This window comes from Telmatherina bonti, assembly GCF_933228915.1.
Source record: "Telmatherina bonti genome assembly, chromosome: 8".
Classification (NCBI taxonomy): Eukaryota; Metazoa; Chordata; class Actinopteri; order Atheriniformes; family Telmatherinidae; genus Telmatherina; species Telmatherina bonti.
In genome coordinates, this window is record NC_136626.1 from 15,944,789 (window position 1) to 16,165,104 (window position 220,316).

The window sequence follows — 220,316 nt, forward strand, 5'->3', positions numbered from 1 at the left end:
CTCTCGGTAGTTTTTGTACATTGTGCAGAACAGTGATTTTGTCTGCAACTCATCTGGGGGGTTTCGCAAGTACAACCCCAATTCCAAAAAAGCAGGAACATTGTGTAAAACGTTAAAAAACAAACAAAAAATTAAAACAGAATAAAATTATTTGCAAATCTTCTATAACAAATATTTTATTGAATACACTGCACAGGTTTGATTTATAGGTTTGTAAATGTGCACAAAAAAATCTGCATGGTTGTAAAAAGGTTTTTTTTGCAAACCTCCTGCCCAGAAATGCAAAGAACAAAACTGTGTGCAAGACTCAAGTTGCAATTGTGAATTTTGTCCTTGTCTTTTCACCTCTGATTGGATGATGACTCTCCTTTAAGAGCCGGTGGTGGAGCAGGAGGTCAGGAAGCTATCTGCTTTCTGACTGGACAGATTGATCAGTCACTATCCAAAAAGTTTGAAAAGTTTTAGAACAATATATGTTGCAACCGAAAATATTTTTTTGTGGACTTCCCTGCTTTTTTCTGCAAGATAAAACCAAGCCACATTCTGCATGTGTTACAACAGCGTGACTTTGTAGTAAAAGATTGTTGGTACTAAACTAACCTGGCTGCAGTCCACACTTGTCTCCCAGGTGATGCATTATCAAGCTAAAAGTTAAGAGTTAAGTTAAACGTTTATGAGTTTGAACATAAATGCTTTGTGTTTGGAGGGTTTTCAGTTGAATGAAAGTTAAAAATATCAAAACTTTACTATAATTGGGTTGACCGCAATGCAGTGCTTAATAAAAGCAGGACTTTATTAGAGCAGAGCAGAAGCCTTGCTATGATTTCAAATTTTCCATCACTTAACGCTCAGAACTCAATTATGAATAAATAAAATTAAGTATTTTGATTTCAATTAATTTAATTCATTTATTGAAAAACTCTTCAGGTAAATTCACTGCCAACAAAAACATTTGAATAAGAATTCAAAATTCAGCTTTATTGAACTTAAAGTACAACAAAAGCAAACAGAGAACAGCTGAGTGGGAAGCATGTCAAGTATAATGCAATTAAGTGTTCATTAATAAATTAACATGCTTATAATGCTTATAGCATAACAGTCTGATCTCCCTCAGCATCAGAAGACACAGAGATCTCCTCTGCCTCCACCTCTAAAATACAGTCATGGTAAGGTATGTAACAGTATTCAGCCTTTTTTCTTTTAGAACTGGGACATTCAAAAATCATCTACACTGCAGAAACAGCTACCCTGCTACCATAGCGCCACTAGCTCATTGACCTCCCTAAACCTCAGAGTACATGCACAAAAACTGATTGGATACACAAGGTGTGGCACAAAAAATACCCTTCTATTTCTGACTATATGTTTTAAAATGTTGTATTTTGTTATAATTTTTCCCAACATCTCTGAAGGCTAACACAAGATCGTTAACAAAATGGACGAGCTTGAGGTGCTAACTAGGTCTCAAAAAGAAAGCAGAATATGCAGTATTGTGTGATTCACTGAGACATGGCTGCATGAACACATCCCAGACTCCAACATGTCTGTACACTACATTAAGACTTTACGAGAAAACCATAATAACAAGGTCAATGGAAAGCTAAAGGGAGGTGGAATTGCAGCGCTTCTGAAACACTTTTTGGTGCCATCCTGGATATGTTACTATAAAGGAGAAGGTGGGCACAAGGGACATTAAACTCTTAGCCGTGGGTCTTTGCTTAAATTATTTAGCAGAGAGTTTACCTGTCTTATTCAGGTCATGATTTATATTATACCTGCGTACCGTTGCACACACAGCCTGTGATGTCATCACGTTTGCTGTTGCGTTTGCTGCATGGCAAACACAGTATCCTAATACATTCATTGGTATCTCATGGTGTTTGCTACAAGTAAAAAACCATGGCACACTGCCATGGCAGAATTAAAGCAGCCATGCCTTCAGGATTTGATTTTTCTTCAGATGTTGCAAAGGTAAATATAATTGTATACAAGGATCCACATAAACATTACGTCTATTTACCCGTTTATGGAATATAAGAAGGGGCTGAAATTGTACTCAGGAAATGTGACACAAATGTAAAATAGTTCTGCAAATAACAGTATTTTGACCAAAAAAGATGTCTTATCTTCCCGTCAAGCTCCACTACAGCTCGCTAAAAATGGCGGCAATCAGTTGACAAAGAAATGGGGAAAAAACAAAGGTACCTAAGCAATGAAGCTTTAAAAATATTTGTCTCTCAACATTAGTTACCTTGAAGGTAACCTTAAAGGGGTGCTATTATGGTATTTCGAGTTTTCTGAGCTTTCTACAGTGTTACAGGGTTGAATCCTCATCAGACATGTGAACGGCGCTGTTTTTTATCACCTAAACGCATGTTTGAGTTTGAGTTCCAGCACTCTCCTCCTTCGGTTTCCATGGCAACGAAAAATGCGTCGTTTTAGAGAGTTTTTTCTACTTCGAAATCCCTGTGACGTACCGGAGGATAAGGTTCGGTGATTGGTTACCTTCTACTGGTTAACAAGGGCATGTACAAATACATCAGGCGGGTGGAAAACGTCGGATAAAGTTATTTCCAACGATGGCTGGTGAGTTTACCAAAGAGAGACATCCTGCTGCATTCGTTGCTGTGGGTTGCTGTTTTCCACGTCGTTTTCAGGGTCTGATTCAGGTTCCAACATGTAGAGCTGTATGCTATGTGTTGACATTGTATTTTTTTTTTTTTTTTTTTTTTTTTAATTGAGTTCATATTAGCCTAATCCTTCTGTTTATGAGATGTTACAATGACGTCGAAAGCAGGTGCGGTGCGCGCTCCCGCTGTAGTGCAGTGGCGGGAGGCGGGGCTTAATGCGGAAGAGTCTCAATCCACTCGTTTTGCCCACAGGCTGATCTGACAGCCTACAGAGAGAGTCAGTCTGAAGTAAATAAAGCTATTTGTGACAATAACTCGACCAATCCCAGCTCTTCTGGTCTCAGAAATAAAAATAAATTAGCCTGAAATACACATAATAGTTCCACTTTAATATTAAGGTCAATGTTAATAATACAATATTAACAACCGTAGGCTTTAATGTTAATGATACAAAGCTACATAAGCCCCACCCCTTTACAGTTTCCTGGATGGAAATCCATTGTTCAGTAGCATTACACAGACTATTAAAACTGGTCTAATGAAGCCCTGAATAACCAGCGACCTGAGAAATATGGTAAACATAAAAAAGAAAGCCTTTAAGGAGGGAGACAGGGAATTATTGAAGACAACACAACAACTTAAAACAAAAATTAAAGAAGAAGGACTACGGGAAACAGCTCCAGCAGAACAGCATGAGGGATGTGTGGTCAGGAATTAAAAAGATCACAGGCTTCAAGTTAAAGGGGGATCAGACTAATGGAGGTCTGGACAGGGCTAATTAGCTGAGCAATATGTTCAGTTAAGAAAAACAGACTATACACCCTTCATGAGCCCACAGCTTTCCTGTCAGATTTCCACTCTGTCACTCTACAGCTCAGTCATTGACCTAAACACAGCCTGATCTCCCTGAACATCAGAAGATACCGAGATCTCAACCGCCTCCACCTCTAGCCTGTCGGTAAAGAAACAACAAAAAACACTGACCTGGAACAACTCTGCAGGTCCACATGGTGTCAAACCTAGGGTTCAGAAACCAGCTCAGAACAGCCCCATTAGATTCTTCAGCACCTTCTGAACACTAGCCTGAGTCAGAAAAGCATCACTGTGCTGTTAAACACATCTTACAGTGCCTAAAATCTCTTAATCATCTGAACCAAATGACTAGATACCAGTTATGTTCACATCATGAAAGTCCTCGACAGACTGTTCTAGACTCACCTAAATAAGCAAGTGAACATCTTTTAGGACCCATTGCAGATTGCTCATTGTAATGGGTTTGGCTTTGAACACAGTATCTTCTACCTGTACATAGAGACCCCATTCTCATCAGAACCAATCGGGTAGCTTTTCTTCAGGAACCACATTTTCTACACTCTGAATATCATGTTCTTTGATGCCTCAAGTTTAGCTGCTCTATTATCTGAAAAGTTCCTTAAATTCCAGGTGGATATTTTCACAAACACCTGGATTTATGACTATTTAACAAACAGAGCACAGTTTGTAAAACTGAAAGGTTGTGTGAATGAGATGGTGGCCAGCATCAATGGAGCACCACAAGGGATGGACTTCTCTATTCAATGTACACCTTCCAATACAACTCTGAGTCCTGTTCAGGGAAATGAAATGGTTTGGAAATGCAACACAGAAGCATTTTAGACATGAGACAGAGCTGCCTAATTCTTAAGGAAGATAAGACAATTCAATGTCTGCACCTAGATGGTCCATATCTTCTGCAGGTCTGTTGTGGAAAATACAATCAGCTTTGCAGCCATCTGTTGGGCTAGCAGCACCAGAGCCAGAGACTTAGAGACAGAACAAACTGATTGAGAAGGCTGGTTCTGTGCTGGGAATAACTCAGAAGCGACTGGACCTAAATATCCAGGAAAGAATGCTGCACAATCTGCAGAAAATAACTGATGATTTTTGGCAACAGTGTTCAGTGTAAAGCTTTGTAAAATCCAACACAGGACAGAAAGGTACCAGAGATAATGCCATGACCTTGAGGAACATGGCAATATCTTCTTCTAATTAATCATTATTATATTTACTTTTTAAAAAAGAAAGAGAGCAATTACAACATAGCAATCAACCCTTTGGGGATTAATAGAACATTTCTCATTTATTTAGATAGTCTTTTCTGGCAAATGCTTACTTCATGTAAACAAAATGTTAAAAAAAAAAAAACCCTAAGACACATCTCAAGTCATCTGGTGTGTCTGACTGCTGTTTTGATATCCATTTGCTAAATTGTGACATGGTGGGCAGAGCGAAACTCAGCTGCAACATCAAGCGCCGTTTTGTCGGGTGTGGCATCTAAACCTCACAACGTTATTGAAGTATTTAACAGATATCAATGTGCCATCAAAGAAATCCGAAATGCAGAGTTTTAAGGTCAGAAAGTTGCATGGTTTGAGTTTAAATGGTCAGAAAATTATCATTGAACACTTAAAGTGACTACATTTCCAGTAACTGGTCCCTCTATTGTTAAAATTTTCTTGGGTGCTGTAATGCCCTCTTGCTCTCCATTTGCCCTTTTGATCCACACAGATCTCATTAAAACTTCTCTGGAATCAAGTATATTTGCATCTTTAGTAGTTGATTACTTGAATACTCACAAATCATGAGCGAAACCACGAAGATATTTTTTCTCTTTGAGCTCAATTACACACTTGTAAAATGTTGTGGTTATATCTTGCAGGACTAGATCTGTTCACACACACACACAAATGTAAAATTCCAAATGACTTAAAAATGGCTATGCAAGTTTCCCCAACAGCATATTTTCAGGATAACATTTTGCCATGACTACAGATGCAAACACATTCTGCTGTATGTTCCCTGCCCCTTTGCCCTCACCTTAACCATCTCAACTGAATGCCTAAACTCAACCTTAACCTTAACTATGACTTCAATCTAACCGTGACACTAAAATAAAGTCTTAATGCTAAATAATAACAATAAAAATCCATTTTGCATCCATGGGGACCAAATTGCAGTTGCCACATTCACATCTAATAAAAAAGACAATCACACACACTTACCGGGAGGCAATATCAGTTATAATAATATGGTATACAAGGAAAAGGGGAGGTGCATAGCTGCATGACAAATATGCGATAATTACCCTGAATCTGCCATAAATGTACCATTTCAAAAATTATTTTCTGCATCTGGTTGATGTGCTCTGTATGATGTAAAGAGAAAACTCAGCAATTCATATACAATACACAGTCCAACATACCTCCTGCCTTTTCCCATTTTCATGCACTGCAGGCAAGTTGACACGACCGACATCTCAAGCTTCTCAATCACTTTCTGGAGGATACACCACTCTTTCTGCACAACATCCTTTATCTTTGTTTCCTTCATACACATAACGTACACACGCACCGTGTCCCGATTTCTCAAGAAATGAGAAAACTCGTCTGGATATGCTGTCGTTCCAATGTGCGCTCAGCTAACAGGTTGTAAAAGCAAAACAAAAGACTTAATCCTCTCAGCATTCACATCGACCTTAACGTTAAGTGCCAGCGTGGAAGACCTCTTGTTCTGTTGAATCCGGATTAACACCAGGTTGTTACCAAGCAGAAATAATTTGAAGTGAGAGCAGTCAGCCAGGGTGCCATGTTTAGTGGATTGTTGTTTTTTTCGAGAAAGTAGCCACTGATAATCTGCATCTATAAAGCACCTGATGGTGTGTGTCACTTCCAATTAGTCCAGACTTCAGTGTTAATTATAGCCATGTTAAGTGGCTCCAGTGAATCCTAAGGCTATTTGCTCAACACTCCCTGAAATAGTCATTCAGCAACATGTAGCGTTAGTAGCTAATACGTTATGATTGACTTATCAAAAATACCTCCCCCGCATGACAATGTACATTTTCTCGCACCACCCACCAGAATCTCCTTCTCGTAACTAAACTGTCGACAATCCAGAGCAATCCACTTGTCTGAACGAATTAACGTGCCCTCTATGGGGGGAGAACCAATATGTTCACTTGCCACCAGACTGCCTAACAGTGGCCGTGTGACCCAACATAACCGTTTCCGACCAGCAAAAGCTGTTGGTATTAGAACAAGAAGAGCAGATATATAATCAGAGTGAATCATAAACCTATGCTGCAGGAAATGGCTCACGATGCTTTGACTTGATAGGGCTTGTTTGTGGTGCTTAAAATGACTACATGGTGATGCAAATATCTCGTTAACACACAACAGCTTCAATCTCACAACGTTTCAGTTCATTAAATATTCACACGGAGGCCGGTGAGGAGGTGTCATGTTACTGTCACAGACAAACTTAGAACAACCCACAGTTCTGACTTATCAACATACAAACACACACACACACACACACACACACACACACACACACACAGGAAAGTGACGTTGTTTGAATATCTGACCTATATTTGTAAATAAATTGTTTAGCTATTTATACACATACATATCATATATATATATATATATATATATATATATATATATATATATATATATATATATATATATATATATATATACATTCATATATATATATATATATATATATATATATATATATATATATATATATATATATATGTGTATGTGTATATATGTGTGTGTGTGTGTGTGTGTGTGTGTGTGCGCACACACATACATCCAGGAAAACAGCAAAATAATAAAAGTATATAATATGAATATCATTTATTATAACACCAATATGCCCAAATTTTAATCTGAATAACCCTTCTAATTCTCATGAAGGAAATTTTTTAAAATTCTTTTTATTTTTAATTTAATTAATTTAGCTGACCGCTATAATTCCATATAAGGATTCAGGCTAACTGTATACTGTCTCATAATGCAAATCTACATTTAAACATATTTATGAACTTATTTTAATTCTACATTTTACCATCATGTTCACAGAACATAATAACACACAGCGGTTACGGAGCAGTTACACACACAAAGCCTACCTCTGACGGACATTAAGTACATGTTGAAGAGAAATGCTGCCATACATGACAACCAACTCAGCAGTCCTAACAAGAGCCTGGATGAACAAGGCCAGAGGGCAAGCCACATTATAAATTTCTGCCAACTGCAGAGCTTAAAGCAAAACAAGCATTTCATCAAGCAATCCAAAATCTGCACACAACCATGGGTGACATTCATCAGGACGAACTGAACACTGACAGTGAATACATGCATAGCTGACTATCTGTGTCACATCTCTTATCTTGAAACTAGAGCTGTGGAGAAAGAATGGACACTCAATGACACTCATTATTATGCATTTGTGATAGCAAAATCCAATATTGTTAACAACTACAAACACCATAAATCAAAAAGACAGGGGAAGATGCTGATAGGAATGCACTTAAATCAACAATGCTGTTTACCTTAATTATATTCACTGTTGCATACGGTGACACACAATTAGTGAAACCCTTCACTTCCACTCTTTGTTCACTGCAATAATTATATTTGTCATACTCCACAAAGTTGTAATATGAAATAAATAAGTAAGATTCATAGACTGTGTTTTGTTTATGATAATGAGGACATTTGGCTTGTACAGGGAAGCAGTGCTCTACAACACTTTTATCATGCAGCAAAAAGTAAGTAAATGCAAGTGTGCATTTGAAAGCACATGGACTGGGACTCAACACCAGTAATGTTTGTGTGTTCTGCTGGATTTGCATGATTTTTACCTGCCACATGGCACAAACATAGACACAGTCCCATTGAGACCATGTCAGTTCCAAAGACCGTGTTTAACTACATATTTGATAGTAAATGGACCTGTTTTAGCATTTATATCCACTTAACCATTTTAGATTATAAGCCTACCTATTTATCTATTTAGTGCATACCATTGCACTGAGCTGTACTTGACATGTTTGCCTCCCTCTTGCCTGAGAATGACCTCATTCACCGACTGCAGTGCTTACACCCAAAGAACTGACTGAAGATTTTGCAATTGAATTGCATCATTCTTTGTGAACTCTATACAGTGCAGTTCACAAAAATCCCCAGAGCTTTGCAGTTTCTAATGCAGCAAGTTTCACGTCGGTAACATTGGTCTTTTTAACTGAAATCTAGCTTTTTTTTTTTGACAATGTAGCATGTTTTCTTTTTTTCCTCAACTGAAAAAACATAGACAGAAAACCTGAACAATGCAATTCACATTGAGAATGCTTTACATAACTCTATTGTCCGTTTTATAGCTGCAGCAGCTTTGCAAGAGTTTCCACAACAAAATAACAGGAAGTTTCTTTGGCAGCATCAAAACAAAACTGCCCACTTCATCTAGATTTAGTTTTACTTTTGCTTGCAATATAGACTGAACTAACATTTAATTGCTTTACTTGAAATGTTGCATCAAGAGAAAAATAACACATTCTTTTAAGCTCTCCTGACTTAAAAGTTTGTTTACAACCAAAATTACAAAAATAAAAATGCAAAGTATGTTTTGTAAATTTTTCAAGTGCTGAAATATTCTAATCTTCCCAATAAAAGAGTTTACATCAAACATTAAAAGGAAAAAAAGTTATTTTTTTCTCATCAAAACTAGCAATGTCAGGACTAATAAAGATGCTTTGTAAATTAAAAATTCCGTGCACAATCCCAAGAACAAGAGTGCTCTTTAACCGCCCTTCATCAGCAACTAGAACTTATTTTATGCACATACTCTCTTATTAAAAAGTATTCAAAACCAGAACTATTTAAAGATAATTACGCCCAACCAATCCCTCTTCAATTAAATGATGCTCCCTAAAGTTATAACCCTTTTCCTTGCTGGGGAAAAAAAAAAAAACATTCTTATGAAAAACCACCATTAAAGACTTTAAACCCAACATAAGGAGGAAAAAAAAGCAAAATTGAGCTGCAACACCATAACTGTGGTCTGCTCTGTAATTATCCCTGAGCCTAAATTACTCGAGTGCGTTAAACCATAAAAGGGAAAGTATGCATCAAATGCTATGCTCTCTTTTTTATTTTAGTTTTTATAATCAGGTTTGCATGGCAGATTTAAGATAAAAACTGGTTTTCTCAGTCCTGTTTGGTCTTCATAGAAACGACTGGGTGGAAATGAGTCGGTTGATCACAAACATGTCATGACACGCTCCCTGTCTGGCTTAATGGTAGAAACTGACAGGACAAATTTGTCTGCTGCTACAGACATATCGTGCAAATCTTTTGGTGAGCAAATCAAGCTAATTTTTTTCAAGGTAGACGATGTGTGGGGGAAAACTAGGGCACAAACCACAGAAACCAAAACGTTGGAGAAAGTTGTTTCGCCTTACCTCAAAGTAAAGTTCGCGAAAAAGCCAAAAACATATCTTCTGCTTTGCTAAATCGTTAATTTGAGACAGAATCTCCAAAACTAGTCAGTCAGTTCCTCCTGTTGTTTACAGTGAAGTTCCAGTTCACTTGTCCATCTGGGAGGAAGACGTCTACGTTGTCTCGGGAAGCAAAAGTTCAGGCCCCTCCTCGCGCTCATAATCTGGGTCCAATTAGGATACAACCCCTGCTGCCTTCAGGACACGTGGGAACTGTTGCCATTTCTTGGAAAGACGCCCAACTAAAGTGCTTTAAAATGTGAAGTTTAAAGAGAAGTGGGAGCTTAAACTTTATGAGTGGGAGGTACGTAAATCTCCATCTAGTCATGTTTTAAATAGTACTATGTGGAGACCAGCCTCAATTGATTCAGCGTCCATTTCCACGGTAGTAACTGTATTTAAAGGTCTCTCCCGACCTCTGCCGCTCTACTTAATGTTTGCTACCCTTTTCTAAACGACACAAACTCTTAAATATAACTCTTAAATAACCCACCTTACTCGTTTTAATGAAAGAAAGTAAGGCTTTGAATATACTGAAACGTTCGTTAAAAAAAATTACAAGAGGTACGTGAAAGCAGCATTTAAAAAATGTAAGCGTTCAGCATTTATATAGACTATATTGTATTTTATTAACATCAGACTAGAATAGAGCCACAGAGGTCTTTTAGAAAAAAAAAAAAAAAGAACATTTTAAAATCTGAAAAATGTTCACATACAGTGTACATTCTTTAGAGCCAATGCAGTGAGTAATTTGTTTAATCCAAGTGACAACAATAAAAAGCTGAGATTCAACACAGATGTGAAGTTGAAGGCATTTAAATAAATGGTCATTCTGTACTGGTTCTGTACATCAACAGTCTCAAACTAACAATGGAACCACTCTAATCATGACAGGGTATATACTTTAGCCACAATTAAATCTTCCTTTCTGTGACATTTTCTATCATTTTCCTAGTCAGGGATCGTAAAGTCATAGTTTTTAGGAAGTCAGTCACAACAGTGAAGTGAGTCAGAAATAAGTCAACAGATACAAATGAACCACATGACAACGTAAAGCTGTGGGAAGCTGCTTCATTTTCATATTCTATAATAGTATTCCTCCTAAAGAAGGTTATGGTAAGTCACATGGAGCTGATCAGTAAATCAGGATCAGATCTTAATCAAACATGAGCAAATGGATTTCATGGCAGAACAGCACCGGTTACACTGTGGCATAACGAGCTGGACCAGGACAGGAACGGAAAGGAGAAGGCTTTTTGGGAAAATCTGATAGAAATATTGGGTGGTAAGTGGAAGAGGGTGAGGGTTCTATAAAGGCCTGTCTTATTTTCCGGTTACGCTTCTGGTAGCGGAAGTTCAAGGGTGGACGCAGAGCCACAGGACCTCCAATTTCTTCCGAGGATGAGTCAAAAGACTCAGTAATTACTCGTTGCTGTTGGGGGTTTCGTAGACATTCATCAGACTCACTGGAAGAAGACGTGAGTGGGACAGATGGGTTTACTACAACCGGGGGGTCTGAGGGCACAGGGGCAGCTGTCGGCTCGAATGGTATTGGCTGAGCAGTAGTGGGCAGCGGCAGGTCAGTGGGTGCAGGCTGGGTTTTAACTCCTGGGTCATCAGGGAGGGTTTGGAGGGTTGGGATCATTGGTTCTTGGGGGAGTTGGTGACCCTGTGGCTGCACTGGTTGGATCATGTCCACATTCTGTAAACAAATGAGCAATGGTGCAATTCAGTGAATCTTAGTCAATTAATATCACATTTTACGCTATGCTGTAAAGTGCCATTTAAGTAGAGAAACATACAATTTCTAACAGATATGTTTAAGCCTGGAAATGTGTTATTACATTTCCAACTTGTGATTTATTTATTAAATTGACTTCTTGATTCACATTCATCAGAGTAGTTTTTTTCTTTGTGAAACAACCCTTTCAGCCTGTAGACACATTTTCTGTGAGATTGACAACCTTGACATGATTCTGTCTCTTGCTTCTGTCAAGAAATAACACCTGGTACAACATGGTAGCAACAGATGAGCAGGAATTTTCATTATTTGGCATTATTTTTCTTGTGTGGAAGGACTTGAGATATGTCCCAAATTTGTAATATGTACCTGTACTTTAAACATCTCACAAGACACCTGAACGTCAGGGTTGTTGTTGATGTCTCCTTGCACGGATCCTGTACAGAAACCAGCAGTCTGAGAAAAAAAAGGTAAAATGTTTAATTTTTTTTTGGAAACAACACAATCCTGTCAAATTTCATCATCTAAATGATAAATTCATCTGAAATTCAGTAAAAATTCATCAAGTTATATCCATAAAGTTTTGGTTTTCGTGCAGCTTATCAATTATTAGTTATTCAGAATTTCTGCAACATTAATTAGCATCACATTGTCAGCACGTTCTTTTAGTTTTACACTAATTATGACATTTACATTTACAGTAGCATTTTCCTCATACAGTATTATCCCTTTTGAAAAAGAAAAAAAGGATTACATTAATTTTCACAGATGTACAAATTAAAGAGACCGCTAAGAGTGTGAGCAATATGTTTGCTTAAAGTCAGCTTAAGTACCTCTGTGTCAGATTTAAGTGTCAGGCGCTGGCAGGTCCCTCTCTCTGTAATTCCCTCTGGACACTCTTGGACTGTGTACTCAACAAAGATGGCTTTAACTGGCACATCCTGCAACAGAAAAATAAATAAATAACAACAACAACAAAACAAAGCAGACTGCACACATACATCCACAAACAGACATCAGCTGATACTGCATAATTTGGTGCTGCAGTGATCTGTAATGGCCTTCCTCTTGTTTTTTATGTCTCAAAGCCTTGCTGTCATTAGCAAAGAGATGCGACAACAGACCAAGCTTTGGTCCCCAAACAAACTATTTCAACCCTCATTTGCTTCCTGAACATACGTATTTTAGTAAGCCTTTGCAACCCAACTCTTCCATGAAAGGCAGAAGTTATGGTTTCAGCAGTGTTGGTTTATCTTTCTGTTTTTCCGTCTTTCTGTCTGTGCTTTTCAACGTTTTCAAAGAATTTCTTGTAAATATACTGTAACCTTTTTGGCTGCAATAGATTCTCCACAGACAACAACAGATAGTTCTTTGAACTACTGAAAAAGAAGAGACAAAAGCACAAAAAGATGGCTAGTGGTTGTCAAGTATGTCAGTGCTAATGGTACGACCTTGGAACCCTTCAAAATATCAAACAGTTTGTTCAGATCATTTAGTGACTGGTAATATAAAACTTTTTTTATATTACTGTTCATTACCTATGATTGCTTTTTTATAGATACAAAATGCCATAAAATGGTTGGTTACAGTAATAATAACAAAGATCTGTTGGTGGGTTTTGTGAAGTTCTCGCTCCCTCTTGTTAGCAGCTCCTACACAACACTAAAGCAGATGGACCTAAGATCTTTCATTCAGTCCTCCTGCTGTAGCTTTGACTCATGGTTTTTTCAAGCCTCGACACTGAGGGTATCAATATAGTTGTATAACATGGATAGTTTTCTATAAAAAAAAAAATAAAAAAAAACAATGCAGAAAACTTGTATAACTTATATGTTATTGTACAGAAAATTAAATATTCACCAAATTATCTACTTGTGCATTTGGAGGTTAATCTTGACAGTAGTTTCTCCATTCAACACATTTTTGGGCGATGAAGTCATCACATGAGCTTTGTTTCTTGCATGCTTGTACCTGTGAGGCAACTCTGGTGATCTTTTTCACTCCAAGGCTTACACCCAAAGTGGACTGCATCTTATAAGCTGCCAGTGTGATCTGAGCAGCAGCCATGGCCTCTGGGCTGTCATTGTGGAGCAGGAGTGGACAAGTTGGACAAGTCTGTTGGAGCTTCTTTGGGGGATCTACAAGACACGTAGGTAATTTAGTACACTTGTACAGTGAAATGACACTTTGATGTGGGTTGTGTTTAAGCATGTGCCTCTAAAACACATTTTAATCACAATGATGTTCAAGCTGTTCACAATTGATCCAAGAAAAGACTCAAACCAACAGGATGATTATAAAAAAATTTTAAGTAAGAGAAAAAATAACCATAGTATTTAAAACAATGTATTGACATCAAGCTGAAATCAACATACATTAGTATGAACATTTGATTTATCACTGTGGGAAGTACGTGTGTGCAACTAATGACTAATTAAGTAAGGTATCATTTAATTGTGCCATGAGCCTTTATTAGCTTCATGTGTGTATACTGAAACTGCACAGTGAGACATCTTAATTACCTAGTACATTTCTATCTTCCTTATTTTGTGCAGTCACAATTTGGCTTTGCTTATGTCTGTATTTCACTTGAATTAAGCTGGAAAAAATACCTGCCTTTAAACAAGAATGCCATGAACTGAAGTGTGATCAGTGTGAAGCCACTAGTAAACCTGTACATTGACATTACCTGGCACTAGCGCACAGTCGTAGCTGTACAGGTAGGAATAGCCCTCTGGTGTGTGCAGAACAGTGGTGTTGCAGTTGCCAGAAATTTGCTGAAAGTAAAAATATACACAAATTTAATGTTGAATCCTTTCCATGAAAGATTTGGAAATATTTTACTATTAATCTTCTGCACCCTGCATCTTTTTTATTCATAAAAGTAAAACCAAATGCATCTTTTAAAGCTTCTGAAAAAATGTCTGGGCCGATAATGTATTGATTGAAAAATAATGTAACTTTGCTGTGAAACTTTACAGCTCTGAAACTTACTAAAACTGCAGTAGAATAAAACTCATTTGCATAAAGATTATCTTTAAAAACGTGCAGTTTTTTTTTAGGGAAAAACAAGTAATGCTTAACTTTTTCAATTGCCATGTGCTCTGCTGATAAACAAGTTCTTGTTCTGTTTCAGATAGTCCTTTATAAGAATATATTTACTGAATCTGCCAATAAGAGGAACAAAGTCTTTTGAGTGAAGACGTTTTTGTTCTGGTAAAATGCTGTTTAAGGTTTGTGTAGATTATGGTCATGCAAAAAGCTAAATGTTATAAAGCCTACAAATTGTTCGCTTGCAAAGCCCTGGCTTCCTGCATCTTGCCTCTGTGAAATCTTAAAATATGTAGAACAAAGTAAACAGCCATGTCACTACATAAATCCCTGTTCAAGGTGTCTAAAAGCTGGAAAGTCACTGGCACAAGCTTTAATGCAAGTTAAGGCCACTGCATGTAAATGACAAATTTCAACACTTGTTTGATTGTTTATGCTTGTGTCATACTGTGTCCATGAATGGTCTGATGTCACAACGTTTCCATGGTTTGGGGCTGCCTGTGTGACACTTGGTCTCCAGGACATCCAGATCCAGGTAATACACGTTGCCTGCTGGACCCTGCCATTTGCGATGTAAGAAGAAATACCAGGAGAAAGAGGTGTGAAACATTCATATGCACCCTAGTTTTTGCAGTGGTTTAAATCCATGTCTGACAATCTATAGTTCAGATATGTAATAAAAACAACTTAAGAGCTATTTGTGTAATTCTATAAAATACTTTGTACATATTGAGCCAAGCCATATTTCTTAAAAACAAATGGCAATATTTTGGATGAAGTTGAATTGAGCCTCCTAAAATGTGATCTATCTCACAGTCAGACCACAGAAGCTTTCTGCAACTGAAAGCACAAATTTAATAAAGTCAGTTTGTCCCAGCAGCATTGCACCAGACTGCTCTAGACTTTATTAACAGTCACTGCTGTGCTAAAGGCCTATTATTTCATGAGGCATGAAAGGGGGGATGGCTTCTCCCTTCAACACATAAAACTATGTACTTTGATTTTAATGCTATATATGCTTATAAAAAGTGACATGAGCTGATGGGTATAACTTAAAGCAAAGTGCAGAGAACAATGTTGATTGTTTTTACTCCTTAAAGGTTGCACAGTAATGTAATTGCCTCTATTTTTCATAGCTACTATTTAATGCAATCCTGGACACAGATACTGCAATAAGTCCTTCAGTTTAATGTCATGATAATTTCTGTTGTCTGAAAGTCACCACTCTTTGTCAATGTAACAAAGTCATGTTTAACTCAAGGGTGCTGTTTTTCTTTTTTAGTAAAAAAAAGACCCACAGATCCCATTATATGAAGTCCTGCTGATGTCTGGCCTTGTAAGACTGGCCAGCTTGTTAGATCAATTGATCAATCAGAGTTTTATATCAAAAGACATATTTAAAATGAGCTTTCCTTACCTGATAGAAATATGAACAAATAACCCATGTTCAGTGTTTTGTAGCAAAATGGGAGAACTTTTTCAACAACAAGAATTTGTTTTATGTACTGACCTGAGCATGCAAGTGGACATTTGTGATACGGTTGAGGGCAAACTTGTAGCCTTCATTGCGATCCTCATTGATGTAGGTAACAGCCAGACGAGACAGCTTCATCACTGCTTTCTCATTGCATGGGATAGGAGCAAGTTCAATGGGCATCAGTACAAAATCTCCCCCATGCACATGAAGAGTGAGTAGGGATAGCAGTAAAAATGTGCAGATGTCCATGGTGGCAGAGCTTTGAGAAAAAGCTTTTGGATTGAGCTGCTTAAAAGTGAAGTTTGTTCTCTTGTGTTTGCCTTTAATCCAGGCAGTGACTTTTGGAATCAAAACATGACAGGGATGTTGAAATGAAGCCAAGGACAAAGTGTATTTGATGGCGGAGGGCTGATATTTGTGAATGAATGTGCCAGGAGTTTGTTCAACCCCAGAAACACAAAAAGAGTGAACGTTAAAACTGTCATCCGTAGCTCATGTCGCATTCATACTTCAGATTTAGCATTGTTCAAGAGTAGGAGATCAAGAAGCGTATACTATGTGGTGTATTTAGGTACATAAGATACCTGATGATAATTAAATGAAACCAAATAGTTTAAACTCTGATCTAATTTTTTGTGCCTGTAATGTTGCCTATTGACCAGTAGGGGCCGCTGTGTGTCTTAGATGATATACTAGAAGGGAAATCTTGTTGGCAGAACTGGGTTAATGATTCGCCTATATCCAGTTAGTTATGTCAACATTAGTCTTGTTTTTGTCCTAAGACTATGTAACTCTAAAGTCAATGATTCCTGCCTCAGCGAGAGAGAGAGAGTCCCACTGACTGAATTTGCTTCTTTGTGGTAACTGAGCAATGGTAATCATTTTACATGCTCTAAACTGCTCTATACAGAGATTAATTATGGTAATGCTTAAATAGCATGCAGAGTAAGCATCACTTCCTAATTAATAATTAATCTTTGTTTGTCTGTTTATTTCCAAGCAGTAAAAGCTAAACAAGAAATAACCGTTGTGGGTGTGGCTCACACTGTTTTAGCTGTCAGATTGGATGCACAGGTCATAACTAAGTCCAGTAATGTTGGATGATGACTGTAAATGTTGCCCAGTGAAAACTGTCAAACACACATATAGTCTCTGCTTTAGTCTGTTTCTTTCACATGCCCCCCCCGCCCCCCCAAGTATTTCTTACTTGGAAAACAAGAAATAAATCTAATACACTTGTGCTGGGTTAGAAGACATGTGTTTATCCATCACACCCTTGTGTTGTCCAGGGATGAAATGTACACATGCTCATATATGCTCATAAAATGTGTTGCATATACACTCTGACAAAGTAAAGGTCTGTTTCTGCTGCAGAGTCATCTTAAAGTTATTTAGAAGATGTGTCATTCGAAATGAAGTAATAGAACATTAACGTTGACTATTTTCTTAGTGGGTAGCATGACCACCCTAGAGGTGGGCTGTTGGGAAGTGGCATCAGCTCCAGGGCTTGCAGAACACCAAATTAAGAAAAGAAAAGTGAGAACGAGAAAAAAAACAATACAAAAAAATAAAAACGTCAACTCCCAAGTTTAAATTGACATCAGTTCAAGCAAATATCCTGTATGCAGTAGCATCAAGCTTAAACAACCACACGTGTTGCACAGTTGATCTTAAGACTTAAATTTTTTGTGATGATATTTCATACAAATTTGTTTAGACGTGTCATGTGGGGGATTTACACTTTGATGTTTTGCCTGGTTTAGCACACCTTATGACACTGAAATATTTCACATCATATTCACTTGGAGAAAGTTCCTTTCGCAAGCATCTGTCCCGGGATAATCATTTAATCCATTTTGAATATTCACTGAACCAGGTTCAGCTCTTGCCAAAGGCTGGAGGAGGGAAACAGAGAGACTCAGTCAGCAGAACAAATTCTACTAATATCAGGGGAAAAAAAAGAGATCTGTCTCAATGTTGTGTGTGTCTTTGTGTATGTGTGTTTTCATACAAGAGAATGTGAACTGGTGTTTGTCTGTGTGCACATTTAACCGTGCAGAACCATGCATTCATGTGTCAGTGTTACCGGGAGCCAGTTGTGTTGCAGCAGAAAGCAGAGAGTCTGTAGGGGAGAGATAAGAACGGGGAGGCTGCTCCAAGGACTCGCTCCACCAGCAAAACGCCAGACCCAAGTTAGACAAACCTCCTTTGATGTGAGCAAGGAGTAATCTCCCCTTCTGCTCGCTGTGGAGAGATGCCATGCTGCAGTGATACCCAGGCCGAGATATGACGCAGCTGCCGCTGTTTCCTTTGTACAATGGTGGGCCTGGGGTTAACGGAGACGAGAAGAGAAGAGAAGAGAAGAGAAGAGGTTACGATCAAAATACTCTTCCTCAGTAGTTCGTATGAATTGTTTTGAGTCAATGTGTAAAATCGACGACAGTCTAAAATACTGCTTCATATCTAGACAATTTTAACAACACATCTCTTTTCAACTGAAGAGGGAATCAAAAGATTTCAGTATTGTACACCACATTTAAGTAAAAGAAAAGCCATTTTCTTTTCACTCTTATTCTGCCTTGGTTTTATAGATCAGTATTTACACTTTGTCTTATTTCGTCTCCATCCTACAGAGATTCATGTGAATGGATTGAATTAAATTACAGGATGACAGCTAGCTTCTATATTTGTAGAAAATCATCCTTTTTATTTTAATCTCACAAGCTTCTATTCACAGTCTTTAGCCCTTTTTGTATTACATCTCCTGCTCTCTTCTCACTCTCATCACATGATGCTGCTTGTATTCCTCTCTTATCTTATTGGTCACAGTCTGCTCTGGGAAATGATGAAGAGGGACAATTCCCTTATCAAATTGGTTTTAAACTTTTCCCCCTCAGAAAGAGCTTTTTTCTAACAAAATCTGTGGCCACAGTTTTGGACATTGATGCTACACACATTCAATTTTTGTGATAATTGGTCCAACTACAAGCTCATTTTGCAAATACTCTCACAGCTTAATAGCATTCTCCACAGCAGTGCTTACAAATCCAAGTCATTTTCCTTGGATAAAGAAGTCAGCTTTAGAATCTTAATTTCCCTGTCATGTATTTATGTCCTGGTTTTCAGAAAGCATACACGAGGAAAGCATGTCAGCGCCGAAGTATTTTGTCATACGAGAGGCTTCATGTTTTCTGTCTACAGTTCTAAAAAGAGGTCAGCATTTCATTTACAGCAAAAAGGAAAACTGTTAATCTACAATTTACTGTCAGTTCTTAGTTAGACTTTGCTTTTATTTGTGATTTTCTAAAATGATATTTTTCAGTTATTTCACTACTGAGTCGCAGACATTTGGCTCTTTATGTTGCACCGTAGATGCAACAAGCCTTATTTAGCCCATTTCAAGAAAAAATCATTCTTCATTCCTTTTGGACATCATGCCTGAAGATTTGCAGATCTCCCATTCTGTATCCAACCACAGGAAACTGGAGAAGCCTCTGCAGTAAATTGAACCTACTGCGGTGTTTATGAAACTAATGTGAAACTTTTGCTTTGGGAAATAGTGCATAAACACACATGAAGTAGCTGTTTGTTGATGGTGAATTGCAACCATGAAGGGATGCCCATGGTGGTATTTACCAAAAACTCATTGGTACTTAAGGGCCCATTAAAATGCCATGAAAACACCACCAGCCCCCATCTGCACTCTGGAAGGCTGCTTAGGACAGTGGATGAACTAAATCCTAAAACAACCATATGCAGTCTGAGCAGAAGCTGGAATCCATCAGAACAGGCTGCGTTTCTCCAAGGAGGGAAGAGTCTTACCTAAGTTCATGCTTTTGCAGAGAGGGGTGGACCTTGATGTGGTTGTTTGCATCTGTAGCCTCTAGGCTTGTGTTCACAGCAGTGCTGGATTATTTGTTCTCTAAAGCAGCTGTAAAAACAAAACAACCAAAAATAACCATAACAAGAACAAATACGACAGAAAAAAGACACCTATCCCAAAGATGGCTGGGATAGTCTCCAGCTTCCCCGCGACCCTTGAGCGGATCAAGCGGTTAGGAGAAAGAATGAATGAATGAATAATAAGTCAGAGTTACATTAATTTTTCTATCAAGCCCAGTTTCACTGCAAATATGTGATAAAACTGTTTTTCCAGATGTCTAAAGGTTTTAGTTGGCATGCTGCAAACCAATAACCAGGTACGTATGAATATTTAGACACGACCATGAAATATTAAACTAGTGTGATGTGACACTTGTGACAGAATTATGTAATAGAGAACTAAAGCATTTTACAGTTACTCTGCAGTTTCAGTCGTTAAAATGAAAAATTTGATCATTTTGCCTGACAGTTAAATTTACTGTGGAAGAGAGGCATGTTATAACTTCAAAAAGCAGATATGCATTTAACAATTTTGCATCCAGGAAGTGAAGTAATTTTAAGGTCTGTTACTGCTATATTTTATGCTGTGGACAAAAGCACACTGGCTATCATTTATTGTGAAATAACATTGCATCTTTCTGTCAGCATCAACCATCTGTCCATCATTTTCCCTATCCAATTAATCCAATTTAGGAGCTTCAACCAGTCTGGGTCTTGTACTCTAAACTCATGGATTAACAGATTGTTTTTAATCTGTGAGCGATAGACAAAAATACTAATAGCAGCAACCAAGCTCCTGTGGTGCCTAGACCTAAAACCTCTTGACCAATGCCACTTTTGAGAGAGAACAAAAAGCAGAAAATAAAAATCAGCATAATACCACTGTTCAAAGTAAAACATCACTTACTTCAAATTAGATTCATTGGTCCCTAAAATAAACGCTTCTGACTTATTCTACTGCAACTTCCTAATTCAAATCTAACTGCTAATTGATAAGGCACGTGAACAAGCAACTTAGCAGAGCTTTTGCTGATAAATATTACATTCCCTCCCTCCCCTCCTAAAAGTCATTATGCCGAGCTGACAGGCATCAAAATGGACCCTCACCCCATTTTATGCGTCTATACTTTTGCATCAGTTGATGCATCTGAAATGTTTTGAAATCTTCTCTTGAACAAATTTTGCAGCTGAAATTAAATTTGATGGCATTATATGAGACACAAATGTGTTGCATGGCCATTTAAGAGAAGCACAGAAAACATTCATAGAGAAAAAGATACGGGAACATTGTGTGTATGAGAGACCAGGTCTATCAGTAAATCTGATTGAAGTGCCGCGTGTGGTATTTCAAACTCTGGCACTGACGATGCATTGCCCACTCTTCAATTTACCTCCCTGGCCAGCTGTGCAAAGAGCAAAGATGTATTACAGCCAGTCACCTGCTACTCTCTTCCCAGCTGGACTTCAGTTCCAGAAACACTGCCGAAAAAAAGCAAAAGAAGAAAAAAAAAAAAAAACAAGACTTGGCCATAATATTGTGGCTGTGTGGAAAATGTCATAACCTTTACTTGCAATTTAAATCCTGTATGTGTTTGTGTGTGCCTGTGTGTGTGTGTGTGAGACAGAGAGAGAACAAGTGGGGTTGCACAGAAGTCACTGAGTCAATGCGTGACCTTGTTTAACCGACTGGATATCAAACTCATGACAACTCAAACTTTTCAGCCCTAAAGCCTATTTGTACACCCATCCAGGCCTCTTTGATGTCAGCACTTAAAAGCACCACTAACTTACCCCTGGAGGAAGAGCCTGGCACACAGAGGAGACGCTGGATGGCTCAATCTGTGTGTGTACGTGGAAGTAGATGCATTTCCATTTGTTAAGAGATGATTTGTAGAAATGTGTGCATGTGCCTGTGTGTTTCCTCTCAGCATCCATTTCAGATTCATGATGACAAGCTAGTTTTTAACTTACGTGCTTCTCTCCCTTTTTATTTGTTGTCCATCTGCTCTGTTGTCTCACGTCTTTGTTATAAATCAAAATATTTGAATGAACCTACAAACCCCACAAATTTCTCAGGACATATTATCATTCAACTCTCTCATAATGTTTACGCTGCACTTTTTTCAAATAGTTGAGTATCTGTGTCTGTCCTATCAACAAACCACTGATCTACTTGTTTTCGCTGTTCTCCATCAATCTGCTTTCTACACTACCAGCATGGTCTGTGCTTGGCAGCACTCCATTTCAATTATCTTTCGTTCTCACTTCCTCCAAAGTAATCTTTTAATCTCATTGCTATCCACCACAGTCTCAGCGCAGTCTTTGAAAATCACTTAGCATTTTTTTTTCACTCTCTTTAATGTTCATCAAATATTGGATTTTTTCTGCTGGATGGGTGCCTCATTTAAGCCCACCGCTGTCCTGATGCCAGCAGAGTATTTCATAATAATATTGTGTGAAATGTTTATTTTCTAAGCCATCACTTTGCTGTTCTTCATCTTCCTACTAATATCATCCAACAACGGTTCAGCTTCGACCGGCTGTTTCTTTGTCAAATCTTGTTTTGAGTGATTTTACTTGTTTTATATCTGCATTGTCTTTACAGTCATATTTATCTGATGCAGTAAGAGAAACAGGAAACTGGCCTCTCAATGATGAACTGTAATATTGAGGTGTTCACCATCTTTTATAATTTAAGAATGGAAAATAAAACAAATCTTAATCTTTTTTTTTTTTTCTAAGTCAGAGTTCTTTAATAGTGGTATAACATAGGTATTAGCCTTGAATTAAGGCAGTGGATTAAACAATTAGAGGTACCACCATGTAGAAAAAAGGAGCCTGACTTTTATCTAAATCTTTCCGTTGCATGTAGAGTAAAAAGCTTCACTGCCAACTGTAAATCCATTTGTGTTACTGAATACATTCAGACTCAAAAGACATTACACTGTCTAAACTCAGGAGATTGCCTTCAGGATCTGTGACAGCACCAAAGCACTTCCTCACATGAACATAAGTCATGTTAATCCCACCTAATTAGATAAAGCATAGATACCTTGTGGAGACCTTTTGTCACATGACAGGTCAATATTTTGATCAGCAGGTTCTGATTTGGTTTGTACATACACAAGAGTCCAAGGTCCTACAACTGGGCTCAAATAGCAGTAATATAACCAAGCTAAGTGTGAGTAGACCACCAAAAGCTAGCACATGATGCCCACACAGACAGCAGCAGGTTTATTTTACCTACTATTTGGTTTTTTTTGTGGAGTACTCCTACAGACTGTTATTAGATTAATAACACCACACTGCTCAAACGTACCTACTCAGGGAGTTTCCTTTATGAGATCGAGCTCTGGAACTTGTATTTATAACATCCAAGGTGAAATAAAAAGCTATGACTAGTTTTTTCCACGTTTGAGTGCTCTAGGCTCTAAGAGGAAAATTACACTTTTAAAGCTCTTTCAAGGTGTCAGTGTCCCCTGGTACGCGAGGCCTTGTGTGATGTAAATTTTATTAACTGTGAAAGTCCACAAGGGTCAGTTCAGTACCTCTCTAGCTAACCATATGCCAACCATGTGCAGAATTGTGCAGACCATGCATGCTGACTTTGCATGGGCCTATAGATCCATCTCATTTCTGAAAAAACAAACAAACAAACACAAAACTTTCTACAAAAAGAAGGTGATGCTCCTAAGAAAATAGATGCTTGTTAAGTGCGAGACTTTGTAGGCGATTTACTGACCCGTCCACAAGTTAGACGCCCATATATGGGAAGCTTTATGGCACAACTGCTCAAAAAAGAAATATGAATAGAATCCAGTTGCAGGCTTGATAAATTGTGTGCATGTGGATCACATCTCTTTTTGTCACTGCTCATTTACTGGAACAAGGTCTGTTTTGTGGAAACTGAAATGGGAACAACTATGATGTTTTTACAGGGAACCAACATGATTAATATACACATCCATCACAGGGTGTAACCAACCTTGTTTACACATGTAATGGATACAGGAGACAACACTTGGCTTTATTCCTTTGTTTAGTGTCTTACCTAAATGAACCATAACTAACTTCATAGTGATAGTAACCTGCAACTGACAGACTATTGGACCGTTCGTAGGTTCAGCCATTAATATTTCATGGGACTTTACCCAGCAGTTTTGCGTGAGAAGTACTTTTTGGTACAGTGGTTTCAAACTGATAATTCCAGGTTGTGATGTTTTTTCTGAAAGCTGCTTGTTCTTAAATGTAACACATCATGCCGCCTTTTTCTGTTTCCATTTGGATCTGTTTGGTTCAGCTGGGTTTTGGAGAATAAAGATCTGATTTATTCTGTTTGGTTGAGGCTTGAAAATAAGCATTTGTGTTAATGGGATTGGCAGAAATGTGTGGTCCACCTGTTGCCACACTCACACTGGTTGTGTCAATTAACTATGAATTGTACCTTGCTGCTATAAAGTACTGATAATTCATTATTTTCAGCTGTCATAAATCAATATGTTTAAAATTAAAAGGCCATACACACACAATAATAAAAAAAAATTATTTAAAGCATGAGCAGTAAAAAACACAGACTATCTTTGTTTGGCTTCAACCTCACTGTTACGCCAACTGGATCGATCCTGGTATGATGTTTCCATGAAGATAGCTAGTTTGGGTAAAATAGAAATTCAGCTCTCTGCACCACTCCCACGCCATCTGTCTCTTATTCTGACTATCCCTCTTTGCTTGGCTGCTTCTGACCAGCTATCTGCCTGATTGCACTCCCTTTCCCTCCCTTTCTGCCTATCAGATCAGTGTTGCTCACAGCCAGAGAGGGAGGATGTGTGAAAAGCTCATGCAGAGACAGCAACCCCAGGAAATGCCAGCCAAAGAATGACTGAAACAAGGAAAGTGTGTCCGTGCATGTGTGCATGACTGTGCGTGTGTGAGAGAGAGAGTTTAAGCAGTCTTTTGTGCGTGTGGTTGGGTTGGAGGGGGTATACATGGCATTCCACTTCCTCCACTTTTCTCCTTGTCTGATCTGCCTCATTCAAATGGATGGGATCTTGACAGTGTTCTAATGCATGGCAGGAATATCAAAACCCCGTTGTTCTGGTCAAACTGGAACTGCTATAAATATGCTGCCACATTTACACTCTTGTATGGCTTAAAATGCACAGTCTCCAGATTTAGAACCCATTTCACTCCCAGCAGTAACTGTACAACAGTTGCACGTAGTGTTTCAGAGCTCAACATGAAATCCATTTCAAAACGTGTGAGCGTATCTGCCAGGGTATCACCGAAGTGCTTGTCCCAAGTGTGGATGCACATGAGCAGCAAGAGAAACAAGGTGATAGAATCCTTTCCACTTTTTAATCTTGGATGTTTACCATTTAGATGCTGTAAGAGATGAAACACAAAGGTGTGTCCTCTGACATTAATATTTAGCAGAAATGGCTAAAAACTGGCCCTACACACACACACACCACTGTATCTTCTGCAAGGTTCAGGTTACAGTTTATCAACCTTGAAGTAAGAAATGGGTTTTAGAACGTGGAAAGATGCTAGTGAATGAGAGGAGGAGATGGTTTGTCAGACACCCATGATCCATGAAATCTGATTCATAACCAAAATCAGGCACTGGTTCAACCAGGCACTGGTTTGGCTTATGTCAAACATAGAGGAAGGAACAAAACGACATCTCTAATGAAGAATATGAAAAACAGTTTTCATTGAGCAAAATGTGCACCTACTGTTCATCACTTAAATGATAAATTTTACAATCCCAACATAATAAAGGATATTTGATTTACAATTCAGGGGTTCATCATTATTTCAGTTAAACATGGCACTCATAGCTTTATCAACAGATTAATTCTTATTTTAAATACAATTATTCATTCCGTTATAACCCTTTTTGTTAGTTTAACTTTTGTAAAACAAGTCATCAGCTAGATAAGTTGTCTTGGTCAAACGACATGATAAATAAAAATATGCCGAACAACATAAGATAACGCAGGCGGAAGGAAATTTTTGTCCTCATTATATTCAGCTATTGTGGAACAATTAATAAACATCTCAAAACAGCTCCTGTCTTATTTTATTAATTTTTTTCCTTTGCTGGGAAAAAAATATCGACATAATGTGGCCCCTGTTTGATCCAGTGAAACGCTAAAACTGAGGTGTGGCTATGGTTTAAGAGAAGCTACACAGACTTTAACTTGAGTGCACACAAGTGAGTAATTTAACATCATCATCACACTCATGCACAGAAACGTAGACATTAGGTCTTGATGTTTCAATTGTAGGTTTGAACTCTTCATCTGAGAGGATTTCTATGTTTAACAGATTAAAAGAAGTGCTTTATTGGAGCATTTTGCAAAATGGGCTCCGTAGGCCGGCCCATCAAGTGGGGATCACAGGTGACGACGTGGGCCTGGTGCATTATTTACAGCGTTGCAATGAGCTGAGGCCTTTGTGTTTCCACATGTATGATTATGCATGAATACAATAATACAATACTGAACTGTGTGGGTGCCTCCCACTGTGCCGCCAGTCCCTGTGGTTCCACATCTGGCTAGAGCTTTGAAGTGGCAGGTGTGCCATCTACATACCACACACACACAGACACACACACATACAGACATGCAGAGAGAAACATTGCTAGCGCCACATTTGTGAAATGAGAGGGAACAAGATAGGTCTTTGCTGCCAAGTACAAAGGACATAAAGGTTGTCTTTTTAGTGTTCAGGGACTTTTTATGAGATACCATAATCAGATTCACACAATCTAGGTTTTGTGGTGCTTCAAAGGACAAAAGAAAACTAGGAGAAAATCCCCATGTTTATCCACCGTTAGCCATCTGGGAAGAGTGATGACTGGAGTCTCCCTGTTAACGTAAAGGAGATTTGATCTCTTCTCTCAGTGGCATAGCAAAACTGTAAATCATATGAAAATATGGGAACTAAACACATGAAAAAGTGTCATAAAAAGATGTTACACAGGAGCAAAATCCTCGGTAGGATAAGCACAAGAGTAATGGAAAGACATTTCTTGTTTTGTGATGTCACTAGTCAACACAGGCACACTGACATCAGTCTGCATAAATTGTTTTGATCCTGCACCCCCCACCCAAAAAAAAAAAAAAAACATTGACAAAACTATTGAATTCTCTGTGGATGTGTGGAAATAATGCTTTAGAAGATTTTGTATTGTTGTATTAGCATATTTCTGACAGCTTCTTTTGTGATTTTGCTCTTTTTGTTTCTGTTTTTAGAGCCAAGGGAAAAGAAAATGACAAATAAAAACTTCATGGCTAGAATTATGGAGGTTGCGAGATGACCTTTACAAATGGGTTCTTCTTGAAGTCTTTATCTTCTTCTAACAGAATAGATGAACTTGTTCTTAATGGTGGGTAAAGGACACTCCTAAGTTCCAGGTAATATGGGACAGTATACTTTTTGAACTTGCAGCTAATGTTACTGCAGAACTATTAACTACTATTTTAAACCTCTCCATTACACCACATATTATTCCAAAAATGTGGAAAGCAACCCATAGATGTCATATTAATGTTAAGATTTAGTCTTTCTTCTTAAATAAACTTTATTCAGTCTTTACAATACCAGTTTGAGTACTATGATTATGATAAAAACCTGACTGGAAGCGAATAATAATGTTCATCCTTTACTAGAAATGACAGATTTTATTTTCTCAGTTTGTTTGTTTTATTCAAGTTGACCCTTTTAGCTGCAGCTGTTAAAAATGAAGTCCTACAAAGAGACAAAGTTGAGCCATATACACAGTTTTAGAAAAGAAAATTTACATAAAATAATTATTGACATGCAAATGAGTCAAGACATTGCAATGTTTTATTTTAAAAAATAAAATTTAATCACAAGTTTAAAAACAAAGACCTGAACTCTCTCTCAATCCGTTCACATACTTCCTTGTAGAACGTTTGTTATTCCTGTGTGTTCCTTTTTCTTCGCTACATTAGTGTTACATATTTCCACTTTACAGATGACATGTCTTCTTTGAGACGAGGATCTCTGACCTCTGTTCTTTAGGTATCCTGTGCTGTGTGTAATTTAACCTCAGTCTGAGCACAATTCTTTTGAGCTTTTAGTGTGCAGTGGGATAAAGTAATGCACAAAATGCTGATAAAAGTGAATGTTAGGAAGATGCATGCCACGACTGTCAACAGCCACAGTGAATAATCCAATGACAGACTATTTTTCCAGGGGGAAAATGAGGCATGTCAAAGATCAGTACTCCAAATGCCTCCAGTCGTCTTTCTCTGAATGAGACGACCTTTGAATGTAACGCTGATATACTTGCAGCAGTTTTGTCCTGCTGCATTATGGCAAATTTTCTAGGATCTTACTCTATATTAGGAAGGTATGACAAATAAAATGACCACTGTGTGAACAGTTATACAGTAATCCTGATCCTGAACACACACGATACGCGGAGGCACTCACTCAGAAACAGCTTTAAAAATAACCACAGTCTAATTAGCTTTCTGCTTTTTGTGTTTGAGTGTGTGCATGTGAGGGCAGGATGGGGTTTCAGCGACAGAGTAATTAAGAATAACAAGTCTTTGATCTTAATGAGGTTTTTCTACTGTTGTCAGGGAGTGAGGGGATGTGTACATATGCGGAGAGAGTGTTTGTGTTTGTACTCTCAGCCGCCTGAAACAGAAAAAAAGAAACTCCAAAATAACCTCCAATGAAATGAAAAGTAAGCTCCACTTCTATTCCAAACAGCAGGGGGTTTTAACTCTCTACTTTTCTGTTTTTTTTCTTTTTCTTTGTCTTTCTTTTCTTCTTTCCTTTTGGGATGGGATGGTCAAAGTGTGCTTGTCACTCCATTGAAAGGGATTTAGGTCATACTGGACTGTGACAAAAAAAAAAAAAAAGATGCTTGAGTGTTTCCGTTCAACTTCATGACTAATTGACTGGAAGATCATTTGAAAGCTGAAATGAGGCAGCAGGAGTCCGCTCAATCTATTTGGTGGAATTGATGCATCTAAACAACACCAACAAACATGGCCTGCAAACACTCTAGAGGGGTTAACACTCTCAGAACATCATTACTGACTGTGTGTTGTCAGTAAAATCAAAGCAGAACCCTCGCCTTTGATAAAAAGAGCCTGGTGCCAACCAGAATGGGAACATGTTGCCTGGTTACTCAATGCATTCTTGTTTTTTGGTCATTTGAAAGAAAAAAAAACAAAACAAGAGCAAAAAACAGAATAAAACATCGAGAACGGATGACAGTCCTGCTGATGATGAGCAAAGCACTACTATCAAACAGAATAGAAGAAGACCAGCTTACCAGTTGAGAAGTCAAGCTGAATAAAACATAACTCTGTATTAGAAAACATAAATAGTGAAGTTCTGTATCATTTATTTATAATCCATGCTATCATTACTCAGCCTTTGAGATATTTCTGTGCACTGAATAAATCTTTGTTCATCTATCCGTGTGCTAACACCAACAATTATCCAAACATGCACGACTTTAGACTGCAGGAGGAAGCCAGAGCACTCACACTGAGATGAGAGCAGCAGCACATCCGGTTCCTACCCACCATTTCCTTGCTGTGTGCGCTAACCAGCAACACCACTGCACTGTCACTTCAATAAATCTGGTAAAGGAAAAAGCTTTACAGAATGGTGCAATACAGTGTACAACAATAGTGTGTGTGATCACTGATACATGGAAAAAGTCTGACTAAGTCTTCGCCGGGAGAAAACAACAAAGGCAATGTCTTTACCAAAACTTTTGAAGCCATAGTTTGAACTTGGCATTTAAAACATACTTTCAGCTTTAATCTTACTGCATTCAGATCCAAGTTAGACTAAAAAGTTAAGAATTACAGCTCTTTGTTTCGTTGAATTCTATTTTTAGAGGCTCAAATGAAAGTGGAGAAAGGATTCAAAAGCTGGTGAATGAACAGACGCGGCAGAAGACAAATTTCAAGTGTGATGTTTGCCTTTCGATATTCTCTCGCAATCCAAATGTTGCTGTCAAAAAGCCTAGGAATGCAAGGGAAAGAAGAAAAGTGTCCAAATCAACAGCTTGTTGTGGGGTTTAAAAAAAAAAAAAAAAAGGAGGAGAAGAAGCAAAAAACAGGAGTGATTTGAAAAGACATTTCAGGCTCCATGAAACCAGCATCTCTTTATCTTTGGCTACAAGTCAAATCAAACTTTAAAGAATGATGGAAAGATAAATGTAAGACAAAGGTTTGAAAAAGTTAACGAACCTCTTCTGTACAAAAGCATTGCCTCAATGGCTCTGTGACTTGTGTTGTTAGTGTCTATTGATGATATGACAGAAGATGGACAGTCGTATGAATCCTGACGTGGATTGGCATTTTCAGGAAAAAGGGGGAAAAGACTCACTGCTAAAGTATCAAATAAAATAATGCTGAAGAATTCTCTGAAATGTCATGTTGCCAACCTCTAAACACGACAACATTCACATGCTTTACTCAATAGCAGAAAAGCACAAAATTAGAAACTGAAACTGCAGCACTTTTTAACTTCCGCTTTACAATCAAATCAAACTTTTGCATCCAGCCCCAAAATCCAAAGTATGTAAAGGCCAAAGCAATGTTTGACAAACCATTTGGCAACATTGTCCATAAATAAAGTTTAAACCTTTTAATAAAGGTCATGATCCATAGATACAGTTTAAAACTGTGCAACTTTCACACATTTGAAGTTTCTGTGTGGGAACGTACGACAGACCACAAGAGTTTCCAAGTTCTGTTAAATAAATGCCTTTTCCGTATTTTAAGGAAAGACTTACACAGAAGTACAAAGCATAGCTTCCACAAATTTGGAAAATTCATCATCTAACTTTGTGAATTGCAGAGATGTCACTGGACTATTATTTCTCTCTTCCCCAAAACGTGACCTTTTTAAAATGCTATCTGCTTCCTGTTTGTGGAACTCAGATGATAGGCGTCTTAATCAAACTAGAGCGTTTGGTCCAGGCCATCGCCGACAGCTTCAGATGCTTTCTCATTACTAAGCTGGCATTTAGCATTTAGTCATTATAACATTCAGTTTCACTCTTGTCTGCTGACTCAGAGTACAGTCTGTACCCTCTACTATGAAGCACACCCAAACACACTCTGCAGTGGGACACAAACAAGGCTTGGAAACAACTAATGGATCAGTAAAAAGTCAACTAAAAGACTAATTATGTACAATGGAGAGAAATACACAAAATATTAAAGCTATAATTTCTTTTTTTTTTTAATCCTTTTTGTGTTTTTTTTTTTTTTCGACACTTAACTACTTAATTTGCTGTATTAATGCTGTGTGGCTCTTGTGGATTTTAACATTCATGCAAGCACACAAACACACGGATAACATATGTCATCATATTCCCTCAATAAGCCATTATTCATGCAGAAAACAACTGAGATCAACAAAAGTGTTAATAACCAGATTTGTGTGAATGAAACAAACTTCAGGTTTTCAACAAAACCAAAAGTCAAACAAAAACTTAAAATCAGCTGTACTTAAATCAATCAGCTTTCAGCAGCCTATCAAACTCTAACTTTTCTTCAAACCCCATCACTGCGATTTTGTTTCATGATCAATGTCCTGTGAAAAATGGCCTGGAAACTGATTACAACCATTCAGAGCCTCCCAGTTCTCTCCTACGTTGATTTGAAATGATACAAGGAGAACGACTGCATCAATCATGGAGGTCAGTGTTAGAGGACAATTCAAGCATGGCTTTTTTTTTATTTTATTTCCTTTCTTGTGTCTTCCAGTTTTTCATCCTGAGAATATTTTTCTGAGCTTCAGTATGAACTGCCAGCAATGGACATATTTACTTCCCTCTATAATATTTAAAGTCTTGCTAATTGTTGCCGGTTATTTTCTGGCTCAGGGGAAGAATTTCTCTTCTTGTGAAAAATCCTGTGTAGTCTTCTTAAAGTATTTGTAAGTTCAAACACAATGCCTGAAAACAAATAGACTTATGATCATTGACGCAATTGACTGAGAACATCTTTGATCTCCTGTTGACCTCATTGTACAAACATGCTTATGAAATTACTGCTGAACGGCAGAAATGTATCCATTTTAGACCCGCTCTAAATATATATTCTGTGTAATATATATATATATATATATATATATATATATATATATATATATACTGCTCAAAAACATAAAGGGAACACTAAAGTAACACGTTGTAGATCTGAATGAATGAAATATTTTTCTAAAATACTTTGTTCTTTCTGTAGCTGAATGTGCTGATAACAAAATCACAGAAAAATTATCAATGAAAATCAAATGTATCAACCCATGGAGCTCTAGATTTTGAGTTATACTCTAAATTAAAGTAGAAAAACACACTACAGGCTGATCCAACTTTGATGTAATGTCCTTTAAACAAGTCAAAATGAGGCTCAGTAGTGTGTGTGGCCTCCGTGTGCCTGTATGACCTCCCTACAACATCTGGGCATGCTCCTGATGAGGCGGCGGATGTTCTCCTGAGGGATCTCCTCCCAGACCTGGACTAAAGCATCCACCAACTCCTGGACAGTCTGTGCTGCAACTTGGCATTTGTGGATGGAGCGAGACATGATGTCCCAGATGGACTTGATTCAGGTCTGGGGAATGGGCGGGCCAGTCCATAACATCAATGCCTTTGTGTTGCAGGAACTGCTGACACACTCCAGCCAAATGAGGTCCAGCATTGTCTTGCATTGGGAGGAACCCAGAGCCAACTGCACCAGCATATGGTCTCACAAGGTGTCTGAGGATCTCATCTTGGTACCTAATGGCAGTCAGGCTACTTCTGGCGAGCACAAGGAGGGCTGTGCGGTCCTCCAAAGAAATGCCACCCCACACCATTACTGACCCACTGCCAAACTGGTCATGCTGGAGGATGTTGCAGGCAGCAGAATGTTCTCCACGGCATCTCCAGACTCTGTCACATCTGTCACATATGCTCAGTGTGAACCTGCTTTCATCTGTGATTAGCAAAGGGCGCCAGTGGAAAATTTGCCAATCTTGGTGTTCTCTGGCAAATGCCAAACGTCCTGCACGGTGTTGGGCTGTAAGCACAACCCCCACCTGTGGACGTCGGGCCCTCATACCACCCTCATTCAGACAGTTTCTGACTGTTTGAGCAGACACATGCACATTTGTGGCCTGCTGGAGCTCATTTTGCAGGGCTCTGGCAGTGCTCCTCCTGTTCCTCCTTGCACAAAGAAGGAGGTAGCGGTCCTGCTGTTGCCCTCCCACGGCCTCCTCCATGTCTCTTGATGTACTGGCCTGTCTCCTGGTAGTGCCTCCATCCTCTGGACACTACGCTGAGAGACACAGCAAAAGCTTCTTGCCACAGCTCGCATTGATGTGCCATCCTGGATGAGCTGCACCACCTGAGCCACATGTGTGGGTTGTAGACTCCGTCTCATGCTACCACTAGAGTGAAAGCACCACCAGCATTCAAAAGTGACCAAAACATCAGCTAGAAAGCATCAGAACTGAGAAGTGGTCTGTGGTCACCACCTGCAGAACCACTCCTTTATTGGGTGTGTCTTGCCAATTGCCTATAATTTCCACCTGTTGTCTATTCCATTTGCACAACAGCATGTGAAATTGATCATCGATCAGTGTTGCTTCCTAAGTGGACAGTTCGATTTCACACAAGTGTGGTTGACTTTGAGTTACATTGTTTTGTTTAAGTGTTCCCTTTATTTTTTGAGCAGTGTATATATGAGGAAGTGAATCATTGCAGAAATCTTAGTGTGGGCAGAAAAATCTGATGGTGAAACTTATTGTGATGATGAAGGAAAATGAAACGGGAACATAGGAGGCCAACTAAAAATCAGCCAACACACAGTTGCTGCTGTAATCAGGAGGTACATAACAAGCCACGGTGGTATTAATCAGAGCTGTTGTGGCTGCCCTCTTAAAATGACTTCATGGACAGCTAAACTTGTCATAGAGGTCATCAACAGAAACCTGAAATTTTCAAGTATTAATCTTACATGATTAAAATGAAAGCTAACTGGATTAATACTGTGTGAATATCCTCTGGTCAGAACTGATCAAAATAAAATTTGATTGACTGAATCATCTCCACATTGCCAAAATCATTTGAGTTGAAGTAAAAGCTGTAACTCAAAAAATGTGCTGCATGTATGGAATCCAAATCACCTTGAGGCATCATGAAGAGAAAGATAATGCTTTGTAAATCTCTGCACAAAGAAAAGCTGGAAACAGTGTCTGAAGGCAAACGGCAGAGCTCTTCTGAAATGTATGCAAAGCTGCTGACCTCCATGATCTGGAGAATCAAGTTGGTCATACAAAGAGAAAAAAGTTGTTATATATTTTTTTAAAATGTAGAAAGTGTAGAGGCTGCCTGGTGGTGAGCGTGAGTGGTTGTTTGTCTCTGTGTTGGCCCTGTGATGGACTGGTGGGCTGTACAGGGTGTACTCCGCCTCTTGCCCAAAGAATGCTGGGATAGGCTCTAGCTTCCCTTAATTGGACTAAGCGGATTGTATAATAAATAAATGAATGTAGAAATTGTAGATTGGACCTCCAATAATAAAAAATTGCACAGACTTATGTTGTATTAAGTTGGTTCTGGGGCTGTCCAGCTCTGCCTTCGAGGGCCACAATCCTACAAATTTTCGACATTACCCTGATTAAAATTAATCGTTGTGCAGAACTTTATTAGCTGTTGGATCCAATTAATTTGAGTTAGGTGTGTTAAAGCAATATTTAACACCTTTTGGACAGGGGTCCTCAAGGATCAACTTTGGACACCCAAATCTATTATTCAACACTGATGCAACTCAGAAGTAATACAGTTAAACAACTGCAAGCGTTCCATGTTAATGGGAAATTAGCTCACTCAACAAAATCATGAATATCTGAGAATAAATAAAAAATCATATGATAAGTCCATCCATTCATTTTCCTAACTACTTAGTCCAATAAAGGGTCTTGGGGAAGCTGGAGCCTATCCCAGCAGTGCAAGAGGCAGGGTGTCAAAGATCCAACCAAGGATCAAACCAGTGACCTTCTTGCTGTGAGGCCACAGCGCTAACCACTATGCCACCGTGCAGCCCCATATGGTAAGTTGTCCTTGTGAAATTCTTTTAATAATTTTTCTGCTTTAATTTTTAATATTTGTTTTTTGTTATTTAAATTTAGTCTTAATTGAGTCGTCAATTTCACCGTGAAAGCCATAATGTTTTATGATCATTGTGCTCAGATTGTAAAGCTCAGCGCAGCTTAAACAAATACTAAGATGAAAAAAAAAACATAAATAAATCTCAGCATAGCTATATTTTTCTCATACAAGGATACCAAACAAAACCGTGGTTTCCAACATGTTACTGAGATGTCTTTTTTCACCTGCCCTGGAATACAGCAGCTTTTTTCTCTTGTGGTAGACCAGTAGAAAAATAAAACCTATAAATAAAATACAACCCATCCAACCCACTGCTCCTGATCTGTTTCTACTCCCTAATCTCATAAGTGACTCACTCCTGGAAGAGCAATCCTTGTTGCACTGGTGTTGGTAACTCCTGCCTCTCACAGGACCAATACTTTGGAAAATCCCACAGCACTGAGGCTGTCCACGCTCTAGGTAATGGGACTTTTAAATGACTTCCACCAGCTACCTGCTCTGCACACCTCACTGCTGCACAACACATTATCAGGAGATTATCCCCTGGCATGGAGTGAATCATTATCTTTGCATTGCAGTTGGGATTATTTTGCTTGCTGTTTTGGAGGCACCAGTAGGAGAGCTGGTGATGTAATGAAAGTCCAACCCATCAAATTAAAAAGTCTGGAGTCCTACTGGAACTCTATATCATCAAATTATTCTAAAGAACATGGGAGGTCAGATATTTTTCTTCACACCGGCCATGAATCAGAGCTGGCACAACAGTTGCAGCACTGCCAAGAAATGCCACTGCTACAGTAGCCCAATAGACTCCACAGGTGACACCGAGAATTCCTCTCAATTTCCACAGCAAAAGCAGCAGATTTATAGCAAACAAAGTCAATCAGCTAGAAATGAAAGTGCTCTTAATAAATGTTTGAATAAAACATACGTAACTCTCGCAGGAGAATTTGCATTTATCAACTTCTGTGTGCACAAGTTCTTGATTCCCAATAGATGTAATTATTTCCTACTCACCTTCACTTACCTTTGCATCAGTACAGAATTTATTTTCTAGTATTTGTGTCTGCACAAAGTCAAAAAAGCCATACAGTATGTGTGAAACAGGCAGGAGAGAGCTTCACATAAACCTTTTCTCTCAAAAAGTTACACATTCTTGTGCCTTAAGGTGAGAGGAGGAGTGCAGGAAACTCCTGCAACAAAGAGGCAACAGAGCATCGAGTGTTACAGTGTCGAGGGAATCAGTTCAACTCACCGGCACAAACACAATCTCTCATCTAGTTCAGGAGCAAGTGTTTGAATTAGCTCCATATGTGGCATGATTGCCTATCAGGCTGGCAGGCACAGGGCCCCTGTGTTTGAGTGGGATGTGATTCACCTCAAGAGAGAAGAGCTGACACAATCAATTACATCAGCAAAAAAGCTTGCAGAAAGTGTTAAAAAGCTCTATTATCCGAGCTGCACCTGGATGAAAGCAACGGAGCGTTACTCTTGCTGCTGTGGACAAAATTATCTATTCAGCACCACGGACAGCGCCCTTGCCTGCTGCACCGGGACTTCAGTTCTGCTTGCAAACGCTCATCTAATTTAGCCCCAATTAGTCCAAGTAGTTTAATTAAAAGTAAGTCTAATGATTCACTCTGAAGTCTTCATTGTCCCAACACTCGAAACAGGCTCACGGAGACTCGCTGCTCTTGTAAGTGAAATGATGTAAATCTGCCAGGTGGAAGCCACTCAGGGGGTTCTCAGTTCAGCCGAACAGAGGATGGAAATGCTTGCACACCTTGTTTACCAAGAGACAGATCAATTAAAAACCAAACAAACAAACAAAAAAAGAAAACAACATTTTGTACTACAGAAAGGAAGAATCTTGCTCAGGAAATGTTTTCAGGCCTGAATCTGGAAAAATGTTCCATAAAAGACGTATTATTTCAATAATTTCAGAAGGATTATATTTAGCTAATAAATTCAGGCAAATATTGATTGGCTTATTAATTAATAAAAGTAAGTGATTGAGAATAAATTAGAGATGAGTTTGTCAGGAAGTTATTGGTGGCTGCCAGATACCATTTAGAGGCAGATAACGTAAAAATTGGGAATTGCTCTTTTCAGACATGTGTCTTTTCAGCTGCATGTAAAACTGCTCTGTTTAAGCCTGTAGTGGCCAATCCCAGTCCTCGAGCTCCACAATCCCGCAGGTTTTGATGTGTCTTCATTCCAATACACCTGACTGAAAAGAATAAGTCATTGTGCAGAATGTCATCGGTTTTGGATTCATTACATTTGAGCCAGGTGTGTTGGAGCAGGGATACATTGAAAACCTGCAGGTTGGCCCTGGTTTAGGCTCATGCTGAAGAAAATCCTTTTAGACACCTCTGATCTTAAAGACTCATTTCGTAACTTTTTGACTTTAAAACTCTGCGTCCCAGACTTGTTTGATGACATAATGACGTGCATTTCTAGCCCTGCTGCTACCCAGCAGCATCTCGAGGCTGAAAAACCACAGTTTACAGCTTTTACATTTGGGACACAATGTGACATTTTACTTTGTGGTAAAATAAGGAGCTGGTTGTTTTGAACACGCAACTTCTCTGATTTAGCAAAGAAACGCAAGAAGATTAAATCAGAGAAAGGGACAAAAAAAGAGACATTGTGTGATCGTCTTTTGCTGGCTGGAGAGAGCTAACAGGCTAGGTAGGATGCAAGATGGGTGCCAAATTAATCATTGATAGGGGGCGGGTGACATGGAAAACGACAAAAGTTCTGTAGCGTTTTTAACAGTTGCAGAGCTGTATCTATATTTTTCATTTTTAAACTCAATTTTAATCAAATGAATAACTTCATGAGAGACAACGGTATATTTGAGGACTAATAAGCTGGGCTTGGGGCAAAATAAAGTATGTTAATAAGTAAGTAAATAAAAAACATACAAAGGCTCAATCAACATATATAGACACATATTCTCTGTGTGTCTTTCGAGGTACTCTGGCTTCATGCCAACGTCAACAGACTTAAATTTTAGGTTAATTGGTGACTTTCAATCTGTCCTTGGTGAAAAAGTGAGCAGTCATTGTGCTGTTTCTGTGTGTGAACCCTGTGACAGACGGGCAACACAAGCAGGGGTGTATCCAGATTCTCAGCTGATGAGAGCTGGGATATGCTCTACCTCCCCCATGACTCTGATGAAGATAAAATGTTGACTGCTTATGAGGATACTAGTTGATGGCCACGCTTCAGTTTTCCGATAAATGAACTTGAGCCTAAGTGTCTAATAGCACGCCGGGGGAAAAGCTGCATTGTTGTAGCTAACAATAACAATAATAATGATAATAATAATAACACACACACACACACACACACACACACACACACACACACACAGACTTATATTCACTCACACAGACACACACTTCTACATTTTTTTATGTTTTCCTCCACCTCCTTGTTATGAAAACTGTGACCAGCCTGAGGTTAAAGCATTCTACAGCCTTTGCAAAAGACATACCAAGAGACATATTAAATGACACTGAGAGGACACAAAGATGAAGAAAGAAGAGGCAAAGAAGAGAAAGTGTGACAAAACACTAAAGAAAGAGGCAAACAAAGGTAGCTGGATAACGAGAAGAGCATCTCACCACAGGTATATTTCACATCTCACATGTTATTTCTACTGTCAGAAACCCATGTCTGAGACTCTACCCAGGACAGATAGATTGACAGACTATCTTTCATCAGCTATGCATTTCTTTCTCAGCTCCTGCCAGTGTAAAACCCCTCCCTAAATGACTGCCATAAATCTTCAACAAACCCTCATATTCTTCTGCCATATTTCTGGTGACAGCTGATTATTTCTGCAGCAGCTAATGTGTGTGTTCACAGCTATGGTGTATTAATCTGAAATCAATGGGGCCATCCGTGCGACGTGGGTGTGTGTGTGTGTGAGTAAATTCAGTTGATAAACAGCAATAAGGAACAACAAGTCGTCTAGAAAGCAAGATAAACTGATCTAAATATACCCTGACCTGTAAAAACTCAATCATTGCCTCAAAGTGGTTCTAAAAGTGATCGATGAAATACTACTTGAGGTGTAGGAAGCAGAAATGTAATACTCCTGACACAATTTGTTTTTAGTCAGTGTTACCACACGTTCAAACGGTTTTTAGAAGATTATTTTTTTTAGACTAACTTGTCAATTCAAACATAAATGAAAGGACACCTCTTATTACTACTGGCTGACCTTCAGTGAGTAATAAATGATAATATTTAATGACAAATGGGAGACAGTAGGCACTACATAAAGTGGGTTACACTACAAGTCTTCATGAAATTACAGTTTTCTCATGTTATAATTCTATAACAATGGGTATGTACCAAGCAGCTGGAAGATATTAAAAAAAAAACATAGTAGTGGATGAAAGCAGATGAAAATATGCCATCTCTGCATGCTTAAGCTTAATTTAAAAAAAAGGATGTTCTGTTTGTGAGGGTCATTATAGAAGAATGGTCCATTGCAAAAAATTTCTTGTTTATTGCGGAAACATTCACTGCTCTTTGTCCACTGAGAAGCAGCAGGAACACGTAATACTCTGTAAGTCCTTCTGGAGTTAATTATTTCTCATGGACTTCCAGTGTCCGTTACAGAGATTTCAGGCATATATATTTCAGAGCATCTCCCCATCATATCTGACTTCACCGATCCAACACCTGTGGTCAAACCTACGCTTCCGGCACATTTTCGTCACTCTGTCACCCTCCTCTACATCACAGCAGTTTGCTCGCTGCCTTTAGAAGCAATTAATTATATCCCAATTACAGACCAGGCTTTCTTCATTGTCCTGAAGAATTTATGTCTTCTTTCCATTACACCCGGATCTTGGACTCCATCGCACATCTAAAGCGTATGTCTTCTAAAATTAAGCCGGATTCCTGGTTTAATGAAACCACCTGGGCCATTAGACAGCGCTGCAGACAGGCAGAAGACAGATGGAAGAAGGACAGGCTTCGTTTGTCTCTGGGTATACTGAGAGACTATCAAAATGCTAATAAGAAGGCCAAGTCTTAGTGTCTTTTCAACATTATTTCCAACAGTTGTAACCGGCCGAGGGTCTTATTTAGCTCAAATCACTTTGTTGTTAATCCTTCTGTTGATGTTCTGTAAGCTGCAACACAGTCTACCTGTAGTAATTTCCTCAACTATTTTGTTATCAAAATAGACTATTTGACAGAACATAGACTGTATATGTGGTGTTCAGTTAAGTGCTCCTCCAGTTACTGTGTTTGATCTATTCGATCCAGTGTTGTTACTGTAAATTCTCCAAGGTGGCTCAGCAGTGGACACCTACCAGCTGCCTTCTGGACTTTATTCCCTCCAAGATACTCAGACAATCCTTTGACACCAATGGTCCATATTTTCTGACTTTCACAGATAGCTGCTTAAGTTCAGGCATGCCCTCATCTGTTTGCAGCCTGTGTTCAGGCCTCTTCTTGGAAAACCTGCAGTTTTCTGTCATTTTAAGCCAGCTTCTCATTTGCTTTTTCTGTCCAAAGTTCTAAAGAAAACAAGTTTTTAACGAGTTGGTCTTTTCTTAAAAATGGAAACAAGCCTCAGATCTCATCACAGTACTGAATCTCACAAAGTACAGCATAATTTTCTCCCCAAGTGTAAAAAACCCCCAAAACAAATACATTCTACTGTTAATGTTGGACTTTACTGCAACTTTTGAACCGTAGAGCATGCAGTCTTTGTCACTCATCTCTCTCAGCGGGTTGGCTTTCTGGGACCAGTGCTTAAGTATTTTAAGTTCTATTTAACAGACAGGTCTTTGTCGTGTCATAATACGTGACTTGTCTTCCTTTTTAACTTTATTGTGTGGCACAGTGATCCATTTCGGGGTCTGTGCTCTTGTGATTTTACAGTTTGTTTTAGGATTGATTATTGAACGGTGTAATCTGTATGCAGATGACTTTCAGGTTCTATCTGCTAGTCACTCCCAGTTCTACAATAGGTTTAAACTAGACTGATAGCTGCCTAAAGGAGTTAAAAATCAGATGATGTTGTAAAAACAATTCTCTTTCAGCTTTATGTGTTATTCAAAGTAAAGCATTTTTTCTACAGCAGTGATTTGGAGAGGACACTGAGGCCTTGTTATATTTAGTTTCTCCATTTTGATGTATTTTAGTGTTCTGTACCCTTTTTTGTGTGTGTGTGTGTGTGTGTGTTCTGTACGCTTAACACTTTCTTTGTTAACTAGTTTTAATAAATTCTGTGATACTTTCCCTATTTTAATTGTTTTTTTTTATTTGTCTTCATTACATTATTATGGAGCTAAAGAAATTAACTTTTATTGATTGGTTGAAAACTTTCCCTTGAATGTTTACGTACAAATGCAATCCAATGAATTTGAATATTTGTATCACTTTTTTTCTGATTGGTTTTGGAAAGACCAAAAATGCAATGGAGCATACTTCTTTTTTAACATGCAGTACACATGTGTCACAAAAATCCACCATGGAAATCTTTCAAAACAAAGTACAATGAATATTATTCTGAAATGCCTTTAATGTGTGACCTTTCACCTTTCACTTAATTGTTCAGGTCACATTGTCCCTGGAGTCTTCATTATGCAGCTGTAGCTGGGAAGAGCTCAGAATAACAGACTTCTTCAAATGCGATCTGGTTTTCTGAATGCATAGCTGTTTCATCCTTTACATCCAGCTTTCCTGCTTTAAGCAGCATATATCTTTTTATTCCTTAATTCTGTGCTAAAAATCATGAACTACTTTACAATCTTAGCTGCTCTTTTTGATCTCAATAAAAAAATCAAATATGTATATCCAGTAACACTCATCATGATGAGTGTTATCGGATATACACACTCCAGTAACATTACATATAACAATCACACTCATCATCCAGTCACTGCTTGTCTAAATTATTATCACATTTCCCACATATCACTTCACTTTAAATCTTTTTGATAAGAAATCTCGTCAAAATGCCACTTCTATGGACAAGTATTTTCTTTTTTGCTTTTCAGGTAATGATGGGAGGCTGAACAGTAATTTTTCACGTGTATCTATATCTGTTTTTTTACATTTGCAAAACAATAGAATAGAAATGTTTTAAGCTGGCTTTATTGTTTTTCTGTTTTATCTTGAGAAACAGTCCAAAAGGCTGGTTAAAAGATTTGACCTAGTGGGAAACAATATGAAAGAAGTGTCCATGAAGACACCCCAGGTAGTCTGCCAGAATCAGGCCATTTTCTGCCTTGCTAATCATCAAACTTTTGGCTTTGGAGGGCCAAACATTATTCAGCTGGCAGATTAGGATAGAAAGGGCTCCAATTAGCAGCTCTCAGCCTGATATTACTCCTGGAATTGATCCAAAGAAACAAGGATGCCATCCATCTTTAGTCTGAAGGACAAGGCTTTAACTGCTGCTGGCCTGGAAATCTTCAATTCAGTTTCCACATAAGCTTGAAAAGATATTCTTTTCATACCTACAGAACCATTTTCCAAACATGCGATGGCAGTGGCAACACTGCTTAAAGCAGGAAAAAGAAACAATCATCCTTTTTTTTCTTGTGTTCTTTCTACGGATTCCTTGACTAATCCAATCCAGTTTTAGTCGCTTTCCTCTAAAATGTAAATGCATAATAAAATGCATCACCAGAGCTGCAGTACCGTAAGAAACATTGTTTCCAACACCAAACTGTGGTAAATATTACATATACACTGACACTCGATGCAAATATTATGCAACATTATTTGGCGTGGGTTTGAATGTAAGAGGCAGTCATTAATAAAACAAAATGTACATTTCCAGCTTTAAAGCTCTGTTTGAAGCAGTATCCATCTTTCCTTCTCCAACAGATGAAGCAGATGATGACAACTAGATGGCAGCTTGCTATGAAACATAAATCAACAATCATAGCGAGTTATTCTTCTTTCAATTTATTTAACTGAAGTTTAAGTTTTGAATAATTGGAAAATCTGCTCTGACATCGGCTTTTAGACTCGATCACTGATCAGCATTTCAGTCAAGACAGATTCAAATGAGCAAATTATACAAAGTGATGTGTTTGACGAAGTGATTTTGAAATATGTTAGGAGCATTTAGCAGCCATATTAAGGCAGAATTTGTGCTGTAAGACCAACAACAAAATCTCTGGTGAACATTAAAAATGTAAGGAAAATGCTTGATTCTCTTAATAATGTCTAATTATACTCAGTTTTAGCTAAGGCAATACTGGACTTTAGTTTGATGGAAATACTGCAGTTTTGTTATTTTGGACTGTAATACTTCTCCAGTACTAAGTTAAAAAATAAGAATAACAGGGAGCCACATGGCAATAAACTGGGATGTTGCCTAGGCTGGTTAGTATGGAGATTGGTTCCTCGAGGTTAAATGAGGAGACAACTTTCCTTTTGGGAGAAAAAAACAGGAGTCTGGCTTCTTACCATGTGAAATATTAACAAGGCTGGGGACTGCTGCATAGCGCCGGCCCCTGCATAACATTGACACACAGAGACTGCATGAGAAGATGGCTTAAAGAGGAATAAGATAAAAGCAGTTAGGAAAAAAAAGAGTGTGAAAGAAATTTTCTGAAATTTTGAACTGTGAAAAAGAAACTTAAGACTGTAAAAATATGCACATTTTAGTTTAGGCTTGTGCACAACATACTAAACAAAATCCTCCCTTCAATTCATTTTAAATACAGAAGTTTTAACCAAGGTCGCCAATCAGTGATTGGATTATAATTCAAAGTCCCTTTCTGTGCCATTGTGTGTGATTCGGTGAGCTCAGCACTTTGTTTAGCCACAATATGATGCAACAAGCCTGAAACCGGCATGCAAAGGGAAGAATATTCAGATTGACCCTTTAACATATGCAACTCCTCTATTTTTTCACAACTTGCCTAAACCATGTGTTATTTGTCATTTATTAAAGACATTTATTAAATAAAGTGCAAGGCACAGATTCAGACTTGATAATGGTACAATGGTTGCCTATCAAAAAGTTAAAAATTGGTCTTTTTTGGGTGACTGGTAGCAGAAAGCATCAATTTACAAGACAGTGTAATTATTTTCTTAAAATATAGCATAAGAATAATTTAAAACAAATATGAAGGAGACAAATGATCAACTTTGCCACACATCTCAGTTGTTTTTGCTTCTTTCTTTTTAATCTTCACTCTTCAATGAAGAAAGCCCAGATACATTCAAAGGGCTGACTTTGACTTGAGAGCAAAGGGATTCTGTGGAACATGATGAGACAGGGCTGAACGAGGACAGCTGATTGCTATTCTAAAACACCACGCAGTACAGACAGACAAGGCCAGTGCCGAAAGAAAATCTATACACTGACAAAGAGTAAGAAGTGGTGGATAAGTGTGTGTATGTGCGTGAATGGCATTCGGGGTGGGGTTGAACATGTGTGTTGGGGTATGTGTGCGTGATTGAGAGAAAGAGAAAGACAGGAGGAGAAAGTATGGAAGGAAACATGAGTGTATGGACCACAATTACTGTAGAGATTCATCCTTAATGTCTCTATCTCTATATACCCCCCCCCCCCCCCCCCCCACTCCCTCCCTCTCACACACACACACACCTATACACTCATGCACTCTCACTGAGACATCCCATCTTTTCAAAGATGATTTAAAATAGATTAAAACAGATAAGATGATTCCTCAATAGCTGCCTGTTACTATGGTGATACAAAATTGAGGTACCTCCTGTGTTTTCCTCTCATGGTCACTGCAGTGTTAGTGGAAACACTGAGGTAGGAACCTTTGATAAGGAGTAATGTTCTTGTGGGGAGTGTTAAATAAAACACTGCGTTAACTGCATGAGTCTTCTATCGCAGAGCTGAGCTGTTTAAAGTATATATTTGCTGTATTGACCAACTGAACAGTCACATCACATTAACACCTACTAGGCTCAGCCTTGAACAGGCTAAGTGCATGCTCTGTGCATGTGTACTTGTGTTATTCAGATTGCGGAGACATTATCTGATTGTTGTAATTTTCTCTTTAGAGCTTGTCTTCATTAATTAAAGCACATAGCTGTAGAGTGAAGAACAAAAGCATCATGAATGGGGATGTTATAACCATAGTCAAGGGCTATGTTTAAAAAAATTAAGTCATTTCAATGCAGTTCCCTCAGAGAAAACATGAATATATATCTGTCTGTGTGTGTGTGTTTTTGTGAGGGAGTGAAGATACACTCTGTTATCTTGCCTTTCTTTCTGCCTCTCTTTTGCTGTGGATGTTGCTTGAGGTGATGATGATGATGATGATGACAAGCTGAATGCATCAGTTGGTGTCATGTTTTCGGGCTTTCTCGCCCCATTTTTGCTGCAGTCTGAAAACCTTTAGTGTCCAATTTTATGGCAATAACAAATTATATCACCATATCATCTGACATCATGTGAGGTTCATATTGCTACTGGCTATATTAAACTCTAAAGAGAACACTGAGGACTTGTATGGAATTGCATTTGTGTCAAAATCATTTAAGAAGAATGTCTCAGAAATTAAATAGATGAAGAAACTAAATGTAAACCAAAATAGCATTATTGCTTCCAGCGATAATATAGTATTTATATATACATAAATACATTTATGTATATATAAACAATAATACATTCTTTTTCAGTATAAAGATTTATTATTAAGGGTCAACTCACTGCCATGAACATGCTCCTCTTAGCTGGGTACTTATCTGAGATGCTGTAACTTTAATTTAATGAAATTGTTGTGTCAACAATAAATAAATAAGCATTTATAAAGCTCCACCGACTGACCAAACAACTTAATAATAACAGATGACAAACTTGATGGCAGTATATTGTTGTTTACTCAGATTGTTAAGACCTTCTAAGTATATTGGACTTGCTTAGAGGCACAAGTCCCAGCTCTGTTTATGTGCATGTCTGAGCAAAAAACATGAAACATCTAAAATATTTGACCAAAGACTAAAGCTGATTTGGATTGGTATATCTGGTATTTAATAATGGCTCATATGTAGCAGAGAATTTTGTATGTGTTATGTGTCATTTCTGCCCGTTGCAGTTCCTACAGGGCCCACTGGGTCAGCTGAAGGGTCAACAGCTGGAGCCCACATTCACATTTATTTCACCATTTAAACGTTCAGCTGTTCGTAGTTTCCTGCAGCTGGTCTGTATTGTTGTATGACTTTAGTTTCAGAATGCTGATGCTTTTCCTCTTAGCAAATTTTTAAACTGTTTCAATATGAGACTAGTGCCACTAATACACTCATAAATAATGACATGAAAAAGAAATGATCAGATTAGACTGAGCTGCGTGCTTCAAACAAAGGTTCTTCTGAGAGAGCAATGCAACCACAGATGCCTGCAGAAGAATCTTCAGCTAAATATAGTCACTACAGGCTTCATGCAGAAGAGAAACAATGGTATGCAGGAAACAGAGGGGGTAGAGGAAGGTAAAAGTAGAGGGGTAATGTTGGAAGAAGAAAAGACTGAATAAAGGAAGGAGGTAGAGAGGAGAGTGAAACAGCAGATGAGCAGAAGTAGAATTTCAAGCATTTATACTTTTAGCAGTTTATGTAAATGTACATTTCTTCCAGATTGAAAAGTTTTTTGTGTACTCAAACACAAGTAGCTTAACTGATAGTGATTCAGTCTGCTGGTGAAGATCAAAGATTTGAATAGTTAATAACACAGTAATTCTTGTTGTATATCAAGAAAAATGTTTAATTAAATCTGGCTGGAAACGTGTGGGGATCCAAGCTGAAGACAAATGTGTTTATCTTATCTTGGATCTGTTAGAGTGGAGATTTATGAAGGATATCAAGTTCCTATTAAGTTTTAAAGTTGAGCAAGAGTTGCGTTGGACCCAAATTTCTTATATTAAAATGATTACAGCAAGTCTCTGAAAAAATAAGTTAATTTCAACCAGGTCTAATGCAGATGGGCGACTAGACTTCCTGAGAACCTTGTAGACCTACAAGTACGTTGTTTGGATTTTATCTGATATTCTGACAAAGATATTCAATCTGTTGCTCATATATCTCCCCTGGGAAGTCATCTGAACCCGTCACAAATCCCTGGCATTCTTACTGTGCAGCTGTGACCCCATGAGGTCAAGAATGAATTAAGTCACATGTCACACCTTACTTCACAGCAAAAAAAAAAAAAAAAAAAGGCAGGAAACCATAAACTTCTGTTTTTCTTTTTTTAACTAGGCGTTTTCTTCCTTTTGAGGTCAAATGTCACTTTGAACCAAATTTTACAACACTGTTGTTTTGATCTCCCAAGCTGTTTTACACTCCGTTTCTGTGACCCTTCAAATGCTTTCTGTGTATATGTTTGAATGTGATGATGAATTTTAGTGTTTTTTCACATTTTGATTGCACCATCTTTCTGTTTTAATTTGGATTAAAGACTGAGAAACAATGTGGCTTTGCAACATATTCCAGCTTCTAAGGGAAAAAAAGAAGAAAAAGAAAAAGAAAAAGAGTTCCTCTGAGTAAACAGCTTGGTTCAAGCGTCAAAACATGATTTTTAAGAGTGACTACGCTGATTCCTAATAAATGAACGTATTTATCCCAGTAGGGAGTGTAGTAATTAAAAGGTTAAACTGTTCACCTAAATGTGATAATTCAACATATGGAAGATTAAACTTCACTCAAGTTCAAAGGATGCTAAATATTTCTGGAACTGAAGGTCAACATATGGGACTTTGAACAAGAACAGAAGCATCAACCTGACTTTGATGGTCTTCAGTCTGGATTAGTTTACAGCCTCTCTTTCCTGGGTTTTAGATTTCTAAGAAAATAGGAGTTAAACATATAAGTAGAAAATGAATTTATAAAGCGGATGTAGCTCAGCAAGAAGAACATTCATCTTCCAATTGGAAAGTTGGGAGATCGATTCCAGGCTCCCTATGTGCTCAAGTGTCCTTGGGCAAGACTCTAAAAACCCAAGTTGCCCCCCGATGTGCCTATTGGGATATGAGTGTGTATGTAAGTCACTTTGGATAAAAGCATCTCCTAAATGATATAGAATAGAAGGTGCAATGTGTTGGCACAATGAAAGGTCAGTGATGGAAAACCTTCAATCCCTGATTGAAACGTGTTTCTATTTTATATCAACCACTTTACTAAAAGTGATTGACATTAAATTGACTGTTGTGTTTATTTTTATAATGAGCCATTTAAATCTTCTTTCCATGAGTCTGCACTGAAGACAAGTGCCCTATTAATGCCATCATTTTTCCTTTTACTGAATGGACAAACAACTCTGAGTGAACTGAGAACCATCTGAGCTTTAAACTGCAGTACTGGCCACCCATTTAGTGCCACTAATAATTAATCACCAACAAATAACAACTACAGCAGTGCACTACAGCTATATAGCTATAGATAACAGTAGTGCATTATATAATATACTAAATAATGATCAATAATCAATATGTGCAATATTCTTCCAGTGTTATTACAACTAATTTTCCACTGTATATGTATTGAGAAGCAGTTTTTCTCTATGTGTTTTTGAACAGACTGATATTGTTAATATGTTTAAATATGATTAAATAATTTCACTCCACGTACTGTTAACTGGGCATAGTGTGTTTTGAAGTTAAATTTACCTCTCAAACTGCAACCTTTTCTGTCACTGAATCCTTTTTGCCTGGTAAGGATATTTTTCTTGTTGTGAACATTATTTTTGCAGTCTTGTAAGTGACTAAATCGATGAGTTTCATTTGTTTTTTGTGTGATCCAAATATTGTGCAAATCACTTTCATATTTTTCACCCCAAATTTCTGCACAATCTGATGATCTTCTTCCAAAAAGATTCATAATTTTCTGTGTAAAAATGTTTCAGTTTGAACCCAAATCCTGACTTTTGTAAAGCTAATACATTATCAGCCTCTGAGGATGTTTTATTTGAAGTTGCACATTAATAGGCTTAATTGTGCATGTGTTGCAGTCCGCATACAGTTTTGGTATATATTTTACCAAAAGCCATAATGATGGCAGCTGAGCACACGAAGGTAATCTCAGTTTGCAATTCCTTCTTCTTGCTTGTGATCCAGAAATAATTCAGGGCAACACATTGTAAAGAACATCGTAAGTCGTTAACTGCAAGTGGAGAGGATCAAGGAGAAAAGGAGTCTGTCAGAGTAGCTATTGGCTATTTTCCACTTCCACTGCCTAAAGGTAGTGTATTATTCTTGGACTTTAAGTTGAATTAAAAGTAAATATTGTATCTATTTTGTCACAGTTATACACATATCATTTTGTAAACTGATGCTTTGCAGCACCTTGTTAAATGTTGTATGTCTTACTTCTGTCCTATCAGACAGCAGAGGCCCCGACTTCTCAGCTGTCTGAAAGTAGGTCCTGAAAGAAATACAAATAAAAGGGTTTTAATCAAGTGAGTGCAATAAAATTGTGTCTAAAACTACATGTGAGACCTGTTTCTTGGGCAGCGTTTGTCTGCAGGCACATCATTTATGGAACCAGCAGCTACCAAATGAATTTGCCATAGATAGTCACATCTTTCCTAATGAACACTTATGAGTTTTGTACCATTTCCATGAAGATTTTTTTTAAATGTGAAAAAGCAGGCCACGTTAGTACTTCATCTTTGCACTGCGGGCAAGGTATATATTTTGAAAAAGATTCAAGCAATCGAAAAATGAGAAAACAAGACAAAACAGAAACACACAAATATCAGAATTCAACACAAATACCTAAATGTAGAAATACAAATAAAATTAGTTTTTAATATTGTCCAGCGTTGATGAGGTCCTAATGTGGAAGAGAAGACGGTGCCACAGTTTGGATCGAACAGCAGAAAAGGCTCTGCCACCGAAACCTCAGGACAACCAGAAGCATCGGAAGATCTCAAGGCTCTGGAGGAGGTGTGTTGTGTTAAAACATTGGAAAGATAAGAAGGGGCTAGTTCATTTAAACACTAGAAATAAATAAGAGCATCTTGAAACCCACCCTTAAAGAACTGGAAGCCAGTAAAGACAAGCTAACGTCGATGTGAGAAGATCACATTTACGTATCTATGTTGAGTTGTGCAGCCACATTTGGAACAAGCTGCAGGGGAGACAACAGAGACCAACTTATACCTGAATAAAAGCTGTTGTAGTAGTCTAGTCTCAAAGAGACAGAAGAATGAGACACTTTCTCAAAGTCAGAAAATTACTCTGATTGGACTGAAAACCAAGATTTAGTATCAGGAATTTTTTTGATCTCAAAGATTTAACCTCCTTTAGGCAACTTCTAGAGGAGCTGAAGCGTTTCACCTTAGGGGAACATGATGTGAGGATGATCCGTATAGCAGTAAAAAGAAGAAAGAAAGTCTATGTTTCTACAGATGGAACCCAAAGAAAGCAAATAAAGCCCCCCCAAAAAATACCCAAAAAAACCTGAGGTACCAGACAAGTGAAGAGAGCTGAAGTGGAGGAAACATCTCTGAACGTAAAAACAAATTTCTGTCACTGTGATATGATTGAAACCATATTAAAATAGTTCCTTTTATCCCAACAGATTTAAACAGTATAAGCTATGTATTTGTTGAGAATCATATCCGCGTTTCAATTGTATTTTGTGTATAATTGAGACATTATTTCATTTCTGTAGCTCATAACAGCTTTAAGTACCTAATGTACTTAAGGTACCAAGACGAGGGTTCAAGTTGTCCCTAACGCTTGTACTTTCTGCAGTACAGACAGCACATCTAACTAGCTTTGCTGACTAAACCCAATTAAACAACCACTGTAAATAATACTAAAAAATAACTGAAAATAAAAAGCGAACTACATAGACAGATTATTCCAATCAAACACTTTTGGGGACAAGTCCACTGACATTCACTCTTTGCCACAGCAGCTAGTATCTTAAATGCTGTTAAATTCATTACACTGGCTGCTGGCCTCATTCCTCAGCCTGGAAGAAGCAGTGTCCCAATAGGTGAATATTTAACATGCATACCAGAAACCAGGAACATCTCAGTTTTAGCTGTGCTGTCACAATGCTCTCCTTCCCCAAACATCTGATCTGTCTTGTGTCCCTCAACTGTGTGGTTAAAAGTGCACTCAGATATTTATCAATTTGCTTTTTGTGAAAGACTTTTTTCTGTGAGAATTAAAAAAAAAACAAAAAACATAATCTGTGGAATTTTTCAAATTCTGCCTTCATTTCTTACAGATGCCTGCAAGTTTGGCTCATGGCTCTGAGACCTCAATGGTCCCACTGTGTACCAGCTCATTTTAATCAGTAATGGGGGAATTCCTGAAACCCAGTGCAATGACTTCATGTACTACTTTAGTCCTGCAGCTACTCAGGAGAAGCACCTTAATGAATCGAAAGGACTAGATTAAAAGAGTCTGCTTTCTAATTAAGTAAATCAAGGTTATGAAAAGCAACAATGGATCAAATTAATAAATCAAAAGCAGGTGAGTGTCAAAATACAATTTAAGTTTGAAGTCTTCAGAGAGGACCTGATTGGCTCTTAGATCCATTTAAATTGATTTAGGCGTGTTGAAGCAGGATTTTGTTGAAAACCTGCTGGAACGTGGCCCTCGTAGGACTGGAAACAGCAACCCTGGGCAAAGTAGCCAAACCAACTTAAAAATCTTAAGAATTTGCAGAAATTATGATAATCAATCCTTCATTCCTCAATCATCCAACAGGGGTATTTCCTAAAGATGTAAGGGTTTATCTAATTTCCTCTATTTCTTATACAATTACTTCATTAGAAAAGTTTTTTTTTTCTTTTTTTTAAGGGCTTTGAGACATTTTCATGCTTAGGTTTTAGTTTTCTAAAAATGTAGAACTCAGAAACCTCAGAGCAGGAGAGGGCTCAGTTCAGATCTGTGCAAATCGCTGCAGTGCTGTCATATTTATTTTAGCAGCCTACTAGATAGAGATAGCTGCTGCTGACTGCTGCTCAATTATTTATAAGCATTCATTTCTTAAAAAGAAAAAAAAAAAATCATCGTTTCCTGCAGAGTTCTGCAAAAGAAAGATAGTGGAAGAAAGACAAACCAAGATGGACAGAAGAGGAAAGAAACATGTTGTCTCATCGCTGAAGTCTGAAGAGTAAAATGCTTCACACCAGTGTCAGAAAAGGAGTAAATTATTTATCCCTGAGGTTGCTGGGGGAGGAGGGGAAAGACAGATTTGTCTTGTGGTAAGAAGATGACTCACTGTGCGTGACACACACACAAACAACTTCTTTCACATAGAATCTCTTTCATCGCTTCATCTCTCGTTTTTTTGCCTCCCTGTTCTCTCTTTTAACCTCTTTGTGTCACTCATTCTCTCTGGCGGTGATGAAGTCATGCCACCACGCCTGGTACTCTGCTCCCGCTCCAACACGCCTCACCAGGCTTTTGCCTGTCACTACTAAAAGCCATTAACCCTTTAAGAGGGGGACTGCGGCAGCATTTTCAGTATCATTCATAACATATGAGCACCATTAACCTCATCTGGCCTGTTTCTCTGAGCTCTGGAGCTAATGAGACGCAGGCAGGACCCTTAACTCACCAAGAGAGCATAATCTTCATCAAAGTTCAGGTTTTACAGCTGAATGTTTTAAGTGGAGGCGAATAGTTTGGAAGAACAGAGGTTTTGGATTATTAAGCTTTAAAGCTGCCTCGGTGATTTGTTATTAGTAGTGTATAAAAGAGACAGCACGAATGTTGCAGCTCAACATCATGTAAGTAAAGTTGTTATTTTTATGAGGCAGTTCCAGTCACATCAGCCTTTTTTGTTTTTCCAATCAGATGGAGCTTTGTGGTTCATATTGATCTGATTGTCCAATTGTTGTTATCATCATTATTATTACTTATTTCAAACAAACTGACCAATAGGATGAGTTTCCTCAGCTGAGAACTGAAATATATCAAACTGGATCCTGATGGCTAAATAATTGCTGCTGTCAGACAACAATGTTGGTTTATTATCATTGATGTACTTTTTCCAGGTTAATGTCATTAAAATGCAATCATATTAAGACATTATTTCCAACATAGTTGAGCTCATTTAAAAAACAGAAGGCCAATTAAAACAGTTAGGCGAGTGAACATGCAAACTCTTGTTCATCCATGTCTGTGAAAACTAACAAAAACATGTGAAACATTATGCATTGTTTTCAATAGTTCATATCTATATTTTTCATGAAACTGTCAGGGAATCTTTACAAAGGTTGGACAAATATAAAATATGTTTCTAAATGGCCAAGCATTCAAAAAAAACAAACTTGGGTGTAGCGTGTAATATTTAGATCATTCTTGAGATTAAAGCTTTGAATTAACCAGAAAACTAATAAACTTCTCGGAATTATGAGTCTTTTTGATAATAGTTGAAAAAAATTACTTGATTTCCACTTAAAGATTTTCACCTTTTAAAGTCCAGTGAATAGTAAAATCTTCCAATAAATTTATGAACTATTTTTATCTGGGTTTTTCCCCATTCTGAGAGAATTTACTCATTTTATTTGTTTATTTTATTTGGTTCTTTTGTTGTTCCTTTTTTCTGAACTCTTTTTTTTTTCCTTATTTCTCTTTTTTTAATCTAGTTTGCTTAATGCAATATCATGTCGCAGAAATTGCACAATAGCCTACATTTACAGTCAAATTAAGTCTTATCAGCATTTGGGAACACTTGGATGAAATTTGACAAAATTTGGTGTGTATATCACATCTATCTAACTATCTATCTATCCATATATATATATATATATATATATATATATATATATATATATATATATATATATATATATATATATATATATATATATATATATATATATATATATATATAGTAAAAGTGATTGGGCACATCATTTACAGCACATGCCTATGATGTCAGGATCATGTCACTAGGCAGTTTTAACTCTCTAAAACAGCAACACATGGGCTCATAGTACTATGACATTCCATAGTACATAATATTTTATTCCTTAGTTAGGATGAAGATTCACACGGTTTCTTTTCTACTTCTTAAAGGTTAAAGGCCAGTTTGAGTATAGTCAAATAGAGGTTTATTACCAAATCAGTACTGAAAACTCTTTTAAATACAGTTCTGAAAAACATTTCCTCCTCCTAATATCATAGAACAGATGGAGAGACAACGATAATGCATAACACAGTAAATAATGAACTGAATCGGTCACACTTATATTTGGCAACTACAACTTTGCATGGATCCTCTGAATGACTTTTGTTGTACTTGTACACTGTTTTAAAAAGTCTTACATGAAGTCTGAGCCTGGACAGATGAGGAAGTCAAATGCAAAGAGATGCAGAGATATCTACTCAAGAGGCAACAATTCTTTATAATAAAAGAAAAATAAGAGAAATTTATTCGACTTTAATGTTGTCACATATAAACAGTTCCTACAGAAGGAAATATCAACTAATATGGAGAATTTATTCCTTGTATTTCCCTCACAGGCCACACTTCACTCTAATCAAATTTTCCTCCCCATCTCCCAGCTACAATAAATGGGTTTTTGTCAGTTACATTACTGGTGTGTATTCATGACATCTATTGCCAACTTGCAAGACTTTCTATGCTGTTTATCAGCTCTTATATGAACTGATGAATTTCTATGTTCTGAATATGAATAACACACTGCAGCCGACTCCACAGGCGGTTGTGTAATGGGTGTCTTTCATTTGCAAGTTTCACTTAAAAAAATGATTAATGTTGTGAACCTCATCTTGTGAGTTTTTATGATTTAGTTTGTCAGCTCAGTTGTGCTGAGTGTCTGCAATTCTCCAACCTAAATAATTTAACTCATCCACTAAAATGTTAAAGATTGACAGCATTTATCATTTAGCAAAGTTGTAGTTAATAACATTAGTTGCTAAATGTAAAAAAAAACAAAAAAACACACATTTGGAATGAAAGATTAATTTGGTCTGCTGGTGTAAAAGAGAAGCTCATTACCACGTTTTATTACCTTTCTTATTACTTTTCTGAATGCAGCTGTCTTCTCCCAGCTACTGAGGATTTATCACACAGTACATCAGGTAAAAAGTTGCCTGCAGCTTGAATATTTCACAAAGAATACTGCACAATGTGTGTTAGAAGCTACTCAACAATGTCCAGTGGTATGTAGTTATGATGTCCTCATTGTTTCAGGTCCCACACATGCCACTGTAGTATATATATATATATATATATATATATATATATATATATATATATATATATATATATATATATATATATATATATCTAAGCAACAGCTGCTAAATTTCTCCTTCATATCAATCTTTTAGTCAAAATACAGTTGTGAAAAAAGGATTTGAAGAAGTGAAAATAGTGATAAGAAGTGTATGATTATGCTAAATCTCTCTTATACTTTACCTAAACAAAGTACAATAAGCAAGGAAATTTCTGTTGGAAAAGTATTTTCCCTTTGAATTGCACCAACAGGTGTTGTGTTACACATTACTGGAAAGCCTGATGTTTTTTCTCTTGTTTTTAACAATTTCTGTGAAACAATCAACCGAGCACAAATCTCTTACCTTTTTTTCTTTTTTTTTTTTTTTGCTAAGTTTTTCTCAGAGTGCATAATGCTTTCAGATTTTTCTTAAAGGCAACATACAGTACAGAGCAAATCAAAGAAGAATTTTTTGTAAAAATAGGAAAGTCTCAAAACAAGAACACTTTAGTCACCGAAATACAAAAATAAGCATGTTTACAATGTTTACTGGCTACAATTTGCCTGATTTTTTACAGACTAATCTCACATAAACCATAAAACTGATTATGATTATATGCTTAAGAGTTCATTGAGGACCAGAATGAATCAGCTTGCTTCGCTTTCTTTATTGACAAACAGTGCATTGTAAATGTAAGAGTCAGAAAGTTTACAGCTACAAACTCACACGCACACAATGTGCAAACATTTTACTGTACATTTAACAGCACACACACACATACACACACACACACACACACACACACACATTATTTTACACACACACACAACGATGCACATGTGTGCGCATACTCACATTATGTTACAGTTTTATATTACATAACAGTGGGATGCTCAGACTATGTGAGCATTGTACACCTATAACACCAGTATTAAGTTATCAAAAAAAAAAGGCAGACTTCAGCTGATTATTGAGCTGTTTTTTTTTCTTTGCAAGAAAAAACATACTTTACTAACATACTGAAAAGTATGGCAAGCAGTTAGAACAAAAATAAACATAAGAAAATGAAAAGGAAGAAAAGTTCTTGTAACACATTTGTACAGGTGGATTGATTTAATGTTAGGAAATCGGATAAAACACTCACTATAAACCTCAAAAAGCCTCACTTGGGAAGCAAACATTTCTACACTAGGGTAAAAAAAAATAAAAATCCTTCATGTTCACAGTTTTAGGATCAAGGCTAATCAGAACAATACTTTTATTTATTTATTTTTCTGCAGAACTATTAAGAAATGCAGGTCTGATTAAAGATTTGCAGCGATGGTTTTGGAGGCTGTACTATGGCCCAGATGTATTTAAGCTAATTGCTCAGGAGCAAAGAATTGCTGATCAGGTATAATAAAAGTTTACTTCACTAACTTAGGGAATCATAATACGAATACTTCTTGAATGTGCATTAAAAACAAAATGCAGGTGTATCTGATAGAAAGATATGTAGTTTTTGGCTTATCTGGTCATCAGTCATCTCACTACAGACATTTGAATCAATTATTATAAGATGGTAAAGGGTTTTTGTTGCAATTATAAATCATCCTAAAGAAAACAAAATGAACCAAATTTCAAGGCTGTTGGAGATTTTTAGCTAATAACTGATCGATGCATCACAGTTTGTCCCTACAAGGGACAAACTTTGAGCACGTTTTGTCTCGTTAGAAGTATAAACCTCTGCAAAATCAAGGAAACCTCTTCTGCATGTTGTGTGTTAGTAGCAAGACGGTGGTTAGTTAAAATAAAGTGGATGCAACACAAAAGAGCTCGACAGGAAGATACCTTTACTTTCATTATTGTGACATAAATATATTCCTGAAAATACCTTCCAACAAAATTCTGCTCATGCTTTTGTGAGAAGATGTGTGTCGGCATATCCTCAAGAGAAACGAGTTCAAAATGTTTTTGAGAAGAGTGCATCTAAAATAGAACGACTGCCTGTCTTTAAACTGTTCAAAAGAGACTGGAAATGTGGACTGGAAGCAGAGTGAGTTATTCAGGGAGGCTGTGGGCATTAGGAGAAGAAGGAGGATAGCTGGGTAGAGCAGAGAGAGAAAGACAAAAAGAAAGGGTAATCTCTTCACACCCAGACTCATTTTTATTCAAACACAAGACGAGCTTTGCCTCTCATGCCACCTTCCCTCCAGTTTCATTGCTATTCTGTTTCCCTCTCCCTCTCATCCCAGTCCCTTGTATTCCCTCTTACGTTTTCACTCATCATAACTCATCTGCTCTCATTTCCAGTTTCACTTATAGGAGCTATTACACCAGAGTAACAACGCTGGAGAAAAGCATCAATGTCTAACCAGCTTAGAATCACCTCCAATTTAAAGAAAAATTCACCGTAGAGCTCCCGAAGGAGACGCACCTCACGTTTCTTGGCCTGCTTTGTTGTTTAGTGGTCTATTTGTGTTTACTCCCTGCTGGTCTAAATCACATTCTTATCGCAGACACGTGAGGTAAATGTCAGATTTTGTGATCAGACCGTCATAATGACAAAGGAAGAGCTTTTTTTTCTGTCTGCCATTTGTATTGCCATTCTGAAATAAACTTAAAAGACATTTATTTTTACCATGAACAGTAATCACAGCAGCTCATGAATGTGTAAAATGGGACTTTTACAAATAAGGGGGAGCTGCAATCAATAAATCCTTCAAGGATCTTCAAGAATTCTTCATAGTGTTCACCTTAAACCATATCTTTTGCAAATGAATGCCTCTTTCGATGTCAAGCTTTCTGTTTTTCTGCACAGATAAGCATGAGTGATGCGATTTACATTTTTGTCAATGCTTCAACACTATCCAGGTGGCAGTAACATGCCAAAATTTAGAGCAATGAGACTGCAAAGGCAAGCCCTGCTGGGAAATAAAGTGCTGATGCCTCTGCATACTGCACCTAGTCAATATTCACAGCAGTCATTACATCACTCTTAAACTTAGAAGTAGTCTATCAAGGGCACATTGTATGCAAAAGGAACAGCATCCACAAAGTAACAGGTTAACAAGCACTAAGTTTACCGACTTGCTCCAGTGTACACATCCAGTCTACTCCTGAGACTGCAATAAAATGTCTTTAGTATTCCTCTATTTGTCTGGTATTTGAATTGATTGAAATGTACAGGTTTGTAATTCGGTGCTAAAATGACACACCAGATGGGGCGCTTCAAGGAACCATCTGGGAAGTCACTGTTTGAAAGTGTTTGGAAATGGCAAACTATTTCAAAAAATGCTTGGCAGGTGATTGGATGAACCATCTGTCTGTTACTGTCGATCAAACATTATCCAGCAAGATTAACAAATCACAATCATTAATGCCAATTAAAAAAAATCGTTTAAAAAGCGTTTTAAGCCATAGACTGTAAATAAAAGAAAACATGGTGGGTGTGATCTCTCTGGTTTGTGAACTGCTGTTTCAAAGCATCAGTTTCATCACAAGTTAAACAAAAGTGTAAATCTTTTAAGATAAAAAATAAAAGCAAATCTCACTATTCTCACTATAACACATGTACAATGTATGTTGTAAAAAATGCAGCATTGTCATAAGCCGTAAATGGCTATTTGGTGCTTTCAGTACAAATTATGCAATTCTGTAGCCACATGCAAAATTTACCAACATATTTAAAGTAAGTTTTTTTTTTTTTTAATCCGATGAATTTAAGGTTGATTTATTTCAAAAGTTGGCCTGCTTTCCCAGTGCGCTGTGATTGTTCCCCATCTTTTTTACAGGGCATGATATTTCAAAAGAAATGTATTATTTTATGTCGAGATGTGGAAGAAACTCATTTATTATCATTCCTTCATATGGACACACTCTTTGTGGCGACTATTTCTGCTGAGACTCAGACCTAACACAATTTAACTACAAGATGTGCTGTCAATTATTTTTGCTTTTGAAAAACAAACAAAAAAAAAAAGATTGCACATCCTCATGTGAAACAGCTCTAAAAGTTTGTCTAGTTTGAAAAAAAAAAAAAGAAAAAAAAACAGCACATCACAGGTAGCTATGGATATTACATAGTGTGGTAAGATGCTTTCCAGCAGTGATAGCTTTAATTTATTCTGCATGACATTTTTTAGGTGGCATTCAATATGAGCTTTTAGGCACACTAGTTGTCTAGTTCTTTATTAAACCCCTGAACCATCGCTGAGACCGTTTTTTTTTTTTTTTTCTTTTTTCCAGAGGCATCTATTTACAATGAATTATGCCTCTGAACCACTGACACGCTCCCAGTTGATCTCAATACTTCCTGATAAAATGTTCAATAAGCCACCGTTGCCAGGCAACAAATGCAATTGCAGTTGCGCCGTTGGAGCAGTTTTAGCAAGTAAAAAAAAAAAAAAATAGAAAGAAAAAAAACAAAAATGTTCAGAGGTTTGAAAATGGCCGCAGACCTCCCAATGTCACAATGTTCATAAATGAAAAGACTTTGGGGGCATCCCAGCAGTGGAGAGCAGCGGTGCGAGACAAAACACAAACACTGTATTGTAACAGTGAAAGCAAACAAACAAACGCTGTCACTTTCTGTCACTGTGAAGCTGGCTTGCAGCTGATGACACACAAAATCATCATGTCCAACCGTAGCTATGGAGCTGTAATCCTGGAGATGTGGCTGCACATGCATGACCAGAGGTTTGAAGGCAGAGAGAGGCTGCTGTTGTTTCACATCTGCTAATCTGCTCAGTGCTGAGATAAAACTGTTGCTCCACCAGGGTGCCCAGAGTGAGATCAGGCTTTCTTGATATCATACTTTGAGAGAACTAGCGATTCAAATACCACATTAAGTACTGACATGATAAATATGTTGCCAACTTCCTTCCAGACCGAAAGGAATTTTTTTTTACTGCATTACATGTGAGAGTTTTGCCTGTCACAAATAAATTGCCTTTAAAAGCTGAGTGCCCACAGATAACAACATAGATGGGTCACTTTACTTAATTTTATCTGCAAACCGGCACAGCAGAATTGATGCAAGATGTCAGTCTGGGCATGAGACTGTAAAAACAGACCTTTACAACAAGGACAACTCCAGCAACCAGTGAATTAGGGAAAAAAAAAAAAAATGAATGCAGAGTACCCTGCCAGGCCGGCTGCTGTAGTGATGATTGCCACCTGGATGGCAGCCATTCACGTTAAGGAAATTAGATTAGTTGTGTGGACGGAACAGGAGTGTTGGATTTCTGGTTGCTTCATTCACTGTATTAATGCCTGAATGTCTGGCAGCTTTAGGATTTGTGTTTAAATCACATAAACAATGGATGACAATACCTATTCTGCCATTCTCTGGGTGTTTGCAACAGTTGCATCTGAGTAGCTCACAATGCTTCTTTTCACAATGTCTTTTAAGCCGCTTTGTTCCTTGACACCAAGCAGGCATATAATTTGCTTCTTAGTGGAAAACAATACCACTGTGGGTTCTAATATCTTAATGTAATTACAACCCCAGTTCCAATGAAGTTGGAACTTTGTGTAAAACGGAAATAAAATTATGATTTGCAAATCAGTTTAATGCACTACAAAGATGAGATATTTAATGTTCAAAATATAAACTTTATTAATCTTTTTTTCTAATCAATTATTCACTAATTTTGAATTCAATGATTGTAACATGTCCAAAAAAAAAAAAAAAAAAAAAAAAAAAAAAAAAGACTTCAACCAGGGGCACTAAAAGACTCGAACATTTCACAGGTGAACAGGTTAATTGGAAACAGGGAGGTGTTATGATCGGGTGTGAAAGCACAATCCTCAAAAGGATCAGTCGTTCACAAGCAATGATGGGCCGAGGTTCACCGCTTTGTCAGCAACTGTCTGAACAAGTCGTTCAACCGCTTAAGAACAATGTTTCTCAAAGTACAACTGCAAATAATTTAGGGATTTTATGATTTACAATTTATAATAATCAGCAAATGATTCAGAGAATATGAGGGAATCTCTGAATGCAGGTGTCGAGACTGAAAACCAACACACTGAATGTCCATGACCTTCCATGATTCAGGTGACGCTGCATTGAAAGCCAACATCATTGTGTGGAGGATATCACTGCATGGACACAGGAACACTTCAGAAAACTATTGTCAGTCAACACAGTTTGTCGCTACATCTACAAGTGCAAATTAAAACTCCACCATGCAGAGCGAAAGCCTTACATCACCACCACCAAGAAATGCAGCCAGCCTCTCTTGGCTTGAGCTTATCTGATATGGACTGACGCAAAGTGGAAAAGTGTGTGGTGGCCTGACGAGTCCACATTTCAGGTTGTTTTTTGGAAACCACAAACATCTTGTCCTTTGGGCCAGAGAAAAATCCAGATTGTTACCTGCACAGAATTCAATAGCCATCATCTGTGATGGTAGGGGGCTGTCGGTGCCCATTGCATGGGCAACTTAGACATGAAGGTACTATGAATGTTGACAAGTGTATACAGGTATTGAAACAACATAAGCTGCCATCTAAGAGATGCCTATTTCAGCAAAACAATGTTTTATTCTGCGGGTCTTACACCAGTTGGGCTTTGTAGTAAGACTGCAGGTACTAGACTGGCCTTCCTGCACTTCGGTCCTGTCCACACATGGAAAATGTGTAACGAGTTATGAAGTACAAGATATGACAACTAAAAGCCTAAACTGTTGAGAAACTGAAGATTTACATAAAGAAAGAATAGGAAAGAATTCCACCTCCAAAGCTTCAACAATAAGAGTCCTGTTTTTTAAGTTTAAGATTGAACAAAAAAAAATCTTGTCTTTATAGTGTATTTAATTGAATATAAGTTAAAAAAAAAAATCAGATCATTGTACACTTTTTATTTACAGACGTACTGGAAGTGGGGTTGTACACAGTTGGACCTGTAACTTGATGAACTTGGAGGACAACTGATTGTAAAACATCTGTTATAAGTTCTGTCTGAATTAAGTACTTTCAGTACATTTTATACTGCCAAACTGTCGGTATGCTAAGTACAAAAAATATAAATTTGTTTTGTTTTATTTGTCATCTGTAGTGAGGAAGATGATTGCCAAACACCCTTGTGTCATTGTGCTGTCAGATACGGTTTGTTAAAGTGAAAGCAAATGAGGAAATCCGAAACAATATTTCCACATAATATATACACACTCTTCAATATGAAGATAGATGTTTAGAAAGGTCCCATTCGACCTGTTGACTCGTCTGGATTTAATTCTCACCAACACAATAAGGAAATAACAACACAACATGCTGGAGATGAGAAGGCCTGCTACGGGATCTCGTCTCCAGAAACAGATTTAAAGAGCCTTTATTTCAGGCTTTTGGTCCAGTTTGTGTCTCTATTGAAATATCTGCTCATCCAGTTTTTTTTTTTTTTTTTTTGCACAACACTATCTGTGTGGTGTGTAGAGCAGATTTTGAAAGATTTTTCAGATGATACATGATGTAGACCCTTAAGGTCAGATACTTTTCTTTGTTTTTGCTTGTTTTTTTTCCCCCCACAGTGTCTCTTCAGTTTGCTTTTACTTTGTGGAACAAACAAATGTTTGTACATTAAATTCCAGGAGGTATTCCAAATTTACAAACTAAACGGCAAGATAAGTCTGTCAAGTGACTGCAAGACAAATCTGGCCAATCAAAGTAACAGTCACAATGACTATCAGATGTAGATATGGATATCCCCATAACCAGGAAACATGTATGTGAATAAAAACCAAGGGTTGAGCGCCTGAAGACTGCTGTGATGTTTTCAGCTACACAGATTCAGTAGGCGACTGGTCATCGGTGTGGTGCCTCATTGACTGCACACTGGTCAGGATTTTCTTCTGGTGCCCAGCGAGGGACACCCCAATCCTTTGCAGATCTCTGAAAAACACAGAGTCAAATTTGTCATCACAAAGATTTACATTCATATTTACAGCTGCTGTGTGTTTGTTTTTCCTTCAGTTAATCATCATTAATCATAAACACTGCACTGGAACAGAAAGGGTGTGAGTGTAAATACTGGCACTGTGAATAAGCACGTAAAAGGGAATATCCATCTCCTGGATGTTTTCCATACATATTAAAACATGGGGGTTAAATATATCGTTAATTTTACAGTATTCCTCTAACAAGACATTTTGGGCATTTCATGCTAAACCATGGCAAAAAAAAAAAAAAAAAAAAAGAATAAAATATACATGCCCACACAGCTTCAGTCCTAAAATCTAATTAAACATGCATGCACCATGAATTTATGTTGCAAGAAGAAATTAACAAGCCACAAAATGTGAACTTTCATGCAGGTTGTCCCTCCTTTATTTCCCCCAGGTAGTCATTCATTCTGCATGAAGAGTTTTAAATAAAGTTAACTGGAATATCGACCTCATTTCTGCCTTCATCACACCAGTAAGTCTTCAAATGATATTTAATTAATTCCCTTGGCAAAATGTACCTTCCGCATTTGACACATTTTAAGTGCAGCGAATCAGGGCCTACAGGTGTGATGCTGGCATTTTGCTCAGAGTAGTAAGAAAACTTGCAAATTACTGGATTTGATTACGACACACTTATTAGTCAGTACATAGAATTGCAACTAAATCAATAATTATGTAATCTTAATGCACTAAAATTCTGTGGGGGTCTTTAAAACCTTTTATGACATGGTGAATGATTTTAAAAAGTATGGAAGTCCATATGACAGCTAGATATATAAAAAAAAAACCCCAAAAAACAATAAAAACAGGTAGGTGTTCACCGACATCCAGTAAGCCAACTAGGTGCTACACCAGAATAAAATGGATAAAACTGCAGCATGAGAGGCAGGCTGATAAGATCTGAGTCAAAGATAGAGGCAATTTATTGTGTAGACGTACTCAGCTGTGATTTGTGTGACAAGTGGCAAAGAAATGAAGCCTGAGCCGATGAAGGAGTCTCTGTACTGGGTCATCTTCAGTGCAGCCAACCAGTCTTCCACTGAGCTCACCCTGCTCATGTCCGGAGCTCCCCGGTCTAACAAGGGATGATGAGGAGGACTGCAGAGAGTAGATATGATAAGATGGGCTTAGAGCATCACTGGTATCATAGAACAGAGGGTTGATATAAAAAGAGTTTGTGTATGTAAATGAGTTTGTATCTCTGCTCACCCAGGAGCCATGCTGTTGGTGCCGGCTTTGAGAGAGGCAGGGTTGCGTATCATTTTGTCCAACATGCTGACAATATCAGGAAACTTTGGCCGTGCGTTCCTGTCTTTCTGCCAGCAGTCCAGCATCAGTTGGTGCAGCACCACTGGACAGTCCATAGGAGCTGGCAGCCTGAAATCCTGCTCTATGGCATTTATCACCTGGAGGGCAGCAGGGGAAGGAAAGTAGGAAAAAGGCTCTGATTAAGGCTTGTTTAGTAGTATCCTTATAATGAAGCTCAGGCAAAGGTTAAGTAAGTATGTGTGAATATACATGTTGCAATGACTTTCCTGCAAATATTCGTATTGCTAATCAGTCCATCATCCGTGACATTTAAATATCTGTGTCATTTTTAACTGAGTCTACATCGTCAGGACCATCAGGACTTTAAATTCTGTGGGATTCTTCCAAATTTTCAACTAAAAAAGGTGGTTGCTGCTCACTTGCAGTTATCACCTCATTAATATTTTCACACACTTTTATCAGCCTTCTACAACTGCAAATAAGTTAAATGTGGAACATTCAAGTTCTGTTTTTGAGGTGATAAATCTGCAGAGAATCATCAGCTATTCCCTAAAGTTCAACAGACCATTTCATTATTGCTTATCAGTTATTGCTCAAATCGGGGTTTTTATGTGACAGTCCACCATGGCGTTGTTGTCCTTCACCCTCATCAGTATTATTTCCAGGCACAACAGGCTGCTGGCACAAACTCTCTGCACCTGCTCAGTTTGAAATACAATTTCATACAGCGATTGAGGCCATCATGAGGTCAAATTGGTAATAGACCTTTTAAAGGCTGGAAACAGCTGGTATATTAGGTGAAGACAGCCTCTGGCTGTTCCGTCAGATAGTTAGGACATCAAAAAACTCATTTACAAGCCAAATTTTGAAATGTTGGGATGCAAGTAGAACCAGAATGCAATGATTTGTAAATCTCACAAACCAATGTGTCATTAAAAACCCCATTTAAGCCCAATGTATCATATTTGTTTCATGAGTTCCTGTGACCTTTGCATCATCCTTGCATTTAAACATTTTTAAAAAAAAAACAAAAAAAAAAAACATTTTTTTTACAGTTTGACACTTTCTTTTTTTTCTTTTTTGCTTCTAATTGTATTAAGACATATTGTGCAGGAACAAGCAGTTCTTAAGGTGCTATTTTGAAAATGTCAGCTGCAAATGGTTATGCAAAGGGTTAGGCCTAAAAACAACAAATACGTAAGTTGTTTAAAACAAGAAAATATATGTTTATCTTTTTTCATAAGCCAGATTTGAAAGGTTTGATGATAATGACAAAAAACGCTTTGTAAAGTATTTCCTGACAATCATTAGATAGTTTTAAATCAAGAGTAGATCTGTAAAAACTTGCTCTACCCTGTATTGGTACGTGAAAGAAGATTTATATATGACTCGAATGTTGTATTTGTTGGTGTGGATAGCTGAGAAAATGTCTGGATTTTAAATGAAGGCTTAAACGTTTTTTATTTGCCACCACTTTTAATTAAGGCAAAGAGTTTGTTTTAAATGTATTTTCTTGATTATGTACAGTGATGATGCTGCTGCTGATCATGATGTGTGTCCTTTTCATAAGTTTGCATTGTTCTGAACACACTATTCTCTTGTTTGACTCCTTCCTCTGGTCACATTCAGCACATTATGCTGAAACCCAATAAACTCTTTAAAACTTTGTGGTCATTTTTCTGCCTTTTTAAAAATAAACCTTTAAAATGTCTGTTTTTGTGAAATAATTATTGAAGATATGAAGTTGATTGTTGTGTCCCACAGGGCCACAATTTTTCTGTCCGGAACAATAGCTGCTAAAAAAAAAAAAATGTAGTCAGAAGTAATATTTGGTTTAACTAATAACATGCTGACCCAGGGTCCAAAAGGACAAAGCATAATTTTAGTCAAATCATACTTAACTTTCAGAAACACTGCATGAATAATAATCCCCTTCCTCCATCTCTGTCTCTTTCTCAACTCATCTTCACAACATGAGATTTAGATCCTCTGACAGATTTGGATCGGTGACGTTCCCTTCCCTTTCATCTTGGATATTTAACATTCTTTTAACGTCAATCTACAAATACTACATTACAAACTGGATCATATTCTATTTAGTCTATATTACAGTGTCATTTTCAAGACCAGAGTGGCAGGTAGCAACATTTAGTTGTGAAAGATCAAAGAAAAATACACTACTGCCTGTGGTATTCATAGAATATTCCTTTAATCTTTTTGTGATCACATAAATAGCATCTGTGACACTAAAGTCCTCTAAAATCCTCAACACCCCGAATCTTCACATACATAAACTGGGTCCCACTTTACACTGCTATTGTTTTTATTTTTTGCCTCCTCTCACTGTTAAAGGTCTGGGTGTGTCCAAACTTTTGCCTGGTAACATATGTAGGTTCATCTCTCTCTCTCATGTACGCACAAAGAAACAGTTTTAACTGCACAACAACTGAATCCACCTCATCATCTTTATTGTTTAGTTGGATCAAAATAACTGTTTAAACTAATCTAACATCCTGGCAAAATCTGGAGCTGGTGGGTCGCACTTCGCTCTGCTCCTCCTGTTTTCCGACTCGGCCACTCCCTTTCATCAGTGTCGCTGCTTCCGCCTGCTTTCCATCGTCTGCTTTCGCAGGCAGTCTAGTTTCATTCATTCTCTGTCAGATTGTATTTGCATCCATGACATACTTTCCAGTGTTCAATCCTGGATTGATTCCCATGAGCTGACCCTGCCTGTTTCTGACCATAACCTTGCATCTCAGCCCTGTTCTGGATCTGGATTCCTGTAAACCATGTTCTGGAAAGACAGTCGATCAGAATGGTTCATTTAGTTTCTTTTCATTTACATTCTCCAGTCTGTGTAATCTCCTGGACTACTGTGGTCTCACCATGTCTGTCTACTCGCAGCCAGCCCTGTTGGTCCTGTGGTAATAAGATTGCTAGTTAAGCAGGTGGCTGGGGTTCGACTCCTTCTGTGCCAAACCAGCCGCTACAAAACAGATCTGCTCAAGCCTTCCTGGATCCCTAATAAAGATTGTTCTTCCTTTTACCTAAATCTTTGTGCCACTAATGGTCCTTTCCAGCCCTGTCACCGACCTCACTCACAGAAATGATGAACTCTTTAAAAGAAGAGATAATTAAAAAACTATAAAACTAACACCTCTACAATACAGTATCATATTTCTATCTAAAGGTCAAAAGGAGGTCATTTTCAGACATGACAGGGAGCTGATTTTTCTCTGTGCCAAAATGTAATAATATATCTTTTCTATGGCTATCAATGCTAACGTACAATTCAGAGCAAAAACCTCACACGGGTATTGCGATACTAAAGAAAAATTTTCTAATGGTTTTGGCGTACATAACACTTGCCAACAATACACTTGGTGCTGTGGTGTCGATTAATTTCACGCTAGATGGCCATGTCCACTCAGTCTTTTAGGGAAAGGGTGAGTTAAAAATCTTTGAACAGTAGAATCCCTCCATCACATTGCCTACCCAGACAAATAGCCAGACTTCCAGTCAAACACAGGAACCTTCTTCTCACCCAGAAAAACTACTGGAAATTGGAAAACACCCTGTACATAATGATAATGACAAGCACTCAGAAAATCATTCTCAGCTTTCAACATCTGGAATCCATTTTAATTATATGATGTCTGAAGATGAAGATGCAAATATTCCTACAAACACAAGAGACATTCCTAATAGATTTAAAAAAAAAAAAAAATATTGTGATATATGTGTGTTTACATTTAAATAGTAATTAGAATGGAGTTTAATGTGGAAAACACATTTATTCCCCTTTACTTTGGGTGATTGAAAAGGTTCTGATTGAACAGAGACGATTGCAGCGTACTTACATCCACGAAAAAAAAACCTGCACTTCCTGCTTTTCTTTTCAGCTACAACATGGATATAACATAAGTACCATCTTTTGCTTTGATTTTTATATAATTTTGAAGCACCAACTTCACACGAGTCTACTACTTCGTTTTTGTCAGCAGCTGAAGAGAAGAAAGGCAGAAGACCATGTGGAATATGTGCATCATTGCGACAGGACATGTGCAGAACGGCCAGAATTAATTTAAAGTGGAATGAACGGATATAATAGGGCAAAAAAAACAACAATTCAGATTTGAAATGGGTATAAATCTGTTACTTATTTTGGAATGAAGTTTAATTTGGAATTGTCATCTTTATTTCAGTGTTACGCGTTTACACTGTAAGTTTTCCTCTCCATAAAGCAGATTTAAAGCTGGGCTAGGTAATCTTGCTCAGAGATATTCTTTATACTCTGGGTAAAATGGTTCCGCATCCTGATAGAAGTCCCTACATTTTGTAATCATGAACAATAAGAAATATAGTTAGACCCCTCAGTTTACTGTAAATCTGTAAAAACTCTGACCGTTTAAAACGTTCGGGCCAAATTGAAGGTGTTCACTTCTTATATTTTGTAAGCTTATTCTCCTAGCTCTCCTCCTCTTCCTCCCGCATCAGATACCTGATAGCCACACCCTGCATATAAATAGCGTTTTAGGATGAAAATACAAAGTAGTGAATAAGAAACTCAGAAGGCAAACATGGCTGAGAAAATGCAGGGAGGATTTCCCCGACCCGGCTCGGTTTATTTGCCTCCTCTCGCTAAACAGCCGAGAAAGAGAAAATTGTTGGTGGAAAAAGCTGCGAACTAGAAAAATATTCAGAGCGTGCAAATCTCCATCAATGCCTTTAAAAAAATTCCTGGATCCAAACGGTGATCCGGATCACAAGCAGAATTAAATGTTCTTCCGTTTCGCATTTCCAACAACTCCTGAAAATTTAATTAAAATCCGTTCATAACGTTTTGAGCTATCTTAAACACAAACAGACAAACAGATAAATGCTGGTAAAAACATAACCTCCTTGGCAGAGGTAAGAAAAAAAACAGGGGGAGGAGCCAAGACAGGGTGCCACTTTCAACTCTTGCTAGCTCCCCAACATTAGCTACCCCCCAGCTTTAACTTTTATTCAAATCAAGGAGAAATTCCACCTCCTGTAAATGTGGGCATTGTTTAGGTGTGAGTTGGGAAAGTAGTAGGAAGTCTAACTCCACTTAAAATGGAACCTGACTGCAAATAAAGAAAAAGAAATGTCCAATTTATTATTAAAGGGGTGCTATTATGGTATTTCGAGTTTTCTGAGCTTTCTACAGTGTTACAGTGTTGAATCCTCATCAGACATGTGAACGGCACCGTTTTTTTTATCACCTAAACGCATGTCTGAGTTTGAGTTTGAGTTCCAGCACGCTGTCAGTTCGGTTTCCATGGCAACAAAAAACGCGTCGTTTTAGAGAGTTTTTCTACTTCGAAATCCCTGTGACGTCCCGGGGGATAAGGTTCAGTGATTGGTTACCTTCTACTGGTTAACAAGGGCATGTACAAATACATCAGGTGGGTGGAAAATGTCGGATAAAGTTATTTCCAACGATGGCTGGTGAGTTTACCAAAGAGAGACATCCTGCTGCATTCGTTGGGTTGCTGTTTTCCACTTTGTTTTCAGGCTCTGATTCAGGTTCCAACATGTAGGGCTGTATGCTATGTGTTGACATTGTATTTTGTTTTTTTTTTATTGAGTTCATATTAGCCTAATCCTTCTGTTTATGAGATGTTACAATGACGGCGAAAGCAGTTGCGGTGCGCGCTCCCGATGTAGCGCGGTGGAGGGAGGCGGGTCTTAATGCGGAAGAGTCTCAATCCACTCGTTTTGCCCACAGGATGATCTGACAGCTTACGGAGAGAGTCGGTCTGAAGTAAATAAAGCGATTTGTGACAATAACTCGATCAATCCCAGCCCTTCTGGTCTCAGAAATAAAAATAAATTAGCCTGGAATGCACATAATAGTTCCACTTTAAGGAATCCTGAAATAGGGACGACGAACCAGATCATCCTCAAAGGTTTGATTAACACTAATGTTTGCAGGTTTGGAGTATATGGTGGCTGGTAGGTAACTAAACAGAAAAGCCTAACATATGTAGTACTATCAAAGGGTCAGGAGTGATTTTTGAAGGGATTTGATAATAATGTGGTCTAGCTCCTTTGCAAGCATGAATAGGAGTTTGCCTTGTTTTATGTTTAAAACAATTGAACCTACCATGAATGTAAATATGAACCACAAAGCGAATACAATTCTGACACAAGTTACTTTTTTTGCAATATGACTTCAGTTAATTTGTGAACTGGCATTTTTTTCAGGATATTAAAGAAAGCAACTTGCTGCTGTAAAAGGGATTCTTTATATTGCATGTATGATTTTTGATTTGCTACTTCATTCAGAGAGAGAGCCATGCATAAGAAAAAAATCACAAGCAGTTTACAACTCCTTTGTGATTCCTGCCAATTAAACAGGTGCACTTTTACTGAACTTGTTTGATTGGTTAAAAGGACGTAAATTCCATTTGGGAGTCTGATCTTGGCCCAGCATGCAGCCAGAACACCAAGACATTTATCTCTAAGCAGAAAAAAAAAAAAAAAAAAAACATTTCCAGCGGCGTCTGATGTAGAGTTAGGTACCTTTCACACAGACAGGCTATTTGACTTCATTAAGCCGACACAGGTACAGAGAACACTAAAAATCTTTTAAGGCCTTTCCATGAAAACTTTTAGGCAGGAATTCTGCATTCCTGATGTGTTATGTAGCTTTGAATGCAGTGTTATCAAATATATTCAAACTCAAGAGAAGTTGCGTTACTGCTGCAAAAAAATAATCAAAGAAGGGAATTATCAAGTTCTGCAATTATTATCAGAAATTATTCCACCCCGTGTCACAGACAAAGAAAAAAAAAGATTTATTTCAAATGTCTTCCTAGCTGTAATTATGATGGTTGTAAATGTTTAAACCACCCCGTGTGTTGTAGCCTGATGGCTTCAAAAGTGCAATCTAATATGTTCGTTATCTGCACAGCCCTGAAATAATGTCTGTCTTGCAGGATTTTTTGCATATCATACATGGAATTACTATCATCTGCCTTGTCAGCGGCTTTCATGATTCATTCATTAGAGGTGCAATCAGTATTCTGTTAGCTTCACAAATGACAGATGAATACACAGTATATAATATCAAAGTTTGCTTTAGTGATAATTACAAGTTTTGTAGAAGTTTTTTGTTGAAATAAAGCTTTTATAGTACATCCAAATGAAACACCCAAATAAATTTTTCTTACATGGTGAATAGCATCAACCTTCAATTCTGAGTTTTGATCTGCTTATAGCAATTATGTGTTACAGACAAATGTTCTGTTAACAACAACGTGCACAAGATTAAATCCACTGACAGGTGATCATTGCATCAATTCTTCTTGTGATTATACTGATGAATAAAATAGAATTATTATATTGCATTTATTTTTATGAGCCTTCTTTGTATTTTTTTTTTTTTTAACATTTTTTTGTGTTTAATTCACGTTTGCGTGTCTTGTCAGTCCAGGGACTACAGATGGAAATTACTTCTGAGAGCTATAATCTGGTACTAGGCATTTTTTTATTTGTGATTAATGCTGATGTACATTGTTCCTGTCGAATAAACTAAATAAATTTAAAAAAAAAAAAGAAAAAAAGGCCTTTCCTGTAGTTTTTTGGTTTGCCAAAAAAAAAATGGTTTGCCTGAGTGTTAGATGGTGTATAAATATAATCTAAAATTCAAAGAAAATATTTATCTAAAATTCCTCTAAAATTGCTCTCTTTGTTTTGTGATACTACTCAAGATCTGAAAGTTTCTTTTTCATGCATTTTCCAACATGATGAACCAGACGGCTGCTGTGGCCATGGTGCCGCAATAAGTCAGACTGTCCACTAATCCCACCATTAGCTTTTTGAGCGCACAACTTTCTAATGCATATGACAGTTTTTATTAAACTGTGAAGATCCCCTTAACATGTAGAAGAATCATGTATTTTTCATTTTAAATCAAGTAGCTTTTTTTTTTTTTTATTTCCGGTATCCGTATTCACCTGACTTCTATTTCCTTCTCATTTTATTTTCTCTTTTCCATTGCCACATTTTATTTTGTTTTAACCTACTGACAAAGTGATCCACAAGTCTTTGGTTATTCTTCTTGGCTTCCTTCATGGCCTTCGCTATTTTTCACACTTCAGTTTTCTTCTGCCTCTCCGTGTTTGACTGTTGACCCTGTAAACCTGGTTTTAACTGTCTGCTACATTTTGTGCTATGTCTAGTCTCAGCCTTTGCAAAGTGAGCCGTTTCTATACGGTGTATTTTTATTCCTTTAACCAAGTCATAAAATATTATTATTGTACTATTATTGTACTTACTTTCTTTTTTTTTTCTTTTGTACATTCAAAGTTATGAGTCGAAGTCAGTGTGCTTGTAAAGTCAAAGTAATTTGACGCATCTACTTTAGTACTTTAAATGCAGTGCTGGGGATTTTTTCCGCTTGCTCGGTGAACTCTACTTGACCCCGACACACTTCTCAGACTTTGTAATGCATAAATTCACTCTAAGCTCTGCTGTCAATCAAAACAGCAGCAAATGTAGTGAAACATCACAGGTCCCTTTCATGATTAATTCATGTTGAACACAGCACCTGCAGTGGCTCCGCTGACAATTTCACTGCTCTGTGTTCTTTAAAATCGTGCAAGTGTGTGTGTGTGTGTGTGTGTGTGTGTGTGTGTGTGTGTGTGTGTGTGTGTGTGTGTGTGTGTGTGTGTGTGTGTGTGTGTGCTTTTACATATGTCTGCTTGCATGTGTGTGTCTGTGTGTGTGAGGTGTGAGTTCAGGGTGTCAGCTCCATGCATAGTTAATGCCCATGCAGACCCTCGTTAGCTACAGTGATAACACACACTCTCCCAATCATTATACACAGTCTGCTCTATTATAAATCTGTCTCTATCATTCTTCTGACTGTCATTACGGCTGCAGAGGATGCCTCTGTTGATCAGGAGCAACCATGAGGGGAAAAGGGGGGAGGCTGCTAGGGAGGGGGAGGGAGAGACAGATCAGGAAGGAGGCAAGAGACAGAGGAGGAGTGTAAAATGAGGAGAAAGGCGTGATTAAAGTGATGCAGATGTCGGAGAGTTAACTAGTTCTCAGTGGCTAAAAATAAGGAAGTGATTTACTTTCATTACTCAAAAGAATGGGTGCGCGTGTGGGTGTGTGAGATTGAGGAAGAGATCGAAGGAACTTACACATAAAAGTTAACACGATCTAAAACAGGCTAGACATCTAAGGAGTGTAATTGGAAAAATGCACCGACCGGATGAACTAAGACAACTCTAAGGTTTAGTTTGAAGCATATTTAATGAATAACCATATTTACTAACAAGAAACACAAGTGCTTTAGTTGTTTTTATGGCTTGTAAAATATTTTCTGTTCCTTTGTGTGGAATCTTCAGAGTTTCTGAGAGCAAGAATCAGGATATTGATCTTCAGTGCTTTAAGGAAAGTATTATTGCTATAATCTCTGTGTCTAATTTTGCCTTAGAAAAGAAATGCAAAAATAAAAAAATCAACAGTTTTGTGTAACTTCTATTCTTGTGTTTTTCTGCAATCCCATTTAGGTTACAACAGTGTAACTAAAAACTGACTCAAAGTGGGTTTTTTTTTCCAGTGTTGTTCATATTTGACAGAAAACATCAGAGAATTGGGAATGTTTTGTTATGAAAATCGGTGAGGATTTCTAATCCTCAACACAGCAGGTTGAACGCAGTCTCAAAGCAATTAATGAAGTGTATGCGATGCAGAAAGAGACAAAAAGGTATAGCGATGCTGTGGCAAATTGATCAAACTGTGAAGGTAATTGGAATTAAGCTGTCAGGACAATGAAATATAGCCTGCAGTAAACATCAACTTAAAAACACAATCCTGATGCTGTTTGGACTCAGAGAACAAACATACTCGTGACACCAAAATTGATGCCCTTATCTTCCGTATGTTTACTTAGACAAGCAGACTTCCTGCTGTGGGAGACCTCAAAGGAAACAAACAAGCACAACCCCCACCTACCAGACAAACATCCACAGCCTTTTACTGTCACAGACATCAGGGAAAAATCACAAACAAAAAAAAAATTAAAAAAATGTCTGTAATGCATAAGAGGGCGGTGACTTACGTCTTGGTTGCTCATGTCCCAGTAAGGTCTCTCTCCATATGACATCACCTCCCAGGTGACAATCCCATAACTCCAGACGTCTGAAGCTGAGGTAAATTTCCTGTAGGCGATTGCCTCTGGAGCTGTCCACCTCACAGGAATTTTTCCTCCCTAAGGAGGAGAAAGACAAATGAAATGCATAAAGGACAAAAATAGACATCAACCATGAACTGCTTTAAAGCTCATAGTTTTGTTCATCACAAAGTACCGAAAAGAGGACAAAGTTTGCAGAATTTGGCATGCCGTCAAGGTTCCAGTGATGTATCAGTTTTAATTTAACAGCCATCACATTGTTGTTTTTACAGACAGGAATATAAACTGTGTGGTTTTAATACATTACTGAAATTTGGAAGACAAGTGTGAAATAAAGAGTTTAAAACTTTTTCCTGATATTGTTTACTCAGTCTATAAGTAGACCTGGAGTCTTCAGGTGAAAACATAGCAGATGTTTGAGACTAGCACATCCCCCACAAACATTCACATCTGCCTACTGTTTGTTTTGTAATGAGAGACAAAGCACCGAAAACAAACCAAAAACTTCACTTTTCAAAATCCAGGATAGAAAAATGGATGGTTTGCCTCATGTATGATGTGTGACCTATCTACATAGCTACTGCTATGAAATGCAGACTTCCACAAGCATCTTTACACCACAGTGTGTGAGTGACAGTGACGTTCGTACGCCCTTACCAGTGAGCTGGTGTAGGTTGGGTCAGAGGTATCCTCCTCCAAATAACGTGACAAGCCAAAGTCGGACACCTTACACACCAGGTTACTGTTCACCAAGATGTTTCGAGCTGCCAGGTCCCGGTGAACATAACTCATCTCTGCCAGATACCTGAAACATCAATAGGATTTAAGCCTTCCGAGCTGGGCTACCATAAAAGGCTAATGGGATTTAGAGTGTGTGTTTCTGTTTGTGTGTGAGTTATCACTGCCAGCTACTTTTGATAAAATGAAAAGGATTTAACATTTGTGTGTATGTACAAGTTTTCACAGCCTGCAGTAAAACACAGATAGGATCTTGTTTCTGTGGATGTGTGATAGTGTTTGTATCGTTTCAAGCCGCCACGCTGTCAAGCTTTGGTGGAGTTCAGTTGAATAAATAACTTGGCTTAATAGAACATAGTAGAGTTTGGGTTGCTACTCGAATGTGTGTGTTTGTGTGTGAGAAGCGCAGTAAAATCTGCTGATGACATTACACTGAACAAGACATCACTACTGGATATCAATCTATGAAATTTCAGTCTGAAAGACCTGATATCATCATAAAGAAAACTAAATTACTTGGGCATCTCATAAAGTTTATTTTTAATCCTAAAAACTAAAATGTATTTTTGTTCCATTTCTGTAGTGAAACAGCAAGTGTTTGTGTATGCTAGTACCTCATTCCAGATGCAATGCCCCTCAGCATACCAACCAGCTGGATCACTGGAAACTGGCCATCGTTTTGCTGAAAAACAGCGGAGGCGAAAGTGAAAGATTATTTTGACTTTCCATTATCATACATATCACTTATTTATCAGCTTTTAAGAGAAAGCCTTCCAGGTGAAATGTTTGCCAAATACTTAGCCAGAGAGTGTTGTGATTGTTATTATCAGTAAACAGAAAACACACTCCTAAAAAGAGATTATTTTGATTTTAATGTTGCTATTCATTGAAACTGGTGTGATTCTACTGGTGAAAGAGATTAGAGTTAAAAACATGAAAAAGTATCTCTCAACCATTGTGTTCATAATTCTTCCACAAATAGATGATTAATTTACATCTTAGCACAATTTGAGTCATTTTGGATTCTTTCTATGACTTGAATGTCTAATCTAGAACATCGTAAACTTTCAGGTTTCACCAGATTGTCAGGAGGAGACGGAGGTTGTGGACCCAAAATGCAGAAGATTGGAGGCAGAATGCTGTGGGAAACTCTCTTTATTTTAACCAAGGCAGGGGACTAAGCTCCAGCATGAAAAGCTAAGACAACTTAATGGACCAGCAACTCAAGGCAAAAACTTAAGGGTATAAATACACAATGAGACACAGGTGAAACAAATGAACTGAATGAACCCAGGTGAACTATTGAACACAGACAAAAGCAAAACAGGAACAACCTTCAAAATAAAACAGGAAACCAGAAACAGAGGACACAGGAAAACATCACCTCATGACACAAACATGCTGGATAAATGTCAAAACACTCATATTTTTCTCTTCTACCTTCCCTTTTTCTTGTAAACCCACCGACTTCCTCCACTGACACAGACACACTGTAAGGTGTGTGTGCCTACTAATTCACGTTGTGCATCAAACCACACTGTTGATGCTCCTCTGACCCAGTCCTCCGCAGGAAACACACACACATATACTGCATTGATCTTCCAGGTCTTGTGCCGACATGATGGTCATGCTAGGGCAGCATAAACAGTGAGATTGATCACTGTGTTTGTGTGTGCATGTGTGTGTGTGTGTGTGTGTGTGTGTGTGTGTGTGTGTGTGTGTGTGTGTGTGTGTGTGTGTGAGTCATAGGATGATTTCTGAGTCAAACAGGGTCATGCTGTGAGAACCAGGCATCAAAGAGTTTCTCTTTCTGTTTTTAGAGGCATCTCAAAAGGAGGCCAGGATCAAAGCGACGGACAGACCGCTGGGCTAGCAGGATGATGAGGAAGGTGCACAGGAAGGAAAAATATGAATAAAAAGCAGAGGGTTGTTTCTGTCTTTAAATACTTTTTTTCCAATTCCCAATCCTCTTCTATTCAACTGCTTTTGCAATTTGTGATTTTGAAGGTCAGTGTTAAGAGAAATACTGCAGTTAAATAAGTCAGTTGTGTGTCAGAAGGCATAAAATTAAAACTACTGCAGCCTTAAAATGTGATAGAACCCAGTTGAATGCACCAGGAATCAGAACCATTCAAAGTCTGAACCACAAAAACTTGATGTAGTTTCTTTTGGAGTGAGCGTGATTAAATTCTCTTTTTGACACTAGGACTCATACTGCTGGGGAACCTAAGCAGGGTGCACTCTAATTTTTGCTAACTGACTCCTGTGACAGGTGGTAACACCCTTGCATTACTGAATATGATGAAGCTGGTAGAGGAACTGGGTGAATAGTAAGTCCAGAGTAAATTTACATGGCTCCTCTCAGCTTGTCAGTATTGAACCTCGTCCAGTTAAATGATTATGTTATAAACAAAAACAACTGATTAATTATTTAGCTGGCAGCAATTATTTCCACATCCACTAGTGAATTAGAAAGCATTAAGGATTTGTAGCCTACATTTGGTAAATGCTGTATGCTTTACTATTTTTATGAGATGCATCTTATGCCTTGTAATTGTTGTAAGTTATGTCTGGTTCTTCCTGTAGTTTGTTGCAGCATCTCCTGTTACCTCCAAGTCAATGGCAATCTGAGTGCAGCAATTTAACCCTCAACTACACTGTATAGGTGTGTTCATCTTGTTTTGAGAGCAACAAACTTCTAATTTCCCTTTGACTAACATCAGAACATCATTTTCAATTTTTTTCTCCAACAATAGTAATTCTCCAAATAGTAACAATTTGAATTTGTTAATCAAGCATCGGGTTAAACAAGCTATGGAGCTACATAAAGCTTTTTCTTTTTTCTCTCTCTGTCTAATAAACCAAGTTTAAAAATATTTTGAAGAGGAAACACAAGAAGAAATGTTAATTTCTCAGTTCCAAAATATCTTCTGTTGCCTTTATGCTCCATCTTGCCCAGCATTTAAAGTCGTACTGGTATGATGTTACTTTCCATTACATCCCCATTACTTGACATGTTACATGGCTTTTTTTATGCACATAAAAAATGCAGTTATAAAGTCACAAGTTGTCTAAACACATCTTGTCTAAAGTCCAGCCTTCTCTGATGATGATAGCATGACGATGAGACACATTTGCATGAAGGCTGCCTTGTGGCCACTTTGGCCACAAGTCTCACACAGAGGAATTAGCAGCTGAGTTGCACCAAGTCTTTTAACACTCACAACAAACTCAAATTTACAGCATTGGGGCCTTAAATATAAGCGAAAATGGAATGACTGAGCAAAGACATTTTTTTTTTTTTTTGTTTTGTTTTTTTTAAAGCCAGCAACAAAGCTCACATATTTTTATATATCAGCAAATGAGCATTAAATAGACTATCAGCTTAAAATGCAGCACTATGTTTCTCACTTACCCTCAGAAATAAATCAAGTGCTCCATTCTCCATAAACTCTGTGATGATCATTGTGGGCCTGCTCTTCGTGACCACGCCCTCCAGTCTGATGATGTTTGGTTGATCAAACTGGCCCATGATAGATGCCTCAGCCAGGAAGTCCCGCCTCTGCCTCTCTGAGTAACCCACCTTCAACGTCTTGATGGCCACAGGAATTTCCTTCTTCCCAACAGGTTTCAGACGACCTTTGTACACCTCCCCAAACTCACCTAAAATAGAAAAAAAAAAAAAAAAAACATGACCCCATTCAGTGCTCTTAAAAGACAGAATACATCGGTACCAGCAAAAGCACTTCTGTAAACTTTTAACTCATGCTGTAGAATTATTTCATGATCAAAACAGCTCCTATTCTTCACCATTTGGTCGCTTCTTTCAATAAAAAGAAAATACATACAACTGCTTGCATCAGCTGTGTAGGAAGGCAATGTGAAGGATAGGGTATGTTAAACACACAAACACACCCTTCTTGCTGGAAGCTGCCGTCTGCAGACTGCCTTCATACCGACAGCGTCTGGACTGTTCCACCAGAGCAGATTGAGGTCGAGGGCTTTGCTCAAGGGCACATTCTTTGTGGACCGAAAGAACAACAAAAATTGGATCCCTTCAATAACTGCTCTCGGGGGTGAGAAAAGGTGCTATACTCGAGGTAGCAAACAAGATAAAAGGGATAGTCCCATTATTATTGCTTAGACACATGGCTTTGCACTTCCTTCTACAATATAATCTCTTGGTTAAATAAGGGCCGCCTCTTGGATTGCAGGGCTCTGGTGAAGCACATAGCAGGTATATTCCATCTCTAGTTTGATTAGTATTACAAGTTAAAGCTCTTTGACTTCGCTTGAGTGTCTGTTTTTTACGATTTTATACAAGTGTCAAAAATCATCATGGAAAGGTCCACTGGGGACTATTGAGTAACCTGCAAAGTTGCAGTTTACTCAATAATCCCCATTTACCTCCAATTTATACTGGCAGTAAAAAAAAAAAAAATCACCTTAAAACAAGTGTTTGTCCTCCTAGTTACCATCACAACAACTGCCTCCTTTTAAGCTACGCACTAATTTTGCTCCATCTTTGTCATCATTTAGGTATTTCATCTTAAGTCTCAGAAGATTAAAAACAGCTTGCTTAAAAAAAAAAAAAAACTAAAGTTTATTGTTGTTTTGAAGATCATGGAGTAGATGGGGAAGGGAAACACCAGGCCATGCTATAAGATGCTAACCAGCATAATTCATGTACTCTTTCTTGGAAAGTGTTCACAGTGTTACTATAATTAGCTTACATTCTGTTTGCTTCAGTGCTTTATTCAGCTGTGTTGGTGGGAAACAACATTTTTGCTGGAAATGTGTAAAAAAAAAAAATCTGGAAGTGTTTAACAATTGTGGTGAAGTTGCAGAAGAAAAAAAAAAGTAAGGTTTTAGAGGGAAAGTCAAATGAGTGTTACTGCGCTTTTACACTGTCATTAAATCTCCAGTGAGGGAAGATCTTTTTGGAGAATAGTACTTCATCTATCCGGCAGATTTCCAGAGACTTTTAGGACAAATCCCGAGTTGCTGTGAAAGTGCTGTTGAAGTGCCGTTGCTAACACATTTGTGACATTGTGTGGATTCTTCCTTAAATGAAAGCGGCAATCGTATAAACCGCAAAGACATTGATTATTTTCAACGTGTAGAAACACAGGTGTCTTTTGTCAAAATAAATACAACGTTATGAGGCTTAGGGACATGAAAACTGAATATCATTTCAAATAAAAGTCCTCACCCCAAAGACAAAAATTGGTATGTGAATAATGAATGAGTGATGGGAATTGGATGTGCTGTCTTGTCTCTCAGTGATCTTTGCTCCACATCTCGCTGCTCATTAAAAACTATCTAGTGTCAGTGCTGTAAACCAGCAGATGCACAGATGGATGAGGGAACAAAATGAGAATGAGAACAGAAAGAGGATAGGAGATGACAGAGAGATGATGGTGACTAAAGGGTGAAAAAAGAACAAAAAATATGACAGGATTGATAACAACGGGGAGGAAAGATGGAAGAATCGAATGGGCATGGACAAAAACAGTCATTTTCACTGAGAGGAGAAAATCTTGATGACATATCACATCTTTTCTCAAAATAGAGGAGGTCAAGGAGAGGATGGAGCATCAGAAGAAAGATTTTTTTAGTTTATTATTGATGCTTGTCTTAAATCTACAGTATATCTCAATGTACTGGCACAAAAAGGACTTTCTGAAGAGATACTTTGCTTCTTATTGTAGATTAATATGTTCCATAAGTTTTGTTCAGTCAAACAAAGTGCTTTTTGTGAAGGAGATTTTTTACACTGTGAGTGATAGTAATAGAATAAGAGGAAGAGAGAGGGTGTTATCTCACAGGGAGGGAACGAGAAAGTAAGGTGGGATATTTTTATTATCTCCTTAGGGTGCTTTCTTCTTCTTTTATCTCCCCTCCTTAATCTGGTCTTCTGTTTCTCCCCCCTTGGTTCTTTGTTTAGCATTTCCCTATACATAAACAAACTAAAACTCCAGAGCGGCTGAATCACAGAGAGTTGAAGACTGGAGGAAGTATGAAAGGAAGAAAAAAAAATAAAAACAAGAGAGAAACAGCTAAAGTAATAGCTTTCCTTTCATGGGAGCTATTCATCCCATGAAGAGCTCAAAGTCCGACGACATCTATATTACCCAAGTTCATACTTTCACTTCCTATTGTCTCATTTTCCTTCCTCCTCTGTCACCTCTGGCTGAGGTGAAAAACTCTTCCCTGAGAAAATAAAGCACCAAACTGAGGGATTACCAAAAGACTTTTTAAATCAGACCAAAGACCAAAAGCATGTCCTTGCAGTAGTGAGGGTCTGGATCTTCTTGACCTTTAACACCCAGAGCTCATTGGCAATTTAAGTTCGATTAGTTTTGCTACTGAGTGAAATAACTTGAGTTATAGGGGATATAACATCTGAAGAAAAATACATTCCTCAATCATATCTGGCTTGAGCTAAAATACAAATATTATCATTTAATATAAATGTAATAGGATCTGCTTGTGACTTTGTAGAACGGATAATCAGTAGGAAAAGTTTCACATCAGTGAGATGGTCTGACATGCTTTACCTCACACTGCTGTAAAAAAATGTTCATTTATATTGACACAACTTTTAGATATCTAATTAGCTTAATAACCTAAAAACATTCATTAATTTCTTTATTATGTTATCATTAAAATTGCCCACAGATTTTCTCAGAACATATAGGAAGACTCTGAAGACAAGAACTGTTTGCAAATACCTTCAGACCATAACTCACATCACTGTGTTCACACAGGACCCCAGTATGCAGAAACTTCATTGTGGATTATCCTGCATGTTAACAAAATATGGAGTCGTGTGCCTGGATCTGAAACACATTTTAGTTAACTATACTGAGCGCTGTTGCACAATGAGGAAGAAAATGCATTCGTAGTGACTGAAGGCTTGTTTTCTATGTACAGTTTGATCCTGTTACTTTTCATGTCACTTTCATGACTCTAGACAATCAGCTTTTTGTCTTTTCCATGAGAGGCAGGGTGATGTAGCTGCTGGGCACTGAATGGATACTGCCTGCCAACTGAATGCCTCTTTTGTTCATGACGCTCCCGTTACCCAGTGCACATCACACAGACACCAAATCAATCTGTACTTTCTGATAACTCCTTTATTAAACACAAATGCAAATGTGTCTCAGAGAGAATACAATCCAAACAGAAACACATAGGTTGGGTATTATTTTGGGCCATTCTTGTTTAATTATATATTATTTCCCTTGTATTTCAGCAACTGATAAGATTAGGATAGCAACTGGAAAGCCTGCTGGTTTTGTGTTGCTACTGGTTGTAAAAGCTGCTGTGAAACTATTAATGATACAATAAACATTTGCACCATCTGATTTGTTTTATTAGGCTTTTCAGTTTTGAAAGTTTTTTTGTTGCACCGTGCTGGTAGAAATAAGGTAAAACTAAGAAATTTGGATCAATTCGCTGCACAGAACATCATCAACATGACTTTTAAAGTTTTTCAATATTTTTCACTGTTTTGGTTTTTTTTTTTGTTGTTTTTTTATTTTTTATTATTTGTTTGTTTTAGTTTCTTTTTCCTTTGAACAACTGAAATAAAAAAAGTTTTAATCTGTCATCTAACAATTTCTTATAAATCTTTGGGCCCATCTTTTTTAATGTGCCTTGCATCACACAGCATTTTAACGATGAGACTGCAGACAGTTAAAAAAACTGCAAGCAGAGACTTTTAATTTATGCCTGTGAAAGTTTTCAGTATTAATAAAACATCTGTCTTGACTTCAAAGGATAAAAAAAATAAAGCAAAAATAATAAATTAGCTTTGCATAGTTCCAGTTCTTTCCTAATTGAAAAGATCTCAGTAAATGCTGATGCTGTATTGCAGTAACATTGAACATATTAAAATACTCTTTGGTCTTTATTTTGGGTGCTTGCTCTCTTTTTTTCAGAACTTGAAACATGATGAGAGAGAGGTCTGGAAATTCCTACCTGATCCGATGACTTCCTCTATCTTCACACAAGAAGGATCAATTTCTTTGGCAAACTCCCGGACGGCCTCGTTGGGGTCTTCATAAGTAAAAGGGTCAATATAGATCTTGACCCCTGGTGAACTGCGGCCCTCAGATAGGGTGGGAAAGGTCACTGTGGGGGTGGGACCACTAAACATGTCTGGTCTCAGAGTAACTTCTGCCGAGAAATTGATCAAGTTAGTTAGAAATATGCAGAAAAAAAAAAAAGATGCTGCAATGACATTATAACAGGATTATAAGACGGGGTGGACAACTCCGGTCCTCGAGATGTGTTGCAGCAGGAAAACTAACATTTGTAAGACTGCAGCCCTCGAGGACCCACCCCTGCTATCGGACATTCAAGCAGAATTATTTTTTTCATTTCATACATTTTATTGAAATAAAATAAGTTATCATGTGTTAGGTGTGGTCCTGATTTAACTATATCTAAATGTGAACAGGATGTTTTGATACAAACAGAACATTTATTGGTTGTTTCATCGTTCAGATGCTTCTTCTGGGTGTTTAATCACCTTCTGAGAAAACAGAATGCTGTACAAGTCGTACTTAAATGTTGAAAACTTGCTTTGAAAATGTTGGCAAAAGTCAAATTAAGTTCATATGTAAGGTTATCATATATTTTTGGTTCATTCATGGCATCATTCAACATGCAAAATATCCCTAACTTTCTGGGAGCAGTTTATTTGCCTTTATAATTAAGACAAACAGATTGCGATCGTACCTCCTCCTGAGTTGTACTGTTGCAGCTTGTCACCATACACACTCTCCTTCAGCTGACGTCTTCTAAAGACAGAAATGCAGACAATGAGCTTCTGGGAAACAAGTCATAAATAGAAGTTTTACAGAATAGTTTGACATGTTGCAAAGATAAAATTCACATTGAGAAGTTTTTCTCGAGGTGGACTGAAATGGTTTCCCTGTAAGTAAGCTTGAGGAAAACAGTGAGGGGTTCATTAGGATTGAGGAGTTCATTGCTATTAATGCTGTTACTGTTTGTTTCCAGTTTTAACTGAGAATGAATAACTACCATGTTAAACATAATCAAACTAAGTCTGATTCAAAAGTAAAACGGGGGACAAAAAAAGTTTTGGCAAAGAACACCAATACAAGAAATCCTTGAGCTTCAGGGTCTGAGAGACAAAAAAGAAAAGTGGTTTTGTTATTTTTATAATCAAGATGATGGATGGATTGCTTGATGATGATAATCCATTTCTTTTTTATACCTATTTATGCAATGTTGGGGCATAATAATAAGTAATTAATAGTACTAAATTATGGCATTAAATTTTTTCCTCGACTCGTATTTATGTTTACTAAAAGCTCGACTGTCAAACAATGGACTCAGTTGTTAAGATGAACCCCTTTAGCCATGCAAACTATCTAACTATTTCACCACTGTGATAATTTAGGCCTTGAATGGAGTTGCACTTTTTGTTTCATCATATTTTAGGTGATTATACACTTTGACACAAAAAGGAGCCTGGACAGCCCAACTCCCAGTTGAAAGAACACAACTTTACTGGTGGAGAAAAATAAAATGTAATTATGTAATTGAACATCTCAACAAATACTGTAAAGACGTTGTTGAAAGTCCTAGAAAAATAGTTATTTAGTCAAAACAATTGGTTAAGCTTTTATGATTTTATTTGTAGTTTGAAACACATCAACTCAAGTTAAAATCTTGCATGCACTTCCAAGAGCAGCTAAATGTGGGAAAGTTAGTGAGTTTGATATGAAACACCTCTTATCACTACTGCTTCAAACATTTCCCTGATAAACATGTGCGTCTGTGAGTGTGTATGAGTTATGGTTTATCTGTTTTGCAGTACCTAGAGCAGATGATGGCGATGGCTACCAAAGAGACGATACACACTCCACCTACTAAAGAGCCAGCAATCAGGGAGAGCTGCTGCCCGAGCTCTGACTTATACTCATCTGCAAAGGAAAAACAAAAACACACAATCCACCACAAATATTGAACAAAACTGTTATATTTTATCCCTCATATTTTTTATGACTCTCAGAAGCACAAAACAACATTTCTGGAAGGAAATACAAACAACATCTTCTGTAACTGATAAAAATAATTTATAATGTGCATTTCAAAAGACTGCAAGCACTCACACACACACACCACACACACACATACACTCCGTGCAGGGCAGAATTTAATTACTTCTCAGCCACATTTTTACTCCAGTACAACAATCTTGCTTTCTCTCTCTTAGCACTCATTTTCCTCTCCAATCACACACACACACAGCTCCACACACTCCAGCCAACCACCCACATGCTTACCATCAGTGAGGGTTTGGAAGAGCATCTCCTTGCTGTAGGCTCCGTATCCAGCCACAGTACGAGCTCTCACCTGGACCACATAGCCAGTGCCAGGCCTCAGGCCCTCCAGAACCACATTAGGTGTATCGCTCTGGACCATTGAACTGTTGAGGACTGATGACTGAGACTGAGGAGGAGGCACATAGGCAAGGAAGAACTTCAGGATCACAATTCAATCCAATTCAATTCAACTTTATTTATATAGCGTCAAATCACGGCAATGCCATCTCAAGACGCTTTACAGACAGAGGGGAAAACATAATGAAGGCCAGTTCATAATAGCCTATATAAGGAAACCAAAAAGAAAGTCAGTTTCATTAAACTAAAATACTAATTCAGTCGTTAAGCTTTTGACACCACAGAAAACCTGGTTTTATTTAGCTGTGTCATATCTAAACCAAAGCATGACAGCACTGCAAGTGGGGGAAAAAAACACTCAGCACTGCTGTAAAACCCTTAACATCTAGTCCCCTTTAGCAGGATGTGGGAGGATGTGAACTCTACATCAGAAATACAGCTTTTTCAGACAAAGCATCAAAAGATTATGTACATTTTACAGAGAACATATTGTTATGTTAAGAAGCAAGCAGTATGCTGTGGACACCAAAGCAAAAGAGAAATAAAGCTGTCAAATTTCTTGATGTTTCTTAGCATCTAAGATTTTTTTCTCCACAATTTAAATCAGGAGGCTAAATAAGCTTTGATATAGGCAGCTGCCACTGAAAACACCTCTGTTCAGAATTTATAATCCTTACTTCCTTTCAGCTATTCAGTCGTTGATTTTTTTCTTCTCTTCTCCATCTTTAATCCCCATCCCAAACATTTTCTTCTCCTCTTACTCCTTCTTCTTTGACCCATTATCTGCTCCATTCCATGCCAGTGCTAACAGCCATCCCCCAGTTAATTAGCTACCGCTGATAGAAACAGGTGAGCCCATGGACTCTCCTTTCGCTCTTCCTCATGGTGAATTTTATTATTTCTGCCGTATAAACCCAAGGCTATCACCTTATGCCTCTAGATATGTCCTTCTTTTACTCATTCTAGGCTCCCTTTCATCCATCATTTTCTTTCAGATAACAAGGTTTCACCGAGGCAAAATCTAAAAGGAGAAGAGAAAACTACAGATATGCTGTGATAATGGCATGAAAGGAGGGGCAGGGAATCATGCCATGAGGATGAAGGATGGACGGCTGGGGAGGTCGATGGCAGAGCAAAGGGGAAAGGAGGAGAGATGATGATGAGGAAGGCAGCGCAGAAGGGAGATGAGTGGGAGAAAATTGAGGGTAGATTGGGGGGGAAAGAGAAAGGGTTATCAGAAGAGAACATGGGGTTAAAGATGATTGAGTTTTCACATCATAAATATTCATGAAGAATACCCATCTTCTCCATGCCTGTCAATAACGCCATTCCTTGCACGAGTTTATTTATTATTATGGTATAAATGTATTATTCAGTTTATCATTTTTATTGCAGCAGATGATTGTTATGATAATATCATTTACTTATGGCGTCCTTTCCTTTCTGTATTAGGATTTCTTTGTAGTTCTTTGAATACAAATAAAATGAACCAGAACATATGGAAAACTATAGTATTAAATATAAAAAACTTGGGGAGTATAAGTAATATTTGAAAATGGCCATATAAATCATGGATGGAGTAAATGAAGGGGTTTTGGACTTTGGAGGTGCGGGTGGGAGGTTGGCTTAATGCTAGCTAGCATAAAGAGGTTAGGGGCCAGCCCATCTGGGAGGGCCTGGTAGCCAGAGATAAGTAGTGGGTAAAAATCCTTCTTTCCTCCTTCCCTCTATGTTAAAACTCATTATCTATAGAGTGGGAGTGAGGGAGGATGGGGTCAGGGAGGGACTGATGGATGGGAGAAAGGTAGAAAATTACGAAACTGCCAGAAAAAGAGGTGCGGTACAGCTGTCTGCTAAGACGAGTCAGTCCTCTCTCTGCAGGATTATCAAACTGTTCTCAGTGGAAATCTGCACTTAAAGCCATGAGCTAAAATTAGTCTTTATGTGGTTGACGGCTAAACAGTGAGAAAGGCAGAATCAGAATTGACTTCTATAATGGAGCACAGAAAGCAAAAGTAGCAGCAATTAAGGATGACTTGCAGTGAATTTCCTGCCATGATTTTGACTGAATCAGGTTTTTATCTGTGCCTGTCAGACTGGAGCAACACTGCATCTCTCACTGAGTGCAAAGTATCTCTCACTTTCTTATTACTTTCCAAAAGGCAAGATTGCAATTTTTTCATTCCCCTTGCTGCTATTTTCAATCTTTCCTTGCGTGGAACTGAGAGTAGGTGTGCTGAGGCTGCTGCATGTGGAAATAGGGTCACTGTGGTTTTAGGTGATGTGCAGCTCTGTTTCAAACTTTTTGGTACTTCATACTGCACAGTGAGTATAGGCTAAAACATTCATGCACTGAACTGTAACATCTACATAGAGCTGTGTAAAGATATAACATTATGCTTGTATGAAGAATTAGCTTTTCTCAGCTGGTGGGATCATGGTTGTGAGTTTACATAGGGGAGTCACAGACTGATGAAATAGCATTGCTGATGAGCTTGTTGAGTTTTGGACTTTCCCTTTAATTTTCTTTTTTCTTTTTGGCGTGTTTGTTAGTGTGTGTGCGGCATTATTTTCTCTAAGCCTGTATAAAAGGTGAGAAGCATTCCTCTATTACACTGCCAAAAATGACTTTTTAGTTCAACGTAGAATCTAAAAAGTTCCTTTAGACAGTTGGAGCTTTGCATTTCCATCTAGTCAGAATGAAGACATGATTCTTAGGCAAATCAGTGTTTTAATGTGCAGCCCAGATGTGTGCTGTTGTGTTAGTGCTGCAGGACTGAAACTACAATCAGCCACAAAGATCATTACATTCTATATAGATAGGATGATGCTTCAACTCTCCTCCATTCACATAAAGTTCAGCCATGTGTTACCTTCCTGCCAGATTGTGCAGACACAGGCATATCAGTGTGTGTGTAAGATGCAGTCTGAAAGAATGTTTTTCTATACACAATCATTTCAATCCAATGCATAAATCAAAGTTAGCCATTTTCTTAGTTTACAAAAAAATTCAAAAATAGAAAAAATCAAATAGCTTTGATGTCAAATTTCTGGATTTATATGCAATATTGTACGATCACTTAAGACAGAACCAACTAAGATCACATAATCATGTCACTGGGTGCGACTTTATCTTGCATGCAGGCACATTTGTAGGAACTTTAGTTCAAAGAGTTTACATATTTATGGTAAAAATGCACACTAAATTAAAAAAAATATAACCCACTTTTTCAGTTTTTTTTCATGTAATCACTGCTATAAGCATCCCTCCAACAACAAAACAAAACCTTTCTGATTTGTTTCTTTTAGTTACATGACAATAATTGAATTATCATTAACTGTAAGTTAGCTAAATAGCTTGGAGGGCCATATACGTATCTGAGAAATGTATCTGTAAATTTATAAATTAATTATGAAAGGCCCAAACCTCACGGTGAGCACAATAAAAAAAAAAAAATGTCTGAAGAATAAGCAAACATTGGTCCTTTAAACAACTGATTAAAAGGTTTCAGACCACTTATTCTGACAATTACATAAATGCTCTGCAGAATACAACATTAGACTGTGAATCTGCAGGAGATTTTCTTGGCTGCAATTCAATTTCAGAGAAATAAGTTTTAGGGTGAAATAAATAGAAGTTAATGAAATCTCATTAAAAGTATATCTCTGAAACGTATCAAGGTTGTTCTTGCACACTTAGTGCAGTTATCAGAACACATAAGTTGCTGCTTGATTTTACTGAAAGTTGAACACAATTTATCAAAGGATTCAGTCTTCAAGCTGGAAAGAAAACTTAGTAATAATAATTACCGATACTAGTTATGTGATAATAATGAATAGCCTTTAATGTATTCATGCAGTAAAACAATAAGGTTGCCGATACAGTTAATTAGATCTTAAAGTAGCACCAACCCTGAAAAATAAACATGACACACACATCCTCCTTCTTCCTTGTTTAGAACCGTAAAGTTGCAAAAGCGTTTGTGAAAACTGGAATCTCTTATTTCCTAGTATTATTTTGAACTTTAGGACTGTGCCTGAATGTTTTCCTCAAAGAAAACTCATTTAAAAATAGCTGAAAAGAGCTGCGAATGTTAAAATATAAATCTATTTTTTTCAGTATTACAAAAGCAGGAGGATGTTGGGAAGATCTGAGTGGGCTGCAGATGAGGAGGCATCTGTTCTTTTTGATCTATCTTATAAATTCCTTGTAGCTGCTCTGTTCTTTGTTTCTCATCTGTCTGCTTCTGTTGGCTAAGATTCCGAAAAAAACTAGAACTCTTACAGCTGAGTGATAGGAAACACTAGTAAATCAACTTTAAAACTGAAAATGCATCGCTTCCCATAAAGAGAAAAACAACAACTTCACATACAATTGCAACTGCTTTCAACACATTTCTTTCATTCAGGTAAAGTAGCAGCACCAGCCTTAGATGGGGGAAAAATCTGGTACTCCTGAAACACAGTCTGTCACTGGTGCTTCACTATTCACTATTCTGCTTTGTTCAATGAACACTGCTATGAAGTCCTTTGTTCCTTAGTTCCCTGGTTCACACAGATTAGGAGCCTTGTCCATAACAGGGCATCTGAAGGGCCGACTGCCTGAGACAGCACACAGAATGGGATGGCAACGGCTCTGAACAGCACCCACTAGGAAAGAAACAGATGCTCTAGTACTCTTATCTTTAAGAGATTCATCTATAGATGCAAAACGATGGTCAAGTGCTGCACATAAAAGGAAAGAGAAGCATTCCCACTTGAATCTTTGCTGCACTATGCAGGAAAAAAAAAAAAAAAAAGCTTTGAGAATGGTTTTTATTATATGTCGATTAATTCTTTGAGGTAGCTTCTGCCTGTTAACGCAAAATAAACCAAATGAAGCAAGAGAACATGCATTTAATGAAAACAAAGGAGTATTGAAATAATCTGGAAGTTTACATTTTTAGGAATCAACAAGGCAAACCAGGCAGTGCTCATAGATCTCATCCAATATCACCTCCAATCACTTTCAGCTTCTCCTGCCTCTAGTCTGATAGAAGCTGGGACCCCATGACCCAGAATGGAAAGGAGCAGCATGCAAAATACCTGACCAACAAACTGAACCATGCAGAAGTGGTGTGGGAAAAACTAAGCGCAGTATATTCCAGGAGGGGAAAATGCCAGAATATTCACCCGTCCTATTTCTGACTAAAAGAGTGCTTTTCACATCAGAGGTGCTTATTGAGGCACAACCCACCCATGTTCTTTTTAGGGCCTTGCACAGTCCAATCTTTTTGCTGAACCTGCTGGGATTTCCATTCCAGTCTAACATCTTGTAAAATGACTGAATCACGATGATGATTGACTACATGCTTTGGAATTGAACTTTTCTAACACTGATGAGCAGCAACAATCGCTTCTCTAAGATCATTGCAGACGTCTTTCCTCCTTGATATTGTGTAAAACCGGAAGACCGGAATGCTCCAAAGCAGCAAACTATCACACAATAACAAATGATAAATGAATCAAATGATTGCAGCACCTAGCTGGCACTCAACTTTTCTTCTCTCACAGAAGCTGCAAGGCTGTCGTTCATTATTCACACACCACTTCTGCATTTTGCTTTAGTTTTTCGTTAACTAAAAAAATGATACAGTTACAACTCGTGTCTTAAACTGAAGTTTTATTTAGCTAAATTTAACATGCAGAAAAAGGCCATATGATTTTTTTTTTTTTTATGTTGTGAAACTTTAATATTTAAGGCGGGCACACTTTTTTTTCACATAACTGTAGGGTAAGAAGCTCAGACATCTGAAGGGAGTGTAGATAAGGTTGCCTTAGGGGGGGGCTTCTTCTGGAGATTATCTGAGAGTGTTCAGTGGTTAGGAAACCCTGAGGTGTACTTGGAGCATGCTGGAGGGACTACATATCTAATGTGACTTCAAAACACTTCCTGATCACCCAGCAGGAGTTGGCAAATGTTGTCAGGTAGAGTGACTTGACCTTAGCCCTGAGCAAGAGGCAAAGAACTAGATGGACAGCTAATGTAAATCTCTTCTACTATTAATGATAAAGGCTACTTGCCTGAGTTAGTTTGGCTGAATGACATTTCAGAAAGTTTTTTTTTTTTTTTGTATTCAGGTTTAGATGAGAGGTTGTTTTTCTGAGGAAATGTTCTACTTTCTTTGCTGGAGTTTCTCTGGGAGGAAAGATACTATCCTTCATAGATGACTAAATCTGTGTAAAAGCACTGATCTGTGCTAACTTTAGACATGCACTGATGCCCACTGAGAGGCTAGAAGCCCACATCAACACGGTAAGCTGAGGAGATAAATCTTGGGGACAATTTCACTCAGTAAACAAAAGGGAGCCATATTAGTGGCTGTAGTCAGCAAACATTCGTCCCTTTGAAATATGTACAAATATCAAAAGCCTGCAAAAAAACAAAAAAAAAAAACAGGGTGCAATAATATCACTGAAAATCTCTAACAATGCTGGTACATTCTCAATAAACACTACAGAAACATGTTTAGCTGTAGCGTGGATTCCAAATATTTACCTAGTAAGTTGGAATGAGATCAAATGAAAATCCTTTGTTTAAATAAAAAAAAAAAAATGCACAGTTGTTGGATAAAATATGTTTCATATTCAAGAAATCTGTCACATTTGAAAGAAAGGATCTGCAGTAATTCTTTATTTTGACCAATTTAAAACTGTTTATAATATTGTATCTTTACAGGTTTAAAAATGAACACTTCAGCTCCTGATAATGCCGCCTCAAACTACATAATAGATTAAATTAATCATTTAAGACATTCTTTTCAATTTTAGCTGAAGCGGCAGAGCCACAATATGTAAGAAAAGATCACAAAAAAGAAGCGCTCCCTATCTGCAAGACCTTGTCAGAATGACTACAGGCACCATAATATATTAATAGTAGCTCTATGATCAATCCTGACTTATTATAAGATAATAATGTAAAAATATGATACATGAACAGATTCTTGCTATTAGTATGAGAGAATCACTTACAGGAATTACAAATGTATGAAATATGGAGACAGGTTTCTGCCCTCAGCTGTCCTTAGTTATCCTGCCAAGTGTGTCATCTACTGAACACAATGAAAAGTAGTTTTTAATCAGCCGGTACAGGAGATAATTTATAATGATTACAAAAACTATTACCAAAATGTGTATATATACTAATGTGAGATCATTATTTTAAATACTGTTTAGAATGAAAATCTTAAAAAAAATGTATCATGGTGTGTGTTGCAATATTTTATTTTAAATTTTACCTCATATTTAAAGGTTCTGTATTATAAGAAATATCTTTTTTTTTTTTTTTTTGTTTTACTTTATTTTCTCAAGGAGACTAAAAACATAAGACACAATGATGTAAAAAAGAAGGCATGAAGATCAGATACACAACATAATGGTCTTTTGGTTAAGAACATATGCAAATAAAGAAAATTCACATAAAAAGTAAGGAAATTAGTGTTTTTGTTGTAAATAAATGCTTTTCTTGAAATTTATATTAAAATATTATTAAATGATTATGAATAATGTTGTTTTATTAGACATACTTTAGCATTTTTAATATTAAAATGCGCATGTGGGATGAAAAGCAGAGTTGAGAATGTCTGATTGTTCTGATGCATGAAAGACTTCCCACTTGACTCAGAGGGATTGCAGTCAGAGCTGAGGTCATCAAGCTGACCTGTCTGAAGCCTGACCTGAAGGGAAATGTTGTCCCAACACAGAACAGGGCCGAGCAGACTCAGGAAGAATTGCAATGCCACCAGTCTGGAAACAGACTGGTGAGTTCAGGGACATAACTATGAGGAAGATGGTCTGACTGGGAATTAGTGTGCCTTTTCTTCTCTGTCTGAAGTCCAAAGCAATCAGATTTGTATGAGGAATTTGATGCGCTTCAGTGCCTCCTGATTTAATCCTGCAGCCAAAAGGAGTTTTAAAGGTTGATAAAGGTGGAAAGGCAGAGACTGTGACCTCAGAATACAATTAACATTACCTCTGAAAACCTTATGTCACCTTGCGGGCTCTTAGACCAAAAGGTAACATTGGTTACATGTAAATTACACCCTGGAAGGCAAATGGCAGGAATTTCCTATGCAAGGGTATACAGCGCATGTCCTGTAGGTCAACAGAAGTAAACTAATAACCCCTGCACATAAATCTCAGTATTTATGCATTTATGCATTTATGCATCGACATCTTCAACTTGCACATTCTCAGATGTTTGTACAGATGTGGATGCTCCACTGGTGGTTTACTGGTTAGTCACCTGTTGAGCAAATGTATACTGGTAACTAAACTGACAACATTCAGTTTCTAGCCTCAGAAAACCATGGTACAACTGCAACCTGAGCAGGTAACAGTGCTCAGTGACAGATCTTCTGAGCACTGTTAAGGATGATACTTTACGGATGAACAAGAGGAGTTCTTAAAATGATTTAGTGATGCACCACCAGCTGCACACATATGCAGAGCACAGCCCCCCTGTGGGAATCAGCATCACTACCAGCCAATCATGGCTGGTGCTTTGGAATGGGATCTGCTGAGGGAAATGCAGTGGTGCATTTCCCATAATGAGACACCAAATGAAAGCTTAAAACAGAACTCATTAAGTTAAAAAAAAACAAAAAGACAACTTTAGCTGCTGGAGTATACAGATGCTGAAACATTTTAAAATCTGGAATATGAGTGAAAAGGTAAAACCTGTACAGAAAAACGATATTAAAAACACATCACTGGGAAAATAAACATGCCTTTAATGAGTGACGGAGTCAGTTTAACTTGTTCAGGGTTTTATGAACTGAGGTGTGAAGAAACGAGACTGTTGCTTGCCTTCAGTAAAACTCCTCAGTGGCAGATAATGAGATGACTTTGAGGCAGTTCATATTGATCTGTTTTACCGACTGAACAGATTACAGACTGTGACCGTAACAGCAAACTGCCCAAACACTCAAAAGGCGTTTATCATCCCATTCTACCTTGTCGTAGTATCGAATCTCGTAGTCCAGGATGATTCCGTTAGGCTGCTCTGGTGGTGGCCATGACAACGAGAAGCTGCGGCTTGTTGAGCTCACTTGGTGCATTATGGGAACTACTGAGGGAGCTGTTAGAAAACACACACACACACACACACACACACACACAAGAACACACAATCAATTAAGAAACTTAAAGATTCACTAGCGTGTTTAAACATCATAAATATGGAAATATACTATGTAATAATATATTGCCAAAGATCATTAGCATTAAAAGGAGAAAAATGTTTCCTCTTCTAAGCCCATGAAAATAAATTACTGCTCATTTCACTGATGGGATGCCAGAGTTATGTCTACAATGCATTTTCATCAATAATTTCAGGAACTAGAGGCTGCTGGTTGTAATGTATGTCAAGGTTTTGCTTCTGGGATCGTTTTATGAGATCATTTTCATCACACTTGCACTTATACAGAACTTTGATGTCATATATTACAGACAGGAAGGAATCCGGATAAGAAGACTGCTATCATATACAGCATCAAAGTAGGAGATATTAAATAAGTTTAAACTGAATTAATGTGGGTGTTTTAAAGGCAAGAGGCAGTAAAATGTAATTTAATTTGTTTCTGTGGTTTTATAGGGTCCTGTTTGAAAATGTTACATCCTACACAGAGTATGCATCTTATACAGGCTTGTCATCACGACATCATACTAATGTTCAGTAAATGCGGTGATGCTTCAAGAGCAAAATGCTTATTCTGTAATCATAATCTGACAGCATGAGCAAGCTGTTGCCTGAAAACCTCTCTTTTTTTTTTATATAGCCACAATTTGCATTTTACACGGTTCTCTGCACGTGCAGTAAGTTTATATCCTAAGGTCTAATGAAACACGCTCAAAACCTACTGCATAATTTAAAAATCCCTCCAGCTCAGTAAATCTGAAAATAAATCAGTTTTTGTTGAGTCCTAAAAGATCTCTGGGATAAGAGCGGTTTGCATCCAGCAGGAGTAACAACTGTGCTCTGAGAGTGGTGCGGTGGCAATGGATCATGCTTTGATTAGCAATGAGCTTTGGTTGCTGTAGATGAGGTAAATGATGCGTTTTCCATCACAGGAATCCAGCTTTTTCAGTTGGTTATAGGTGGAGCCATCACTTGTGTCGGTCTCCTTAAAGTATTGATGAATTAATAAGTCAGTTCCTTTATGGTCTCTGAGAATTATTCAGTGGGAGACTGAAGAGGAGGAGGAGGAAGGCAGGGAAAAAACCCAGAAAAGGAGAACTGAGAGAAAACCAGAAGAAAACAGGATGAAAGCTATGCAGGAGAGACTGGGGGGGGGGGGGGGGGGGGGGGGGGGGGGGATTGGGAGAAGGCGGCAGACAGATGACAAGCCTGTAACATGTTTTATGAATTAAAAGTCTGTGGCTCAATTTCCTTTATCTCTCCAGCCATCCCTCCCACATATAATCCACTGTGCCCCAGGGTATGCTTACACACACACACACACACACACACACACACACACACACACACACATACACACACACACACACACACACACACACACACACACACACACACACATAGGGTATGCTTACACACACAGACACATACACACACACACAGCCTTTATGCTCCAAACGTACCAGCCTGATTGGTTGTAATGTTGATTGACAGCTGCTGGGCAGGATAAGGGCTCTTGTTGGACACTCCATTGACAGCCTACAGAGTTTGAAGAGGAATGATTCATTATTTCACATTACAGAAATGACATGTTTCATCTTTAACAGCCCATGTGATGCGCATGTAGAGGTCCACATTTCTATTTTTGGGGTGTGTATGAATATATTTATACACTTTAAGGTTAAGAAGAACTAATTTTCTAATATTGCACATCACTTCCAGGTACAGGTCTTTCAGGTAGTGGGACAAGAAGTCTTAACTTGTTTACCTTCCACCGAGCAGAACATAAAACAGTGAAAAGATGTAGAGGATGTGCAATTAAAAGAGAGTAAATTTAGATAGACTGACACCCCAGATATGTAAAACAATTTCAGACAGAAATAACATTTTCTATCACGTATCTCACTTGTGTCTCTTGCTATGACTCCACAAACATAGCTGAGGCACTTGCTGTGTTCCAGCTGTCTGGTAAAAAACAATCACTGAGCAGGTTCTGAATGTGTTTTAAAGATCACCTCATTAGCTCCCGAGTGTTTTTTTTTTTTTTTTACAAGCTCACTTAATCACTTTGGCAGTGATGCAATTTTTCAGTTTTAATTTATGATTTACTCCAAGCTCCACTTTGTTTTGTTTGTATAAAATGTTCATTTTTCTTTCATGTTTCTCCTTTCCCGCGTGCATCTTATGTCAAATTAAATCTGCTGACCTTGCCATAAAATGAATGGCATCAAGATCTGGGGCCACAATTCATATCGGCCCATGTTAATTAGAAACAGCATTAATAATTTCATAGTTAATTATTAGTTCAGTCATTTGGCTATTACCACTGAACCATTCATCCCACCAGAGAAGCTGGTTTGATTAAATAGATCCCATATGGGCCACGGGTTAAAAAAAAATGGAGAAAATATATGAAAAATGCCATATCTGTCAAGGAGATTTAGTTTAGTCAAACAATTACAGGTAATTAAGCTTTTTAAATCATAATGTTTTATGATAACAACAAAAAAAACACACACAAAAAACAAAATTGAGACTAAAGACGAAAGGTTGGCCAATGTGTCTATGGTCTATGGACTTCACAGTGACCTTGCGAGCTGATAGATGTGACAGCAGCTCTATGTCAACAAGGGTCTATATAGTCAAAGTATCTTTCAACATTACAGTAAATGCCGAAAAAAATGTAGATGACAGAACAAGGTCATCTTTTAACTTAGTAATAAGATAAACACATTCTTTTCTGGAGGATTTTGATTTCTTCTTTTTTAATTGAAATAGAAAAATATGTTTTATCGGGAAATATTCTACAAATAACTAATATTCACTGTCAGAGGGCGGCACCTGGCATTATTCTGGATTCAGAACACTTTCAACAATCACAAATAAAACCTTTGCAGCAGAGTATTCTGATTATATACATGATCGCTACAGGACTGATTAATAAACATCACTTTATTAATCACACATTTAACGCATTTAAAGGTTCCCCAAACTACAAGCTGAGGAGTAGGAGTGGCAGCTCTCTTCCAATCAGGGTCATTAATCAACGCTACACCCAAGATTAGTCATTGTTCTTTTGAATGCCCCACTCTCAGTTTCTCTCACCCAAAGTGGAAATTTGCGAAAACACTTGACTGCACACTCGCTGAGAAGAAATGCTGTTATAGTGGAGGTCTGTCAGACAGAGCTGTTACCAAATTTAAGGGTTCAATTTCATTATTGCTCTCTAAAATGCCATGTTTACTCTGACACAGGTTGCTCATCTTGTTGACAGAGCAACAACTTCAATATGTACAGCGTTAGATAATGTTGCCCCTCTCAGGAAGAAAGCAATCGGTCAGAGGAGGCCGTATCCTTGGTTTAATTCACATGCTACATGCGGTAGTCGGCTACCAGAAGATTGAAAAGAAAATAGTGTCCATGTTCCAACTGCTTATTATTCATTTACTGACAGAGAAGAACAATAGCCCCAGGTTTCTTTTCAGCAGTGTCACCAGTTAGCAATATAGCTCTGTTAAGCCTGTTATGTATTCCTGTTCCTCCCATTGTGATTGTGTCATGAGTTCCCTCACAATTAAAGTAGTTTCTAGTAGAGAGAAAATCTTTGACGCCCAACTATTAGCGATGCCTGTAGTTAAAGCAGCTTTAGAGACATGTGTAGAACCTGATTTATGATTGGACTCCTGTTCAACTTAGAGCTAATGAGAAAAACTAAACCATCAATTTGTTTTTTTAGACGCCATCCAAACCAGATTTTTTTAAAGATATTTATCTTTCATCAATACTTAGTATTGGATTTGATCAGGGTGGGGTTTTGGTGATTAACACCGTGGCCTCACAGCCCCGGTTTGAGCCTCGGCTGGGGAGGAGGTTCATACACCGGCCTTTCTGTGCAGAGTTTGCATGATCTCCCTGTGTACAGTTAGGTTTTTTCCAGGTACTTGGTCTTTCTCCCATTGTTCACAGACATTCATGTCATATTAATTGGTTACTCTAAATTCTCCCTGGGAGTGTGTGTGAGTGGTTGTTAGTTTCTCTATGTTGCCCTGTGATAGACTGGTGACCCGTCCAAGGTGCATACTGTTTCTTTAATTACTGGGACGGGGTCCAGCTTCCCTGTGACCCTGAATTAGACTAAATCAGGGGTGTCCTTCATCATTTCGACATAAACTGTCTTATATAAACACAGTTATAACTTGGATTAATGTAGATCATGTGATTTGTTTTAACTGGATTATAATCCAATAATAAATTAGGCTATAGCTTTAAAAATGCTTTTAGATGCCCTGTAAACAGCAATGCGAATAGCTATTCACAGCACAAATGACACCATTTCCACCTTCTCTTTGAATACAAACCTGAATTTCGAAGGTGTACGACGTGTGTGCCCGCAGTTTGCTGATTTCAACTCGTGTTCCTTTCAATGCCTGCTTTCCAGGAATAAAAATCACGCTGTCATCACATGGCTGACATGACCGCCGCTCACTGCTGTGGCATCGGCGGCATAAGATGTTATAGGACAAGTCGTTGCGGTGCCCGGTGTCACGTGGTGAGTGCCACTCCAGCACTACCGATGTCTGGTTCACCACCGAGACCAAATTGCGAGGAGCCGAAGGGACGCCTGACAAAACAAACAAAAGGTATTTGTTTAATTTGTTTTTTGGTCTGTTACATGTGAACCATGTTAAAATATTATTTAATAATTAATTAATGTCAATAATCCTGTTATTTGTGAAATGTTAGTAACCCTCTTCTCATGGACAGTCAGACATAAACACTTTAAAAACCAGAAGCGGTTTTATTCCAGATAAATCCCACTAACAAACCAATTAGTAAAGCATTCAACAGTTAAATAGAAGTGACAATTCCTGTAATTTCATGTCAGTTTAAATAAAAAAAAATATTTAGCCTTTACATTGCATCTATTTATGTGTCTGCATTTTGTTGCCATGTGGAAAGAAGTTGCCAGAAAAGCTGAACAATCTCTTTATGAATCTTCACTAAAATTAAAAATGATGTTGGAAGATCGGTGACCTGCTAACACTGACTGGAAAGGTATTTGCAGCAGTAATCAGAAGGTATAGAATATGCAAACACACATCTAATCATTGCACGATTTTTTTTCCTCCTAAAATGATGTTCAAAAACATGGCACAGTGGCCACAAAGGCAGGTCAGAGTTTCTATCACAGTTCACATGTTGTGATAGACAAATCCCCACCGAAATCTCCACCTGTGTCACTGAAAGGGGAAAAAATGTTATTATTTTGTACTAACTGCAAGATCTCTTTCCACAAGTATATGAAAAAGATTGGCTGTGTAACAGTGGGAGTACATTCTGTCCTGTTAGCATGGGCTCCAGCATGGTTAGGGTGAAATGTGATTGGATGACCAGGGAGAACATGTAATCCCAGACAAGTAGTGTGGTGATTCCTGTTCCCTGGTGGGCGTGGTCAGCTGAGAACTGGAAGCACACCTGATCCACATTCCAGCAATCTACAACGACCTATTTAAGACCAGCTCTGCCTGCTATCAAGCACCAGATTGTTGATTGCCCTGCGGTAAACAGCTCTCGGCCTCTGCTTGCGTTGCTTTGTGCACACCTTCGATTTATAACCTGTCTTGTCTTCCTCCTGCCAGAGAAAGCCTGCCGGTCCGTTGATGCTACCTGCCAGTCTGCCAGTTTTGCCTGCCTGCCCGCTCGCTCGCTTGCTCCCCTGCTTGCCTGCCTACCTCCTGCTGCTCACCAGTCTGCCAGTCTCTGAAGTCCTGCTGGAGAATTCACAGGGATCTGTGGAACCCCAATAAACCTCTCTCAGTACTCTGACAGTGTCCGCTCTCTGGATCCTATTAGCCCCTCTCTTACAACAAGTACAGACTTGCTAATGTGATCAGATGTTACTATAAGAGTACAAAATATGTCTGAGAAATAATATTAACAGCAGACATCACAAATACGTTTGAATAAACAAAATCTAAGCTCCAACTGCAACTTGTAATTTACAGACATCTCGTCAACAAAAGGATACTGCCACCAAATAACCATCTAAAGTACTAGCCTTTAATCAAACAAACATTCCTATTTAATTACAACATTAACATATGCAAGCAAAACTGTGAAAGCGTTAGTGTGTGGCTTAGAACAGTCTGTCCAATAGGAAAATACACATTTCAAAAGATGCAGAAACTGTACAGTTTCTGTACTGTCATAAGGGAATTGTTGAACAAATGTCCCTTTGCAAACAAATTACTCATTTATCACTTATATCACGACAATATGAGTAGTTCCTTGCCTATTTTACAGAAATAAAATAGAAATGGATTACTTCTTCCCCATGTGATTTGTATACGTCCATGGGACTGCATCAGATACCCTCCTGTTCCTCTGGCCAACAGAAGAATCTTGTTTATTTTCAGGACTGCAGTGTCCAAATTATAGCAAACTAACCACAAAAGCATCCGTACTTCACAAATCTTAGAAAGAGGAAGCACTTTATAGGAACCTAAATATTTCTTAACACAAGCAAGTAAAGGTTATTTTTTTAAATTTATTAGCTTGTAAGATATCAGGGGCTTTGCACTTCCAACTGCAGTTATCTTAAGTCCTCCTGCTGCATGTGCAAAGATAATAAGTCATACCTGTAAGACCGAATATTGGGTTGCAGCCAAAACTGGCTCCTAACAGTAAGAAAGTGGCCTATAAGCTTGGAAATGGTCATAAAAGTCATTGTCTCTTTGCAGTCTTTTTGTTTCTGTGTCGCGAGTTCACTCACTTTTCCTTATGTCACAATGAGTCTTCAAAGCACTACTGGTTTTCACAAGGCTAAGCCTACTGGGCACACTTCTCCTTGACTGTGCAAACACTTCACACAGAGAGCGTGACGCACACATAACAAGGATAGTCGACATAAAACAAATACGCAACCTTGAGATATGCTAAGTCGTAAGCAACGACAGAGCTGGCCCTGTGGAATATGTATAAGTGTATAACTCTCAAACAGTCAGTGACAGCTATGACTCAAAAATCAAAGTGCTAGCAGTGGGGGGTTGAAAAATAAGCTGTGTCCTCTTATTAATATTCCTACTCAGAGAGCGTAAACCTGTCTGAACAGTCATGAATCTACACACAGGCAATGCGGTGTGTTGACACAAGTGTTTAAGTGGCATCAATGCAAAACAAACTGCTGGATGCAGAGATCATGAGAGGAGAACAGTCAAAGAGTTCAAATACATGATCACATAGCCACCCATTGTACTGTTGCTACAATGGAGACCATCTAAAGAGGGTAAGACACCCAATTTGTGCTGCGGTTTACAGCCAAACTCTCCCACTGTATTAATCTGACCTAAAATACCCACACACACATATACAGTGGAAGTTCACACACACTGCTTCTCTATGCTTGCAGTCCACGAGGCATGTAGATAGAATGATTTCCTGTCTGGAAACAATCCACAATCTGCACATTCACTCTTCCATCTCACCGATCGGATTTTACATCTGATTGCATTTACAAATATAAATAAACCGAAGCTCCCTCCAAAGATTTTTGTTTCATCCTGCAGTTTTCTAAAGTCTGCATTCTTCTTTTCCTTTGCTTTAGTGTCTGAAAAAGTTTGAAACACAGTTGGATTTTGCCCTTGAATTGAAAGTGCCAAAGTAACTCATAGAGCTGTGTAGGCGGAGTAGATTGACGCCTGACATGTTCCCACCGGGAGAGTGGATTTTCCTTCTGTCAGCATTTCATGTTAAACCTCTGTTACGGTGATGATTTTTATGTGCATTCTGTTTTCACAACTGGTGAATCTTATCCACACAACAGTACATAGGAGGACCTCCCTACTGTGATGCATTTCAGCATTTTAACGAGTGCACAACCTGTTTGTCTGGTGTAGACAAACTATTGACCAAATTATCATTTGCCCTAGTCCATATGTTAATGAGAAAGGTTTGTTCAAGGTATGTTTTTCAATGGCAACAGTAAAATATCTATCAGTCGGATTCCAGATTCTGCCAGATTCTACAATAAGATGCTTTCATCATCTTATTGTTGTCCTCTATTCATAAAATTCTTCATAAGTCACATCATTAAGGCCATAAGGCCTTCTGATTAATCTGAACACTTCAAGTATCAGCAGGATAAAGACAGAAATAGGTTGGCCTCCAAGGATGCTTATCATGGAGGACTCAAAAGACAGGAAAAAGTACCAGTGACATGCTGGATGAGACTAAATGAGGTTGTTGCTTGGCAAAAGAAAAAAGAAGGCAATGGAAACAGCCAGAGCAAACATGTCAGGGGAGACTGCAAAATTTGAAAGTAATGCTACATAACAATGCTGGAGCCAAACATCAGACACATTTATAGAAAAAAAAAAAAAAAATCTGGAGTGGAGGAGATTTATTTTTTTTGTGCCATATAACTTCCTTTTTCTGTAATTCATGACAAACAAGGCTCAGTTGCAGTCTCTACTGTTAAAACTCAATTTCTTGGTTTAGTCTGTGAGATAACAGAAAGCTTAATAAAACATGTCAGGTGCATTAAAAAGCTGTTGAACTCGCTGTCAGTCATTGGAATTGAAATTTCAACATGTAGTTGGCTGCAGCTCTGATGATGACAGGGCCACAGCTGCAAAACAGAATGAACTGAATTACCTGACAGTTCATTTCACCACTTACAGTGACTGGTTTGTCTAAAAGTCACTGGGAACATGAAAGAAAGCAGAAGTAAAGTTTTGATCAAAATGAACCAAACCATACATGTGAAAAGAAATGTAAAAAAATGGAACATGAAGAAAATAACATGAAAAGTAGGAATGTCACTCATAATGTACTGATTGTGTAACAGGAAATGAACACAAAAACCTGAGTGAACCATGGCTGCTTTTAATCTGTCAAAACAAAAAAGTTATATTCAGGTTAACAGGACGTGCACAAATATACGTGTGATTACACAATCGGTACACAATAAAACAGAGTGTGTACACAGATTTGGAGTTTGAGTCCAAAATGATTCATGTTTCAACCTACTTCCTCCAGCTCTCTGAGGAACGGAGAAGCTGCGTTTTTCACACTCCATGCTTCGTTGTGCATAGCAATATAGCCTCTTCAACACACTAAACACATATTCACTTCAATGGGAAGCCGGAGGAATATGGCAGCATTATTACTTACTGCTCCCCAAATCCCCTAACAAGGAGGGGAGTGTCGCAGCGCTCTCAACGAGCCGCATAAATTTGGTGGCTGCATGATAAATCAAAGCAGATGTTGGCTTTTCATTTAATTATGAAATATTAGACTGTCGGTGGCATCAGCCTCTCCTATGCTGCATTGTGTCTGCTTCTGGGATTTTAGGCATGTTTTGGCCGTTGCAATGCTCAGAAACACTGTTGCAATGTATAGAGAATGTTCTTGTGTGCGTTCGATGGCGAGAAAAAGACTGACTCACTGGTGCACATGTCCTCGGGTCTGTCCATGTCTCCACGGTAATATCCATTCCGACAGCCACAGAGGGTGGCGGCTTCGATGGTGGAGCGACTGTTGAGTGGACACTGCTGACACAATCCTGCCCCCTGGGATGACTTAAAGGTGCCCTGAGGACACGCTGAGAAGAAAGATGGAAAATTTGAAGAAAAGAAAAAAAACACATCATTTTGCCTTCTCAGCTATCAAAAAGATAACAAACTCTCATGTTGCGTGAGTGTGGTCCTGAGTTTTTTGCTTGCCTTGATTACAAGACATTTGGCAAACTTTTTTTGATAAAAAACATTGTGCCAGCAGAGTTATTATCAGTGCTGTAGGGTTAACAAAGCACAGAAGGGGATTTTCTAGGAATAGCAAAACGCTGTCTCGTTCTGACAAGATACACAAAAACATTTTGCGTATGACGCAAAATCTGGGTGCAATGATTATCTGCAATGGGGACGAAGATTTTGTTTCTCTGACTCTCTTAACTGGGTCAGAGTCGCACTGTTCACCCAACCATCTTTCTATTAGTTTTATCTGCTATTTTTAATGTAGAAAGACTCGTTTTACAGCCAAATGATCAAGCAAGGAAGACTTCAAATCACCATGTTAATGACCAGGAAACATATCATCTCAGAATGATAAGTAAAAGAGGTGAAAATGTCAGTAATGACTTAGAATGTGAAGAAGTCATCTCATGTCTGGCTTATATGTCAGCTTGTATGGTTACCAAGGTGACAAGTCCTGGCCTCCTGTGAATGGTTTGCAAAATGTTTTCATTCAAAGGAGAGCAGAAAAATGGCTTTGAACTGTCACCTTTCAGGTAGCGCTGAACTACACAAACCAAATATGTTTTCCTAAACTGTTAATCTCTTGTGGGTGACAAAAGTAGTTTTTTTGCATGCTGCAGCACACTGAAAATGAAAACGGGATACACAAACCTAACCTAATCACCAAATAATCATTAGACAAACAGAAGATTGTTTTTTTTTTGTTTTTTTGTTTTTTTTTTTTACAAAAGAAAGAAATTTAATAATGCATCTATACAATAAAACTGATGCCAACTTATACTTGCAACACACTCCACATTTCAGAGGTAAATAATATATAAAGTAGTTATGAGGTTGTGTTTTTCCTTTCCTTTTTTAAATGTTTTTTTGTGAGATCAGGTTGCTTGTAAGGGATCACATAAGGGCTGGACCCCTTAATCAGCTGACAGTGCACAGGTCATCAGGCTGAAACAAGCAACCAAACACAATTTCACTGGCCACTTTACGTAACATGAAGGTCCTTAAAGTGAGAGTTGAAACCTGAAAACACAGGCATGCAAACAAGACCTTTTCACAAAATCATGACATGAAACACAAATTAAATCTACAGATGAATTACTTATCCAACCTGGGATTTGTGCAGCGCTTAAAGTTATTTAAAAGTCATATGAAAATGAATATATGTAAGAATATGTGTGGCTTAAATGCTTCTGTAATGTTAAAAAAACATAAAAGCATCACACAAAATTGCATTAAGATTTTTGCATATTTATGAAAACTTTCATTTTTAACCTTTTTTGTTTTTTACAGTGATCTAAAATTACAGGTACAGTTTTTGTCCAATTTTTTATCTTTCTAAAACTGCGGATCTACAAACACCACTGCAACCAACTTATTTCAATAGCAATCAAAGGAGTTTACCAGATTAGCATAGACTTGCTCATAATCACCAGTCTGTTATTCATCAATGACCCAGACGTAGCTTGTGACTTGTTACAACACAGACCATAACACAGCTGATTACCTGTGGAGGTGAATCATTTCTGATAAAAATCTATGGCTCGGACCAAAAGTGTTTACTGGATTTAAATTGGTTTAACTACAATCTAAGTAATTATTGTCTTTGCTGGGCTCAGGATTGAACATTTAGCTGGAATCATTGAAGAAAACATCACCAGCTCATCATCAGCTGCCTTATATTTTCTCTGCAGCATATGTATAAACAGATCTGGCTTTAAATAAAGTTGTTGAGGACTGAGGCTTCAAATAGCCAATGAAATTCGAGAAGTGAGGGTTTTGTTAGTGTGTGGAAACTTAATTGTTCAGCAAGAAAAGTCCTATGTGAAGAAAATCATAATTTCTATGAGGGTTGTTTTCTGGGTAATATTTAACACCACATCTAAATCTCAGGAAAAGCAAACGGTATCGTTCCACTTTTTTAGCAGTTATTATCAGATGTGACAAAGGACCTCTTGTCTTTTCTGTAAAAATAAAAGGACAATTGTGAGCCAAAAAACATCTAAAATTATTACATTTGCAACCTCCAAGTGAAACAAAGCACAGACGAAGAGGGAGGCATGAAATGGGGACTAAAACTAAAACCACTCAGCCAACAGGCTGAAAGAAACCAAGCGCCTTTTAATGTTTAGTCCTTTTATTTTGGCTGATCCTCAGAATTTGGCTCCTTCTTTCTCTGTAGAAATGTTTATGTTATCTGCATAAAACCTCAGTGTTGCACGTGTTAAAGCATGTCATGACTGAGTTAAATTTGTCCAAAAAACAGGAAAAAAAATCAACAAAAATTAATGCCAAAAAACTTGTTTTATTTTCCCTTCCTTAATATCACCACACTGTTTGTTAGTGCTATTGATATACTGTGTTGCATCCCCTGAAATATTATATCACTATTTCTTGGTTTGCTGATGTTTTTGTTCTGATACAATCTACAAAGAAGGACACTGTCCTTTAGTCTCTGGCTTTATCATGTATTATGTTACACACAAACCACAGTATTTTATGATATGACACAAAAATCTCTTTTGAAATACACCTAAAATTATACATACATAGATCAAACTTGTGCATGAAATGGTATCATGAAGAGCAATTTAGAAACATGTAAATAATACGTTGTCAGTGACAGATAATAGGTTAAAATTTAACGTCAAAGTATTGGTGAAGGTAAGCCCAGAACTACTCATATCCAAATTGTAATCATTAATGAACTGTAACTTTGTAAAAGGGGTTCATCTAGGCTGTAAATGACACAAGTAAATGACAAATGATTGTGAGCCACTCTGTTAGAGTTATGAATTATTCATGGCCCTGTTCTTGCATCTAACTGTGGAACCACATTTAGATGACATCCAAATTTCATTAAAGCACATTCAGTCTGGAGAAAAACCCATTCTTGGGCTGCTACGGACATGTTAACGAGACGAAGATCTAAATTATGCAGCCAAAGTGGTCAAAGACTAAAAATCAGAAATATTCTGGAATGCTAAAGTCATGACTTGAATCCCGTCCAGATTCACTGCAGGGAACTAAAAACGCGAGATGGCAAAGGATTCTTTAACAACATGAGATCACTGCGGAGGGAGAGAGCAGTTCACAAGGTCAAAGGAGATATGCAAAAAGATTGCAAGATATTGGAAGAACCATTTATTTGCTGCTCATTTAAATAAACGGCCTTTATCATTGGCATGATGTTGGAATAATTATGGCCATGGCATTTTTAGGAGCCATGTCAGGAAATCATTACATGACCTAAGTTTCTTTTAGGATTAAGATTCAGGTTTATTCTCAGTTAAATAAAAAGTAGTTAAAGTATCAGTAAAAGCTAACACAATAGCTACACTTATACTGTTGTTGTCAGTGTCATGGGATTTCCAATCCAAAGGAATCTACTAAATAGAATCAGTCAAACTATATCAAGAGAATAAGCAGCTTGACTTTTGGTCAGAGATGAATAGACACATTCGGATGAATGATTTTTATGTCTATTTTTATGTCTATTAACAATTTTTCACTTTAACATCTCAGATAATTTGGGTTCTTAAATGCAATGATTTCCCTTTATTTCTGGAACAACTGGTGTAAATGGTTAGTCAAATGTAAAACAATAAAATTGAAATTCTGCCATATGAACTGCCCAGGCCATCGCAGTGCTTTGGAACCATCTGTTGTTTACGTTTTTATTCCTACATTGAAATAATCTGAGTACATCAGTGACGTGCATTGCCAGTAAAGTCAGATTTATAAACAAACCCTGCAGGGTACACTTTGCTCAGTATGAACACAACAATGCAATGCCTTGTCTAATTGTATAAAAAAATGTAATAAATCCATCTGAAGCGTAAACATGACTTTATTTTCAAAAGAAACATGAATGTCTGTGAGTGAGCTCTGTTTGAATAGCTCTTATGCCACAAGCACTTTCACTGAAGCACACTTAGAACTGGGTTTGGATCGACAACCATGTGCTTTCACAAACATCTGCTCTGTTTCTTTTGTTTCTTGTAATTACTTCACTGCCACTTTATAAGACAAATATATGAGATCTTTTTTTTTCTTTTAAAGAACAAAGCCACTGATGAAAAAGACCATGTTATGTGTGTGAAAGTCTACTTTTCTATTAATTTCTGCATCAAGTTATCTTTGTTTCTGTGAAGCCATCTCTGCAAAAGTATCATTTTCTGCGTGTGAGTGTCTTTCTTTCAGTATTAAATAGGTAGATAGACATCTGGTTTGTCAAGGTCATTTATTCAACAACCTTGCTCATACACATGGGGCATGTCACCATGGCAACAAGTCTTGCTCAATCTTTGTATTACCTCTAGAAACCTCTCTGTATAGTCATATTTGTATCTGTGTACATGTGTTTTCTTGTGTCTGTGGGTTTTATATATGTCAATAGGTAAGTTTTCACACAAACTTGCATTGAAAGAATGGACCAAAACAATAGCCTTGCAAAACATATAAATATAAGAAAAAACAGTAAATAAAATTCTGAAAAAATTGTTTTTGGAAGTATCATTTTACCATTGAATTTTATATATTGCCCTTATATTTCTAAGCATTCTCATAACATTTAAAGTATGTAAAGATTCTGGTCCCTTTTAGTTTTGGGTATGCAGAAGGATAAAGAAATGAAAAAGGTATTGCACTACAAGAGGTAGTGCAATAAGTTTTGTTACATCGCAGTAACAAAAAAATAAAAAGAATAAGTAATAAAGACAGATTATTCCAAAGGTTCCTTCAGTGCCTTTTGCAAGCTTTGTGACTTATGCAGTAACCACACGGATGACAATTGTCTAAAGTTGGCATAGAGACAAACTAATCAATAATCAAAATTTGCACGAGTGTGTGTGCATGTTCAAAACCTGCAGGTTTGAAAGAAAACTGGAAGCACTGTTTGGAGAACACAATGGTGGAAAATTTAGCATTCAGCATCAGTGCTTGCATTTGCAGTGTGATGCATTTCAGAAAAGGGTTTGAATATTAACACACATGCACCTTCTCTCTTGCTCTTTCAAACACACACAGTACTTTGATCGTGAGCCAGTTTTGCCGTATGGTTTGCACAATATGCCGATTTGGTACAAAATAAACACCATCTCTGTGGCTTGACATGCTCAAACCCTCACGCTAACACACAAAAGAGACAACCATCTGTTCCAATGCTGAGTCCAGCTTCCTGCCAAGTTGTTATCAGCTGATTGGCAGAAAACCACACCAAAAAGATGCCTGCTCGGAGAAGACAGACAGAATGCGCTCTGTCCCATGACATCCGAAATGAGTGTTTCAATGAATAGCAGGTGTGTACAGACTTACTTTCACAGAAAATGTCAAAAGATGTTGACCAAGTCTGTTTTTTGTTTGTAGACTCAAATATGTTATATTGTCTCAGAATATCCCAATAAGTTCAGCCTCTGAAAGAGAATTAACTCAAAATAATTATTCTGATTCTCATTCGTCACTGTGATAACATGTTGATGACATGAATGACTCAGTTGACGAGGAAATTAAGAACATTTCTGTTCCCCCAATAATGTCAATAATTCAATCCCAACACAGGAAAAAAATCCAGTTTGTGATGAAGAATATGGAAAAGGCTGATCGCTGTCACAAATAGTCACAGCAAGGATTGGCAGAACTGGTTTAAACCATATGCTGCTGTTATTAAATCAAATGCTGGGCAGGTGGACAGAAACAAAAATGTTTTCTATAGAAAATAACTTAAAGCAATGATTAGAAGAGTTAAGGTTATATTTACAGACCAAATATTACTCCATTCCTCTCCTGATATGGTCAAAGTTATGTTTTGTTTTCTTACTTAAAATGAACACCCTAACCCCTAATTCTCAAACTGACACAACTGCCAATGCATGAAACATCACCATAAAGAATATTCCTATATAATGTAAAGCCCTCTTTTTGCTTCTCACATGTACATATACACACAATTCAGCTTTGTCAGTCGCACTATTTTACACCATTGTCACGGGGCAAAACCACAATTTCACTGAATGAAAAACTCACAAATTGATTTAAAAACTCTCAGACAGTCAAGCACTTCAATTTTCTGTGAGCTTAATCAAATCTCATAACTGTTTTACATTCTCTAAACACTCAAAAAACACAAGATGAGAAATTTGTGAAAAAATGTGAAAAAACGCCAACTGACCAAGAGTATGGCGAACATTTCTGTCGACATACATAATCTATTTAAGTTGTGGTAGATATCAGTCTGGGCTTTCTGTCTGTTATATCTATCAGCTTTCAACCTTTCTACCCTCTTGCAACATCTTTCTTTCTTTCTAATACTCTTTGAGAGTTAGGGACTAATGTGGCAGCAGACTAATCTGGCCTGAACATGCTAAACTAATTAACATGGGATGAAGCAGCCACACTTATCATTTTACCATATGTACATACATCATATGCCCCCACGCACACACGTACATGCACAAAATGGATGAGACTCTCCAGGGAGAATTAGAAATGATGGGTACCACTTCGGAGAGGAAATGGGGAAGGAGGCCAGATATAAAAAGAAAGGAAAGGAGGTGGCAATATTTGGAACATTGAGGGAAGAGGAGCTATTTTTGGACAATATTCATCCAAGTAAGCCTCAACAAACATTAACATATGGAACATCGTGCGCTGCCCCCTTGGGCAAAAATACATGATAAAGCATCATAAGGCACGATACTTGAATGAAATTATTCAGCTAAGACACTGTTCAGACCTCTTGACTGAACAGAACATTTACATTTTCAATGGAATTTACTCAGATTAAAATATAGTTTAATTGTACAGTTATAATGTTTACAAACCAAATCAACATTTTAATAAATAATTAGTTGTAATACAATGATTTTTTTTTTGTAATGATTTACACTGTAATGATTTTACAATTTAACACTTTATGTTAAATTGAAAGTAATACAAAGACACTGTGTACATTGCTGTGTTTCGATCACATGCTTTGAAAGATCCGCGACATTCAGATTTCGGACAGGAAGCGTTTTGTTCCGCTTGAAAATGCAGTACAACGGATGACAGCGAGTACGCTGAGGGATTTAATTGGCAGGCGCAAACACAATATGGCAAAAAATACAAGGAAATTTATGATATGACCAATATAAGTTAAATAAATTTAGACTTTTCATATAATCTGGAGGATTTACTCGGCATTGATGCAACTGCCATCACAAATTATCTTGTGTAGCAGAGCTCATATCATACTGTGAGCCTATGAGCCAAGAAAGCCTAGAAGCCTACAGTTATTTTATTTTAGGTTGGGTCAACCACGAAGGATCCAAAGAAGCTTTATTTAGTTGTCACCTTGTTTTTAATTAATTAGCTTATAATAATAATTACTATGCTAAGGCTAACAATGGATGAACCACCGTTATTTTTGTGGTCGTTTTTTTAGTTGTCCATTTCTGCTCCTGTTTTTAACCAAAGATTGATGATCAACTTTTGTTTTCTTGTTTTGTGTTTGTAATTTTTTTTATTAACTATCTTATGACACACAAAAAACAACACACAAAAAACAAAAACAATTAAAGTGGTGCAGTAACTGTGCAGCACAGAATTTAGACAATTTGACACAGTCACCAGAGGAAAACAGCATTCTCTTTCAACATTTGTTTTGGTATGTCACTATGGGACACGCCCCCAGATGGTGTCCCCAGAAGCTCATTTACATTACGCCAGTCCTGACTGGCAGACAGAGGTCATGTCTGCTCCAGAGGGGAGGGGCCTCCTCCCACAAAAAGAGCCTGGCATGACCGTTACTCTTCAGTTCAACACCTCTTCTCACTTTCAAAGGAAACTCTCAGACTGCAAGTGCTGTTAGCGGGCTAGCATCCCTGTTCACAGAGCGAGCTAACCACCGAACACTACCTGATACTGCACAGCTATCTGAGAAACCAGCTAGGCTGTCACCAAACACTTGCTGTTGCAACTGGCCACCATACCAGCTGGAGACTGCTTTATTCTTTCAGAGCTAACAATACAAAGCTCGACTTTTCCTCACCATGGAAAAAGACAATCTACCAACAAAAAAGGTCACATGTGGTAACAAAATTGCTAGAGCAGACACCCATGCTGCTTGTGCTTTGTCTCTGGGGCTGCAACATACCCAAGATGCATTAGCACCTACGGCTAGTTGTGAGCATTCCGCACGCCTCTCTCTTAAGACAGGCTGGCACACAGGCTGGCACGCCAGGCCAGACTGTCGCCCACAAACCTGGTGATGGGAGTAACCACTCCCCCACCACAGGAGTTGGTTGAGACCGCCAAGGGATACACCATTCTTACGGGTGGTGACAGCACCCGTCGGTCAGTGCTGTCACCCCATTGACCGACCCCAACAAACATGAGTCCGTCTCACTGGAGCTCGGCTCCTTCGCGGGAATTGAGTCTGACTCTCAAGATGAGGTCCATCAGCCTTGGTTCCAAAGAGGATGACGGAGACAATGAACTCTTTTCTGACACGGGAGGGATGTGCAGCGGCTCTCCAAACCCAACTGCAACAGTGGATCTACATGAGTGGCCTGAAACCCTCATGGAGACCACCATGTCTCGCTATGAAGGAAAAATGCTCCTGAGAGAGAAGTCTCCAACCAGACAGCTACTACCGGTTTTCCCTGAATGCCTGGAAGAAGAAGCAACCCAGTCCTGGAGCAATCCTTTCTCTGCCAAAAACCCCATTCAAGGAGGGTTGGCGCTTGACTGGGAGATTGGTTCGTCTCTGTAGACCTACAGGACGCTTTTTTTCGCGGACCTATTTACCCCCACACAGAAAATACCTCAGATTTGCCCTTCAAGGCAAATGTTACGAATATCTGGTGCTCCCATTCGGTCTTTCTCTAATTCCACAGATAAAATGGACCGAGGCCACCATCACTCCCCTGAGAAAGAAGGGGATGCGCCTGGTGACGTATATAGATGACTGGCCTCTTGCAGCGGAGTCTCAAGAACAGGTTCAGACACATACCAGGGTGCTCACGTCACACCTGGCAGCACTGGGCTTCACAATAAATTGGGAAAAGAGTGTTTTGTCCCCGACCCAGGACATCACATTCAAAGTCCTGTCCCTAAACTCAGCCCAGTTCCGGGTGCGCCTCTCGGCGGAGAGGATGAAAGCCATTCAGGCTTGTATGGCACTTTTCCCCAGGGGGACGTTGCTGAAATTCAAACTGTGTCTCAGACTGCTGGGGCTAATGGCATCGGCGCAGTGGGTTGCATCACTCAATCTAATACACTCAGTCCAATAAGTCATGCTCACTCCCGAGTTCCAATTTCTCTGGCATGCATCTTGGCTCTCCAGCCCTGGAAACGCACAGTGTTTTGGACCAGTGTTGGCACTGAGACATTTTATGGCTCTTCTGAGAGGGCCCAATGTTTTGGTCAGAACCGATAACACCACAGTTGTTGCATATATCAACAGACAGGGCGGCCTACGTTCACGTCAGCTGCACATGTTGGCAAACAGATTGATCACGTGCACCAACTCTTGGCTATTGTCGCTGGGAGTCACTCATGTCCCGATCTTTTAAGATGGCTTTGCTACTTGCATTGGTTTCTGCCAAGCGCGTGGGTGACATCCAGGCGTTGTCGTTTAGCCTAGCCTGTATGCAGTTTCTGATGGGAGACTCTAAAATTCTGCTTAAGCCAAACCCGGCCTTTGTGCCAAAGGTCTTCAAACCAACTCTGCCAAATGCTGCACAGTAGAATTGTTGGCCTTTTACCCACTGCCTTTCTTGCCACAGGAGCACAAGCAGGTATCATGCTCTGTGCCCAGTGTGGGCACTGCGCATTTACGTAGACAGAAAGACTGGGTTCAGAAAGTCGGAAAAGCTGTTTGTGTCCTGGGCTCAAACCCACAAAGGGAAATACCTCACTAAACAGAGATTGTCTCACTGGATCATGGGGGTTATTACTATGGCATATAACACTAAAAGTTTGCAGCCCCCGGGGGGTTTGCACGCTAATTCAACTCGTGGGATGGCCACATCCTGGGCGCTGTTTAAAGGCACTTCTGTGGAAGACATCTGTGCGGCTGCTGATTGGGCAACGCCGCACACTTTCATTCAATTTTACAGGTTCAAAGTCACCGCTCCTTCACTGTCTAACGCAGTGCTGGGCGTGGGTACTGTGCCTGTATAAATTATAAACTCCAAATTGTCTTCGAGGTAAGCTTGTCTGGCAGTACGGGAGTCTCTATATCCCATAGTGAGATACTGAAACGAATGTTATAATAGAACTTTAGGTTAAAAAAAATTAAACCCGGTTCTCTGAAAGATCAGTGATGTATCTCACCAGACCAACTTCCTTGCCTGGAGCGAGGAAGAGGTGTGCTTACCAAGACTGAAGAGTGAAGGTCACATCAGGCTCTTATAATGGGGAGGGCTCCTCCCCTCTGGAGCAGACGTGACCTCTGTCTGCCAGTCAGGACTGGCATAATGTAAAAAAGCTTCTGTGGATAGCGTCTGGGGGCGTGTCCCATTGTGACATACCTTACTCATGTTTCAGAGAACCGGGGATTAATTTCTTAACCGAATGTTCTGTGTGGCTGCATTTACTTCCTAACCCTGTCTGCATTTTGGATTGTCAACACTACATCAGATAAAACCCTGCAATTCGGCTATTTGCATGACATGTAGTTGTGCTCTGACATGTTAGCCGCCATAGGGTGCCTATTGCAGCTGCATAATAGTTTGATTGATATTGATTTACTGCCATAATAGCTTGTTATTTTTACTTCAAAACAACATTAAATTCATACACAGCATGCGCAATTGTTTGTCATTACAAAGTCAGACGAACAAACTTACAGGGGTGCTATTTTGGTATTTTGAGTTTTCTGAGCATACTACAGTATTACTGTGTTGAATACTCATCAGACATGTGAACGGCACCGTTTTTTATTACCTAAACGCACGTTTGAGTTTGAGTTTGAGTTAACAGCACGCTCTCCGTTTGGTTTCCATGGCAACGAAAAACATGTCGTTTTAGAGAGTTTTTTCTACTTCGAAATCCTTGTGACATCCTGGGGGATAAGGTTCGGTGATTGGTTACCTTCTACTGGTTAACAAGACCATGTACAAATACATCAGGTGGGTGGAAAACGTTGGATAAAGTTATTTCCAACGATGGCTGGTGAGTTTACCAAAGAGAGACATCCTGTTGCATTCGTTGCTGTGGGTTGCTGTTTTCCACTTTGTTTTCAGGGTCTGATTCAGGTTCCAACATGTAGGGCTGTATGCTATGTGTTGACATTGTATTTTGTTTTTTTTACTGAGTTCATATTAGCCTAATCCTTCTGTTTATGAGATGTTACAATGACGGCGAAAGCAGTTGCGGTGCGTGCTCCCGATGTAGTGCAGTGGCGGGAGGCGGGGCTTAATGCGGAAGAGTCTCAATCCACTCGTTTTGCCCACAGGCTGATCTGACAGCCTACGGAGAGGGTCGGTCTGAAGTAAATAAAGTGATTTGTGACAATAACTCGATCAATCCCAGCCCTTCTTGTCTCAGAAATAAAAATAAATTAGCCTGTAATGCACATAATAGTTCCACTTTAAATTAAAAGCAAAACTACTTATAAAAATTTACCTCGACACACATTGCCATTGTCTGGCTCGTAGCCCGCCTTGCAGCTGCAGCTGCCAATAGGAACCATCCATTCTCCATCTCCATTACAGTAGAGCTTTATGGGAACATCAACCTCCTCTGCATTTGAGATGCAACTTCCACGGGCGATAACCAAAGATGTGGACTCTGCTCCAGTCAGGGTCTGCAGAAAATGGAAGTTAAATAAAAGAAAAGCCTGACCACTAAACAGGTGCAACAGTAAGGCTAAATAAATCAGCAACACTATAATTTTGTCTTTGTTTTTACCTCAGGGAAAAAAGCAAAATTCTGCACTATGCTGGGACATTTCTTGTAAAACACTCTGACGGCCAGGAGCGACATGCAAGCGCCCAGATCCTGAAAGGCCAAGTGGAACCCTCTGCCTTTGGATAATGGCCCAAAACTCCTCACTTCTGTGTTCACCTTCATAAGCCTTCCCCCAAAATCAACCTGGGAGAAACTCTCATCTGCTGCGATGGTATCCACCTGAGAGAAGAAGAAAAAATAAGCAGGATAATGGAAAAACTTGGAACTAGCACTTTTTAAACATGCCAGATTATTACTTATATCAAAAACTTACTTTTACAAACTGAAAGCTAATGCAAAACTTTTGAATGAAGATGTTTGTGAATACATAAAGCAATTTCATCAGGCTTGTCTATGACTTGACTAAACCTCACTTAAAAGAAAAACAACAATTGAAAGCTTAAAAATACTGGAGAAATGTAGTTTTTTTTTTTTTTAAATAAAGAGATCACCATGAATTCCAGTTAACATCACTCCCAACACATCAGCCAGTGACTTTGTTTTTTGTTTGTTTGTTTGTGTGTTTCTTTGTTTTTAATGGAATTAATAAAACCTTGTACATTAGAATTTAGGAAAATTACTGATAAATTTCTGTATTTCATTTCGATCATAACATTACGTTTACTTTTAAATAAACTATTAATACTTGTACAAAATGACCATAGCTTTTCAAACTGTCTTGTGTTTGGACAGTTACCTTTAAAAAAGGGGCGTTGGCCAAGTACTCCACCCCTTTGATGCCTTCTGACACAGTCCTATCAGTTTCTAGGTAGTAGAGGTTGAACGTCTCTTTGCAGGAACCCAAGACACTCGGTATGGAGGCACAATCCCGGACAGTGAAGCGAATTTCAACGTAGATACGTTGTGCTGCCCGCCGGTCGATGTAAGTAGTTAGGAGCCAGTTGTTCTGGCTGGGTTCAAACACATTGCACACCTGGTATGTCCTGATGGTATTGAGGTTCTCATCGTAGCCACTCACCTCCTCCCACTAGGGAATGTTTGTGGGAAGAAGGGGCAAGGAAAGGGGACAAAGCACAGAGAGAGGCGAGATGAAGGGGTAAAATGATTAATGGGTTTACTAAGACATGACACAAATTAAACCTTTTCCATCCACTCCCTCCCTTTCTGTCTCACTCCTTTTTCCTGCCCCCCTCATTTTCCTTTTCACTCCTCTACCTTGCTCTGTGCTGCACAGGGACAACCATTCATCACAATTAGAGCCACTCACCTCAAACACATTCGAACAGCAGACCACTGTGAGCGGCTAGCAGCCAAGCTAGAATTTAAAGAAGCTGAGCTTACGGAGGAGGATGGAGGAACCCATTTTACTCTGCTTTAATTCAGTATTTTCCATTTGTCTGTTACAAATTCTTGCGAGTGGTATTTCTATGATTTCTTTTGGAAAACCTTCTTTTTTGCATCAGTAGTGGTTAATTGAAGTCACCTTGGCACAGTAATTAGGAGTTTGAGTGAGCCATTAATGGACTTTTATAAAGTGTAGCCAAACTGCTTTCCCCATGGTTGCCTGCACATACAAAGACACACACACACACACCAATACAGCACACCATTTTACATTGTTCTTACCCCACTGGCAGGAAAAGATACCCAGCCAAGCTCAGCTGTTGCTGTCCTTGTATCCATCACTGTCTCTGCCAGACAAAAAGAGAGACCGAAAAGGAGAAAGAGGTGAAAAGAATTAGCTACAGCCGGAGAACAGGCATGAGCCTAAATAATAATTGACCAAATTCAGCACCGCGTTGTGATGTGTGCTGTAAAAGCATAACTTCCGAAAAGCTTTTCCTTCTCTTCTGTTCACAATGTGATAAAAACAGATAGGGGTTGTTACCCAACTATATGAGGTGCAGAAGAGTAACACTCGCTTGTTATCATGGCCATCTTCTCTATATAATTAAACAAAATCTTGTTGCAATAGTAGATTGTTAAATGTCTTAGGAATACAGTGATGGTTGATGGTCTTCAACGATTAAAAAACACCAAAAGTTGTGCAGCACGGGTCAGAAACAGAAAGGGGTTGGCAAACACAACAAGAGCAGAACAGCAGCAGAAACCAAAACCATCTGCAGCTACAGAAGTAGTATGAAGACGATGACGGTCAGTAGGACCATCCTGCTCTCAGAGGAATGAATTTGTTCAATTTAAAATTTTATTTTGCAATCGCATCTAGATAAAAGACAGATAAATGAGGCAGACTATGCTGTTATTTTTGAGGTTATTACAAGAGTGAGAAGCAGCATCCTACAAATCCCTCTGAAATCACCTTATCACTCTTCAAGGAGTACAATAGTACAATAGCCATAACAGTGATTTTTTTTTTTTTTTTTTTTTTTTTTACCATTTTCTGACATTGTAGTCAAACTCAGCATGGCTCTTCCATGCTTCATTTTCCCCAACAGATAACAACCTGTAATCTGTGTGAAAGTGAGCAGAAGCAGAGACAGCTTCACTGTGTTTTCCAATGCATTTTACTGATTCAAGATAATCTTTCTTTATTATTTATTCAAAAGTGACTTACAAGAGTCTGTGATTGCTGCACTGAATTTGGATTACTGCACTAAATTTGGCCTAATCCTAAAGATTCTTATTACATTTTAGAAATCATTATTGTGACTAAACAGTAGAGTTCAACCTCAATCTGTGGAAAAAATCTGACTAAAACTATCTTTGTATTAATACTGATGGCTGATATTAAAAAACAAAGAAAAAAAATCTTTTTATAAATCATGTACATAATATTTACCATAAAGTGAGACATCCAACAGTTCTGTTGTAACCTACGTACCAGACCTACACATAACTTTAGAGAAAAAGATTTGTGGTACTGCAGAGTTAATGTTTACACCACAAGTTCTGATTTAAACTGGACACTCTGTGCGTCTGTAGAATTAACTCTAACAAGTCTGATTACTGAAACCTCAGTGACCTAAAACCTCACATGACCTAAAACAATGTACAGCCAGTGTCCCAGTGCCACAGTGCATGACACACCATCTGCAAGTTGGCCAAAACAGCAGCATAAGAAGGACCTATATCATTTCAGTCAGGTGGTTTTAATATTATGGTCGATCAGTCTAGGTAATCACAGTAATGGCCTATGTTGTTTTATGACACTGGGAAGTGGCATAACTTAAACAGTTTACTAATTCCATACATGCAAAATTAGTCAAAAGCTTTTCTAAATGAAGAAATGACTATGTGGGTGTCTGTGGGTTGCACTAAGCGGATTTGAGAGCTACTAATGACTTCTTGCTTTATCTAAACTGACACCACCAGATCAAACTAGCCACACATAATAACATTCAGCCTAATCCATCAGTTCAGCTAGGTTCTATTTAAATTAGGCCATACCACACATACATACACAAAAACAGATCAATCTGATTCCATCTGAGCAAGCGTTGGGTCGCTAGCCATACATAAAACAACTAAAGGGCACACGGACATAATAGTTACAGTATAAGTGTTACTCATGTAATATTCTTTATGACAATCAATTATAAATATCTACGACAAAAAAAACCTCTCGTTTAACATCCTATTAAACATCCTTCTATCAGAACCTACCAAAAGATAACTGTCTAAGCAGCTACGAGAAATATTTTTTTGCAAATCACACTGAGGTTTTGCAAAGTTGAAAGAGCTAAAAACTGTAAATTTAGATTTATTAAATCACATGATGATTAGTGTACATTAAAATTTGCATATTAATTACATTAACCATACGTGAAGATATGCATATTTGTTTTGAAAGATACACTGAGCGAAAGAGAAACAACACAAACTACAACACCTGTTTTTGTTGCTTGTGGTTGAAATAAACAAACGTGGGCAAAATTAATAGTGACACGACACAGTAAGTGGACATGGTGAGATGCTCAAGCCAGCATAAGTTAGCTGGCAGGCTGCAAACACAGACCCTAACACAGAACTCTGTGATAAAACATGGTGAGAGGATTAAATGACATTGTACCATAAGCCAGCCACAGGCAAACACCACCCCCTCCCAAGATTCTCGACATGCACTCCTCCTCTTGCACTCTTTCATACTGTCACCTTGCCTCTCATTATCTGCTCCCTCCCTCCTTCCACTCGCCGTACACTCATCCCTTTCTTCATTCTACTTCACTATCTTTCATCCCCTGTTCTACCACGGTGCTGCTTTTTTTTTTTTTTGTCAGCAAGCTCCCCTAATTACAGCAGAACCTAGTTTTTCAGCTTTCCCCTGAGAGATAAGGTCGTTTTGGATAATGAAATGCTTGTCACGCACAAAAAAAAGGAAAGAAATGTAGTCGACTATCAAACTCCTGGACCAAAGCTTATTCAAACTGTCACAAGTTTCGCAGTCTAATTTGTAGCTTCAGTGCGTTTAGAGGCATGTTGTCAACAAAGATTTTCACACGACGATGCGCAGCAGAATACAGACACTTTAGTTCAACAGCATGCATATTTTGCCTATAAAGATGCTTTTGAAGTTTTGGGTTTTAAATAGCCGAAACAGAGAAAAATGGTAAAAGAGTGATAAATCCACAATGCTGGGAGAAAAATGTTTTGAAAAGATACAGCTTCCAACTAAGTCTCTAAAGAAAGGGTTTAATTTGGTGTTTTGCTTTGGGGATAGAACAATGGTGCTACCTTGCTATCATCTTTCTGCTTCAAATCTTGGCATTCAAGGCAAACCTTCAGGCAAATTCACTGCATACCTTGTTTATAATACATTTATTGAAAATTGATTGCACCACCTTACCCAGATTCCTTTGGGAGGTCTGTGTAATTCATTTGTTGATGTTATGTTTTTCTCACTGCTTGACACCCAAATGCAAATTAAAAAAATAATAATAATGATCAACATTGTATTTATGCAATAAAAGCCTTCAAAGTTCATTAGATCATCAACGAATGTTCATGAATCTGTAATTTCTTGTTTGGTTGATCCAAGTGCAAAGCCAAAACATACTCAGCGTTTAGAAAAAGGCTGGTCAAACAGGCTACAAATTTTAGGAGTAAACCCCTGAAAGAAGTACGTAAGATTACTAATCAATGAATTTACAGATCATTTAATTGTAACTTTTAGTTATTACAGTTGTTACAGATTTAAACAAATCACCGACTGCAGCAGAAAAAATCTGCAAACACACCTTTGTAAAGTCTCATCTTAAATAAAAAAATAGTCTAATCAGAACAAAAACAGACAAGTATGGTATTTGATGGTCTGTGCTGGGCTTATTAGAGTCTACTCATCATTCTAATTAACAGCACACACACCTCTCTGCACATAATAGGGAATGCTCTCCCGATCATCCTAATTACTTTTGACACGTTGGAGGATGTGATCACAGTGTGCCTACCACCCCCGCAGAGGTGCACCCCCCCAAGCCAGCGCTACACCACTGAACAAAGCCAAAAGCTATTTTATGGCAGAATAAACAGCAGGTAAATCTATAGCAGTCAAAGATCCTGTTAAATCGCTGGTGTGTCTCACAAGGGAGAAAGGAAATGTTTCCACAACAGATGCTAGCACAGAAGCAATCGTCTCATTCTCTGCCTCTCGTTTTCCTTTACTTTCTCCTTATGTCTGTGATGTTTAAGCACTAGAGGTCAAATGACAACTGAGGTCAGTTCATCTTATGCTAATTAGCGAAGTGTGTTCTAACCAGATTAGTATGCTGCTCAAAGACTGCAATTAGTCCTGATTTATATGCCTGTGTATGTGTGAGAGGTGAGTGTGTGCTTGTACACACTTTTTCTTCCTTGTGAAGAAAATCTAACAGAAGTGAGAGCTTTTCTGAAGATATTTGGACACTCCTGCTACTGTTAGCAGGAGTGGTTACGTTAAGGTGTTGAACTGTGTATTTTAATAGCATTAGCTGCAACATTTATGTGAAAACAAAATTTATATATATATCTTTTCTCACTTCTAAGTGTTTCTGTTCAGGACATGAATAATCAGTGAATAAATAAATCTATTGTCCATACCCACTAAATCAAATTCAGGTTGGGAGGGGGACTGGAGCTTTGCCCATTTGCTGTCAGGCTGGAGGTTGGGTACACCCTGCAGATGTCACCACTCCATCATGGGGCCAAAACAAAGACAAATGAACCAAACAACCATTCACTCTAACCCCTAGAATCATCAATTGGCTTTATATGCATGTCTTCTGGACTTCAGGAGGAAGCTGGAGTAGCACTGAGAACCCTCTCTTAAATTTAGACCGACTTGATTCTAGTGACCCTCCTGCTCTGCAGTGATGGTGCTATCCTTTATAACCCTAAATGAATATACAAATAAATATTAATCTGGTTCTAACTTGGCATTAAAATGAGCATCTAATGTATTTGGGATCATTGTTTTGTTGCATAAGGCTGTTGGGCAGATGGTCTCGCATTTCACTTTCAAACACTTCCAGAGAAGTTCACGGTCAACTCAGTGACTAAGCTGTCCAGGTGCCAAAGCTGCAAAGCAAGCCTAAATCATTAACCTTCCATCCTGGACAGCTGGCATGAAATGTTTGCGTTTTCATTTCACCAAACATGTTGCTGTGCATAATGGAGAATTTTTTTCTAAAAGTTATTGCACCACAAGTCTCGTTGAATCACAAGGTCTATTAAGGGCACATTCACATCAGCCTTTTTTGATTCGAATTCTAGTCCGTTTGCTCAGAAAGTTTGTTCATTTGGCAAAATGTGAATGCGCCAAACAAATTCTGATTTGGATCAAACAAGCGGACTTAGCCTACCTACAAACTCAGGTCTCGGTCTGTTCCAAATACTGGAAGCGGATTGCAAAAAAAGTCACTTCCTCCATTTGGCATAGTATTGCATTGTGGGGAGCGATCGCTTTAAGGGTCATTTGCCTCGTCTGGTGTTTATACTGCCTCCATCGTTGCAGTGTATTTCTGCAGTATAATTGCATAAGACAAAATAAAACCCCACATAGTGATGGCTTTGTGCTCCATATTTAGCTCACAGGGTCTTGTCCTTTCTTTTGCTAAATACTAGAGCAGCGCCACCTTGGGTAGGAATGGGGATATATTATTTTAATGGTTTGACTCGTTTGATCAAAATTCAGCATAAACGCGATCTTGGTCTGCATGAATACACCTCCCTACAACTGATCCGAGTCCCCAATCAGACAATCCTGATGTGAATGCACCCTTAGATTTACCTTTACAAACCTCATCAGTACTTCTATCACTTGAAAGCAAAGAATTTCTCCAGCAACTCTTCTAAACAAGTCACATTTGTTTAAATTGTATTGTTGTAAACATTATTATTTAACATATGAATGCATGCCAAGTTTAAACCTTCTATATTGGTAGAAGAAAAAAAGCAATATAATACTTTAGATTCCTTGGGGCGATATTAAAAAGATCAATATTTTACGACAAGTAGTTGAGACAACAGATAACAAGTACCAATGGATACATTTTACAAACTTGAAACAGTGAAGAGAAAAACTTACAATTAGTACGAACATTGTAGGGATAGGGTTAGGGTTAGGGTTAGTCATGTTTGTTTCCATATTTTATGAAAATGTAAGCTGTGGCTCTTTGGGAGTTTTTGCAGTTTCTCTGGGAGGTGGCCAGCAACAGCAGCTTCTCTAAAATCATTGCTATTAAAGGTCCCATATTATGCAAAATTCATTTTCTAAATGTTTTCTATCTGTCATGTTGTATGTTTCTCTCCCTTTGTCACCTGAGGAAGGAAAAAACCCTCCAAAAAAGTGCATGTTATTTGCAGGATTATATGTGATTGATCAACGATTATATACTCTCGTGAATTACAGAATGAATCAATGCCAGTTATGGTTCTTTGGTGGAAGACTTCAGTGTTGTCAAAAATATAACAAAAAACACACACACACAGTGGGATGTGTAAACTTTTGAGCACATATGCTTCTGACTAACAGGCTGGATGTATGGCTGAAAGCATCACACCCGTGGTTATGGAAGCACACCAAAATAACACAGATGAGCACATACATAAAAACCAAACACGCTAAAAGCCCTCCTAGGGAGGGAGACGTCATGCCACCCGCGGAGACAGCCGTTGACCAATCAGGCATTCAAGTGGAATGACAGCATCACGGAAGGACAATTCAGTCAAGAGCGCACACATTCAGCAGCAGATGAGCACTTAAATATACACTTTTTCTCCCTCCATCTATCTTTCTCTCTCTCTTTCTCTCTCTCTTACACACACACAAACTCATTTCATGCATGTGCCTCCCAAAATCAATTACAGAAACAGTTATAGCCCAGGGCACGCTGCTCTCAAAATCTAAATCACTCCTGGCCAAAAGAAAAAAAAAAAAAGAAGCTTATTGCAAATGTACCCAGGAAACCTAATGAATAATCAAACAACAATTGGACTGAATCTAATTAAGAAAAATTGAACGAAATATTTCTGAGCTAGGTATCCCGTTCTCATGTCTCACAATTGTTCTTCTTTGCACAAAGTCCCTTTCTTCCATACTCAGGCTTGTAAAAAAAAAGCCCGTTAAGGCTCACCCAATAATTTCCTTTCTCAACATCACTCTGAAACACTGGCTAATTGGAGGAGCCAGTTGTGTTCAAAGAGTCTGCTCAGCAGTTCTGAAACCTGTTGTATCAGCACAAATACACTTCACTAACAACTGTGGCAATATATGAGGATCTGCAGATGCAAAAAAAAAAACAAAAAAAACCCCACAAAACATTTCAGCTAGAAAAGCGCAATCTCATGCAAATTACTGAAGATGGAGTTTGTTTTGGGGGGGGGGTCTGATTTGAAAGTGTACTGACTTCTCTTTGGATTACCAGTAATTTTCAGTGATTTTGTACACTTTATGTCTCAAAAAAACAATTTGTTCTGTTAGATAAACATTAGATTTAGGTTTTTTATATATATTTACATCACCCATCATAGTTTTTTTTATAATGATACCTGAATCATCAGGTGCCCACAACCTTATTACTTCAAGTCTCCACTACAAGAATCCAGAATCTCTATCTCATATTTACATCAGATGTACAGTCCCCATACTTGCTCATTATTGTATTATTGTATTGTCCACGCTCTCAAGACAACTCGTTTTTTTAACTTCATGTTTCGCAATTATCACTGTTTTTAAATAATTGCCATGTATTAAAGTGATAACTATAAATAAAATGTAAAATCTCATACTTTAGTTGGAACTATATGTGTAAATGACTCACATATTCATTCATTTATCATTTTACTGTATTTTTGTGGAAACTGTGCACAAGTTTCTACTTTTAAAGGTTTAACAAACACTTCGGCAGCCTCCAAACTTAAGAGTACAAGAAGGAAGTTGACCTGATCCAAAGCTGGTCCCGATCTAGTGTGTTTAAATGTCTATTCCTTATCCACAGAGCAGATTATGGGCCTTTATATCTCAGTTTCTATCTGGACATATCTTTTATCACTTTAGCACATTTATAGTTAATAGATTATCATTTAATTTAAATAATGTTTTTGTTTAATTGCACATCTTGTTAAACAGTTTTTTTTCCAACACTGAGAAAACATCTTTGTTACATTTTAGCAGATGACAGGATAAAAGATGATGGTTTTATCAGTGTTATCATGTTTTTACAGTTAAATAGTAGTTATATGACTTGTTGAGGGCTGCATGGTTGCATAGTGATTAGCACTGTAGCCTCACAGGGAGAAGTTCACTGCTTCAAGCTGAGGGGTGTATAACTGTGCATACTTTGAGCTCTCCCCCATGTATGTGTGGGTTCTCTCCAGGTACTCTGGCTTCCTCTCACCACCACTGCATGTTAAATTCTCCCTGGAAATGAATGTGAGCAAGAGCGGTTGTTGTTCATCCTTCTGTGATGGGCCGGCGATCTGTCTTGTCTGAAAATTGCTCTCCATGACCCGAAATTGAACTTACAAGAATAGAAAATGAATGAAGGACTTGTTGAGCCATTCCAGGCCCACAAGAGCTCTTTTAGCTGCTGTTGGGGCTCCCTGGGTCAAAAAACTCAAGTTGTTCTGTCCTTTTCTCTGCTCTGCTCTGTCTGCAGTACCCTGATGCAAAAAACTGGATCCAACAGGTTCAGGCCAGTCCTAGATTAAACCTGGACATGCAACCACTTCAAGCTTGTCTGGTTGATCAGACTTTGCTGAGAGATTATTTGGGATCAGACTTTTTAACAGCTCCTTTACATCTGATTGTTGGGTCACGGAAAATAAAATGAAGAAAAATCAGAACCAGTCCATCCACAGGTTTTGTCACACTGAAATTAACATAACATACACACAACTCACATAAAGTGAGGGATAAGTCAGCTGTATGAAGTCAGAATGTCGTGAACATCGTCCATAACCTTTACAGGTGAATATAATGTTTCTTTCTCTAAACTTATGAATGCACATGTGCAACTTTTCAGTTTTTAATGCACAACATCCTGTTCTCAAGATGATTAAATTAAAAAGATGATTAAATACAAATGAAGTGTCTGAACCATGAATAAACCACTTAAATAAACATGGAGATGATCTGACCACAAAGCCTGATAAGTTGTCAGATTTGTTGATGTTGGGTTAAATATATTGAACAGGGTTTGAATCACAGGGGAGCTTTAAAAATAGTCCACTTTCAAGTTATATCTTATTTTACATGAGGTTCCTGATGTTTCCATAAAAGAACAATATTTGTCAGTGTTTTGTGTTTATTTATTTAATATATTAAATGGTCATGAGTTGTGGGTAGTGACCAAAACAACAAGATTGCAAATACAGGCAGTTAAAAATGAGTTTCCTTCGGGTGGCTGGGCTCTGCCTTAAAGATAGGATGAGAAGCTTGGACACCCGCGAGGGGCTCAGAGTAGAGCCACTGCTTCTCCACATCGAGAGGAGCCAGCTGAGGTGGCGAAGGCTTCTGGTTAGGATACCTCCTAACCAGAACATTTTCTACCACCGGCAGCCCTGATAGCTATAACAGACAGCCAAGTTTTTTAGGTGAAAAAAATCCCAAACATCAACCCAGCTCAACAACAGGTTTTTTTTATCCACAGACTCAACTATAACATTAACTTTTAGAGTAAAAGTAATCGTTTCCTAAGTATCAGCATTAGATGTTAACATTAGGTATTCAACATGACCAAAATAAAAATAGTTTATTTGAATAATATCCTAAACTTACACTCTTCTGGTCAGAAGTCAGTCCACAGTCTCTGGAGCTGAGCCTCTTTTTGTTGTAATTTGTTGAAGAAACCCGCTGGAATTTACCCAGGTTGGTAAAATAGCCTGGTTCAAAGTGCTGCCGACCAAATTTTTTAAACTTAAACTTTAAATTTGTCAAACTTATTCTGAAGCATGATCCTAAAATATAGTTAATCCAGACAGCTTGTATTTCTTCTAAAGCTGGGGGTTTGTAGAGGGATACATGCTTTCCAGCACAGCAGTGAAAATGGAGCATTTTAGTCAAAAACAGGATCCTTCTTGTCAGTTTCTGAAACCTGCATTCCAAGTAGGTTTAAGGCATGTCGCGCTTGTAATGGCCAGAATCACACAACAATTTCTCTACCTGGACCAAAAACAGAGAATACCTGATTTTTCTTTTTTGTGCTGTGCTTTATTTAGAAGTCATTTACCTGATATCTTACTGTAATGAACATCTTCAAACTTAAGTTGCTGAATAATTAATGTTTTGGTTTTTTTTGCATGTCTTTCCAGCTGAATTCTTAAATGATTTATGTCTGAGTTTGTTCTTGGGGTTTATGGCATATGATTCAATTTGCTGTTTTATCATTTTCTCAAGCTTGGCTACCATTTCTTGTCACTTTGTTTGTTGTTGTTGTATGGTTTCTTTTTGTTTATGTGTTTGTTTGTGGAATGACTATGCTATGATCTTAACTCTAATTACTGCTTTGCATGTTTCCTACAGTCATGATGAAGAGATATTTTGAAAGTCATTCATTTCATGTTCGCTTTGTTTTACTAAGTGTCAAAATCAGGGTCATGTAGTAAGGATGTGTTAAAGAGTCATTTTTAAGAGGTTTAAGTTATGACTGAATATTTAGAGAGAGTGATTCAGTGGCATGATCCCTAACTATTTTAGATGATTGCATATTTGTCTGTAGAGGATTTTGCCTGAGATGGATGTTAAATATTCTGATTGATCTGAGAAGACTTGGAATGTGTGTGTGAACAAGTAAGGGCAACAAGATAAACTAATCTACATAGATAAATACGGACGAGGGTGATTGGAAGGTGACATGACACACTAAAAAACGAGAAGCGAGAAAGAAGTTAAATCCTGCGGGTTTTCATTGTATCCGTGCTCGAGCACACCTGACTCAAATTAATCATTCATAGTGAAGAACTTCATTGACTGTTGGATCCAGTTAATGTAATCCAGGTGTGTGAAACGGGAGTATATTGAAAACCTGCAGGACAGCGGCCCGATTTTGGACACCCCGTGTTGGAGGGAACTTTGGTTTTTGTGTGTATAGAGTAAAGTGGTGGTATAGACATGGTTGATCTAAACTATAAACTATGACCTCATATTGAAAAAGCTTTTGCCCATTTTTTAAAATTAAAGTCAGGAAGTTCCCAATAAAATCATCCCACCATGACTCGTGCCAGACTCCATTGTAGATCTTTTATTTCTATTGTGTAGAGCTACGATTAAGTTCGGTTTATTATTTTCATAAGTGAAAACACTGACATTAATTTTAGTTGTATGGACATCACTGGTGTCAGTAGCTGTTGATAGTGATTTCTTCTTCTTTTTCTTGGTTAGTACGATCCAATGGTACGATTACTTACAGTACGGTATTCTTTTTTTGATTAGCTACAGAGTTGAATAGTTTCGTGGATTATTTTCCGTGATAAGGCATCGCTATGATAATTCTCTCCTCTGATTGTTTATTCTCACTAAACGTAAAGCAAAATTCATATAAATCAATTTATTATTTTTATTTTTATTGTTTTTATTTTATTGTTTTTATTTTTATTCTTTTTATTGTTTTTGTTTTTATTGTTGTAATTGTTTTTATTTTTATTGTTTTTATTGTTGTTTTTATTGTTACTGTTTTTATTGTTTTTATTGTTGTTGGTGTTGTTTTTTTATTGTTGTTTTATTGTTATTGTTTTTACTGTTGTTGTTGTTGTTTTTATTGTTGTTTTCATTTTTATCATTGTTATTTTTTATTTTTATTGTTGTTGTTTATTGTTGTTGTTGTTCCTAATACTATCCGCCAGTTGACACCTGGGTATGCATCTATGAATATCTATATACCTAATGCTGACTGGCTGATTAACTGGCCCCATCCCCAGGATGTTGGGGCAGTTTTATGTGGGAGTGTGGGTTGTTAGAAGAGAAGAAAGAAAAACTAATTTGCTTTGCAAGACCATTTTTCTATTCTTAAATTTAAAAACTGGCAGGGAGTTGGTTACACTTTCGAGGGAGACATTTACCAAAGCAAAACAAGGACCTCACTGCTGAACCATTGCAGCATGATAATTGTTTTCCCTTCATTATCTTGTCTTGCTAATTGTTGGGGTTGAAAACTGTGGTTCATTATAAAAATCTGAATATTTGCACAAACCGACTCACAGCTCTTAATAGCACAGCAGTTTTCCACAGGAAAAAAATAAGAAATTCAAATAAACTTTATCTGCTTTTCATCAAATGGCCTCCAACGGCCACAGACTACGCAGCGATTGTTAACCAGAGAATATTCCAGGCGCGTCTGCTTTCACTGCTGTGCATAGAGGGTCATGAGTCAAAAGATGTAAACTGGGAGTCACTTTGACCCCAGCTATGCCTTGCATTAAGATAAATTGTCAGAGCTGTGTAACAAAAGGTCACTGAGAGGTAAACAGATCTTTGCCAAAGAGACAAAAGGAAGCTTTATCGTTTGTGTTCTGATTAAGAAATAGCCTTGTTGGGGCATTTGAAAAGCTCTGGAAGCTGAAATACTGGTCCACACAAGCAGCTATATTGTATTAAATCTGAATGAAAGACATGCTTCTCACTTGTTCGTTTTTACCTGTTCTCCTCGAGCAAGCTTTTATCAGTAAACACCTCTCCTTAATACATTCAGCAGGTCTCCTGAGATTTCCTTGCATGAGTCAATTTAATCTGCCCGGGTCTTTCCGGCTCATAAAAATTTTCCTCACAGCAACTACAGCGCTACATATTTCACAAAACTAAAATGGAGCATTAAGTTGCCTTAATATCAGATCCATGTATGGCATGCACAAAAAAACCCCCACATTTTTATAAAGACAATAAATATGAAGGTTGTCTTTCAAGTTGCCAAAAGCTGGACAGTAGCCAACAGAAACACAAAACTGTCCCAACAACAGGTGTTAAACCAGTAATTCAAAATGCATGCAGACTAAAGCAGTCCATCTATCCATCAGAGGGAAAAACATGGCTGACGTTTTGAGGGCAAGTCTCCCCAGAAAGCAGTGTAGTATCACAGCAACACATCATTTGGATGAGACATGTGCACTAGTGTAACCAATGTCCTCATGTATCAGGCTGTTTTCTCATTGTTGACACGTTTCTGCTGTTGTGAATAGAACCGCAGGAAGGTTGTGTTAAAAAGAACAACTGAGCTGTCACACATGGGCACACAAGTCCCAGACTTAACACACATACAAAGTCTCACACTTATTTCTTTTTCTGGCTTTTCCCCTTGAATCTCTTCTTCTGCATCAGTTCTCCTTTTAATCCCATCTTGGATCCCGCTTTGACCAGTGTGGTGCCACAATTTCACATGATGAAAGGGGGGAGATGTGTGTCACCATTTTACCATCTCAGGTTTTCAGAAAGCAAATAAAGTCCCGTTATGTCCCTCCTTCCACCTGCACATTTGAACAATTTACAGCTTTCTCCATTATTTGTGCTGCTGCACGAAAGGTTGAGAAATGCTGCCGTCACAGCTTCTATAATCTTGAGGTCTTATATTTTGATGACTTGTCACCATGACATATTATGTGTTAGATAATTCAATACAACACAGTAAAACAAGACTTTTAAAACACATACGATGTATTGTGGTTCTCCAAAACATGATTGCCTGTCACAGGAGAGGCTTGTCCCTAAAAATATGGCTTAACACACCAATGTAATTTTATCAGGAGGTGCAATTCATTCCTAAATAAATAAATAAGTTATTGTCTTTTTTTTTTTTTTTTTTAAACTAGGAGAAGCACAACAATAAAATGGGAACATACTGGGAACTTATTTTTAGAACTGCACCCCAGTGAAGCTTGTCTTTCTCTTTTTTTTCTGGAAGAAAACTTAAAATGAAACTGCCACCACCACAAAAAAGAAATGTGCACACGCTCGCTCAGAGACACATGTGCTGTTTGAAGCATCCAGTCTGTCACTGTGGCAGCATCCATTGTGCCTTTGTGACGAAGACAAGGGGAACAGGCCTCGAAGTGACAAGCTGGGTTTAGATGGAGAGTGAATCGAGATCCCACAGTAGACACTGTCAAATGCCTTATCATTTGCTAAGGTGATGTTCACTGCATTGATCAGAGAGGATAATGCAGAAGTTTGCATGAGCGTGTAGACAGAATGGCCTCCATAGCCGCAAATTAAGTGTTATCTCCTAAATAAGGGACATCTGAAAAGCATGAGAGAGAAATATTCTGCTTGGGTTGGTTTGTGGAGAATGCTTCTGCACTTTTTAAACATGCATAATTACTGCCATCGGGCTTGATCCATGCCAGTGGAGATCTGCTGCACTTGAATATTCAGTGTGTGTGCTGAAAAATAAATATGAAGGAAACAGAAATTTGAAGGGGTGTAACAGAACATGGAGCTCATCTTGTGTGTGTGCTTGTGGTTTTTTTGTTTTGTTTTTTTTAGTAAGCAATATTCTGTGTATGATTGGTTGAGTTATTCAATCCAGCTTTATTTGTATAGCGCCACTTCATAACAATGTCCTCTCAGGCACTTTACAGACACATCAATTCAAGCCAATTCATAAGAAAAAGCAGAGTTGAGAAAACCAACAGATTGCATCAATTCTTTACTTTCATCCAATTCCCCTTCCTGAGCATGCATGAGGCGACAGTGGGAAGGAAAAAACTCCTTTTTCAGAACCCGGCTCTGGGAGGGGGACAGGAGAGAAATCCAACACATATAGGATTTTTATAGGATGAAACTTTTTTCCGACATGTAGTCTGTGTTAATAAATAAAACTTTCAAAATGCTTTGAAGAGAACTTTAAATATGTTTGGGGTAAATGTCTGAGTAAATAGCTGTCTTTTTTAAACGTTAATAAGATATATTGCTATTGTTTTTACCTAAACAAGATTTAGGTGTGCCATGAATTTACAACATGAAACAACATGAAAACTGTGCTGATATTCAACTTAAATTACCTGCCGCTGTACAGTGTGTAGATATGTTGGTACTGCCCAGATCTACCCATGTGTTGTCATATGTTTTATATTTTAGATATTTTATTTCCCATATATATTACATTTCCTGCGATGGACTGGCGAGCTGTCCAGGGTGTACCCTGCCTGTCGCCCAAAGCCAGCTGGGATAGGCTCCAGCTTCCCCGCGACCCTGAATTGGATTAAGCGGTTCAGAAAATGAATGAATGAATGAATATTTTACATTTTATATAATTAACATATTATAGTTGTACATTAAAATGCAAGTATAATTCTATGTTAAATATGATTTTTGACAGGTTTTTATGTTGTTTTTATGTACTGATGTCTGACTGCATCTGTTAACAGACAGTTTGTGTCAGGCTATGTGCAGCTACAGTCTGAGAGATTTCCCAAATCATCAGTTTTATCTCTAAAGTAAACAGCAATTTATTTGAAGAATAATATTTCAGCTAAACCTCAGATATCACTGTAGTCATGGATAACAAGCCTCTTTTCATTTCCAAAGGTCAAATTTAAGTCCCACAGATATTCTGACTTGTACTCCCCTGGGAGAGTTATGTTCCACACACTTACCCATAATCCAACCGATAATGCAGGCTTTCTGGTATTAATTTGTAATCTGCAAGCCAAAGCCAAGGTAAGTGATGGCAAAATAAGAATTGCTGTTCTGGCTCTATTAGAGGCACAAGCCGCTAACAGCAATTGTCTTGATAAAAAGCAAAGTCAACAAACCCATGAAAACATGGCTCTGCACTGGTGATAAGCTATTTTCCTCTTGATTACATTATAAAATAAATATTTTTATCACAAAAGAGGGAAATACATGATTAAATGCAATGGAAAAAGTAACTGCCATAAGAATAATTGATAATGAAATCTGCACTGCTGCCACTCCTTGCAAATGAGACAAGTAGTGCAGCAGTTAAAAAAAAAAAAAAAAAATCACAAAACCATTAAAAAAAAAGTGTCAAAAACCGAAAGGGCTTTGGGAGTTTTTACCTGTGTGTGTTTCATAAAATGTAAAGCTGCCAGTTAGAAGTGAAAGATGTGAAATGCAAAACTAGACAAGTTGTAACAGCCAGCCCCTCACTGGAGACCATTACAGCTCCAGATGCAAACGGATAATCTCACAGACCCAACATCAAAAGGCTCCAATCTCCCACTTTTTTTTTCATCAAATCAATCTTAAGCAAATATTGAGCTATGTGCTTCCACTGAATGTTTCTTTTGCACTTTATAATTGAAATGACTCTTTTAAAAACCCATAAGAGTCCGTCAAAGTGTCATCCATCCATTTTCTTAACCACTTAGTCCAATCAATGGTCACAGTGACGCTGGAACCTATCCCAGCAATCATTAAGCAAGAGGCAGGGTACTCCCTGGACAGGTCGCCAGTTCTGTCAAAGTTGTGCAAAGGAATTTTTTTTTTTTTTTTTTTTTTTTAATGGAGCTTAATTTAGCATTCAGCAACAATGTAGAACTCTGTTGAAGGTAAAAGAGCAACAGTGCATATTTTGCGTCAACAGTGTCAACATGCATCTACGCTGCATCACATAGTGGTGACAAACTGATCCACTTCAGACAGAATATACCCCCTTTGACAATATTGCTTCATTAAGTGCAGAGGACTGAAGCAGCCGGAAAGAGAGAAGTAAGCACTCAGAACTTTACCAGTGTGCTGAAACCAGCTTATAAACATCTTGTACCTTTTGTATGATAAATATAAAGATAGTTTAAATAATTCTGAATGTCACCAGAGGCGAATGCGTCAGACACACACTGTAACAAACGACTGTGAAATTCACAGTTATTTCTAATATTAAACACAGTAACCTTACTGTGTTTGGTTTTTACGGTGGAATGTTGTAAAAGTTACAATAATACCATGTCCATGTCCTAAAATCACAGTACTCTAAGTACCACAGAAGAATATCACAGTAGTCAAAGCATGACTGTAAAAAAGTTACAATAGCCAGCATTGTACTGTAAACAGTAAAGTAAACTACTGTATTTTCCTTTTTGTAATTTTACACACACACACACACATATCTCCGTACACACACGCACACACACACACACACCAATCCATCTATGTATCTATCTATCCATCTATCTATCTATCTATCTATCTATACGTGTATATATACACATATATCTGTATCTCTCTCTCTCTCTCTCTCTCTCTCTCTCATATATATATATATATATATATATATATATATATATATATATATATATATATATATATATATATATATATATATTTGTGTGTGTATGTGTATATATATATATATATATATATATATATATATATATATATATATATATATATATATATATATATATATATATATATATATGTGTGTGTGTGTGTGTGTGTGTGTGAATGTTAATGACATTTAAAACTTCTTATCTTATTTTCAGTAATTTTTAATTGGTCACATTTTCAAATAACTCTTATTCATGCAAATTAATGTATTTAGTATTTATCCAAATAGTTATTGTTACTCGACAAAAGTAACCTTTACATTACAATAAATATTTCTAATATTGTATAATTAATATACACTATGCAACTTTATTATTGTTGCATACCTACATATTATTTTTCTTGAAATTGTATTTGAACGCACCATAATGATTTAATTGTTTACCATCGCCTCAAAATCATTCTTCCTAGCTGACCATGAATATATCTCACTGTAACTTTATGCCACCTCATTTATTTCGACTTGCTGTCATTCTGTGTTTTTTTTTTTTATACACGGATTTCAGCTTCCGATGTCTATTTTTACCAAATGGGACTTACAGTGTTTCTTACAATGTATACGCGCTCTTAATTTACTTTTTTATTGAGTTTCATCCATCCTTTTATTTTCTTTCAAGGGCGGAAATATACTTCATTAATTTATCCAATGAAGATCAAGACATTTCAACCGTCACTTTTGAATGGGCCAGTCACGTCACATCATTGTATGCGGAACAAACCGCGCTGCGAGCAGTCGTCAGACATTCGGAGTCGTGACAAGAAGAGCTCACTAAAAAGCTAGTTATACTAAAATGTCGGTTATTTACACAGAGCTCTGTTTTGTGCTTGTGTCTTTTTTTTTTGCGCGCATGTGTGTATTTGCGCCATCTTTGTTTTTTTTTTCTTTTGTTTTTTTTTTTCGGTTTTTTAAAGAGTTGTGCCGTTTTTGTTTTGTTGGTTTTTTTTTTTAAAGTTTGGCTGCGTCATAAAAGATTCTTCCACCCCCTCGTCTCTGCCACAGTTTCCGCATTGGAATCGCGGATCATCCGCTCCAGTAGACGGACTCAGTAAATCGGTAAGTAATATTACGATTACTAGGCGCAAAAAAATAAAGGTTTTACACTCCGTGCCTCTTTTGTCAGGTTGTGGTGAACCACAAGTAACTAGGAGCAGTCATCAGTTTGCATGCCATCAAAATGAGTTACTCCTGCAGGCACTGTAATTTCACAACAGCTTCAGTTCCTGGTTTTGTTCGTCATTTGAATATACACAGAAATCTTGCTAACTTTAGATTTCCACGTGGCGCAGTTCAAAGCCACATGTACCGCTTTCATAAGAAGACCGCTAAACCAGGACTTCAAAAGAAAATTGAGGGAGTTGATTTGGCTTGCACTGTTGAAGGTTGTAGCTTTGTGTCGGCTAACTTATCAACAATATGTGAACATCTTCATTGGCATATTAAAGATGGCAAAAAAGTGTTATGCCCCTATATTAACTGTTCAAAATATTTTCGTGTCCGTTCATCCTTTGCCTCACACTTGAACCGGAAGCACAAAAAAGTCCCTAGTTCTTCATCCATTAGCCAAACTTCTACCACTTCTACTGACGTCACTAGTGCCTGCATGGAAACATCAGCAGAGCATGAACCAAGTCACACTTTGGAAACAGTAGTTGATGATGATGATAATGGTAACGCAAGCGATGAGGCGGACACAGATGATTTTATGAACAATCTGGCCATGTTATATCTCAGAATGCAGGCTAAAATGCTGTTGCCAGCCAGCACAATTCAGGCATAAATAGAGGAAATACAAGAGGTGCATAACGCTGGCTTGACTCGTCTTCTGTCTAGGATGCATGAAGAGTTAACTAAGCTGAATGTGCCTGAAAAGGATATCAATATGTACCCATTAAGGATACAATTAAATCACTCCTCACCCAGAGCTCTGTTAAAGAGCAGCATGCCCAAGATAAAGCCACCACCAAAACAACTCCTGATGTTCTCGAAGATGTGACACATGGAAGAAACATTAAAGAGAATATACTTTTACAAAATTTTTCATCTTCATTGTCTGTCATCTTGTATCAGGATTCATTTGAAGTTGTGAACCCACTGGGCTCAGGCAGAAAAAAACACAAAATACTGGCTATGTACATGACACTTGCAGAGATTGCACCACACAACAGATCTTGCATCGATCCAATGCAACTTGTAATGTTGTGCAGAGAGGAGGATTTCCAATTTTTTGGCCAAGAAAAAGTGTTCTCCAATTTAGTCAGTGACTTAAAACAAATGGAGGAGCAGAATTTACAGCAGCAGGGATTAAAAAAAAAAATAGCAAAAATATAATTTAGTAATATAAGAGAACTTTTCTGTTGAACAGTGGGACAATACAATATCATTCATACACAGACACACACACACACACACACACACACACACACACACACATATATATATATATATATATATATATATATATATATATATATATATATATATATATATATATATATATATATATATATATATATATATATATATATTCCCATTACCACTATCTGGCAGCACAGCTGACATGTTGATTTCTTTACATCTATCTAGCAGAGGTCCTTGCATTCAGCTTGACATAACTTGCTTAGAATACTTTAAAGTCTTAAGTTTTGACTCACAGTTACTCATAATTCTGCCTGGAACGTGGCATAAGTACCCTGACACAATTCATCAAAGACCCTCCTTACATATAGGGTGCAATACAGAGTAATTTTAATAGATTTAATTGTGTTTTTTTTCTTCAGTTTCAGAGCTTGAACTTCTGGGTCCCTACAGTCAGGGCGTGTAAGACACCAAAGACTTGTATGTCCAAGGATGGGAGAGTGACAAGATTTCTACTATCTTTACAATAGACTGTTGTATTGTTCATGCAGATGTTTTGCATTTCACATTTTATTTCCCTTGCCTTTTTAAATAAATTGTATTGTGAGGCTTATCTGTTTATATTGAGCTTGTGAGCCAGATTGTCCTTTCTGCTTTTGAATTTCATTTTTATGAGAACAGTATTTGAAATAAATCATTGTTACATTGTTGGCATCTGACGTTGCACTTGGAAATCGGATTTGGTACACAGTGGTACTTGTTCTTCAAGGTTCAGTAACATGTTTTATCATATTTTCTGTTCATTAAACTTATTTAAATAAAAAGAATTGTAAAAAAAATTGTTTTCTGTAGTTAATTGAAGTATTTTAGAATATGAGTGATTCTAGTAGTGATTACTAATATTAAATCAGTTAAGTATTTTATTGGTAGTAAGAAACTGAATCTACAGTGATTAACTGTTACCTACTGTTAATAGTACTGTATTGTTGTAAACAATTATATTACAAAAACGGTGCTTAACTGTTTTCATTGGTGCAATAAAATAAAGCAGCACTGTGTATTTAGTCAAAATCACAGTATTTAATTGATATTTCCACAGTTAAACAATACTGTAAACACAACTGAAATCACAGTATTTTATTGATATTTCTTCTACATTTAATACTGTGAATACAGTAGAAAACACAGTGTTTAACTGTTTTTTATTTTACAGTGAATGCATAAACCACTGTAAATGAAACTACTGTACTGTTACTGTAAAATATATTTACAGTAACTACCTGGCTAATTGTTGCCAGTAAGTTACTGTGAATTTTAAGGTAAATTTGTTACAGTGCAGGTCAGATTCAATCCAACTCTAGTAGCAAATTTATGTCATTTTAACATTAGCTCAAAACAAATTAAATAAAAACCTTTATGTCCTTATAGGCATATAACATGTTATCTAAGACAAACCCAAGCAGTATTCTGAAGAAACTGACTTGGAGGGAAAAAAAACAAGAAACTGCAACTAAAAAACATTTGAGCTAATACTGAGACTGGTGTAAGAGGGAAAATATGAACATTGTTGGATCACTATCCAAAAATTTAATGATGAGGAATATAAACTGTAGATAACACCTACATGAAAAGCACTTTGTGTTCTAAATTTTTTGACATGCTAATGATTAATTAATTTGTTGATTGATTTACTGAATTAAAGCACACATATGTGATTCATTTTAATAATCTTTTTTATATTAACCTGCTGACAACCAAAAAAAAAGAATCCAGACCGTGAAAGCTAAAATCATACATTTATTTTAAAATTCTTTTAAATATTAGTTAGGTGAGCAAATACCTAAATAAAAAAAAGGCTGAGCTAACTCTAAATGTCAAGTTTACTGTCACGACCGGCACAGAGAGCCGTGACAACAATGAGGGAAGACCACGCTGTAAATACACACAGATGTATTTATTTAAAGAAATAACGCAAAGTATGTGAATGCAGCGTGTAAACGTGGACAATCAGTGGTGTCAAGTGGTTGCAAGTCAGTGTCTGATCAAACTAAGCTGTGGGCTGAGCGAGAGAGGCAGAGCAAAACAGCTCACAGCCTTATATAGGCAGGTGCGCTACAGCCAGATGCTCTGATCACTGGAACCGCCCATAGCACACCTACCTACGAACAAAAGAAAAACAGTTAAGCCGGGCCGTCACTTCCCCCCAAAAACATAATACCTGGCCACAAAAAGGTAAAGTCCTTCACCACTTGGAGCAGGAACATTTGAAACACAGGAAGATATAACCTCAATGCTGTGGTGTCAACAACCTCCCCATCAGAACACAGCAACTCCGGTACCTGAGAAGCACATTTAAGTCTTCGAACAGAGTGGGCTGAAAACAACAGCAAAAAAAGATTACAAACAACGACAATGTCAAACGTTTGCGTTCAGGGCAAAGGGGCACGAGACAAAGCATCAGCCATTAGATTTTCTGTCCCCTTAATATGCCTAATATCCAGATTATAGGCTTGCAGAAACAGAGCCCACCTCATCAACCTCTGGTTGGGACATTTCAGGGACTTGAGAAAAGTCAAAGGATTGTGGTCTGTAAAAACCACCAGAGGAGTTGTAGCACCCACGTACACCTCAAAATGTTGTAGTGCCCAAACCAAAGCTAAAGCTTCCTTTTCTATTGCAGAATAGTTCTGTTGATATGCATTGAACTTCCTAGAAAAGAAGCACACAGGTCTTGCCAAACCTTGGTCATCCCTTTGAAGGAGAATTGCACCTGCCCCAACCAAGCTGGCATCTACCTGGAGCTCAAACGGTCGGTCAAAATGTGGCGCCAACAGCACTGGAGACGAACACAACAGAGACTTTATATTGTCAAAAGCCTGTTGGCAGGCTGCTGACCAAATAAACTTAGCCCTCATTTTCAACAGCTCAGACAATGGGAAAACCACTGTGGAGAAATTACGGCAAAACCCCCTGTAATACCCTACCAGCCCCAAAAACCTCTGAAGCTCCCGTTTTGTAGTTGGTTGAGGAAAACCTGCAATAGCTTCCACCTTTGCAGCGAGGGGTTTCACTTCCCCCTGTCCAACCACCCGACCAAGATAAGTAACGGTGGCCCGGGCAAACTCGCACTTAGCCAGATTGACAGTAAGGTGTGCCTCTGACAGCCTCTCAAACAGTGCACGAATCCTCTGAAGATGGGAATGCCAAGTATCACTATAGACAACCAGGTCATCTAAATAGACAGCACAGCCATCCAAACCAGCCACCACTCTGTTCATTAGCCGCTGAAATGTTGCAGGGGCATTTCGCAGCCCAAATGGCATGACCCTATATGAAAAAAGTCCAGAGGGAGTAATGAAGGATGCTATTTCCTGTGCACGCTGGGACAAAGGAACCTGCCAATATCCTTTTAACAAGTCAAACTTGCTAACAAACCTGGCAGAGCCCACTTGGTCAACACAGTCATTGACTCGCGGCAACGGAAAAGAATCTGCCTTCGTTACTGCATTTATCCTCCTAAAGTCAGTGCAAAACCGTGGAGTGTTGTCAGGTTTTGGCACTAAAATACATGGAGATGCCCAACTTGACGAAGAGGGACAAGCAATATCATTCTGGAGCATGTAGTCGACTTCACGCTCCAACAAAGTCCGTTTTTGAGGAGACATACGGTAATATTGCTGTTTAATCGGTGATGCATCCCCAACATCAATGTCATGTTCTACCCAGCTTGTACATGAAGGGACATCCCCAAACAAACCAGGATAACGGCGTATCAATGCCCCAAGTTCCTCCCGTTGCGGACCTGGGAGATGCGACAAAAGCATCTCCAGATTACCAAGTGCTGCAGAGTTCCTCAGGCGACCAACAAGTAATCCATCCTCAGGTTCAGGCACTCCGTCATCCTCGGTGTCTCGACAAATGGCAACAGCAGGACTAAATCCATTTGGGTGAAACCCAGTCTCACGTTGATAATAAGGCTTCAAAAAATTAATGTGACACAACTTCCTGGATTTTCTGCGCCCAGGAGTCTCAATCACGTAATTCAAGTCTGACACTTTTTCTGCCACCACAAAAGGACCTGTGTACCTCGCCTGAAAAGGGGAACCAACAACAGGCAGCAAAGCCAGCACCTGATCACCTGGCTCAAACTCCCGATGCTCAGCTTTACGGTCATACAGGCGTTTCATTATATCCTGAGCCACGTCCAATCGCTCTTTTGCTAAATTGCACGCCACAATCAGCCTTTGTTTAAACCCGTTCACATAATCCACCAAGTTCTTCGGAGGATCCCCCTGCACCCAGGTGTCTTTCAAAACACCTAAGGGACCTCGAACAGAATGCCCAAACACAAGGTCATTAGGACTGAAACCTGTGCTTTCCTGTACCACCCCCCTTGCAGCCAGCAGTAGCCATGGTAGTCCTTCCTCCCAGTCACCGTCCAACTCAGTGCAATATGCACGCAGAAGAGACTTCAATGTCTGATGGAACCGCTCTAGGGCCCCCTGGCTTTGAGGGTGGTAGGCAGCAGACCTGCGGTGATCAACACGCAGCAGCTTCAACACCTGTGCGAACATGTGAGCAGAGAAATTAGTTCCTTGATCGGTCTGAATGATTTGAGGAATACCAAAGATAGAGATGAACTGGGTTAAAGCCTTAACCACGGACTTAGTGGTTATTGACCGCAAGGGATATGCGGCAGGTTAACGCGTGCTGAGGCACATCACCGTTAGCAGATACTTACACCCAGACTTAGAGCTTGGCAACGGACCAACACAATCAACCATGAGGTGTTCAAAAGGGTTGCTTACAGCAGGGATAGGACGTAAAGGGGCAACATGTTCATTTTGGTTAGGTTTACCAGTCATCTGACACACGTGGCATGTTCTAATATATTCAGATATATCATGCTTCATGCGAGGCCAAAAATAGTGCCTAAGAATGCTGTGATGCGTCTTTCTTACACCAAAATTACCACTTTCATCATGCGCAGTTTTCATCACCAAAGGGCGAAATACCCTGGGGACCAGCAACTGAAAAACCGGGGTCCCCACAGCCTTGTCGCCTAAAGGAACCCACTTCCTAAACAACAGATTGTCACGCACAAAATAACCACATGCGGCACTTCTTATATCAGATGGTGACATTGCGCTGGCAAAGAAACCTTTTAACGTCACATCATTGCTCTGCTCACGTCGCAAATCATCCCCAGACACAGATATGGGGAAATCGGACAAGTTTAAACTGGTCTCACACGCATCATCCTGGGAAGTCATCTTTGCAGCCCTGCTTGCTGCTCGGGTGACTGCACAAGCAGAAGAGCTAGTATCCTGATCGGATGGAAAAATGGAAACAACAGGTGCACAGGACGCCCAGCTGACAGACACATCGACGTCCGTCTTAGTCCCATCGCACACTTCTGAAGATACATCAGTCCAGACGCGGCCACCCGCCAATCCGTTGCCCAGAATAAGATGTATGCCGTCCACAGGTAACCCGGGACGAACCCCGACAGAGACGTTACCTCGAACAAGGTCACAATCTAAACAGACTTTGTGCACGGGAATAGGTAAAATTGTTAAACCCATGCCCCGACACAAAATGCGCTCCCCGGTATCAGAATCCGCATTCAACCGTAATACCGAGGCCAACAGATACGAATCAAACGCACCAGTATCCCTCAAGATCTTAATGGGAACTTTGGTGTCATTACCCACCAGCGACACAAATCCGTTCCTGATGAAGGGAGCATAAGCAGCAGACACATCAGAACCGCACACTGAGGGTTCCCCCATAATGGTGACACGCTCATCAGAAACAGACGCTGCTAGCGCAGCCGGCTTAACATTAGTCTGTTCGGTTTTACGTCTCGCTTTTAACACAGGACACTCACCTTTCCAGTGACCCATCCCATGACAATAATGACATTTGCTGCTCCGCTTTACACCTGTTACAGTAGAATGTGGTGTACCGGGGAAAAATGTCTCCACTCTCGCGGGTCTGTCACAACTCGTTAAAACACGGCGCATAGGCGGAGACCCCCGCCTCCCAAACCTGGTCTTATGGATGAGCGTGAACTCATCTGCGGAAACCGCCGCATTTTCAACAGTGACGGGTTTATTCTCTTTAATATATGTAGCTACACGCTCGGGCAGAACGCTCTGAAACTGCTCCATCACAATTAAGTCGCATAAACTGTCAAAAGTGGTTACGTCAGATGCTGATAACCAGCGTTTGAAATGCGACGACAAATCACGCACAAACTCGACATAGGTTTGTCCAGCTTTCTTTTCCCACGTCCTAAAACGCTGTCGGTAGGCTTCAGGCACCAGCTCATAAGCCTTCAACACAGCTGCCTTGATTTTGCCATAAACGATGCCGTCATCGGGTGACAATGCAGAATAAGCTTCCTGCGCTTTTCCTGTTAACACACACGGGAGCATTAAAGCACATTCTTCTGGCGACCACTTCCTAATTTCACTCACCCGCTCAAACAATACAAAAAAAGAATCGGGATCCTTCTCATTAAACACCGGCACCCATCGCAAGTTATCAGATGACAACGATCGCGACTGTGATTCCCGGTCATCCCCCGACCGTTACTCCTTACGCAGGGTCAGGCGCAGCGCCTCAAACTCCAATTTATCTTTCTCCGCCTGCTGGCGCAAGCGCTCCACCTCCAACCGTCCCCTAAGTTCAGATTCCTTTGTAGCCCTGTCATGCTCCAACTGCAACAACAACAATTCTTTCTGTTGCTCAAAGGACAAACCCGTCGCTGGAACAGAGACCTTAAAAGGTTCCGAACCATACCCCCGGTCCCCCGAAGCAATTGGCAAAAGACCCAGACCCAATAATGTCGTCCGCAAAGCAGCCTTAATGTCCGCCTTCAAAGATTTATCAGGCAAATCAACCTCAAAATGATCCGCCAACCGCAACAGCTGCTCCTTCCTCAATGCGTTCAAAGCGTCCTCAGATGGATCAGCAATAAACGCCTCCACATCCGCCATAACCAAAAACGATTTTACAACCGCACACCAAACACCCAAGAACAAGAACCACAGTAGCGAGGCGAGCGCGCCCCAAACACCGCACACCGTATGGAGCAATCCCACTAAACTGCCTACCCCAGGCTCTACGTAAGCTCCCCCTAGTCTTCATGCAGCTCTGTGGGAGGTATTTACGCACTAAAGCCCGCTGGAGAGGGAACAGGCGACTAGCAAGCCAGCAACCCGCCCTACAACCACGGATGTGCCCCCAAGCAAACGCTTCACCCACGCGGCCACAACACTACCCCCCCAACCGCAACGAATCCAAAGGGAAACGCCGCTACACCTGTCAGGGACGCCCCACACAGCCCACCATCGACGCACTCGACTCAAATCACCAGATCAGACCTAAACCACACGCCAGCCAAATCAAGCCCACCAAGCCCCCACACGGTAGCAATCAACCACAGCAGACCCCACAACCGCAGACCAAAACATAATCAAAACACGCAAACCACAGACCTTCCCCCGCCGAACAAAACCGAAGCGCAGAATCACGCCAACAAAAAGAACGCCGCCACGCCAACAACAACAAACGGACGAGCCCCAGTTTGTCATGACCGGCACAGAGAGCCGTGACAACAATGAGGGAAGACCACGCTGTAAATACACACAGATGTATTTATTTAAAGAAATAACGCAAAGTATGTGAATGCAGCGTGTAAACGTGGACAATCAGTGGTGTCAAGTGGTTGCAAGTCAGTGTCTGATCAAACTAAGCTGTGGGCTGAGCGAGAGGGGCAGAGCAAAACAGCTCACAGCCTTATATAGGCAGGTGCGCTACAGCCAGATGCTCTGATCACTGGAACCGCCCATAGCACACCTACCTACGAACAAAAGAAAAACAGTTAAGCTGGGCCGTCATGCAATCAACTGTAATTCCTCAACAACACCTGTGAGCTAGATTAGCCAGACAACTCATGCTGCTGTACAGCATCCAGTGTGATCTGCCTTAAATGTTCATGCCACATATCAAACACCATCCAATCTGGGTGGTCAGTTCAAGTTGCACATTAGCTTCATTGCTTTTTGCTCGCTTGTTGCTACTACTACCACTGCTGCTGCTGTGACCACTGCACGTTCCAAGCCACTGTTTTGTTTTGACTCATAAATAAATTTAAAGTTCCTGGTTTGAGTCTAGGCTTGGGGAAAGGGTTTCAAATTGGGCCTTTCTGTGTGGAGTTCATTTGCATCTATTTTATATTGATCCATGTATGCAAGAATTCTCTCCAGGGTACTCCAACATCCTCTCACTGAGTGATTATGATACACAATATAGACTTTCCATCTAAAGGATAAGTAGTTGAAAAAACTTTTTAAGGTGCAAGCGGTGGAAGCGGATGATTCACTACGGCAACTCCTTGAGAAAGGTAAAAATGCCAAAAGGGAAGAAGGAGGAGGAGGTTTCACGCTCATCAAAAAAACAAACTAAAAACCAGTTTAAAAAAATTTTGTTTAATCATCTAATTTGTATTCTATTAACGCAGACCATTGCAGGTCTGCGTTCTCACATGACAGCATGTGTCTCCTCTAGTATCCCTGGAGACAGCTACAGGAGGACAAAATGAAGGAAGAGAGAAAGAGATATCAGCTGACTTCATGCCACCAGCCTCAGCTGTATCTCCCCTGACAGTCTAAATCTATCAGCAGGTCAATCTGTTGACAGATCTTCCACAGAAAGACATCTGCTGGCTCTGCGAGACACCTTATGCTAGCTTAGAATGTGCAGTGGCTAAGAGCACATGCTCGCACAGTATGAAGCTACACCATGTGGAGCCACACACACACACACACACACACAAGACTATACTGTAAACCTCAATGTGACAGTGGAACAGCTGATGGGTCAATACTTGGTGTCCAGAAGCTTTTTTTTTTGAGGCATGTGTCAATCTTGTCTTAACTGAATGGCACACTTAATAAAAAAAAAGACTTAAAGGAATAATCATGGATCATTACACTTCAAACGTGTAATGAGGAGGTTAGCCAGTTGAATCACTTCAAGTACAAAATAAGAAGAAGCTTTAAAAAATAAAAACTATTGAAATCTATGATATATCTAGATGTTATAATATTCAATTCTAAACTCTGTCCTTGTGTGAACTGTACAGTGTGTTTAACTATTAGAAAATACCAGAAACAGGACCAATATAATCCATCGCATTTATGGATGACTCGTCATTCATAGATAGATAGATAGATAGATAGATAGATAGATAGAGAGATAGATAGAGCGATAGATAGATAGATAGATAGATAAACAGACAGACAGACAGACAGATAGACAGATAGATAGATAGATAGATAGATAGATAGATAGATAGACAGATAGAAAGTCAGAAAGTCATATTATGACAAATTTAACCTCTGAAAAATTCTTCACTTGACTTAGATTTTTACATGAATTTTCTTACACCCGCACTAGGCTCTGCCACAGACACTCCCACTCCGGCCAGTTTCTCTCGCAGCCAGTTTCCTCGCACCTGTCATCCATTCAGTTCTCCAGCTATTTAAGCACCAGGTCTCCAGTCGTTCAGTGTTGGACCTCATAACTGCTTGCAGTCTTTTCCCCTCTGTCCCCTCCCAGGCCCTGACTCACACACCAATCCCAAAGATTGTTTTTGGATCGATTTCCTGGTTCTGATCCCTGATTGTCTCTGGATTCCCCATGGCTGAACTCCCTGGTTTTGATCCCTCCTCGTCTCCTGGACTCCTCGGCTCGACATTCCGGTTTTCCCCTTGCCTGTCTCACGGATTATCCCTCGAGCTGCCTCACCAACTGCTTGTTGAGATCTTTGGCATTTACCTGTTTGGTAAATAAACTTAAAACTTTTATCTGTCTTGAGGAGTCCTTTGTTACAAATTTGCATTGGAATCACTTTAAAAAAAATAAAGTGACTATTTTTAAACTGTTTTCTTTCATATTAAGCATGGATTTTTTTAAAAATGTAACAGAATAGAGGTCTTGATACATACCAGATGAACAGTTTTAGGTTGAAATTTCTAATTTCAAGGTATTTGAATGCCCTATAAAGGGTTAAAAGGTATTTTTTAGTCGTTCATTTATTTATAGACATAAAATCAATTGGGCAAACCTTATGACGTAGGCTATCTGTAAATATAGAGGTGCAGTGCATTGCTTTTATTTCACCAGTATTTAGTGAGTTATGTTAATATTTCACAAAAACTAACCACTGAACATTAAGCGTGACTTGAGGAACCATGTTCCACATAGAATGAAAAATGTCTGATTTATGTAATGGCAAATGCTCTTTAATCTATATTAGAAGTGACAACATGACCTCCTAGTTTTTGTGACTTTTTCACACATGCACTGCTTGTTATTGATCTACGCATCTGAAAGTGTTGAATTTAAATGAGAAGACAACTTTACACCACACTGGACTGCATGCAGTCGGATTATTCAAGCAGGCAAGTGGAGGGTTATTTTTTGCCACATGATCTACCTTCCAGAGGAATCCAGCGGATTGCACAAGCATCAGCACTTTCCAAACTTTCATACTGTCCCTGGTTAGGTTGCTCTGTGCACAATCATAAATAGAAACTTTCTCTTGCACTGACATACATTTTTTTTCTCATTATGAATGTAAGAAAAATCTGAAAGACACCATTTTTCTCAATATTTACTAATCTTAAACCTGTGGAAAAGTAACATTTCTGATATATCCATCAACCCCCTGGTGTGAACAATGTAACTACAAGAAAAGAAATTAATGCTAAACCAGCAGAAATTTCACTGAACAAGTGAAATTAAATAAAAAAAAAACTCCCCTTTTACATGGTAGAATGCATAATTTTCACAATGATATGAAGAACTTCCACATTATGGTTTTAGATCCTCTGCTATTTATGCTGAAAGGCCAAACAGAGCAGAGCTGTGAAATTAAGTGTGAATTAAACAGCTATAAAAAAAAAATGTATTCAACTCTAGCTTTTCTGAGCTCCATCAGCTTAAAGTCATGGGGAGAAAAGACCATGCTGAGATTAGACGTGTAACATCAGCCACGGTGAGCTAAAAGGTCACCTGTTCCGTGACTGGGCACAGCTATTTTCTGAGTCAGTGAGGATGACTATGCACATTCTGCATGCAAGTTAGGTAAACCAAGCATTCCTAAACAATTTTAGTTATGTGAGAGATACATTTAGCCTCATGAGGCAATTTTTCTTCTTTAAACCTGGCCGGCCTCTTTGCTCCTTGAGATAGAAACCCGAGGAGCATCATTTACTGAGGACAGAAGGAAGGAATGGAAATAGAGACGAATTTTAGAAACAAGTTTCTTATTTTCAATATGAAAATATGTAACTTTATGGAAAAGTGCCCCAAAGGAAAAAAAAAAAAAAAAGAAATCATCTTCTTTTCCAGCCACTGCTCAGCAGTGTTATCCATGTCACTTTGATCGCTGCCGTACTCATCATCTGTGCCTTGAAGAATCTGTTTGTCTACGTGTGAAGCTTGTGCCACTGTGTTTGTGTGTGAGGGTCGCTGAAGTCAAGTGCTGGTGTCTAGTCAACTGTATTGCACCGCTTCAATGCATTTACAAACACACACACACACACACACACACACACACACACACACACACACACCGAAAACACACAAACAGTTTGACCGCCTGTCAGAAAGATGTTCCCATGTCTTCTCCTGGAGTGACCCTGAGGACTTTAATACAGCAGCTGCATCCATCTCCACTAGCACTGTGAATGTCTGCCCCCCCTTCCTCTCATCTCATCTCATGCTCCCTCATTTTCTGGGTACTGAAGAACAGTTTATCAGTGTTCAAGTATAAATTGTGTCCACAGCTGAGTGTAACTTTTGCCTTGGCCTTCCAATGTCATTTCAATCAGAACAAAGTAGCACTGTGTTGGTAAGAAAAGTAAGAAAAATATGCATTAGCAGTCAGTCCAGGATCATCATGTTTGTCAATAAGATGTCATCCAAAATAGTGGAATATGATTATAGCTTTTTCACAACTGTTGCCATGTTACTCTGCTTACTTGAGATCAAAACAAGTGTTTTTATTGTCTCTTGCTTGCTGTTTTGTTTTTGTTGATGTCACTGCAAAGTTCCCAAGTTCATATTTCAACTATTTTGACATCATAGACACCATCTTGTCAAATATTTTTTAAAAATTAAATATACGTGAAAACTATTTTTCAGAATTTAATCAAATCCTTTTTTCTTGTAATCTGAACCAACGTGTTTTGTTGAATGCAACTTGTTCATCATGTATGACATATAAACAGTGATATCGGGTATCAGACGATTTTACTGGTACACAATCCATTCAAAATGTCTTTTTTTACAACCAGTCTCTTGTAAATACCTAAACAATTTGTCGTCTTAAATCTCTATACAATAAAACAAAAGTTTATCAAAATGCTTTGCCTTTATTATCAGAAGAGTAAGTTGCCATGACGCACATAAACAGGGTTGATAATTTGACTTTTATCCAAAGTCATTCATGTGAACATTGCAAATAAGGTGGCAGAACTGTCGGAGGGTAAGAAAAAAATCAAAGACTAAAAAAAAGAAAACCTTGAGAAGTGTTTGGAGTGATAGACTGCAGAGACAGCAAGGCAATCTGGCATGGAGGTGGAGAACAGCAGATATTACAACAAGGTCAGTAACTTGTGCAAAGAAAAACAAGACAGAGGAAGCAAACAAGCAGAAATAACACTGCATTTAATAAAAACAGCAGATTTCTACAAACGTTTCTGTCAGCACGTAGAACCACTGTTAGAACAAACTATATCACACACACACACACACACACACACACACACACACACACACACACACACACACACAGACAACATAATTGTGCTGGATTAAATGTGAATTACTCAACATATACTCAAAACATATGTGCTTGTTCAAGAGCCTAAACAGGTTTGATTTTCAAGCAAAAGTCTTCTTATAATATGGCAATACAATATGTTGCATGTTGGGTATGTGCATGTTTGCAGTACCCAACATGCTGCTGTCGGAGTTTAGGCCAAGATTCATATAAAATGAAAGAAAAAAGAAAAATCTGATAATGATGAAACAGATAGTCCTGATAGCATGTGGTACATTTTTATTTCCACTCCTTCTCTGGTGATTAATTAAAATTGTATCTTAAGGAATGATCATCGAAAGCATCTCACGAATACCAAAAAGCTATGAGTGTAAGACAATAAGCTTACACAGTTCTATGACAACAAGGTACTGTGTAGACAATTAACCTTTGTATGCATGCACGTGTCAGCTTTATAATTCAAATTGCACTGCAGTAAAATAGATTTTTGGTTGGATTACAAGTCCGCTAATGACCACTTAGCTTTCCAAGAGCTAGTTAAAAAGGCTCCAAGACGGAGAGACGAGACACTTATTGGCTTTTTCCCCCATATATCAAACTGCATCGAAACAAAAACAACTAAGTCTAATTTGACACTCCTTATGTCTCTTTTAAGTTGGACATATTTTATTCTTCACCCTCCTTTGCTCTTTCCACTTTTTACAACATTTGCTGTTTTGATGCTGTTATTGAGAGCAAAAAATGAACTTGTCCCCTACTAATCCACTCCACCATACTTGCTTTGCCCATGTGTTAAAAAATTCATAGGATAAAGCAAGTCTGAAAGCACCAAAAGCCTGATATGTGGGGTTATAATACATCTACAGCAGAATTGTGTGACATTTTGCTGACAAAAGGCGACACTTGCAGCACATGTGTTACACCTGAACAGTGGTCTTTTTGTTCTTGTGGTCACTCTTTTTCTGTTCCCGTGCTGAAGCAATGAATGCTCCACCGCTCCAGCAGAGCAGCTTAACAGCCAGCCGAACAGAAGCCTGCGACTGTAAAAGACCAGTGTGGATGAAACTGAGTGAGTGTGAAGCTGCTATAAAAGAGCACAGATGCTTGGTCAATCTACCGTGATCTGATAAGGCTGAACCCAAAAGAGGAGCAGAGTATTGTGCAGGTAGAGAGATAAAACTAGGATAAGACACAGCTTTTAGGTTTTAAACATATTAAGAGGATTTCAACAAATGTATGGCCTTAAAAGACAGCCGATTTAAACAGAATTTAGCAGATTTAACAGCATGTATTTTTGCTGGAAACTGTAAATTATGTAGTTACTGAAGCTGATATTGTTAATATTGTTCCATAAAAGATGTAACTTTTTGTGTAGTTTTCCAATGAATGTTGAATTTGGGCAATGAAGCTGAGAAGTCCTGTACACATTAGATATTGATTCCTATTTGGCTTCCAATATTAAATGCTGAGATATTTTAAACAGCTTCAAAGTACCTTTTCCAATTTCAGACAGAGCGGGAAATTCATAGGACTGCAAAATGTTCCTCTCCAACAACATGGTAATCCAACTCTGCATGGTCGACTGGTCGCAGGCATGGCAGACTCAGGTTTTTTACCGCAACATGCATGGATTTGACTAAATGAGGTCCAAATTAAAATAAGAGAGCTAAACAAATCCAATACTCATAATGCAGGATAACTAAATATAAAGACATCATTCCTTTTCCGAAGTAGCTTTTCCTAATCACAATAATATGTATCTTATCAGAAAATTACTGGAGATAACTCTGTTACTAGTTACCACCAAGGTATAATTCTATCTGCTATCTGAACATGGCTTGGATTGTTGCCACATACATACATACATACATACATATATATATATATATATATATATATATATATATATATATATATATATATATATATATATATATATATATATATATATATCATACTTTCTGTAGTTATTTTGTGGTTTAGCTTCAAGAAAGAGTTTTCAACAAGAGTGCATTTACTCTATATGGGGGAGCTATAGGGGGAATGGATTTGAACATGGCTCGACACAAGACAGGCAGACTATATATATATAAGATATATATATATATATTTTTTTTTTTTTTTTTTTTTTTTTTTTCGTTTTACACCCTTAGAAAGGACTAAAAATCAGGAGACCAAAAATGTTATTGCAAATAATCTTGGGGATACACCCACCCCAAATATGCAGCCTCTGGCTAGTAAATGTTATGACTAGAGACAGATTTAAGGAGAGACCAGAGCTTGAAGATCCACTCAATAAAATCTCCTGTTTGGAAGCGTTTGGGTTTCCCAGTGAAGCACGTAATTGCGCAAATACAAGTGGATAACACGTTAGTAGTCTGCATGTCTTGTGTCGAGCCATGTTCAAATCCATTCCCCCTATAGCTCCCCCATATAGAGTAAATGCACTCTTGTTGAAAACTCCTTCTTGAAGCTAAACCACAAAATAACTACAGAAAGTATGAGGGTTTTTTTTTTAGCCTGTGATGTTTAAATTGTTTCAGTTTTAAGAAACTATGCGAAAAAGGTCTGATATATTTTCTTCCAAATTGTTTTTACCAACTACAAATACTCTAAAAGTAAAAGGTTTTATTTTGAATACATACTTTATCTGTCATGGCATTTTCTCCATGTAATATTGAAAATCAAAAGCAAAAAGTGATTAAAATTCTTGATGAGGCACTTCTCCTCCACAACCTTTTCAAGGTGAAGCAAGATAACTGATCTGCTTTGTTTCACACATTATGTCCTTGCTTTTTTCCTTTTGCTCCAACTGTGACACAGTCCTTAATTTCAAGCATGGATGTCTGTTGGATCATATGCCCACGGCAGGAACCCTGAAGAGGCTGGCAGAGGGCCCACTCACAACCAGCAAATAAATAATGGGCCATTATGTTCAATCATATGCTGAGCTATAAAGGTCTTAAGCTCAGAGCTGTAGTACGCAGCATGCAGCGTAGAAATACAGAACAGAACGTAACACTTCAGTAAAGCCAAAGATTTAAATTATACATATTTTACTCTATATAACAGAACTCCCTTGTTATTTGAAATCTGTTTACATGTGCAAAAAGGCTTTCCTCTTCCTCTGTTGCATACATTCATGCAGTGAGATGTAACCTATAATTACACTGGTCCTACTTCAGGTTCATTTTAATCCTAACCATTATAGTTTTGTTACTCTAACCAAGAGACATTACTACCTAAAGACAAAAACTGACAAAGACAGAAACTGAAAAAGTTTTATAGTAAAATTTTGTCCCTACATGGGTTGATGTGAATCCAGTGCTGCATTCAGCTGCAGCTCACCCATTCCTCTTCTGACTAATGCAGACCTTGTGGCTCCCTGAACAATGCAAAACTATATTTTTCATCTTTTTTATAACCTGTTCACATAATATTGTAATATAAAAATATGTTTAATCACTAATGAAAACTAATTTCTGCTAATGCTTTGCTGCAATCCTGTTCTGAACACAGAAGAACAATTTTCAATCACCTAACTATGTTTTTAGATGTCATTACTAAAAAAAAAAAAAAAAGTAAAACAATATATTCTTTATTTATACCCCTCATCTTTTCCTATGCTAAATTAGTTTACTTGAAGTTTTCATTTTCTTTTTGGTTTTAGTGAAGGGTAGTACAAGAGTGCATAGAAATTATTCAGCCTTTTTGTGAAACAAAGGGTAATTGATGCTAAAGCTTACCTCGCATGTTGAAAAAGAGGATCAATACAGAAGACAGCATAACTCAAGGAGCATGCCATTACCGTCTGTCTAACATAGTCGGGTATTGATGTGACTCTTTGAGCTACAAATTAGTTGAAGTGACAGTATAACGGACCCCCATGAAAGGAAAAGCAGAAACTTAAGTGAAAACAAAGGATTATTTCATTCCTTTAAGTCCATTAACTCTATGTTCCCTTGCAGGATCAATTAGTCTCATATAAGAGAATTATCAACAATTTAGACTGATTTGTTACACAAATAACCCGAGGAGTTGGGTTAATGGTAGTACAATAATAATTCAATTAAATTCAATTCAGCTTTATTTGTATAGCACCACTTCACAACAATGTCATCTCAGGGCACTTTACAGACACATCACACAATAATTCTTCGTCTCTCAGCTTGGATCAGAGTATGCTTTTCAAAACTGTCATCAGTGTCATCAATTCAGACATTACAGGTAAAGTCTGGGTACTAATTGACTCATATGGATGGCATACTACCACCATATTAGTCTGGTCCCCTTGTCATTTATCAATACAAAGACATCCATAAAGATATATCTTTACCGAGTAAACATAAATGACCCCAAAAGAATGCATTAAACTATGTAAAATACCAGCTATGAATAATAAAACCCCCCACGCCAATTGGGAAATAAAAGCAGTGTAACACCTTATCTTAATTTCACAGTTAACTGTTACTGCTGCAGTGTGTGATGCAGAAAGAAGCAGCACAACCAGACAGGCCAAGAAAAACTGTCTCAACAGGTTTTTCTTTATTCCTTGATTTTTTTTCCCTTTGTGTTTGCATGTTTTTAGCCATCAGCTTAAGAGCTGTAAAAACAGGTGTAAGCACTGCTTCTACAAAATACTGCAAGTTAATCTGAATCATTACAGAACTGCAGCCTTCTTTACAGTTGTATAGTTTTCTTAAAAAGTACATAAAAATACCCTTAAACATTTATTTGAAATAAAAAAAAACAACTTGTGGGCCTTCTCCTGCTCACTGTCAGTGAGAAAGAGCAGTTTCAATGAGAGCGTCAAACACCGCTAAGTTCTCCAGCAGAACAGCTGTCTTGTGCATGTAATGCCATTAGAGAGCAACCAGCAAGTTCTTGTTCTCTGAAGCATGAATGTTTATGTTTTATGCAAAAACTAAGAAAATGCCACTGTTTATAATAAATGAGACATCACATGCACTAAACATGCACTAAACTGGCACCAAGTTTTCTATTCGTGGATTAACTATTGCTATCGCTAAATTACCTTTATGATACATTTGCAGAAGAGTGAGCAGAAAATGAAGTTACCATCTGTCTGGATGATCTTTGGGTAACTGCATTTTGTTTGTAGGCCACTTTGTGAGATCCCTCCTGCACCTGCTCATGGTCTGTCTTGTATTCAGGGACCTTGCATATAAACCGTCATGCAACACAGTGTAACATTTTTTTTCCACATTTTCTACATTGATTTTTGCACATTTTTGTAAATTTCAAGATTTAAATTTAAACTTTTAATCATTTAAAGATCAACTTATTCAAATTTTTTAACTGGCAAATCTTTTACTTTCTTACTGGTGTGCACCTACTGCTAACAAAGATCTATTTACAGTGGACTGGATAATGATTTGCAGTTTGCTGATGAGGAGCTATGTTTAGTAGAGCCGTACATGGTTTGCAGTTTGACTTTAGACCAGATGTGCACACCTCCTGGGTCCACATTGTTAAACAGGTTGGATCTGCAATGATCAGACAGGGTTGTAACCCAACCATCTGTTTTAAAAATGCTATCGTTTTTTTTTTCTCTCTCTTTCAATAACTGACTCATTACTAATATAGAGAAAAATACTATTCCAGTATGTTAGAGAGAGATTAGAGGTGACTGTGTGAAAATTCACAGCCCGTGTGTGTAGGATGTACTTTCATACTAATATAACTTATTCATCACATCTCAGAACATATCAGCCATGTATCATTACAAATTACTTCTTCAATATCCATAAACTTTCATAGAGGGCTATTCAATTCAGTCCTGCAAGGACCACAGTCTTGTCGGTTTTAATATTTCCCAAATGAACTCATGTTAAACTGATCCAAAACCTCGTGAAGTTCTACACATTGACTCGTTGTGTTGAGTTACATATATTGGAGCAGGGATGGGTTGTAAACCTGCAGGACAGTGGCCGTCTGACTAGCCCTGATTCAGTGTGTTATTACCTGTAACTATGGAGTGCACTGTCTAAAACCATACTGGCTGCTCTAAAATGGTTTCTCCAAAGAAAACACAGCACATGACTCTGAGCCTTTTGGCAAAATGTAAATATTCCCACAGATTCCTGGTACTTCCCTGAAGCCTAAGCCCACACTTCTCTTGAGTCCAACTATGTGTCAGCCATATTGATAACCTGTCAACAGATGAATATGGGAACAGCATCTTTAAAACATGAGCTGACGAAGCATGCAGGCTGCCATCAGTGTGAGTAGATTTGCCATGTGTCATTTACAGACCCATTCTTAACATAAAATATGAACAATTTCTTGGTAGACAAAATCATTTGTTGGTTTGTTGTAATAATGCACACACAGTGACAGATATGAGCCTGTCAAGTCAACACCAGCATGTAAATTTAGATCTATGATATCTAACCTTTAGCTTGTCACAAGAAGACGGATGGCTGAAAAGGTCGTAAACTGTTCATGAATAGGAAAAGGAATGACACTGGTATGGACGGAGAACACCAATTCATGATTTTTAAATTAGGCTTCAAATAGCTTTTAAATGAAAAAGAATAATGTTAGCGCTCAGACACTTTGACACTCAACACTGAGACAAATCAGCATTTTCAGTGGCCAGGTCTGCTGCTGACTGGGTATTTGATTCAGGCACAAATGACTTTGCCTCTCCCAGGGCTTGTTTGTGGGATATTTAGCACTTCTACCTAACAACATCCACAGGGTCAGGCTTTGTATTGACTTAAAAAAAAAAAAACTGTGTCAAATAGGTGTATTATTGCACTGCCTTTTAGTTTCTCTGAACAGGTGAAAATCCAGAAAGAATTTAAAGGTCACTTAACAATAAAAAGTGACAGGCAGCTGCTAAAGCCTACTTACAGTTTTGTTTTGTTTGCAAAGTTTTCAACTACGCTGGCTTAATTTGCTGCATCTCCTCTGTTCAACCAAATCGGCAAAAGCTGCTTAACTTCACATTTTCAAAAAGCTGCTTAGGGTTGCTTTTGTAAAAAAAAAAAAAAAAGAGGTGTGATCAAGACATAAGCTTCCACATCTTGAAGTATACTAACTTCATACAATAAAATCTTCCAAGTCTGCGTACAAAGGGGATTTAAGAGAATTAGAAAAAAAAAAGAAAGAAAAGAAAGGCAGTCTAACAGATAATACTGCAACTACTTATCAGTTGGATGGAATATTTACATTAAGACTTGTGATTTAATAGTGAACTTGATCAAATTTCTGTTGGACACCTTTTGTTCTGATATTTATGAGAGGGTCATATTTACATCAGGTAATAATTACTTAAATGTTGTAAAGAGACCTTTATAAGATAAGGCAAAAGCTGTAAAGAATTTACATAGTGTTAAGCTATTCAGGGAGGAGAAAGTCTTTGTTATGCGATTTTAGGGCTCATTTATGCCGACTTTAATATGTATTTGTCCATAAAAAGTTTAATCCAATTCCAACTTTGGGAAATCTCACAAAGTAACACATATTCCCAAGCGTGCTACATGTTGGAACTGGTTGTTTGGCAATGCATCATCTACCAGAGGTCAGGGCAGAATTCACCTCTCAGTTCTGATTGACAGTAGCAAACATGACAATGACTGATGAGATCCGAATAATCCACACTCTCAGAAGGAAACTTGATAAGAGGCAGTAAAGTAGATGATGGTGGTTTTTGTCACCAATAAATTCATTGCAGATTCTTCTTTTTTCTTTTTGCTGGTCGTACCTGTGCACCTCTGCCACCATTGTTGCTGTTGGTACGGCTCTGTTTGCTACATTTGGTACACATCTTCAAGCTCTTTCAAAACAGACTGAAATACGTGCGAAGTAGACAAATAGGACAGTCAGAAGGCTCAGTGTTTGTGTTATCTGTATGAATATTTAATATTAAGCATTAGGTTAATCAGTTTAGATAAATATTAACCTTTTTCCTTTGTTGATTTTTTTTATCTTCTTGGTTCTTGTTTGGCTTTGTGTAGACAAATGATTTTTTTTAGTTTTGCAGACAATACACTCATTGGTGCGTGTGTTATCTAGGTTTTAAACTTTTACCTAACTTTTTACAACATTTTCTAAAGGGTTTCCTGCAACCTTACATTTAACCTTCTGATCCTATCAGATTATATAAAGAAGCCAATTTCAACCTTACACCTCAGGAGAAATTTGAATGCATCCATTTCTTATCCTTTCTTGTCTCTGCAGTTCTTCTCTTCTCCCTTTGCAATGCCCATTTCTGATTTCTAAAGAAATGCTGTGGCCAACCACATTGGTTGGTTCATCCTGCCTTCTCAAACATAATTAGTTCAGGAGTAAGTAAGTAATCAGTAAGTTCACCAGTATACAGATATATTTATGAATGCATCACCAAAGCAAACTCTGGAAAAAGACATTTGAGTTATTTTCTTCAGTAAAATGCAAAGCAGCTACTTCATCATGTTGACCCAGAATGTTGAAAACTAAAACTAAAGATTTCCATTTTTCATCAGTGGAGAATCATAGATGGATGCAGAGTCCATGTAATTCACTGCTTTGTTTAGGTTTTGACCCCTCAAGCTCTGGGAATTATTCACCACCATCTTGGATAGTGAGATTGATATTTTTATTCTTTTTGTGAATGTTACAAGTGTAGTTTTTGCCTGCATTTGACTGTTATTCTTCTTGTTATTTTTAAGTGCTTACTTTTATTATGCTAAGTCTTTAGTAAATGCCTCCTACATTGCATCATATATTGTGATGCTCAAACATTATATTGTGCAGCTCTAATGCACAATCTACTGTAAACAAAAACTTCATTCACAACATGGAATTCATCTTTATTAAATAAGATTTAAAATTATTGATTAAAACCTTAATCTCGACAAAAAAATGTTTACTGAGGTAACAAATCAACTGAGAAGGAATTTTCTTGTTGACCGCAACCATTTCAGGCTATCTCAGACTCCATCTTGTAAAAAAAAAAAAAAAAAAAGAAGGATACATCCATCTTGTTTATACATTCTTTGGCGAGTACTGGCTGTTATTTCAGTGTAATGTATCATCTCTTTAAATTATCATCCAAATAAAACTAAAGTATATCCACGTGTTTTGTCAGGCGTGCTCAATGAAACAAAAATACAGAAGAACTTTCATTATTCCAAAAAAGATTGAAAAATGTTGATTGCAGCCAATCAATCAATAAATAAAAGCAAAACAAATAGAGAAATAAAATAAGAATCCAGAAAATCAAGGGGATCATTATACCAGTAAAGCTCCCCATGGCAAAGTAAATTTGCTCAGCAGAACAGCATCCAGACCATCATTTTGCTTGCTTAAATGCTGGACAACACACACACACACACACACACAGAGAGAAAAGAAATATGTTGATTGCAGCCAAAAAACTTTCTAATAATTTAGTATGTGTTCAAAGTTTAACTGGAGTTACAATAAATAAAAGAAAAAGAGTTAAAGTTTATCAATTGTGCATTCAATATACTTATTTCATTCTTTATAGTTGGATTTTAAAGTTAAACACCATGTTGTCGTTCCAAAAACAAAAGCTACATATACATTTGTGATCAACTAACCAACCAACCAGCCATTGGATCAGCAATAAAAAAAGTCCGTAAAATGTTCACAGATCACACATAACAACAGAGACTGTGTCAGCACGGGGACTGTTTTACACCAGCAGACTCTGATCAGCTTATAAAGCAGCTCATTAAGCACCTACTTACCATGAAAAGGCCACCATGACCACAACAAGCCCCCACCCACATTCCACCTACAGTAATTGTCTCACCTCTCCAGCTTAAAACACCTACCTTTGCCTCCCCAACAAGCACAAATACAAACAAACACACTGAGACTTAAACAGGGTTTGGTTTAATCAAAATAGAGCTGCCCTTCAACACATTTCCATGTCTCATAATGGGAGAGACTCGGCACGGGGCCTGTCATTACACGCACCATTAAAGCACAGCAGTAGACTAATCTAGCGCTTCCATAAGCAACAGCAGCAGCAGGAAGGGGGGGCTGACAGGGGATGCAGCAGGAGGAGCAGGAGCAAAAGAATGCTAGGGATAAAAAAAAAAAAATGTCTGCAAAATGAAATGCTAGTTTATGTTTAGGGAAGTGAATAAGAAGGAGCAAGAAGTTATGGTAGGTAAACAGACTGGACAGCAGCAGATAGTGATTCTAGCTTTTAAAATTCAGATGCTGCCAGAGGGCTAAAAGGACACCGAAATAATGCTTAAGGAGAAGCAGCAAAAAGAGAGATAGTTTTGGACAAAAAAAAATGTGTCAAGAGGCACAGAGGTGATAGGGGATATTTGAGGAACAAGAGCAGGGGCAGCGGGTGAGTGGTCAATAAACAAGACATAATGAAAGTGGCAGAGGAAAAAAAAAGAGCGCAGCAAAAGAAAAGAGAAGTCACTATTAAAGTAGATGAGGGATGGATGGGGTAAGGATGTTGCCAGAGGTGCAATGGCTGTAGGACACAAAGAGATGAAAAACAAAGGCGCAACAAGGGATGCTTGAGGACAAGGAGCAACAGTAACAAGCTTGCTGAGGTGCAGCAACAAGGGAAGCAGGAGCAGCAGGGGGAACTTCAGCATGTGAGAACAGGAGGAGATCGCACTTGAAGGAGTGAGACAAAAGAGGCACGGGTGAGGTTTAGAAAGGAGCAGAGGGGTTATACACCGCTGTGGAAACAGCATGTTAAGAAAAAGGGGAAATTGTAGAGGTAGACGCATGAGGCCACTGTGCATGGAAGTTATGATTATATGATTCACTTTCCTGCTCTGCCAGCCTGCATGAAAACCAAGCTTCATGGTGCAACCAGGAGGAAAAATGTGGAAATGTGTAAAACTAAACATCATACACTACTGTAAGCTATATTCAGATCACAATGAGATTCAATATTGTGCATGCAACTTAACCTGATGGGTGACTCCAAATGAGGGAAATTAGTTCCTTTTTATTTTCCACCTCATCCTCACACGTTTACAAGGATATATCTAAAACTGGCCTCATCTTCAATACAGGTCCAAAATTATCCTGCTGAAAGGCAGTCGCCCTTTATAAAACCCAAACCATAAGCCATCTGCAAACTTACTGCGGGTATTTCCAATAAAAGCATCATAAAAAGTCCAAGTTGCTCCGAAAAGCTTTATGGAGTTCCCCTGAAAGTTCAATCCAGTCTGAATGGCTCTAGTAAATCAGCTTAGTTGACAACCTCTGGGGCTTTCTGCTTTAACCACAGTTGTAGTGCATACATTAGTTCAAGATTTCACCCTGCATCATCTTTACAATGAAAATGTCTACCTACCTTCCACTGCGCACACTGAAGTGATCACACAGAAAAGCAATGCAGCCCAAGTGGCCGGTTTGACTGAAACAATTCCCAGCCTGTCTTCTCCCATGATTCTCCGACAAGAAAAAAAAAATCCCCCAGAAACACGCTGTATTCCTCCGGTGAGCTGTCACATCTCAGTGCTCAGTTGGGTGCGCAGAACCTGCAGACTCAGCTGGGACTGAGCGGAGACACACTGCTGCTGAGCCTCCGCTCTCTCTCCACTCAGCCTCCTTTTTTTCCCCGACACCTTTCTGTCCAATCAGGAGAGAGGATGCCGGCCCGAAAACCAATCACCCATTCTTTTCCACCTGACCCAAGCCGCATGCCCAATGGTCAGGACCCCCCCTCCTCACCGGTATCGTCGCCTGCGCGACTGAACAACGACACCAAGTGGTCACAAATGGAAGTGCAGCCACTAAACTTCAAAGTGTAGCTGGTCCTGATTCCCTAAGGGGGGTGTATTCATGTGTCGAGCCACATTACTATGGGTGTGATGGATAACTAGGTATTTTTTAAAAGTGTTAAGATGACATTCCTTCCAAATTGTTCAAGATTGGTATTTGATTAGTTACAGTCAGTTAATTTATCACTTAATGTCTGTACATTATAAATTGATATGCTTTCTAAACAGCATTTTTAGCTAAATACATTGTTTTAAAAGAAAACAAACAACTTAATTAATTTCAAGCACGTCACAGAAGACTTCAGACAACCGATTATCAAATCATTCTTAATAATAAAAAATTGATCAAACTAAATATTTCTCTGAATTAGCTTGTAGTTTAAAATCTACATTAAAACTCTGGACCAATGAGCCTCTCTATATTGATCAAATTAGATTTCAGAGACTTTATATATTCTTATTTTGTAACCTCACTTTTAAGACTCCCAGGTTATGAAGTATATGGTCACAACCGAACCTTTAGGATTTTTTATTTTTCTTCAAATAGGTTCAGTCAAGATGAACTGGTCCAAGACAGGACTCAAAGAGCATTAAGAGCACTAGCCTTCTCAAACACAAACCAAAGAAAACTAAATGTGGCTCCACTTTTAGCAGATCCACTCTTTTATTTTACATCCTCAATAATGTCTTTGCATTTCTGTGCCACTGCAATGAGTGATTGACTTGTTCTCTCCAACGTTTGGGGGCTTTGACCAATATCTAAACTCTCAATATCTAAACTCTGCTGCTGGAAATTTACATTTTGTGCTGTAAGATGCAATAGTGTCAGTTGATTTGTTAAACAAACTTCTCTTTATATGTGTTTCCTGCTTGACTCCAGATTACAGTTACAGATTAAAAATAAATAGGATTTTTATCCATTTTTCAGCCACAACGATGTTAGTGTGGTTGCTGCAGTAGCAAGCCCAAGACTTGAGATGGAAAAAAAAAATGAAAACGAGAGTTGAGAGTCGAGCCAGGAGAGACCTCTGGGTTAATTTGATACATGAAAACAGCTTTTGCAGCGTTAAGAGAAAAAGCCAAGACTATACCAGAGTATGTAGCCTTGTGTTGCAGGGGATGAAGGGGATTAAGTGAATAACACCTACACAGGTGTTTCCACTCATGTGTACTTGCTTCATCTCGGGACTGTGTTTGGTGACATTTCCCTAAATATCCTCCAAGCACCTTTTAGGTTAGAAGAACTTTTATTATTCTCACTGGTACAGGCTGAACATGAACACAGGTCTAATCTGCCAGAGTGAAAACTTCTGTGTCTTGAGCTCTACGAAGGACTTTATTTCTCACTAGATAAAAACAAACCCAGTTCCGTGGAACATGGGACCTTAATGTGAACTTGAAAATGATGTTTTGAAGGATGTATTACTCTGTGGGATGGACATACAGCTTTAAAAGGTCTTATAAACCAACACACAGATTAAATGTGCATTTGTCTGTAAGCTCTATTTGCAATTTATCAAGGCACTGTGTGGTAATTGTGTCTTGGGAGTCAGTCACTTAATATTGAAAGATTATAGCAGAAAAAGTCCTGTTTCTCTTTTTGTAAATGTGTGTAAAGATACATATAATACCTCTTAATAGTATAAATGAGAACTGCTTAATTTAATGGAAAAGCAAAGCCTTTTAGCCATGTTGGCAATAAATCAATTTACTGTTTTGGTTCCCTTAATGTTTCTTGTTTCCTCTGTCTTTTGCCATTTACTAACAACATGACACTGATGTATTTTTTTTAGCCTTAGCCCATTTTTTTTTTCTTGACAGAAAATCTCGGCTGTCAACTTTTTTTTTTTTTTTTTAATGACACTGTGACATCAGTTTTCTTCAATCGTTTCCACTGTACATCCTGCTCACACTGATGGTATCTGTGAAGCTACAGAGAGTTGATTCTTATTTCAAAGACTGGCTGCTGGAGGCAGTTAAAACGTCCTTCCAGCCTCAGGTGGAGACCCAAAAATTGATTGCAGACCTGCTGGCTGCCACATGAGCAGTGCAAGAACGCTTAAACTGTCTCCAAAGTTAAGGTTACTCTTTGAGTTGTACAAGAAGAGTTGTGGAGCCCTTTGTTAAAAGGTGGCCATGCCCTGAAAGACTCAAAGAAGTGACTTCACTTTGATCATGGGCAAACAGGTCAGACACAGAGCTGAGCATTGATTAGTCTTTTTCCATGTCTAGACACAGCAGTGTAAGAATCCGCTGTGCAGTGGTGCGCGGCTGCCTCAAATTGTCCTCCAACACATTGGAAAAATGCATTTAAATGTTGCTTTAACTTTCAAATCTATCACAATTACAAGATCTATTTGTTTGATTTAGAAGTTTCTTCTGACAATGGTGCTTCAAAGTAAAGTTACTTAAAATGAAACATTCAACTATTTTTTAAAGGCCTTTGATGTTTTTTATGCCCATCAGGGATCTATTTCAATCTGTTGTATCACATTTAAAAACATCAGCATCAGGAAGATAAATCATTAATCGACTTCAAACCCCTGACTGGTGCAGGATTGTCATCAGCCCCGTTTTCCCCCAGCACAGCCAGATGAGTCTTGAGCTGAGCTATATGTTTATTCACAGCTGTGGTGAAGCTAGCAAGCCAAGAATATCAAATCTTCCTACATTTGATATTAACAACTGGAGTGGATGAGGCATGTGGTTTACCGTGTCGGGGAAAGAAAAAGACATGTCAGGTGACCGAATCTAGTAAGTACAAAGCATGGTGCACATAGGCTGTAGTGTAGAAAAAAAGAATTCTGTGCAAGCTTTGTTATGTGGCCTATTTTTTGACAATGGAATGAAAAACTCCCTGTGATCAGAGCCGCTCATGCTGATCAACGGCAGTGCCTGTGAATAAAATCTAACCATTAAAACCTGTAATTTAATCTTTTTTTCTCTCGCAGTGGGTGAAACCACTCTAATGCAAAGATAGGAAACAGAAGCAAGCAGCCCAGCTTTGTTGAATGGTATAATTATCTACCTTTTAGCTCTTACTGGCATTAAGAAAGAGAAAAACACAAACAAACAAAAGAATAATTAGAAAATTATTGATACATTCTTAGCAAATTGCTGGACAGTTGCTTTCACTTCCAACTTTTTTTTTTTTTTTTTGTAGGATTTCAATAAAGTACCTTTGCTTGATTCCCATTCTTTTGTTTTTATACTACATTTAAGGCCCTGTGATGGACTTACAACCTGTCCAGTGTACCCTGCCTCTCCCCCATAATTGTTGGGAATGGCTCCAGCTTCCTGCGACCCTGAATTGTATTAAGCAGTTAAGAAAATGGATCGATAGTTGGATCTTAAAGGCCCTCCTCCCCAAAACCCTCTGTCTTCCTACTGGCCAACCTCATGAATCTATGAATCTACACCTTTACTTTGTGTGCCAATTTAGCACAAAATGTTGTAAACTGGGAGTTCAGTGCCTGGGAGGCATCGTAACCAGGTGGCTGGGATACTGTGTAGACACTACAGCAGTCGATTAAAAGCTTGGATGTTTTGAAGTTACAAGGAGAAGCAAAACTAAAGGAAGCTGAGAACAACAAACTTCGAGTTGAACAGAGATACCCAATGCACCATGGTTATGATTTAAAGGGAGATGAAGACTGAGGTTTTTGACACTGTAGATGCATACAATAACATCAGGAAGATGGAACCATGAGAAGACTGAAAAGTGGAAAAAAAAAATCTTCCTTCGCAACTTTAACAACTGTAATCAAATGAAACTTTCGTTGGCAAAAGTCCTCTGCTACAACCAGAGTTTAATGGACAAAATGTGTGATTAAATACACTGATGACTAAAATCCAGCTGAATACACAGTCCCAGAGTGTGTAAATGTGTACGCATGTAACGCAGTTGCCATGTGTATGAATCAGGAGTCCCATATGCAACAGTATAGCAGTGCAAAGAAGAAAGGCATGCCCTGTTAAACAATACATCACCAGGCAAATGTAAACAGAAGTCTGCAAACATCCTACATGTACAAAACTCCAAACATTTGATCAGAATAATTTGTACTTGATTAATCCCAACTGGGAAATTCAGCTCTACAATTGATCCATCTCTAGATGTACTAGAAAGCAGGGGTCTGCCATTTTTGTGCACCAAGGGAGCAGGACAGCAGTCCTCAAGAACTCAGTTTGGAAACCCCTGCATTAAGCTACCACCCCCCCACAACAAAGGATTTCATGAAATGAAATGTTTTCCCAGAGATGCAGTTATAGTTAAAAAAAAAACAAAAAAAACAAAGAAGTTAACATGTCAGTTAAGGTAGGTGTCCTTTTCATAAGTTGGAGTTTTTTGGTTTTTTTTTTTAAATCTTTTTTATGGTTTTAACAACCAGATGGGTAAGAATACTGTGCAATTTCCCGTCTTCAGAAAGCAGAACCCGTTGAAACTTGCTGTCTGTGCTTGTTGTAACAGTTTTGATTGGACTATTTACTTCTTTAAAAATGTGGTGAATTGTTAAAAAAGAGGAAATTTGAGCTTTTTTTTTTTCCTTCTGAAGAAAAAGTGAGGTACAATCTTGCATTTACAACTTTCCAAACATTTCAGGAGTGTGATGATATATCTGCAACACAAACATTTCCTACTGAATGTATCTGATAATGCCAACATGTCTGGACGACTACAACACAGATTATGAGGCTTTTCTTTCTTTTTTTTTTTTTTTTTTTAGTATCATATCATACATTCACGGCTCAATATGTTGCCAGTCTTTAAGGTAATGTACACAAACATTTACAGTGTACACAATGTTCATTAAGGTAGACAACCTTGACTCAAGTTACCGAATAAAAAAAAAAATTGTTGAACACATCACAGATAAGGGCACCTGCTGACTGGACACTGGAGCTAAATAGACTTTGTCTTCATAAGTGTTGTTGGCTTTTCCTTCTCTGGCTTTCTAAAGTACTTCTTTTAGTCATTCTCATCCAAACATCCACTGAAACCAGCTCAATAAAGTAACTGACAAATTAAGACACTGAAAACCAGCAAAATAAGGATAATAGTCAGTGTTTGCTCCTCTTTGTCAAAGAAAATGTCCACTGATTCCACCAAAATATCCTTTTATCTTTTTTTATTTTTATTTTTGGCAAAATTACGCTCCAGTCTTCCAGCAACTAAAGCCCGTTTCCCATGGTTCAGTCCAGTTTTGGCCCTCAGAGCCTGACAGGAGGCAGCAGCGGTCTATCATCGCTGAAGCAGCAGGCTGGTCAGCGGGAGCAGCAGTAGGAGGCTACAGATGTCAGTTTTAGACACAGCTGCGCCTGTGACTCGGTTGTTGTCTGGCGGGTAGGCGTACAATCCCGGTCTGCTGCGAGGACATTGACCACCTACACACATTCCACTTCCTGAGCCGCTGATGTCATCACCTGAACAGTTAGAAAGGGAAATTAAAATATGAATTTGTGTAAAAAATTTACTTTTTTCTTGCTTTTGTCAGAAATAGCATCCAAAGCTGCTTGTGTTAAGCTTCTATTTCTCCTGCACTAAGGTAAAAGCTAAGGTAGAAACACAGAGTGGGATTGCTGCTATTTGTCTATGTGTGTGTTAGAAGAAAAGATCAGACGTAAACTCATTCATTCATTCATTATCTTAACCGCTTAATCCAATTAAGGGTCACAGGGAAGCTGGAGCCTATCCCAGCAGTCTTTGGGCGAAAGGCAGGGTACACCCTGGACAGCTTGCTGGTCCATCACATGGCCACAAAGAGACAAACACTCATGCGCACAGTCACTCCTATGGGCAATTTAGAGTAACCAATCAACATAACATGCATGTCTTTGGATGGTGGGAGGAAGCCAGAGAGAACCCACGCATACACGGGAAGAACATCCAAACTTCACACAGAAAGGCCACTGTCCAAACCTCGACCCAGCTGAGAATCAAACCAGCGACCTTCTTGCTGACAGTGCTAACCACCATGCAGCCCTAGACATAAACTACAAGGCCAAATTTCACAAAACATGTTTGAGTGCTGCAGTGTCCTGTGGGAAAGAATTCATACAGCACTGACTTTGTTTTCTGAACACTCCTGTTCAGTTTGGTCATTTTGATGCTGTGAGTTTTTAAGTGAAAGAAATGTTTTAAAGCGTTGCGTGTAGGTTATGGCAATATCTGGAGGTATAGACTGTAAATTAGATCAACCACCTCACAGTTTCCTTTTATGCATGCAAGAAAACATCTTTTCTCTTCTAAATAACTTCATCATGGAGTTAATCTATGAAAGTGCAAACAAACAAGATGTTCCATATATAAACTATATCACTGAAAATATGTATTTCAAAGTGAACATGTCCAAAAGTAGACGCACTTGCATCCTGGAAGTCCACATCATTGCCATCCAGTGCATTTTTTAGCCTGTTGCTCATTATTTTGAGCTGCATGATCTGCTGCCGGATGGTCATGTCTGGCTTTGTGATGTCAAGGTCCACTTCTGGGTTGTTGATCTGATTGGCCAGACCATCCCCCATCACCTCTGGAAGGTACCTGGTAGGAGAATAGCACAATCATGATGGAGTTAACGTCACTACTCATCACTGAGGACATCAACAATCAGCTAGATAACTGATGATTAAAGAGTTGGATAGTTAAGTTTAGTAAGGGATAAAGTAAATCACAAAGACATCAATTAAATCTGAGTTCTGATAAGTACGAAGTGGATGAATTTGAGCATTCAGAAAGCTTAGATACATCAGATTCTTTTTTAGCAAACAATGTCGCTATATCAAAGTAAATACTACTGGGTACGTGTGTTGAAATAAACTGTGTAGTTTACAGTCTAAATACATATTCCCTCATTACTGAAAATCTGAGAAGGGATGTGTGTGTTACTTTTTGTGGCTCTGGGCTTTGTGATGCCCACTTACAACTAGCATGTCTGTTTTATGTCTGTAATTTCAGTTTGCAGAACTATGCGGTGATGGAGATAATTGTGTGCTAGATTTTTCTCTGCATGTCTGATTGGAGACTCCACTCATGAGCATCATTATCAAATTTAGACTCATGTACTACATTGCAATCTTACATATTTGAAGCTGTAGATGAAGACTGAAGCACAGCAGTGTGTGAACAGTTTTTGCCCTGTTTACTGGTATGACTATGTGACAAAGAGTCCATCATCCATATACAAGCCAGTGGCTGGTGTTAACAATATTAACTATGTTACTAATAAATATGTTAGAAGATAAGGGTATGTTACAGAAGACTAATGTATAATAATGGAGTTAATTAACAAGTCCAACCAGATAAAAGTAGCAGGCTACAGAGGACTGATCAGTTCAATTCTACCCAAATTCACATATGCATAATTTTTTTTGTTAATTCTTAACATTCAGGTCTTCCAAACCAGCAAGACATCCCTTTAGGCAGTTTTAGTGGGAGTACTACTGCACATTTAGTAAGTAGGTCATAGAAAACCTTCTGTGGTTGAAAAGAAAATCCTGCAGAGTCTGATAAATGAACCCTTGAGTTGCCATTTAAGGGGTCCCCCTGTTGCTCTGATAGCTCCCACAGATACATACATCCAGTGTCAGCAGTTTTTTTTAAAGCAATGACAATAGGCCGTTGATCGCTTAATACTAAAATATGCATTTAAACCTAAATGTCTTTCTATCTTGGCATGATCAAGAGCACTTATGCTGCTACAAAGTTCAACAACATGTAGCAGTTCAAGCCAATAATACCATCAGGGGAACAATATACATTTTTAGATCTTATCTCTATAGTGTGCTTTTATTTGAGAGGGGCTAGATTTGTAAAGCTAATGTTAAATCACATGTAATGTCATGATATAATCCAACCTAGAGAAAATGTTCAATATAATTGAATTAGAGTATTTTTTTTCTCCTGAAGCCTAGGCAGGCAATTTCTTTTCTTTTCCTTTTTTTTTTTTTTTACATCATTTGGTAAAATTTTCATATAGAACATGCAACACATTATAATTTGTCCCTTAATTCTGCCCTCAGGCAACTGTGTCAAGTATTAAAGTGTAGCTAATCACAGACCAAGTCACCAGAGGTGGTAAGTACTGTATAATGAGAGAAAAAGTCATTGCAACAAGAACAGGGCAGACCTTCTCCTGGGAGCAAATACATGCTGGTCTGGTGGTAGAGGCATAGCCATTCCCTTTCCCTTTTTTTTTTAGATTCCTGCAAAATGTAGCTTTGGCTTGAAAGCCATTTCTAATGTTCTAATGTGTTCTGGGGCTGTCATATAGATATTTAATACGTACAAAGTAGCTGGAAAGAGAGTTTTTCTCTGCCATTGAAAATGCTGCTCTTCAAACACCTTGTATACTGAAGGTTTTTCTACATGAGACACTTCTGCATTTTACCATTCTGGTGGTCAGTTTGACACAAAGAATAGACTGAGTGTACACTGAATACACTGTGATACCTCACACCTCACCCTATATTGCTATCAGAGTAGGTTAGGTCTCTTTGAAAGGGGGCTTAGAAGAGACAAGAGCTAAAATGCAGCATTTCAGGCAGAAGGTGGCAAGAAGAAAATACACTTAACATTTAAAAATATATCAAATTCAATTCAATTCCATTCAGCTTTATTTGTATAACGCCACTTCGCAGCAATGTTGTCACAGGGCACTTTACATAGACATCATTTTAAGCCAATTCATACATAGCCTATTATAGAAACCAACTGATTGCATCGAATCAATCAGTTGGTCTCTATTAATTAAAAATTAAGTCATAATCTTACATGTAAAAGAGCATCACAAGTCCTCTAGAGCTCTAATGAATGCACTAAATGTCTATAAAGTTTCAGATAGCTCATCACACTAATGATTCCTTTTCAGCCTCACAGACACACACATTTTTTAAATTCTTAATCTGTCACACACAGTCAGCCATTAATCTATATTTCATGGTGGCGCTCACGTTATTCAGACACATGATGTGACATTTATATTTTATACCTTTTGGATGCCATACATTTTTGAGTGCTCTGCTAAGGATAAATCTCATCGCTTGGCTGGAATCCAAACTCTTTAAAGCCAGGGAGACGTGGTGTGTGACTGGATAAAGTACACATCAACATAGCATTAAATTGCTCAAAACATATAAATGTAGTCTCAGGGGAGCTGAGAAATGCACAGGGGTGCAGAACTGCACAGCTTTGCTTGAGTTGCGAAATGTGGATTTCACTGGGGTTTAAAAATGGTGCATTAGAGACATCACTTCCACACCTTGGAATATCCCTTCATTGCAGTTTTTTTGGTTTGCCAGAACTGAAACGGAAATCTTTGTTGAGACAAAAGTGCATTAAAACCCCTTCATGAAGAAAATCAAGCTGTTACCAAACCAACTTTAGCACAGAGAATTTCCTTTTCTTGCTTCTCACTTTAACCGATTCTCTTCAGAAATCTTTCCTTGTGATGTTAAGTTTTAAAAAACATTTGCTTTCTCTGGATGTCTTATTGCTGCGGGAATAAAATTTCCACTAAAGAGACTACCGACCTTGAGAAAGTGTTATTAATCATTCAAACCGTCATTGATTTGAAGAGATGGCGTAGAATCAGCTGCTGTTGTAGAAACATCTAGTTTCAGAAAAGAGGCCCAAACAGCAGATCGGGAAGAAGTCTTTTTTTTTTTTTTTTTCAATGATATGGATCATTTTTATATGTATAGTTTTGAGGGGGTTGGGAGGGATTTTGTTTGAAGTTTAAGTCATGAGAATGACTTGTTTGATTTTAAAGAACTGAATTTTTAAAAACTGAATTTTTAAAAATGAAGACAGTCTGAGTTTGATCTGGTTGTGCAGAGAGAACATTTAGTATATTTACATTAGTTTTTATTTTATTTTATTTGATCTATTTATTTATTTATTTAGTTTTTTTTAAAAATTATTTTCAGAGCTAATGACTGTGGAATACTGCACATTGTTCCCTTGGTTTCTTTCTTTCTCACCTTGCTTTGGTAATGCCGTTCCAACATTTATCTTGATTGTTGCCTCCTGCGGCCAGTTTGCTGCAAAGTGCCATCGGCAGCTGGACCCAGTACTGATGCATCTCTCTCAACTTACTGGAAAGATCTGACACCTGAAAACAGAATAGGGACTGATGTCTAATTTGTTTTTAGCGGCAAATAATGCAGCGTTACTCAATTGGGGACAAAGTAAGCCAACCTACATGCAGTTTTAACTTGAACTCAAAATATAATGCTGCTCATGAGATCTCAGGAGGCGGTTAAAAAATGTATCACTTTAAGCCAATAACCTATAGTATCTATATAATCCATTTTGCAACCATGGTAACAAGTGCACACATTAGCATGGGTATGTGAGGCTGATTAAAAGGTCAAAAAGCTGTTAATACAGCTGTTCCACCATTGTACTCCCTGAACTTTAATTAGGACTCATTAAAAAGTGCGTGACTGTGATTTCACAGCAATAAGTGCTGAATCGTAAAAGTTCAGGCAGCCTTCTCTCCACCTGTCTTTACACGTGATGCTGATTATTCATGGCAAATAGTCAATCTGCAGTCAGTTAATAGGGTACTAAAACGCTAATGAACAGTAATGTCTTTGCAGGGTTTGCAACACTTAGGATCTTAAATGTGCACATCAGTGGCATTAAAGCACTGCAGAATTTACTTCTCTTTGGATGATAATCACCAGAACTGTGATAAATCATTCTAAAATTAAAACATAAAAAAAAACTGGCACAATCGTCCATGGTTGAAATATTGGACTGATGTCTAATGTCGTATTGGTATTACTATTGTTTTTATTTTGAGGGGTTAAAATGAAACTCACGAAAATAATCTCTGTGACAAATCATCTTAACAAAGAAAAAAAAAACTCAGAGAAAAGCATGCAGCACATACATTTGCAGTGAGCAACACACCTGCATTTCCAATCTGAGTCCAGCTGTAGGGGAGGGTTTGTATTCTAGAGCAGTCAGGGAGCTGCTTTTCCTCTTCTGTTCACGGTTAGCAGGACTTCCTGTTCCTGGTTCACCTGGAGCTCCACATGTCTGGTACACCTTCACAAATCCAGAAACAAAAAAAAAAAGCATGCAGGAGAAGCATTTCAGGGTTGTGAGTACTACAACCTCCACTAGATGTCACCACATAGCTATGTTTCAAACATATTTAATCTCTGAATTGCCCTGCATGACAAACCACTGAAAGGGTGGATAGATTTGCATCATTATAGAGTACCAGTCAAATGTTTGGAGACAGTTTTCCATTAAATCTAATGGGCAACTGTGTTGAATCTTTTGACTGTAGCTGTGTATATGATGTTAAATGAAAGGTAAGAAATTTGATGAAAATGGCATGTTTGGAAAATTAAATAAATAAATAAAAACATGATCCAGTCGCTAGTTCTCACAAGGTTCATCATTTAGCCTCAAAATGATTTTGAATACTCCTTAACATTAAATCAGGAAATGAATGTAACCAAATGAAGTGAAAAAGAGGTACGGCGTCGGTGAGCAATAAGGATTTAGAGCTCATCATAACACTGAGACAGCATTGGTGAAAGTTACTAATGACCTTCTTATGGCCTCAGACAAAGGACTTGTGTCCGTACTTATCTTGCTTGATCTTAGTGCTGCATTTGATACAGTCGATCATAACATTCTGTTACAAAGACTAGAACAGGTGATTGGAATTACAGGTACAGCGTTAAGCTGGTTTAAATCATATTTATCTGATAGACTTCAGTTCGTTCATGTAAATGACAAGTCCTCCTCCCAAACTACAGTAAGTCATGGAGTTCCTCAAGGTTCTGTACTTGGACCAATACTCTTCACGCTATATATGCTCCCTTTAGGCAAAATTATTAGACAGCATGGAATAAACTTTCATTGTTATGCAGATGATACTCAACTATACTTATCCTTTAAACCAGATGAAACAAATCAGCCCAATAGGCTACAAAATTGTCTCATAGACATAAAGACTTGGATGTCTAGAAATTTTCTCCTCTTAAACTCAGATAAGACTGAAGTAATTCTCGTTGGCTCTGAAAAACTCAGAGCTAAATTTTCCGGTTTTGTAATGAACCTGGATGGCATTACTTTAGCTTCCAGTGCTACTGTGAGAAACCTTGGAGTAATATTTGACCCTGACCTGTCCTTTGGTCCACATATTAAGCAGGTTACTAAAACAGCCTTCTTTCATTTACGTAATATAGCCAAAATTAGGGACATTCTGTCTCAGAGTGATGCAGAAAAACTGGTTCACGCTTTTGTTACTTCGAGACTAGATTACTGTAACTCTCTATTACTGGGCTGTCCTAAATTTGCCCTGAAAACCCTTCAGCTGATCCAGAATTCTGCAGCCAGAGTCCTGACCAGAACCAGCATGAGAGATCATATTTCTCCAGTTTTAGCCTCTCTTCATTGGCTGCCTGTTGAATCTAGAATAGAATTTAAAATCCTTCTCCTTACATATAAAGCCCTCCACAACCAGGCACCACTATATATCAAAGACCTCATAGTTCCTTATATACCAGGCAGAGTACTTCGTTCGCAGATTGCAGGCTTACTTGTGGTTCCTAGAGTCTCAAAGAGCCGAGCAGGAGGCAGAGCCTTTGGTTATCAGGCCCCTCTCTTATGGAATAAGCTCCCAGTTAGTGTTAGGGAAGCAGACACCCTCCCCACCTTTAAGACTAGGCTGAAGACTTATCTTTTTGATAAGTCCTATAGCTAGGGATGGTTAGCATCCCTTAGTTATGCTGCTATAGGTTTAGACTGCTGAGGGACATTTCCTGATACACTGAGCTTCTTTCTTTTTCTCTTTATCTCTTTATCTCTTTCTTTGAGTTGGACTCAACTCAATCTGTTGGTTTCCTTATATAGGCTATTATGAATTGGCCTTCATTATGTTTTCCCCTCTGTCTGTAAAGCGTCTTGAGATGGCATTGCCGTGATTTGACGCTATATAAATAAAGTTGAATTGAATTGAATTGAAAAAGACACCATCCTACCTTTGCTGTAAATGAGTCCATGTTTTCTTGTAGATAGTGCATAGCCTCATAAATTCGAGCAGGGATGGAGGTGAGAACCACATCAAGACTCGGCTCTGTGCTGAAACTGGACGCCACTTGGATCATTGTATCTGAGCAGAGAAATGAGGACAGAACTTCTGTTTTACAACTGCATAAACTCTCCATCATATAGCCTAACAGCAGTCCACTTTTAATCTTTATCAATAATGGAAACCTATAAATATAAACAATCTCTGTTAAATTTCAGTTGTTGCAGATTTTGTTTCACTGAGTGAACATCAAAATAGAAATCAGTCATCTTACAATGACTAATAAAAAAAATAAAATAAAATTTAAAAAAAAGATTTCACGGGGAATAACTTTACAAATTAGTGAGCTACCTCACCTATTAGGTCCTGCCACTCTGGATCCAGGTCAGCTTGGTTGGCCAGGCAGCCCTTCATGACGTTGGAGCAGTAGTTGGAGCAGGGTTTAACGGAAGCCAAGCCACGACAGTGGGGGCAGTAAACCAGCTTCATCAGGGCCTTGGTGCATTCTGGGCCCAGAGAAACCTGATGTAGGTGGAATCACAAACCTCAGATTTATGTATTATTTACAAGAAATGCAGATGTGGTATTGTTCAAATGGAAACCATTTGAACTGTTTACTTGTTCATATCCATGTTTTATCAGAGACTTTGGTCCAAGATGACAAAGTATGACAATAGAGGGCAGCATTGCTGCGCAACTGTAACAAAGCCTTGGGTTAAACAGGAAGGTGATGCCAACTCATCTTGCGAGTCAACTGACAAAGTAACTATATTACAAGTACTACTCTGCTACTTTAAAGGGATACTTTAGGTAGAGGACACCTTCTTGAAAGAATTATCTTTAAAAGTTTCAGCCCATTTTCCCACCAGCTTTCACTTGGACTGACTGGCTGAAACGTTGAATCCAAAATTGGTCTTGCTTTAATTTGTGTCTCAGTTGTCATTGCTGTTGTGATTTGATGAACTATCTAAAATCCACATAAAGTTGTATGAAAAAAAGAAGAAAAGATTATTGCATCCTCAACATGAACAGTCTTGCTATTCCTCCAAATGAGAGCTTTGTTCTGATGGCTAGGTTTGACAGTTCATTATTGATGATCTTTGTGTTTCTCATTTGTAGGGTGGAGATATTTTCTCTGTCAGCTGGGGTGTGACAACCACGCAGCCATCATATCTATTTTACTGGGAATAAGCCCAACAGCATTAAACATACCCACCAAATCACACAGAAACAGAAATTTGTGTTTCCCATCACTTCACAGGTCATTTATCTGCCATACTTTCAGCTCCTGGAGACATTGCAGAATGCAATTCATAATAACTGCTTGCTTAACCCTAGAATTAATCATTTATGTTACAGACACAACACAAAAAGAGAGTGGGTCCTGACAAAGTCACCAGCAAACAACATGAACAAGTGCATATACACTCACCTGTGAAACTTTCTTTACAACATCTGCACTGACTAACAACCCTTGGACAAATGACCTGGCAGTCACAAAAGCCCGGATCACCTTCGCCTTCATGTCCCTAGGGACATCTCCAAATGGCCGCAGCGTCTCCTGTTGCTTAGCAACACATTCAAAGTAATCTTCGGATAAAGTGACCTGTCAGACAAACATGACAGCAGCAGGCACGATGAAGGAGAAATATGTCACTCAGTATGCTGTTAACAGACAAACATACTTTATCCATGTCAGTGACTAAGAATCAGGTTAAGTCAGGTTAAGCCTTAAAAACAAGAAAAAAAATATACAAAAATTAGGTAAATGTTGCTTAAAATAAGATAAATTATCTGCCAACAGAACAAGAAAATTTGGCTTGTCAAGACTTCCCAAAACAAGTAAAAATACTTTTAAAACAAGAGGAAGAGAGGAATTCTCTGGCATAAAAACTAAGAATTATCTTACCTTTAAAAAAATAAGCATATGTGTACTCAATTTAAGATTTTTAATCTTACTTAGATTTCAGTTTTTGCAGTGAAGGCAACATTGAGCACAAAATTTATATTAAATGACCATTTTTGTCACATGGTGTATTCTTATGAACCAAGCAAAAATAGGGTCTGAAAAGACCTGCAAGACTGGTTCAAGCATATATTTTAACCTACATCTGTGTCTTTGCAAAATTCTCGTAAAATCTACTTCAACTCAACCAACATCAATTTAGTGTTATTATTTAGTGTTAGTCTCACCATCCACCATACAAATTTTGCGTTTCGAGTCAGGTTGTGCTTTTCAACATCTTTACTCACATCTGTAGGGGCAGACGTTTTAAAAGTTCGCTCCAACAGGCGGGACCAGAAGTCAGACAGGTTCTCGTCCAGGTTGAGCGCAGAGCCCCGATAGTACTGACGCAGGTCAGCGTAGAGGTCTCCATACAGACGAGTGTTCTGGGAGTACAGGGGGCCGAGTGGAGACAGCACCTCCTGCAGGGAGCGCTCAGAACGGCCATGCAGATCAGTGAAATAGGCTATGGAAGATGGAGAGGAAACAATGAAATTTAGAGGACTACTTGGGTGAAAGCTTGATAAGTTGTGACCCTGCAAAGCTGGCATGCAGTACAGTGGATGGATGTCTCTTTAAACAGTGGAAACAGAGCAAAAAAAAAACCCTGATGTGAAGTCATGATTCAGCCCACCTGACAAATTGAACCGCTATTTCACTTTACTTTTGTGGTTTGTCTTCTCCAGGATCTGGAAAATCTAGCTGTTTTATTTGGGCCCGAAATTTGTCTGTGTGCCTTTGAAAGGTCAACTTTGGAAGGCTATAACCAGCAATCAGTCATTTAATCATGATCAAATTGCTGTAACAGGAGCTTTATTAACCATTTATTATGTTTATACTGGTCCAAACCACTCGCGATCAAGCTGTACAGTCTGTAATAGGACTGCTGGCCTTGCATGTAAGAAAGTGCTTGAGAGTATTTGTACTTTACTGCCTTGAAAGTATACCTTGGCATTGGCTGCTTTTCACTCCAGAAGGTGTGGTTTTCAAAGTATACGACACAACGCTGGTTTTTTTCTATATTGATTCCCTTTTTCTGTTAATCTGCTAAATCCAGTTCAAAGCTGTGGGGGGGCACGAGGCAATCCCACCTGCCACATGGATATAATACAGTCCTCAGTCACTTAGCAAGAGTTGTTTGGTAAAAAAAAAATATATATATATATCATTAAATATTTACAGTGTGAAAAATGTCATGAACAAATTATGTGGCGGAAATGATCAATCCAGCCATAAACATTTATTTACTGTCAAGACGGTGAATAATGGCGGTTTTATGTGGCATGTTGACATCATTCACTCTTTACTGAGGAGTGTATTTTTGCAGCCATATGCATTCATATCTTTTGCAGCCAAACAGATACAAAGAGGAAGAAAGGTCAAACTAAGAGAATAAGGGAGTCAAAGAGCGGCCTCTGCAATATAATGATCTGGGCTTTACTCTTGAGCTTCAAAGACCGTGGAGCAGTGCCAGCCCATCATAACCACAACCAGATGGACAGCCACATTACTGCTACTGAGGTGGCCTGCTGCTTTCAAACTAATAATACTGTCTTCCTCTTGCAATGACTAGTCCTACTGCAGCCCTTCACTTCAGTCTTTATTGCTTACATTTTAACTGCTTCTTCTCAGTATTGTTGACGCTTTCTCACTGGCTGTATGTGTCGGTTTCTGTGTTGTTAGCTGTGTCACTTCTCAGTCTCCTTCCTTTCTCCATCCTTTTTTCCTCTGATGTGCAGTGATCTGCAGACTCAGCTCCTCAGTGGGTCAACTGCTCATTAGCTGAACTAGCCACTGCCCCAGGGGACACCCCTCTGTTTGTGTGTGCGTGTGTGTTACTGAATGCAAGTGCGCGCGTGTGTGTGTGTGTGTTTCCCTTGAGATCAGGGCATCGGCTTATCACATTTCATTGTGTCTGGCTGACTCTGCTCTCATTATAGCACCCAGTCAGGGGTCCCCTCTTGTACAGCACACACAGCAACACATTCATCAACACACAAATTCACCGCTGCCACTGAAGCTACAATATTGAACACTGAGCACATACACACAATCTCGCAAGTATACAAGATACAAAATGTCACGCTCTATGGGCTCACTTCTGAAGCTTTGCTATTGAGCTCAAGCGCTAATGAGTGTCTTGTATGCATTCATACCCAAACACACACCCTACTTACTGTCGAAACTCCTGTAGAGCGCATTGAAAGCAGCCTGCAGGGACCTGCCGGCCTCTCTGATCAATCCCTCTGTCTCTTGGGCGCTCAAACTAGCCAGGCTCTCCTCCATGGTGCTGGTGCAGCAGGTCGGCCCTTGAGGACACATCCTCAGATGTTCACCTAGTACACAAAAAGACAGGGTCGCTCATTTAATTGTACTGAATCAATTCATATGAATTTGTCATTTGAAAGGGGATTTATCTGGAGTTTAACGTAACTCCATTTGGTTTAGTCTCATTTCAACACAACATTTTTTACGTAATGTCATCATGATTCAAAAATGTTCTTCTGAGTAAATGTAAAAATAATTCATGGCTCATTTTAACACTGCTTTGTACAAAGAAGATAATACAGATCACCCTCACAGTTGTGTCCAACATGAGATATTTTACCACATGTATTTACAGATAGATACAAACTTCTCTCTTTTGTCTCCTATCCAGAGTGATGGACTGTGTGTAAAGAGGTTTATTTTGACAAAAGTAGGGTAAATGATGCATACAAAAATGTAGGCATCGAAAAGTTAAAATGACTGGTTATAATTAATATTAGCTTTGAATTAATGTGCATACAGTGTTTTCCTGGTGTTTACCCACCATATTACATAAAACCTGTTTTTGGAAAATTAACTTGCAGACTTATAAATTGTTGTATGAATAATGTCCAGTTACAAATCCTTCTTTCACTGGTCTGATTGAGGTAACATTTAAATATTTTATTAAGAATAGACAAAAACAAAAAAGTAAAAAAAAAATAAAAAATAAAAAAAAAAAAGCAAATGGCTTTTCTGGTCACATTTAATAAATAATTACTACACTTCAGATTTGTACAAAAAGAAACTTAAACTATTTACAGTAACTGAACTTTGGGGCTGGAGTGTCTCCTCCTACGTCCATTTACTATTTTGCTTATTTTTAGAATTTGCGTGCATCTTTCACATCTTTATAAAGTATTTAGGGTTTCTCAGAAGCCTTTTATCCAAGTCACAATACCAGTAACAAAAGCACTCTGAACAGGAAATACAGTGTGGTCTATTTGGTTTATATATAGCAGCCACACTTATTTAGTCATTCATTTATTTATGGCTGCTGTCAGTTTATACTGTTTGTGTACATTTACATCTGTCAGATGGAGAAGTTTTTATCTGTTGTTTTAGGTTTTTTGGCAGATTTTTATTTTTATCTATTAGAAAAAAATCTTTTGTCAATGTATGTTAAAGTTTCCTGTGATGGACTGGGAACCGGTCCAGGGTGTACCCTGCCTCTCACCCAATGATTTCTGGGATAAGCTTCAGCTTCCTCATGAACCTCAATTGAACTAAGGGGTTTAGAAAATGGATAGATGGATATTCAAGTTGTACAGCAGAAGTTACTCAAAAGTCTTTTTCAATTACATTTTTAAAGTTTCAGGTGTGTTTCAGTGTTGTCATGAGAGTAAACTACATCACATAACTACAATAGTGATTGATACGGATTTTTAGTTTGTTGTAAATTTAATTACTACCCTAATATAAAATGAGTAGAACTGGAAAACAACTAAAACTTGAAATGTCAAAGGTAGTCATGCAGAAAGTGATGATAACATTACTTATCAACCTATGAGCTAACTTGAACAACTTTTTTGATGCTGGCACATTTCCACATGTTATGTTTTATTTCTACAACCACTTTTACCCATCTTTGTTAATAAAAACTACAAAGTCTCTAAAAAAATGTGCCATCTTCAAGTATCTTATGTTCATCAATGGAATACAGAAACTGCTGCAAATTCTTTTTTTTTCTTTCCTCAAGCTAATCCCAAGACCTTGGTCATGACTTGCATGAATCACAGAAAGGTACCAAAGTAAAGACTTGATAATGTTCCGCCTTCAGCATTTTTTTTCTCACCTTATCACACAGGGATTCCTAAGCCCATGAGAGAAAGTAAAAATGAAGGTCTTTTTTCACACATATGCATACATACTGGAACACACACACACACACACTCACACACAGTGTCTGCCAGACAGCCAGAGAACAGTCTGCATCATCAGTCTCTTGACAGATTAGAGGCCTCGGGATTTTTCTGCATGCATGTCTGTGTGCCCACGTCTGAGAAGGTTAAGGGTGAGTAAGTACCCCACAGCTGTGTGCTTCGCTGCTTTCCTCCTTCTTAACAGGTCGTGGGCTTGTGGCTGCGTGTGTGTGTGTGTGTGTGTGTGTGTGTGTGTGTGTGTGTGGATGTCTGTGTCTGTGTCTGTGTACATGTGCGGATGTGTACGTGGGTTGCAGGGCAGAATTTGTCCACCATGGTAAGTGGAGCAGAAGAGGAGACGCCTTCATCATCACTGCTCCATGAATCTTTCATTGGCACTTGCTGGTGTGTGTGTGTGGAGTGTGATAACATGGACAAAGACAAACAGTGGCAGCTGTATTACAGGAAGTAGCAGCTAATGCTCCACATGATTTGTTGCTCATATCTTGTATCTTTTTCAGTATCTATATGTATTTTTTGTTTGTTTGTCTTTACGTTTTGTTTGTTTGTTTGTTTTTTACAACATACATGGAGAAATAGGATTTCAAGTTCAATGGCACTAAAACCTGCAAGCACAACTTCAGTCCCAGGGATCATGTATGCAGGGTTTTTCTCATTTCTGTAGTTTTTCTTGAATCTGAGGTAAAGACCAATCAGTCTGGGATGGGACCTGCTTTTCCTTCAATGGACAAAAAAAAAATCTTTCTTGTTACTGCTGCTTGCTGAGTTGATTTTCATCACTTAAAGTTCAAAAGACCTTCAAAATATTTTTCTATCTGAACACCTAAATTGCTAGATTTTCTGCCCTAAATCTAACTTTCCGTGGTGAATTACAGCTCAAACACAGAATCTATGTTTCTGTTTTTTTCATATTGGATTTGGTAAAATAATAATTTAAATAAAAGTCAGTGAATCAGATTCATTGATCAGAAAATAAGTCAGAAATTTCCTTTCAGAAATTCCAAATCCATCCAGAGTTCCTGTAAGCCTGAACTGGACTAAGCGTCTAAGATAATATATGGATGGATGGATGGATGGATAGATGGACAGAAGGATATGGATGACATCAGAATAATAAGTCTGACAGTCATACAATCATGAGCAACATTAAAACTGAGATCCATTCATGCTTTGGTGACTCAAATGTAGGTACATAATTTTAACAAGATAAAGTGACAAATAGACATCTGGATATACAGCTTAATAATAGCAAAGAAAAAAGAAAAAGACAGATTGAGAAAAAGAAGTAGGATGACGATGAGGAGGATATGTGAGGTCAGTTTTAATACTTGGCATGCTGTGGTTCAGTACAGAAAGAAAGAGCCATTTTGTTAGTTAGAGGTATTTCTTGAAATTACATCAAATAAAGGTTCAATTTCCAAGATAAATAAAAAAAAGAGATCCAGTATGGAGAATTCTAAAATTCACAAAAATATGTGTTAATTTGCCGGTTCCAGACTCCCTGTGGGTGGATGTGACAAATAAATATGTATTTTCCTCTTTCTCCTTTCAGTCTTCCTTCAGTTTGTGTCAAACACACCACTGGAAAGCTATGATTCCTGAGATTTGCATGATACAATTCCAAGCTGCAATCATAACAATAGATTTAGTAAAGACTTATTTCTGACCAGACGCCTATGCAATTTATCTTTGAAACCATGCTGCACTCTAGTTGCAGAGAATATTTCAACAAAAACACTCTTACGATATCACTCAGGTTCAAGTAAAAGTAGTCCAGCAAAACTAGATGGTTTTCAATAAGTCTTTTTATTCTTATAAAAAAAAAATAATAAAAAAATCCAAACCAACGCCTCTTATTTCTCATAGAAATTATGTTCAGCTAATCATAGAGATGTGGAAGCATATTCCTTAGATGTAACCAGTTAGCATTTTGGTCGATGCAGTCTTGCTAAGCTAACTGTGCTATTTTAAGAAAAATAACACCAATATAGTCCACTTCATTTCATCTCTCCTGCATTCATACTGCGTGGACGAGTCATGCGAGGCATTAAAAAAAGGGATACTTTCAGAAAGCTGATATCATATTTGATTCTGTGAGATTTGGACTTCAGAAATCTTAATTGAAAACAGCTTTTAAAACCACAGCAGCAGATTGTTCATAGGCTGTCTTTGGACTCTCATGCACCAGATCTAACATTGGTATTATCTCTGATGTAGGTGCCGTGCTGTGCTTACCAGCACAGGCAACATGAAACATTTACTCCAAACACATCTGTTTTATAGCATTCTTGGGTTTCTGTGTAATGGAAGCAACTAGCATCCTGCTATAAAACCTTAATTTATTTGGAGACAGATGAGAGCACATTGATGACACCATAACATGTGTTCAAAAAGCAAGCTTGCAAACTTGCAAACGTGTCAGAAAAAGCGTATTACACCGAAGAGTGGAGGGTTCAGCAGGGAACTCCTGAAAGTAAGCGCCCTTGTGCAAAAAGTTTAATGATAGCAAACAGAGAAGCTTTGTGCCTCCATGTGTTCATAGTGGTGGTAACTGTTTTTGAACAAAGCCTTGACGGAAAACAGCTACTAAGTGCTGCTGTTAAAAAGGGTGCAAACAAGGAGAGGAGAGCAGAGGAGAAACTAGCTCCACAGTGAGAGGAGATCTGGGTCAAATAAAAACAGCCTCTGTAGGTGATTTGGTTACTCACACTGTGTTTGCCCTTGGGCTTCAGCATACATTTTAAATCCCCATCTTGGGGGTTGAACAGGTTTGTATTGCTGTATATGGGACCCTCATAGACTTAATTCATTCCTTAGTGCCCGGGGGCCTATTTCAGATGAGAAATTAGGCCGATGTGATGAGGAGAGTTCTGCCAATCCAGGATACAATACCAGTATAAATGGCTTTTCAGGGTTTTTTTTGTCACTCACTGGTTGGCTGTTGTGCTTTCACCAGCATTACATCTCTCCAAAGATGTACAACTGAAATTTATCTGAGGGAGCATTTGCCAACGACACTCTGCTTGAGATGAACTAGTTTTGACAAAGTCAGCTAACATACCAGTAAAACATGTTTATAGTTCCTGTGTTAAGCACCACAAACCAAGCCAGAAGTCTGGGTGTGATTTTGGATTCTGACCTAGAGCTTTACAGTCACATTAAATCACTTACATAAAAACTGCCCATTTATCACCTGAAGAGTATTTCCAGGATTTAAAAACTCACTGGGGTACAGTAACAGTCTATCTATTCACAAGTTTACCACAAAAGTTGATCAGAGTTACAGCTGATCCAGAACACTGCTGTTCGAATTCTCACCATCACCGTAGAAGGTTAATCATACCACTCCTGTTTTGGGGTCTTTACACTGGTCCTTTGCCCAAAAAAAGAGTTCATTTTTAAATTCTGCTAAACTGTTCAGGGCCAAAGTACATCTCAGACTTTCTGGTGAACTATAAACCTTCCAGGCAGCTTAGATCATCAGGTGCAGGCTTGCTTTCTATCCCAGCATTAGAACCAAATATGGAGGAGCTGCTTTTAGCTTTTATGCAGCTTCCACTTGTAACAGGCTGCAAGAGAAAAGCAGGTCAGCTGAAACTCTGAAGCTTCTTTTTGATTAATAAAACGTATTTCTTTACTGTTGCATTGAACTAGTCTTTTATATTTGCATTGTGTTCTAGTCTTTTAAGTTGTATTTGTCTTTCATGTTTGGATAAATTTCTTTTTATGCAGCCTATTATGCTTATCTTTGCTTGGAATTGTGTTTCTTTGCATGTAAATGATTGCACCTGGTTGCTTTGTTTTAAGCACTTTGAGTAACTTTTGCATGAAAAGTGCAATACAAGCAATGTTTGACCAGATTTGATTTCATAATTGTCTGTATTTGCCACTGACAACTTTTTTCTTGTAATGCACACTATTTTCTTTGGGAATATGTAATAGGTTCACTAATGTGACCTCTTTCTCAAAGCATGTACACTTTACCAACAATTAAAGAAAGCAAAGCAGAAAAAATGTCAATTTTAAAGATGCAGATATGGAAAGTTATTAATTGATATACTGTCAAATATATTGGGGTTTTTTCACACATAAATTCCAGTCAATACTTCCAGTCTGTCATCTTTAATTATCTGAGCAGCTCAGTGAATCAAACTGACAACAGATTCTTTGAAGTCAAACATGCTGTCGAGGCAAAATCCATTTAAACTACGATTATCATGCTTATTACTAAGGAACCAAGACTTATTCACCTCATTAGACAGGCATGGTATTTTTCATTTGTACTGACTGTGAAAAAGTTGGATGTTATATTCATGAGAATAAACATATTTAATGGTGAGTACGATGCCAAGTTTTCTCACCGCCCACCTGGGGCAAAAAGCTGCATTGGAAAACCTCAGAACCTTGTTCTGCTGCAGGCTATTTTGCACTTAATCATTAGTGAATCCACTGAATTCAAAACTTGTTTCTGGTTTTGCCTGCAAACATATAACAGCCTACCCCTGTCGCCATGGAGAGCACATCAAGACAAGCAGTTCTTAGCCATTTCCTTTCTCCATCAAAAGCATCTGGCGAACCATTGGTGTTACACCCTTGTCTTCTGCCCCACTTATTTTCCCCACATTCTTCATGGCAGCCCCAACATACCTGAACCCGTCTTGACAAGTGAGTTAACCTCAGCACACGAGCCAAACAAACTAACAGTTAATGTGTACCACCCTGCAGGCTTGACAGGAAGTCTGAATCAAAGTCATGCAGTGACAGGAAGTTAGGAACTCTGATCTAAAAGTATACTCCGTCACCGCTAACTAAGCCAGAACTACACCAAAACCTCTCTGAGAAACCTCCAAGAGGACAAATTTAGTCATCACCCACATTTAATTTTTAAACAATGAATTTATAAAAACACTTTACCTCACTGACATTCCAATATGAATTCATTACAAGCGTCCTCAGTGCTGTGGCAGCATGCTGTTGGCTTAATGTCAGGCACAGGAATACTTACTAGTTTCACTCTCAGCTATAGTCAGTTATTTTGTATTAGTTTGTTATAAAAGCAGTTTTTTTAGTGAGCTGTCATCGCATGAGGGATCTTGCACATCTAATAAAAATGGTAGTTGTTTGCGAAACTATCACTGATTTGTTTTGGAGATAAGAATGTGAGATTAGCTGTTAGGGAAGGACACTGGTAAGAGCCTCCTTTCAAGCAGTGTTTTCTGCTAAAGCTTTAGAGAGCATCTTTTGTTGCCATACCAACAACTTGTGCAACATTTTCGGATTGCAGAATGAGAGGGAAAACATGGCTTTTGTTTTAATTTGAAACTGAGAAATTAAATAGATGAACATGCAGGTATGTTATTCATTTACATAATTTCTGTATATAAACTGAATGTAATTAGTATTAACAGTAAGAAATTTGTACCTGTTTAATTCTTTCTTGAAAGCCGAATGTTTGTAGTTTGTTTCAATTACTTCATGGAGGATCACATTCATTTATATTGGGCCATAAACATACTCACATTTTCAATTTGATGGACCATTCAAATATTGAGGGACAATTTAAAGTTTAACAATGCCCCTACAAGGAATGAATTCAGACATCAGTATGTCTGCGCAGCAAAGAAAGCACCCAGAGGAAAAATATCTGGTGCGATATGATGCATGAAATGGTCAGCAGTAACGCTCGCCATCATGCATCAGGCACGGTACTGACTCATTAGGACACAGATCGCAGTTCTCTCGTTTGCCATGGCAGATTAAATCTACTAAGTACAGCAAATTAGTCTGACTGTGTGAACCTGAATTGATCTTTTGGGAGTGTTTTAGCCCTAACTGATTTGTTAGGTTCAATCAGGTGGGCTGTCGGGCTTTAATCATGTTTTTCCAACTTTGTTTTACTTATTAGATTATTCAGTCAGCTGATGTTTGCTTTATTTCAATTACATCTCCTAGGTCATGTAACTTCGTACTTTTACATTTAAGTCTTTCCATTCTGCATTTTCAGTTAAAGGACTCATTCACTTCTTTCAAAGTGTTGGTAATAAGTTTTTTTTAAAAAAAGAAAAAACTGGGAACATGAAGAAAGACAAGCTTTAATCTGCTTTAAACCACAAACTGACAGCATTGTACTTTCCTTTATTGGACAAATGAGGTTAGCTAAGCTTGACGGGCGTTGGAAAGCTAACTGCCTCTACATATGCTAACCTCATTTACCCTGTAATAACATGTACATGCTAGCAAAAACAAGATAAATACCCCAAACCTTACATAAGTGAACCTAACAATCCAGTCAGGGCTAAAATTTCATACAATTAGACTAGTTTCATTTTCAAACTTTGTCTTTATCTTCAGAAAAGTGAATCATCTGATGGCTATCATCACACTTGGAACAGAATATAACTTGTCTTTTCTGTGAAAAATGTCAAAACATCCACCCATTTTTTAAAAGCCTATTCCAAATAAGGGTCATGGGGATGACCCTTGACCCTTCTTTGGAACAGCCCGATGATGTATAGTGATTTCTTGTTTGTTGTAAATAAGTAAGTAAGCAAACTTGTCTTTTGACCATGGGAGTACCTGGAGAGAACCCACATGGGGAGAACATGCAAACTTCACACAGAAAGAGCCCCTACCTAAACATAGCCCAGATTCAAACCAGTGACCCTCTTGTTGTGAGACAGTGGAGCTAAACACCACATCACCATGCAGCCCAACATGTCAACCCCGATTCTTACTTTTGTTGAGCTTTGCAAAATAAGGCAAGTACTGAATTATAGAGCAGTCATAAATTCTACAAATAAAAATAAAAGTTTCTCTGTGTCTGATTGGCTGGCCTGCTATAACATATCTCATATAATGCACTTAACACAACGTAACAATAGCGTTATGTGGAGTAAGATTAATTCTACTAAATGCAAAAGGGCCCATTGTCTTCACTGTTTGGTAGCTTAGTTGAATAAATCATACACACACACACACACACACACACACTCCTCCCCTTGTGGCCTTGTTAGGATGGATCAGGGTCACCAGACACATGAGGACAACTACACAAGCACCAAAACCCACATTTTGAGTGTCAAAGTCTTTTATGTGTCAAATCAACTGAGAAACACATTCACTTGTTAAAAAAGCAATTTAATAACATTTATATAAATGAATTATCCTTCTGATGTTGGTTCCACTAAATGAATGGTACAGACATTATTATTTCTAAAACACCAATGCATCAGTATACACCACAGCTCTGAATATGAATAATACATTTATCAGACACACTGTCACAGTTCAGTTTTCTGATTTAACAAACTGGTGTTTCCCAGACTTTGTGGCGAAGTTTGAAATAAATGCTAATTAATTCCATTTTTTATTATAATTAAGTATTAAAACAGTCAAACACCCATTGGCTGTTTACCATAAAATGTGTTTTGGTTGCACCCTGTAATTTCAACTCGAGTTTCTGCACCACTAAAAGCTACTTGATCCATTTTGTTTAACTTGAGGGCTCAAAAATGCCTCCAATATCTGAGATTGTTGATGTACCTACCAAGTTAAATGAAACATGAAAATATAATTATACTATTAGCCGCAGCAGAAATGCTTCGCCACACGTCTAACCTGCACCGACACTGCAAACTAATCTTTATCAGAGGCCGGGATATTATGTGATGAAGCTGAATAAGCACATCTTCAGGTGATGGAGCGTATTTCAACCTGTTTTAGCTGCTGATAAAGGAATCCAATTTGAAAGGATTGCCAAAGTGAGTGATCATCCATGTTGTTGCAATCTCTATAATACTGGAAGGCCTTGACATGAGTAGGTTGCCTTGATGTGAAAATTTCAATTAAATATTAGCCTAAATGACAATAAATTAAGCTGGATGGATGAAAACAATGAATTAGCTTTTTTCACTTTTTGAAAATGTGGTGTTGTGTTCTCCTTTGCACTGCTAACACTTGAATATGCTTGAATGTTTATGCAGCAACAGAAACTCAAACTACATTAAAACTGCATTTGTGATTGAAAACATCCATGTTTTTCTAAAAGTGTCTTAAAGTGTAAAATAGCATCAACAAAATCATATTTTATTAAGTTTTCTCCATTTTTTTTAGTAAATAAACAAATTACAAAGTGCATAAATTAATTCAGGACAACACAGTAAGTAATGTTGCAGAAAAGACACTCTTACGTTTTTCTACAAAGTGGAAACTGAAGACTGTAGATACGAGAGAATCACCCACTTGATCCCACTCAGTCTCACTCCAATACCTTCTCCAGCCCTAGTAACCCTGTCTCCCACTCAGAAATATCATCCTTTCATCCATTCTGCTTTCTTCTTAAGCCTTCTCTTTAAAAACATGTTTAACTTCTTCTTCCGTCCCTCTATTTCACTCCAAAGTCATAGCTTTATCCCTTTAATTCTCTCCTTACTTCCTTCTCTCCTGCTGAGATGAAAGTTTGTCACAGGAAGTGACCTTGCACCATGTTACTGTGGCAACAGCCCATCTCATTGTAACTGAACTGACCTCTGACCCTTGCCGTTGTAATGACAGATGCAAACGCAGTACAGTGTAACAAAATGTTTCACTTGCAGCGCAAATACTGACTTCTCTAATCGTTCTACAAATAAAAACTTAAATCAGCGCTATAACGGCCTCCATTTGAACACACACACACGCCCTGAGTCTGCCCCTATTCTGCCATCACACACCACATCAAAGCAGCTTATTGCTGAGCAGTAAAAGTGGTGCAGTGGTTTGAATTTATTCCCTTCAGTCAGACGTTTATTCGCTGCTTCCCTCTCTTAATGAGCGTCTTACAATAACCCTGTCACTTACTGTGGCGAATTACTGCTACCTAAATGAGGGGTTGATGCTACGTCTGTGTGCATGTGTGTATGTGTGAGTGTTTCCATCTCATACTCTCTTCACCATTTAAAGCCACCTGTATGTGATTTAACGTCCCACATGGCCTTCCTCCCAAAGTACACTTTTACATTTTTACTATCCACCAAAAAGTGAGGGAGGGCAGAGAAGGAGAGGAGCTGTAATGATGGGCGAGGAGAAGGAGACGGAGCGATCAGAACGCAATAAAACGGAAATGAAAGAAGGAGGAGGAGAGAACAACACACTGATGGTGATAGAAGCAGAAGCCAAAAGAATATGTTAAGCCATAATTGACTTCTAAGTGCCTAATAAATCTGTAGCTTGTTTTCTTTTCCCCGTGATTTTGCAGTATTATAATTGTTTGGCACTTATTTAAAAACTTGCTTATGCTGACGTTTCGTTGCAGCTTGATGCAAGTTTCTCATGGCAAGCAAAGCTATTTTGCTACAGTTCTAAACAACATTAAAACCAATGAGGCTGCTTGTTTTACAGTTTGAAGCAAACACAGAGCACAAAAAGTAGCGAAATTCCTCTGTTAACAGCATATAGGAGTAAGGAAAGAAATCAAATCCATCTTGAGAAGGGATGGGAATGTCTGTATTGGATTGATGCCAATCCCCTGTGTAGATGACTTTTTTTTTACCCAAACCACAGTGGTGAAAAGATTTTTTTATCATTGTGGCTGAAAAGCAAAATGTTCAGTCCTGTTGGCAGTTTACATTTCTAGCCACCAATTACAATTTCACTCTTCTTCCCTACTCCTCTATGTCTCCATACACTACCCTGCAACACCCTTGTGATGAATATTACATGCAAGACACTGTAATTACTGTTTAAAGCACCAGTATGTTTGTTGAGCAAATATGATTTAAAGCTGAGTCAGTTTAAAACAGATTAAAATGAAAAGTGAGATTCAAAACATGTACAAAGACAGGCATAAAAAAAAAAATTAAAAAAAGGCAGCAGCCAGGAAAGCCATGTTTTGGATGAACTTCACTAAACTAAAAATATCCCACCAACCCACAGTTCAGCTCTGTCTGCCCTCCAGTTTATTGTGCGTGTTAACATGGCACCAGCTCCACTGTATAATACCATAATTCTATGTAATTTCTGGAAGTAGTTAAATGCTATTAAACTAACTACCACTTTTACTCCCATTCACTCAGTCTGTTGAAAAATTCTCCACGCGTGCCAACTGGTGCATGCCATGCATGCTGCATCTGTCTGAGAGAGTGTGCACATTTGTGCAAGTATGTGGATAATTCTGTAGGAGCCAAAGGTCACGTCAGCTTTCTGTGTCTGTAGGGATTAGTCTTTTTCTACAGCTGTCTGTTAACAGCAGACTGCTCTGCTTCTGTAGTGAATAAAGAGAAGACTCGTGTGTCCTCAGCGGTGTGTTTCTGGAAATGTAAACATGCAATATAAGAACAAAATGTCACAAAGTGAGATGCAAATATGGAATATATAAGTGTGTGGTAAAGCAAATGTATTAGAAGACTTGATGTAAGGTAAGCACTTCTAATACATAGATTAAATGGCCAGGATTAGCAGAAGATTAGTCATCACCTTTAATCCAACAGCAAAGTGCTGGTGGCAGCGATGGTAAGGTGGTGAATGAGAGCTGAGAACATATGAAAGCTTGTGTGTGTGTGTGTGTGTGTGTGTTTGTGTGTGTAAAAGGGGCACATAGGGGCACATTAGCGGTAGATCCTCCATTATTGCTCTTTCTCAGCAGGGGGCATCAAATCTCTGAAGTTGGGCGAACATTAGGTCACAGCCTGAGGTCGGTCGTTTCCAGGTCAAGTCTTCAGAGTCAGAACAGTGAAGAAACTGAATGAGTGTGACACCGCCTGATTAGAGCTGCAGGGAGAATGGCCACGTGGTTTTTCCACGAAAGCTTTGAGGGAGCTGGAAGTTTGAATGAAGTAAGAAAAGGCATCAGTTGGATATCTGTGTTGAAGTGTAAAGCTAGTGATCCGTCAACATCACTTTCTTAAATCAGTGAACACATCTTTGATTTTTTTTTTTGGAAACACAAGTCAGCAGTTCTGCTCATTGAGAAAACTAACTGAAAAAGACACCAACTTACAAGAAATAGATCCTCCTCACATGTAAGTCAACTAACAAAAAAAAAACCACAATCAGTCATCATAGACACTGAAGTACCTTCTCATTTAAAAAAAGCCAATTGTGAACATTTCTCCCCTCTATCTTCCCCTCTAGTCTTCAACAACTCCTTTTTCTTTTGTGTTGTGTTTACCCAACTTCTCTCTCTCTCTCTCTCTCTATCTCTATCTCTCTCTCTCTCTATCTCTATTTCTCTCTCGCCACTCCTCTTTGGTTGCCAGTAAATTCTGTTTATCAGAATATAATGCGGGTACTCCTCACTTTGGATCGATTATATTGAATTTATTGAATAAAACCAATCAGTCTTCTTCAAATGTCAAAAACAATAAAGTGAGTCATCAGTCAGAATCTTTGCAGATATCTACATGTTTGTTTGACGCTGCACGTGCAATGAATACCTCTTCCTGGAAATAAGGATGTACCAAAAAATTAATACTTTATCTAAGTAGTTTTCAAACCAGTAGGACTTTAAGAAAATCAAGTCCTTATAAAACATCCCTCTAGTAAGTTTTTCACCTTTATAGATTCTGTCATATCAAGTCATTTCATATGCATATGCAGTCTTGACAGGTTGCTACCAACAATCCTGAAACAGTAGTTCATATATGGCTACATAGCTTGGTAAACAAGATTATTTTTTACATTTGTGCTTACATTACATTAAGAAAGCAAGCAAAACTTCATTGACTGTTTTGTGTTTTCTTAACATGAGTGAAAATAAAGGCATGCCCTCCATCAATTCTCAGGGTTTAAATAAAGACTGGATGAATAAATGTAACGATTCCTCTTTTTTGTCCCCTTTTCCATAGACTGTAAATTAAATGATCAAAGCAAAATTCCAAGATACCTACCTTATATAACCATATATAAAGTTATCTAAATCAAGTTTTGTCTGCCAAGTGAGAAGGCATGGCTATATATTTCTACAAGTAAATTATATCATTGTTTACAATGAATCCAAACATCATAGGTCAGTATGAGAGTTGACATTCAACTCCTTCCCAAGAACAACAGGAGAATATTTCCACTTAAAGTGAGTTTGTCAAAACTTGTAAAGATTAAAGGGAACCTGGCATGATCATTTCCATTCATTCAATTCTCATTCTTAAGTGCTTCTAGATTAGACTTGCACCTACCAACAGGTGTTTCCATAGAGAGCTTTCTCATGAGGGACACGTTCTCTTGAACATGAGGGGATTTGAGTAAATGTCTTTTGATTGGTTGGAGGCCTGCTGAGGGGATCAGAGGCATAATGGTGATTCGTCCAAGCTTTGATTGGACTACTTTGACAAAATCACTGCTTTTGATCATAATCCAGCAGTATATAAGCCACAATATGATGGTGAACAGCACAGCAAACTTCCATACAAAGATCAGAGCAAGACATTTCAGTTTGGCATATCTGATTTATCTACTTGTAATAATGCAAAATTATGGGTTATATTGTCTTTCACTTCATCACCATGTTGTTGTTGTCTTTCACCCTGTTGATCTGGGCAGAAAACCTCCCAAAGGAAATATCAAGAGTGAAATTATGCTCACAATCGTTCCCATCTTTGCCTCCCTAAAGACTAAGTTGCTAATAGCTTCTGTTTATACACAAAGTGTGAAGTGTGTGGGAGATGGTAAAGGCATACAATGGCTGCCTGTGTGAATCGCTGTACGTCTCTGAGCAACAACCAAAGCAACTGCTCAGAAACATTGATATTTTCAGTTGGCAACGCAGCCACTCCTCCCGCAGAGCAGGTGGGCATGGCGTTTGGGCTGGTTCCTGATGTCTGTTGGCCATTTGCTCACTACTTGTCGTGGCTTGTGTTAGCTCCTCATTTCATCCATTCCTCACAGTAAATAATAAATAGCCACACAGTCTCATTCTGCAATAGCTTTATTCAGTATTTTGTAAGAGTATTGGGTGATTTTCAAGCTTATAATACACTGTTTACAACACTGAAAAAAAGCAAGAAAACAGGCAAAACTGAGTGAATATGTTTTTTTTTAAACCATAGCAAGACAAGATTAAAAAAAAAGAGAAGAAAATCCAAAACAGCTATTTTAACCTCACATTGAGAAGTTCTGCCTTTACATTTAAGTTTATTCACAGAATATCATTATTTTGTCCCCCACAGTGCTAAAGGATAAAACTCAGCATGTGCAGTTTTGGAGCGACAGCACAAAGACTGGCACATTTTAAAAAGTCATAAAGACCCTAGTGTGTTGTCTGAAAGTGACACACACCATGTCTTCACACACCAAAAAGTTGTTGTTATGCCCCCCATCTCCTCTTTCAAATAAGCTTAGGTGTTACTCCCAGCAGCAAAGTATGTAATAAAGCTGAATTGCTATGAGATAACAATAACAAATAACGTTAAATAACCTTTGAGCTGACACACAAGAGGTTAAAATGATAAAAAAAAAAATATGAGGGAGACAACAAAAAAAGAAAGTATCAACACTACATGTGTGCACAGATTGTAGACCTTTGCAGGAAAGTATAAATAAAAAAAAGAATAAAGAAATGGCTCAGTGTTGGCTCGTTCAGCTTGCCATGCATGTGTATGTGCATGTGCACGCGTGCCTTAACGCTCTGTGAATGATCAATTTGGGAATTTCATTAAACCCTGGGATCCATGTTGGGTGGAGAGAGCAGAATTAACTCTCATTGATTCAACCTTTTAAATCCACTCCTCCGCCTGAAAATCAATTACAGTTCCACTTCACCAACGTGTATCAGACATTATCATCTCCTTTATTTGCTATTGGAAGTCGGTGTTCAGCCTTGTAAAGCTGTGACAGATATGCTTACCACAGACACCCAGTCAAGCTCAATGAGATTTACTCTCAGTAACACCCTGCACACTGATCCTATCTGCACTGTAACGTGCATGCATGTGTTGGACATGTGTACGTAGCTGTGACCTCTCAGTCAGGACGCTGTGGGGTAACAAAAAACATTTCTACAGTATAATAATTCTGAACGAAAAATTATAAGTCCAGCAAGGAAAGTGTAATAAAGAAAATATAGTATATGTACTAGATAATATAAATCTTGCATAACCTAAATAAGTATCCTGGATGAGTTTTTTGTTCCAGACATTGTAATTGCAAATTTCCAAGAAAGACAGACACATTCAGTCCAGTCACATGACTTTCACAATAACTAGAATTGATGGCTTGAGGTATTTGTACTCTGAGAAATGAGAAAAGACTTTTATTCGTCTTAATTTTGTATTTCTGTTGCAGGTTTTATTATGCTACTGTGTTGCAAAGAACTGGCTAGAACAAAGGGGTTGATTTATTTTTTACAGAACACTAATAGGAGCCGAATCCCAGCATCCATGCTTAGTCATACTCTCTAAATAGTGCAGATAGAAAGTTAAAAGCAAAAATAAAGATCCACTAGATGGTAAAGTTTACCTGCAGGGGTAAACATTACATGTTAAACTACTTATTTGCCTTTTCTTTTTTACATTGAGCTGCACAGACCTAAATTGCTGCAATTAATCCTCATAATAAACAAAGTAAAGGGTGCTTGGTTGTGCAATGGTGATATGCAAATATTAGTTAAATACAAAGCAGCATGCTCTACATCTCTACATCTCTACATTCCCTGTGTTTAAACAGAACTCGGTGCGGCGGCTACGCTCATATTTTTTCCTGAAATTAAAAGCAACAATACATGACAGCTAAATGTAGCTTTCAAAGCGGAAAACGCAGGATGAACCCGCTAACCTACCACAGCTTATTCACTCCTTTAGTCACTGTTGTAATAAGTTATTTAAAATGTTCCTGCAACCAAGGTACACAGTGAAAGCATGAGGACGCATGTGATGTCACTTTTCTGCAAATTTTAGCTCAGTATCTTCAATTCCCCGTTAGTTAAAATGCAAACCAAGAAGCATAGTGATCATTTTAGATCTTTGTTGTACAACAGTTGCGCAATTACACTAGTCCTTCTGGCTGAAAATAGCAGGCAGTTGCAATCCTCATATGTTACTTAACATATCTAGGACCAGCTCGAGAAGAGTCAGCAAAGCCAGTTATGCAATATTTCATCTCACTTTATGTAAATTTGACACATGCACCAACAAATCCATGTCTTCCAAAAACATTCACACCCTGTAATATGCACACACACACACACACACTGTGTACATAGTGCCATGAAGCATATGAAGAGCGTTGACTCATAAAGCAGCCAAGCAACCACAGAGTCCACCGCATCAGACACAACTCATCTTTTCATTTGGAAAACAGATGGACACTCAACTCTCTGAGAGGAGGAAGGGAGGATGAGAGGAGGGCTGAGAGGAAGAAGAGAAAGTAAAAATGGCCTCAGATAGGGAGGAGGAAGAAAATGTTAAAGCAAGAGGGGAGAACAAGGAGGAGAAGTGTGAACTGGAGCGTGGGGGAGAGTGAGCGGGAGGAGGACAGAGAGAGCCAGAGGTTACTGAGCTGCAATTCTGGTTTGCGCCGCATTGATTTTAGGTGCAAAGATTGATGTTAAGGCATCGAACGGCTGCTTGCTTTGCCTCTTAACTTTTTTTCTCCCTTCACCCACCACCCCTTTAATATGTGATGATCATGGAGATGCAGGGAGGATGGGGGGATGACCTTTGCGTCGATCAGTTTGTCTTGATTATATGTTAACACTAGAGGAATTTAATCTTCCCAGTCTTTTACTCATAGTTGTTCAGTATAATAAGGGTATACATCCAGAATGCAAATGTCTATTATTGAAGGAGCAACGTCACCAACAATTCCTCCAATATGAACTACCACTTTTTAGGTAATTCTTGGTTCTGTTTGGCACATAAATTGAGGGAATACATGGGTTTGGGTTATATAAATAAATAACAATCAAGCAAATTGGAACAAATATGATTTGAAAATAGTAAATGTCGACATATTTTCATATCAAACTCTGCTTGATCTCTTGCTTCCATGAGCTTTATGTAAAATAGAAAAAAATTAAAAAAAATAAACAAACAAACAAAGAAACTATTGCCTGGATTTTTCACTTGAATAAAAATGTTACTATTGGTTTCATAGTCCAAATGGATTATTTTGAGTCATAATTCTCACTTCTGTGGTTCTCTCTAAACTGCAGTTTATGTGCTTTTCCATCAGAAAAGAAGGATTGCATTACAATTTTTTTTGAGTGCAAACATCCTATTCAGCTTCTAGCCATGCACAAACTGAATGGACGGACGGATGGACAGATGTATGGAAAGATGGATGGAAGGATTGATGGATGGAAGGATTGATGGATGGATGGATGGATGGATGGATGGATGGATGGATGGGTGGACGGATAACAACACTGGAGAAAGATTTATTTAGCTTTGTGTGCAATTTTTCTAATTTTAAAACCAACATTGCTCTGGATGCAGATGAATGGATATTCAGCAGTATCTAGGACTAAACATGTCTGAACATTGTCACAGTGCTCTGATCTGAAACATGCAGGGTCTTTTTTTTATCACGGGGAGTCACTCTTAACAGCAGAGTAAGAATGGGAAGCTTTCAATCCCAGATACAGTTGAATACTTTGGCATTTAGATGAAGAGGAAAGGGTCATCCTAACTGACAGCCTGCTAAGTATGAAAAGCCCAAGCAGGGCAGCACATCCAAGGGAAGCCAATATAAAGGGGAAAAAAAAGGAAGATAAGAAAGTCAAGTTTTAATGAGACTTCAGTGATTCAAAAGTCATTTTGAAAAAAAAAACACAAAATACAAAGTACAAAAATACACTAAAACTGCAGGTTTTAAGCAAAAGTCAGGATTTTCAGCTGATTAACCACATAGAAGACATAAAGTAAAACTTTTTTATGCACCCTATGACTTCTACTTCTGTGTTGATGTAAAAAAAAACTTAGAAAAAGGAGGAGACGTTCCTGTTTCTTGGTCTATTATTAGTCATAATACTGAAGCTGTATTGACAGAAGTGACGAAGAAGTAACTGAAGTGTAAACCTCGAGTGCATGACAGAGCTGCTACCATCACAACCAAAACCTTTAACATCAAAGAATAGATTAAGCTTCATGAATAAATAGGGGGAAAAAAGCTTTTATTTTTAAGCTACAATCCTGATTAAACTATTCAGATGATGATGTGCTTGGAGTTCAGTTGTTACAGTTAGCTGAAGAGTCTGAAAATTTCAGCACATCTTAGAGCTGATAAATGATTCAACCTTTGCTCTTCATACCACTTTTAGTCAACTCATTTTATGTCAATGAAAGATTTTAACTCTCTTGAATAGTGGAATATCTTTCAGGATTTTAATAAGAAGCACAACAAAAAGATCAAATACAGAGTACAGAAGCTACTATCTGTAAGAAACTAAATGTAACAACACTCATCTCTGGTGAAGTGAGGATGATGGAGCAGAAACAAACAAAAAACAAAAAAAAAACCACAACAGATTCTCCTCAAAATGCTCTCATCTTCCTCCTCCTTTCACCCTTTCGTCTTCCAACTCACCTTTACATCCCCGTCTGCCTCTCTCTCTCTCTCTCTTATGCAGCTGCATCAGACATCATGAAAGATTCACAGCTCTGCTCTTAACACCCAACCGAGGTCTTCTTTCTCTCTCTTGTTCTTTCTTTCACTTAAACCCACACACAACCCTGCACTCGTAGATCTGAGCATGTCCAGAAAAACAATGAAGCTACACTACCAGGAATCGTACGGATACCAAGAGAGAGCATGGGGGGGGGGGGGGGGGGGGGGGGTGCAAGAGTTACAGAGGAGCAAAGAGACGCTGTGGGTGTTTGCGTGAGTGTGTGCAAATGTGCGCTCGGTGTTTGGCGTTCCACATGGTGGCGCGTGCTGTGAGCGCCTGAGTGAGCATGTGATGTGTGACAGAAGACGGACGCTATCACTTTCCTTGCTCACATATATCCATTAGCATTCACACACACTGCAGGTTCCAAACCACTGTGTGCAGATGAGCCTGCATCAAGTTACACTGTGAAATACTCAGACTTGGTTCCATTAAACACTAAATTTTCTCATTTTTATATGAGAATTCGACACCTGGCAATGGATTGGTGAGCTCTGCGATGGACTAGCAAGATGTCCAGGGTGTACCCTGCCTCTCGTGCAATGATCACTGGGACAGGCCCCAGCTTCCCCGCGACCCCTAATTGGACACATGGTTAAGAAAATGACATGACTATGTTAGAATTCACTGTATTCTCTTGGCTAATGTAAAATTCTAATACAAAACAAAAGTCTAGACAAAATCTGAAATAACATTATGAACATGAAAATGAGCATTATGTGGTTTTTTTAAATAGATATCTATCACCACCAGCTGTTAATATTGATCAACCAAAAATAACAGCAGTGGATAGAAACACTTTTAGGATATTTTTAATTAATTTGGGCTCATATTGAACTGAAATAATAACTGGAAAATTTGAATTGCATTTCCACTCTTGGTGCTGTGTATCTAACATAAATTTTGTGCATGCAAGGTGCTGGCTAGACATCAACACTAATGACTCTAATGACTCCTAATGTAATGATAACTCAACCTAAAACATGTGGACTGTGTGCTGTGGGAAGCTCTGCACTCCAAAGATGAAATAACGTGACAGCTAATCAATATGTAGCATGTGTAGCTCGCACATAAAACCCACACAGGTGTCAAAACCTCCGTACACCTAATATGAAGTGAGCAGGTTGTATAGTCTGCTTCGGTTTCTAGGTGTCACTCGATCACATGGGTGTGTGCTGATCCACACAGACAAAGCATGTGTGAGTGAAGCTAAGCATCTTCACTGGAAAAGGTGTTGTCTTTCACTGACTTTTAAACACACTCACACACACATCCACGCTGTAGGATGAGCTAGTCTTTAACAATTGAGGGTGCAATGTGCAGGTTGAAAACCCTTGCAGGCACAAAAAACAGACATGCAAAGAGCAGCAAAGACAGCTTCCATTCATGTGTTTCACATTGTGTTAAAGCTAAAGGACAAAAGATGGGAGCTAAGACTGAAGATAATAGGCTTTTCAAAAACTCCAGATAGGAATTCAAAGCATTTGTTTTTTAGATTACACACATTTTAGTAAAACTGCACCATACCAGAAAAAACTGACATTGGGATTTTTTTCTAACTATTTGACATATTTTGCAAATTTTCAGATACATAGAAATAGTACTTTAAATGATGCAGCATGTCTGCCATCTTGTTTACAATAAACCTGGACTGATCTTACTACTTATTGTGAATATTATGAGTCTGGTTGTTCTCTGTATTTGAGAGTTATTCTGGTTATCTTTTATTGATTGCTTTGATTCTGCTGGCTCCTGAGTTCATGCTTTGTTCTCTAATGTGCAAACTTGTTTTACCATAAAGGCATGTTTATTGCCATTAGGAATAAACAAATCTGTGTGTCAGGTATCCTTGAAATTGATTAGAACATCAAGTTCATTTGCCTCCTACACTGCAGGATGTGCAATGAGACTATTGCACACATGAACATTGCAATAATGATGCTCAAATGATATATTGTGCACCTCCACATTTTAGTATGTTAATCATGTCACGTGACCATTTGTAGACTTAAAATTAAAAATGTAAGACAGGGATGTAGAATGGGAAGAGAACACGGCTCTCTTTGCCCGTCTGTATCCAGTGCTCCTGACTCAGTGATGATGGGATGGGATGTCCTTAACATTTTAATCTTCTCTGTTCTTCTCTGTTGATTGCTTTGCTTCGACTGAATCTGCCCATTTGCATGACAACAATGCGGTAGTAACTGCTACAGTATAGGGAGTAGTTCAATATGCAATTGAAAATTACATCATGACTAGGCACACAGACTGCAATGCCCCCCCCCCCCCCCCCCCCCCCAAACACACACCTGTTTACCAATATATTGATAACAACTTTCATGCCAACACTTTGCTTTACGTGTATTTTGGCATGAAACAAAATGTGAGGTTAATAGAATTTTGATTTGATAATGGTGCTTAATCTAAAGTCAGGAGATATTTGTGGAATGTAAAACTCGAACTGGAAAGTTTGCAGGATGCCTAGACATTAAATCAAGTCAGGAACCGACAGAACAATTTTATGTTACGATCATGCTGCAAGTGTTTTTACTTCAAGTCATAGAGGTTGTTTGATCATACTCATTTACGCCACAGATAACGGCATCATGTAATATATTGCGCCTACAAGAGGCAGCAGGGAAATAAAATTCATAAGCTTTTCCACAATGGAGCAGACATCATTGTCAAGTTGTTTGTTTAACAAGTCACAAAGTCCTCATAAGGAGGAGGGGGAGTGAGGTGCTGGTGTGCTCTCTGCTCTCAAGCAGGGGACTTTGTGTGACATGAAATCAAGACTAATATATATTTTGTCAATCATGCAACAGCCCTTGGTTGGGTTTTGTTAGAACCACTGCTTTAGATAAAATTATAAAAGAATCATAGTTTTAATCAAAATACATTCTTTTTACACTACAACCCTCGCCTTTCATTTACGAAGTACACAGTAAGATGTTGTTACGACTGTGGTCGTTATGTTGCGTGTGTGTATGTTTTAATTGTAAATACTTTTGTGAATAGGTGTGCTAGCGACGACAAATGCAATGTAGCTTTCCTAAGATTGCCTGAGAAGACGGGTCAGGGTGTGATTGGCCGCTCTGCTGTTCAAAAGGAGGAAGAACAACGCGCCTGATTGAGGGCTCAGAGGGATGAAGCGCATCATCCTTGACATTGTATCCGGCTGGCAGAGTGACTTTCTTGTTATTGCAAAGAGTAATTGTTGACCAGAAGTGAGCTACGTCTTTTTGTTTAAGTTTTCTCCTGTTTTTGTTACTTAGGGAGTTAAGAACCTGTTTTTGGCTTTCATATTTCTTTTTTGGACCAGGTAAGTTTTATTGGGAGCATATAGGATTTGTTTTGTTTGTTATTCAGGCATTTGCTCACTTTAAAATTTATTGAAACATCTTATAACAGATTTGTTTTTAAATCATTGATTTTTTTGTTAAATACCCTTCAAGTTGTGAATAAATACAAGAGTTTTTCATTTAAACTTTTCCCTGAGAGCTCGTCTGATGCAATTTGAAGGATGGTATTTTTATGTTGCATTCAGGAACCCCTAGACTGGGTGTAGCAGATGTAAATACAGCGCATGACAACAAAACACCATTATTTTCTGATTGGCCACAGCAGTACCATTATGTGGTTTGGGTTGAACATTAAAACTACTTGGACAAAAGTAGAAAGCAATCATGGTTTGAGCTAAAATACGATGCCTCAGTTATTAGCATTGAGGCCATTTTTACCATTTATGTGCAGTTGCTCACATAACCATAAAGGTTGCATCTTATTTGAACTTAATTAAAGTCAGTATCTGCATGCTGGAGATACTAGGGAAAGAGGACAGTCAAATTAAGCTGTTGTTAACCTTTTCTATGTTGTACTCTGCAAACAACATTAATTGTAAACAATGCCTGAATGGCAACAGCTGGGTTTTGTCCAAAGTCATTAGGAAAGCGTTTGCTCCTTTAAGTGTGAGTCTGCTACACACACACACACACACACACATGAAAAAAGAGGAAGGTCACATAATCAAAACATCTACTCATTCATTCATTCATTTTCCGAACCGCTTATTCCTATTCAGGGTCGCGGGGAAGCTGGAGCCTATCCCAGCCGGCTTTGGGCGACAGGCAGGGTACACCCTGGACAGCTCGCCAGTCCATCGCAGGGCCACACACAGAGAGACGAACAACCACACTCATGCTCACACTCACTCCTAGGGGCAATTCAGAGTGACCAGTTAACCTAACATGCATGTCTTTGGAAGGTGGGAGGAAGCCGGAGTACCCGGAGAGAACCCACGCATACACGGGGAGAACATGCAAACTCCACACAGAAAGGCCACTGACCAAACCAGCCAAGGATTGAACCAGCGACCTTCTTGCTGTGAGGCCACAGTGCTAACCACACTGTGCAGCCCCAAAGCATCTACTGATCTGCAAAATGCACCTAGGTATAATCATAGTATAAGAAATAAAATAAGATGAGATGGATGCAGCTAATTCATCTTCAAATAATGATCTTTTGGCTACAATTTGGTTTTCTTTCAGTAAAAGAAGCAAAAATTCATCTTCGGTTTTCTCATTACACAACTGTTGCAACGTATCCTGCTCTTAAGCATCATCATTATATAAATACGCAGAAATTCACTTCAGTTGATAGTTGAACTAAAAATACAGTATAACGTATACATGCATCATACACACACACACATATATATATATATATATATATATATATATATATATGTATCATGGCATTGCATTGCTAGAAGATGCCTCATCTGGCAATGTTTGCATGTCATTTATATACTTTAAAGCTTTTATGATGTAAGATGGTCTACAGTCCGTTACATGTATTTTACATTTTACAAGAGAAACTGCGCACACAATACCAGCTTGTTCTTTCCAGCTTGAAAGTTATGTATTCAACCAATTAACATAAAAATGGAAATGAAAAGCATTCACTTCTCAGTGTTTATCTCTGTAGTTAAAGATAGCTGTTGCACTATCCTCCACACAGTAAATATACAGAAAGGGTATCAAACCTAATGACTGAGAGGGTAACTCTCAGTCGTTAAGTTCTCTCTTGCAGCCTTTTGTAGTAGGACTGGGCAATATGACCAAAATCTCATATAGCTCATTTTATATTCCCATAAGGAGATACATAACAATATAAAATAGTTTGTGTAATTTTGTGTCAGTTATTAGTTATTTGTCAGATGTCCTTGGCAACGGCAGCAGTGATCTTCCATCTGTGGGAACTATGGCCGTATGGCCGTATGGTTGCAGCGTTTGCATCTGGAGTTTATTATGAGCACTTTCGCCACCACTTGACACTGCTTTTGCAGCTTTTGCTCATTGACTCTGTTCTTTATGCTGTATTCTTTATCCTGATTCTTGCACAGGCGATAAAATGAGTTAGTTGTGTCGGAGTCCGTTGTTGTGACTGTGAGATAGTCTGTTGTCGGTTCCACGTTGGTCTTTTTATATCCAAACCGCATCCATGCGACAGAAATTTCCCTCTTTTATGAACAAGCTCATCAGTTTTGGTTGGGTGGTTAACTTTTAGTAAATGACCCTGCTCTGAAACGCCACCGTCTTTCTTCATGTTTGTTTATATATTGCAGCATGCATGCCATAAAATGCATCTTGATGTAAAATACTGCAGCAAAGCTTCTCATCATGCCGTAAACGATCGAGCCTCTTAGGACATATCACCTATAGTCCTTGTTCTGAGGAATTTTTGTGTCTGTCTCCATCATTTGGTTCATAACTGGTTGTTTCAATGAGTTCTGGGAACTCTTGCTCAAAGTTCAGAGTACAGGGCAGATCAAGCTCCAAGTACCTGAAGCCTTGTGTTTGTCATCATGAGTTGTAATGGGAAAAAAATGAGAGAGTCACCCTGGGTGTTGTTTGTGAGGCCTTAACCAAGACCTTCTGACTCACTTGCTCCATTTCTGTTAACCTGCCTCACTATCTATTTTTTTTTTTTTTTTTTTACTTCTCTCTTTTCCTCTTTAGCTTCCCTTTTATCTGCAGTGGTCTATCTCATTCAGACACTCACCCACGTACACACACACACACACACATCCAATATTAATAACTCAAGCCTGGATGGGAGCATTTTCGTTGACACAACACAAAATGACCTTCAGATTTTTCACAGCGAGCACACACCTTAAACTCCATTCGCTTCGTCTTCCTTTTTTGTAAAGCTCCTGCCTTCTGTCTATTGTTAGGTGAAAAATGAGAAGAGACACTGAAAGACAGATGATTGCCTTAAAGGGAAAACACAACTCAATTTCATTTTCCTCATGGCCGAGACATTTTAATCGGTATTTGTGGATGGTTGTAGTCAAAGAAAATGATGGAGAGACTTTGGTGTTAAATGAGACTAACTGAATCCCAGTCTGACTGATTACTTGACTGACTGGGTAATTGACTGATTGATTAAACGCATAATTGTCTGAACACTTCGATAGCTGATTGACAAGACAGAATCCAGGAAAGAAGCAAAAGTGACTCGAAACCATTCCCTCCTTCGTTTAAATCAACAGCGGTATATCTTGGGAGCTCTATAAGCCACAGAAGTTATTGCCCAAGGCAACGTTAAATTATTAGTTTATGCAAATGTAACAGAAGGCCATTTCAGCATCTCCTCCTGAGTCACACACACACATGCACACACCACGCCACACCTGCAGTCCACAACAAATCAGACAATCAAAACTGCCCAAGGATGCATAACTGTAACTAAACAGCCAAAAGCAAAAGCAAGTCTCCTCTGCTGTATTTTCTGTTTAATTTTGTTCACACCTAAAGGCGTAAAAACCAGCAACCAACCATAAATATGAGAAACAGCTCCAAAGACACCCACCTGCAATTCTGTCCTCCACAATGAAAATACAAAAGACTACGATAGGGATGTGCAGGACTGCTTGGGAGACAGTTTACTTGTGGTGTTTGGTAAAAGTACAGCATGAGGGTCGAGAGATGGGCTAAACCAATACACAATTAGACATATGAACTGAACCTTGATTAGGAACAAAAAAAAACAAGTAATTGTAATATATAACTTGGCTTTAGGTGGAGTATCCCACATTCATAGTACACAGCAGCACTTTTTAAATAAACATGAGAAATTATCTTCTTTAAATATCATTCAAAGTAGCTATGTATATCAAATAAGTATTATGAATGAAAAATACCAGAAGAATTCCAACACAACAAGGCAAAGCCACAAAAAGCTGTAAACCACCATTTCATATCATAATTAACAAAAGCAAGCAGGTCGTTTGAATATGACTAAACTTTAGTTGTCTGCTGAAAACTCACCAGAGATCTCGGTCTGAGGTACCCCTGCCAGAGTGAACCCTTTCCCGGTGTAGAACTGGCGCAGGTCGGAGCAGCTTCTGTCCGCCCCAGCCACCGGGCCCGGTGCCGCACACAGACACACCACAGCACACAGGAGCACCGGAGCGCGCATCTTCTGTCTCCTGACTTGTACTCCGTTTCCTGGACAGGAGTTCTTAAATAAAAATCCTTTCAGTGTTTTGCTGCAGTTTATGTATTTTAAAGAGTTTGCAATGTGGCAGAAGGAGCAGCGTGTCCCGTTCAAACCGCACAAAGCTCCGGTGAACACACACTCACACTGCCAGACAGGAAAGGGCTGTCCGGGCGGTTTCTGCGAGAGACGCGGATGTGGGTGTCAGGTACACCCTGCTCCTCTTCTTCTTCCTCCTCCTCCTACTACTTCTCCTCTCCTCCTCCTCTGTGCCGCTGGTTGTGAGCTGCGGAGATGTTGGAGACAAAAGAGGGGGGAAAGGAGAGCGCAGGTGTCGCTCAGTCAGCTGCTGCAGATCTGCGCTCACACTACCGCTCCATGGTTGGGAAAAGCAGCCGGTTTAAAAGCAACAAAAGAAGCCAGTCCCTTACTTGGTCCCTTACCCTTACATTACCAGAAGGAGAACTGTTCAGTGACTCTCTTCTTTCCAGTGTTTTTGGGACAATGAAACGTGCGCTGGTGGGAGTGCGCAGCAGAGTGCTGATGCTTTCTCTCTCTCTCTCTTTGTGTGTGTGTTTGTGTGTGTGGGTGCCGGCACATATGTGTGTGTTCTGCTGCAAAGACGCTGGGCTAAACAACGCCACCTGCAGATGAACAAGAATTCCAGGTAAAATATGGCGATTTTGTTGTTGGTTTATTTTGCTTATATTTTCAGAATTTTAATTCATTGTTAGATCTCATTTAATTTATGCATTTTAATGCATTATCTGCATAATCCTTGTTGATTTTTTAGTGTTATATATAATATACACACACACACACACACACACACACATATATATATATATATATATATATATATATATATATATATATATATATATGTATGTATGTATGTATGTATAAATATATATATATATATATGTATGTATGTATGTATGTATGTATGTATGTATGTATAAATATATATATATATATATATATATAGTTTTGCGCAACATTTACAAAATACTTTGATAAAGGGTGGTTTAAATTTAGAAGACTATCTTTTCAGACTTCAAATCTTCTGGCATTGAGTTTCCAAGCTAAAGGGATTTAGTTGAATTATTTTTCACTGACACAGTGTTGAATTGCCCCGCAGTCTTTGAACATCAAACAAACTGCAGTTACTTAAGAGCTAAGTCCGGATTCGAGATCCTTTCTTTTTCTGCAAGTGAATGCATGAATCGATGTCTTATGAAGAAATTAAGAAGATACAATTAACTTGTCTAAAATCACAACCTATCCAGCAGCCTTAAACACAGCTTGTGCATCTGCAGAGAGTTCAGTGGCAGGTAGAGATTCAGTGCCTTCCTCAGGGTCAATTCGGCAGTGCTGGTGGATGTGACTGATGAGCTGTCCGATGCTCTCCAATCTTAACATTCTACATCATTCCCATCATCAGCAGGGACAGAAACGGAAGCTGGAAACAAAAAAGCCAGTGGCTACTGTGGAATTTGACTGACATTAAAAAAAATATCTTGCTGAAATAAAGAAATAAAGGGTTTGAATTATTCTCATTTCTTTGTAATTGGATGTAGAAGAGTGCAAAGTTGAAATGTGTAAGAGAGACACTGATACTTCATAGGTCTGACTCACAGCTGGTTATGTTAATTAATGAAATTATGTTTAATATAAAACTATGAAGACCTGAAAAGCTGCTGCACTTCACTCATATATCATACAGATTCTCAAGTTTTGGCAAGGTGCATAGTGAGGTCCATGACATGATTATCTGGTTTTCAACTTGCTTGGCCTCCACTTTACATTGACCTTAACCCCATCCTTGTAAGATAGACTGATCTCACTAATACTCTTTTGGCACTATATCAGCTGATCCCTACAGCCAGCTCTGGAAATCTGATAGGAAGAATCAAAGCTGTTGTTTCCAGCTATGCAACTCAATGACAAGCTCCTCAGTGATCACATATGGCTGTTCAAGATCCCCAAACACCTGATTCAATTTTCTTTTTTTTTTCTGTCATCTTTGAAATTTTGAGATATATTACTATTGTAGGATATGTGTAAAGTATCACAAAGTCAAAAATGCCCTGAGGGTTTATCAGTTACACAAGACCGTTTGCCTTCTGATAGCAGTAAGGTTTCAGAAAGCCCCATGGTACTTTCTGTGTCATCAACTCACTTGTCATTTGGAAAACAATTACACACCATACTTACCAAAAACTCTTTAAATGGTCATTAATCACATGTCTATGGATTTCATAAAGAAAAAAAATCATTTGCCAAGTAAAAGTTAAGCCGGATTCACACCATTATTATTATTTGAACCATGTCTTATGGACATATGGACTTCATGGACAATCATCATGAACTATTACACCAGTATTTACCACTGTATTAGCTGGCTGAGGACAAACACAAAGCTAGGACACCTAACTCAAAGTAAAAACATTAGAGCTACACCTTCACATAAGCCAACGTACAGCTCAAGCACACTAATGCTTTGCTCCACACACTCAGTGTCATGTCAGGGTAAGAAAAATCCACTCAGTGATTTGTTACCTTGGCAGGATAGATGCTGTCAGGATTATTGGGGATTGGAAAATACCTGCAAAGTGAGTCCTCAGAGAAAATGTGTATTTTATACCAGGACAGAGAAACAGACTATTCCAGCTTTCAAATAAAGAGCCTTTCTGCATTGGAAACACAGTTTTTAGATGAGAATGTTTAAAAAAAAAAAAAATAAAGAAAAGAAAAAAAACATTGAATGTGAAATGAAAACACCAAAAACTGTTAACTGGTCTGGTTGCTCATTGTCTCCAACAATGTGGATATTGTTTGTAAAGGATGACAAGTATCATCTTGACTTTCTTCTTGGCACCTCAGACGTGCAGGATTTCAGTGCCAGGTAAGCTCACACCGCATTGATGTCAAAATGTTTTCAGTATCTACAGGAACACTCTGCACTTTTCTTTTCTAGGTGTCATAAAATAAATAACATTTCAATTCCTTTCGTGAACTCCCCCTCCAAACAAAAACTGTCCTGAGGCATGATATGAAGATAACACAGCAAGGTCAGCTACACAATGAATTAAGCAGAAGGCTGAACCACTTTTGTAATCTTTTTTGAGGTCACAGCTCCTCATCTGAACTTCTTAAATCTGATATACAGACAAAGTTTTAACGCTTTAATATTCACTCACTTTTTTTTTTTTTAGTTTCTTGGTACCTTTCTTACACAGTCTTATAGTATTATGCAGATAAATAATATGTGTCTATAGTGTGTGGCAGTGATGCAATGGTGTGTGAAGATGTCAAAGAATAAAATGATGAAAGACAAGGCAGCTTAGTCTTCTGTCAAGTATTTTCGTCTCTCTTCTATCTCCTTTTAAGACAAGAGGTCAGAGCAATATTTTCTTTTCTTTTTTTTTTATCAAATATTGAACCATTGGTTCTCTTGATTTACACGTCATCTGTCTCGGTGGTGCCTGCAGTCATAAGGCTATAGTTAAAATAAAAAATCTAAACCAAAGAATGCATAGTGACATGAGATGAATGTACTTGCATGCCCCCTCACAATAAATCATACAGATGATGAAAATTCAATAGCTTTCCTGCCACTCTCAATCCAAGTTATCTGTCATTCAAGATAAGATCTTTCAGCCATAACCAATAAACAATGACATAATGGCATCCATTTAAATGCGAACCCGCTGAAACCTGAAAATGCTTTGAGGTAAGCACAGAAAACCAGCAAGCAAATGCTTTGGCAGTGTCAAGTTTTTGTTTTTTTTCTTGGAGCCTATGCCAGCTGCTGAAATATACGAAGTAAGCACTTTATGTTTTTATATGTCATCATGTCATTAGATTTAGTAAGCTAGTGATGAAAATAAGTCAGTCATTAAACACATTCTTCAAATGCCATTGCTGGTTTATCCTGATGGTCATATTGACATTGTGCAAAATATAATGGAAATCCAACCAGCTGTTCCAACACCATGAGTCGTTTTTTAATTACACAATTATTCCAATATAAATTACCACACACAATAAAAATAAATTACAGAAATGCATTTGTATTATCTGAAAAAAAGTTAGGCTTTGCAGCACATTTTCAAAGTAGACAAGGAGATAAGTTTGACCCTTAACCATTTTTATTCATCCATGTATCCATCAGCTATATCCACTTCCACTGTAGGGCTGTAGGCAGTGGTGTAGTCCAGGGTATACACGGGTATACAGAGTATACCCACTTCTTTTTTAGTCAGCTTTGAGTAGACCAACTTCTAAACCTCCTGTGATGTGTTGCTGCTTTTACTGTTACAAATGTTCCTAAGCATGTACCTACGTCACCCAGCAGCTGAGCTGAGGTTAACTATGCTACATTGGCGCAGTTAGCCATCAGCTGCCTTAACTTTTTGGCTTGAACATAGACATAATAAAGATAGATGTATATATGTATATGAGCCTGTCTCTCACCAGTACTAGTTTAGTCATGTCATAACTCTTCCTCCCTCAAACTAAAGAGCAGAAAATATGTGACAATGAGAAAATATACTGATGGATTTTGGAGTAAACTAAACAAAGTAGTCTTACTTGTCACTTTTTCCAAAACAGTGTTTTCTAGGCTACTTTTTTCTGTGTTTATAAAAGGGTGAAAAATTGAGAGTATACCCACTTCCCGAGGGACCACTACACCACTGGCTATAGGGTTAACCTGCTCTTCCAGCAGCTACTTAGGGAGAGGTGGGAATCGGACAGGTCTCCAGGGCCAACACAGAGAGACAAATAACCACTAGCTACTAGGAAGAAACGTATTAATTGAACAAGCAGGAAATTGAACTGTGGGAGGAAACCAGAATGCCTGGGTTGAATCAACATGTGCACCAGGAGAACCTGCAAAACTCCAAACACAAAGACCCAACTGAGGTTCAAACTGGGAACAGACCACTCAAAACCAGACTAATTGTTTATTTTTATCCTAAGCAAGCCTATTTGGTGCCAAAACCTAATGAAAGATTTAAGGCTTAAAATATCCTGCAAGCAAACACAAAACAAAACATCCAAAGGAAATTTAAAAAAAATTCACTCACACAGCAATCTTAAATTCAGATCTCCGGTTTCCATACATCTTGTTGTCACACCTAGTGTTATCATTAAATATTTTTAATATCCTGTAATTCTGACATGTGGACAAAAACTTTTGCATTTGCATTCAACTCATATAAAAACTGAACAAATCTGAACCCAAGCTCTATACTGTTGGTATTTCTAATATTAAAAACATTAATTTTATGTTTATGTTAAAAACAGTAAATTTTATGAATAAGAAACATGAATTCATTGTCATAGTGTTTGATAATTTCAGGCTGTGCTTTGATACAGAAAATGAAGTTAAAAGAGCCTCCGGGGACACACTTGATCTATGATTGTTTCAGCAAAGCTGCCATGGTGTTGGTATTGCAGACTGGGATGAGCAGACTGCCAACCAATATGAACATGATCAGCTTTCAGGATTAAATCAAACCAATTTTAGACTACAATGACACACCCTTACTGTTTACCTGACAGAGGCTGATATTCAAGATTGATTCACCTAGGAACATTTAAACAATAGACTGTTCATATTCACATGGATCAGATTTTACTGTGGTTTTTTTTTTGGCAATCGGATGCTTCTTTTATAAACAGAGAAGAAAAACACAATTACGTAAGTAATTACATAGCATACTTTATGTGTATGAGGTCATCAGTAATTTATGCTTCTTATCATAGTCTTAAACCTAAAACAATAAAATTGTGTAGACCACTGTAACATCCTGCAGTTAGCAATTTGGTTTGTGCCTGAAAGGCTGCAAACACCAACAATAATAGGATTTGAACTGCACAAGCACCAATCATAAACCTTACACAGGGTCAAAATAATCAGAGCTCTAATCTCATCAGTGCTGGCTCAGAGGAAGGATATTATTCATCTGAGAAACTTTATGAGCCTATTGGAAAAAAAAAAAATCTGAAAATGTATCCTTCCTGGTTTATGCGTGTATGTTTCATTTTCACTGTTTAGATCTAATCAGCTCTCACTCCTGCTTTTCTGTCACTATGTTCCTATGTTTTGTGATGGACAGATTATACTAACCAATTGTTTTTTGTTTTGTTTTTTTATGGTGGAAATGCATCAATTTAGCAAATCAGGGAAAACAAAACAAATGGAAAACAAACAATAACAAAAAGCAAATTAATCATTAGTAAAAGTTGTAAAACACTGAATTCAAATGCATATTTAAAGATGGAGTGAGAAGAAAAGAGCAAGACTCCACAGTCCACAGTCTTTGCCTTGGAACTTTCTGTCATTCCCTCTGTGTTTTCCTCTCCATGGCAATTTGTATTCAGTCAAGTCTTTTTTACATATCATCCCTTGGCAGCTTTCTCTGCCAATACAGCAGTCTGTGCCAAATTCATGACCATGCCAATCCAATCACAGTAGTCTCTCACGGTGCCAGAGGCCAAAGACCTGTTCCCAAATAATATATACCAACACTCTTGACAGCTTCAATATACCACATATTTTAGACATGTTTTAACCCTTTAATCAGCTGGGCCCACCTCTGGGCCTTTTCAAAGATGATGACACAATCTTGTGCAAGCAACATTTTTTCATTTTTGTTTTAAAGGCCCAGAGAAGAGGACTCTCATAGCTCTTGTGGATAGTAAACAGATTCAAAGCATTGATACCATAGCATAGGACTGATACAATCTTTCAATACTACTGTGCATGACAAACCTGCTATTGTACAAGATTTTATATTAAAAAATACATAAAAACGGCCTGGAGGCGAGCCTGTGCGGGTTATGGGGTAAAGAACACTGATGTGATGGGTGTAAAACAACCTAATAAATAAAGTAAAATGTCTTATTTTATCCAAATCTATAAAAAAAAAAATAAATAAAAAAAAAAGTTTGTAGTAAATATCAATAAACTTACTGATAAAGCATTTCCATCAGGTAGAATGGCACAATAATGAAGACGTGGGAGGAAAAGTTTGCCTATTTCAAACTATGTGAATCTCATGCAACATCATGAAAAAAAGTCATTCAGTAAATGTCAGGTTTTCTGTAACTACAAATAAATGGGGGAAACAAACTGCAAACACCTAGTTGTCATGCTTTTAAGTATTAATAAAGCATTTTGACTTGTCTTGTAGTAGAATAGAATAGTGTTACGACCCTAAATGAAGTTTGTCCATGGGTAAACAGGGGTGGCAACATTAACAAAAGAAAACCCAGAAAATGCGCAAATAAAGGCTTTATTTTTGGACCCACTAGTCCCTAAAAGCATCAAAGGTCAGAAAACAACCAAACAAACCCGACAACAAAAGTATAAACCAAAGCTGGCACCAACCCAGCGGTAATCACAAAAGCATCAAATTGAACACCAAACAGTCAATCTCCTTTGCAGTCAGTGAAGGAGTGGCAAACTGTGGCACCAAGGCACAAGCAAAAAAAAAAACACAGCTGCCAGGAACGAAGGTTGGTGACAGCCTTTATTCGGGTGCTCAGTAGAAGGTCCAGCCAATCAAGAGTAGGTGGGCGTGTGGCGACCAATCAGCATCCAGCCTGAGGGCAGCTCCAGGAAGAAAGCCAGGTGTATCAGATCCCCCAGGTGATGATGGTTGGAATGATGAGCTAGATGACTGGCCATGGGCCATAACAATAGAATAGAATAGAATAGAATAGAATAGAATAGAATAGAATAGAATAGAATAGAATAGAAAGTGTATTGTCATTAGTAGCATACCCTGGTACCCTGGTTAGTGCATGTTAAGAAAGTGGTTTAGTGGGTCTCTAGTGGTATTGTGGGCTCTGCTGAGGCAGCACTTGTGTAAAATATCTGGGATGGATGGAAGAGGAATTCCAATGATCTTCTCTGCTGTACTCTTCATCTCTTGTGGTTAACTTGTAGTTACATCCTTTCTGAGGCCCTGGAACTGCCAAACCAGACAGATGCTGCTGGTTAGCTCTCTCAAATGTGGTGAGGATTGGAGGGGGACAGCTGTGTTTTTCACATCTGATGCAGAAAGCATAAATGCTGCTAAGCAAGTTTGGCCTTGTATTATGTTGAAAAAAATCACATTGGTTATGTTGCAGGTCATTTTGACCCACACTGTGTAAATCTACTCACATTAAAAAAAATCTAGTTAAACCAAGAATAACCTTTTTTCAGATTATGTAAACGTTTAGAAAAGAGACATTCAATATAATCTTTTGACTACAACACCATATTTAAGAACTATTTGTTGTTTTTCCCTCTTCACAAACACTTTTAACTTGCCCCATTTTCTCTGATGTTCTCAGTTTGAATATTTTCAATGTCCTCCAGATGATGGACAGACAGTAGCTGTGTGTTTTCTGCAGATGTAATTCTTGCAAATTGTGGCTTATTTTTGCCTGACTGTTACAAATATATAGCTTTCTCTTTAGAAGTTCATCTCCAAGGCAGTAGGATGTAAAGAAGTTGTCACATGTGATGTTATGCACCTCCAGGTGGCTTTCAAGTGTACACTTACATATTTTATGCATAGCTTGATTTTGAATCACAGACTATCCATATTTTTAAGCCATACTTGGCAGGATTGTTGGGCATGCACTGTCGGAAAGGACAGCACCGCCTGAATGAAACAAGGTGCTCATCGACAGTAACATGCAAACAAAGACTCATCTGATCGCAGATCGCTCTGGTATTGCAGTTGTCAAATCAGATGACTCGAGTTTTTTTGTCAAATGTCTCCAGAGACATTGTGGCTGGAAAGATCTTAATTTCACAGACTTACAGTACAGGGGTGAGAAAATTTATCCCCAAGACACACGAGAGTGTCTGTGTATGAATGTCTATTCTAAAGCATTAAAAACATAAAGAAGCAATCAAAATTAAGTACAATAAAGAGACAATTTTTTTACTCTAATCAGCAACTTACCCACACTAAAGTGTCTGGGTCAAATTGACCCCCAACATCATCTTTGTATACAAACACTGCACAGATGTTTGACTACACATAAAAAGAGTGAAACCTTTGAGTTTCACTCAAAAGTACACGAGCCCAGAAGAGGAAAAGTCACAAATTTTCATGAAGAAAAAGAAAGGTTAACCAGTAGTTTGTTCATCACAAAAACTGAAACAAGTCAAATTGACTCTTACCATAATATAAAGGTTAAGTCTTTAGCAACCATTCCATACTGTTTATTATGTGCAACCTCAGAAATTTAGAGCTACCAAGCACCTCCACAGCTTTGCTATCTATGATGAGGAGTGTAGGGATCTTCAATCCTGGTCATTGAGAGTCAGTGTCCTGTAGGCTTTCTAAGTGTCCCCTGCTGCAACACACCTGATTCAAATCTATGTGTATTTGCAGACATGTGCAGATCTAGTCTGAGTCTGAGTCAGGTGTGGTCCAGCAGGGACACTTGACAAAACCTGCCCTCAAGGACCAGGATTTAGGATCCCTGGAGTAGTGACTGGGCTGAACCATCCTGAAGTCGGTAATCATTTCTTTGCTCTTCTCAACATGCAGGACCCAGTTTCTTCACAGCACCGGTCCACCAGTCACTTTGCCTCCTCTCTGTAAGACAGGTTGTTGTTGTCCTGAATGACACCCCCTACCTGCGGATCTCATGATGTTGTTTTTAACAGATTAGGAGCAGCAGTCACTTGTAACTGAAGCGAACAACAGTCAACTAAGATCACATCCTTGTTGGCACCCAATGGAGAGAGAGAGATAGAGCTGAAGGTGGTGTTCCCTACTCTGTGGTCTGTTAGTGACAGCGTACAGCAGCCAGTCACATAGGGGGTTGCTGCTTCCAAAGGAGCACAGTTTGCTAGCTGCTAGGGATTGATTGTTTTGAATGCTGGGCTAAAGTCAACCAGTAACATGTGTACCAGGTGTACCATGCACAGGCAAGACCACCTTAATGCACGGGCTTACCTGGGCTGAAGCCTAGGGGCCCATGTAGTTGAAGAGTTTAGGACTTTAAAAAGTCTCATTGTTATGTAACTTGTATGTTCTGCTGTCAATCAGCACCTTGTGCATATTTGTGTGTGCAAACTCAAAATGCGACCCAGCTCTCTGACATAATGCGCAACGGCGCATGTATAATGATTATCAGTGTGTGAAATCTAGAATTTTCCGTGGGACTGAACCACAGCTTTGCATTTAGGTGATTTAGTGATTGTGTAAATGGGTGGCAGATGCAAACTTATTGCAGACACTCTATTTAAATGAGGGTTTCTGGGTGACGTGGTTTGCAGCATGGCGAGTTTGGAAAGAAAACATGACCTACAGCAAAGAAATCTGAATGACACATAAATAAACATCGTGTGGGAACAAAATTATGAAAAAGGTAATGCTGTACTTCTGCACATACAAGCCTGCTCCATTTTTACCAAGTAGAAAAATTAGCATAGTCTGTAGCTATATGACTGTTTGCTCTTTATAAAACGAAAGGCGAAGGGGGGGCGGGGGGTAATCTGGGAATGGTGTTACATCAAGTCAGCTCATTAAGTCGATTTTGCCATCTTAACACTTAAAACCAGCAGTTTGTTATACTTTTCAATCGTATCTTAATTTTCATTAAAATGGGTCTCTGAGGGATGACTTAGACTTTTCAGCCTCAAACTGGGTGACATAGTCAGTAATCCTTACAATTATGATCATTGACATTCTCTATAATTTGAATTTTGAGGACATAATGCAGCTTTCCATGCAAAAGAGACCAGAAGAAAGCATTTCTAAAAAGGACAGTCCAGTGTTTAGTGATGGCAACTGCAGGCTTTCACATGTTGTTGCTGCAGTGTCTGAAAAGTAATGTGCTGTTTCTGTTTAGGAAGCATGGCTTCACAGGGTTGTTTGATCTGTTGCTGCTGTTATTTATTGATTCATTACTGTATTCAAGATTGTTCATTATGGTCATGTAAATAAAATGTCAATACAACTAAATAAACCTCAGTGTAAACCCGGATATTATTTTCTACATTTGGACTTGGTACATTTAGAGGATAGAACAGGCCCTACAAAACATTTCAGCCCAGGGGCCCAACAATATGTAAAGGTGTACCTGTGCACAGGTGAAGCACAGGAAAGACTGCATCATCTGCTGCTGGTAAGTAAACATGTTGATGATGTGCTCAGATGATGTGGTCCTTCACCAGCCTCTTGAATCACTTCATCATTAAACGAGTGATATTTGCTTTACAAGTAAACCTTTCAAAACCCACCACCTACAAATCAAGCCGTTAGGCCTTCAAACTGTGCAAAATGTACGACCACATTCAGAATTTAAGATGTTCTTCCCACATTATTATTATCATTATATGTGTATTTTAAGCATTTCAAATTGTCATCATTAACTTTTGACTCTGGACATGCCTGGAGGCTGGGCATGTTGCTGAAATGCAACCCACTGCTATTTTACAAAAGGCAGCTGAGTGAAGACTGATAATGCTGATTTTATGGATGCAACATTGCTGTGCTTGATTTATGTTGCACCAGTTTTTTGTTGACCTATAGCTGGATTTTTTATTTTTATTTTAAGAAAGTTTAGTTATGCTAATTCTTAAGTTTGATGGAAGAAATGTCAACTGACTTATTGGTGACAGGTCAGACTGTTGTTTAACTTACCTGTATAATTTTTGATTAGGCAAATCATTTCCAATCTATGCTTTCATGATGGATTCAAGGTTTAAAGTTTTTTTTAATGCAGACTAAAAGTCATGAAGTTGTTACCAAGTTATTTTTTTTTTACAAACATGACTCCCTTTCACACCTCTGTTTCACTTCTGGTTATTGCACTGATGTATTGTGAGCACTTCTACTTAAACCTATGAGCATTACATATAAGACAAAAACCCAATATGTATTTGAAAAAAGTTTATTATCGGGGATTTCATGCTGATGATTAATGAAAACAAAGTAGCAGGACACATTGTATTAAGAGTCACTGGTTTAGTTTACCGTACTTTAGCAATGTGGTTTTCTGGATGTGTCGAGAGAAACCACAGGAGCAGCTAACATGCTGCTTGCTGCATGCTGACACCCTGCAAACTGCTACATAACAATAAAAAAATTAGCTTTACTATACTAGTAGAGCAGTTATAAAAATGACCCAGTACAACTTGCTACAAGCACACCGGCACTTTTGACACATACTGACAACAACTGGCTGCACAGCAGTAGCAGAACAGGAAGCAACATCTGTGGTATTTACCACTCTCAAATGAAAAGCATTATTTAAACCTACAGTATGGGCAAATACATCATTAAAAGAGTAACACATCTGACAATTCAAAGTTTTCTCACTTTGTGGCAGGTTAGCAATCACAGAAATAACCATTTGTAACAATATTACTTCCCAGATAACTTAATTTGAGAGCTGTAAAAGCTCATAAACTTTGTCATATAAAAATGATGAGCCTATAAAATGTATGAAAATATACCTTTTTACATTTAATATCCTTCAAACCATGTCAGTGGCTAACCTTAGGAAGACCACAGTCTGAGAAATGCTGTGCACAAATACGGTTTCTCCAACATCTTTATGGTTTCTTTGTGCATTCTACACGCAATGTTGTGTAGTTCAAGCTTTGAAAAGTGGGATAGTTGGATGGGATCTAGAATTATCCTTTATTTTGAAAAAAATATTAAAAATAATAGGAAGATAAACATTTCCCTTCCTGTATTTTTCCATTCTTCTTTTTTCAATTGTAAGTATAACCTACAATTTGCAATCTAATGAAACCAAAAGAAAGGCCTTTCATATAGCTGAGAAAGTTAATATATTCATCACAGTGTGATAGATTCGAGAAGAAAACCATGCACCTACTTACAGATTTGCACATGGATCTCTTCAGTCGCTTCATTTGCACCCTTTTGAAAGCATTTCATCAGTATTCCAGTTGTCTGAACCCTCTGCTGTGTGCGTTCTGGGGGGGGGGGTTGAGACTCAACAGAGAGTTGAAAAGAATAGATAATAATAGCATGAAATACATTTAAATCACATTTTTGAATCAGCTGTTCTTGATCACTCACTTGTCTTGCACTGTGACGTGCCAATATCCCACATCTTAGACTTGGAGAACTGCTATTCTTTTTAGTTTTATGAGGCTAGTCAAGACTAGTCAGCCTTTGAAAGCACATAACTTTCAAAGCTGTTGGATATAACAGTGAGAAGAGATTAAAATGATTATTTGTTTGAATATAATGTTGTTTTGTTCTCTTTTCTTGTATTCAATGTCTTTGTTTTTTGTTTTTTAGGACATTATTTTGAACAAAACATAAGGTTGATGAAGTGCAGTTAAAGCTGACTGAAACTCACATTCCAAAATTCCAGTCGCATTGACTGGAAATGTAGTTTTAATAAATTATACTCACAAGAATCAAGACTATATATTTCATTGCAGAAATAAAAATGACAAATAAGCCTCTGATTCA

At 38.2% G+C, this 220,316-nt stretch overlaps 3 protein-coding genes across 3 annotated transcripts; all 3 read right to left on the minus strand.

Annotated features, from left to right (window-relative positions):
• Positions 1 to 11,164: 11,164 nt before the first annotated feature.
• On the minus strand, positions 11,165 to 16,481 carry LOC306759783 (fetuin-B; the record flags this gene model as incomplete). Its single annotated transcript, XM_079245516.1, has 7 exons — positions 11,165 to 11,665; positions 12,074 to 12,160; positions 12,538 to 12,645; positions 13,676 to 13,842; positions 14,394 to 14,481; positions 15,204 to 15,314; positions 16,266 to 16,481. 7 exons carry the CDS (start codon positions 16,479 to 16,481, stop codon positions 11,165 to 11,167), a joined length of 1,278 nt encoding a protein of 425 aa, XP_079101642.1.
• A 46,742-nt stretch (positions 16,482 to 63,223) lies between these two features.
• On the minus strand, positions 63,224 to 162,171 carry LOC306759240 (ephrin type-B receptor 1-like; the record flags this gene model as incomplete). Its single annotated transcript, XM_079244809.1, has 20 exons — positions 63,224 to 63,335; positions 64,328 to 64,486; positions 64,598 to 64,794; positions 74,760 to 74,909; positions 75,489 to 75,636; positions 76,184 to 76,251; positions 78,985 to 79,232; positions 83,556 to 83,753; positions 84,318 to 84,379; positions 85,426 to 85,531; positions 85,895 to 86,060; positions 95,005 to 95,129; positions 96,653 to 96,728; positions 99,548 to 99,810; positions 104,635 to 104,790; positions 116,549 to 116,729; positions 116,834 to 117,052; positions 117,570 to 117,860; positions 118,460 to 118,524; positions 162,078 to 162,171. 20 exons carry the CDS (start codon positions 162,169 to 162,171, stop codon positions 63,224 to 63,226), a joined length of 3,084 nt encoding a protein of 1,027 aa, XP_079100935.1.
• Positions 162,172 to 167,749: 5,578 nt separating this feature from the next.
• Positions 167,750 to 206,817, minus strand: gpc1a (glypican 1a; the record flags this gene model as incomplete). The annotated part of the gene is made up of 10 exons (XM_079244751.1): positions 167,750 to 167,931; positions 168,873 to 169,048; positions 172,486 to 172,616; positions 173,423 to 173,560; positions 175,513 to 175,643; positions 175,919 to 176,084; positions 176,995 to 177,168; positions 177,816 to 178,033; positions 179,745 to 179,903; positions 206,667 to 206,817. The coding sequence occupies 10 exons, from the start codon at positions 206,815 to 206,817 to the stop codon at positions 167,750 to 167,752; spliced, it is 1,626 nt and encodes a 541-aa protein (XP_079100877.1).
• Positions 206,818 to 220,316: the final 13,499 nt, after the last annotated feature.